At 37.2% G+C, this 288,358-nt stretch overlaps 1 protein-coding gene and 1 pseudogene across 2 annotated transcripts; one reads left to right on the top strand and one right to left on the bottom strand.

Moving 5' to 3' along the window:
* Window positions 1-63,921: 63,921 nt before the first annotated feature.
* Window positions 63,922-194,679, top strand: ABCB7 (ATP binding cassette subfamily B member 7; the record flags this gene model as incomplete). Its single annotated transcript, XM_080910300.1, has 16 exons — window positions 63,922-64,089; window positions 120,668-120,745; window positions 122,581-122,667; window positions 142,202-142,321; window positions 160,927-161,059; window positions 161,918-162,186; window positions 163,562-163,650; window positions 163,740-163,827; window positions 164,826-165,000; window positions 165,893-166,050; window positions 166,602-166,765; window positions 166,915-167,044; window positions 181,630-181,801; window positions 182,481-182,584; window positions 184,801-184,908; window positions 191,201-194,679. The coding sequence occupies 16 exons, from the start codon at window positions 63,922-63,924 to the stop codon at window positions 191,414-191,416; spliced, it is 2,259 nt and encodes a 752-aa protein (XP_080766426.1). The 3' UTR covers window positions 191,417-194,679.
* On the bottom strand, window positions 94,740-95,185 carry LOC308415306 (large ribosomal subunit protein uL15-like; annotated as a pseudogene). Its single transcript has one exon. The product of its transcript is annotated as a large ribosomal subunit protein uL15-like (transcript).
* Window positions 194,680-288,358: the final 93,679 nt, after the last annotated feature.

Genomic DNA, 288,358 nt, shown 5'->3' with positions numbered 1-288,358 from the left:
TCAACATGCAAATGAATGAAAATAGACCCGTTCTTATCTCCTTGTACAAAGCTCAAGTGTAAGTGGATTAAAGATCTCCACATTAAACCAGATACACTGGAACTATTAGATGAGAAATTAGGGAAAACCTTAGAACACATAGGCACATGAGAAAATTTCCTGAACAAAACACCAATGGCTCAAGCTCTAAGGTCAAAGATTAACAAATGGGACTTAATGAGATTGCAAAGTTTCTGTAAGGCTAAGGACATCGTCAAGAAAACAAAACGGCAACCAACAGAATGGGAAAAGATCTTTACCAACACCACATCAGATAGAGGCCTAATATCCAAGGTGTACAAGGAACTCAAAAAGCTAGACACCAGAGAATCAAATAACCCTATTAAAAAATGGGGTACAGAGCTAAACAAATCATTTTCAGTTGAGGAACACCGAATGGCCGAGAAACATCTGAGGAAGTGCTCGACATCCTTAGCCATCAGGGAAATGCAAATCAAAACAACCCTAAGATTCCACCTCACACCAGTCAGATTGGCCAAGATCCAAAACTCAGATGACAGCAGATGCTGGCGAGGCTGCGGAGAAATAGGAACACTTCTCCACTGTTGGTGGGGTTGCAAGCTAATATAACCACTCTGGAAATCTGTCTGGCGATACCTCAGAAAATTGGATATAGTACTACCTGAAGACCCAGCTATTCCACTTCTGGGCATATACCCCAGAGACACTTTAATACACAACAAAGATATATGCACCACAATGTTCATAGTGGCTCTATTTATAATAGCCAGAAGCTGGAAGGAACCCAGATGTCCTTCAGAAGACGAATTGATACAAAAATTGTGGTACATATACACAATGGAATACTACTCAGCCACCAGAAACAATGACTTAACCAAATTCTTAAGAAAATGGCTGCATCTAGAGAAGATCATCCTGAGTGAGATAACCCAGTCACAAAAGTACAGACATAATATGCAGTCACTGATAGTGGGATGCTAACCCCAGAGGCTTGCACTCCCCCAGAAACAACTCACAGACTGTATGAAGTCCAAGAAATAAAGAAAACAAAAACTATACATATATTCACAAAACAAGAAGACTTTGACTATTTCCATGTTGCGTTTTGTTTTCATGTACTTTATGCTTATTGCAACTAGTTCGTTTTCAATGCATACTGTCAAGCCCTTGAAAAAAATCAAGTACCGACTAAAAAACATATTCACATGGTTTTATGTAAAATTTATTTTAATGTCTGAAAAAACAGTACTGACAAAAATGTATAATTTTAAGCAAAAAATGTTTAAAATCTTTACATTTATCTTTGTTTTGCAAAATAAAGTCGTTTTAAAAAAAATTCCAAAAAAGTCCATGAGCTCTGTTATTTAGAGAATAGTAATCATACAAGAGAAGTTCCCCATGTTCAATCACAATGCTGTTGGATTCTAGTGCTTTGAATTGATGGGCAACTGAATCTTTGTCTACAGAGCTCATGGACCCAGAGGGCAGAAAAAAAAAAAAAAAAACTGACAGTTTGGTTTGGGGGTGCAGCTCAATTCCCAAAACTTATTCTTTGGTAAAAGTCACATTTGTGGAGCTTGGGGGAGTGTTCATACATACAAAGTCCAGAGCGTGTGGCACTTAGCTCTTTCCTTCAATCCTGTGGGTACCAAAGATTGAATTCAGGTTGTCAGGCCTAGCAACAAGTGCCTTTACCCACAGAGCCATCTCACCCATCCCAAACTAACTCTTGAAGCATGACTGTTTGGGACAGCCACCCATACTGACTCAATTTTAGTCTTATCTTTTGTTAGTCACCTTTATGTGCATAATACAAACTCCTGTTTATTGTTTCTATTTGGAATGCCATTTATTTATTTATTTATTTTTTTTTTTTTTATTTATTAATTATTGTTTTCCCATCCTGGAATACCATTTCTTAATCAGTGGCTTTGGGGTATTTTCCTGCACTAAGCATTTTACATTATTTAATCTCAAATAATCTTTATAAGTGTTTGTTGTGATTGAGTATCATATAATTATCTATCCTTTCCCTGTCTTTACAGAGGAAGAGGCTGTTGCCGAAAGAGATGAACTGCCACAGGGGATAGAAAGACTTAGCAATGGCTTTGAGATTTGGATCAAATTTAATATCAACCTGGAGTCCATATTCTTAAATACATAGTTATTATATTTAGCACCATCTCCTTTGTTAATACTATAATTAGTAGCCCAGGAGGTCTGCTTTAACGCCCTGCTGGAGGAGTGTGATTGTGAGCAACAGACTGATATTTGCTTTTTCCTTTCTTTTAGATTGTAACAATTTATATGTTCAGGTCTGAGCAATCAAACACTCAAGAAGGCTGCTAATTTTCTTTCATATACTTTGTCTCCAATTAGAAAATACTGTCATCAAGTAAATGGTAGTAATTTCTTTATCATCATATGGTTTCACCATCTATACATAATTTAGTGAGGAAAAGAAAGGATTGTGTTTTTCACCTCAAATATGCTTTTCCAATACAACAGAACTCTAAAGACATCAGTTGTCAGCAACCTATGAAGATGTTCCCTATAAGAAGCTGAAATGACCTCTGTAGTTCAGTTTCATAATCTCTATAATGGGAAGGTGGCTGTATGGACCTGCCAAAAATACTGAGTGCTTTCTAATCTTGTCTCTTGTCACTCACCTTCTTATACTTAATATAAGCTCTTGTTTATATTTTCTATTTGGAATGTTATGTCTTAATCAGTGGCTTTCCAGTATTTTCTTGAGCTCTAATAATCCTCCTTTTATCATAGAGTTATTGTCAGAATTCAGTTTCTAAATACATATGAAGTGAAAAGCATATAATAAGGGTTAATAGTATGGCAATTTTTTGAGATGATATTTGAAGAAATACAAGCACCTATTTAGAAAAATAACCCATAAGCCCATGTTACTTTCTCATTTGTGGGAGCAGACAGAATCTTCCCATGTGGTCCCACGGTAAGGAAAACTCTTTTCCTCAAGCCTTCCACGTTTTGACAGTCAACCACAATACTAGAGCATCTGTAGATTCTGCGTTTGTGTACAGGGCTGTAAATGACCTAGTGGGCAGGATTCTATTAGCAAACACTGAACATTTGCTATGAACCATCTATGTGGCAGCACTGTCTTTTGCAGTTCCATGACCGATGAGTTGATCAACTTGACTCTTTAGTGAGTGATTTTTTTAAAAAAAGAAAGCTCTCCTTTTACATCACTACAAGGTCAACATTGCTTTATGAACCAATAGCAATGCTTCCTAATTTTATGCTGCTATTGTTTTGTTTATCTGTTTCATGGCACTGGAGATTGAATGCAGGACTGTGAATACCATTGAGTTATATACCGCCAGATTGCTGCTGTATTTTTATTCATGATTTTTTACAAAATATATACCAACATAGTTTTTTGAAAATTTGAAGTTTTGAGACTTAACAATTTTAAAAAAATGCTATCAAAATTCAGGATTTTCCAGTCAGAAGACATAGGGAGCTTAAAGGAAGTTCCTCTCCTTTATTGCAGTTAAAAGAATCCCCACCTTGCAAGTAACCTATTCAAATATAATTGAGAGCACACCATTTTTCTTCAGTGGGGTATTAATGTACCTTTTCTAGTCACTGTTGAGCTTTATTACATTGATGACAAATAGAAAAACAAATACTCAAACTTCATGAATGACTTAACATCTTTAAATTTTATAGTAAATGTTTTATGAAAACCAAAACCCAAACAGTCATAAAGTAAGCTAGACATTCATATTTGAAATCTGTAAAGAACCAGCCACATCTTCTGTTTAGTAGCAGCAGCAGGTCGAAGCAACAAATACCGCCTTTAATACAGAGTAAAATAAGACGTTGTGTGCCTCTCAACTGTCTGCCGGAGCCGTAAATGTTGAAGGCACTTGAAGTATAACAAAGCTTCAGAAGCAGCAGTCAGCATCAAATTGTTTTTTTTACGGCATGCTTCCTACTTTAAGGCAGAGCAAAACAATCAGCTGCCATTTGGCATTAAGTACAGAGCTGCAATCATGAACAGTGTTCTATGTAGAATCTGCTGGAATAATCATTGCCCTGTAATTCCGAGTGCATTAAGATGAATACAGATTTGGAAAGACATGGCAGGTAACATTCACATCACAGGCAAAAGAGTTGTAGTGTGGCTTCTGGGTATGAGTCTGAAGACACCTCTGCATTTTTCCTTCATCATTGCTTAGTGATAGAATAAAAAGCATAAGATCTCACTATCAAAATGTATTAACTGGCCACACAAACTAACCAGTTAAATAATTATTGAATACATTTACATTTAATTACATATGTATATATTCAAGCTAGTGCTGGACTTGCTATGAGCAAAATGCAGAGAAAATATTTGCATTATGCTCACTTTGTCAGCACACATACTAAGATAAAAATGTTGCAAGGAAACTAGCATAACCTCTGCACAATAGCAAATGTTTGATGTGATAGATATGCAAATTACCTCAATCAGATCACTACAGATTTTATATATATATATATGTATATATATATATATATATATATATATATATATGTATATATATATTGAAATGCCACACAGAATCACACAAGTAAACCATGTCTGTTGAAAATAAAAAATATAAAATGCTTAAGCACCAAAAACTATTTTGATAAACATACAAGTCATATGCATTAAATAAGGGCAAATAGTAGATATAGAGTTAAACTGTGATGTATGTTATATTAAATGATACTAATTTGGGAAACAAACAATTGACAGGATTTTGAGCTGGACTGGAAACAGTCTGAGTTAGCAAAGACGTTGTAAGCAAAGACAATAAGATAGGTAAGTGGGAGAAGAAAAAGTAAATTAACAGAATAATAAGAAAATGACCTCATATTTGCTACATCATTCAAGGTAGTCAGGAACTCCTGATCCTCCTGCCTCAGACTCTCAAGTTCTAGGATTACAGGTGTGCACCACTATAGCCAGATATAGTAGTGGCTTTCAGAAAGTGATGTCCAGAGCACACATTGATATCATATATATGATATATATATTAGGGTTTGTCTTAGGGTTTTATTGCTATGAGGAGACACCATGACCAAGGTAGATCTTATAAAGGACAACATTAAATTGGAGCTGGTTTACAGTTTCAGAAGTTCAGTCCATTATCATCAAGGTGGGAAGCATAACATTATCCAGGAAAGCATGGTGCAGAAGGAGCTGAGAGTTCTATTCATCTGAAAGCTGCTAGGAAGAGACTGACTCTTCTGCACTAGGTAAAGCTTGAGCAGTAGGAGCCCTCAAATGAAGCTTGCACAGTTACACACTTCCTCCAACAAGGTCATACCTATTCCAATATGGCCACATCTCCTAATAGTGCCACCTCCCGTGGGGAAAGCATATTCAAACTACCACAGGTTCTCTAGAGGAACAGAAATTACAGAAAGAAAGAGAGAAAGGAAATTTATTAAAATGGTTTACAGGCTATGATCTAGCTAGCACAACGTCTGTCTGCTAATGGAAGGTTCAAGAATCCAGTGGTTGCTCAGTTCACAAGGGCGGATGTCTCCGCTGTCTTTATGATATGCTAGAATCCCAAAAAAGTCGACTTTTATGCCAGTGAAGTGCTAGCAAGAGTAAGAGCAAACAGGCAAGCTTCTTCCATGTACTTTATGGCCATTACAAGTCTTCCCCTTGTCAACTTGACACACAATCATATCTCCTTATGTTATACTCAATTGCAAAATGGAAGTAGAAACCACTTCATAATTATGCGCAATATGATATAATTATCCCTCATACAACAATAATCAAATTATGTATTTTAGACTAGGTGGCAATGCCCTTTGAGGGATATTCTTAAGGTATCTCAAACTTATAGAAGATAATAACTGGTATTCTCTTAATTTATGTTATATTACATAATAAAGAAATCAAGGGAAGAACACAAATATTGGTACAAACACATTCTTAACTAAATATGATATTTGTATCAACTACAATTCCCATTTCTGCTGGCATTTATAATTACTTTCTTCCACTCTCTATTCTGTATTTCCTCCACAGCCAGAAAGCACCTCATAAGGTTTTGACCTTTTTTTCTGGAGTAGTGTGACCCATACATTCATTCCTGAAGGATCTGTGCCATTTTTCATCCTGCCTAGATTGGGTTGTTGTAGTTTCCTGTTAACTTTAATCACCAGACATGGTAACACCAAGAGGCACCCTGAAGGGTCTCCTGCACTCTAGATATAATCTTTCTTACCTCCATTGTGAAGAAGCAATCCAATTTCCCCTTGATAATCTGGATAAATCATTCCTCCTAACACTGTTATTCCTTTCTGAACCTGTCAGTTTAAGGTCAAAGTGGGCAGGTGGAAGTCTGAACTTCAAGCTCAATAAAATATCTGTTGTATTCCTTAGTAGGAGCACTCCCACCTCTGGGAACAAAATTTCTAAGCTGGCAGAACTTAAAGTCATGGGATCAGGAAGCAAAAATATTCCTAGTGAGTAACTAAGGGTGATAGTGAATAGAACTAGTCCCCTTTCCACTCCTCAATTCCAGATGCATGCAAGTTAACAACCAAGAATAGCCATCACAATCAGAAACTGAGAGAGCAGACACCAAATTCTGCCTTGCCAAGTTATCCAGATGACTTTGGCCAATTCTTAAGTTTGAAAGCCTCTAATGTGGAAGAATGGTAAAATCAAAATTCTTGAGGCTTGTAATTTATCAATCAGATTTATATCAGTAAATTCTCACCCCCACAAAATGCCCACACAATAAACTCAAAGCCAATTGATAATGATATAAACTTCCCACCTAGATAAGACAAATTGTCCTGTAATAATCCATGTTATAATTCCTCTGGTAATGGATCCCAATGGATCAGCCACCTGAACCAGGGCCTCCTCTACCTACATGTTGTTTTCATCTTTTCCATCCAGAAGCAAGTCTCTTCCTGCCTCCATTCTTCCACTATCCAGCCTTGAAGTTCCACCTACTCCTCGCCAGTGATTGGTCCCCTGAAATCTTTATTCATTAGGGAAAAGTTCTTGTCACAGGCATTAGAGTCTGGTTCCAAGGGAACATAGTAACTAGGTTTTACATAATAGCTCTTATATTTAAACCTGGGAAATTTTCTCTTTTTTTTCCCTGACATAAATACTTTATCACATCTGAAGTATACAGATGGCCCTTCCTAGGCCTCCTCCTGCCCATCTCTGTGCTCTAAGGGAATATAGATGGCCAGGGAATTTAAAATTAATTATTTTTACTTTGGAAAGCTTTTAGTATGTGAGAAACATAGCAGAGCATTTTATAATTCAGTTCACTGTTGTTTGATTCAAAATTTTACTGTACTATATAATTATCTCAATTATGGGTACATAATAGATGGGTTCATCTCAATATAGAAATGATTCTGAGTTCATATATTTTTAAATGCTAACAAACACACTAGGATTTCAGAATTTAAAAGTAGTACAATGTGTAGGGGTTCACAAAACCACCCTGATGATCAGGGATTAGCTAGAAATATTCACAAGACTCAAAACATAGTTGTATTTATGGCTGACATTTATAACAGCAAAATGATTGAGCACAGTAATAGAGGAAAAATCATGGGGTAAAATATGAAGGAAAACAAGTACAAACTTCTCAGAATCTCCAAGTAGAGTTGTGCAGATGTATGTGATTCTTCTAATACTAGATTATTACTGTATATACAAAGTATTTATCAAAGCAGCCCATTCCTCAGTGGCAACGTTTTCTTTTGGGAGCTGGTGATACAGATATTCACTGCCTAACATGTACCAGGACTCCTGTCTTCCAGAAGGGAGGTCAGGGAGCTAAGGGTCATACATTTAGGCACTAAGCCAGCCTAATTGGCTAAGGTATTATGGAAACCTACCAAAAGTATAAACCACCAGATACAGGAGAAGGTACAACTCTTTAAGCACTTCTTACTGAAAAATCAGCCTCAGACTAGGCTGTTCTGTACTGTATTAAATTTTTGCCCACACATATGGCATGTGGAACACCAAAGAATCTAAACTATAAAATTATATCTCACATCCAATCTAATTCTAGTTTCAGGTATCTATATAGCTATAAGCATTTGAAAGATAAAAATATTAGATCAATAACTCTATGAAACCATGCAAATGCATTTATAATTGCCTTCTACCCCGGTTAACAACTTGTTTGAACACATGAGAATGTGTTTGACTATGGTCATTCTCTTTCTCTCTACTACTGTAAAACATGCTAGATTTCTCTGAAATAATAACCAAGACTTGTCTATATATGACATTCTAGTAGATTTATACTATATAATTCTTTTGTAAATTTGATTATGGAATGTGTGATGAAATTTGAGGCAAAGAAAAATACCTTTGGAACCATTTTAAACAAAAATAACACATTTGTCCCAGTGAGTATGTATTATAGTGATGGGTGCTGTCATTTCTGATAAATGATACAGATGAATAAATTCATGTACTATCAGCTTTCTTCCATCTAGCTCATCATATCAATCTCTGAAAGACATCAAATATTAGGAACATTGCTGACATTACCTGCTGTGCCAAAGCCACCTAAAAAAACTCTAACTACATATTAACATCTGTATAATCCAATAATTTAAATCATCACTGTAACTCAGATTTAAAGCATTTCACCTGACAATATGTATCTAGTGTACTCCTACTATAAACCAAGCAAAGTGAGGCACTGATTCCCAAGTACAAAACAAATAGCATAGAAATAAGAGAATTATGTCACTTAAAGTTCAAAGTTGTTAGGGCTAGGAAAGACTTCCAAGGATGGATGTTTGTTTAGAGAAGAGGCAATTGTGTCTCAGGATGGTAAAGCAATGTGGTCCAAGGTCACAGAGGGTTGGGACGTGAAGGTAATCCTTTTTTTAAAAATCAAATACTGCCTGCATGACTGATTTAATCAGTATAAAATTGAAAGATTTAGATTTGTAATAAAAATCCAAATTTGAGGAACTTCAAACTTTAAAGCAGCAGCCAAGTCTTAAAGGAAGGATGTGTGAGTGAAGGAACGCTGGAATGTGGGCCAGAAAACTGACCACTGTTAACCCAGTGTAAATTGCTTGGTTTCTCATGGAAAACATTTTATACACCTAAGTCCATTGGTGTCCAAATGTTGTTCTGTTGGTAATATCATTGGGCATTCAAGTCTAGTCTACTGTTGGGCTACTGTCACTCACAGTAGGCATACATTAAAGTGAGCATGGAGAAAGAGCCTATGTTAAGGGCTAATTAATTCAATAATGACTCAGAAAAAGGATCACTTGTTAATGGCCAGCAATATCCTTTAATTTTTCTTTCTTTTTTTATTTCAAAATTTTTAGCAATTCCCAACGTAGTTTTCAAACTCATTACCCTGTATCATCCCCTGGCTCTCTCCACCACTGAAAACCTTCTTCTTTCCAACCAGCCCATGCCTATTTAGTGACTTTTTCAATTTAATTATGGTTACTTGCATGAGCAGGATCTGTGGTGGGTTTGTTTGTTTGTTTTGACCGTTTATACTTATATTTTAGAAATGTTTTATGTGATGAGTTCTGCAGAAAAGATATTCAAATATATTTATTTGTCCTGAAATCCCAGTATCTAATCCTCTTAATCCCTAAGAGTGATATATTCTTGCAGCCAAAAGAAAATATTGCTCTGAAAATGCCAAAGCTGCAGACTTGAGTTCAAGTCTCCAGATCCCACATCACATGATAGAAGGAGAGAACTGACTCTAACAAGTAAAACTCTGATTTCCACAATGTGAAAACATACACAATAAATAAATAAATAAATAAATAAATAAATAAATAAATAAATAAATAAATAAATGTAATTTTTAGTTTTTTAAATTTTGTCTTCTTTTTTCTTACAACTTGATTTTTAAAAGAGAGATACATGTACAGATTTTTTAAAAAGCATTTTGGCATAACACTATATGAATATATTGTTAGTACTTAAATCTTTTAGATGTTTGATAGCAAGCATTGAAATTTCACTAGTTACCATAAGCATAAAGTAAATGTAGAACAGAACAGAACATGAAAAGAGAGTTTTCTTAGTGTGTATAGGTTAAACATAATGATTTTGAATACCAAAAATTGTCACAAGGCTATATTCCTAGCTCTTGGATTATTAATGATTTAAGGTCTAGGTGTACTACAATATGAGAGGGTGCTATACACTTAATTTTTTCCTAAGAAGAACTGAGGCTTTAACTTTTTTGCCTTTGTTGTTCTTGAGCTTCATATGGCCTGTGAGTTGTTTCTGGGATATTCAGAGCTTTCTGAGGTTAGTATCCAATTACCAGTGACTGCAAATTATATCTGTTCTTTTGTGACTGGGTTACTTCACTCAGGATGATATTCTCTAGATGCATCCATTTTCCTAATAATTTCATGAAGTCATTGTTTCTAATAGCTGAGTACTCCATTGTGTAAATATACCACAATTTTTGTATCCATTCGTCTACTGAAGAACATCTGGGTTCTTTCCAGCTTCTGGCTATTATAAATAAGGCTGCTATGAACATTGTAGTGCATGTGTCCTTCTTGTGTGTTAGAGCATCTCTGGGGTATATGCCCAGAAGTGGAATAACTGGGACTTCAGGTAGAACTATGTTCAATTTTCTGAGAAACCGCCAGACTGATTTCTAGAGTCTTGTAGCAGCTTACAACCCCACCTGCAGTGAAGGAGTGTTCTTTTTCTGCATCCTCTCCAGCATCTGCTGTCATCTGAGTTTTTGATCTTAGCCATTCTTACTGGTGTGAGGTGAAATCTCAGGGTTGGTTTGATTTGCATTTCCCTGATGACTAGGGATGTCTAGCAATTCCTTAGATGCTTCTCAGCCATTCGATATTCCTAAATTGAGAAGTTTTATTTAGCTCTGTACCCCATTTTTAATAGGATCATTTGATTTTCTGGAATATAACTTCTTGAGTTCTTTGTATATATTGAATATTAGACCTCTATCACATGTGGAGTTGGTAAAGATCTTTTCCCAATCTGTTGGCTGCCATTTTGTTTTCATGACAGTGTCCTTAGCCTTACAGAAACTTTGCAATCTCATTAAGTCCCATTTGTCAATATTAATAATTAATAATGACCTTAGAGCAGGAGCCATTGGTGTTCTGTTCAGGAAATTTTCTCCTGTTCCTATGTGTTCTAAGGTTTTCCCTACTTTCTCTTCTAATAGTTTCAGTGTACCTGGTTTAATGTGGAGATCTTTGATTCACTTACACTGGAGCTTTGTACAAGGAGATAAGAAAGGGTCTATTTTCTTTTCTTTCTTTCTTTCTTTTTTTTGCCACGTGTCTCTTCTCCATTAATCTTTATTTTTAAAAACAGGGATTATTTTAAACAAGAATGACAGGCACCAAAGAAAGAGATGCAAAGGACAATGGGGAAATGGGAAGGGCATATGACTGGTTGTATAGTTAGCAGGCTCGCAGAATCTGAAAGAAAGCACAGAACCTCGGAGTTTGAAGGCAATAGTATCTACATTTTTTGTTTGTTTTTTTTTTCTTTTTTTCTTGAACTTCACACAGTCTGTGAGTTGTTTCTGGGGCAGCCCGAGCCTCTGGGGTTAGCATCCCACTATCAGTGACTGCATATTATGTCTGTTCTTTTGTGACTGGGTTATCTCACTCAGGATGATATTCTCTAGATGTAGCCATTTTCTTAAGAATTTGGTTAAGTCATTGTTTCTGATAGCTGAGTAGTACTCCACTGTGTAAATGTACCACAATTTTTGTATCCATTCATCTACTGAAGGACATCTGGGTTCTTTCCAGCTTCTGGCTGTTATAAATAGAGCTGTTATGAACATTATGGTACATGTATCTTTGTTGTATATTAGAGTGTCTCTGGGTTATATGCCCAGAAGTGGAATAGCTGGATCTTCAGGTAGTACCATGTCCAATTTTCTGAGGAATCGCCAGACTGATTTCCAGAGTGGTTGTATCAGTTGACAACCCCACCAACAGTGGGGAAGTGTTCCTCTTTCTCCGCAACCTCGCCAGCATCTGATGTCATCTGAGTTTTGGATCTTGGCCAATCTGACTGGTGTGAGGTGGAATCTCAGGGTTGTTTTGATTTGCATTTCCCTGATGGCTAAGGATGTCGAGCACTTCCTTAGATGTTTCTCAGCCATTCGATATTCCTCAATTGAGAAAGTTTTGTTTAGCTCTGTACCCCATTTTTAATAGGGTTGTTTGATTCTCTAGTGTTTAGCTTTTTGAGTTCTTTATATACCTTGGATATTAGGCCTCTATCTGATGTGGAGTTGGTAAAGATCTTTTCCCATTCTGTTGGCTGCCGTTTTGTTTTCTTGACAATGTCCTTAGCCTTATAGAAACTTTGAAATCTCATTAAGTCCCATTTGTTAACCTTTGACCTTAGAGCTTGAGCCATTGGTGTTTTGTTCAGAAAATTTTCTCCTGTGCCTGTGTGTTCTAAGATTTTCCCTACTTTCTCTTCTAATAGTTTCAGTGTATCTGGTTTAATGTGGAGATCTTTTATCCACTTATACTTGAGCTTTGTACAAGGAGATAAGAACGGGTCTATTTTCATTCTTCTGCATGCTGAGTGCCAGTTGGACCAGCACCATTTGTTCAATAGGCTGTCCTTTTTCCATTGAATGTGTACAGCTACTTTGTCAAAAATCAGGTGACCATATATGTGAGGGCTCATTTCTGGATCTTCTATTCTATTCCATTGATCCACATGCCTATTTCTGTACCAGTACCATGGAGTTTTCAGCACAATTGCCTTGTAATATAGCTTGAGGTCAGGGATAGTGATTCCCGCAGATATTTTCTTGTTGTTGAGGATGGATTTCAATATTCTAGATCTTTTCTTATTCCAGATGAAATTGTACATTGCTCTTTACAACTCTATGAAGAATTGGGTTGGAATTATGATGGGGTTTGCATTAAATCTGTAGATTGCTTTTAGTAAGATGACTTTTTTTACAATGTTGATCCTTCCAATCCATGAGCATGGGGGATCTTTCCATTTTCTGAGATCTTCATCGATTTCCTTCTTCAGAGATTTGAAGTTCTTGTCATACAGGTCCTCACTTGCTTAGTCAGAGTCACACCAAGGTATTTCATATTGTTTGTGACTATTGTGAATGGTATCTTTTCCCTAATATCTTTCTCCGCACGTTTGTCCTTTGAGTAGAGGACTACTGATTTGAGGACTACTGATTTGGTCTTGTTGTCAGTGATTGGCACCTGTCTCTCTTGTGGACCTGAGGGCCTGTGGGCTCAGCACAAAAACAGCTTCTGAGTGTTTGGCTTTTAGTGTGCAAGCAGTGAGTTCTGGTAGCTCAGCTCTATCATTGTGGGCACAGGTATGGGAGCTCTTGTGAGGCTGTTCTGGGAGCTCAGCCCTGTGCCCACAGGTCCTGAGTACTACTGGCAGGGACCTGGCTCTTTCTCTAGGCCAAAGCAGACCCTTTTCCAAATAGCACAATACTTTCTGCTCTCTGAGAACTCCAGTTGTGCTCTCCCTGGGCCTATGTGCCAGGCTTCCCTCTGGTCCAGGTGTAAGAGGGCCTATAAAATTGAACTTCCAGCACTGCCTTTTCCGGTTAGACCCCAGCTCTCACTGACAAGGACCTGGGCCTTACTGTGGGCCTGTGTGTCTAGTCTGTGAGCCCGGCCTTTCTGGAAGGACCCCAAGTCCCTCTGCCAGAGGTCTGGCCCTACTGTGGGCCGCAGGGCTTTGTTTTCCACGTGCTCTGCCTAGCCCTCTCTGTGCTCTAGACACTCAGAGTGCAATCTCACTTGGCCTGTGTCCCTGGATCTCCTCTGTTCCAAGTGGCAAAGGGCCCGAGCATTTGGTCCGCGCACATGGGCTTTCCTGGAGGATCCTGAGTCCCTATACCAGAGGTCCGGCCCTACTGTGGGCATCAGGGGCAAGTCCTCCTCGAGCTCTGCCCAGCCTTCTCTGGGCCTTGGTTCCTCACAGTGCAATATCACCAGGCCTGTGTCCCCAGATCTCTGTTGCTCCAGGTAACAAAGGGCCTGATCATTTGGTGCATGCACAAGGGCTTTCAGGGCGGATCCCAAGTCCCCCGTCAGAGGTCAGGCCCTTCTGTGAGCCACAGGGGCACGTTTTCCGCGTGCTCCGCCTAGCCCTCTCTGTGCTTTGGTTACTCACAATGCAATATCACCAGGCCTGTGTCCCCGGATCTCCGCTGTTCCAGGCGGCTCTTGTTTTCTTTTTTGAGACAGAGTCCCATCAAGCACGATGGCTGTTCTGAAAGTCATTATGTAGACTAGACTAGCCTTGAACACATGGAGATCCATCTGCCTCTTGAGTGTTGGGGATAGAAAGCATGTACCACCACATCTGTAAATAAGTGTAATTAAAAAAAAAAAAAAACCTTGTATTAAAACAGCACTGAACACTCAAAAGACATGGTAAATAGTATTATGTATGAAATTAGATGGAACTATTCTTATCAATTATCTAAACAGTTTGGCATCTACATCAGGTATTAAATAATCACTAAATAAATGTGACTTTTGGATATTTTTCACTAAGGAATATTTGATATAAATGATCTCTATCACATCACAATTTACAAGGATGTTAATGTTGTTTTTTTTTGTTTTGTTTTGTTTTGTTTTGTTTTTGAGACAGGTCCCATGCTGGCCTCAAATTCCTGATCCTCTTGTCTCAGCCTCCCAAGGGGAAGGTTACATATCTTTACAACCATGCCAGGCTGTAGAATATATATGTTCAAACTATTTAAAGCAGAGATAGATTTTTTTTGAACTCATAGACTAGGTTGGCCTCACATTCACAGCATTTCTCTTACCTCAGCCATCTAAGTGCTGGGATTAGAGGTGTGTTATGATGCCTAGATGGAAATATGTTTTCAATAGAAACAGACATAAGGGTAGTTAGTTTTCAGAGTGGTACTTTAATTGTATTTTGTGTATAGTTACTTGTGTTGATGGGTTAAACTTTTAAATAGAGAAGTCTCAACTAAATAATAATTTGTTTTATTATTTACCCTTTGTTTGTCTGACATATCAATATTCTTTGAAAGGATCAGAATCTAACTTACTTGGAAAAAAATCAAAAAATTCTTTTTTTATGAGGATACATTATTTAACATTTTGCAGAGTGTACATAAGCCAAAACAACTGCATTTCCTATGTATCTGGAGAAAAGAGACAATCATAACTGTTAAGCAAGATTCCATGATCAAACATTATGTACTTAGAACAAAGTTATTTTTCAGTGAATAAAAGTATCTATGATTTTTAGAGGATCATTCTTTTGTTTTGGTTAGTTTGTTGTCATTGTTCTATGAGATAGGGTCTGGCCATGTAGCCCAGGCTGACCTCCAACTCTCAGTCTTCCTGCTTCCAACTGAATGTTCTGATTATAGTCATGCACCATTATGCATGGCTAGACTCAAAAACATTTTATAGTTTTACAACACTGTAGCTAAAAGTAATTAGTGGGATTATTTCACTAAACTCTTTTAATAACCTGAAGTATAGAAATAAAATTATTAAAAATTCATGAGATCACTCAATAGGAAAATTGTCTCTTAGTTTTCCTGCTCTGAATTAGCTAGTTTATAGTACTCAGCTGATAATACACATGCTGTTCATGATGCTCTTGCTTTTATTGGAAAGAATCAACAGTAAATTTGTAGGCTGGTGCATTTTTTGTGATTTTATTATTTTATGTGTAAGTTGCTGAATTTTAAATTCATTTGTTTTTAAGAAATTCTGTGTCACTGTGCCAATCTCCTATGAATGTATAGGTGATGAGGTTTTACGGATATAATTTTATTGTCCATATCCAGCTAAGCCATTTTTTATCTGTCCGTAGACTGCTTAAAACATGCGAGCCAATGAGAGCTATGCGAAAGAACTTGGAGATTTAAGAAAGGGATGCAAGAAATCATTATCCTCTAAAAGTGAAGTTTTTATTTCTTTTTACTTTGGGGTTAGAATACTTAAAAAAACTCAAACCTTTACACAGTGAGGGAAAAAGCATTTTTCTTTGCCCCCTTTTTGTGGAGTGATAGAGAATTCAGATAAATAATCTTGCAAATCTGTAATGTTTCAAATCCTCTTGAATTCAACACAAAAAGACCACTAAAATGGTCAAGTGTATTAACAAATTGGAACTTGAGTTTTAAAACTTGTTCTCATTAAATAATAAGTTGGCAGTGTTTTTAAAAATACACATAGAAACAAAGAACCTTATATCTCTTGGGGCTAGGAATATACCACAGTTGTAACGTTACTTAACATGCATGAAGCCTAGAGTTTCATCCTGACCACAAAACCATATACTTCTGAAATACTCTGTCTCTCTACCAAATTTGAGAGAATCATGAATCCACGTGTCATAGTTAGGGTTTTATTGTTGTGAACAGGCACCATGACCAAGGTAACTCTTATAAAGGACATTTAATTGGGTCTGGCTTACAGGCTCAGAGGTTTAGTCCATTGTCATCACAGCAGGAACATGGCAGCATCCAGGCAAGCATGGTGTAAGAGGAGCTGAGAGTTCTACATCTTCATATGAAGGCTGCTAGCAGAATACTGGCTTCCAGGCAGCTAGAATGAGGATCTTATAGCCGACACCCACAGTGACACACCTACTCCAACGGTGTCACACCTTCTAAAAGTGCTACTCCCTAGGCCAAGCATATACAAACCATGCCGAATTTTATTGCCTTTGCTCTCTCTGCACATATATTTTCTGACCAAAATTTGCCCTTATTGTTGCCTTGCTTTTCTTTGTATTTTTCTCATATATTGCATCATTTGCCTTTTACAACTGGATACACTTTATAGAAGTAGTATCATGACACAGGTACTTTGGAAAACCTATTTGTTTTCTCTCTCACTATCATGTTATGAAGATCGGTTCATATCATTTCATGTAGCTACCACTTCATTCATTTTCACTTCTTACAACACTCTATTTTATGACTACAATGCATTTTGCAACTAATCCTCTATGAATCTTTGATTTGTTTAAAGGTTTTATCTATTGCAAATAGTGATGCTTCATTTCTCTTGATGCATACATGCACCAGTTTCTCCAGGAAAATATATTTCAAACATTTTTGGTAGCAGACAAACTTTAAGGTCGACCTGGAAATCTTTATTCATGTATCCCTTGCAGAATACAATGAATTCTATGATACGGATATGATTAGCTACTGCTTTTCATTTGTTTGTTTGTTTGGGTTTTGGAGATAGGGTTTGTCTGTGTAAGAGCCTTAGCTGTCCACAGAGACAAACCTTGATTTGTAAACCAGGCTGGCCTCAAACTCAGGGAGATCTACCTGACTCTGCCTCTTGAATGCTATGATTAGCTTATTTCAGCCCACCAGCATGCTATGATTCCTATATGAAATATTACCCATGGGTTCCTAAATTGAATGTTTGGTCCAGATAGTGGTACTGTTTTGGAAGATGGGGTTACCGAGTCTAGCTAGAGCAAGTAGAGGTATATCTCTGAAAGTTATAGTTTTTTTCTCTATGTTTTCTGCCTTTGGTGAGTAGCTTCTAGCACATGCTCCCACTTCTGGATGCCCTTGCCTCTTCTGGAAATGTGCCAAGTGATCATTAGGCACAGCCTTTGAAATTGTGAGCCAAAACAAATTATTTCCTTTCTTAAGTTGTTTCTGTCAAGTATTGGGACATAGCTACACAAAATTAAATAACACATACAAAAATGCAGCACCCATCTTAATACATAGGAGTCTTTCTTGTTTTCTTTTACTGGCTTTAAGATGAAAATTGACATATTATTCAATCTTATACAGAAAGGAACTGAAGCTGACCAAATAAGAACAGATGGTGGCTTATGAACAATTGTCATTAAAATAAATGAATGTCAAGACTTATAGGTGCAGTTTCCCTAACAGTTCTAAGAGATGCAGTGTAACAGAGGATTTCCTGTACCTCTGGCTCTTACAATCTTTGTGATCCCTCTTCTGGAATCTTCCTTGTAGGAATATGAAGAGCCAGAGAGATAGTTGTCATCAGAAAAGAGCCTCCAAAAGTTTTTCTAATATCAAGTGGTCAGCCTTGAACTCATATACATACAAATAACATTATATGGACTGAGAAAATTGTACTTTTATATTTAGGAACAGACACATGGACACAAACACACACATATACACACACAAACACATAGTGATCACTTTTTAAGTGATCCATGGACTTGAACATTGTATATCTTTAAGTTTCCTTTGGAAATTAAACATTACAGTAGCCCCCAAACAGAGTTAAAACTGCTATGAGTATCTTCATACCAGAAAGGGCACTGATGCCATACTAAATACATGATTCTTCCCAAGTCTAGCTTAATGAATCAGTGAATATACTTGGGTTAATCACAGAAGTATGGTTGAGAAAAGGCACTGTGGCTGGAAAAAATGTATCACAGAAAAGCCCATCCTAGCATGATTCATTAAATTTTTATCCTTGGAACTCCCTGAACAACTTTTAGGCAGCTTAGATAGTTGGAGTATCTATTCTTCCCAGCAATTGGTTACTGTTCATAGAGCCTTGAGGGAGTACTTTTATGAAACTTGTAAGTTTCTAGTGCTTCCTGAGTCTTATATGTTACCTTTGACTTCTGAGACTCATGATTTCCTCTCCTTTCCCTGGAAAAGAATGTTTCAATTCATAGGAAATAGCTACAACTCATCTCTTTGTATTAACGGTCTGGTCTGACGCCCTACTGATAAATAGTAGAATATTTGAGAGGTAGAGCTTTATGTGGGACTCTTGGATCATTGAGAGTATAAGCCTATTGGGAATGTCTCAACCATGACTCATCTATTTCTTTTGATTCCTGCTGATACAAGAAATTTGGTGTGCAATGACATACTATTTTTTATATTGGTCCAAAACTAAGCCAGTCTGAGATTGGAACTTCTGTAACATTGAGCCAAAATATTCCTTTACTCTGTGTAAATTAATTTTACCCGGTATTTTGTTACAGAAATGTGAAGCTGACTAAACATGCAAGATTTGGATTACATAATCGAAGAAGATGGTAATTGATTTCTGTGTAGCTTTAAAATGTAATGGACTATTTTGCACAAATGAATATTCTCAAAGGTAATTTTCAAACTTTATTATATAACATTTCCCTCCATAATATTTAAAAGAGAACTCCTCTAAATTTTCATGTGCACAATGGTTTTGAAAGACCTCCGGACTAGAGAAGCCCCTCACTCAAGTACCAGGATTCGCTAACCCAAGAATTCAGTGAGAGCCTATCTTGTTGCAATCAGGCAAGAGGTTTATTTCCAGAGCTCTGTGGACAACTCGTATCTCACGCAATAGATATACAAGTTGATACTGAACTCAATTGGAAGGGCATATTTATAGGGAAAATTACATAGGCACTTAGCAATGAGCGCATAGCATTCTCATTTTTTTTTCTGCCAATAGGTCTTGTTTATTTATTTATTTTTTAAACGAATTTATTTAACAAAACTAAGATAAATGTACAGATTTTAAACATTTTTTGCTTAAAATTATACATTTTGGTCAGTACTGTTTTTTCAGATATTAAAATAATTTTTACATAAAACTATGTGAATATATTTTTTAGGCAGTACTTGATTTTTTTCAAGGGCTTGACAGTATGCATTGAAAACCTAATAGTTACCATGAGAGTAAAGTACATGCAAAACAAAATGCAACATGAAAATAGTCAAAGTCTTCTTGTTTTGTAAATATATATATATTTTTGTTTTCTTTATTTCTTGGACTTCATTCAGTCTATGAGTTGTTTCTGGGGGAGTGCAAGCCTCTGGGGTTAGCATCCCAATATCAGTGACAGCATATTATGTCTGTTCTTTTGTGACTGGGTTATCTCACTCAGGATGATATTCTCTAGATGCAGCCATTTTCTTAAGAATTTGGTTAAGTCATTGTTTCTGGTGGCTGAGTAGTATTCCATTGTGTAAATGTACCACAATTTTTGTATCCATTCATCTTCTGAAAGACATCTGGGTTCTTTCCAGCTTCTGGCTATTATAAATAGAGCCGCTATGAACATTGTGGTGCATATATCTTTGTTGTGTATTAAAGTGTCTCTGGGGTATATGCCCAGAAGTGGAATAGCTGGGTATTCAGGTAGTACTATATCCAATTTTCTGAGGTATCGCCAGACTGATTTCCAGAGTGGTTGTATTAGTTTGCAACCCCACCAACAGTGGAGAAGTGTTCCTCTTTCTCCGCAGCCTCTCCAGCATCTGCTGTCATCTGATTTTTGTATCTTGGCCAATCTGACTGGTGTGAGGTGGAATCTCAGGGTTGTTTTGATTTGCATTTCCCTGATGGCTAAAGATGTCGAGCACTTCCTCCAATGTTTTACGTCCATTCGGTGTTCCTCAACTGAGAGCGTTTTGTTTAGCTCTGTACCCCATTTTTAATAGGGTTATTTGATTCTCTGGTGTCTAGCTTTTTGAGTTCCTTGTATACCTTGGATATTAGGCCTCTCTCTGATGTGGTGTTGGTAAAGATCTTTTCCCATTCTGTTGGCTGCCGTTTTGTTTTCTTGACGATGTCCTTAGCCTTACAGAATCTTTGCAATCTCATTAGTTCCCATTTGTTAATCTTTGACCTTAGAGCTTGAGCCATTGGTGTTTTGTTCAGGAAATTTTCTCCTGTGCCTATGTGTTCTAAGATTTTCCCTACTTTCTCATCTAATAGTTTCAGTGTATCTGGTTTAATGTGGAGATCTTTGATCCACTTACACTTGAGCTTTGTACAAGGAGATAAGAAAGGGTCTATTTTCATTCTCTTGCATGCTGAGTGCCAGTTGGACCAGCACCATTTGTTGAATAGGCTGTCCTTTTTCCATTGAATGTTTACTGCTCCTTTGTCAAAGATCAGGTGACCATATACATGAGGGCTCATTTCTGGATCTTCTATTCTATTCCATTGATCCACATGCCTATTTCTGTACCAGTACCATGCAGTTTTCAGCACAATTGCCTTGTAATATAGATTGAGGTCAGGGATAGGGATTCCCGCAGATGATTTCTTGTTGTTGAGGATGGATTTCGCTATTCTAGGTCTTTTGTTATTCCATATGAAATTGCACATTGACCTTTCCAGTTCCATGAAGAACTAGGTTGGAATTTTGATGGGGATTGCATTGAATATGTAGATTGCTTTTGGTAGGATGGCCATTTTTAAAATGTTGATCTTTCCAATCCATGAGCATGGGAGATCTTTCCATTTTCTGAGATCCTCCTCAATTTCTTTCTTTAGAGGTTTGAAGTTCTTGTCATACAGGTCCTTCACTTCCTTAGTTAGAGTCACACCAAGGTATTTCATAGTTTTTGTAACTATTGTGAAGGGTACCTTTTCCCTAATTTTTTTCTCCACATGTTTGTCCTTTGAGTATAAGAAGGCTACTGATTTGTTTGAGTTAATTTTGTATCCGGCCACTTTGCTGAACTTGTTTATCAGCTGTAGGAGTTCTCTGGTGGAATTTTTGAGGTCACTCAAGTACACTATCATGTCATCGGCAAAGAGTGAGGTTTTTATCTCTTCCTTTCCGATTTGTATCCCCTTGATCTCCTTTTGCTGTCTAATTGCTCCAGCCAGGACTTCCAGTACTATGTTGAATAGGTAGGGAGAGAGTGGGCAGCCTTGTCTAGTCCCTGATTTTAGTGGGATTGCTTCAAGTTTCTCGCCATTAAGTTTGATGTTGGCTGTTGGTTTGCTGTATATTGCTTTTATTATGTTTAGGTATGGACCTTGGATTCCTGTTTTTTCCAGGACTTTTAACATGAAGGGGTGTTGGATTTTGTCAAATGCTTTTTCAGCATCTAGTGAGATGACCATGTGATTTTGATCTTTGAGTTTGTTTATATGGTGGATTACATTGAGGGATTTCCTTATATTAAACCATCCCTGCATCCCAAAGATGAAGCCTACTTGGTCATGATGAATGATCGTTTTAATGTGTTCTTGGATTCGGTTTGCAAGGATTTTGTTGAGTATTTTTGCATCAATGTTCATAAGTCAGATTGTTCTGAAGTTCTCTTTCCTTGTAGGGTCTTTGGGTGGTTTAGGTATGAGGGTTATTGTAGCCTCAAAAAATTAGTTAGGGAGTATTCTATCTGATTCTATCTTTTGGAATAGTTTGGAGAGTATTGGTCTTATATCCCCAATAAATGTCTGATAAAATTCTGCACTGAACCCGTCTGGACCTGGGCTTTTTTTGGTTCGGAGACTTTTGATGACTTCTTCTATTTCTTTAGGTGTTATAGGGTTATTTAGATGGTTTAAGTGGTCCGGGTTTAACTTCGGGATCTTGTATCTGTCTAGGAATTCGTCCATTTCCTCCAGATTTTCCAATTTTGTGGAGTATAAGTTTTTGTAGTAGGATCTGATGATTTCTTGAATTTCCTCAGTTTCAGTTGTTATGTCCCCACTTTCCTTTCTGATTTTCTTAATTTGTATACTTTCTCTTTGCCCTCTAGTTAGTCTTGCTAGGGGTTTATCAATCTTGTTGATTTTCTCAAAGAACCAACTCTTGCTTTTGTTGATTTTTTCAATGGTTCTTTTGGATTCTATTTGGTCTATTTCTACCCTAATTTTGATTGCCGTCTACTCTTTTTGGGTATATCTGCTTCCTTCTGTTCTAGGGCTTTTAGCTGTGCTGTCAGGTTGCTGATGTAAGCTCTCTCCAGTTTCTTTTTGGAAGCACTTAGGGCTATGAGTTTTCCTCTCAGAACTGCTTTCATTGCATCCCATAGGTTTGGGTATGTTTGGTTTTTGTTTTCGTTGAATTCTAGAAAACCCTTAATTTCTTTTTTTATTTCTTCTTTGACCCTGCTATCGTTTAACAGAGCGTTTAGTTTCCATGTGTATGTGGACTTTTTGTTGTCTTTGTTGTTGTTAAAGACCAGCCATAGACCATGATGATCTGAGAGGATGCATGGGAGTATTTCAATCTTCTTATATCAATTGAGGCTCGTTCTATGTCCAATTATGTGGTCAATATTCGAGAAGGTGCCATGGGGTGCTGAGAAGAAGGTGTATTCTTTTAATTTAAGATAATATGTTCTGTGTATATCTATTAATTCTAGTTGGTTCAAAGACTCTGCTAGTTTTGCAGTGTCCTTGTTCAGTTTCTGTTTCCATGATCTGTCCATTTGTGAGAGTGGGGTATTAAAGTCTCCCACTATTATTGTGTAAGGTGAAATATATTTTTTGAGCTTTTTTTTAACGACTTTATTTTGCAAAACAAAGATAAATGTACAGATTTTAAACATTTTTTGCTTAAAATTATACATTTTTGTCAGTACTGTTTTTTCAGACATTAAAATAAATTTTACATAAAACCATGTGAATATATTTTTTAGTCAGTACTTGATTTTTTTCAAGGGCTTGACAGTATGCATTGAAAACCTACTAGTTACAATAAGCGTAAAGTACATGTAAAACAAAACCCAACATGGAAATAGTCAAAGTCTTCTTGTTTTGTGAATATATGTATATTTTTTGTATTCTTTATTTCTTGGACTTCATACAGTCTGTGAGTTGTTTCTGGGGGAGTGCAAGCCTCTGGGGTTAGCATCCCACTATCAGTGACTGCATATTATGTCTGTTCTTTTGTGACTGGGTTATCTCACTCAGGATGATCTTCTCTAGATGCAGCCATTTTCTTAAGAATTTGGTTAAGTCATTGTTTCTGGTGGCTGAGTAGTATTCCATTGTGTATATGTACCACAATTTTTGTATCCATTCGTCTTCTGAAGGACATCTGGGATCCTTCCAGCTTCTGGATATTATAAATAGAGCCGCTATGAACATTGTGGTGCATATATCTTTGTTGTGTATTAAAGTGTCTCTGGGGTATATGCCCAGAAGTGGAATAGCTGGGTCTTCAGGTAGTACTATATCCAATTTTCTGAGGTATCGCCAGACAGATTTCCAGAGTGGTTGTATTAGCTTGCAACCCCACCAACAGTGGAGAAGTGTTCCTCTTTCCCGCAGCCTTGCCAGCATCTGCGGTCATCTGAGTTTTGGATCTTGGCCAATCTGACTGGTGTGAGGTGGAATCTTAGGGTTGTTTTGCTTTGCATTTCACTGATGGCTAAGGATGTCGAGCACTTCCTCAGATGTTTCTCGGCCATTCGGTGTTCCTCAACTGAAAATGATTTGTTTAGCTCTGTACCCCATTTTTTAATAGGGTTATTTGATTCTCTGGTGTTTAGCTTTTTGAGTTCCTTGTACACCTTGGATATTAGGCCTCTATCTGATGTGGTGTTCATAAAGATCTTTTCCCATTCTGTTGGCTGCCATTTTGTTTTCTTGACGATGTCCTTAGCCTTACAGAATCTTTGCAATCTCATTAAGTCCCATTTGTTAATCTTTGACCTTAGAGCTTGAGCCATTGGTGTTTTGTTCAGGAAATTTTCTCCTGTGCCTATGTGTTCTAAGATTTTCCCTACTTTCTCATCTAATAGTTTCAGTGTATCTGGTTTAATGTGGAGATCTTTGATCCACTTACACTTGAGCTTTGTACAAGGAGATAAGAAAGGGTCTATTTTCATTCTCTTGCATGCTGAGTGCCAGTTGGACCAGCACCATTTGTTGAATAGGCTGTCCTTTTTCCATTGAATGTTTACTGCTCCTTTGTCAAAGATCAGGTGACCATATACATGAGGGCTCATTTCTGGATCTTCTATTCTATTCCATTGATCCACATGCCTATTTCTGTACCAGTACCATGCAGTTTTCAGCACAATTGCCTTGTAATATAGATTGAGGTCAGGGATAGGGATTCCCGCAGATGATTTCTTGTTGTTGAGGATGGATTTCGCTATTCTAGGTCTTTTGTTATTCCATATGAAATTGCACATTGACCTTTCCAGTTCCATGAAGAACTAGGTTGGAATTTTGATGGGGATTGCATTGAATATGTAGATTGCTTTTGGTAGGATGGCCATTTTTAAAATGTTGATCTTTCCAATCCATGAGCATGGGAGATCTTTCCATTTTCTGAGATCCTCCTCAATTTCTTTCTTTAGAGGTTTGAAGTTCTTGTCATACAGGTCCTTCACTTCCTTAGTTAGAGTCACACCAAGGTATTTCATAGTTTTTGTAACTATTGTGAAGGGTACCTTTTCCCTAATTTTTTTCTCCACATGTTTGTCCTTTGAGTATAAGAAGGCTACTGATTTGTTTGAGTTAATTTTGTATCCGGCCACTTTGCTGAACTTGTTTATCAGCTGTAGGAGTTCTCTGGTGGAATTTTTGAGGTCACTCAAGTACACTATCATGTCATCGGCAAAGAGTGAGGTTTTTATCTCTTCCTTTCCGATTTGTATCCCCTTGATCTCCTTTTGCTGTCTAATTGCTCCAGCCAGGACTTCCAGTACTATGTTGAATAGGTAGGGAGAGAGTGGGCAGCCTTGTCTAGTCCCTGATTTTAGTGGGATTGCTTCAAGTTTCTCGCCATTAAGTTTGATGTTGGCTGTTGGTTTGCTGTATATTGCTTTTATTATGTTTAGGTATGGACCTTGGATTCCTGTTTTTTCCAGGACTTTTAACATGAAGGGGTGTTGGATTTTGTCAAATGCTTTTTCAGCATCTAGTGAGATGACCATGTGATTTTGATCTTTGAGTTTGTTTATATGGTGGATTACATTGAGGGATTTCCTTATATTAAACCATCCCTGCATCCCAAAGATGAAGCCTACTTGGTCATGATGAATGATCGTTTTAATGTGTTCTTGGATTCGGTTTGCAAGGATTTTGTTGAGTATTTTTGCATCAATGTTCATAAGTCAGATTGTTCTGAAGTTCTCTTTCCTTGTAGGGTCTTTGGGTGGTTTAGGTATGAGGGTTATTGTAGCCTCAAAAAATTAGTTAGGGAGTATTCTATCTGATTCTATCTTTTGGAATAGTTTGGAGAGTATTGGTCTTATATCCCCAATAAATGTCTGATAAAATTCTGCACTGAACCCGTCTGGACCTGGGCTTTTTTTGGTTCGGAGACTTTTGATGACTTCTTCTATTTCTTTAGGTGTTATAGGGTTATTTAGATGGTTTAAGTGGTCCGGGTTTAACTTCGGGATCTTGTATCTGTCTAGGAATTCGTCCATTTCCTCCAGATTTTCCAATTTTGTGGAGTATAAGTTTTTGTAGTAGGATCTGATGATTTCTTGAATTTCCTCAGTTTCAGTTGTTATGTCCCCACTTTCCTTTCTGATTTTCTTAATTTGTATACTTTCTCTTTGCCCTCTAGTTAGTCTTGCTAGGGGTTTATCAATCTTGTTGATTTTCTCAAAGAACCAACTCTTGCTTTTGTTGATTTTTTCAATGGTTCTTTTGGATTCTATTTGGTCTATTTCTACCCTAATTTTGATTGCCGTCTACTCTTTTTGGGTATATCTGCTTCCTTCTGTTCTAGGGCTTTTAGCTGTGCTGTCAGGTTGCTGATGTAAGCTCTCTCCAGTTTCTTTTTGGAAGCACTTAGGGCTATGAGTTTTCCTCTCAGAACTGCTTTCATTGCATCCCATAGGTTTGGGTATGTTTGGTTTTCGTTTTCGTTGAATTCTAGAAAACCCTTAATTTCTTTTTTTATTTCTTCTTTGACCCTGCTATCGTTTAACAGAGCGTTTAGTTTCCATGTGTATGTGGACTTTTTGTTGTCTTTGTTGTTGTTAAAGACCAGCCATAGACCATGATGATCTGAGAGGATGCATGGGAGTATTTCAATCTTCTTATATCAATTGAGGCTCGTTCTATGTCCAATTATGTGGTCAATATTCGAGAAGGTGCCATGGGGTGCTGAGAAGAAGGTGTATTCTTTTAATTTAAGATAATATGTTCTGTGTATATCTATTAATTCTAGTTGGTTCAAAGACTCTGCTAGTTTTGCAGTGTCCTTGTTCAGTTTCTGTTTCCATGATCTGTCCATTTGTGAGAGTGGGGTATTAAAGTCTCCCACTATTATTGTGTAAGGTGAAATATATTTTTTGAGCTTTTTTTTAACGACTTCATTTTGCAAAACAAAGATAAATGTACAGATTTTAAACATTTTTTGCTTAAAATTATACATTTTTGTCAGTACTGTTTTTTCAGACATTAAAATAAATTTTACATAAAACCATGTGAATATATTTTTTAGTCAGTACTTGATTTTTTTCAAGGGCTTGACAGTATGCATTGAAAACCTACTAGTTACAATAAGCGTAAAGTACATGTAAAACAAAACCCAACATGGAAATAGTCAAAGTCTTCTTGTTTTGTGAATATATGTATATTTTTTGTATTCTTTATTTCTTGGACTTCATACAGTCTGTGAGTTGTTTCTGGGGGAGTGCAAGCCTCTGGGGTTAGCATCCCACTATCAGTGACTGCATATTATGTCTGTTCTTTTGTGACTGGGTTATCTCACTCAGGATGATCTTCTCTAGATGCAGCCATTTTCTTAAGAATTTGGTTAAGTCATTGTTTCTGGTGGCTGAGTAGTATTCCATTGTGTATATGTACCACAATTTTTGTATCCATTCGTCTTCTGAAGGACATCTGGGATCCTTCCAGCTTCTGGATATTATAAATAGAGCCGCTATGAACATTGTGGTGCATATATCTTTGTTGTGTATTAAAGTGTCTCTGGGGTATATGCCCAGAAGTGGAATAGCTGGGTCTTCAGGTAGTACTATATCCAATTTTCTGAGGTATCGCCAGACAGATTTCCAGAGTGGTTGTATTAGCTTGCAACCCCACCAACAGTGGAGAAGTGTTCCTCTTTCTCCGCAGCCTTGCCAGCATCTGCGGTCATCTGAGTTTTGGATCTTGGCCAATCTGACTGGTGTGAGGTGGAATCTTAGGGTTGTTTTGCTTTGCATTTCACTGATGGCTAAGGATGTCGAGCACTTCCTCAGATGTTTCTCGGCCATTCGGTGTTCCTCAACTGAAAATGATTTGTTTAGCTCTGTACCCCATTTTTTAATAGGGTTATTTGATTCTCTGGTGTTTAGCTTTTTGAGTTCCTTGTACACCTTGGATATTAGGCATCTATCTGATGTGGTGTTCATAAAGATCTTTTCCCATTCTGTTGGCTGCCATTTTGTTTTCTTGACGATGTCCTTAGCCTTACAGAATCTTTGCAATCTCATTAAGTCCCATTTGTTAATCTTTGACCTTAGAGCTTGAGCCATTGGTGTTTTGTTCAGGAAATTTTCTCCTGTGCCTATGTGTTCTAAGGTTTTCCCTACTTTCTCATCTAATAGTTTCAGTGTATCTGGTTTAATGTGGAGATCTTTAATCCACTTACACTTGAGCTTTGTACAAGGAGATAAGAACGGGTCTATTTTCATTCTTTTGCATGTTGAGTGCCAGTTGGACCAGCACCATTTGTTGAATAGGCTGTCCTTTTTCCATTGAATGTTTACTGCTCCTTTGTCAAAAATGAGGTGACCATATACATGAGGGCTCATTTCTGGATCTTCTATTCTATTCCATTGATCCACCTGCCTATTTCTGTACCAGTACCATGCAGTTTTCAGCACAATTGCCTTGTAATATAGCTTGAGGTCAGGGATAGTGATTCCCGCAGATGATTTTTTGTTGTTGAGGATGGATTTCGCTATTCTAGGTCTTTTGTTATTTTATATGAAATTGCACATTGATCTTTCCAATTCCATGAAGAACTGGGTATGAATTTTGATGGGGATTGCATTGAATCTGTAGATTGCTTTTGGTAGGATGGCCATTTTTAAGATGTTGATCTTTCCAATCCATGAGCATGGGAGATCTTTCTATTTTCTGAGATCCTCCTCAATTTCTTTCTTTAGAGGTTTGAAGTTCTTGTCTTAAAGGTCCTTCACTTGCTTAGTTAGAGTCACACCAAGGTATTTCATAGTTTTTGTAATGATTGTGAAGGGTACCTTTTCCCTAATTTCTTTCTCCACATGTTTGTCCCTTGAGTATAGGAAGGCTACTGATTTGTTTGAGTTAATTTTGTATCCGGCCACTTTGCTGAACTTGTTTATCAGCTGTAGGAGTTCTCTGGTGGAATTTTTGGGGTCACTCAAGTACACTATCATGTCATCGGCAAAGAGTGATGTTTTTATCTCTTTCTTTCCGATTTGTATTGCCTTGATCTCCTTTTGCTGTCTAATTGCTCCAGCCAGGACTTCCAGTACTATGTTGAATAGGTAGGGGGAGAGTGGGCAGCCTTGTCGAGTCCCTGATTTAAGTGGGATTGCTTCAAGTTTCTCGCCATTAAGTTTGATGTTGGCTGTTGGTTTGCTGTATATTGCTTTTATTATGTTTAAAATGGGCCTTGGATTCCTGTTCTTTCCAGGACTTTTAACATGAAGGGGTGTTGGATTTTGTTGAATGCTTTCTCAGTGTCTAGTGAGATGACCATGTGATTTTGGTCTTTGAGTTTGTTTATATGGTGGATTACATTGATGGATTTCCTTGTGTTAAACCATCCCTGCATCCCAGGGATGAAGCCTACTTGGTCATGATGAATGATGGTTTTGATGTGTTCTTGGATTCGGTTTACCAGGATTTTGTTGAGTATTTTTGCATCAATGTTCATAAGTCAGATTGGTCTGAAGTTCTCGTTCCTTGTAGGGTCTTTGTGTGGCTTAGGTACGAGGGTTATTGTAGCCTCAAAAAATGAGTTGGGTAATATTTTATCTGATTCTATCTTTTGAAATAGTTTGGCGAATATTGGTGTTATATCCCCAATAAATGTCTGATAAAATTCTGCACTGAACCCGTCTGGACCTGGGCTTTTTTTGGTTGGGAGGCTTTTGATGACTTCTTCTATTTCTTTAGGTGTGATAGGGTTATTAAGATGGTTTACTTGGTCCTGGTTAAACTTTGGGACCTTGTACCTGTCTAGGAATTCGTCCATTTCCTCCAGATTTTCCAATTTTGTTGAGTATAAGTTTTTGTAGTAGGATCTTATGATATCTTGAATTTCCTTAGTTTCAGTTGTTATGTCACCACTTTCCTTTCTGATTTTGTTAATTTGGATACTCTCTCTTTGCCCTTTAGTTAGTCTGGCTAGGGGTTTATCAATCTTGTTGATTTTCTCAAAGAACCAACTCTTTGTTTTGTTGATTTTTTCAATGGTTCTTTTTGTTTCTATTTGGTCTATTTCTGCCCTAATTTTGATTATTTCTTGCCGTCTACTCTTTTTGGGTATATCTGCTTCCTTTTGTACTAGGGCTTTTAGCTGTGCTGTCAGGTTGCTGATGTGAGCTCTCTCCAGTTTCTTTTTGGAAGCACTTAGGGCTATGAGTTTTCCTCTCAATACTGCTTTCATTGCATCCCATAGGTTTGGGTATGTTGTGTTATCGTTTTCGTTGAATTCTAGAAAGTCCTTAATTTCTTTCTTTATTTCTTCTTTGACCCTGCTATCCTTTAACAGAGCCTTGTTTAGTTTCCATGTGTATGTGGGCATTTTGTTGTCTTTGTTGTTGTTAAAGACCAGCCGTAGACCATGGTGATCTGAGAGGATGCATGGGAGTATTTCAATCTTCTTATATCGATGAAGGCTCGTTCTGTGTCCAATTATGTGGTCAATTTTCGAGAAGGTGCCATGGGGTGGTGAGAAGAAGGTGTATTATTTTACTTTAGGATAGTATGTTCTGTATATATCTATTAATTCTAGTTGTTTCAAAGTCTCTGCTAGTTTTGCAGTGTCCTTGTTCAGTTTCTGTTTCCCTGATTTGTCCATTGGTGAGAGTGGGGTATTAAAGTCTCCCACTATTATTGTGTGGGGCTAAACGTATTTTTTGAGCTTTAGTAGAGTTTCTTTTATGAATGTGGGTGATTTTTTATTTGGAGCATATATGTTAAGGATTGAGAGTTCTTCCTGACAGATTTCCCCGGTAATGGGTAAAAAGTGTCCTCCTTTATGTTTTTTGATAACTTTTGGTTGGAAGTTTACTTTATTTGATATTAGAATAGCCACTCCAGCTTTCTTCTTGGAGCTGTTTGCTTGGAAGTTTTTTTCCCACCCTTTTACTCTGAGATAGTGTCTGTCTCTGTCTCTGAGATGAGTTTCCTGTATGCAGCAAAAGGCTGGATTTTGTTTATGTATCCAGTCTGATAGTCTATGTCTCTTTATTGGGGAGTTGAGACCATTTATGTTAATAGATATCAAGGAATAATTGTTTCTGTTTCCTGCCATTTTTGCTTTTTTGGGTTGAGCTGTGTCTGTGTTTTTTTCTTCTTTTAGTTTTCTTGTTTAGGAGTTTTCTTGTTTTTACTAGGCTGTATTTTCCCTCCTTGTATTGGGTTTTCCACCTATAATTCGTTGTAGTGCTGGGTTTGTGGTCAGATATTGTGTGAATTTTGATTTGTCTTGAAATATCTTTGTCTCTCCATCGATGGTGATTGATAGTTTTGCTGGGTATAGCAGCTTGGGCTGGCACTTGTGCTCTCTTAAGGAGTGCATGATGTCTGTCCAGGCTCTTCTAGCTTTCATAGTCTCTGTTGAGAAATCGGGTGTGAGTCTGATTGGTCTGCCTTTATATGTTACCTGACCTTTTTCCCTTACTGCTTTTAGTATTCTTTCTTTACTTTGGGCACTTGATGTTTTTACTATTATGTGTCGGGAGGTATTTCTTTTCTGGTCCAACCTATTTGGAGTTCTGAAGGCTTCTTTTATGCTCGTGGTCATCTCATTCTTGAGGGTAGGGAAGTTTTCTTCTACGATTTTGTTGAAGATATTTACTGTGCCTCTTAGTTGATACTCTTCTCCCTCTTCTATTCCTATTATCCTTAGGTTCGGTCTTCTCATTGTGTCTTGTATTTCCTGGACATTTTGGGTTAGGAGCTTTTTGTTTTTTGCATCTTCTCTGGCTGTTTTGTCTATGTTTGCAATGTTGTCTTCTGCCCCCGAGATTCTCTCCTCGATCTCTTGTAATCTGTTGGAAATGCTTGCTTCTGTGACTCCTGATTTCTTTTTTTGGTGTTCTGACTCTAGGGTTATCTCTTTTAGCGCTTTCTTTTGTGTCAATTTCTGTTTTAATTTCCCTCTTCCATTCCTTTATTTCTTTGGTTCTGTTTTTGTCTCGTTCTTTGAGTTCTTTGAGTGTTTTTCTTGTTTCTTCTTTAAAAGCTTCTGAATCTTTTTGCTTTTCCTCCCTTTCTTGTTTAAGTAACTCTATCAGCGTCTTGAGGCATGATTTCAGGTCTGTGTCTTCTTTTTCTGGAGTGTTTGGAATTCCGATGTTTGCTACTATCAGAGAGCTGGGTTCTGGTGTTGCTAGATTGTCTTGGTTTCCTTGGGATATACCCTTTCTCTTTCCTCTTGCCATTTTGTTGTCAGTGATATGTTCTTTCCTTTCCCTTGTATCTGGTCTGTGTTCCTGGTACACTTTCCGTGTGCACTCCGCAGAGATCACTCTACTCCCCGGCAGCCCAGGTTCTGGGTGGCAGCTGGGCCAGGCTCCGCTCTGCGTCCTGAAGTCGCCTCCGGGTGGAAACAGACGTTCCTAAGATCTGTCCTGGTCACAGATGCTCAGCCTCTACGTGCCGCCTTTCCAGCTGGCAGGTGGGCCAGGCTCCACTCTGCGTCCTGAAATCGTCTCCGGGTGGGAACAGAAGTTCCTAAGATCTGTTCCCGGTTACAGTTGCTCAGCCTGTATGAGCCGCCTTTCAGGCTGGTAGTTGGGCCAGGCTCCGCTCTGTGTCCTGAAGTCGTCTCCGGGTGGGAACAGAAGTTCCTAAGATCTGTTCCTGGTCACTGGATCGGGGAGGACAGGGCAGGTCATGGCAGGGGGTGCCCTTTCCGTGTGCACTCCACAGAGATCCCTCTGCTCCCCAGCAGCCTAGGTCTCCCACTTACCAGTTGCTCAGCTTGTAAGAGCCGCCTTTCTGGCTGGCAGTTGGGCCAGGCTCTACTCATAGAGTCTTTAATCACCACTGAATGATCTACGTAAATGCAACATTCTTCTCTTAAGGCAGCACATAGCCCTCTATCTTTAAGGAACAGTAAATCTAGTCTCCTGTTTTGCAAGACCACCTCCGAGAGGAGTGTCAGTGACTCTTTAAGCTTAGATATGGTTTATTCTAGGGTTTGTAAGTCTTCATCTGTTGTGGATCTCAATGTATGGAAATATTGAGAAGTCTGTATTAGTGTTGCTGTGTTTGTTTCTACTCCCACAGCCACTCCAAGCCCCAATATAACTGCTAGGAGTTGTCAAAAGCACTAGATACGGCCCCTTCCAGTGACGTTTTTGTTTCCCACTTGATGGCATTGGACCAGGACAATGTCTCTGACCTGGAACTGGTGAGGTACGTTTCCAGTCTCACAGGCCTCTTTTAGGCTTAACGTCTTATCACCTCAAGGGTCTTTTGGCAGGCAAACAAAGGTGTAGAAAGGACAGCATCAGGATTATACACTCTATCTGACTCAGTGAGCAGTGGTTATCACCCACACAGGATCCCATAAGGTGTTAGGCCAAAGGGGGACGGGGTGTTCTGTACATGAAACAGGGCAAAGGGAGGAGGACAGTCCAGTCTCCCCCACCGGCCTCTTAGGCCAATTTTTGGTCTTTTTTAGAGTTTTATTTAATTCCTTTACCTGTCTTGAACTCTAGGATCTATATACACAATGTAATTTCTATTTGGTTCCCAAAAAATGAGCTAATATCTGACTTACCTGGGCAACAAATGAGGGTCTATATCTTCCTGGCTTAGTCTCTGTAAAATCTACTTCCCAGTAAACCTCAGTTTTTTCTTTTTCTGTTTCTCGGCACTCTACATACATTTGCTTTCTGGCATGGCATGCAGTTATCTACTCAAATTTGGCACAAAAGAATTTGACTTTAAGACAGTCTTTACAAGTTTATCTACCTCTAGATGAGTCCATTGATGTGTTTTCTTCAAGTTCAGTACTGTATGCCAGGTTCTGGATGGAGACAATGAGCTCAACAGGTTTATAGGGGTAGGTACCATGAGGTGAAAATCAGCCAACTGTTTGTTTACCTCTCGGAGATCTTGAACTGTCCAGCAGTCGTTGATTCCAGGTTTCTGCACCAGTCAGGCTGATCTACACTTACGCAGAACCCTGATTTGGAGTAGCCAGATGACTTGTTTTGATCCTGTCTCGCTCTTTCTTTGACATGGGTACTGATGCGCAGCTATCAGGCTATCAGGCTAGTCTGGGCTTTCAGCTCCTGTGGATGTGCCTGCAGCCACCAGTCCATCTGATCTGAGGCAGGCTGTTTTTCCTTTTGGCCCTTTAACTGTGGTCCATCAGAGTAGAAGTGAATCTGTGCCCCCTCTTAGTTAGGAGGTCTCTCCCCACCAAGGGGTAGGGACAGTCGGTAGCCCCTTGAACCCAAGTCTGTTGGTTTGTCCCTGTCAGAGGATTGATCCCTTGCATCTATAAGGAACTGGATGGTCAAAACTTTAGGGCCATGGGTCCAGGGGTCCTGTTGCTGTGGTCCCCTTTTCTTCTTGTTGGGACAGTCTCTTGCCCAGCGGTCTTTTTCTTTACAGAAAGCACATTGATCCTTGTCCAGAGGCTTCATCTTAGTGCCAGACTTGATTTCTAACTCCCTGTCTCTTTCTTTTCTGTCTAAGATCCCTCCTATTTTCTTTCCTCTGCTTCCTGCTCTTTTCTCTCTCTTTTCTCTGTATGTGTCACCTTTCTCTCTCTCCTTTGCCTCTGTCACCTCTCTCAGTCCCTCTCTCTACTTGACTGCTGCTGTCTAATCACTTTCTCTGCCCCTCCTATTTGTCTACTTTTTTTTTACACTCAGTGTCTTTTTTTTTATCTCCCTGACCAGACACATCTGTTTTTCTTTTTTACTCTCTTTTTTCCCTTTCTCAGTTTTTTTTAACCTAAGCCAAATTTGTGGAGCGCCTCATGGCTACTTTAAGACCTGCCATCAGAGATCATAGCAGGAGACTGTCAGTCACTCCCTTCTCTTTCCTCTTGCCATTTTGTTGTCAGTGATATGTTCTTGCCTTTCCCTTGTATCTGGTCTGTGTCCCTGGATCTCCACTGGTCCAGGTGGCAGATGGGTCGAGCCCTGTTCTATGCCTCAGAGTCGCCGGGTAGGAACAGAAGTTCCAAAGTTCTATTCCTGGTCGCTGGATCAGACAGGGCGGGGCAGGGCAAGGCAGGGGGTGCACTTTCCGCGTGCACTCCGCAGAGATCTCTCTGCTCCCTGGCAGCCCAGGTCTCCCACCACCAGTTGCTCAGCCTCTATGAGCCGCCGTTCCGGGTGGCAGATGGGCCAGGCTCCGCTCTTCGTCCTATTTATTTATTTTTAAAGAAATTTTGGCTTTCGTATAAATCTTTACAAAGTAGCTTTTTCCTTGTTTGTTCTCAGGCTTCACCCGGCTGAGCTTTCCCCTCCTTAATTGGAAGTGTTTGCAGGAGCTGGGCTCATCTGCTCTGTTGCTTCTTGTTTGTGTACATTCAGCTTTCCCCTGGCCCACGGGCTTATCTGGAGGGGCCAGTTGGCCTTTTTTACCATATAGATTCTATACCATGATGCTCTCATAAAACAGGTCTCTCGTGATCCTACACCCTGGCTGGGAGCTATGCCAGATTTGTATTGGGTGCCTCCAGCCAGAAGAAGCTGCAGGAGCAGGTCAGCACCTTTCTTTCTCCTGGAGAGCCTTCCTTGGTGTAGTGAGGTCAAAACTGAAGCACACAGCAAACTGAACGCAATGGAAAGTGAGAGAATGTGCAAATGATGAACCGTCTGACATCTCTATCTGCTCCTGCTGTTGCTTGTGTGGGGTCTAGATCAAAGCAGTAACAGGGGAGCTCTTCATCACCGCCATCTTAGAACCCTTCTAATCCTGTGAGCACAACACCCTCTCTGTGCCTGGAGATGCATCTGCTAGTACTTGCCTTTTTTTTTTTTTATTTGCACTCTCTGTCCATTTTGGACACGATTCAACTCTAGGCCACTCGCTTTTGGGTCACACTGACCTTTATACTTTGTTTCTCTCAGGACTACAATGCCAGCCCAGACCGAATAGAGTCTAGTCGGTCTGGGTTTGGGCCATTTCTTTAAACAAGTTATTTTGTTCTTAGTCTTGAAGCATACTTGTCCTCAAGGAAGGGTCAGTGGGGCCAACTTGAAATTTTAACTCTTTCTGTTTCAAGGCTGCTCAATTGAAAAGATTAAAAGAAACAATACCTATGCCACAGCTGAAATAAAATTATATTTATTGCAAGATTCACATAAATATAATCAATTCATAAAAAGCTCATGTTGATGTTAATTGTAGTAATTATTTTAAAACAAATGAGGCTCTTTTGTTTTTTTGTTTTCAGAGAGGCTCTCCTTAATGTATATCATGAAAACTAATCTGGAACTCACAATCTAGCCAAGGCTAACCTTGAACTTATAACAATCCTTTTGCCTCAGCCTCTCTGGTGCTGTGATTACAGGTATTTACTACTTTCCCAAGAAAGCCAGGGAAGCTCTAACATAAGCAATAATTCTTATCTGAGTAAAACTAGAAATGTGCTAAGATTGTAGCATACCAAATAGGACTGCAGGATCCTGAAGTCAGGAAGGCCATTGGAAAAATATGATTACCGTGTTATCCTTACAATCCCTCTGGCCAGAGTGAGTTTCTTATCTTTATCTTTGTACCCATAATGTACACGTGTTGAAATTCATTTGTTCAGACATTTTTTATTCGATGCCCTTGTCTATATTAGCGTTTCCTCGGCCACTGTTTCCTTAGTTGTGAATATGGCCACAGAACCTGCCTTGCAGGTCTTAATTTATTTCCTGTTGCTCTTCTGTACCAGACTTTTTGTGACTTGTTTATCTAGCAATTATGTTCACACTTGATTGAAAGTTAGTGAAATGATGCCAGAATGTGGATTTATAAACTTTATGATAATTGTAAGAGACCTCCTACAACTTAAAAGAATGTATGGAGATATAAATGATTGATTCCCTTTCCCCCTTAATGAACATTATATGTTCTTTCTTTCATTCATTCATTCATTCAGAACACTTGTATAACAAGGCACAGTAACATTTAAAAAGCACTGTAATTGGTGTAAAAAATTAAATGTCACAGTAGTGGATCATTGTCCTTTAAAGAATTCAAACTTTAGCAAAGGGCATGGAAAAGTAAACAAGTAATGAAAAGCAGAATAAGAGATATGTCAAATAGAGGAATAAAAAGATGGAGTTGGTGAGAGAGAAGAAAATCATTTTGACATAAAAAATGTAGTTTATCTGAGTCTGGAAGGATAGAATTCCAATATGAGAAAAAAATGAAACTTTATGTTGGGGGTGGGGAGCATTCCAGGTTAATGAACCAGAAAGGTTCCAGTACAAGAATGTTTTGCAATGCAGTAAAAGGAATGCAGTGGAAGATGAGGCTGTACGGGTAGGGCACATTAAGACTGTGGGAATCTCATAATTAAAATGAACACTTACTAGCTTGTGTGCTATAATTAGCATGCAGCATAATCTGGTGAGTCTTATGGAATACATATTTTTACAGAGGATGAAGCAAAGTTCCAAGAGGTTAGCCATATAACTAACAAGGAGGAAGTAGTCTTGCAAAGATTCAGATACAGATCTGCTTTATTCACAGGTCTGTGCTCTGAATCACTAGACCCTGCTACTTCAGGATGCTGGAGTTTATTTTATAAGTAATAAGAAGTCATCTGAGGAGGATGACTATGATTTGCCTTGTGTTAGGAAGCTAACTGGCAAGAGTGAGAAGGAAGTCCGAGGAGAAGAGATACTAAGGAAAAACAAAGAAACTTGTTAGTAAGCCAGAGAACAGTTTAAATAAAAGATAAGAGGGGCTGGGAAAAGGTAGTAGTGGAGGAAATGAGATGATAGATTGGAGAGGATTTGGTGATTGCTTAAATGGAAATGTGAAGGAACTAGGACACTGCTAATCATGATGACTGAGAAGATGGCAGTATATTTAGACAAAAGAGAAGCTATAGAAGAATAAGTCTTGGGGTAGGTGGATGAGAAGTTTGGGAAAAGGGGGTGAGTATCATCCAGAGAACATTTTGCAGTTGAGGGTGTGGCAGACCACATAGACAAATATTGGCACTTGAATTCAACAAACTATTTTTTTAAAGTTTATTTATGTAAAAATATACATGGTTACAGAATTTCAATCATCAAAATGTATTCATTTAAGTCAAAGTAACAGCTCATTCATTTTCCTTGGCATTTTAAACCACAAAGAGTGTCATGACTGCCACTATCTAAAGGGCCCAACATGCATCAGCTGTAAGTTGCATACTAATGATTCCAGCGTCACACAATCCTTGTTACAATTCCTAGTGTCTGCGATCACTGCTCAAGCACTGCTGAAGGATATTGATGATGATGAGTTTGAATTTTAATATATCCAAGGGTTTTAGGAGGAGGATTTTCTTTAAACATATTCAGTAACTGTGGCTGCAAAATATTACCTGAAGTCCTCCCCACACTGATCTTTACTGAAATACCTTGCTTAAAGATGCTGTATGTAGTGCTTGGAAATGTCTGTATTTAATACAATTAAACACAAAGGCAGACCACTTAAATAAGATAATATACAATAAATTTGAGGAAAGTAAATAACTCTGAGATAAATGTAGAAAATTTTGACAATCATGAAAGAATATAGACTTTCAATAGAATAGAAACAAATTTCCTAAGTAAAGGAATAAAGGCATTTCATCAAATATTACAAATGAATTTTTGGGGCCTGGCATAGTGGCTCATGCCTTTAATCTCAGCAGTACACAGAGAGACTCAGTCTCAAAAAAGTAAAACAACAATAAAAAAGAATATAAAAGTGAGTAAAAGCTGTAAATAAGCATTTCTAAGAGGATATATAAATTATGAAAATATATTTTTTTCAGTGCTGAATTTCATAAAATTCCAACTAAATAGAAAAATTAGAAGTGTGGAGATATTATCATACAACAGAACACAGAGATAAAAGTGTATTTACCAAAGGATTATTCACAAAAATCCCAAACGTTCATTTATATGAAGACAGAGAAACATATGAGGCATATTTATAAAAAGAAATACTACATGATGATAAAATCTATAATATAATTTTGTGCAACCATCAGGATTTACTTCACAAATAAAATGTTGGCAAAATATGATATGTAACAAAAATTATAATAAAATAAAACTACATGTAAGCCACGTATGGTTATGGTAGTACACATATAATTCTAGCACCTAAAAAGATGAGGCAGGAAAACTATGTATTTAAAGGCAAAATGGATTATGTAGTGAGGCCTTGTCTCAGAAAAAAACAAATACTGGATTGGGCCAGTAACATGTCTCAGGGGTTAAAGTTACACGCTGCCAAGCCTTCTTTCCATATGGCAAAAAGAAAAAACCAACTCTCATCAGATGTCCTCTGGCCTCACACATACATAGGCTACCTTCCTCCAACACAAACAAGCAAATGTAAAAAAGATACTGGATGCCCCAAATCTCTGTGTGAGTTCATGTGCTGCCAGTTTTAAAGTCAAATTAACACAAAAAGGGAAACCTGAATTGAGAAAATGCTTCCATAAAATTCAGTTTTAGGGCATTTTTTAAAATAAGTGATTGATATGGGAAGGTGCCATACTAGATTCTATAAAAAAGCAGGCTGAGCAAAGTATGGGGAATAAACCAGTAAGCAAAGCTCCCCCATGGCCTCTGCATCTGCTTCTGCCTCCAGGATCCTGTCCTGCTTGATGAGTTCCTGTCAGCGATGGGCTACAATGTGGGAGAATAAGCCAAACAGGCCCTTTTCTCCCCAGCTTGCTTTTGGTCATGGTGATTCATCATGGCACAATAGTAACCCTAACTAGGATATTTCATTAAATAAAATAGAAAATAAGGGCATGAATAACTAAAGAAAGAATTTAAAAGTTTATTTTCAGTGTGATTCTAAACATTTGTAAATGCTCAGATTTTTTTCCTATGATTGGCAACTGGTTGGAATATGGTCAGTTTTTGAAATGAATTCACAGAACTGCTCATTGCTATTTCATACTTTTAATTATGTTTTCTTTGCAGTTCTGGGGAACCCAGCCCTTTAACACTGAGTCATACTCTCATATTGACTTCAATATCATTCTATACCATAAGAGTGATAAGAAAATGCAGAAAGAAGGTAAAATCAGTTAAGGTATAGACATACCAGACATACATCCCTTTAATAGCAAGGTGCTTAAATGTTTTCTAGGAAAAGCCTTCAAAATCTTCTCAGGACAGTTTGAAATTGACTTTTCAAGAAGGAACACGCAGAAAAGAAGACTGCTTATTCAGACAATGACCTTGTGACACTCAAGTTCAAATATCTCTGATGATTGTGGAGTAGAAATGTGTAACCATGAAGAAGTATGAGATCCAAACCGTCTGTTCTTACCATCCCATCAACAAGAACCATCTCCCATTCCATTTTTTTGTAAGTACCCCTATAGTAACATATTGGACAAAAATGTGAGTCTGAGATTTTTGTTCGTTTTCCTTGAAATAGGTTTCTTTCTTTTTGTGAGGACTGGTGCCACAATATTGACCTCACTCAGTGTCAAAAGCTATTCATTGCTCAGAGAATCTAAGAGGTCTTGAAGAATGTGGCATCAAACCATCTAATCATATAGCTACCTTTGCCACAAAGAGGGATGTCATACTTTTCAGGATTCCTCTTCTCTAGCAAATGTTACAGAGAAACTGCCAAATTTGAGTTCTCTAAACTTTTCCCTGTTGAGCAAGAAGTCTGATATCCTGGCAGTTGTCATGCTGTCATTCTTCTCAAATGCAATCTATCATCAGAAAAAAAAAAACCTGACAAATAGGGAGGGTGCAGAGGGCAAATGTTTGACATATAACAAGGATGGACAGATTTAAAATATCATACGAGTAGAGAAGAACAAGTACTCTTCTTCCAGAGACCCCGAGTTCAATTCCTAGCACCCACATCAATCATCTTACAATCACCTACAAACTCCAGTTCCCTCTGCAGGCACCTGCACTCACATATACCTCTCAACACACACACACACACACACACACACACACACATACACACACACACACACACACACACACACAAACATACCAACACACCCACACACATACACACACCCACACACACCTGCAAATAAAAATAAGTTTTAAAAACCATACAAAGGACTTGGGTACATAGTTCAGTTATTAGAGTGACCAATGTCCTGGATAGGATTTGCAGTCCTGCATAATCTACTTGTTGTGGCACATGGGTAGAAACGCAGGATTCTGTAGGTAGAGAATCAGAAGTTCAAGATCATTCTTGGCTCCATTCCGAGGTCAGCCTGAGATATAAGAAACATTGTCTCAACAATAATAATCATGCTCAAAAGGCAAAGATTGGGAGTTTGTGGTGAAATGGTGTTCTGAGATAATGATTTGCCAGATTATGCCCAAAGTGGAATGAACTGAACTGCTACCAAGAAAGCTCCCAGTCTTTGCCTTGGTTCCTTTCTCCTATATAATGCTGAGGCTACTGTAAGCATTCTGAAGACAGAAGTAGTTTAGTAGTTCTGTGTATTTAACAGTGTTGCTGTTGCCATACTATTTGTTTTACTGATTTTATTGGATATATTTTATTTGCATTTTAAATGTTATCCCCTTTCCCAGGTTCAACTCCACATACCCTATCCCATCCCTCTTCTTCCTGCTTCTATGAGGGTGTTCACCCACCACTCACCCACCCCTCCCACCTCCGTGCCCTGACATTCCCCTACACTGGGGCATCCAGGCAGGAGCAAGGACTTCCCATTGAATCCCAACAAGGCTACATGTGCAGCTGGAGCCATGGGTCCATCCCTGTGTACTCTTTGGATAGTAGTTTAGTCCCTGAGAGCTCTGGTTGGTTGGTATAGTTGTTCTTATGGAGTTGCAAAATTCTTCACCTCCTTCAGTTCTTTCTCTAACTCCTCCATTAAAGACCCCGTTCTCATTTCTATGGTTGGCTGAGAGCATCTAACCTGTATTTGTCAGGCTCTGGCAGAGCCTCTCAGGAAACAGCTATGTCAGGCTCCTGTCATCATGCACTTCTTGGCATCAGCAATAGTTACTGGTGTAAGTTGATGTCAAGGCAATACATGATCGTACAATGGAGAGTGGGGCAAGAACAGAGTTCTGGGAAGATTTAAGAGAAGGAGAGAGGCAGGATTCCTGGAGGAAGGAAGATGGAAAGAGGTGTGAATGTTTCTCTCTCGCATCTCTAGACTGATAAGGTTGTTAGTATTTCTAAGGGGTTTTATGGGCCTATTTATCACATCTGGATGAGCAGTTTATATCTTTGTCCATTGGTTGTAGAGGGTTTGTGGATTGAGAATTTAACATTTAAACCTGTCTGATAAGTTAATTATTGTGGAGATATGTTTATACCGGGTGGTGGAGGAAGTGAGTGAAAACTACACACAAGTGCAGAGAGAGTGAACTGTGCCTGAGTTCTTGGAGGCAGCATGGAGCCTCTAAGTTAGAGATACCCAGAATTGCCATGTGCTCCCCCCAGGTGCCAGCATTAGCCTTGGATAAAAGGTTCCACTTTTTAATAATTAACACAACAGTCTGGATTTGGTAGCTGTATATGAACTGGATCTCCAGGTGGGGCAGTCTCTGGATGGCCTTTCCTTAAGTCTCTGCTTCAAACCTTATTTCCATATTTCCTCTTGAGAATATTTTAGTTCCACCTTCTAAGAAGGACTGAAGCACCCATATTTTGGTTTTTCTTCTTCTTGAGCTTCTTGTGGTCTGTGAATTGAATCTTGAGTATTCCAAGCTTTGGAGCTAATATCCACTTATCAGTGAGTACATACCATGTGTGTTCTTTTGTGACTGGGTTATCACACTTGGGATATTTTCTAAATCCATACATGCCCAAGAATTTCATGAAGTCATTGTTTTTAATAGCTGAGTAGGACTCCATTGTGTATATGTACCACAATTTCTATATCCATTCCTCTGCTAAAGGACATCTGGGTTCTTTCCAGATTCTGGATATTATAAATAAGGCTGCTATAAACATAGTGAAACATGTGTCCTTGTTGTGTGTTAGAGCATATTTTGGGTATATGCCCAAGAGTGGTATAGCTAGGTCCTCAAGATGGTACTATGTCCAATTTTCTGATGAACAACCAGACTAATTTTCTAAGTGCAATCCCACCAGCAGTGGAGGAGAGTTCCTTTCTCTGAATCTTTGACAGCATCTGCAGTCATCTGAGTTTTTGATCATATCTGACTGGTGTGAGGTGGAATGTCAGGGTTGTTTTGATTTGGATTTCCCGGATGACTCAGAATTTTGAACATTTCTTTAGGTGCTTCTCAGCCATTCAATATTTTCTCCTGTGGCTATGTGTTCTAAGGTTTTCCCTAATTTCTCATCTAATAGTTTCAGTGTACCTGGTTTAATGTGGAGATCTTTGATCCACTTACACTGGAGCTTTGTACAAGGAGATAAGAAAGGGTTTATTTTCACTCTTCTGCATGCTGAGTGCCAGTTGGACCAACACCATTTGTTGAATAGGCTGTCCTTTTTCCATTGAATGTTTACAGCACGTTTGTGAAAAATCAGGTGACCATATATGTGAGGGCTCATTTCTGGATCTTCTATTCTATTCCATTGATCCACGTGCCTATCTCTGTACCAGTACCATGCAGTTTTCAGCACAATTGCCTTGTAATATAGCTTGAGGTTAGGGATAGTGATTCCCGCAGATGCTTTTTTGTTGTTGAGGATGGATTTTGCTATTCTAGATCTTTTGTTATTCCAGAGGAAATTGCACATTGCTCTTTCCAACTCTATAAAGAATTGGGTTGGAATTTTGATGAGGTTTGTACTAAATCTGTAGATTGCTTTTGGTAAGATGGCCATTTTTACAATGTTGATTCTTCCAATCCATGAGCATGGGAGATCTTTCCAGTTTCTTAGATCTTGCTCAATTTCCTTCTCCAGAGATTTGAACTCCCAGTCATACAGGTCCTTCACTTGCTTAGTTAGAGTCACTCTAAGGTATGTCATATTGTTTGTCACTATTGTGAAGGGTATATTTTCCCTAATTTCTTTCTCCACATGTTTGTCCTTTGAGTAGAGAAAGGCTACTGATTTGTTTGACTTAATTTTATATCCAGCCACTTTGCTGAACTTGTTTATCAGCTGTAGACGTTCTCTGGTGGAATTTTTGGGGTCACTTACATACACTATCATGTCATCTGCTTACTCAGCATCTAGTGAGACGACCATGTGGTTTTTTTCTTTGAGTTTGTTTATATGCTGGATTATGTTTATGGATTTCCATATATTAAACTGTCCCTGCATCCCAGGGATGGAGTCTACTTGATTATGGTGAATGATCATTTTGATATGTTCTCAGATTCGGTTTGCAAGGATTTTGTTGAGTATTTTTGCATCAATGTTCATAAGTGAGATTGGTCTGATGTTCTCGTTCCTTGTAGGGCCTTTGTGTGGTTTAGAAATGAGGGTTATTGTGGCCTTGAAAAATGAGTTAGGTAGTGTTCCATCTGACTCTATTTTGTGGAATAGTTTGGAGAGTATTGGTATTAGGTCGTCAATAAATGTCTGATAAAATTCTGCACTAAACCCATCTGGACCTGGGCCTTTTTTTTTTTTTTTTTTTTTTTTTTTTGGGTTGGGAGAATTTGATGACTGCTTCTATTTCTTTATGTGTTATGGAATTATTTAGATGGTTTACCTGGTCCTGGTTTGACTTTATTATCTGGTATCTGTCTAGGAATTCATCCATTTCCTCCAGATTTTCCAGCTTTGTTGAGTATAGGCTTTTGTAGTAGGATCTGATGATTTCATGAATTTTCAGTTTCAGTTGTTATATCTCCACTTTCATTTCTGATTTTGTTAATTTGGATACTCTCTCTTTGCCCTCTAGTTAGTCTGGCTAAGGTTTTATCAATCTTGTTAATTTTCTCAAAGAACCAGCTCCTGGTTTTGTTGATTCTTTGAATGGTTCTTTTTGTTTCTATTTGGTCAATTTCTGCTCTGGGTTTCATTATTTCTTGAAGTCTACTCCTCTTGGGTGTATCTGCTTCCTTTTATTCTAGAGCTTTCAACTGTGCTATCAAGTTGCTAGTGTATGCTCTCTCCAGTTTCTTTTTGGAAGCACTCAGAGCTATGAGTTTTCCTCTAAGTACGGCTTTCATTGCATCCCATAGGTTTGGGTATGTTGTGTTTTCGTTTTCATTGAATTCTAGAAAATTCTTAATTTCTTTCTTTATTTCTTCTTTGACCCTGCTATCGTTTAACAGAGTATTGTTTAGTTTCCATGTGTATGTATATGGGCTTTTTGTTGTCTTTTTTGTTATTAAAGACCAGCATTAGACTATGGTGATCTGATAGGATGCATGGGAGTATTTCAATCTTCTTATATCTATTGAGGCTTGTTTTATGACTGATTATATGGTCGATTTTGGAAAAGGTAAAATGAGGTGCTGAGTAGAAGGTGTATTCTTTTGTTTTAAGATGAAATAAATGTTCTGTAGATATCTACTAATTCCAATTGATTTATAACCTCTGCTAGTTTCACTTTGTCCTTGTTCAGTTTCTGTTTCCATAATCTGTCCATTGGAGAGAGTGGGGTATTAAAGTCTCCCACTATTATTGTGTAAGGTACAATGTATTTTTTGAGCTTTAATAGGGTTTCTTTTATGAATATGGGTGCTTTTGTATTTGGAGCATATATGTTAAGGATTGAGAGTTCCTTCTGACAAATTTCTCCTGTAATGAGTAAAAAGTGTTCTTGCTTATCTTTTTTGATGACTTTTGGTTGAAAATCTACTTTGTTCTATATTAGAATGGCCACTCCAGCTTGCTTCTTGGGGCCACTTGCTTGGAAGGTTTTTTCTAACCATTTACTCTGAGATAGTGTCTGTCATTGTCTCTAAGATGAGTTTCCTATATGCAGCAAAATGCTGGGTTTTGTTTATGTATCCAGTCTTATAGCCTATGTCTTTTTATTGGGGAATTGAGTCCATTTATGTTAACAGATATCAATTAATAGTGGTTGCTGTTTCCTGCTATTTTTGCTTTCGGAGGTAGAAATGTACCTGTGTGTCTTTCTTCTTTTGGTTTTCTTTATTAGGAGTTTTCTTGTTTTTACTAGGATATAGTTCCCCTCGTTGTATTGGGTTTTCCACCTATAATTCATTGTAGTGCTCGGTTTGTGATCAAATATTGTGTGAATTTATTTTTGTCCTGGAATATCTTAATCCCTCCATCTATGTTGATTGTGAGTTTTGCTGGGTATAGCAGCTTGGGCTGACACTTTTGCGTTCCCTTAGGGTCTGCCTGATGTCTTTCCAGGATCTTCTAGCTTTCATAGTCTCTGTTGAGAAGTCGGGTGTGCTTCTGATTGGTCTGCCTTTATAAGTTACATGACCTTTTTCCCTCACTGCTTTTAGTATTCTTTCTTTGCTTTGGGCACTTAGCTTTTTGACTATTAAGTGTCAGGAGGAATTTCTTTTCTGGTCCATTCTATTTGGAGTTCTGTAGGCTTGTTTTATGTTCATAGTCATCTATTCTTAAGGGTAGGGAAGTTTTCTTCTAGGATTTTGTTGAAGATATTTACTGTGCCTCTTAGTTGATATTCTTCGCCCACTTCCATTCCTATTATCCTTAGGTTTGGTCTTCTCATTGTTTCCTGGATCTCCTGGACGTTTTGGGTTTGGAGATTTTTGGCTTTTGCATCTTCTCTGACTGTTTTGTCTATGTTTTCCATGTTGTCTTTGGCCCCTGAGATTCTCTCTTCCATCTCTTGTAGTCTGTTGGAAATTCTTACATCTGTGTCTCCTGATTTCTTTTTTAGGTTTTCTACCTCCAGGTTTGTCTCTTATAGTGTTTTCTTTATTGTTTCCATTTCCATTTTAAAAATCCTTCTTCAATTCCTTCATCTCTTTGTTTCTCTTTTCTTCCAGTTCTTTGATTTCTTTGAGTATTTTTCTTGTTTCCTCTTTAAAAGCTTCTGTTTCTTTATGCTTTTCCTCCCGTTCTTGTTTAAGGATCTCTATCATCATCTTGAGGTATGAGATTGGGTCTGAGTCTTCTTTTTCTGTAGTGTTTGGCATTCTGCTGTTTTCTGTGATGGGAGAGATGGGTTCTGTTGTTGTCGTCCGGTTTTTTTGGTTTCCTTTGGGTAAGTTCTTTTGCTTTCCTCTTGCCATCTTGTTGTCTGTGATTATACATGGTTTAGTTGTCAGTGATTGGTTTCTGTCTCTCCCGTGAACTGGGTCTGTGTCACTGGATCTCCGCTGTACGCGGTTTCAGTTGGCCTGAGCATTTTGTTTGGTACACAAGGGCCCTCCAGGTGGAAACCTAGTCCCTACAGCAGTTTCTGCTCCCTTGAACCAATCGAGGGGATGAAGGCGTTCCTGGAGTGCTCGGCCCAGACCTCTCTGTGCCCTGGCTACTCGCAGTGCAGTCTCACCAGGCCTGTGTCCCTGGATCTCCACTGTTCTTGGTGGCAGATGGCCTGAGCGTTTGTTCTGCATGCAAGGGCCCTCCAGGTGGAAACCGAGTTTCTATGGCAGAATTCCTGCTCCCCTGAACCTATGGGTGTCGGTGCTTTCTGCTCACTTTTCCCAAACCTCTCTGTGCCCCCTCTACTCACAGTGTAGTTTCACCAGGCCTGTGTCCCTGGATCTCCCTTTGTTCTTTCTTTGTTCGGTCTTTGTATAGTTTAGGTGTAAGTGTAATTGTGGCTTCATAGAAGAAATTGGGTAGTGTTCCTTCTCTTTTTATTTTGTGCAATAGTTTAGAAAGTATTAGCATTAGGTCTTCTTTGAAGGTCTGATAGAATTCTGCACTAAACTGTTCTGGTCCTGGTTTCTTTTTGTTTGGGAGGTTTTTGATAACTGTTTCCATTTCTTTAGGGTTTATGGGACTCTGTAGTTGATTTACCTGACCCAGATTTAAATTTGGTACCTGGTATATGTCTATAAATTTGTCAATTTCAGCCAGATTTTCCAGTTTTGTTGAGTATAGACTTTTGTAGTAGGATATGATAATTTTTTTTAATTTCCTCAGTTTCTGTTGTTATGTTTCCCTTTTCATTTCTGATTTTGTTAATTAGAATACTATCTCTGTGCCCTCCGGTTAGTCTGGCTTTAGTAATGTTTCTTTTATGAATGTAGGTGTCCTTGCATTTGGAGCATAAATGTTCTGAATTTAGAGCTCATCTTGGTAGATTTTTCCCTTGATGAGTATGAAGTTTCCTTCCTTATCTTTTTTGATAACTTTTGGTAGAAAGTCAATTTTATTCTATATTAGAATGGCTATTCCAGCTTGTTCCTTGGGACCATTTTCTTGGAAAATTGTTTTCCAGCCTTTTACTCTGAGGTAGTGTCTGTCATTTCACTGAGTTATGTTTCCTGTATGCACCAAAAGGTTGGGTCCTTCTTACATATCCTGTTTGTTAATCTATGTCTTTTTATTGGGGAATTGAGCCCACTGATGTTAAGACATATTAGGGACAAATTATTGTTGTTTCCTGTTATTCCTATTGTTAGAGGTGGAATTATGTTTTTGTGGCTGTCTTCTGTTAGTTGAATGAAGGTTAATTTCTTGCTTTTTCTAGGCTGTGGTTTCCCTCCTTGTGTTGGAGTTTTCCATCTATTATCCTTTGTAGGGCTGGATTTGTGGAATGATATTTTGTAAATTTGGTTTTGCCATAGAATATCTTGGTTTCTCCATCTATGCTAATTGAAAGTTTTGCTGGATATAGTAGCATGGGCTGGAATTTTCATTCTCTTAATATCTGTACAACATCTGCCCAGGATCTTCTAGCTTTCATAGACTCTATTGAGAAGTCTGGTGTGATTCTGATAGGCCTGCCTTGGTATGTTACTTGACCCTTTTTCCCTAACCACTTTTAATATTATTTCTCTATTTTGTGCATTTGTTGTTTAAACTATTATGTGACAGGAGGAATTTCTTTTCTGGTTCAATCTATTCAGAGTTCTGTAGGTTTCTTGGATGTTTGTGGACATAACTTTCTTTAGGTTAGGGAAGGTTTCTTCTATATTGTGTTGAAGATATTTACTGGCCTTTTATGTTGGGAATTTTTGCTCTCTTCTATACCCATTATCCTTAGGTTTTATCTTCTCATTGTGTCCTGGATTTCTTGGATGTTTTGGGTTAGAAGCTTTTTGATTTTTGCATTTTCTTTGACTGTAGTGTTGATGTTTTCTATAGTATCTTCTGCCCCTGAGCTCTTTTCTTCCATGTCTTGTAGTCTGTTGGTGATGCTTGCATCTATGACTCCTGATCTCTTTCTTAGGTTTTCTGTTTCCAGGGTTGTCTCCTTTTCTGATTTATTTATTGTTTCTGTTTCCATTTTTAGATCTTGGATGATTTTGTTCAATTCCTTCACCTGTTTGCTTGTGTTTTCCTGTAATTTTCTAAAGGAAATTTGTGGTTTTTGTGTTTCCTCTTTAAGGGATTCTACCTGTTTACCTGTGTTGTCCTGTATTTCTTTAAGGGAGTTATTTCTAACCTTCTTAAAATCCTCTAACATCATCACGAGTTGTGAATTAAAATCAGAATCTTGTTTTCCTGGTGTTTGGGGGTATCTGAACTTGCTGTGGTTGGGGAACTGGGTTCTGATGATGTCACCTGGCCTTGGTTTCTCTTTCTTATGTTGTTAGGCCTTCCTCTCCCCCTCTGTTTATCTCTGGTATTAGCTGGTCTTGCTGATTCTGACAGTAGCTTGACCTCCTGTAAGCCTGTATGTCCATAGTACTTCAGGACCAGTTCTCTCCCAGCAGGATCTAGGTAAAGATAACTGTAGCACAGTGTCAACACAGGGTGCAGACAGAAACTGGAAGGATCATGTCCCAGACTGATCCTGTGTCCTGCAGGCTCTGGGCAGGTTCCTCTTGGGCCAGGAATTTGAGCAGGTTGTGATGGTCTCCCCTGTACTCTCAGATGTGTCAGTGCTCCTATGAGACAGGCTCTCTCCCAGTTTGGTCTGCATACAGTATGCTCTGGCACCAGGTCGGGTCCAAGTGCAGGTCCATTTTCATAAGAAGTAATAAGACTTCTTCTTATCCTGCTTTCTTTATTTTAAATGGATTCCCAATATGACCCCCTAGACGTAGTCCTTTTGGGCTCCCTGATATCATAGCTTTTGCCTGCACACACCTCTGGCATGTGAAGAACTACCAAAACACATTATATTTAAAATCCTAAATTTATAACATATTATATTGATCATATTGTTTGGTAATGATTTTTCTACCCTAATCCTACTAATAATCGGTCTCCAAAAAACACACTTTAAAATAAATTGTGTTTCAGACACTTCCCACAGCATGTCAAGTCTCTTATCACTTAAATTTATACTTAATGGTAGTAATAATAGTGATTGTATTTTTGAAACAGAATTTTACATAGTTCACGCTGGCACAGAAATCCTATATCACCAAAAATGATGGTAAACTTCAGATTTTCCTGCTTCCATCTCCCAAATGCTAGAAAATAAGTGTGTGTGCCAATATATCTGGTCTATACTTTTATTTAATAAACAAAAAGAATATTATGAAAACACTAAAGTTTTTAAAATGACAAGTGCTTGTATGTATATATGTTTAGAAATGTCCAGTTGAGATTATATAATCTATCAGAAGGCTCATCCCTGGAGAAGACTGATACTTCCTCTCCTTGCAGCCATTAATTGACTGTAATTCTTTCATCTGCTGCTTAAAATTTTAGAGAATGGTAATCACTATAGAATCTTATTAGTTTTAATAAAATGAAATGTTTCTTTTAGCACCCTCTTTCTTCCTTGACCTTTGCTTTAAACATTATACTGTATAGAGAGATTCCTGAGTAAGTCTTACTTTTAAGCCTGCAGTCTTTATTTCTCTCATATTATAAAAAGATTATATGAAGGGCAATGATTTTTCAATTTATGAGTAAAGGTTAAGGAAATTGGACTTGTTTAACTTTGGAACTGGATTAGTTTATTGATGTGGGGAAGAATGGAGGGGTTTTAAATACAAGATTTGGAGTAGATGAAAGGGTAGATAGGATTGAGCAACTGTTCTCCATTTTCATTTAAAAATGAAACAGAACAGACATGTTCTTGTAAAAAGGATCTTTGCATTGGAAATACAGAAATTATATCAAGCATTCAGAACTGATGTATTTGGTGCTGTTATCAAGACAACCTTTGAAAAGAATTACAGAGATCCGTTCTTGACTGCAAAGCTACAGAATAGAATACATATTAATTTAAAAATTGTATAGTATTTTGTATAATAATTATTATTCTCTTTTCTCCTTAGAATTTCTTATTCAAATTTCATAGAAACTGGAAAGTAGACATTATATCCAATTAAAGACAGTATTGTGTTCACTTATAACCATATAAGGATGAGGAAGCTGAGTTTGAATTTCCAAACATCAAAGAAGTTAGCAGGTAGTAAAATCTGATTATTCAAACAGCTTAATAGACATAATTTTATATGACATAATTCACCCCTTAAAGCACACAATTCAATGGATTTTAGTATAGTCATAGGGTTTTACAACCATACCACCATCAAATTTAGAAATTTTTATCATTTAAGGGAAAAGAAACCTAATCCTTGCTGCAGGCAATCACTAATGTACAGTCTTTCTCTATATTTGCTCACTCTGACTATTTCATATCAAGTGAATCATGCACTATATGGTTTTCTGGATCTTCTGCAAAATGTTGTTAAGGTCCATTCATCTTATACCAACACTTGATTCCTTTGTATGGCTGAATACTATTTCATTGCATGACTTTTTGACACTATTTAGTCACTGGTGATAGACATTTGAGATATGCTCTATTTTGTCTATTATGAAGACTCATCTTTATAATATTAAATTTTTTGAATTTTTGGCTTCTATGAACATTCATGTACATATATTTGAATGGGTATATTTCAATGACAACTTAATCCTGAATATCAGGGTATTTTTGTTGTTGTTCTGAGCAAAATTTTAAGATAGCTCCATAGGTATATATGCCATATAACCTCCTTCCTTGGATGTGGGTGAAACTTTTAAATATAATGAGATTACACTTCTTTGGTTTGATGATACTATATGACAAAAATAAAGGGAATTCATTGATATAAGAAATGTTCACAATCAGTTTACATTGATTTAATCAAAAGGGAGATTTTAGGTGGGCTTTCCTTAATCAGACAAGCCCTTTAAGTGAAGATCTAGGTCTCTCCTGAAAGAACAATTCAAAACAAAAGATATTGTCTTGTTGGTTTTGGAGAAGAAATCAAGTCACTAATTGTCTACATGGCAAGGAATAGAGGATTCTGCTAGATGTTGAGAGGAGTTTCTACAAGAGCAACAATTTCAGAACCATAATCATAAGGGACTGATTTTTACTAGTAACCAGTGTACTTAGAAGAGGATTCCCAGGCCAAATGTGGTAGAGCATGCCTTTAACCTCAACACTCAGGTGGCAGAGATAGGCATGTTTCTATGAATTTAAGGCCAGCCTGGTATACATATGAGTTCTAGATTAGCCAAACAAACAAATATACAAAGATTGCCTCCCAGTCTCACATGAAACTGAAACCCTGAATGACACCTTGGTCTTACTGAGAACCGAGTAGAGTATGAATCTGTATCTAGAATCCTGACCCATAGAAATTGTGAAATAATGGATAGCTTTCAGCCATTATGCTTTTTATTATCAATAAGAAAGTGTGAAAACAATGTTTTTTTGATGCTTTTCCACTACATGCACAAACACATTCACATACATGAGTTTTCCTCCTTTTCCACTATTTTCATACTATTTCTTAATTATTGTAGTTGTCTAGGTAATAACAGAGCTTTAAAAATCTGCTCCTATACAGCCTCAATAAATATAATGGAAGTAGTAATTCTGATTCACAAGAAATCACAGTCTTAGGCATCTTAGAAATGGTATGTCTGTAGTTGATTATGACTCTTCATCAGGCTTAGTATTCTAAAGATTGAAATCATATTCAATCCTTAAGTCCTCTTTGCCATCAGCCTCATGAAAATATATGTATGTAAATACTCACATACAAAATAAAGATAAAGATGTATTAAAAAGACAACTATCTATGATTTTTCTCAGTCTCATTTTCTCATCCTATTTTTCTGCCTGTTACATAATCTTCTTGAAACCACCACTTGATTCTTTTAGAGAAGTGGAAGATGGAGGAGACTTTCCAGTGAACTTTGAATTGGGCACAGGCAAGGACATGAAGATGTATTCCTGTAATCCCAGCTCTTGGGAGGCTAAAGCAGAAGTATCATCAAGTCAAGGTGGATCTGGGATACACAGAGATTCTTACCTCAAAAACAAACAAATGAAGGAAGCAAGGAAGGAAAGAAGAAAAAAAGAACAAAAGAAAGGAAGGAAGGAAGGATGGAAGGAAGGAAGGAAGGAAGGAAGACAAACAAAACACTGAAGTAAGCTCTAAGTTTAAAAACCTCATGCTGATCTACAGCTTCTTAATAGGTCTGTATACCACATAGATAATAAGACATTTCTTCAGTTCACTGGCTCCTTCACACAAGAGTGAAAACATGAATCTAATTAGATCTTCAAGAAACTTGAAATCATAATATATCTAGAAGTATGCCTAAGCTATTTACTTCATCAATTCTTGAGCAATGGCATGCATAGTGTTCAAATGGGCATATATTTAAAGAAGGGGGTTTGCTATGTTACCCAGGTTGGTACCCATTTTGGAGTTCAAATAATATCCTTTTTGTTCATTTTATTTATCACCACCACCATCATCATTCTGATATGTATGTGTGCAGGGTGTGTATGTGTGGGCACAAATACAACAGTGTGCATGTAGAGACTAGAGGATAATTTTGTAGATTCAGTTCTTCCCTCCTACCTTTGTGTGAGTTCTGGATAATCAAACTAAGGTTGCTAGATTTCTATGACAAGCATCTCTTCCTGCTTCCTCAATGGCATTCAAATAATATTCTTGTCTCAGCCTTTGAGTGGCTAGGACTCAAGGTATGTGGCATCATGAGCACTAAAAAAGATTTTTTTTTTATCATACCATCTTTATTTGGTTCCATGATGAGTATTCCCATAGTACATAGCTTTGTAAGAACAGGGCTGGGGAATGAACTGGGGCTTTGCACATGCTAGGCAAGCATTTTCACATTGAGCTACATCCTCAGCTTAAGATAATTCCTTCTAAAGAAAACTTTAGTTCATAGAGTTGGTATGGTAGTGCATACCTGTAATCTCAGAGGATGGTGAGTTTCAGGCAAGCTTGAACTATGTAGCTGATTGTCTCAGGAAAACTTTATAAAGTAGAGATAACAGGAACAACTCTGGATGAGCTTTAAGAGGATTAAATTGGATGATACCGCTTGAACCTAGTACAGTCTTAAAACAGAATAAATGAGCAATAATTTTTTTAAGAGGGACGACGAGGTGAAGAATGGAACTTAAAACACTGGGTATTTATTTTGGACTATACTCTCTGGAAATCCCAACATAATAAATATCTATGTATTTTTTTGTGATTCATTCAACATTATTTTGTAATACTCTTTCACATGTCAGAACAGATTTATACATACATGCATTTCATGTAATTTTTTATTTTAGAATATTTGGGATCAATTTTCAAAAATACCATTTTGAATAAAATTGATATAAACATCATTATACCTTTTTTTGTCTTTAGAATTGATTTTTGGACTTTATTTCCTTAACATATGAATATCAAATTCAAAAGTTATACAATACAGTCAAGAAAGCAAATTGGCAAATGTGAGAAACACTTTCATAATGAAGTCAAACACTTAGACAAGTGGATTTTTAAAATCCCGCTGTTTAAAATATGCATCATTTTGGCTAGAGAGATGGCTCATCAGTTAAGAATACTTGTTACTCTTGTAGAGGACCCTAGTTCAGATTTCAGCATCCAAGTGGTTGTTCACAGCCATCTGTAACTTCAGTTCCAGGGGTTCTTTCACACTCTTCTGGCCTCAACCTGTCCCGGTTCCTTACATGGTACACAGACATACATGTAAGCAAAACATTTATACACATAAAATAAAAAATTAATTTCAAAAATTATTTAAAATGTGCATAACCGAACTTGAAAGAAAATGAAAGATTTCTTTGGAGGTTAGAAAGGGTGTTTTACCTGACCCAAAACAAATCAGATTGGATGGCATACAAAATCTAGCTGTCCCAGTTTTTTATTTTCTTTTAGAAGTTAAGGTATATAAAGTAACATTATACTATTAATGCATTGTTCTTAAAGTTTTATAATCTAGACGTGGAATAGTTTTATACTTGCCATTCCCAGTATTCTTCCATGGTCTTCTGTAGACAAACCCTTCCTCCATTCCCATGTAGCTTGAGGTTACTAGCTCATTGAAATGAGTGGGAGTCCACAAACCCTGGCTGTAGTATCATCAATAAAGACACTGAAGTAGGTTATTTTGGCAGGAGGAATATACTGTATGAGATCAGAAAAGAGTCTTCCTATAACAAGTTAATTATAATTTTAAAAATCATGTGTACTGAATTATATTGAATATCACTTTTGAATTATATATTTAATATGATACTCTTTTATTTATTTATTTTTTTTTTGGGCAGGGTCTCTCTAGGTAGATCTGGCTATGTCACAGAATTCACTATATAGACAAGCCTGGCCTTGAACTCACAGAGATCCTGCCTCTGTTTCCCAAGTATTAGGATTAAAGGTGTTCATTATCACTCCTTGAATGATGTCTATTCTTTAAAATGTGTCTGCTCAGGCATAGTGGCACACACCTTTAATCCCAGCACTCTACCTCTGGGAAGCAGAGGCAGGAGGGTCTCTGTGAGCTGGAGGCTACTCTGATCTACACGGAGAACTCTAGGACAGCTAGGGCAATGTGCAAAGACTAGCTCTAAAAAAAATCAAAAATATGTGTCTAGAGTAGGAACAATTAGTGACCTTGATATAAGGGATAAGCAGGAAAACTACTTCCAACAACTACAGAATGTTACTAATAAGTAAATATATGTCTTTGTGTACATTGAGCTAACTCTGTAATATTGTAAACAAACCTATTTTGTAATGATATAATTTTTACACAATACAGAATGAATTTAATATTTTACTTTTTCCTTTATATTCATGAATAAAATTGACTGTATAATCCTTGTCCATATTTGGGATTCAATTTATATTATCCTTGAATATGTAGGACAGTTAACAACAGTAAAGCAAATAACCATGGTAAAATAATATGACATGTCAATCTTCACATTTTCTTTTGCAATTTTCAGCCATGATTAAATATTAGTTTCACAAAGTTATAGGTGGTCTACAAGAACTTTTAAACTTTAATGGGTATATGAATAACCTTGAAAATTCTTCCCCTCTCCCTCTTCCTTTCCCTCTCTCTCTGAAAGGGCTTCTCTGTGTAGTTCTGGCTGTCCTGAAACTCTCTGTAGACCAGGCATGTCTAAAACTCAGAGATCTGCCCATCTTGCCTTCTGGGTGCTAGAATAAAGGTGTGCGCCACCATGACCTGGCTACCTGAAAAGATTTTAACTCAAAATCTTGAACCTTTAAATCTAATTTGAGACCTGAGATACTGCATTTACAAGATTCTCTCAATGATAATGTCAATGCTGTGATTCGTGAGTAAAAAGATTGTTTTTCTTTGAAAGGGTATCACTCTGTAGCCTAGGCTGCCCTAGACCTACTATAGAGCCAAGTCTGGCTAGGAAGTCACTATGGAGGTCAGGCTTGTTTTGAACTTATGGCTAGGCATTTGCTTCTCCCTCTCAAGTGCTGAACCACTACATGCAGCAAACAATAAATGATTCATTATTTTTTTAACTGTTGTATACTGCATCTAGGACCTTGAGCCTCGCCCATGATAGACAAGTGCAATACTCCTGAACTACATTCCCAGAAACCCTTCTTTTTTACATTTTGCTTTAAGACAGGGTCTTCTAACCTCTCCTGGCAAGGAGAGAAGGGGAAGAAGGTGGTGCAAAGTCCCATTCTGGCTAGGAGCTGTTGGCATTTGCCAGTTGTTGAAGAGAGGAAGAGTCAGTTTTCTTTAAGGGAGGGTGTGTCTCCTTTTAGGCTAACCAAGCTCTATGTCACGGCTGACACCCAAGAACAAACTGGACCCAGAGAAGTTAGAAATAAGAGCATAATCAATAATAGCTGTGGTTAAATACACACCTGTGGTAAAACAGCAGGCCCTGAATATTTCAACATAGCTGAAACACACACACACACACACACACACACACACACACACATACACGGGGCAGGGAGGGACTTTAAAATCAACGGAATGACGATTATAGGGGTCTGTAGAGAGGAAATGAATAAATTCACTAAAGAAATATGGGAAAACAGAAACAATCAGGGAAAATGAATAAATCTCTTAAAGTAACCAAGAGAAAAAAAAAAAACAGTAGAAGGGAACAACAAATGAAACTGTTCAATAGATGAGATTGGAAATACAAACAATAATGAAAACACAAACAGAGAATTCTGGAAATAAAAATTTTGGTAAGTGAACAGGAACTAGAGAGGCAAATGTCAACAGCAAAATATAAAAGATGAAAAAGGAATCTCAACTACTGAAGATGTAATAGAAAAAAATAGATATATTGGTCAAATAAAATATTAAAAATAAAAAATTCCTGACACTAAATATCCAGGAAATCCATGAAAAAATCCAGGAAGCACTATGAAAAGACAAAATCTACAAATAATAGGGATAGAGGAAGGAGAAGAATTCCAGCTCAAAGGCATAGAAAGTATTTTCAACTAAATCATAGAAGAAAACTGGGAAATACCTATAAAGGTACAAGAAGCAGATGGAACACCAAAGAGATTAGATCAAAAAAGAAAGTCCTGTCACCATGTAATCAAAACACAGAACAATGAAAGAATATTAAAAGCTGCAAGGAAAAAGGTCAAGTAACATATAAAGATAGACCTATCAGAATTGCACCCAACTGTCAATGGAGATTCTAAAAGCCAGAAGGGGTTGGGCAGATGTGCTGCAGACTGTAAGAGACCATAGATGCCAGACAGTCCAGATTACTATATTCAATAAAACTTTCAATCACCATAGATCAAAAAATAATATTCTACAATAAAGTCAAATTTAAACAATATCTATGTACAAATTCAGCCCTACAGAAGTTGGTAGATGGAAAGTTCCAACCCAAGGAGGTTAACTACATATGAACACAGGAAATAAACTGAGATTAGTGAAACCCAAGTAAGACACACACACACACACACACACACACACACACACACACACATTTATACAATGGAGTATTACTCAGCTATTAAAAAAATAACAGCATGAAATCTGTAGGCAAATGGAAGGAACTAGAAAAGACTATCCTGAGTGAGGTAATCCAGACCTAGATAGACACCCATGTTACGTATTTACTTATAAGTGGATGTTAGCTTTTAAATAAATCATAATCAAGCTACAATCCACATATTTAGAGAGGTTAGGTAAAGAGGAGAGCTATGGGGGGCACATTTATCTCTCTGGGGAAGAGAAATAGAGTTTGCAGGTAAACTGAGGGTGGGTGGGAATGGGAGCGGGAAGGATCAGGATAGAGGGAGAGAGTGCAGAGAGAGATGACTGGAATTTGAGGGACATTTTGGAGGTGGTCTGAAACCTAGTACAGGCTAAACTTCTTAAAATCTATGAGGGTGACTCTAGTGAAGACTCCTAGTTATGGAGAATACAGAGTCTAGACTGGCTACCTTTTGTAGCCTGGCAATGCTTCCGGTTGTTGGCTGAGGTCGCATTTGGTTGAGTTCTTGGCAGAGGGGGTCCTATGATGATCCCCAAACCCAGGCTGAAGCTAGGACAAGGATTACTCTGCGAAAACTGACAGTGGGGCCCCACAGTTAAGGACAGCATCCACACAGCTCACTGAATGTAGAGACGTTGAACTGGTGCCTACATGGAGCCTTCACCCCCACTGTCTAGGCTCTTTCCAGAAGGAGGTGCTCTGCAGCCTATGGAAAGAGAAACCTGGCACTAACTCTGCCACAAAATCTCCGAACTACAATCTTTCCTGCCTCCCAAATATGGAGAGGCAAGTGTGGGAGAATTCATGGGAATGGCTAATCAGTGCATGGTTTAACTTAAGGCCCACCCCATGAGAGGGAACTCATGACCTACACTACCTGGATAGCCAGGAACTGGAGACAGGATAGACCAGAGATGTAGGGCAGAACCAAACTTTACTGGGGAAAAACAATCAATGAAATGATTCCTGATGGTAGTCTCCTACATTGGTGGCTTATCCAGCCATCATCAGAGAGGCTTCCTCCAGCAGCAGCAGATGGGAGCGGGTGCAGAGACAGCCAGACATTATGCAGAGAGAGAAAGTCTAAATTGGAGGTCTTCAACCAGTCTCACTTTTGGAGTTTGGGGAACCCCTTGAAAAAAGGGAGGAAACAGAGGAGTCTGAGGGGATGGAGGACAACACACACCCACCAAATCAACTAAGCAGGGCTCATATTCAGAGCTTGGGGCACCCAGTGATAGAGAGGACTGAAAGCCTGGAGCTAAAGAGTCAAGGACACCATAGGAAAATCCACAGGGGCTCATAGGGGCTCACAAGAGACTGAAGTGGCAAACATGGGGCCCGCATGGGTCTGTGCCAGGCTCTCTTTATACACTGTGGCTGTTAGTTTGGTGTTTTTGTGGGACTAACAGTAAAAGTATGTGTCTCTGACTCTTTTGCCAGCTTTTCCTCCTATTAGTTGCCTTGTCCAACCTCAATATGGGAGCTTTTTGCCTTGTCTTATTGTAGTTTGCTTTGTCAGATTTGTTTGCTGTCTCTTGGAGGCCTGCTCTTTTCTGAAGAAAAACAGAGGGGGAAGTGAATCTGGGGGAGAGGGTACGTGGAGAGGAGCTAGGAGGAGTAGAGGGAGAGGTAACTGTTGTTGGGATGTATTGTATGAGAGAAGAACCTATTTTCAATAAATAAAAAAAAAAGAGCATGAAGTTGCATGGGAGTGAATCTGAGAGGAGAAGGGAGTGAATACAAACACAATGCCTTGTATGAAATTCTCAAAGAATTAAGACAAATAGAATAACTAATACCCCAGCAGGCCTTAAACTTTCAATCGTTCTTCCTTAGTCTAGTGAGTAGTCTGGATTGCAGGCCTGTGCCACCAATCCCAGCTTGAATAAGAAGATTTTAATGGAAACAGGGCAATGTGGAGAGGCAGTGGTGGCAGGGGGTAGATAAGGTACTCTTAGGAGGCTTTTTTAAGTAGATGACATTTGAGCTGAGACCTGAAGGGCAAGAAAAAGTCATTAACAAATCTGCAGGAGAGATGTTCCAGGCAGAGAGGAAAGCAAGTACAAAAGCCCTGAAGTGAGAAGAACTTCTGGCATTTTCAAGTAACTGAAAGACCCTGTTGGTCTTCACAAAATACACAGTGTTTTCTTTAAATTCAGTAGTAATAAGCGGAAAGAGCACCGTCTTTGGAGTCATTAAAGCTAGGTTTAGTCTCCATTCCCATTAGCTCTGCAACCTCTGTCAAGTCGAAACCTGTTTTCTCATAAATATGCAATAAAACTGTTAATAAATAATACCCATCTTCCAGGGTTGATGTGAAAATTAAATAAGATATAAAAAAAAGTACTTAATAAGTTGCAAAATGCTATCTACAATTAGGTGAAATCATTGCATAAAGTATTATTGTGTGATCTGTGGCTGCAGCAGCTATTTATAGTAGCTTTTCTTGTATCTACTTCAGTCTCTTTACCATAGATGTGTCGATAGAAGTGTCAAGATGCCGAAGGCTAAGCTGGCCTGTCTATTGCACTGTTCTTTCTCTATCAATGTACTACTTCTATTTCATCTTATATTCCCAGGTGCTATGGAAATTATTTTTGGTTTATTTGGTAAATGAATGTTCACTCCTTTTTAGCTTATTAGAAAGTAGCTACTTGAATATTCCAAGGTTACCCACATTTTTTAAATTGCTGAACTTTCCCTAAAATGAACACCACTGTAAAATACATTCACTTCCTATAAAGACCTCAAAATTGGGGCTGTAGAGATGGCTGAGTAGTTAAGAGTATTTACTGCTTTCTCAGAGGATTGAGGTTTAATTCCCAGCATTCATGTCAGGCAGCTAACAACTACCAGTAAACTCAAGCTCCAGGATATCCAATACTCTCTTTTGGCTCCCTTGGGCACCAGAACTCATGTACACATACCCAAACACAGACACAGACACATACTAAACCAACTCCTAATGAATTAACATTATACAAAATATCAGTGTATTTTTCAACCCTCAGCAGAGAATCTCGTCATTTATCTATTTTTGCAGTATAGATTAAATCAGAGACACATCTGGTTAACATTCAGAGTATGAGAGATCACGAAGTGAATAGCCCTATATGGGATAATCTATACCACATGCTTTCCTCCATGGGCTCAGAGATTGCTGTGGAAGAAGAAATAATGGAAGAGTCAAAGATGGTGGACACAACAGGGCAACTGTACATATGACATCACAGTGGTAGGGATAGCATGCACATGTCCTGCACAAGATCAAGTCAGACAGAATCCCAGCATGGACAAAGGAAATGGTTTGGAAGTCCAATTCCTAGTAGGAGAACAATTGGAAGCTATTAATTGTTGGGGTAGGGAGGGCCAGTTTTCTTCAGGTATGTGATCTCTACAAAAGCTGCCCATGCTCCAGAATATGGTCCCAAGCCCTTACACAGATAGATAGCACTAAGTGGACTCAATGGATTTAAAAAACAAGCACATGAAGTTTTCAGAAACATTTCAGAGACAGTGGTGGAAATAGGGGAGCATTTGCAGAAGAATGGGGGAGTGGGGGACTAGCGCAAACTACATTATACATATGTATTTATGAAATTCTCAATAAAGATGAGGGGAAAAAACAATGTTGAGGAACTTTCATGTGTTTCTCAAGTCAGTTCCTGTATTTTTCCTCATTTCATTTCAGAAGAAATTAATTTAATTACTTATCACCTTAAATAAATAAAATTTTAAAGACCTTAAGAATGTTGCTTTATGTGAATAGTACCTGTTGGTATTTCTAGTAAAACCCCAGACTTTGAGAAATTATCTATAGTATCAGATGCATTTCATACATTTAAAATCTTTTTCTGATTTAAATATAGGATTCTAAATAGTTTCTTGAACTTTTCATTCAGTTTTATGTTTAAGAAGCAGTCAGTGGGGACTGAAGAGTTGGTTTAGCAGTTAGGAGCACTTGTTGCTCTTGCAAAGGATCTGGGTTCAATTCTTATCCATACAGATGATAGCAACTCACAACTAATTATAGGTCCACTGAACCTTTTTCTAATCTAACACTATCACTTAAGCCAGAGTGGTTTGATGGATATACACGTATGATCATTTTACTCTCCTGACTAAGGCATTCAATAGCTGCAGTATACAGCATTGATTTCTTAAACCGAAATGGACGGCCTTTTGCCATCAAGACTCTGTTCACCCTGCTTCATCTCCTCCTATTTTGCTATATACTTCCTGCACTCCTGAGCCTGAAAGTTTTCTTATGCCACCTTTTTTTTTTTAAGGGAAAAAAATCCATCTTCTTTACATGGAGAAGGATGGTCAATCTCTTTAATCTGAAATTATAATTATCTTTTTCTACAGAAACCTGGTGTACGATATGGATCTCAGAAGAAACTGAAGCTAGCTGCATGGGCCATATATATGGCCCTTGGTTAAAAGGTTTGAAAATGAGCATGGTGTGGTTATGCATGCCTTTAATTCCAGCACTCCAGAGGCAAGGACAGGAGAACACTGGAATTCAAGGCCAGGCTGGTTTACATAGCAAGTTCCACAGTAGCCAGGGCTTCATAAAGAGACCCTGGTAAGGGCAGGAGAGGGAGGAAGGAGAGGGGAAGAGGAGAGTTTAAGGAGAGATTTTTGAGAATACATTAATGAAATTGTTCCTTCTTGATTCCAGGTTTTTAAGTAGCACTTATATTTGGAAATTGTTTCCCAGATACCTGTAAACATATTTCCATGGTATTTGGTTTGATTATAGTGCTGACAAAATAATACAAATGTGTCTTTAAATATGCACTTAACTATATAACATGTTCACTTCCCATCGACCTAGCAGTTTTTCAATAAGGGACTGTGAAGAAACCAAAGGGAAGAGCTACAAGGAGGCAAATTAATGGAATAAAGAATGTGTGCACCCTGAGAGCCTCATTGTCCCAACAGCAAAAGACCAAAGGCAAATCAGGAAAATAAAAGGTTTTACAAGAAAGGCTGCGACTCTCACTGATGAAGCCTCCTCCAGGGGAAAACTTGTCAGTACTTTAATCCTAGACGTTAGTGCACAGGGCAAACGAGTTATGGAGTGATTGGAGCATGGCATTGAGTTGGAGACAAGAAAGGAACAGAATGACAAACAAGATAGGGCTAAAGCAATACTTGGGACATAATTATATCAATACATGATTTGCTATTTATCTGAAATAACATTTAAGTGGGCAACCCTGTATTTTATCTGGCAACGCTAAGAAAAGAGAGAAGGACGATTGTAGTCCAATGTTCTGGGCAGTGCAAGAAAAAGCTCGGTTCTCAGGGGAAAAAGAAAAAAGCTATACCTAAGCACAGGCATCTTCAGACACAGGCTATTTCCGGTGTCCGACGCGAGCGGGGGGAGGGGAGAAACAAAGATAGCCGCTGCGCTCAGTCCGCCGGCTACCCACAATTCTCCGCTCTCGGTTCCTTTTTCCTCGCTCAAGATGGCGCTGCTCGCGATACATTCTTGGCGCTGGGCAGCCGCGGCGGTTGCTTTCGAAAAGCACAAACATTCAGCAGTTCTGACCCGGTCTCTAGTCTCCATCTGCGGCTCAGGCCTGCGGTGGAGTTCGTACCAGCGCGGCGTGTCAGGAAGCGCTCGGTTGTCCCAGGTGTGTTGCCGCGCGCTTGGGAGAGTAGGGTGAAGGACAGGGGAACCTGATAGGGAAAGGGTTGCCCTCCTGACCTTAGGTCAGAGGGAGCACTCTGAAGAAAGATTGTCAGGGCGAACTCGGAGTGGCGGCGAGTGTAGGAAGTTAGGGTTAGGAATTCGAGGCGGAGGGGAAGAAAACGTTTGGGGACAGCAGAGAGTCAGGAGGTTTCAGGCACAGGGCACCTGCAAACCCCGGGTCCTGTAGGGGTTTGCCGGTTGGGCAGACAGAGCTGCTTTCGAAGTTAGTTATGGCTTTTGGTGCTAAACAGCTCCTGCTTCGGATTGTACCAAATCGGAAGTAAAAATTGCGAGTGCACTTCAACAGGACAGACAGTATGCCACCTATAAACAAGTAGCACATTTAATTGGTACGTTAACTCCTTCACTGACAGGCGAGCTCCCACATAGGCAGAAACCATAATTATCCCTTTCTCTAAAATGTACACTGCTCTAAGACAGAAGCTTTAGGAGTGTGGGAGTGATTATTGTACCTCTCATATTGGCTTCCATTAGCTCATTCAATAATTGTTTTTTAAAATCATCTGTAATACTTGGACTTAAGTTTATGTTTTTCTCATATGCTGACAGTATTTTAATTGCCACCACGTGTTCATCAGTATAACCTTAACATACTGTCATTTTAGTTTGGAAGGCAAACAGTTTCTTAAATTATGATTCCCTGTCAACAAATATTTAACGTCTACTACTATAATATAACACTGTTAGATAATAGAGGCCAAGAGAACTATACAGTTAGGCCTTCAAGCAGTGTATTGATTGGTTTTGTTTTGATAGACCAGGTCTTGCTCCAGAGTCCAGTTAACCCATAAACTTGTGATCCTCCTGCTTCAGCCTGCTGAGTCTTTAATGCTATGAAATGTTAACGGTTAGATCAGCACCTTTTTTAGGTGAAATAAAGTAATATAGAAAATAAACTCTAGTGCTTTTTGAATATTAAGGGAGGAATTGTTTGTTTTGTGAATTTCTGTTCACATATTCCCACAGTATGCAATTACTGGGATGGGCTATGAAATATATTTGCATTCTGCTCTAGAACAATGGCCACTAGCTTGATTTAGCCATAAAATTTTTAAAAATTAATTTCTTGGTTCTATTAGCTACATTCCAGGTATTTAATAGCCATGTCTGGCTGGTACCTGTTGACAACATAGCTGTTGAGCAATACTGTTTTAAAGAATTTGGTATCTAGCCCTTCTAATTTTACAGATGAGGAAACTAAGCTGCAAAGGTTGATAAAACAAGGCTGTTTTTCTTTGTGTCGGGTACTCATGAAATAAGAATCTGCTAGGCACTGAGGACACAGTAAATGTTGACTTGTACTAATAATGAATAGAATACTGTTTTTTGAGGGTCATTTGTGCTTTAATTCCAGTACTAGGGAGGTACGGGCAGGCAGATGACTGAGTCAACAGAGTGAGTTCCAGGACAACCAGAGCTACACAGACAAGCCCTGTCTAGAAAAACCAGCCAACCAACCAACAAACATTTTTTTTTTTAAACTTAGAAGTTGAGGATACAGCTCAGGGAGAACATGAGCTTTAAAATTCCAGGTTTCAGTCTCTTACACCAAAAAATAAAGATGACAATGAAATTTCACCCGGTGCACCCAAAGCACAGAAGCATATCATATTTTCATGAAGACAAAGGTGTTATAATTTGAGATCAGTAACTTACATTTAAAAAATAATCTTTTTATAGATTTAAAAAATTATATATGTGTTTGTCTGTGTGATTGAATCCCATTTGTAGGAAACCTTCAGATCTCTTGAAGCTGAAGTTACAGATGTTTTTGAGCTGCCTTAGGTAGGATCCAAACTCTGATCCTCTAGAAGGAGCAGCAAGTGCTCTTAACCTGACCAAGGCATCTCTCCAGCTCCCATGTATTCTTGATAATATGAATGGGCATGAACAAAGCTGAAATGGAAAATGGGAGATGATTGGGGAGGGTATTATGATGAAAGACTTCAAATTAATGTTTTCAAAATACATAGATTTTTTTTAAATAGTAAAATTTAAGGTTTTTAATGGGAAAAACCCTTGAAAGTCAAAGAAAATTTAAGAAGAAAATAATTTTCTGTGGTTCCTACTGGAATTTAACCCCTATTCATTTTAAAATCCACACCTTTGATATTCTTTTACATACTTTTTTCATACATAATAACAACCTCCTTGTTTCTTTTTCTCAGTAGCTTTTTTGCCACTAGCTATAAAATATAACTGGATTCTACTATTATGATGTCTTAGTGCTTTGTTGCTGAAAGAGACATCATAACCACAGCAACCCTTTTTTTAAAAAATGGATATTTTCTTTACTTACATTTCAAATATTATTCCCTTTCTCAGTTTCTGGAATCCTCCTATTCCACCTCCTTTTCCCCTGCCTCTATGAGGGTGCTCCCCTACCTACCTACTCTCTCCCTCCCACCTCCTTGCCCTAGCATTCCCCTACACTGGGGCATCAAGCCTTGATAGGACCAAGGGCCTCTCCTCCTATTGATGCCTGATAAGGCCATCCTCTGCTATGTATGCAGCTGAAGTCAATGGGTCCTTTCACGTGTACTCATTGGTTGGTGGTTTAGTCCCTGGGAGCTCTGGGGGATTTGGTTGGTTGATATTGTTGTTCTTCCTATGGGGTTGCAAACCCCTTCAGCTCCTGTAGTCCTTGCCCTAACTCTTCCATTGGGGATCCTGTTCTCAGTCCAGTGGTTGGTTGAGAGCATCTGTTGCTGTATATGATAGGCTCTGGCCGAGCCTCTCAGGAGACAGCTATATCAGGCTCTTGTTAGCATGCACTTCATGGCATCAGCAATAGTGTCTGGTTTTGGTGGCTGTATATGGGATGGATGCCCAGGTGGGCCTTCTTTGGATGGCTTTTCCTTCAGTCTCCACTCCACTCTTTGTTTCCATATTTCCTCCTGTGAGTATTTTGTTTCCCTTTCAAAGAAGGACTGAAGCATCCTCTCTTTGGTCTTCCTTCTTCTTGAGCTTCACGTGGTGAGTAGAATACTATTAATGGTGGGAAACACCTTAAGTGTAAACATTATTCTTAAAATTGGAGGATTTTATATACTATTTGAACTGTATAGTTCATTATATAGCTACCACCGTACTGTATTATTCCTATTAAAGTATTTATAAATCACATTGCAGTGTTGGGGATGAAACCCAAGGCCTTACACAAGCTTGGCAAGCATTCTACCACTGAGCTATATCCCTAGTCCATGCATTTTGTATAATGTAAGTTGTAGTTTATTTTATTAACATTTAAAATAGTAGAAATTGAGGTAGTGTGTACTTTCTTCGCATGTTTTAGCATAAAAAGTTCATTTGTATTAATCTTGACACTCAACAACCCGTTGTGTTCATTTGTAATTCATCCATTTAAAAGGACATATTAATGGAGTCTATATATTCAGTGATATACTACAGTTGCCACATTTAGTTGCCTCAAAATGAAACCTAATTTTTGTCTGTCTTTTTATACCTTTTGTCTTCTAACTAGGTCTAAGCAACCACTAACTTTATACATTTTTTATATATTTATCTATTCTGGACACTTAATATGAGTGGAAATTTATATTTTGTCTCTTTGTTTTAAAACATTGTCTCCTGTAATCCAGACTGGCTGGTCTTGAAAACTTTCTATGTAGCCTAGCCCATGTTTGAACTAATTATAAGGCATGCACTACCACACCTCTCAGTATATGACCTTCTTTGACTGTTCCTTTGATTTTTGCATTATTTTTAAAGGTTTGTTTTAATTATGGCACATGTACATACTACATTATTTATTGTGGCCAAATAATGGTTTGGATTACAAGGGTTTTGGGGTTTTGTTTTTTTTTTTTTTGTTGTTGTTGTTTTTTTGTTTTTCTTTACTCATGGGCTTACTAAGTAGGCTTGGCTGCCCTGGAATTTGATATGTTGAAATTTAAAAATATTTATTTATTTATTTCCTCTTTTATTGAAAATGGATTCTCTTCTCATCTTATAGATCCTGATCACAATTTCCCCTACCTATACTCCTTGCACTTCCTCCCTTCTACCTTTTCTCCCATATGGATCCACCCATTTTCTTTCTCTTACTAGAAAGGAGATAGTAAAATATAACAAAATAAAATATAGTAAGAGAAGGCACAAGTATTAGAGATCCACTTGTTCACACACACTCATGAGTCCCATTAAAATACTGAAAGCTATAACTATATACAGAGGTCCTGGTGTACACCCATGTAGCCCTTTCTGCCTCCTGCAGGGTTCCTTGAGCACTGAGGGAAGGGATTTTTGGAGATATTTCATTTAGACCTGAGTGTTCCAAGGTCTGTCTGGAGCTCTCTCTCTCTTGCGCTCTCTTCCTCTCTCTTGCTCTCCCTGTCTCTTCCTCCTCCCCCTCTAAGTAATGTATGGATGTAGGTCTCTGTATTTGTTTTTATTTGCTGCAAGAGGAAGCTTCTCTGATGCTAAGTAAAGTACTGATCTGTGAGTAAAGTAGAATATCATAGGGGAAGAAACTAGGGGGAAACATGGGTCTCCCAGGGAGGAGGAAATAGAATAGATTTTATGGGTAGACTGAGGGCAGGAGTAGAGGATGGGAGTGGGAGGATCAGGTGGGCATGGGGAACAGAAGTGGTGATAAGGGAAATTCTAGGAGAGGCAACTAGAATTGAAGGGCATTTGAAGGGTAATATGGAAACCTAGTGCAGTGGAAACTTCCTATAATTTTTTAAGACAGTCCAGTAGAGTCTCAGTAGACCATGTCTTGTCACTAAATGAAACTTCTAGTATGAGAACTGGGATAATTGAATTGTTTGTCAAAGGGGGTCCCATGGAAATTTTCCCAAACATCCCAGCTTGATGCCAAGACAATAGATTGTTCCCCACAAACTGACAACAAGGCCCCATTGCTGCAGACAACATCTGAACAACTCATTGAACATGGAGAAATCTAGCTAGTTAGTAACTACATAGAATGCTCACCCCTATGTTTTAGTATCTTTGATATGGGGAGGCACTCCAAAACACCAATCCAACCGAAAAACCTTTGATCTACAGTGCTGTAATGACAGCAGAATATGCTAGGGCAATGCTGGCACAAAGCTTGTGGGAATAACCACCCGAAGTTTGATTTGACTTAAAGCCTACACCAAGATCCAAGAACCAGTAGATAGCTCAGAGACCTGTGGTAAAAACAAGTACTACTGATCTTAAAAATAACAATAATAACAAAATGTAAGCCTGGTGTGATGGCACACACCTTTAGTCCCAGCCTTCGGGAAGCAAAATCTCTAGAATTTGAGGCCAGCTTGCTCTACAAAGCAAGTTCTAGTGCACCCAAGGTTGTTACACATCTTGGAAAACCAAAAATGTAAAAAAGAGTTGAGAAATTTAATTTTCTTCTATGATGTTTAAAAAAATATTTTCCCTGTCTTTGATTTTCTCTTTCCTCTAATCTTATTATTCTTAGATTTCCTCATTTCATAGGGTTTCAGATTTCCTGGATGTTTTGTGCCAGGAATTTTTTAGATTTAACATTTTCTTTGATGTATCTGTTCTTCTATCATATCTTCAGTGCTTGAGATTCTTTCTTCCATTTCTTGTATTCTGTTGGTGAGGCTTGCCATTGAGTTTTTTGTTCAAATTCTTAAATTTTTTATTTCTAGATTTTGCTCAGTTTGGGTTTTCTTTATTGATTCTCTTTACACTTTTAGGTCTTGAAAACTGTTTTATTCATTTCCTCCCACTGTGTGTTTGTGTTTTCATAGATTTCTTTAAGAGATTATTCATTTTATCTTTGGGGACTTCCATCATATTTGTTAAGGCTATTTTAAGGTCTTTGTCTTGAGCTCCTGATATGTTGTAATACTAAGGGTCTACTTTAGTAGAGTTTTTGGCCTCTAGTGAAGACATTTATTGTCTTGGCTGTTAATCATTTTTGTTTGTTTTTGTACTGGCATTTAGGCATTTGGGTTTGGGAAGATTTTAGTTCTAGGTACTGATATCTGGGTTTTGTAGGATTGGTATTCCTTGGTTTCTGTTGCTCTCTCTGATTCTTAGGAGAGTATACTGCCTGGTAGAAGATTCTCCTGAGATCCTGATAGCTGTGGGCACTGAGTGTTCCAGGGAAAATGTGTTCCTGGTTATTGCCACCTGAGACTTAGGGCTGGGCATGGGCTGGGGGCAGTGGAGGGGCTTCACATAGAGGGAGGAAAGCAGGGTGTTCCACCAGGATCTTCTCAGTCCCCTGGGAATGGGGCAGAGAGTGAGAAGAAGCTGGAGCAAGTGGTCTGCTACAGAGTTAGGGATGAGACTGGGGAATTGGATTTGAAGGAGAGGAGAGAGGTGAAGATTTGCAGTTAGCCTACCTGCTCTCCTGGTCTATGTGGTTGATGTATTTTCAGGGAATGCTTATTTATAATTTTTGTCTCTCTTCACTTGTTCTTGTGTATTTGAGTTATTTTCTGAAGTATTTCCCTACCTGAGTGAAGCTGTACTCTTCTTTGTGATGTCATTTGCAAATGCTTTGCTTATATGCAAAACTTTTAACACACTACAATACATAAATACACAAGTGATTTGATAGTTGCCTTTTATATCAGATTAAATATGTAAGCTGAAAAATTATGCATCTATCTTTGATTTATAATTATATAATTACCTTTTCTGATGCTCTGGATTTTTATGTGTGTATAATCTGTATTATTATTGAATTCACCCCTTTTTTCAGTCCTGAGAATTCCCCTTAGTTATTCTTTTATAAATGTTTTTTATTGGTTATTTTATTTATATTTCAAATGCTAACTACCAACCAAAGTGTAAAAGGTTCTTTACTAACCACTTCTCCCAGTTTTTGCTCCTATGGGAGTATCTTCATTTTACTCTAGGATTTTTTTTTGTTTGTTTGTTTGTTATGTTTTGATTTGGTTATTGAAACAGGGTTTCTCTTTGTAGTCCAGGTTGTCCTGGAACTCACTTTGTTGGAGAGGCTGGCCTCAAATTCATAGAGATCTGCTTGCTTCTGCTTCCCAAGTCCTGGGAACAAAGGTGTGCCTCACCATGCTCTGCTTCACTGCAGGTTTTGAGTGGTCTCTTTGCTTAATAGCTTTCCCCCTCTTTAACAATATTTGTATGTGTTAATTGATTGTGCTCTGGCTTCCTTTTTCCCATGCCAATAAATCTGCTCTTAATTTGGGGGTTCATTTGTGAGGAAGAAATTGTTTCCTTGGAGAGTTTCATCTTGTTTTTGGCTATTAGTACAGGTGTCTGAGGGTGGTTTTATGTTTTTCTGCTTGTTACACATCTTAGATGTGTATATTGGTTGTTAATGAACTTGGGAAGCTTTCAGCCATTTTCTTTTCATCAAATATTTTTTCTTCTTCCTTTCTCCTCTGTGTGTGATATATGGCATGCATAGAATTCTCATATTTTTCTGGGGTCCCGTATGTTTCTCGTCACTCTTGCTTTCTGTTACCCAGTTTGTATAATTTACTGATCTGTCTTTAGTCACTACATTTTTTTTGTCATTTCAAATACACTGTTTAGCTCATCTAATAGGTTCTTTAGTTATACAATTTTGTACTCCAGTATTTCTGTTACTTTTAAAAATAGTATATTAGCTGGGCTTAGTGGTACACACCTTTAATCCTAGCACTTGGGAGGTAGAGGGAGACGAATATCTGAGCTTAAGGCCAGCCTAGTCTACAGTGCATATTTCAGGATGGCCAGGGCTACACAAAGAAACCTTGTCTTAAAAAACCAACAAAGAAGAAAGAAAAGAAAAAACAAACCAACAAATGAAACAATACAAATGAAAACTAGTTTATTGATATTCTCTGACAAGATATTGTCACATCTTTCTTTACTTTTTTTCAATATTATTCACTTTCTTTTGTCTCTGAGCATATATATAACAACTATTTTAAAGGCACTTTTTCTTCAGTCATATAATGTCTCTTATATAATGTCATCCATAGACATTTCCTATTGACTATTTTTTCCAGGTCATATTTTTTTTCTGGTTCTTGTGCCATGCTTATTTTTATTTTTGAAGACAGACATTTTAGATACTATTTACAGCAATTCTGTATACTGGTCTGCTCCCTCCTGGAGCCCATTATTCACTTATTTGTTTAGAAACTAGTGGGTTATTTTAGTGCTTTCTGCCTTATCACTGCTGGTTCCTCTATTAACCCTCTTACTTTGCTTCTCGGGAGGCACTGTCTATTTATTGTATGCCTGCAGTCAGCCTGGGATGATAATGGTTTGGGCAGGGATCTCTTTGTGTCTTGCTCAGTTACCTACAGTAGTTGCTGGCAGATTGTTTTCAACATGCCCTGGGGCATAATTGTTGCACTTACTCAAAACTGGGTTCTTTTGAAGAGATGGTTGCTAAGGTCGATGTTTAAGACATTTTTTCCTGACTCCTAGAAGGCCTTTTCTGGTTGTCTCACTCCTCAGTTTTTTGATTTTTCTCAGGCACAGCAGCTTACCTGGTTTAGCTTCTGAGCTATAATTTACCAGTCCTTTCCCAGTTAATTGTCTTCGCTTTTAAGAACAACTTTTAGTCTCAAGTGTTTTTTTATATCTAGTGGCAAATGTTGTCAATTATTTTTAAAATTTTGTTTTTGTTATATTAATTATGCATGTGTGTGTAGGTATGTGCACATGTGTTCAGATGCCTGAAGAGGCCAGAGAAAGGAATCATTCCTCTTGAACTGGAGTCCCAGGAACTTGTGTGCCCCATGAAGCGGGTGCTGGGAATTTGAACTTGGGTCCTCTGGAAGAGCAGTATGGCAGTATGTGACCTTAACCTCTGAGCCATCTCTCTGTGGTCAATTCTTACTCCTATGAAAATCTCCCAGAAACAGCCTGGAGCTGGAGAGGCAGTGGTTTACGTGGGGAACTCACCAGTTTGGGATTGAGTGCTGGGGTGAAGAAGTGGAAGCAGTGTGGTATCCCAGGACCAAGGTAATTAATTGATCTTCCCTCTCAATCCTCTACCCAAGGTAGAGAGTTTTATTTAGCTCTTGAGCACAGTAGATCAGAGCTTAGCTTCAGAATGCAGTCACTGGGGTCAATGGGGAGCAGCGCCAGTGTTCTACCATTCTCAGAAAAGTAGCAATTGGACTAGAACCTTCAGGAGTGACTCTGTGCTAATCTCAAGTAGACTTTCTAGACTGTCACCTGGGAGGGAAACAGGGAGTGGGTTTGGGTTATCTCCTAAGTGATTTTACTTTCTGAGTGCTTGGAGACTTTCTAATGTAAATTTTATTTTGTGTGCTAAGTAGCTCTTTTATGAATTGTTTTTACCAGTTTTGCTGGGGGTGCGACTTCAATAAGTATGTGATTATCAATTGTAGAATTTTTCTTTTTGCTCTTATTTGAAACAGCCTCTTGTAATATATATGGCTAGCCTAGAAGTTCCTATATAACCAATCTAGTTTCAGACTTATAGTGATTGTTCTTCTCTTGGCCTCTGTACTGCTGGAATTACAGCCATGTCTTATTGATAATCTCATATCTTTACTATATATAATGAAAGTCTTGTTTTTTCTCTTTGGTTTGTAGGACATAGTCTCAGGAGATTAGGAGAATGTCTTAGATTAATAACCCTTGTCATTTGGGCTATTGTAACAATAGACCATAAATTGGGTGGCTTATGAACAGTAGGAATTTATTTTCTACAGATTAGGGTACCAGCAGATGCTGTGTCTGATCCAGGCCAATTTTCTGGCTCTTAGATGGTACCTTTCAGCTATATATTCACCTGGTAAAGGAAGCTATCTATGTGTGGTCTCATTTATAAGGGCACAAATCACATTCATGAGGGCTCTGTTCTTATCCCCTATTTATTTTCCGGTGGCCTCAGCGTACACACATGGGATATGGGTATACATGTTTGTTGGATTTTGTTCTTTAGGTGCTATCTTAATTGGGGTTTCTATTGCTTTGAAGAGATACCATGACCAGAACAACTCTTAAAACGAAAACGTTTAATTGGAGTTAACTTAATAGGTTCAGAAGTTCAGTCCATTATCATCATGGCAGGAAGCATGGTGGTATGCAGACAGACATGGTACTGGAAAAGATGCTGAGAATTCTACATCTGGATCTGCAGGCAGCAGGAAGAGGGAGTGACTCTGGGCCTGGCTTCAGTTTCTATCGGTACCATTTTTATTCAAACAACTACATTTCACTCCCTGGCCCCCATAGACTTATAGCCTTATCATAATGCAAAATGCATAACGCAACTTCAAAACTCCACATAGTCTGTAAGAGTCTCACCATTGTTTAAACTTCCAAAGTTCAAATTCACTTTTGTGACTCATGGCGATCTCTTAACTGTAACTCCCTGTAAAATCAAAATAGAAAATCAGATCACATACTTGTAACATTTAATGGCACAGAATATACATTACCGTTCCAAAAGGGAGAAAAGGTATCATAATGAGGAAATACTCAACCAAAGCAAAACTGAAAGCCAGCTGAGCAAACTCCAGACTGCATCTCCATGTCTGATGTTCAAGTGCTCTTCAGATCTGCAACTCCTTTCAGGTTTGTTGACACACCTTTCTCTCTTGTGCTGGTTCTACCCCATTACCAGTTTTCCTTGGCAGATAACCCATAACTCTGCTATCTTGTGGTCTTCAAGGCAGTCCAGCTGCACTCTCACAGCTTTATGAAATGTCCTCTCTGGCCCTCTATGCAGACATCCCTGCTACCTGCCTGGCCTCAGTGGCTTTCTTTAGTCTTGAAGGGAGCCTCCATAACCCTTTTCTTATATCCTTGACTCCAAAGCCAGAATCAGATGGCTGAAGCTGCCAAGGTCTGCTTTTTGCTGGGGCTGGAGCATGTACATTTTCACCAACTTTCTCTTTTTGATTTTTTCTTTCACTGCCATCATAGAAGTTACTCTGTAGACCAAGCTAGCTTTGAACTCTGAAATACATTCTGTAAAATGTCAGTTTCTAAAGGCAGAATAAATAGATATTAATCATAATTTAAGTATTCTTTTTATTATTTTAAATTATGTGTGTCAGTGTGTCTGACTGTCTATGAGTCTGTGTGTAGGGTTTGTGTATGTGAGTACAGGAGGCCTTAGAAGCTGGAGATGTCCTCTGGAAGGGCACTGAGTTCTTAACCCCAAGCCATCTCTTCAGCCCAAATAGGTAGGTATTCTAAAGATAGAATTCACATTGTATTATTCAAGAATGAGGCTCACTTTGTGGGCTAATTTAGTAGAAATATCATAGGTAAAACATTGGTCACAAAAGTTAGATTGTGTTAGGAGATACTAGAAAATAATCATTAGCAATATACAGTAATTAGAAAAAGATTGTTAGGAAGCTTTTTTTTTCTTCCTCTGGGTTGGAGGGCCAGGGTTGGGTGGGGCAAGATCTCACTGTGTAGCCCAGGCTGGCTTAAGTTCATCTCTCTTCCTCAGCTTCCAGAGTGCTGCTGGGATTGTAGCCATTGCTTTCACTTTTAGACGGCTTCATTTTATGGAGTAGGAAATGCTGCATGCAGCTTCTCCTTTGAGAAAGTCAGGAAGCTACCTCAGTGGTAAGGAAGAGTAGTAACAGTGCTATAAAACTTATCAATAAGAATGAAATTTCTAGAGACAAGAAATGATAAGGAATGGTAACACACTTTTAGTGTGAAAATGGTACTAGAGATTGAGAAGATGAATTCTGAAGATGCATTCAGAATAGTTGAATAAATAATACTTTTTAGCCTTTGACACATTGTTTTGAATTAGTTATTAAGATTATAGAGGGAAATAAGTTTCTAACAATGTTTCTAAACTTTGATAACACTAGGCCTCTTGAGAATCTAAAAAACCCATGTCCTTATTCTTTGAAAAATGAATATATATACATGCATGCTTAATTTCTAATGAAGTTTCAAGGGGACTATGAACCCTGTCACCCTGATTAAGAACCCCTGATTGGACTGGTGATATGGTACAGTGGGTAGAAATGCTTGCTGCACAAGCCTGATAACCTGACCTGAGGTCAGTCCCTAGACCTCATGGTGGAAGCAGAGAACCAAATGAAACTTGCTTTCTGATCTTTATACCTCTCTACCATACATGTTAAAAAGAATCCCGAAACTCTGATATAACATGCAAGTTAGTTAAGTCTAGTCAAGTTCTCTACTAGTGGTAGGATGAAGGGAGTCTGTCTCTAAGTAGTGATGCTTGAAATGGAATGGAAACCTAGACAATTTTTTATTAAGCCCATGTTATGTTGTTATGCAATATGAGGTTTGATAAGATGGCTCACTAGGTAAAGGCACTTTCTACCAAGCAAGATGACTTAAGTTTGATCCTTGGATTCCACATGTTGAAATGAGAGGATAAGTTCTTGTAAATTGTCTCTGTGCTCCACATATGCACTGAGATAGGTATGCGTACACACATATATATACACACACATACACACAAACACACACACACACACACACACACGCGCGCGCATGAATGCATGCACATGTGGTGTACAACCTTCCCAAATAACAAGTAGAAATAAAATAAAGTTTTAAAAAGAAGTATATACTTTTTCATATTCTAGCATAAGGTATATTACAGGTAAAATGATACCTTCTGTATTTTATCCTTATAATTTGCATTTTTATTTGTATAACATAATATTTAAGAAAACCCAATATAAATATCAACCCTACCTCTTATATTTTCTGTTTTCCTTCTGATCTCTATTCTGGCAGATAGGTCTTTTAATTAAGATTTTAGAGTTTTTTGTTTTATTTTTGTTTTTTTTTTTGTTTTGTTTTTTGGTTTTCAAGTCAAGAGTTTCTCTGTATAACCTGGCTATCCTGGAACTCACTCTCTAGACCAGGCAATCTGCCTGCCTCAGCTTCCCAAGTGCTGGAATTAAAGACATGTGCCAGTACACTTAGCTAAGAGACTTTTCATAGGTAAACATTTTATTTAAAAAGGTAATGTTTTTCTTTTTAAAAATAATTTTTATTAATTATACAAAATATGCAAAATAGTATGTATTGTTATGTCAGACATAGAGCATATCTATCATATTCCTTAATCATTAAAAGGGGTTAGCTCCTTCTGGCCTAATTTTGGACTCTTGTTATTACACACAGAACTTCTCTCCCCAGCTCCATACATAAGAAGGACTTGCTTTTCTAATGCATCCCATACAGCCCTTCTTCCCAAAGCACATCTTTGCCATGTCACTTCCTTGCTTATAAATTTCAGTGGTCTTTACACTGTAGTTTGGCATTTAAAGTTCTAAAGCTATGTCATGAAGCTATGAATTATGTTATAACAATTATGTTATATAGCTATATTACTCTAACACATACTTGGGTCTGCTATCTACCCAGATTTGCTTCTTGTTTTGGGGATCTTTATGCCTTTTCATTTTCTTCATGTTTGCTGCCTTTGCCTATCTGGTATCCATTTTCTGACTCTTCCCTGCTTTTTTTTCAGATCTTAGTTTAAGGGTCAGTTTATTCTAGAGTGTCATTTGTATAGTCTCTTAAGACATTGATTTGTTTTTTCCTCATCTGAGTACCTGTATCACCAATTCTTATAAGTAGCTATCATATATGTTTTGTGGAGGAGATAAACTTTATGGGCAAAGGTGACAGCTATGTTTCTCTCATTTTTTGTTGTCCATAAAGTTCAGCATATTTGCTTTCATGTAGGCATTCATTTGTGAACTGAGTGATGAAATCCTTAACTTTGCTAAATTGAAGTTTTAACAAAGAATAAATAGTTTCCTTCAGTGTTATTTAGAGTCAAAGACTTTCTTGACAAGAGCTCCATAAATAAAGCCGTTGCATTTTTGTCACTGATATACAGCATTGTCGGTCAGGTAGCATCACTTTGAATTGGACTTTTTGCTTTGTTTCCTGAGGCAGGGTTTTTCTCTGTATCCCTGGCTGTCTGGGAATTCACTCTGTATAGCAAGCTGCCTCTGCCTCCTGAGCACTGGGATTAAAGACGTGTGCACTGCTGCTGCCACCAGCACGCAGTTTGAATGTGTTTTTACTTCTATAACTAAAGATCATACACTTTTTATCCTATTTTTTGTAATGTTAAGGCTTGAACCCAGGGCCTTTCTTGTATGTGCTAGCTGAGCACTGTGCCACTGAACTGCATCATCACCTATCTAGAATTTTTGGATATACTTTTTGTAGGTATCTTATTCTAAGAAAAAATGGCTTGTAGGATCTCTCTTTGAGGAATAGTACATAAAATCTATTCGCTGTGGAAATTTTACCTGCAGGCTATACCTTGTTATGTTCATTAGTGTTCTGATCAGATTTTCTTTCCTATTTCCAGAGGGGAAAAGATGTTAGAGTGGAGAAAGTATATCCTAGAGGTGAACGTTTAGTTTCTCCTGTACTGATGTTTTATCTGAGTTGGCTTTCAAACCTGTTTTTGTAACTTATCAATTATTTTCACTGATGCTGAATAACTTGTCCTATAACTGGTCATTGTTATATATTTTTATATTTTAAGTGCCTCTGTATTTGCCAGGTCTGAACTATTCTAACTATATTGACTTTACAACTATATACCTGCATATGTGTATTTGTGTGCTAGTTTGCTGTAGTTGCCATAGCAAAGTATCACATACTCTTTTGTTTTCTGTGGTCTGCTTTTGTCTTTTGTGGTCTTCTGTATGTGTCTTTGTCCTGATCGCTATCATTTTTCATTAATTGTGTCCCTAAAATATATATCTGAATGAAGTGACATTCTGAATATTGGGGTTTCAGCACTTCAATATGTAAATTTAGGAGGCAGGAATATTTCAGTTATAATCGTGTGTGTGTATGTGTGTGTGTATCTTACTTCTTATATAAAACCCCTCAAATTCTATAAACCTCACTTCTGGAGTAAAATAAACAAAGCCCAAGAAGCTCTGCCCGCACTCAGCACTCAGTACTCAGCATACTGGCACTTAGGTATAACCTGTACTTATAGTAATAGCAGCTCTTTGTAAAATGCTTTCAGTTTTTACTTTTTCCTGTTTCTACTTATTTATTCATCAGGATTGAGAAAAAAGAGCTCCCCATTTCTTAGACCTTTACTGTCCAGTACTGTAGATATTGGTTTGCACATAGCTGTGTAAATATCAATTTAATTATAATGAAAATTTGTGACTTAGTCTCAATAGGCATAGAGTGCTAAGTTAGATACATGAGTGTCCATCATATTTGACCACACAACAGAGTCTTTTCTCATCACAGGAGGGCCTGTGGTTTATGGGCTATTAATAAATATAATTGGCTCCTTATATCTATGGGTTTTGCATCTATGGGCTCAACTAGCAACAGATTAAAAATATTCAGCAATAGATAGACAGGTGAATAGCTCATAAGTAAAGGCTGCCAAGCCTGATGTCCTGTGTTTGATCACTAGGACCTCATGGTACAAGGAGGAAACCTACTCCTGCAAGTTATCTTCTCTTCTCCACACTTGTTACACACACACACACACACACACACACACAATGCATTTAAGCATGCACACATGCTTAAATAGCTTAAAGCACACAAGCTTAAGTAGCTTAAAAAAACCAAGAAAAACATTTTCATCTGGACTGCAGATATACAATATTTAGATCCCACTCTTTTGACTAATTAGAATCCTGCAGTTACAGTTACTGGGTTTTATAAGCTGCTGATTATGAGAGAGGGACCCATCCTCAATGACTTTCTATTCTGTTTATATCTAAATAGCTACTTTTTATCATCATTTCCTAATCAACGAAGTATTACAACTGTTTATATAACATTCACATTTGTATGAATTATTGTAAGTAATTTAAAGATGAGTTTAAATATATTGGGAAGAAAATGTAGGTTATATACAAATACTATATACCCTTTTATATAAGAGACTTGAGTGTTCTCAGACTTGGATTATATGAAGAGAGGCATCTTGTAGCTATTCCTCTACGAATACAGAGGGATGGCATTGTTAAATTTGTTTTAGGAGTATGGTTCTGGTTACAATTTGAAGGATATATTAAAAACAGAAAGAAGATGGAGATAGGGATATCAATTAGGAGGATATTGAAGTAATATAGGACAGAAGTGATAAAGGCCTGTACTGCCTGTTATGAGCACTGTCAGGATTTGTCATCAAACATTTGTGTATCATGGATAGAGAACAGAATTGTAGCAAGGGAGTATCACTGTGCCTGTATCTTAGTGCTTTAGACCATAAAATGGCCAAATGAATAGTCCTTAGGAGGATCAAGTGAGATGAAATATGGGGAAAGTACTTTCTTTTTGTTGTTGTTTACATTTATTTTTTCATTTTTATTGGGTATTCTCTGTATTTACCTTTCAAATGTTATCCCCCACACTCTCATCCCCCTCCCCTTGCTCCCATGAAGGTGCTCCCTCTCCCAACCACCCATTCTGAGTTGGAATTCCTTCAAGTTTGCTATATTGGGGTTATCACAGATCTGTAATAAAATACAACTTTAGAATAGATTTTGTGGAGATTGTAGTGTGACATGTGGTTGGGCTACCATGGTTATTTATATTTGGAAAATTTCTCAAGCATTCCAGTTATATTCCATATAATGAGTGATACAACTATAACCCAGAACTTTTAAAATTAAATTTTATTTTGTATGAATGTGTATGAATGTGTTAGAGGGCATTCACCTATGCATGTGCGTGGAGGCCAGAGAATGGTGACTCTTCACCTTTGCCACTTTCTTTGTTAATTCTTTGAGATAGGGTTTCTCATTGAACTTAGAGATAGGTTGTAAGACAGCAAGCCCCAGTGATCATCCTGTTTCTGCTAACATACTGCTGGGATTACAGGGTCATACCATGACCACACTCAGCTTTTTTTCTGCATGCGTTCTAGGGATGTGAAGCCCTAGAACTAGAGCAGGTGCCTTACTTGCTGAGCCGTCTTAGCCCCAAACCAGGTCCTTTGACATTTTTATTTCTCTCCATACTGATAGCTCAATGATTGATAGCTCTCACTGATGAAGTATACTGTCCATTTATTTTGTTTGAATCTTTGTATACCCATTGTCTATTTCGTGGATGAATGATTAGTTTATAGCGATTTGAATAAACCTGTTGTAAAACTGTCTGTGCTCTATACTAGTAGCTTAGTATATTATAATGCATGCAACGGTAGCAAAATCATTCTAAACTAGGGTTTATCAGGATCTAACCTAATTGCACATTTAAAAAAGGAACACATCACTACCATCTTAAGCCATTTTATGAGTACTTGAGAACAAATTAAAGCATTTTAAACAAATATGTTAGGTACTTGCCATTTGGTAGACATAACTAGGTTCTGAGGCTACAACAATGAATGAATCATAACCTGCCCTTCAACAGGTCAGGATTTTTAGGGAAAACAGTTTAGTAAACTAACAGTTCAAGTAAAATATGACAAGTATTTTAAAAGTGCTGTGTGTGAGATTTTAGGGGAACCCTGAAATGGAGAAGCATATTTAGTTTAGAGAAGACAGAGAAGAGCTTGTAGATGATAAATTTGTAGATGAGTATTAAAGACGTATTGGTAGATGTTGGCCTGGTAGATGAATAGGAAAAAGATTTGGAGTAAGAAAAAATAAAAATAAAAAATAGCATTTTTATGAAAAAGTTTGGAAGGTAGACAAGATTGGAGGTCTGGAGAGTTTTTGTTTGATAGAAACACAGTAAAATGTTATTGCAATATTGGAAAAAGATCAAAAGGAGGTAAAAATTGACAAAAGTTAGCAGGTAGTTTATAGCAAAGAAAAAACAAAAGAGTAGAGAATAAGCCCTGAGTATCTGGGTTACACATCTTGAGTGGGTAGTGATGCTTTTAGTTAAGATAGGGAAGAGATATTTTGCACAATTTAAAGAAGATGGAGAATATAAACTCAAGTCCAGTTTGATTTATCTAGACTCTAATGTCAAATATATTGGGTAGATAAAAAGAGGTCTTGGCTTAAGATAAAAGAGAGTCATTTCAGGGGAGTGCATTTTCATAGTGGATACTTTCTGGAAATTACAGGATTAGAAGAAAAAAGAAGTCAAAGAGCCAATCTCTGAAACTACAACTATATGAAAAGGGAGGACCAGAATCATCCATGGCAAATGGATGAATCAAGTAGGGAAATTTGAAATTGCTAGAGGCCAAGGGAGATGGTAAATTATTAATAGTGTTATGCTACACAGAGTGTATTATGAACATGTAAAGTGTTTTTGAGTTTAAGAATTACTAGCTCAATTAGTATTCTGGTAAAAACAGTCCAGTAGTCATATGTGGGTTGAAGCCACTTTATAATTTCTTAACTATTAAGGCATTATGCAATGTCTTTCTCAGTGTGTCATATCACAGGACCTTGAGAGTGCTATACCAACCACTGGTAATGTTCCTCACTTGGTTAAAATTGTATGCCCTGGACAGTATTATTTTCTTCTTTGTAATTAAAAATACCTTGGAGAAGATTCTTTGAATATGCAAATACCATGTTTCTCCCTAAAGTTTCACTAGCTAATTTTAGCAAGCATCAGTGGATCTTGTCTACAGCAGTTATTACTATGGTGTTTGCATAATTACATTTTTCTATTTCTCTCGTTCCTTTTACATTTCTTAATTGGAATTCTTCTGTAACGAAGAGCCATCCAGTTTCCTTATTTAATTGTTATTTATTTATATTAGGATAGACCTATATATGTCAATAAGCCATGTTGTGTGGCAATAGTCTAATATGCTTATTATTTATCTTACTCTGTTGTTTCAGTTGTGGGATATTGAGCACTTTAAGGTTTGGTTCTACCCTTGTCCCCTGCTTCCTGCTCTTTTCTTTGCTCCCATTTTTCTTTTAAAACAAAGTCCAGGAGCCTTAAGTCTCAAACTGAACGTGAGGATGTCTTTTATCTGATGTTTCTGCTTCTAGCCATTCACCATCATGCCTGGCTACATTTTACATTTTTAAGTTTTGAGTCAGAATCTTATGTAGTCAAGGCTGGCCTTTTGATCTTGCTGCTTTTCCCACCAAGTGCTGTAATTACAGGGGTGTGATGCCATGCCTGCCTCTGACTATACATTTTAAAAACATAATTGGTTCATAAGGTCCAGAGACTGCTACTATCCACAGGTAAATGCATTTCTGGCCTTACCAATAAAGTTTTATAAAATTTTTACTTACTAGTTTTAATTATTTAATTTTACATAAAACCCATGAAATCCTTTACTCTAAAGAGAGGTGATAGAGAGCATTGACTTTAAAAATGTTTGTTTTTTTAAAAAATAAGATTATCTAATTGATAAACACTGTATATTCATAAATGTTGGAGTCTTCACACTTCTAATTCAGGATCTTAATAAATATAATTCTTTTATAGGTTACTGAGGTAAGAGTTCCATAATATGAAATTTACCAATTTTCAAGTGAGCAATGTGGTGTGTCTATTTTGAAGTATTTCCATTACTCCACAGTAAAATTTATTGTGTATTTAGCATTTTCTTTCTATCCACCAATCCCTAATCCCTGACAAGTAGTCTCTATAGATAGATTACTTTTTTTCTATAGTAGTTCTAGGGAGCAAAACTAGGTTCTTGGACATGCTGGGTAAGAATTTACTGCTACTGAGATTCATCCTCCGTCTGGTTCACATTTTTAAAGTATTTATTTGTTTTTATGTGTGTGACTGTTTTGTGTGCATGTATGTTTATGTACCATGTGTGCACCTGTTACTCTTGAAGGTGAGAAGGCATCAGATTCTTTGGAATTGGAGTTACAGCTGATTGTGAAGACACTGTGAGTGCTATAAAACAGGCCTAGGTTCTCTGTGAGAGCAGCCTGTGCTCTTAACTGCTAAACCATCTCTCTAACCCACACACACTATTTGTTTTGAAGTAGAGTTGAGGTTTTTATTAATGACATTTGTAATGTAGATATTAGGCAAGAGAGTTAAAGGAAGGAAAGGTATTCGGAAAGAAAGACACTGGAAAACATAAGGGTGGGCTTATCATTATAGTATTGTGTAGTATTCTACAAATTTTAAATCCATTTTCCGGTGAGGACATTTGGGTTTTTTGGAGCTTTCTCACCACACCATTATTGGTTTCCATTTTTCTGGATGTATGCCTCAGAGTAGAACTGTAGAGTCGTAGGGAAATTCTATATTTAACTTATCAAGTAACTGCCAATCAGTTTTCCACAGCAGCTGAGCCACTTTATATGAAGATTCCTGTTAGCCCACATCCTTGACAATACTTCTTAATTTCTGAGTGTTTGTTTTTATTTTATTTTCCAATGTTTTCATTCTTGTAGATGACAAATGGTCATTGAATTTTCCTAATGAATAATGATGTTGAGACCCTGTTTATTTTGTTACTCAGTCTAAAGTTATGAAGATCATCTCCATCTTTCTTTCTTCATGGTTTTACACTGTTGATACATTTTTTTCAATTAATTTTTATATATGATAAGAGGTAGTCCAACTTCATTCTTCTTTTCCCAGTACTATTTTTTAAAGTAATTATTTATTTATATTCTGAACATTGCCCCACTCCTGGTCCCCCATCCCAGAGTTCCCCACCCCATCCCCCCTTCATCTTTGAGAGGATGCCCTCCTTGGGCATCCCTCTTCTTTGGGGTATCAAGTCTCTACAGGAATAGGCACCTCCTCTCCCATTGGGGCCAGGCAAAGCAGTCAGTCCTTTACTACATATGTGCTAGGGGTCTTCAGACCAGCCAGTGTATGCTCTTCCATTGGTGGCTTAGTGTCTGGGAGCTCTCTGGGGTCCAGGTTGGTTGACACTCTTGGTCTTCCTATAGGGTTCCGTCCCCTTCAATCCTTCCCTTAAGTCTTCCATAGGGGTCCCTGACCACAGTCCAACGGTTCGCTATAAGTATCTGCATCTGTCTAAGTCAGCTGCTGGTAGAGCTTCTCAGAGGACAGCCATCCAAGTTCCTGTCTGCAAGTACAACATAACATCAGCAATAGTGTCAGGGTTTACTGCCTGCCTGTGGGGTGAATACCAAGTTGGACTAGTTACTGGATGGCCTTTTCTTCATTCTCTTCTCCATTTTTGGCCCTGCACTTATATATTTTAGACAGGAACAATTCTGGGACAAAAATTTTAAAAGTAGATTAGTGGCCTTATCCCTTCACTGGGGTCCCTATATATTTACTGGAGGTGGTCTCTTCAGTTTTCATATCCCCACTGTTTGGTATTTTAGCTAAGGTCACCCCTATTAAATCCTGGAAGCCTTTCACATCCCAGATATCTGGGACTTTCTGGAGGTTCCCTCCCTGGCAGCTGCATATTTTCATAAATTTTCCTGCCCCCACAGCTTCTCTCCTGTCTTCCCCTGGTTCAATTCTGCCATCCCTTTACCCTCCCACTCCCTTCTCCTACCCAGGTCCTTCCCTCCCTCTGCCTCTTGTGATTATTTTCCCCCTTCTAAGTAGAATTGAAGCATCTTCCCTTGGGCCTTCCTTCTTGTTAAACTTCTTATGGTTTGTGGGTTGTATCCTGGGTATTTTGTACTTTTTGGCCAATATCCACTTATCAGTGAGTACATACTATGCGTGTCCTCTTGGATCTGGGTTACCTCACTCAGGATGATATTTTCCAGTTCCATCCATTTGCCTGCAAAATGCATGATGTCTTGCCTACATTTTCTGTATCTATTCTTTTGTTGTGGGACATCTGGGTTGTTTCCAGGTTCTGGCTATCACAAATAAGTGCCCCTGTGGTATGGTAGGACATCTTTTGGGTATGTGCCCAAGAATGTTATATTTGGGTCTTCAGGTAGAACTACTTCCTATTTTCTGAGAAACCACCAGATTGATTTCCAAAGTGGTTTTACCAGCTTGCAATTCCACCAACAGTGGAGGACTGTTTCTCTTTCTCCACATCCTTGCTATCATCTGCTGTTGCCCTAGTTTTTTAATCTTAGCCATTCTGATTGGGGTAAGGTGGATCTCAGAGTCTGTTTGATTCGCATTTCCCTGATGATTAAGGATCCTGGAAATTTCTTTAAGTGCTTCTTAGTCATTAAAGATTTTTCTGTTAAGAATTCTCTATTTAGCTCTGTACCCCATTTTAAAATTGGGTTATTTGGTGGTTTTGGCATCTTAACTTCTTGAGTTTATGTATTTTGTGTATTAGTCATCTATTGTATGTAGAAATAGTGAAGATCTTTTTCCAATCTGTAGGTTGCTCTTTTGTCCTATTGACTGTTTATTCCCTGTGTAGTCAACTTAGACAATTTTACTATTTCAGCACACCTTTAATCCCAGCACTTTGGAGGCAGAGGCAGATGAATCTCTGAATTTGAGGACAGCTCATCTACATAGAGAGTTTAGGAAAGGTTGGAGCTATGTGGATAGTCCTTGTGTCATTTTTTTCTTTATCCTTTTATTTACAGGAAATACTGTAAGGTTTTCCTTCGGCATATCCAAATTGTCAGCATCCTGACTCTTGTGCTTTAGAGCAAGCAAAATAAGGGTTACTTACAAATAATCACTGCACTACCCTCAAAATCAATATGATAGCTAAGATATTTGTAATTTATTTATCTGTTAGGGAATTGATATTTTGAAGATTTACACCAACTTCAAAGTCTGCTGCATAGCTGCAGTAATAGAAACAATATGATGTTGGCATAAGGTCAGACATGAACGTACCTGGCAAATTATTAAAAGTCTAGACTCATAAACATGTGGGCAAATGATATTTTCCCTATTTAATGAGTTGTCATTTTCATTCTGTTGATTGTTTTATGTGCAAACAGTTTTATTTGATTAGTTCTATTTTTACTTTTGCTGCTTATGATTTTTATGTTAACTCTAAGGATTCATTGTTAGATCCACTGTCATGAAGTTTTCCATCATGTGTAATTCTCGATTTTTTTTTTTTTTGTGGAGGGTCTTCCATTTTACTTTTAATACATTTAAAATGAATATTTGTGGATAGTGTAAGGTAAGAGTCTAGCTTTATTCTTTTACATGTACATATTCATTTTTCCAACATTTTGTTGCTCATATGTGGTCTTGGCACTTTCCTCAAATACCATCACATCATTTTTTTTCTATTCTTTAGTCTTCTCTAGTCTGTTCCACTGGTGTTTATGCCTTTATGGTAGTACTGCATTCTTTTGTATATAGTTCTGTAATATATTTTGAAAAACTGTCAGGCTTTAGCACTTTTCATTTAGAGATTTTTTTGTGCCTATAAATCCCTAGAGAATCCACATGAAATAAAGTACTTTTTTTCATTTCTGTGAAAAATACTGTTAGGGTTTTAATAGAGACTGCACGGAATTTACAGATCACTAAGGGTTGATTGGATAGAAAGTTTTTTTCAGTCCACAAACCTGGATTTCTTTACTTTTTTTCTGTCCTCTTTAGTCTTAGAGGCACTTTATAGTTTTGTAGTTTCAGGGGACATGTCTTTCCTGTTGGTTAAATTTGTTACTAAATATTTTCACGCCATTATGAATACAATAGTCTTAGTTTTTTTTCCACAATGACCATTGTTAGTACCTAAAATGCAGTTAATTTTTATTTACTGATTTTATATCTTGTAATATTTCAGAATGTATTTTAGCTCTAGTAATTGTTTTTGAGAAATTTTTAAAGTTTTTGGCATTTAAAATTATGTCATCTATTGTCAGATAATTTTTATTCCAGACTAATTTGCAAGTCCTATGGCTAGAACATCCAGTATTATATTTAATACAAGTAGTGAGAGTAGACATTTTACCTCATTCTTGATATAATGGGATAATTTTAAAAATTTCATTGTCGTGCATATTGTCTGTGGGCTTATCATATATCAATGTTATTATATTAAGTAAGTTTTCTATCTGTTTTAAGCAGTTTTATGATGAATGGCTATTGAATTTAATCAAATGTCTTTTCTTAGAACATTCTGTACTTTTTAGATGTTTTACATGGTTTGCAGTTTCTTCTGCTAGAGCAGGGGACTGAACCCAGGGATTTGGTTGGGCTCCCTAGGCAAGTGCACTGCCACTGACCTAACCTCTAGTCCCCAAATGCCTTTTCTATATCAACATAATCCTGTGGTGGTTTTTAAATCCTTCACTCATTGATTGATTTTTATCTGTTGAATCATTCTTGCTGTCTAGGAAAAAAATCTAAGACTTTGAGGTTTATAACCAAACTTAACCTACTTAGTTTTTGAAAGCTAGACTCCTGTATCTTAGCTACCAACACAACGATATTACTAAGCCCTTCATTTTGTAAGAAACATTAAATATTAGTCTTTTATATTATATAAAACTTATAAGGACTTCAAATCTTTATCTCTTCCATTTTGTAAAACTTTTATGTAAATGTTTTAATCCTGTCACTTGGTAAAACTTTGGTTTTCACAAAGGTCCTTTTGTATTCTTAGAACTTGGCTGTGTGTGTGTGTGTGTGTGTGTTTAGAGACAAGATTTCTCTGTGTAGCCCTAGCTGTGCTGGAACATACTATACAGACTAGGCTGTTCTAGAACTCACAGAGATCCTCCTGCTTCTGACTCCCAAGTGCTAGGATTAAAGGTGTGTGCTACTGAAAGACCTCCGAAGGGAGACCCTCACTCAAATCTCAGGAGAGGCGCGCACCCAGTGAGGCACCGAGACCAGACTTGCTGCAATCGCACGAGGAAGTTTATTGAAAGTGAAACAGAGTGAGATCTCAGGCCAGCATGCTGGGGGTCGAGACTCATACACCACGCAGGGGTAGAGGAGTTCGACCCCGGCCTGAACTTGTAACGGGCTTATAAAGGCAAACATCACAAAGGAGGGGGAGGACCGGGGGAATGAGGAAATTCAAAGGGGAAGAATCATACATTTTTTTATCAGTACACCCCCAGGCACACCTAGGGCGTTGGAACATTCCATAGAGGTCATCTGGACCTTCTGTGGTATTTTGGGAACTCAAATCTCAAGAAAGTGGGATTTCCTGGGTGGGATTTCCTGGGAGCGATTTCCTGCAGAGGAAATCCCTAGGGCAAGGAATCAGTGTCCTTTGACAACCTTTTACTCTTCACTACCAACCCCATCTGATTCAATTCTTTTAAAGCCACCCAATTGTGAAGGATGATGAGGTCAGACCCTAGCCTATGGAAAAGGACACAGTTTCTACTAGATTAGGATAAATACCCAGTGAGCTGAGAGCTACTTTTACTTTGTTCATGTGTTCCTCTGTATGACACCAAGATTATTCTTTATTTCTAACAACTTTAACTTTTGTACTTCAACAGTTTAAGTTGTTACTTATTGTAGAAAAACTGTGTGAACAGCAAGTAATGAGGTTTTAGAGCTAATATGACTTTCAGCTTATTATCATAGCCTATAATATAACATTTACATTCATTAAAACAGCTGAAAACATAATGTAGTTTTATTTCTTAAGTTTGCTTTGATTTTTGATTTACTAATTTTAAAATTGCAGAAGGCCTTCTCGTAAAAATTCTACTTAAAAATAGAGCTTTAGTGAATAAAAACACAGATTTCAGTGGTGGTTGTATTGGAAAGCCAACTGTTTTATTCTTTCCAAGTTTCATTTAACTAAACTTTGTTAATATTATTTGGATGACATTTTCAATGGCTTGTTAACTTGTGTTTTAGTTGCCAGCAAAGGCAGTTGCTTTTTTTAAGTTGAAGAAGTGATTTTACGTGGAATCATAAATTTTTTATCTCATCATTTAAGGAAACCATGGGGATTATGCATTCTGCTTTACTTATTGCACGGTTGAGAAACCAAAGAATTGTGTAGTTGTTAGAATCATGACATAATGAATGAACCAGTGCTGAGTAGAATGCTCCTCCCCCCATATCATTTTGGGATTTTTTGAGTTCAGTTCCTGTAAGCAGACATTTATGTATATTAACCCTGGAGTTCTTGAAATTTTGACCCAAGGCTACTGCACTAAAAAAATAAGTTTGGAAGTCGGTGTGTTGGCACCTTTAATCCCAACACTCAGGAGGCATAGGTAGGTGAATCTCGGAGTTCAAGGCCAGCTGGTCTACAGAGCAAGTTCCGGGACTGCCAGGCTACACGAGGGAAAAAAACCGCAAGAACTCAGGCATAGGTAAAGCTGTCGGTCTTCCTCTAGAGTTCAGTCTTCACAGTCCAGTGTTATGAAGCTTTCCTCCTGTGCTTGGAACCATCTCAAAAGTCAAGAAGTTGAACCATTTTTTAAAAAGATTTGTTAGTAATAGAAGTATCAACTTATATCAGATATGCTGTCTGTTCTTTGCTTACTTGACAGGCTTTCATAAAAAGACTATATTGTGTGTCAAGAAACATAGTCCTCTGGAAATCATAGGAGACAGAATTGTTTTTTTTTCCCTTCATGGATCCAATGAACCAAATTAATGAGGCAGTGGACACATAGACATGAAATGATGCCAAGAAACAAAGATCCAGGACTGAGGTTGTGGCTAGGTGGTATACCTAACATGTATGTATGGCACCTTGGGTTTAATCTCTGGCATTTCAAAAACAAGATTTTAAATGCAAAATTGGAAAAGTGACAGGTGTTACACACAGAAATACATGCTGCCATAAGACTTAATGCAGAGCTTTTATTAAGAAGGAAGAAAGTTAGGAAAGCCTTCCTGGCCATAGGGATCCTTAGTTGAAGGATGACTATGAGTTAATAGGACAGAGAAGAAAAAAGAGAATTCCTGGCAGAGAAAAATACATGTACTAAAGCTTTGTGTTCTTTTGTAGGTATGATGGCACAGGGTACAGTGGTACAAGAGAACACTGGAATGATGGGGATGTGGCTACCTTGGTAGAACACTGCCTAACATGTCAGAGCCCTAGGTTCAGTCCTGTGCACTGCCTAAACTGGGCATACTAGTGCAAACGGATATTCTCAGCAATATAGAGGTGTGGGCAGGAACATCAGGAATTCAAGGTCATTATCCTTTATTATATAGTCCAGCCTAGAACATCTTAGACTCTGATACACATGCACACGCATGCACGCACGCACAAACAAACAAAGAAACAAACACTCTCAGCTTGGTGGTTAAGAGCAGTTGCTGTTCTTCCAGGTAACCTGGGTTCAGTTCCCAGAACCTATGTACTACCTCACAACTGACACAACTTACTGTAATTCTAGTTCCAAGGGATCTTTCACCCTCTTCTGCTCCTTGGGTACCACCAGTCACACATAAGGCACATAGGCATACATGCAAGCAAAGCATTCATACACATAAATAAAATCTTAAAGTTGTTGTGGACCTGTTATGAGTAACATTAGTAAGCTGACTAATCTTAGTAATTATAGCAACCTATTCTTAGGTAATTATGAGTTATTCAAGATATCAAAAACATTTTACCTTAGGGTTGAAATGAGGGTGAAGTTAATTTTTTAAGAGCTTCAATTGATTCTTGAACATGATCTGTGGGTCTTACAATTTGTTTGTTTGTTTTAAGACTGAGGGTATCCCAGGCTGGTTTTGAACTCAGGATCTTAATTCAGTCTCAAAAGTTGCTGAGAATTACAGATGTTAGCTAACATACCCGATTTATATGTAGACTTTCAATCGATAAATATATAATTAGTATAGGATTGGACAAAAATTTTAAAGTAATTTCATGTCTTATGAAGATGACATTTATTTCATAGAAAATATAATGAGGAGGATTTTTGCATTATAAATAGCAAATATACACATCAGTAATAAATTAATGTAGGATGTTTGAGACCATTTAATCAAAGCAAAAAACTTTACTGAATACATGTAGAAAATTTAAATTTTTCAACATTGTTGATTTTTTTAAAGAATATTAGTAGATTTATTAAACAGTTTAATAAAAGTCCTCAAAAATTATAAGGTGATCTTGATGTGATTCTTTTGATAACTTCTCTGGAAAAGTAAGCTAGAAATATAAGCCAAGAAAATTTTGTATGAGTTATATAATGCACTTACATTTGTAAGGAGAAAATGATTCCATCAGCTATTAGACTATATTATAAAGTAAATAGGGTGATAATAGCTTATGAATAGATAGGCACATTAACATGAGCAAATATAAAATGACCAAGGTATAAATAAAATAGATGTTGGTACATTCTTCAATATTCATATTACTAGAGTTCAATCTTAGTACCAGCTCCAAACTATTCATAGATTCATTAGTAAAGATCAGATCAATCCTTGAAATAATGAAAAGAAATGATAAACTTATTTATTCCCAGAGAAAGAATGGATTTTTAAGAATAACAACAAAGGGATAAACAAATAAAATGAACAAATTTGATGAGGTAAAATTTTGAGACAGGGATTCTCTGTGTAATCCTGGCTATCCTGAAATTCCCTCTGTAGACAAAGCTGGCCTTGAACTCACAGAGATCCACCTGCTTCTGCCTCCTGAGTGCTGGGATTAAAGGTATGTGGTACCATGCCCATCCTGTATAAAATGTCTTTGTCAAAGATACTAGAAAACTTAAATGTTTTAAAACAGCTAGGCCCAGTTACATAATCTATGGGTGTACATAATATATGAAGGACTTACGAAACTTTTTGAGAACATCAGAAATTTAAGTAGAAACAAAGAGTTAAGTAGGCTATTCATAGAGCAAGAACCATGAAATGCATAGTCACTAAATACATGAAAAGAAGATCAATTTCATTGGTAAAATCAGAAATGAGGTAAAAACAGCAATAAAGTGGGCTATTTGGTATTGCTCAATGGAGAAACATTAGCCTAGCACACAGACCCTAGGTTTATCCCTCAGTACTGCAGAATGAAATAACCAACCAAACAACCGAAAGTGGTGAAATCTTTTTCAGTCAGTTCTATTAACCATCATAAAAATAGATCCATAGGATATGTTCTACTAGCTGGGCTGCCTTGTCTGACTCAGTGGGAGAGGAAGTGCCTAGTCTTTCAGAGACTTGTAGTGTCCGGGTGGGGGGATATTCATGGGGGCCCTCACCTGCCCAGAGAAGAAGGGGAAGGGGGAGAGGGCAGTGAGTGGGATATAGAGTGAATAAGTAAAAAGATCTAATGTTGCATGTTAGATACAACATATAGTTATATATAAGCTCCAATATATTCTTTATATATTATACTTAAAGTTTACAGTGAGCAATTATTGAATAAATAGGTGAATATTGATAAAAAGATAGATTTACACATGCCAGTGTTGGTGTAATGAAATATCTCTCAGGTGCTGTTATTGGAGATGTATTGGCATGACATTTCTGAGGGAGTAGTGTGTCATTTCTTCCTTTACATTTTTAATTCTTTATCTAGATTAGAGACCAAACAAGATATAGTATAGCTTCCTATGCAGTGCCACGAATAGGTAGTGGGATCACATAATGGTTAATTCAGCCCTCAAAGCTTTCATGGTATCCGAGTTCGTACATGATCCTTTTATGTACTTGATTTTTTTCATAATCTTTGCTTGAGTAAGTCAGTTTATCTACTTTATCTTCACATCCTGATATTATTTCTTCTATTTGATACATTCTACTGGTAAGGCTTTTCTGAGTTTTCTAGGTGGCTCATTGAGTTTTCAGTTCAATCTTCATTTCAGTCTGAGTTCTCTTTAGTATTTGTCACTTTGCTGAATTTAGTTTTCAAATACTGTATTTTCTTCATTTTTTAATCACTTCATTCATATATTATATTTCCTCATTATTCTACTTAATTTCATTAAGCTCCACTTATGTCTGCTTTAATCCCAAATTCTTTGATAAAATTTGTGAATTAAAAAATATCTGGGGTTCATTAGGGCTAGTGGGTTTGAGGGGAACAATTCATCCTGGCTTTTCATATTATTTGTATTTTTGTGACATGAGCTGGGCATGCAGATTTTTTTGGTTGTATATCTGAAGTGAGGTTCTAGCCTTCTGCAAATTGGGACAGTGCAGGAGGTAGGCCAGGGGCAGCCAGTGATTGGGAGTGTAAAAATGGCTTCAGGGCTGATGAGGGACATGGGAGCTTAGTAGGCTGTGTTGATATATGAACTATCTTCATCTTAATTTTTAAAATGTCTCTCATTGAATCTGGAGCATACTCACTTCAATAGACTTGGCTGTCCAACAAGCTCCAAGGATCAGCTTTTCTCCCACCCTATGCTGGAGCTGCAGATATGGACCCTTACATGTTTTTACTTGGACACTGGATACTTACTCATAGTTGTGTGGCAAACATTTTACTTACTGACTCTAATATGCAGCCAACAAGTATGTTCTTTTCTCTGTGTCAAATGCAAATGAATATAAAGAGACAAGCAAACCAGGATATAAAATTCAATAGACCAAATAATTTTAATATTTAAAATTAAAATCTGAAGCTAGTCTTGAACTTAAAATCTTCTAAATTCCCAGTATTAGAATTATACTGTGTTTGGATCAAATTATTTTTTTTTACTTTATATGCATTGGTGTTTTAACTGCATGTGTGTCTGTGTGAAGGGGTAGTTACAGACAGTGATGAGCTGCCATGTGGGTACAGGGAATTGAACCTAGGTCTTCTGGAAGAGCAGCCAGTGCTCTTAATCACTGAGCCATCTCTCCAGCTCCCAAATTTAATTAAAAAATATTAGCATTTAATTAACCTCTGAAGTAGCTTTAAGCCACCAGAACACAAGCACCTCCAACACCCTTTATCTTCTCTTCAGCTCTTCTGCTGAAGAATTTGACCTTCATGATGACAGTTTGCTTAGGGAGCTTTCCCTTCCCAAGAACTTTGTAGTAACCTGATCGAACAACATCAATGACGGGAGCAGCTCCAGTCTTGCTTTTGCTGCATTGGCCCATGTCTGCTCGCTGACCAACGTCCATAATTTATCCAGGTTGACAGTTGGGCAGAAGCTCTGGTTCCTCTTCAGGTGGTAATGCCTCATACCCACTTTCCCGAAGTAACCTGGGTGATATTTGTCAAAGTTGATCCTGTGGTGATGCATGCCTCCAGCATTGCTGTGGCTTCCTGGGTGCTTGCAGTGCTTACCAATTCGACGGTGGCCATGGCTCATGTGGCCTGGGAGTTTCCAGGTCTTCCTCAGTCTGGATGGCATGGCGGTGGAAGGGAAGAAAGAGCCCAGATTTAATTTTTAATTGACACATATTTATACGTATTCATGAGGTGACCTGATAATTTAGTACATATGCAATGTGTTACGGTTAGAATAGGGTAATTAGCATTCTCCAGTCCTTTAACTATGAAAAATTGTACGAGTGAGAAATAAGATTAAACTGGTTATGTTGGTACATGCCTTTCATCGCAGCACTTGGAAGGCAAAGGCAGATGGTTTGTTGTAAATTTGAGAATGGCCTGATCTATGTAGTGAGTTCCAGGACAGTGATGGAGAGAGACCATGTCTCAAAAGGAAAGAAAAAAGGATGATAGGAAGGAAGGCAGAAGATAGGAAGGAAAGGAAGGAAGGAAGGAAGGAAAGATGGGTAAAAGAAATCCTACCCAAATATAAAAGAATTGTCTGTCTTTAGGAGGTAGGATGATGGGGGCATGATTATCATTTTCTGTTCTGTTTTCCAAATGTTCTGTAACGAACCTGATGTGTTTTTGTGATACTGAAGTATGTCAAAGTAAACATGCAGTTTAAGATCCCAGTTGTCATTTTCCTTTTGCTGTATCCTTCCAGTTTCTCAGGGAAGGAGCTGCTAGAATCTGAGCTGCTTTCTACCCCTGAGACTTGACAGAATTATAAGATACATACATGCAGAAGGTGACTTTAGCTTGTTTGTCCAGTGCTCCACAGTGTATACTGAGCATATGGAGGTTAAGTGTTGTTAACTTTTATGAGATTAGCTCATGGTAGAGCTTCTACTTCCTTTCCTAACTCTTAAAAAGTTCTAGAGTAAGGTTTTAATGAGTACAAGGATTTAGTATAGAGGAAGGGAAAATAATAAGAGAAAGGAATTGGCCTTGGTTTCTTTACTCCTGTTCTTTGAAAGTCTCATTCTGCAGCCCAAGTTGGCATGGAATTCGCCATCTTTCTCAGCCTCCTGAATGCACTGGGGTGGGTTCCAGATGTATGGCAGCAATGCCTGGCTTTTGTCCTTGATTTCTGCTGTTTAGTGATACTATTGATTCTAGACTCCCTTTTCTGTCCTTTCCATATCCTGCCTGGAGGGATGGATGGATTCACCTAAATAGCAAGGGAGAAAACATTTAGGCAAGAGACCTGATAACTATAAAAGTTCAAAGCACACTTGAAGGATAAGTGAGTATAATCATTTCTTAGCATCTGTAGAGGATTGTGACCATCATTTAGGGGAGCCCTGGTAGGCGAGCGCTAAGATTTTCTGATATTTAAATTCCTTATGTAAACTACCATCGTAGGTGCATCAGCAATTATCTTTCTGTATACTTTACACAATTGTACTTGATACATATAAATGTGTTGTAAGTCATTGTTATACTATACTTTTTAGGGAATAACTAGAAAAGGCCTTTTATGTTAGTATAAATGCAGTTTGATCCTGGGTTCGATGAATTGTGAGCAAGGAACCTATTGATCAGGAGTGTCTATTATGTGTCATTTTGAATTAAGTGTTGACTTTATGAAATGGAGCTAGGAGACATATGGTTTAAAAGGTTAGAGGCTAGAGGGATGGCACAACTGTTAAAGACGATACCTGCTCTTGCAGAGTACCCAGTTTCAAGCCCTAGCACCCACATGACAGTTCACCATCACCTGTAATTCCACTTCCAGGGGATCCAACACCCTTTTCTAGTCTCCACAAGTACCTACATACATCCAGGCAAACAACTGTACACACAAAATAAAAATAATTTAAAAACCAAGTAAATGGGGTGAGTGATAATGCATGAATAAAGACCTAGTTCCTAACCTCAGTACTATAAAAAAAATCAAAATCTTGGAAAATAAAAGATTAATTGGTGTTTAGGTTGGCACAGAACCTGACTAGTAACCCCAGGTGTTGCAGTTAATAGTGAGTCACTTGAGGAATTAACGTAGAAGGATGACTTTTTTCCCTTGTATAAAGAGTATTTTTTGGACAGGGTTTCAGTATATATCTATCCCAAAGTGGCCTGGAATGTCTCTGCAAGCCAGGCTGGCCTTGGATTTAACATTCTACCTCAGCTTCCTAAATACTGGATTGTAGGCATGAACACATGCCTGGCTAGGACAAAAGTTTTAAAGGGTTTTAAGAAGATGAATTTTCGGTTGTGTATAGTTGTGGTTCACAAATGTGGGCTTGAGTTTAGATGTTGTAATAGCTAAATCAGAATTACCTTGAAGTCTTGAAAAAGATTCATAGAAGCTAGATGTAGTGACTTGGGAGGTTGAGGCAGTGTTGTGAAGTGAGTTCAACAACAGCCTGGGCTATATAAGGAGACCCTTTCTTAGGTTGAAAAGAAGGGAAAACACAAAGGAAAAGAAAAGGAAAAGGAAGCTGAAGAAGGGCCGCAGAGAGATGTGTTTTATATATCAAATTTTTGATAATAGCTAGAAAATGTTAAACAAATTATCTTTAATTACTATCATTATAAATACTTTGTTTGGAAAACTACATATGAAAACCTTTGTCAAGACTTACAAAGAAAAATTCTAAAGTAGACAAAAGTAAAAGAAAAGGAACTAAACATATATTTGACTAACTCAATCACTCACTTAGACTTTGTGTATGTGTATATGTATCTGTATGTACGAATACAAATACGTGTAGCTGCAGAATACACTTTTTCCTCAGACATCGAACCTATGTACCTCATCTACATTTCTTTTTTTTTCAGAAGTTTAATGTCATTGTTTTAAACAACTTTATTTTACAAAACAAAGATAAATGTACAGATTTTAAGCATTTTTGCATAAAATTATACAATACATTTTTGTCAGTACTGTTTTTTCAGATTTTAAAGTAAGTTTTACATAAAACTATATGAATATATTTTTTAGTCAGTACTTGATTTTTTTAAAGGTTTGATAGTATGTATTGAAAACTTAATAGTTACAATGAGCATAAAGTACATGTAAAACAAAATGTAACATGGAAATAGTCAAAGTTTTCTTGTTGTGTAAAGATTTTTTTGTTTTGTTTTGTTTTCTTTATTTCTTGGACTTCATATAGTCTGTGAGTTGTTTCTGGGGCAGTGCAAGCCTCTGGGGTTAGCATCCCACTATCAGTGACTGCATATTATGTCTGTTCTTTTGTGACTGGGTTATCTCACTCAGAATGATATTCTCTAGATGCAGCCATTTTCTTGAGAATTTGGTCAAGTCATTGTTTCTGGTGGCTGAGTAGTATTCTATTGTGTAAATGTACCACAATTTTTTGTATCCATTCATCTTCTGAAGGACATCTGGGTTCTTTCCAGCTTCTGGCTATTATGAATAGAGCTGCTATGAACATTGTGGTGCATATATCTTTGTTGTGTACTAAGGTGTCTCTGGGGTATATGCCCAGAAGTGGAATAGCTGGGTCTTCAGGTAGTATTATGTCCAATTTTCTGAGGTATCACCAGAGTGATTTCCAGAGTGGTTGTATTAGTTTGCAACCCCACCAACAGTGGAGAAGTGTTTCTCTTTCTCAGCAGCCTCGCCAGCATCTGCTGTTATCTGAGTTTTGGATCTTGGCCAATCTGACTGGTGTGAGGTGGAATCTCAGGGTTGTTTTGATTTGCATTTCCCTGATGGCTAAGGGTGTCGAGCACTTCCTCAGATATTTCTCAGCCTCATCTACATTTCTATTTCTGTAGTTTCAGTGATCTTTGCTCAGTTTCATTCTGAAAATACTCAATGGAAAGCTCTAGAAAGAAATGGTTCCTAAGTTTTATGTGTCATTCTTAGTAGTGTATGGAAGTCTAGTGCTATCGTGCTACTGCCTGAATCATCCTTTTGTTGTTCTAGTTACTTTCCTTTTGATTGTGACAAAATATGCAACAACACAAGCAATTTGTAGGAAGAGAGGATTACTTTGTTTATGATTGAGCATATTCAGTCTTCCACGTCAACGAAAGCCTGGTGGTAGAACTAGCTCTTGTCTGGGGCAGTGCAGCTTGCAGTGGTTGGTTTTTACGTGGCATAGACCAGAAAGCTTGGGCAGTAAACAGTGGCCCACTATAGTCTACAATGCTTCCTCCATAGTGGCCTATTTGTGCCCCAAAGGTTTCACTACCTCTCAAAACAGTGCCTATCACCTGGGGACTAAGTGTTTAAGCATATAAACCTATGGGCGTCTTGCATTCAAACCATTAACACTGGTTTTCTATACTGTATGTACTACCAGCCCATTAGTAATTTAGCTTTCTGAGTGTAACACTGCTTATCTGAAAGTAATTCTTATTTAGTACTATCTTCTGAAACACTAGAGTAGTGATTCTGGTAATTTGAATATGCTAATTATATGTTAAGCCCCAGAGCACTACCTGTAAAAGGTGAAAATTTACATCATAATAAGGAATAAAAATATATATAAGTTGAAGTTGTAAAGCTCTCCAATAAGAATAAAATTGTTTGTAGAAAATTTGGTACTTTTCAGAGGCAGTAGAGATAAAGAGTCCTACCTGTAAAAGGGTTTTCCGATCCAGTCTCTCCAGTCCATGTTAGTGTTTGTCTGTTTGTATTTCAGCTATATTGGTAGACATGGAGTGCTGTTTTATTGTGCTTTCAACTTATAGTCTCCTAATAGCTAATGGTTTTTGAGCATCTTAGGCTCTTCTAGACCTTTTTTTGAGAAACATCTATTAAATGTTTTTTTTAATGTTTTGTTGTCCTTTTTCATGTTACAATATAATTTGCATGCTTAGTCTCCTGTGAATTGTCTTATAATTTGAAGCACAAGGTTTTACTTTTGACCATGTTTAGTTTATCGAAATGTTTCTTTTTATTGCTAATGTTTTTGATATCTTGTGCAATAAACTTTTATGTAACCCAAGGTCATGATCAGATCCTCAATGTGCTATCTTCTAGAAATTTTATATTTCATATTGTTTCAGTTAGATATGCTGGTTATTTTGAGAGTTTTGTATGTGGATACGGTTATACTGGGAATTCTTCATGAAAAAACCTTTTCTGCATCCATACAAAAATCAACTAACTAACATGTTTACGTATTTATTTCTGAAATCTCAGTTCTAGTCTATCACTGTAGTTTTGTGGTACCTTTTGGAATTGGGAAGTGTACTTTCATTTTCTTCATGGATATTGTTCTAGGTTCTCTTTGCCTATGCTCAATTGTATCATTTTATCTGGAATCCTTTTTTTTGTCATTTTTTCTGCTTTTTAACATTTTCTTTTTGCACTTGCCCTTTTGATTTTTGATTTCTTTTGTAGTATTGACGGACTCTATGCTAGACAAATGTGACAAGTCACTGAACTTTGTCAACTGCCCTTCCTTGCAGTATTATTCATTGTGTATTCATTTCTTCTTCTTTTCTCCAGATTTGAGCTTCTAAAATATTATGTTCTAATTTTTCCAGTTCTCTAATCTTATTCTGAGTTTATACAATTTTGTTTATGTTATATCTTGTATTATTTTCTTAATTTCTTGTCATCTTATTTTGAAAGAATTTACTTTTACTTTTTTAAAGTTTATTATTTTTTATTTACTTGAATTTTATTTTATGTGTAAGGTGCTTTGTGAGGCCAGCAGAGGACATTAAATCCTTTAGATACATTTGCTTGGGAACCACCATATGGGTGCTGGGAATTAAACTCTGGGCTCTCTGGAAGAGCAGTGAATGTTCTTAACTACTGAGCCATCTCTCCAGGCCTTACACTTTAACTTTTCATCTGTTTTATAAGCAGGTCTTTCTGTTACATCCCTGCCATTCTTTTTGTTTATTTGGCATGTGTTTGTTTGATATATCATTTGAGATAGTGTTTCTTATAGTCAAGACTGATTTTCAACTTGTTATATAGTTGAGTCTAATACTTATCCTGCTATCTCAAGATCCTGTATTATGATTTTTAACACTGTTAACGTATGAATTAGAAAATGCCTTGTGGCAAATTTTAGTATTCAAAGACCATTATGTTTAATCTATACTCACCAAGAAATCTGTTTCCATGTTATGTTCTGTCCTACATGTACTTTATGCTTATGGTAACCAGTGGGATTTCAATGCACGCTATCAAACCTCTAAAAGAATTAAATACTGACAAAAAATATTCATATAGTGTTATGCCAAAATGCCTTTAAAATCTGTATATGTATCCCTTTTTAAAAAAATAAAGTTGTAAGAGAGAAAAAAAGAAAATGCAGATATACTCAGTGTACAACTTGACTTATATTTTTTAAAAAAACTTGAATATATCTATGTAAATTTTTATTAAAAATCTAGTTTAATTGTGTGGTGGCACATGTTCTCAATACATGGGTGCTGAAGCAAGAGGGTTTCAAAAGAACAATTTTTTTTTTGTTTTGCTTTATGATTTTCTTCAGTACTTTGGAAACCTCCTTGCATTATCTTTTTTTTTTTTTTTTTTTTTTTCATCCAGTATAGCAAAGGAAAGTCTTGGCATTCTTCTGATTTTTTTTTAACTTAATGTGTTACTTGCTTTTTGTAGAGCCTTTTAGAATATATTATTTTTACTTGGCTTTAAAAATACTTTAATTTATATGGATGCTTAGCCTGCATATAGGTCCTCTGGAAAAGGAATGAGCACTCTAAACCACTGAGACAGCTCTCCAGCTTGCCCCCCACCTTTGATATTTTTAAATTTTATTGTGGCTGTGTTTAGGAGATAAATTTCTCTCTAAGCATTTTATGGCCTCTTCTAAGTATGAGTTCTCTCATCTTTAATTTTGGCATTTTTTTGTAAATATTTCTTTGCATTTCAGCGTTTTCTTTTTCTGACCTCTTATTAAAAGATACTAATATGGAGTATTGAGTCCATGTATTTATTGTTACCTCAGTATCTCATATCTGTTCAAAGCCCTTATCTTCTCCTAGCCTCTTTCTTTCTGGGATTTTTAGTGTCTCCTTCTTGCCTCAGGCACATGGTTTTATATAATTTCAACAAATGATCATAGAAGGCCAATCCAGGTTCAGTTTAGTTCGGTAAGCCTGTGAATCTGTGCTTCAGGACCTGCCAGACCAAAATAATGTTCCCTCATTGTTTTTAGTTTTTCATTAGACTTCGGAGTTCAGTTAAAGTTGATTCATGTCTGACAATTTTTATAAGCTTAATTTTCATGAGAGGTGCATTGTTAACAGGAAAAATCAACCTAGATGTTGCAAGATGATAACTACTAAGTTTTAAATTCACTTGTTCAAGTGAATTGCTGATATTGCTAGTAGTGATAGGGTTAAGGATGGATATATTCAGCCTGCTGCTTATTGACAGTATAGCCTTAAGCAAGCAGTCTTCGAGGCTGGTTTTTCTTGCCTGGAAATGGGAATATTATCAACAGCAGCAGCAATAGGACCGTGCATTATAGGGGGTATAATAAGAAGGAAATGATATAATGTAATATTGTGCTTTGTGCTTGCCAAGTAGCATGTACTTAAGGAATAGTGGCCATAGTTATTTCTATAAAAGTGGTTATAGAATAGCTATTCCTAATAAACAGTCTATATAGTGCAAGCATACTTTAGCAAGCTGAGATTAAAATGAGACTATGAAATGTAATAAAATACTACACTGTTCAACAGATTTGCTATATTGTTCTGAAATGAACTAATAGGATTTTTAGGGTGGATGATGGTAGTAAGGTAGTCAAGGTACTATCTCATCATAATACTTGTGTTACTGGGGCATTTATTTTTTGCATCTTTTTCTTTTAGGCAAAAAACATTCAGAACATGTGTTTTGAAAGCATTGTTCTGTCCAATGTCCTAAGGCAAAAAACCCTTTGGTTTTCTTATACTGTGAAACCAAGCTGCATTAACAAAATTGTTTGGACAATTTACAATACTGTTATTTTTACTCTTTATTTGTGTGTGTGTGTGTGTGAGAGAGAGAGAGAGAGAGAGAGAGAGAGAGAGAGAGACAGAGAGAGACAGAGAGAGACAGAGAGAGACAGAGAGAGACAGAGAGAGAGAGAGAATGAGAATATGCATGTAGCATATTCAGAGTATAGCTTTTGGGAATTTGTTGTCACCTTCCATCTCAATGAGAATAAGACTGGGTCTTATTTCTTTCACTGCACAGCATGCTTTAAGCTAGCCTGCGAGCCTCTGGGCAAATTTCCCATCTCATCGTAGGAGTGCTGAAATTACAGATGTGAGCTGTGGCACCTGACTTTTTGCATGGGTTTAGGAGCTCAAACTCAGGTCATTAGGCTTGTGTGGCAAGTGCTTTTACCTGCTGAGCCATCTCTCTGGTCCAAGGTTTGTTTACAGTTAAAGCATTCTAAAGTGACTTAGAGGCTCTAGGTACTTCTTTTCAAGGCAGTTTTAAAATTTCAGCTCTTAAAATGCTTCTAGGAGAGCTGTCAGATTTCTTCCTGGCATTACATGAAAACAAGTGTTCTAACTGTTGTATGAATTATGGTCACCTTTGAGAATTTTTGAAGTGCAGTTGAAAAGAAGAGCCGATATTTTTAGAAGAAAAAGTGACAGATTTTCAGGGCTTAAATAGATATACAGAAAAAAAATGAGAGGGAGCAAAATTAAGACATTTTTTCTGTATGTTTGTTTTGAGGGTGATTTTGTGATACATTTTGGAAAAGTTCCTCGTTTTCTTTTATTGGAGGAGCTGATTCAGTTGGTTTGGGTGATAGTACTTTTATAAGGAAAAAAAAACAGTCCATTTTGTTCCATGTCCTTGTACAATTATCTATGAGGAGATAATGGAATAAGGGTTAGCACCTTTCTCAAGCTTGAGTGCCATTAGCAACACTAAACTATCAATTAAAAACAAGACAGGAAAAATCAATAAACATGAAAAAAGAAGAAACAAAAATGGATTAGAAGGAGACAGAAGGTACCATTTTGAGGGAAATAGCAGATTGGTATTAGGAATTACATCAAAGGCTTGTTTTTACCTATTTCTTCAGTAGAAAGGAGCTTTCAATGTGCTGTAAACACTCTGTACATATAAGCTAAAAACAATTTAAAATTGAGGAAACCAAATACCTTCTATAATGTCCCTTCTTATTTTAGTGTTGATTAGGAACTCATTATTAGGTACCATTTGTAATCCCTAAATTTAGATTTGTGTTTATATTGATAATCTAGACTGCCCCTGTTATAAACAAATAATATCTTGCATTTCATACCAAAGGGATGCCAAGTATCAGCATTTGCTGGAAAGCTTATAAGGAGGATTGAGGTCTTTGGGATATGACCTGTATGAAGCCTGGTAGAATGACCCACATAAAAGAAAAATGCTATCTTCTATGAATTTAGGGTAAATTTCCAGGTAATTTAGTCATCAGTAGCAGTCTGACACATGCATAGAAAGCAAGACACATATGTGAGCATTTATAGGAAAATATAACTAAACAAAGTGGTAGATCTTCCATAACAGCTATGGAAATGAGAGTTAGAAATGCTGTTTGAGGATTCTCTTCAAAGTAAGTACAAAGAGTAAGGCTATCCCATTGTCCAAATATGAAACTGTTAAGTACCCAAAATAGGCACAATTCCACATTCTTTGATTTTTTTCATATTATCTCAGGATTCTGCTGCATATGAAAATGTATAATAATGTATAAAAATGTGTAATAGTGACTCCATTCTATTTATAAATAATATGGCTGGAAACCTTATGAGTAGTGTGAGATTGATGTGAACTTTCTAAAATTCTTGGGGTCTCAGCCTGGTAAAATAATTGATTGTTAACTAGGCTCTCAGTAAATTTACATGGTACTGTAATTTGTGTTTGCTCCTTAGTTTACTACTTTAAAATAAGTTGGTTCTGACTTTTGTACTATTTAGTTAGTTTTTTTTCTTGTCGTTTTATATTCTTGTGATTCTGTTAGACAAACCAAGAGCCTTGCATATGCTAGGCAAGCCAGCACATACACCACTTAGCTACAACCTCAGCCAGGTCACTGTTTTTTATTTTTTTATTATTTCCTCATACATATGAGGAAGATAATATTAGGATTTTCTAGAAAACAGAAACAGTGGAATAAATAAAATAAAAGGGGAATTATTCGTTTGACTTACACAATAGGGGCCGGCAGGACACTGAGTTGCCTTTGTTTTTTAACTTTATTTTAAAAAACAAAGATAAATGTACAGATTTTTAAGCATTTTTGCATAAAAGTATACAAATACATTTTTATAAGGTTGTAATTAAGTATTTTATAAGGTTGTAATTAATTAAGGAAAAGAGGTTATTAATATGAGGAGATAGGAGAGAAACTGGGAGGGGCTGTAGGAAGGAAAGGGGGATGTGATACAGTTCTATTTTAATTAAAATATATTCTTTTTTTTCTTTTTTTATTGATCTTCACACAGTCTGTGGGTTGTTTCTGGGGTGTTCAGAGCTTTCTCCCATATTTGTGCATCCCTTTTAATTTTGCTGTATCTTTCCTGTAGGAAAATCTGGGGTCCTGATAGCTGTGGGCACTGAGTGTTCCAGGGAAAATGTGTTCCTGGTTATTGCCACCTGAGACTTAGGGCTGGGCATGGGCTGGGGGCAGTGGAGGGGCTTCATATAGAGGGAGGAAAGCAGGGTGTTCCACCAGGATCTTCTCAGTCCCCTGGGAATGGGGTAGAGAGTGAGGAGAGGCCACTGTAGAAGGTCTGCCAAAGAACTGGGGATGAGACTGTGGGATTGTACTTAGAGGGGTGGAGGAGGAGAGGAAGATCTCAAGTTAGCCAACTTGCTTCCCTTTGTTCTCAGGGAGTGCCTGCTGGAGTTGGGGGCTGGGACAAAGCAATGAATGGGAAAAGGAGTTTGAAGGGAAAGATCTTTGTGATCCACTGAAGATGCGTACAAGACAGGAAGAGAGGTTTGTTGTTCTGCTGCAGAGTTGGGAATAAGATTAGTAGATTTGTTTTGTAGGACAGAAGAAGAGGTGAAGATCTGCAATTAGCCAACCTGCTTCCTTGCCCACTGTAGCCTGCTTCATAGGGAGAGCCTGCTAAAGTTGTAGGGTGGGACTAAGCAACAAATTGTGGGAGGAAGGTTAAGAGGGGAAGATCTATGAGATCCTCTAGAGATGAAGTTGAGGCTGGGAAGGTACCACTGCTGTTGTGTTACAAAGCTGGGGATGAGACTGGGGCATTTTGTTTGGAGTGGCCTATGGGTTTCCTGGGAGTGCTGCTAATGTTTTGGGACTGTGTAAAGCAACAAATGTTGGGAGGGGCATTAGGGTATTGGAGATGGGAGTTGGGGAGGCTGCAGCAGGTTTTCTGCTACAGAACTGAGCATAAAACTGGGGACTGGATTTTGAAGAGGGGAGGCAGAGGTGAAGATCTGGACTTAGTCTACCTGTTTCTATGACCAGAGTGGCCTGTGGGTTTAACTGAACTATTAAAGCAAGAGAAAATATCCTTGACTTAGCCTTGGCAACGACTTTTTGCATGTGACCTCATAAACGTAGACAACCAAAATTAAAATAAATAGGATACCATTAGACAAAAAGCATTTATTCAGTCAAAACAACCAACAGTTTGATTAAGAAACCTATGAATTGGGAGAAATTATTTACAAATTATGTATCTAATAAATAGTAAATATTATAATTTTATAAGGAGATCTCAATCAACAGAGTAGCAAAACTATTTTAAACTTAAAATGAGCATAGGATCTAAATAGACATTGTTTAAAAAGAAATAATATAATGGCCAACAGCTATATGAAAAAGTGCTCAAAATCACTAATCACCAGGGAAATTCAAATAAAAGCGACAATGAAATCATACTCATTAGGGTGACTATTTTCAAGAAAATACCAGATAATAAATAATTGAGGTTGTGAAGATCACAGAACCATTGTATACTGTTTATAGGATTATAAATTGTTACAGCTGTTATGTATGTTTTGATTTTATCAAAATTGAAACTGTCATGGTCCAGCAGTCTTGTTTATGGTTGTATACAATAAGGAGATGAATTTGGCATGTCACAGAGATTCTGGCACTCCTGTGTTCATTGAAGCATTGCTCATAGTACTCAATATATGGAGTATTAGTGGATGAATACATAGAAACAGAAATTGGTGTGTATATATGTGTGATGGTTTGCATGTGCTTGGCCCAGGGAGTGGCACTATTAAAAGGTGTGGCCTTGTTGGAGGAAGTGTGCCACTCTGGGGATGGGCTTGGAGACATTCCTCCTAGCTTTCTGAGGATGCTTAGTCTGTTCCTGGCTTCCTTTGGATGAAGATGTAGAACTCTCAGCTCCTCCTGCACCATGCCTGCCTGGATGTTCACCTTGGTGATAATGATGTTCTCACCTTGATGATAATGGACTGAAACCCTGAACCTGTAAGCTAGGCCCAATTAAATGTCCTTATAAGACTTGCCTTGGTCATGTTGTCTGTTCACAGCAGTAAAACCCTAACTAAGACAATATGTGTACTCATTTGTGCACACATGTAATAAAGTATTATTTAGCTTTAAACAAATAGGAAACTTGGCCATTTGCAACAATGTACTTAATCTAGAGGATATTGTGTAAAATCAAAACAGACCCAGAAAATTATCACACAATTTTACTCCTGTATTGAATGCAAAAAATGTCAGTATGTAGATACACATTGTAAAGAAGCAGTTATTGGAGGGACATAGGGAATCAAGGGAAATGGACAAATACTGGCCAAAAAGTACAAAAATACTGTAATATGAAACAAGTAAGGCTAATATAGCATCATTACTGCTGATAATAATTCCATAATGAGTTTTGGGTTTGCTTTTTTTTCACTAAAACTCTTTTAAATTTATATATATATATAATTTGTGTATCATATTTTTGCAAAGGCCAAAAAGAGGCATTGGGTCTCCTGGAGTTTGAGTTACAGATACACGTGAGCTGCCATGTGGAGTTTGAGAACTGAACCTCAGGTCCTCTAGAAGAATAAGCAGTGCTTTTAATCGCTGAGGCACATTCCTAGCCACAGTAATTCTATATTGTATATAAAATTTTTTCTAAGGGTAGATTTGAGGTACTATGACTACGTACAAGAAGGTAACTGTGAAGAGATTGCTATATGACTAATTAGCTTACCTGTAATTATCTCCTTATTCATCATATTGTACATGTTTATATGAGCACTGAACAATGTTGAGCATAGAAATTAGAGGGGATGCTTTGCTTTATATTTAGCTTGTATATGATATTCTTCCATAAATTTAGCTGTACCTTTGTTATTTTATTTGAATTTTTTTCATGTTATGATCCTGCTTTCCCTCTACCTCAGATTCTCCTTGCCCATTCATCTTCATGCCCTTTCTTTTCTCTTAACAAAACACACACTCTCTCTGTACCTCATCTCTCTGCCTCTCTGTCCTTGTCTATGTCTCCCTCTCCACCCCCTCTCTCTCACACAACCCCACAAAAAAATGGAATCTGAAATATACAAGCAAAAGACCAACAAGACAAAAAAAATGCCCAAACAAAACAATATAACACAAAAAGTCTACAGAAATACCATTGAGTTTATTTTGGCTGGCCAACAACTTCTGAGCATGTGCCCTACCCTGAATTGTGGTTAATATAACCAGTGAGACTTCATACCACCCCCTTTCAGCACTGGGACCCCATTTGGCTTGAACCTGTGTAGGCCCTGTGGATGTTGACATAGTCTGTGAGTTCTTATGTGTCTCAGGCCTTACCCCGTGTAATAATTGTTCTTCTAAAGTTTTTACAGCTACCAACACTTATTCTAGAATTATGGTTTTGTGACTAAGTGATAATTTTCCAAAATTCTTAATGCTGTGCTACCATTTTCTATGTATTAATCAGTCATTTTGAGTATTCAACACTGTAAGTCTTTTTTGTTCAGCTTTCATTTGAGAATTATAATTACAAAAGAAGTTTGCCTGCTATTTGTTGTCCTTTCCCCTGCCTCCCTCCCTGTTGCTTTTACTTCCCCCTACTCTTCACCTCTAGTTTCTCAGTAGTTGGAAAGAAAACCAGATTTTATGGAAGTCACATTTTTAATATGTTAAAGTTGATTAAATGTATAATAGGTTTATATCACAGCTGTTATTCTTTAGGAATGCACTGAGAGGTTAATTTAAATGTTTTATATTTTGATCACAGATGACTAATGATCAGATAATAACAGTATTTACACACGACTTATAGTGTTAAAAATTACAAGCATCAAGGATACATAATTGTAAGCTTACTTTTGTTCCTAAATTTTCACGAATGGAGAATATGTAAATGACTCATCCCTTGTGGTTTTTTTCTCCTTTATTTCTTCAGTGCTCAGAATCTAATTTAGGGCCTGTGAATGCCAGGTAGTTTACCATTGGCCTACATACCCAAACTTTATAATATTTTACTATTAGTTAAAACTTTATTGATCATAAATAATGAACATGAGTTTAATTAGAAAAGTTAACTATTATAAAATATAAACAATAATAACTAAATAAATATTACTAGCATTACTTTGGCAAAGGCTGCATTTTGCCTTAAAGAAAACATAAATGTAACAAAAAGAAATTTTGATTTTGTTAGTCTTTTCTTTTCAGTTTTGGTCACATTTACATAGAGTTAGTTTTGCTTACTAGGTCTTTGTTTTAGTATTGGTATTCATTTTATAAATCCTTACTGAACATCTACATAAGGCATGGCATGCTTAATGGTTAATAGATGAATGTTAATACATCTATTGTGTGAGTGGGAGTATGTGATATGCTTAAATCATAGATTCCTTCCCGCTTTTAGAAGTTGAAATAAACACAGGTCTTCAGGTTATATACTTTTAACTTACCTGTCTCCTAAAATGGACAGACAAGGTGCCATTTTCTGCATACTGAATTCCCTTGATATTTGTGCATGTTTGTCATATCTGTTATCTTTAGTATGTGCTTTATTGGGTTTGTTGTTGTTGCTGTTGTTGTTGTCGTCTGATTTCCTGAATTAGAAGCTTACAAGAAACAGAAAAACAGAGTAAAGCTTGTGTAAGGTCTGAATGTGGAGAATGGTGAGGAAAGCAGTAAAGTGCCCAATGTGAATTATGGTGGTCCATTTTAATTATTGACATGACACAACCTAGAATCATTTGGGACAATGTCTCAGCATCCACAGGGCCTACACAGGTTCAAGCTAAATGGGGTCCCAGTGCTGAAAGGGGGTGGTATGAAGTCTCACTGGTTATATTAACCACAGTTCAGGGTAGGGCAAATGCTCAGAAGTTGTTGGCCAGTAAAAATAAACTCTCTTGCCCTGTAGGCATGCCTATGTAGAATTGTCTCAATTAAGTTAATTGATGTGGTAAGACCCAGCTCACTATGAGTGACTTCATTCCATAGGCATGAGATACTAAAGTGTGCAAGAATGCATAATTCAAGCAAGTAAGCATGTATGAATAATTTTCTTCTACTCTTGACTGTGCATGTGATTTGACTAGCTGTTTGACGTCACTGCTTTAATTTCCCCATAATGATAGCCCATGTCCTGAAATTGTGAGCTGAAATAAATCCCTTTCTACCCAGGGTTGGTTTTGTCAGGTATTTTATAACAGCAAGAGACATGAAACTGGAGCCAACATTGAGGATGGATGGTTTGGTTAGAGATTATCTGTTAGAGATTATTGAAATAAGAGGTTTTTCATGATACTTTGAATATAGGTAGCTAGAGTGTCCCTGATTTTATATATACAAATGAGCTTCCTTTCTCAGTCTACGCTTTTGCATATGTCACGTTTTCATTGATTTAGATCTTTACAGTTTAATTAGAGACTATTGCTTTCCTTTTGTAAAAGACTGGACCCAAGAAACATTCCTTTTCACTGACTTGATGTGTATTTCAGATAGGTATTTGTCAATTTTACTGATATCCATCTGGCGTTACCATGGAGAAACAATTTTTTTTCATTTGTTTCTATTGAGAAAAAAAATTTAGTTTCCTAAGTTAGTATACAAAGTAATTGGTTTTATTATGGCATTTTTGCACATATTTTGTTGTACAAAATCCTTAAACTTGATGCACTATGCTGGTCTGGTTGTGGTTCATTGGAGTTATAGCTGGGTAGGAATATTAGTCACCTCTCTACCGAAGTAACTTGTATGGCCCCTTTTGATACCATGGAAGCCAGTCCTCAGGAAAGAAGCTTTCAGGCCAGATTAAGCTCAGATCATCTTGGTTCTGTATCCAAAGTACATTACATCTTCAATAATAGGGACTTACTTTCATTCATAGAAGTCAACCAAGGGCAACTGCAGTAGTCTATAATATTCTGGGTGTATCTTGGACTTCTGGCCAAGAACTCAAAAGGCTGGCCTACTCTTATTGGTCCATTTTACCCCAGTTCTTTTTTTTTATAAACTTTATTTTAAAAAAACAAAGATAAAAGAAAAAAATTTTAAACATTTTTGCATAAATGTATACAAATACATTTTTGTCAGTGTTTGGCTTTTTTTTCTTTTTTTTAAGGTCTGATACTCTGCATTAAGGCCTTACTAGTTACAATGAGCAAAAGGTACATGTAAAACAGGGTATAACCTGGAATTAGGTAATGTTTTCTTGGTGTATAAGGATTGAGCATGGCTTTTTTTTTTGTTGTTTGTTTGTTTTCTTTTCTTTTCTTTTTTTCTTGAACTTCACACAGTCTGTGAGTTGTTTCTGGGGCAGTCCGAGCCTCTGGGGATAGGATCCCACTATCAGTGACTGCATATTATGTCTGTTCTTTTTCGACTGGGTTATCTCACTCAGGATGACATTCTCTAGATGCAACCATTTTCTTAGAGTCACACAAAGGTATATCATAGTTTTTGTGACTATTGTGAAGGAGGGTACCTTTTCCCTAATTTCTTTCTCCACATGTTTGTCCTTTGAATATAGGAAGGCTACTGATTTTTTTGAGTTAATTTTATATCCAGCCACTATGCTGAACTTCTTGTTTATCAGCTGTAGGAGTTCTCTGGTGGAATTTTTGGGGTCACTTAAGTACACTATCATGTCATCTGCAAAGAGTGATGTTTTTACTTCTTCCTTTCTGATTTGTATCCCTTTGATCTCCTTTTGCTGTCTAATTGCTCCAGCCAGGACTTCCAGTACTATGTTGAATAGGTAGGGGGAGAGTGGGCAGCCTTGTCGAGTACCTGATTTTAGTGGGATTGCTTCAAGTTTCCCACCGTTAAGTTAGATGTTGGCTGTTGGTTTGCTGTATATTGCTTTTATTATGTTTAGGTATGGACCTTGGATTCCTGTTCTTTCCAGGACTTTTAACATAAAGGGATGTTGAATTTTATCAAATGCTTTCTCAGCATCTAGTGAGATGACCATGTGATTTTGTTTTTTGAGTTTATTTATATGGTGGATTACATTGATGGATTTCCTTATGTTAAACCATCCCTGCATCCCAGGGATGAAACCTACTTGGTCACAGTGAATGATGGTTTTGATGTGTTCTTGGATTCAGTTTGCAAGGATTTTGTTGAGTATTTTTGCATCAATGTTCATAAGTGAGATTGGTCTGAAGTTCTCTTTCCTTGTAGGGTCTTTGTGTTGTTAAGGAACAAGGGTTATTGTAGCCTCAAAAAATGAGTTAGGTAGTATTCCATCTGATTCTATGTTTTGGAATAGTTTGGAGAGTATTGGTGTTATGTCTGCAATAAATGTCTGATAAAATTCTGCACTGAACCTGTCTGGACCTAGGCTTTATATGGTGGGGAAGCTTTTGATGACTTCTTCTATTTCTTTAGGTGTTATGGGATTATTTAGATGGTTTACCTGGTCCTTTAGGTAACTTTAGGATCTTGTATCTGTCTAGGAAGTCATCCATTTCCTCCGAATTTTCCAAATTTGTGGAGTATAGGCTTTTGTAGTAGGACCTGATGATTTCTTGAATTTCCTCAGTTTCAGTGTTTCAGTTGTTATGTTTCCACTTTCCTTTCTGATTTTGTTAATTTGGATACTCTCTCTTTGCCCTCTAGTTAGTCTGGCTAAGGGTTTATCAATCTTGTTGATTTTCTCAAAGAACCAGCTCTTGGTTTTGTTGATTCTTTCAATGGTTCTTTTTTTTTCTATTTGGTCTATTTCTGCCCTAAGTTTGATTATTTCTTGCCATCTACATTTCTTGGGTGTATCTGCTTCCTTTAGTTCTAGAGCTTTCAGCTGTGCTGTCAAGTTGCTGATGTATGCTCTCTCCAGTTTCTTTTTGGAAGTGGTCAGAGCTATGAGTTTTCCTCTCAGTACTGCTTTCATTGCATCCCATAGGTTTGGGTATGTTGTGTTTTCCTTTTCATTGAATTCTAGAAAATCCTTAATTTCTTTATTTCTTCTTTGACCCTGCTATCATTTAACAGAGCGTTGTTTAGTTTCCATGTGTAAGTGGGCTTTTTGTTGTCTTTGTTGTTGTTAAAGACTAGCCTTAAACCATGGTGATCTGAGAGGATGCATGGGAGTATTTCAATCTTCTTATATTAATTGAGGCTCGTTCTGTGTCCAATTATGTGGTCAATTTTCGAGAAGGTGTTTTGACGTGCTGAGAAGAAGGTGTATTCTTTTACTTTAGGATGATATGTTCTGTAGATATCTATTAATTCCAGTTGGTTTATAGTCTCTGCTAGTTTTAAAGTGTCCTTGTTCAGTTTCTGTTTCCATGATCTGTCCATTGTTGAGAGTGGGGTATTAAAGTCTCCCACTATTATTGTGTGGGGTGAAATGTTTTTTGAGCTTTAGTTTCGTTTTTTATATGAATGTGGGTTCTTTTGTATTTGGAGCATATATGTTAAGGATTGAGAGTTCCTCCTGACTGATTTCCCCTGTAATGAGTAAAAAGTGTCCTTCCTTATCTTTTTTGATAACTTTTGGTTGGAAATTTACTTTATTTGATATTAGAATAGCCACTCCTGCTTGCTTCTTGGGGGTGTTTGCTTGGAAGTTTTTTTCCCAACCTTTTACTCTGAGATAGTGTCTTTCTTTGTCTCTGAGATGAGTTTCCTATATGCAGCAAAATGCTGGATTTTGTTTATGTATCCTATATACCTATGTCTCTTTATTGGGGAGTTGAGTCCATTTATGTTAATAGATATCAAGTAATAGTGGTTGCTGTTTCCTGCTATTATTGCTTTTGTAGGTTGAGTTGTGTCTGTGTCTCTTTCTTCTTTTGGTTTTCTTGCTTAGAAGTTTTCTTCTTTTTACTAGGATGTTGTTCCGCTTATTGTATTGGGTTTTCTACCTATAATTCATTGTAGTGCTGGGTTTGTGGTCAGATATTGTGTAAATTTAGATTTGTCTTGAAATATCTTCATCTCTCCATCTATGGTGATTGATAGTTTTGCTGGGTATAGCAGCTTGGGCTGGCACTTGTGCTTTCTTAGGGTCTGCATAATGTCTGTCCAGGCTTTTCTAGCTTTCATAGTCTGTTGAGATATCCGGTGTGATTCTGATTGGTCTGCCTTTACATGTTCCCTGACCTTTTTCCTTACTGCTTTTAGTATTCTTTCTTTGCTTTGGGCACTTGTGTTTTGACTATTATGTGTCGGGAGGAATTTCTTTTCTGGTCCAACCTATTTGGAGTTCTGAAGGCTTCTTTTATGCTGGTGGTCATCTCATTCTTAAGGGTTAGGTAAGTTTTCTTCTACAATTTTGTTGAAGATATTTACTGTGTCTCTTAGTTGTTATTCTTCACCCTCTTCTATTCCTATTATTCTTAGGTTCGGTCTTCTCATTGTGTCCTGGATCTCCTGGACATTTTGTGTTAGGTGCTTTTTGGTTTTTGCATCTTCTCTTACTGTTTTGTCTATGTTTCCAATGTTGCCTTCTGCCCCCGAGATTCTCTCTTCCACCTCTTGTAGTCTATTGGAAATGCTTGCATCTGTGACTCCTGATTCCTTTTTTAGGTGTTCTACCTCTAAGGTTATCTCTTTTAGTGTTTTCTTTATTGTGTCAATTTCTGTTTTAAATTCCTTCTTCCATTCCTTCATCTCTTTGGTTCTGTTTTCCTCTAGTTCTTTGACTTCTTTGATTGTTTTTCTTGTTTCCTCTTTAAAAGCTTCTGATTCTTTTTGCTTTTCCTCCTGTTCTTGTTTAAGGATCTCTATCATTGTCTTGAGGTATGATTTTAGGTCTGAGTCTTCTTTTTCTGGAGTGTTTGGCATTCCAATATTTGCTGTTATGGGAGAGCTGGGTACTGCTGTTGCCAGGTTTTCTTGGTTTCCTTGGGATATTCTCTTTTGCTTTCCTCTTGCCATCTTGTTGTCAGTGATATATTCTTGCCTTTCCCTTGTTCCTGGTCTGTGTTCCTGGATCTTCGCTGATCCAGGTGGCAGATGGTCCGAGCCCTGTTCTGTGCCCCAAAGCCGCCAGGTGGGAACAGAGGTTCCAATGCTGGGTTCCTGGTTTCTGGATCAGGCAGGGCAGGGGCGCACTTTCCGTGCGTACTTGGCAGAGATCTCTCTGCCCCCTGGCTACTCAGAACTCCTTCTCACCAGGCCTCCCCAGTTCTGATTATATGTTTTATGTATTCCATCAGGTTTCCCCTTTATACTCCTTACTTGTGATTTCTTCTCTCATGGTCTCTTATTTACTTTCATTACATATTCCCCCCCCCCACAAACACACTAGTTTCATAGAGATGTAATGGGAATAAAATCTCGGAACCATGTGTGAGAGAAAATATGTCATTTAATTTTCTGAGTTTGGTTTATTTCACTTAAAACTATGGTTTCACTTTTTTATTTTTGAATGTGTATGTATCACATTTTCTCTATCTGTTAATCTATTAGTATACATCTAGCATGGTTCCATTTCCTGGCTATTGTGAGCAGTGAAGCATGGGTATCAAAGTATATTATGATAGGATAATATAGTCCTGTCCTGGTTTGCTTCTCTGTTGCTGTGATAAAACAGTGACCAAATGCAACTTGGAAAGAAAGGGTTTTTGTCATATGGCTTAGGCATCATGATCAGGATTGATTAATAGATCATTGAGCAGGAACCTGGAGGCAAAGACTGATGCAGAGACCGTTGAGGAATGCTGATTAATGGCTTGTTCTCCATGGCTTGGTTAATGTGGTTTCTTTAACAACCCAGGACTACCTGCCCAGGGGTGATACCTACCCACAGTGGGCTGGACCCTTTCATGTCAGCCATCAATCAAGATAATTCCTCATAGACATGCCCACAGATCAATCTGATGGAAGCACCCATCCCCCACCCCACCAGACCTCCCAACTCCCTGGGGCCTCCAGTTCCTTGAGGGTTAGGTGAATGTTCTCTTAACTGAACACAGACCTGGCAGTCCTCTTCTGTATCCACACATTAATTGTTAAAAGTGTTTCTCTTTAGCTGTGTGGCTTTATTTCTGTATCCTCTATTCTGTTAGTCTGTATATATATTTTTGTGACACTCTCCATTTTCTTTGTCACTACCTCTACATTGTAATTTGAATCAGGTATTGTGATACCCCAAGCATTATTCCTTCCATTTTTGGTAGCTTTGGCTGTTTGTGATCACTGATATTTTTATATAAATTTTAAGATATTTTTTAGTTCTGTGAAGAATGTCATTGGAATTTTGATAGGGATTGTGTTAAATTATAAATTTCTTTTGCTAATATAGCTATTTTTTACAATATTAATTCTACTAATATGTGCATAGAACGTCTTTCCACCTTCTAATGTCTTCAACCTGTTTCCAAACTACTGTGAAGTTTTCAGTATAGGGTTTTTTTTTTTTTTTTTTTTTTTTTTTTAGTTCTTATAAATTAAATATTGTTCTAATTTGTTTTTAGTAAGCTTCTTATTTGTATAAAACAGTGCTGATTTTTTAAATGTTGATTTTGTCAGATTTGAGAGGTAGAATATTTGGGATGTTTCTAAGATTGGATCATGTCTGAATATGGGTTGGTGTTACTTATTTCCTTTTTATTGTTTTAGTGTTCTAGTTCAGCACTAAGAGTGGAGAACATGCACATTTGTCTCATTTCAGTTTTTAGAGGATATGTCTGAGTTTTCGACATTTCATCTAATCTTGGCTGAAATTTTGTTCATATGCTAAAACATGTTGCTTTTCTGTTTAGTTGAACGTTTTTGTCAGCTGTCTTCTAGGTCTACTGAGATGACCATGTAATTAGTCTTAAGTCAATTTATATATTGTATTACATTTGCTTTTGTTGAGCATTCCTAGAATAAAGTCAACATGGTTGTTGAATTAGTTAAGAGTTCTAGAGTAACACAACTGATAGAATGTATGTGTATGTATGTGTGTATGTGTGCATATATATAATATATAATATATAATATATTAAAGAGAGCTTATTAGAATGCCTCACAAGTTTGGCTACTCCAACAGTGGTTGTCTCCTGGTGGAAAGACCAAGAATCTGACAGTGGTTCAGTCCAGGAGGCTAGATGTCTCAGCTGGTTTTCATCTTCATTAGAATCCTGAAGAAGTGGGTTCTAATGACAGTGAAGGAATGTCTCAGCAACAGAATAGGAACTTGACAGTGAGAGAAAAGGCAAGCAGGCAAAAAGCAAAAGCTTTCCTTCACATCCTTTTATTTAGGCTCTCACCATAAGGTGCTGCTCAGGTTAGGGTGGACTTTCTGATCCCATTGATCCAATCAGAAAATTCTTCACAGATATGCTCAGCTGCTTGGGTTTAAGTCAGTTACTTATAGAGCTAATCACCAAGATTAGCCATCATCGTTATGATATATACAATCTTCCAGATATATCCTTGAATTTTGCTTGCAAAGATGTTTTTGTGTCTATGCTCATAAAGGAAATTTGGCCATAACTTAAGTGTTTTGTTCATTCCAGTTTTGATATCAGGGTATGATACTTGCTTCATAGAATATATTTGGAAGCGTTCCTTCTCCTATTATTTTATTAGACAGTTTAGAAGTATTTGTGTTGCTCTTCATTTAAAATGGGTAGCACTCAGCAATAAATCCTACTGGTTAGACTGTCATTACAATTTACTGCATCAGAATATTGAATATCTTCTTGATTTACTTTGGTAGGTTATGTGTTTGTATATTATTTGTTTAGATTCCCAAGTTCTTTTTAGAATATGGTTTACAAGTTTTCTCTAATTATCTTCCTAATGCACTGGAGTCTGTTGTAACATGTTTCTTTTAAATATACACATTTATTATTGTAAGACCTTTTTGTTTCTTTCAGCTAGTTTGACTAGGTGTTTGTCAGCTGTGTTTACCTTGTACAGAACCAATTCATTATTGAAGGAATCTATGTATTTTTAGTGTCTATTTCATTAACTTCTGTCCTAATCTTTATTATTTCTTGCCATTTGCTGCATCTGAGTTTGGCTTGTTCTTTTTCTGGGGCCTTGATATATATATCATTAGGTTATTTGTTTGAATTTTTTAATATAACACCTCTAGCTCTAGACTTTCTGCTTAGAATGCCCTTAGCTGTACCATGAAGTTCCTGATAAGTTACACTACATTTTCATTTGACTCTGAAATTTTTTATTGTTTTCTGTACTGTCAGTTCTCAAATACATTGTTGAGTAAGTATTCAACCAAGTATTACTTAGTTTCTGTGATTTCTCATCATATTAATTTCTAGTTTTAGTCTACTATGTCTGATAAAGTTGTGAGTGTCATAAATACCTACAGTTGTTTTATATTTTTGTTAAGTGGCTTTTTTTTATCATGATGGCTTTCTTTACATTTTCTAAGTTGCTTTTGTTTGAAATCTACTTTTTAGATAGCAGAATAATTTTTCTTTTTGGATTGTTTGCTTAGTAGGTTAATTTCCTTCCTTTGATTGTTAGTTTGATGATATTCTTATGAGTGAGTGGTCTATGTGTTTTAGAGACAGCAAATGGCCAATTTTTTTCCAAGTTTAGGGAAATTTCTGCCATTGTTTTGTCGAATAAATTGTGTATGCTCTTAGTTCAGCTTCTTTTACCTGGTAAATTCTTAGATTTGTTCTCTTAAACTTATCCCACAATTCTTGGAAATTTTGGTCATACTCATTAAAATGCATGTCTAAATTATTGTCTTCCACCCCTGAATTTGTTCTTATGTATGGTCATGCCTGTAGGTGATAGTTTCTGCTTTCTCTTTTTTATATTTAATTGATCTTTATTTACAAGACTAATTTTTTTCCCAGAATTTCAGTTGTTGTATTTTTTCCTCCATGTTTTAAAAGTTGTCCTGTAAATTACTGAGCACTTTATCCACTTTCTCATTTAGGTCTTGAATAGGTTTCTGTATTTCACTTGTTTGAACCTTCTGTATTGCCATTGAGCCTTTTGAATGTATGACTCTGAAATACCTTTCTGATTCTTGCTTTCTGGTACTGAGGACTTAGGAGCTCTGGTCATGACACAAGAAAACACAACAGAGAAACCCTACACTACACTACACACACACACACACACACACACATATGGCACAGGGGGGAGAGAGGACAGAGGTCATCAGTTCTATAAGCTTGTTCAGGTATTATACAGACTAAACTAAAACAATGATTATAGTATAAAAGTCTAGAGTAAAATAAGAAAAATAAGAAATAAAATAAATGATATTATAACCACAGTCATTATTATTTCTAGTAAGCATGATGTGGTTTTTCTCTCCTCTTTGATTGTCTTTTGTAGCAGTGTTTAAAGATGGGGAAAGTGGGAAAGGATGCTTATCTCAGTAATTCAAACAAGTTAGATTTTCTTGTGTATAGTATACTTTCCCATAATTGCCCAGATTGAGACTCTTCACCTACTAGTTACAACTTTGTCTCTGGTATTTTATAAATTGTTCTTTCTACTAATTGAAGTTTCTGTGACTAAGGCTTAGAAGAAGTGTGGAAGGCCTGCCCACTTATCACTGAGTAGCATCCAATCCAGTGGCTCTGCCATGTTGAGCATCTTCTCCTATTCCCCTAGCTTGCTCAAGCAGTGGGAGGGGTGATGTCTTCTTAAGCTATTAACTCTGGGGTGCATTAGGAAAACAGGTCCAGACTCCTATATCTCACTTCTACAACTGCTATCCCAATCTGTGTTCAAGTGGCCATAGCTCTGGTTATGTTATAGTATATCCAAAACATGGTTGTGTGTCTTTAGCCAAGTCTGTCTCTCTGTAACTTTTTCTTCTTGTGAAACTCATGACCAGGAGGAGAGAGTACCTGCCTGGCAGGTTACTCAAACTCTGGTTTGGTAGCATGCTGTGACTAGGCACTGGTTGGTATATAAAATCCACTTAAAAGGGAAGTGATGTTTGAGGACTTTGGGGATTTTGAAAGCAAAGATATAAAATAATAAGAACAAATAAAAAAAACAAGTAAAGGAGATAGGATATATAAATAAATCCACTAAGGTATTTTAATGAGTAATATAATTTAAGCCTTATCCACACTGTTTTTGTTTTTTGTTTTTTAGGAATGTATTAAAGACCTAACTATCCCTGTTAACATTGACAATGGTTTTAATTTTAGGTATGATTTTGAGCAAAAGAATAATCTTAGAATATTAAGTTTCCACTCTGAAATTCTATCCTAACTTTTTAATCTCTTCAATAGACTACAGAATTATTAAGAAACACTACACAACAGAAATGGGGGAAAGACAACTCAAGACAGTTGCTAGATGCTACAAAGGTAAGATTTAGCCAACATTTTTACAGCTAGTAAGAAAAGTTTGCAAGCTTATGGAGCATTTACCAATTTATGCTGCATATTTACTACATGTTTTACATTTCAGAAATACTTTCCTTTTTCTTGTTTTTATTATAAATACTAGCAGGAAGGTATATTTCTACTAAAAATGCAGAAAGAAATCTTGGTATTATCTAGCACTGCAGAAATCTGTCTGAATCCCTTGAGATCAGTACCAACTAGAGTCACATTTCAGAAAGCTTTTGCAAATGAAATGGCAGCTTTTTGACACCCAAATTTATCCTAATTTGTGACTGATACATAGAATATTGCCATTTTTCAAATTCAGACTATTCCTTTACCTTAGAAGCTGTTCAGATAGTAGAATGCCATGGGACTTTAAGTTTGTTAGAGTTCCAAGGATAAGCGTTGCTGAGATTAAATATTGATGAGGCTTATTTTCATTGTTAATTTACATGAACAATATCTTTCATAATTACCACTGCTTCAAAATGAGACATGTAAATCTCTATGATAGAAAAAGAACAAAAAGTTATAAGGCTATTTGCATCCTGGGAACTTTATTTTTCCCTTTGTTTAGTAATTGTTTGCCATTAAGGCACAAAGCATTGTTCTAATTTATGCAGAAACTGTACAAATGAATTTGTTTTCCACTACTAAATTAAATCTTTAAGTAGAAAATATGTTCAGTCTTCTCATTATCCAAGATACCACTGAATTTGTTTATATTTCAGTCTTCTACTTCACTGAAGGCCTCATCATCTTATGTGATACTTACCAGAACCCTTACTAAAACTTGTTGCTTAGCCTTTTAAAAGAAATAGGTAAAAAAAGATGCTGTCAGAATAAAAATCACCCTTTTATGTTCTCCTCTTACCAAGTGCTTTACTAGTGTTCATCTAAAAACCAATAACACATTTATGACAATTATTTCCTATGTTTCATTAGTAAGAATAAGAAGATACTTTTGCTTTTTTAAATTCTATTTTCATACCTTGGCTCTTAGCTGCTATTGTTATACTGTATATAGTATTGATATATATATATATATATATATATATATATATATATATGTGTTCATAAAGAACTATGATCTTTGCATTAATTATTTATTGTTATGAATACTGCAAAACATCATTAAGTTTAACTTCATTTAGTTTAGTATTTTTAATCATGAAAAGTTTCAGTATTAAAAAATTAAATATTAAGCCTAATTGTCATTATCTTAAATCTTACTTTTTTCCAAATGATTTTGTTTTTATACATCTCTGACTTTAACAATAATATTAATGCTTTTGAAAAATTTATAGTAGGTAAGATATTATATAAGGCTACTTAGCAGAGCATATGTAGCTCTTATTGTTAAATGAGTCCAAAAGCATTGAATCTACTTTGCCTATATATAAGATACCATGATATGTACCATAGAAGATAAAAATTACTCAAAAAGTTTTGATCTTAGTTTTAAGAAATTTACTGAATAGAAAAAACAAAAACATGTACAAAACAAAAATACTTTGTGTATATATGTGTGTGTGTGTGTGTGTGTGTGTGTGTGTGTGGTATTATTAACTATAAAATATCTATGAAAGGAAAGCATGTGAAATATGAATTAATTATATTAGCCTTGCTTGCTTACTTACGGTATTAGTGAGTGATAGAAGGGAAGTCAGGATAAATTAAGTAAAACTAATGTTAGCTAAATCACTGACGTTAATTTTAAAAGCTATTTAGAGAAAGTAACTTGTTATATTTAAATATTCCTTGTACAAATTTGTATATTTCTTAATTATATGCATTGGTATAATTTTAATTAGGTTCTTCAGGCATGGCCATTGATAGAAAAGAGAACATGTTGGCATGGGCATGCAGGAGGGGGACTCCACACAGACCCAAAAGAAGGGGTAAGAAGACTTTCTGTGCTAACTTGACAAACTAAGTCTAAAATGAGTGAATGACAGCTAACTGGAAGTTTGTGTTGATGACTATATTTGAGTGGATTAGACATTGTCATAGTCTAATACTGTTTGGTTGACTCATCTAATGATGCTTTCTCATGCAGAAAAACCCTATAGAAATTTATGAATGTTTTATATAATATGTGATTTTTGATTTCTAACAAAAATTTATGGCTAAGTAAAATTTTTTAAAGTATTTGTGGATCCAGGTGGTACTGGTGAATGCCTTTAATCCCAGCACTCAGAAGGCAGAGGCAGGTAGATCTCTGAGTTTGAGGCTAGCCTGGACTACAGAGTGATTTCTAGGACAGCCAAGGCTACACAGAGAAATTCTTCCCACCCCCCAAAAGACCTTTATTATTCACTAAGAAGGGGAAAATTTATTTTTCAACTTCAATGTTCTACTGTGGTTGTTGTTATTGTAGCTTTTTTTAATTGAAGAACTTTATTTTTAAAAAACAAAGATAAATGTACAAATTTTAAGCATTTTTGCATAAAAGTATACGAATACATTTTTGTCATTGCTTGGCTTTTTTTAAGGTTTGATAGTGTACATTAAGATCTTACTAGTTACAATGAGCATAAAGTACATGTAAAACAGGATGTAACCTGGAATTAGTCAAAGTTTTCTTGGTGTGTAAGGAGTAAACATAATGGTGTTTTCTTTTTTTTTTTTCTTGAACTTCACAGTCTGTGAGTTGTTTCTGGGGTGTTCAGAGGTTTCTGGGGTTAGTATCCAATTATCAATGACTGCATATTATGTCTGTTCTTTTGTGACTGGGTTATCTCACTCAGGATGATATTCTCTAGATGCATCCATTTTCTTAAGAATCTCATAAGGCCATTGTTTTTGATAGCTGAGTAGTACTCTATTGTGTAAATGTACCACAATTTTTGTATCCATTCATCCATCTACTGAAGGACATCTGGGTTCTTTCCAGCTTTGGTTTTTTAAAAACAGAGTCTTACTATATGCATCTCATTCTCACTTTTAACTCAGAATCTTGATGTTTATATCTCTCAGGCACTGGTTTATGCTACTGTACCTGTTATAAATATTTTAGATCTCTGAGGTAACATTAACTGACTTTGTTATGTAACCTAGCCTTACAAATAAGTAGGCAAATTAGGTCTAGTAATTATAAAGAATTTGTGTTTGTTAAGTATTTTTTCTTTATATGGTTAGAATTTAGAATATCAGTTAGCATTATAGTAAACCCTCTATCTACACAATCTAGCTATTACTGATACTCTTTAACGTTATCATTATTACTACATATTATATGAGCATGTTAAGCAGTAGAGCCTCTGAAATAAAAAGATTTTATTTGGACTGTACTTTTACTGGGTGAATAAAAATGTCACCAGAGTACTGTTACATATTTTTCCATCTGCTCTTTTTTCAGGCTTACTTCAATCTAATTGCTTTCCCTCTTTTTTTCCTCCTTTCTTGATATCTCTCCTTTTTGTCTCTCCTCTGTCCCCCTTCCCTCTTTTATGTTCTCATGTAGACATATGGTATTTTAAAGTAACAATGAATTAAGGAAACAAAATTTTAGGAAGAATGTCTGTAAAATATAGGTGCTAAGTGAATATGAGTTGCTTTATTGATAGTGGATAATTGGGAAGAGAACTTTCTGTTTTCTTAATGTCTAGTGTTGCTCTTTACTTTCCAGTAAATGAAACATATTATGTCCATTTCCATTTCTGTATGTGTCATGAGCCCTCATGGCTATCTTTGGAACTAACACAGTATTATATAATAGAATTAAAAAAAGTTAGCCAAGTAGTGATATTTGTTTATCCACGTGTTACTCTTTGGAATGATATTTGTCATTTTTCAGAATCATCTGAAAGCCTTAAGGATAGTTTCTAGTAATGCTCTGTGACCAAAAATTTGTTTACTGATAAAGGAGAAGCAGGCACTTGTCTTAAGCTGTACTGAACAAAAATTTTAAATATTTAGTATTGTTTAAATATTGACAGTATTTTCTCATCCAGCAATAAAATTTTTATATTGGTACATTTAAAAATGACACAGAACGCAATCTAAGATAATTTCTTTTCAGAAAAATTAGAACAAAACAATTGTGATTGTAATATTTCATATTATTCTTTACAGCTCTTTTTCTCTTGTTATTTTTATATAACTTTAACTTTCTTGGTTAAATGGAATCATAAAATAATAGGGCTTGCTAGCCGAATGGAAAAGAAAAAGAGACATAGTATGTAATTGTTGAAAGCCTGAGTTCTGTATTGACACAGGATTTGAATCTGGGCTCCATCACTTCTTAATGGAATGGCCTTGAACAAATTCTGAAATTCTGGATGCTTCAGGATCTTCTGTAAAATACAGTTTAAAATCATACTAGAAGGAATTTAAATGAAGTAATTCTTACCATGTTTAAACTCTTAAATACTGTTCAGCATATAGGAGGTGCTCAGTAAATGTTAGGTACTGTTATAGTGTGAGATTATAAGGCCTTCCTCAATCACAGTGTATTCATTTGTAAAGTACATAGTGCATATCTGAGCCAAAAAGATGGCTTAGCATGAGGAATTGCTTACTGTCAAGCCTGACATCCCTTGTGTTGTCCTCTTGCTTCTGTGCATGTATGCATGTATACAAACATACATATACACATGCAGTATAATAAGAAACCTAATATTTAAAAGTTTAGGTTATGTACTTGCTTTGTGCCATACTTTACGATAGGTATGGGAGATATAGTTCTTAACAAGACAGAGTTCCTCCTATTTAAAATTTAACTGTTGAGATGTCTGAATATAAAAGCCACTAGATAGAATATTTACTAACATAACAACTGATAGATACTGAAACATTTATAGCTTGATATTTTAAATCAATTTCCACTTGTACATTCTTTACAAATATTGCTATTAAAAATTACAATTGATTTCAGAGTATATTTAAGTGATCTGTTTATATCACGTGGCTGTCATAAAGGTTTTATGAAAAAGGAATGGTAGTTCAATACTTGAAAATATTGCTTTTAAAAATAGATAAATTGCTTTATAATAGAACATTGAGATTTTTAAAAATGATTTATTTCTGTGTGAATATGTATTAATACATGCAAGCATGCACATGGCACAGTACACATGTAGAAGTTAGAGGACAAACCTTGTAGCATGTACTTTCATCTTGATCTTGGTGTGGGAGATTTAACACAGATTGCCTGGCCTATATGGCAAGCACATTTACTCACTCAGCCATTTTGCCATCCAGGGTTGGGGATTTTTACTCCTACATTTAAATATTTAGAGATAGGTTTCTGTAGGTGCATCTGTCTGTTCTGTATGGTCTGCAGAATGATCTATAATAGCCATTTTTTAATTTGAATGAGTGAGTTCATTAAGTGTATAGCAAGCCACAATAAATAATAAATGGTAATTGGGAAGTAAGTAGGTAGGTATATAGGTAGATAAATGGTCAATAGATAGATACATATACATACACATAGTAATACATCATCAGATCAAGTGCTTAAAACATTAAGCAGAAATTAAAAGGGAACATTCTGTTAAGACAGGCAGCTGGAGTTCCCAATAAAGACCGTGAGTAGACTAGAGCTCCTTAGGTGAGGCATCGAAGTAAATGAACAAATAATAACAGAAATAACAGCATCAAATCAAGCACACTATCCAACAAAAACAAATTAAGGTGGTTGAGGATGTTGGCTAGATTTCCTGATTAAGCTTTCTCTCCATGACTGAGCCTACTATGGGTAATCTTCTGGCTTCTCTTTCTTGCTATAGGCATTTTTATATCATGGGATAAACAATAGTTACCTCTGTTGAAAATAGCTTACCTTCTAGATGTTTTCAAAGACATGGTGTTTTTCATTCTTGGTCAGATTTGCTGTTGTTATCCCTCCCTGTTACAGAGTTAGCAGGGTCATTCCCCTTGGATGCCATGGAGGACACTTGGCATAAACATGCCTGGGTCTGAAGGGTACAGGTAAGGGGCAGAGTTCTTTTCTAAAGCTGGCTTCTCAGTGAGATAAAATACCATGTCACAATTTACCAATATGTTAGTGAATGTAGTTTGATCTCAATTAGGACTACTTACTGAAGAAGTACTCTGCTTCATAGTCTTTTTTATGTTAAAAATAATTCCTCATTAATTGGATACAGTCTGAAACTTGTGATAGTAAAAGGCACTTGCTAGAACAATCTGAGAAATTTAGCATAAGTCTTGATATAACCAGAAGATGTGAAAAGGCATCCTGGAATATTGAAAATTGGAAGATTGGGAAATAATATTGAAGCTTGCAAAAATGAGTGAGACTACAAACTAGTGCAGAAGACCACCTGGAGGACATGGGGAGCCAGTTTTTCTGGCTCTGATTTCATAGATCATCAGGCAGCCTAAGGATCTTCATTTGCTTTATCAACTTGACTTACTTTTGGGATAAAGAACTCACTGACTAGCCAATGTGACTATCAGTCTGTTTGTTAGTTACTTTTTATTGTAAGTTGTTAAATGGACTGTCAGGTACAAATCCATCTCGTGTGTAGCATAATCCATCACCTGAGGTCCTAATCATCTCTGCATAAACTCTTTATTGAGATTTCAGACTAACCAAGCTTAGAAAACAAACCCCGAGGTAAAGAGAAAATAACAATAATTGCCAAGCTTTTTCTGACAGTTTATATTTTCCTCTCCTGCTCCTAACACATTACAGTTATAATAATGTAGGAGGACTTCTCTGCTTGCTCTCTGGGGCTTTCTTTTAGACATCAACTGAACTTGCTTTTCTTTTGACCTAGCTTTTATCAAGTCACTGTTATCTCTAACAATACCGTAGTACCTTTTTAATTATTCCTTTAATTGAAGTTGCCTTTAGCTTGGGTTAAAGAGACAGTTTTCTTTCCTGAATGGTTTGCCTGTCCCTAAAATTATACTAAATTAGTTCTTTAGGGAGATGACATTCAGCCTATATGCCACATTTTACAAAACAGAGACTATTCCAAAAGTTTGATTCCTTCCTAACCAAAAGTTTTATTTGTAAGTAGTTTATTTTAAATATGGTTTGATTTTTGTAAATTAGTCCATTTCCCACTCTTAACATTTAGGAATCTCTGGGGTTGGAAAGATGGCTCAATGGCTAAAGAGGGTTCAATTCCCAGCATGTGATTCCCAGTCTACAACTGTCTGTGACTTCAGTTTCAGGGAATCCCACACCTTCATATAGACATACATATAGTTAAAGCACCAACACACATAAAATGAAAATAAAAAGTAGGATATCTGTAAAACCAGGATTCTTAAGGTCTTCATCAGTTAAGGAATGGACAGTTCTGCTAACCTTGTGAAAATACTATTTCCTTATTTCTTATTCTCATTTTGTCAAAACTCACTGGAATGCATTCTCTTGAAATGAGTGAACTCCTTATAGAAACATTTGCTATTTATGCTTGACAACGTTTCTTGACAACCAATACAAAGCTGCCTGAACAGCAAAATATATATTGACTTTATTAATATAGTTATACTTAATATCTAAAAATGCTCCCAGGTGAACCAGCTTAGATATTGTGATTTTCAAGTTCTTGTGCTCTTTTATTCAACTTTATTCTTTCTTTCTTTCTTCCTTACAACTTTATTTTTTAAAAAACCAGAGATGCATGTACAGATTATTAAAAGCTTTTTAGCATAAAAATATATGAATATATTCTTGTTCGTACTTGATTTTTTTAAAGGTTTGATAGTATGCATTGAAATCTTACTATTTAGAATGATCATAAAGTGTATGTAAAACAAAACATAACATGGAAATAGTCAAAGTTTCTTGGTGTTTAAAGATTAAATACAAAGATTTTTAACTACAAAAAAATTGCCACAAGGCTATCTTCGTAGCTCTTGAGTTATTAATGATTTGAGGTCTAGGTGTACCCACTCTGAGAGAGTGCTATACACTTACTGGTTTTTTTATTTTATTTTTTATTTCCTAAGAAGGACTGAGGCTTCCACTTTTTGACCTTTTTTTTAGCTTCATATGGTCTATGAGTAGTTTCTGGGGTATTCAGAGCTTTCTGGGGGCTAGCATCCAATTATCAGTGACTGCATGTTATGTCTGTTCTTTTGTGACTGGATTGCCTCACTCAGGATGATATTCTCTAAGATCCATGCATTTGCCTAGAAATTTCATAAAGTCATTGTTTCTACTAGCTGATTAGTACTCCATGGTGTAAATATACCACAATTTCTGTATCCATTCATCTACTGAAGGACATCTGGGTTCTTTCCAGCTTCTACCTATTATAAGTAGGGCTGCTATGAACATAATGGAACATGTGTCCTTATTATATGTTAAAGCATGTTTGGGGTCTATCTCCAGAAGTGGAATAACTGGGTCTTCAGGTAGTGTTATGTCCAATTTTCTAGGAACTACCAGACTGATTTTCAGAGTGGTTGTACCAGCTTACAACCCCACCAACAGTGGTGGAATGTTCCTCGTTTTCCACTTCCTCGCCAGCATGTGCTGTCATCTGAGTTTTTGATCTTAGCCATTATGACTGGTTTGAGGTGGAATCTCAGGGTTGTTTTGATTTGAATTTCCCTGATGACTAGGAATGTCAAATATTTCTTTAGGTGTTTCTCAACCATTCAGTATTCCTCAATTGAGAGGTCTTTGTTTAGCTCTGTACCCCGTTTTTTAATAGAATTGTTCGATTCCCAGAAGTTTAACTTCTTGAATTCTTTGTATATATTGTATATTAGAACTCTATCAGATGTGGGGTTGGTAAAGATCTTTTCCCAATCTGTTGGCTGCCATTTTGTTTTCTTGACAGTGTTCTTAGCCTTACAGAAACTTTGCAATCTCATTATGTCCCATTTATTGATTCTTGTTCCTAGAGCACAAGCCATTCGTGTTCTGTTCAGGAAATTTTCTCCTGTGCCTATGTGTTCTAAGGTTTCCCCCACTTTCTCTTCTAATATTTTAGTGTACTTGCTCTGGTCAGGACTTCTAGTACTATATTGAATAGGTAGGGGGAGAGTTGGCAACCTTGTCGAGTCCCTAATTTTAGTTGGATTGCTGAAAGTTTCTCACCATTTAGTTTGATGTTGGCTGTTGGTTTTATATATCTTTCATTATGTTTAGCTATGGGCCTTGAATTCCTGCTCTTTGCAAGACTTGTAACATGAAGGAGTGATGAATTTTGTCAAATGCTTTCTCAGCATCCAGTGAGATGATCGTGTGCTTTTTTTTTTAACAACTTTATTTTAAAGGACAAAGATAAATGTACAGATTTTAAGCATTTTTTGCATAAAAGTATACAATACATTTTTGTCAGTACTTTTTTTTTTTTTTTAAGGTTTGATAGTGTGATCAAGATCCCACCAGTTACAATGAGCAAAATGTACATGTAAAACAAGATGCAACCTGGAAATAGTCAAAGTTTTCTTGGTGTGTTAAGATTTTTTTTTTTAACAATGAGCAGACAGTACATGTAATATAGGGTACAACCCGGAATTTGTCAATGTGTTCTTGGTGGGTAAGGATTGAGCATGACTATTTTTTTTTTGTTTTGTTTTCTTTTTTTCTTGGATTTCATACAGTCTGTGAGTTGTTTCTGGGGCAGTGCGAGCCTCTGGGGTTAGCTTCCCACTATCAGTGACTGCATATTATGTCTGTTCTTTTGTGACTGGGTTATCTCACTCAGGATGATATTTTCTAGATGCAGGCATTTTCTTAAGAATTTGGTTAAGTCATTGTTTCTGGTGGCTGAGTAGTATTTCATTGTGTAAATGTACCACAATTTTTGTATCCATTCATCTTCTGAAGGACATATGGGTTCTTTCCAGCTTCTGGCTATTATAAATAGAGCTGCTATGAACATTGTGGTGCATATATCTTTGTTGTGTATTAAAGTGTCTCTGGGGTATATGCCCAGAAGTGGAATAGCTGGGTCTTCAGGTAGTACTATGTCCAATTTTCTGAGGTATTGCCAGACTGATTTCTAGAGTGGTTGTATTAGTTTGCAACCCCACCAACAGTGGAGAAGTGTTCCTCTTTCTCCACAACCTCGCCAGCATCTGTTGTCATCTGAGTTTTGGATCTTGGCCAATCTGACTGGTGTGAGGTGGATGTCCAGCACTTCCTCAGATGTTTCTCAGCCATTCGATATTCCTCAGCTGAGAATGTTTTGTTTAGCTCTGTACCCCATTTTTAATAGGGTTGTTTGATTCTCTGGTGTCTAGCTTTTTGAGTTCTTTGCATACCTTGGATATTAGGCCTCTATCTGATGTGGAGTTGGTAAAGATCTTTTCCCATTCTGTTGGCTGCCGTTTTGTTTTCTTGACAATGTACTTAGCCTTACAGAAACTTTGCAATCTCATTAAGTCCCATTTGTTAATCTTTGACCTTAGAGCTTGAGCCATTGGTGTTTTGTTCAGAAAATTTTCTCCTGTGCCTATGTGTTCTAAGGTTTTCCCTAGTTTCTCATCTAATAGTTTCAGTGTATCTAGTTTAATGTGGAGATCTTTGATCCACTTACACTTGAGCTTTGTACAAGGAGATAAGAAAGGGTCTATTTTCATTCTTTTGCATGCTGAGTGCCAGTTGGACCAGCACCATTTGTTGAATAGGCTGTCCTTTTTCCATTGAATGTTTACGGCTCCTTTGTCAAAAATCAGGTGACCATATATGTGAGGGCTCATTTCTGGATCTTCTATTCTATTCCATTGATCTACATGCCTATTTCTGTATCAGTACCATGCAGTTTTCAGCACAATTGCCTTGTAATATACCTTGAGGTCAGGGATAGTGATTCCCGCAGATGTTTTCTTGTTGTTGAGGATGGATTTCGCTATTCTAGGTCTTTTGTTATTCCATATGAAATTGCACATTGATCTTTCCAATTCAATGAAGTACTGGGTTGGAATTTTGATGGGGATTGCATTGAATCTGTAGATTGCTTTTGGTAGGATGGCTATTTTTAAAATGTTGATCTTTCCAATCCATGAGCATGGGAGATCTTTCCGTTTTCTGAGATCATCCTCAATTTCCTTCTTTAGAGGTTTGAAGTTCTTGTCATACAGGTCCTTCACTTGCTTAGTTAGAGTCACACCAAGGTATTTCATAGTTTTTGTGACTATTGTGAAGAAGGGTACCTTTTCCCTAATTTCTTTCTCCACATGTTTGTCCTTTGAGTATAGGAAGGCTACTGATTTGTTTGAGTTAATTTTGTATCCAGCTACTTTGCTGAACTTGTTTATCAACTGTAGGAGTTCTCTGGTGGAATTTTTGGGGTCACTTAAGTACACTATCATGTCATCGGCAAAGAGTGATGTTTTTATCGATGGTGTGCTTTTTTTTCTTTGAGTTTGTTTATATGGTGGATTATGTTGATGGATTTCTGTATATTGAACCATACCTGCATCCCAGGGATGAAGCCTACTTGATCATGGTGAATGATTGTTTTGATGTGTTCTTGGATTCGGTTTGCAAGAATTTGATTGAGTATTTTTGTATCAATGTTCATAAGGGAGACTGGTCTGAAGTTCTCATTCCTTGTAGGGTCTTTGTGTGGTTTATGAGTGAGAGTTATTGTGGCTTCGAAGAATGAGTTGGATAGTGTTCTATCTGACTCTATTTTGTGGAATGTATTGGAGAGTATTAATATTAGACCTTCTAAGGTCTAATAGAATTTTGCACTGAACCCATCAGGTTCTGGGCTTTTTTTTTGGGGGGGGGGTGGGAGGTTTTTGATGACTGCTTCTGTTTCTTGGCTTATCTGACCCTGGTTTAACTTTGGTATCTGATATAAGTCTAGAAATTTATCCATTTCCTCTAGATTTTCCAGTTTTGTTGAGTATAGGCTTTTGTATTAGGATCTGATGATTTTTTGAATTTCCTCAGATTCTGTTGTTATGTCTCCTCTTTTATTTCTGATTTTGTTAATTTGGATACTCTCTCTTTGCCCTTTGATTAGTCTGGCTAAGGGTGTATCTATCTTGATGATTTTTTCAAAGAAACAGCTCTTGGTTTTGTTGATTCTTTGAATGGTTCTTTTTGTTTCTGTTTGGTTAATTTCTGCTCTGAGTTTGATTATTTCTTACCATCTACTCCTTTTGGGTGTATCTGCTTCTTTTTGTTTTAGAGCTTTCATCTGTGCTGTCAAGTTGCTAGTGTATGTTCTCTCCAGTTTCTTTTTGGAGGCACTCAGAGCTATGAGTTTTCCTCTTAGTACTGCTTTCATTGCATTCCATAGTTTTGGGTATGTTGTGCTTTCATTTTTATTAAATTGTAGAAAATCCTTAATTTCTTTATTTCTTCTTTGACCAGGTTATCGTTGAGTAGAGCATTGTTCAGCTTCCATGTGTATATGGGCTTTTTGTTGTCTTTGTTGTTATTAAAGACCAGCCTTTGTCCATGGTGATCTGATAAGATGCATGGGAGTATTTCAATCTTCTTATATCTATTGAGGTTTGTTTTGTGACTGGCTATATGGTCAGTTTTGGAAAAGGTGCTGTGAGGTGCTGAGAAGAAGGTGTATTCTTTTGTTTTAGGATGAAATTTTCTGTAGATGTTTCTTAATTCCAGTTGGTTCATAACCTCTGCTAATTTCACTGCATTTCTATCCAGTTTCTGCTTCAATGATCTGTCCATTGATGGGAGTGGTGTGTTGAAGTCTCCCACTATTAATGTGTGTTGCAATGTATGTTTTGAGCTTTAGTAGAGTTTCCTTTATGAATATGGGTGCTCTTGTATTTGGGGCATATATGTTAAGGATTGAGAGTTCCTTCTGACAGATAAATTTTCCCTTTAATGTGTAAAAAGTGTCCTTCCTTATCTTTTTTGATAACTTTTGGTTGAAAATCTATTTTATTTGATATTAGAATGACTATTCCAGCTTGTTTTTTGGGGCCATTTTCTTTGAAGTTTTTTCCCCAACCTTTTACTCTGATGTAGTGTCTGTCTTGGTCTCTGAGATGAGTTTTTTTTTTTTTTTTTTTTTTTTTTTTTTTGTATGCAGCAAAATGCTGGATTCTGTTTATGTATCCAGTCTGATAGCCTATGTCTTTTTATTGGGGAATTGAGTCCGTTTATGTTAACAGATATCAAGGAATAGTGGTTGCTGTTCCCTGCTATTTTTGCTTTTGGAGGTTGAATTGTGCCTGTATGTCTTTCTTCTTTTGGTTTTTTTGCTTATTTTTTTTTCTAGGATGTACTTTCCTACCTTGTGTTGGATTTTTCCATCTATTATCCTTTGTAGGGCTGAATTTGTGGACAGATATTTTGTAAATTTAGTTTTGTCCTGGAATATTTTGGTCTTTCCATCTATTATAATTGAGAGTTTTGCTGGATATAGTTACCTGGGCTGGCATTTGTGTTCTCTTAGGGTCTGTATGATGTCTGTCCAGGTTCTTCTAGCTTTTGTAGTCTTTGTTGAGATGTTGGGTGTAATTCTGATTGGTTTGCCTTTATATGTTACATTTTTTTTCCCCTTACTGCTTTTAGTATTCTTTCTTTGTTTTGAACACTTGGTGTTTTGACTGTTGTGTGTTGGGAAGAATTTCTTTTCTAGTCCAATCTCTTTGGAGTTCTATAGGTTTCTTCTATGCTCATGGTCATCTCATTCTTAAGGGTTGGGAAGTTTTCTTCTATGATTTTGTTGAAGATATTTACTGTGTCTCGTAGTTGATATTCTTCGCCCTCTTCTATTCCTATCATCCTTAGGTTTGGTCTTCTCATTGTGTCCTGGATCTCCTGGATATTTTGGGTTAGGAGCTTTTTTGTTTTTTCATCTTCTCTTACTGTTTTGTAAATGTTTTCAATGTTGTCCTCAGCACCTGAGATTCTCTCTTCCATCTCTTGTAGTCTGTTGGTGATACTTGCATTGTGACTCCTGATTTTTTTCTTTTTTTAGGTTTTCTATCTCCAGGGTTGTCTTTTTCTGTGTTTTCTCTATTGTTTGGTTGTGTTTTCCTGTAGTTTTTTCAGTGATTTCTCTTTGTTCTTCTATAATTGTTTAAGGGAGTTATTCACATGCTCTTGAAGATCTCCATCATCATCATGAAGTATGATTTCATGTCTGAGTCTTATTTTTCTGGTGTTTGGTTTGGCAGTCCACTACTTGCTGTGATGGGAGATCTGGGTTCTGATGTTGCCTGGTTTTCTTGGTTTCCATTACTTAAGTTCTTTCCTTTTCCTGTTGCCATCTTGTATCTGTGATTATAGGTGGTCTTCTTGTCAGTGACTGTCACCTGTCTCTCCTGTGCATCCGAGGGCCCGTGGACTCAGGAAGAAAATTGATTGTGAGTGTTGGGCTTTTTGTGGGCAAGCAGTGAGTTCTGATGGCAGTGACTCAGTTCTGTCTTTGTGGGCTCAGGTCTGGGAGCTGTTGTGAGGCTCTTCTGAGGAACCTCTGTCCACAGGTCTTGAGTCCTACTAGCAGAAACCTGGCTCTTTCTCTATGCCAAAAAGGACCCTTTTTCCAGAGAGCACAGCACTTTCTGCCCTCTGAGAACTCCCAGTGTGATCTCCCTGGGCCTATATGACATGGTCACCTCTGGTCCATGTGTAAAAGGCCCTGTGGTGCCTTTCCAGGGCAGATCCCAAGACTGGATGATAGAGCCCTGGCCCTCACTGTTGGCCTGCAAGGGCCCTTTTTTCAAGAGCACAGCACTCTCTTTGTTACGAGAACTCCGGCACAACCTCACCGTGCCTACGACCCAGGCTCTCTTCTGGTCTATGTGTCTGGTCCGCAAGCATAGCCTTTCTGGGCAGATTCCGATTCCCCCTGACAGAGGCTCGAGCCTCACTGTGGGCCAGAAAGCTCTTGTGCCCTGTTATACTTATTAACTATAGGTCTTCTCTCGTACTGCATTTAGTCATGAGATTTCTCTCCTGCTGTTGAATACTGTGCCATGTTGAATAGCCATTATTATGATGAATACTATTCCATGTAATAAGTATGATTTTATGGCATAATATTTATATCCTATTAATTCATATATGTCCACATTTATTTATGCCTGGCCACATGCCCCATAATGGGATTTTCATCAGCATAGGATAGTGGCAGTCTCTTAAGATTTTAATGGAACTGAAAAAAAATTCCTTCTTCTTAGTAAACTTACCTGTCTGAAGATGGGGCAAGAGAAAAGAAAAACACAGGAATAAAAAGAGGGAAACCCTTCTTCACTGGGATTTGATAATTAAAGAAGAAGAGATCTTGAATTTGGAGGGAAAGGGCACAAAAGGAGTTGGAAAGGGAAAGGAGATATTGTAGTACAGTACTCATGTATGAAATTCTAAAAACAAATGAAATGTAATTTGGAAACCTGGGAGCTATGGATATAGTACTTGCTGGTCAAGCATGAGGACATGAGTTCAGATTCTTTGCACCCATATTAAAAATAAGTTTTTTATATAAATTTTTATACAAATAAAAGCTTGTAGTAATTACGTGTACCTATTGCCCCAGTGTTGTAGAGTAGAGACATAAAGATCTGGCCTCACTGGCCAGCCATTCTAGCCATATAATAAGCTCCGGGTTCAGTGAGAGAAACCACCTCATAAAAGAAGGTAAAGAAACAATTGAGGAAGGCTTCCCTATGTTCACACATACACCACATTCTTCCACATACAAGTTGAAAAACATGCACTGTAAGGTTGTCTCTAATAGAAATGAATGTTCATGTCATATTATCCCATTACAAGTGAATTTTTGATGGAAGAATAAATAGCAAACTACAATGAGCACATGTCTGAAAATAGTAACACTATCCAAGATGAACTATAGGCTAGTTAGTCCCTTTGGAGATATCTCAGAGGGAAAAAAAGTCATTGTTGAAGATGACAGCTCCATTTGTCTGAGAATTTTTCACTGAGAGGAAATAAGGAAAATAGAAGATAGTGATATTGATGATCTTGACAATATATAGGCTTATTTCAATGTTTGTGCAATTATACATATTTTTATTATAGTTAAAACCTTAAAGTAAAAAATAGAGAGAAAGACTTACATAAAACGATGTGATGTCATATGTACAGTTATAAAATGTGGTTTAAGTACATGTGTTAGTTACGTTTTACTGCTCTGACAAAACACCCAAGAGAAACAATTGAAGAAGAAGAAATTGCATTTTGGCACATAGTTTCACAGATTTTAGTTCTTCATCCGCCAGCTCAGTTGTGTTTAGGCTGTTAAAGGCACAAACTTGGCAGAAGAGCACAATGGAGGAAAAGCTGCTTACCTCGTAACAACTAAAAACCTAGCAAATTAAGAAGGGAAGACTGGGAACAGAGTAACCCCTTTTAAAGGCATGCCTCATGTCACCTAAGTCCCTTAGGCTTTACCTCTTCAGATGCATTAATCTCTGAACCTATCAATGGATTATTCCATTGATATACTTAGTACCCTTATAATCTAGTAACCTCAGTATCATCACCAGCTAAGCACAAAAATCTAAGGCTCTTGAACCTTTTGGAGACACAATTTATCTCCTAATCATATGACTGTTATTACAAAGAGCCCAAAAGTTCCAAAAATTAAAAGTAAGAAGTTTTAACAAACCAGAGTTAATTTACTGATTTTTTTTTTACAAATGCATTATATCATGTGCAGAGTATTGATAAATGTGTACTAGCACTTGGTGATTTCCTAGTTCTTTATGTCTACTCCCCCTTTACTCACGAATTTAACCAGAACAACTTCTGATTTACAAACGTTTCTTGGTTTTAAGTGCCTAAGACAGGAATACCATAGAAGACAAGAGGGGGAGAGGGGAGTGGGGTGGGTGAAGGAGATAACATTTCAAATGTAAATATAGAGCGCATCTAATTTAAAAAATTGTACAATATCCTTATTCCTTCTATGTTTTGACACATATAGCTACCACTATACTATAATTTCTAACAGTATTCAGTCCAGTAATATGTTGTACAGAACTTTGGTCTAGGAGCAGTGGTGTTTACTAGAGAGCTTAAGTGTAGAGCATGCTAACCAATCTTAGTTTTTATAAACACATTCTATGGTATTCACACAACAAAATTACCTAACTCTACATTTCTCAGAATATATTTCTATTAGAGGGAAATGCATAACTATGTTTTGGGTGTTCTGTGTGACTATTGGGCTGTTTTATTTCCCTGTGTACAGTAGATGTTTCTTATTGCTTTTTACTTGCCTATCTTCATTAAGCTTATGAAGCTCTGTATTGATGACAAATTAAATAAACATCTAAAACTGTCAAAACTTGGGGCTGGAGAGATGGTTCAGCGGTTAAGAGCACTGACTGTTCTTCCAGAGGTCCTGAGTTCAATTCCCAGCAACCACATGGTGGCTCACAACCATCTGTAATGAGATTTGATGCCCACTTCTGGTGTGTCTGAAGACAGCTACAGTGTACTCATTAAAAAAATAAAAGATTATGATTATTAAAAAACTGTTAAGACTTGTAGTGATTTAGTAAGTCAAGTATTACATGGACTTCAATAATACAAACATTTGTGCTTATGCATTTTAAAAGGGGACAGTGAATGCTTATTGAGTATTGTTTCCTATAATGGCTAAGTTTGTATTTCTGATAACTGCATCTTTTTATTTTTCCCCCTTGGATCAACTTGTTTTTGATAATTTTCATCCCTCTGTTAGCTCACTGAGATTTCCAATTATTTTCTTATAAACTCATTTTCAAGAAAACCCACCCAATTTTGAAGGAAGTTGAGCTGAGATACATTTACATTCTATATGACTATGTCGAGTCCAAGAAAAAGTCTGAGGAGTCAGCCAAAGTAAAGGAGACATAACGTGAATGTTGAGTTACTAAACTTTCATCCTGTTTTCACTTACCTTGGGTCCCAAAAGAAGAATCAAACCTTTGGTGTGTTTTGTTTTGTTTTTAAAACAAAAGCAGCTTCTAAGTATCTGTTAAGACTCTTACTCAATACTGATTTTGCAATGTAATGAGGCTTTAATATCATTTCCATGTTTTAAATATGAGACTATTTAGCTACAGCAAGAGAGCTACATTGTGTGCGTTGTCGGTGTGGTGGAGGAAAGAAGATGCACTCCAACTTTAACATGCATTTCTACAGCACTCTACCTTAGAGAGCTTTTGCTGTCATGTTAGAGTTATCAGTATATTTTATTTTGATTTTTTATTTTTTTATTTCCAATCTTACTAGGGAGTTTAGGCTGGTTTCCAATTCATGATTCTTCTGCCTCTACCTCCAATATTGTTTCAAAATATTGCTTTTAAATTCTGTTGTGAAAATTATTTTAGAAAATGAATGTCGTAGTTCTTGCTTATATATAAGGGATACTAAAAGAAAAGCTGTTAGAATATCATCAGTTACTTCAGCAACTTCTACCCTTTCATTTCCTTTCATTATTGCTTGATAGTTTTTCTATATTTTATATGCAGTTACGCCTTTGTCCCATGAGATATGTGAAGGTCAGAGGACCACTTGTTGCTGATGCCAGTTCTCTCCTTTCTCTATGTGGGTTTCTGGGATTGAGCCCAGATATAAGACTTGGTTGCAAGCACTATCTCCCATTTTGAAAAGACCAATTATTGTCTTCATCTTGATAATTACATTTCCCACCCTTCCTTTAAGAATGTGATATTAAAGGAGCATGTATGTTCCTTTAGGCGTTATTCATTTATATTTGACTGAGTTGAAGTGACAATGTCTAGTTGATATAAAGCTCCTGGTTGGTCTCTTTCTAGCTGTAGATAGAACACATTGGTTTCTCAGGATTACTACTGGCTGTCTAAGATGAAATAACTGGTGCTTTTGGAAGGTGGTATATTATCTTTCAGGATCTATATCTTTCAGGTACCCAATTCTATTTTCTCTGGTGCATTAGAAATAAGTTGGTTTAAAATTCTTTAAAACTGTCTCAGTCCCTAAAATGCTTTTTTTTTAACTTGGCCTCTACTTTTTTTTTAAGCCGTTTTTCAAACTTTATAGTTTATCTAAACTCTAACTGAAGTCATGTCCTTTACAGCTTAATGGACTCATAATGCATGATTACACAACTTCAGAACCCATTTTGTTAAATGAAGTGGTGACATTTTATGCACTATTAAGCCAACTAGAATAATTTTCTTGCTCTTAGCCGTAACTTCTCTGTGTCCTTATTGAAAAATTTCTGGGGTGTGTTGTAGAAGGTTTTGACAGGAAGGAATGTTCCTAAAGATAGTTGGAAATGGACCTTTTTTCCATTACTCCATCAAAAAAATTAGGCAGACAAAACTTGTGAAATGGGAAAATGGTTGAAATGCCCCCCGTTTGTGTTATAATGCATTAAATTATATTTATTTTGTGATTGTTCGACTGAAAAAAAGTAGATTTTAAAATTATTGCCTCATTCCTTTTTAAAATGCCTTGTTAACTCATGAGTCTGTGTGTATATGTAAAATAAAACACAGGAACTATACTTTTGGTATTTCCTACTTTTGCCATCTTAAGGATTTGAAACTGCTCAGGATGACAGTCTTTCTGTTTTTGTATAATATGAGCATTTTATTTCTCTTCCTCTTTGCACAGTAAACTACCTAAAATCCAAGCAACGTAGTTTGCTGAACTTAATGAGGGTGGTGATAATATAAAAGTGCCCTGTGTTTTATGATTTTCTGTCCTTGGTTTGTTGTATGTTAATATATGTTAGCCCACTCAGGCTATACAAATTCACTTTAAATTGTGTAACTTTTTTCCTTTTTGAAATGAGTTTCAATTGAGTGTAATACAGACTACAAGAAATACAAACATGTAAAGGAATGTAAATATTCGTCACTTATCATCTCCGCTTGAGTTACTATTGTTAATGTGTTTGGAGTATTTTTTAATTTTGTTTCTATTAAAACAGTCTAGGCAAAAACAATGTTATAGCCAATTTTTTGTTTCCTTATTTAGTATTTTTAAAATTTTCATTAATTCTGGTGTGAAGTCTTCTTTATTAAAATTTTATTTTTGTTCAGCATACAGAATAATGAGCTTCATTATGAGATTTTCATGCACATATTGCTCTATGCACGGCTTATACTTGCTCTATATCAACTCCTCTTACCTATCTCACTGGTCCCTTTTCTTTCACTAAGCAGCTCCCCTGCTTTCATATGTACAGACCTATACTCACATCACACATTTAAATTTAAATTATTCATATGCGAAGAAAGGTGATACTTTTCTTGTCCTCAGTTAGAATCCGCCCTTATATCATTGTCTTCCCTTCTTGTAGACCCTTTCAAAGTGTATGCTTGAATATGTATTCTTCATTCAATATTGACTAAATACATTCTATCTGTCAGCCATTCCATTTGGTATTGAGCTATAACTATGAATGCAAAATAGAGTTAATGTTAAAAATGGAATTTGTGTTCTTGTAGAAGCAGATGTCAAATAATTGTACTTGTGCATGCACGCACATACATATACATACACACAGAGAGTTTCTTCCTCCTTCTCTTTTTCTTTCTCTCTTCCCTTTCTTCCATCCTTTACCTTCCTCCCTCTTTTCTAGGATCCATGTATCCCAGACTGACTGTAGATTCTATGTAACCGAAGAAGACTTTAAAAAAAAAATTACTTGCTTGCTTATTTCTTTATTTGGATGGGGGTGCATGCCATGGTGCCTCTGGGAAGATCAGAGGGTAACTTGTAGAGGTTGATAGTGCTCTTTTAACCATGTGTATTCCAGGGATCAAACCTACTTCATTAACCTTGTTGGCAGGTCTCTTTAAATGATGCTAGCTAGCCCCATATATGTAGTTTCTGACTGAAATAGATCCTTTCAAATAAGGAAATTATAATCTATGATAGAAAATAGAAAAGGGGCATTTGATTATAGGATAAACTTACTAGATATATAGGGAGATAAGGTAGGCTACTTTCATGGTTTGAGTTTGTTTGGCAAGAATTAATGATAACTTGGATTATATTAGTGATTGGAAATGGAAAGAATTTCATAGATTCAAGATATTTTTAGGCAAAATAGATTAAATTTAGAACACAATATTCAGACTATTTTTAGCAAAAGTTCTCAGAAATGGATATTTGCAGTGGTTTCATGCATTTCTTAGATTTTTATATAATTCTACATTACTAAATTTTGGGTGATAGATAGTGAGATTGCCCAGTGAATGAAGGTGTTTGCTGCCAAACCTGGGAACCTGAGTTCATTTCCAGGAACCTGCTTGGTAGAAATAAACCAATTCTTGAAAATTTCATCTAACTTCCACATGCTTTGCCTTACATGCACCAACACACACACACACACACACACAGAGAGAGAGAGAGAGAGAGAGAGAGAGAGAGAGAGAGAGAGAAGAGAGAGAGAGAGAGAGAGAGAGAGAGAGAGAGAGAGAGAGAGAGAGAGAGATTTATGAATGAATTATGAGTACAGTATAATAATTTCATTATAACATAGGGAAAATTGTTTACATTTGAAATGGCATTACTTACTGTTTTGTTTTTTGTTTTCTCTCTTTCAACAGTTAAAGGATGTTGATACTAGAAAAATCATTAAAGCCATGCTTTCTTATGTGTGGCCCAAAGACAGGCCAGATTTACGAGCCAGAGTTGCCATTTCCCTGGGATTTTTGGGTGGTGCAAAGGTAAGGATGTGTTTTATTAAAATATAACTTTTTCTAGTGATAAACTCTGTGTTAGTCTAAGCAAGTTACTGTCTGTGGAACATGGTCAATGTTGAGGATTTCATTGCTTATCATAATTATTTCATTCATTGAGCAGGAATTGTTTGATACAAGGTGATTTCTGAATCAAAAATCTTGATAGTCATACCTTAATAGAATTCGTTCTTAAAACAAGTGTATAAGATGTAGAAACATTGTCTATAAGAAAGCATATTGAATTCTATAAAAGAAGTTCCTCAACCTTGGTGGAGCTTATTCGGATATATTGAAAAAGAGAAGACAAGCATATCTGTCTCCATAAGTGCCAAATAAGAGCTTAGGTTCAAGCTGAATAAAGAACAGTATTAGACCCCAATAAAAGAGCTGGAGAAAGGACTGAAAGAGCTGAAATAGTTTGCAACCCCATGGGAAGAACAACATTATCAACCAACCAAACCCTCCAGAACTCCCAGGGACTAAAACACCAACCAATGAGCACATATGGAGAGACCCATGGCTCCAGGGGCATATGTAGTATAGGATAGCATTGTCTGGCATCAATGGGAGAAGAACCCTTTGGTCCAGCGAAAGTGAATTTTCCCAGTGTAGGGGAATGCCAAGACGCTGAGGTGGAGAAGGTGGTTGGGAGAGGGAGCACCTTCATGGAAGCAAGTTGGGTGGAGGGGGGTGGGAGGGGGAATAACATTTGAAATGTAAAGAGAATACCCAATAAAATAATTTTAAAAAGAAATTAAGTTGGTAGCTAATGTTGAAATTTTTAACACTCATGTACATTTTAGCACAGTGTTGGCTGCTAGATTATCTTTTACATATAAATTATTGAAGAGAAAGATGATTCTAAGCTACTATTCAAGGTAAAGGTAGTGAATTGGTCTTTATTTCTTTATTAGCTAAGTATATTTACCTTGTTAACAAGAAAAAGCAGATCGTTTTCTGGACTTTCTTGTGAATTGAAGAGGGCAGGTTAGAACATGACTAATTAGTCTAGCTGGAGGGAGGAGTCTTCAGTAATGACATTTACATTAGGATTTATTTTTAGAGTGAATCCCAGTCCTTCAAAAATACAGCTTTCTGTTGCTTGGTGACAGGTCAATATCAAGGTGTGAAATCTAGCTAAGCTAACATCGTTGATGATTAAAATATTTTTAGAATGCTAATATTTGATTCTTTAGCCAACAAATAGAACTCAGAATGAAAATTGCTGTTCCAAATTCTTGCAGGCTAATTATAAAGAAACCAAAATGTATAGAGAAACTTTTAAAAGTATGTTTGTTTTCTCTTAGATCTGGGAAAGGAAGAGGTAGATGGAAATTATGAGTACCTATAGAAAGTGGCATATAGAAATTACTTTTTTAAAAAACTGAAAATAGGTTCTCTTTTTATATAATACATGTCAACCAGTTTCCCCTCTTGCCATTCCTCTTAGCTCCTCCCCACTTACCCTCCCAGACTTACTCCACTTCCATTTCCATTCAGAAAAGAATAGACCTCCAAGAAACAACAATCTATACAAGATACAATAGAACAAGGCAAAACCCCTCCTATTCAGACTGGACAAGGCAACACAGTATGAGGAAAGTCCCAAGAGGAGCCAAAAGAATCAGATACATGCTTCCACTGTAAGGAGTCCTACAAGAACACCAAGCTATACAACCATAGCTTAATATATGCAGAGGACCTAACTCAGACCCATACAGGCTCCTGATTGTCTGAAGTCTCTGTGAGCCCTTAAATGATTTTGTGGGCTGTGCTCTTGTAGTGTACTTCATCCTCTCTGACTCCTACAGTGTTTCCTCCACCTTTTTGAGGGGGGTTCCCCAAGCTCCAGGGTAGTGACCCAATGGAGACCTCCAATTTAGACTGACTCTCACTTTCACACACCCTCTCTCCCCACTTCTCCTTCTCCCTCCCCCTCTGCCTTCCCCTTCCTCACTGCATAATGTCTGGCTGTATCTGCACCCACTCCCATATCTGCTGGAGGAAGCCTCTCTTATGATGATTGGAAAAGGCACCCATATATGAGTATTTTCAATTACCTCTCTATGTTTAGTGAGCTGAGTGGAACTTGTCCTCACAAGTTGGGCCCCCACTGTCAACTTTTAGAGAGCATCCTTTAACCTAGCATCATTCTGGGGTATTTAGAGAGCTTCATAGGACCCCCTTGGCCAATAACCAAATGCTACCTAGTCCCACCACTGGAAGCCCTGGTTAGCTACAAAAAGTGCCAGTTCAGACTCTGTATCCTCTATTACTTCTCACTAGGGTCACATTCATACATACCAAGAAGTTTTACTGTACTGTTTCCATAATACCTTCAAATACCCCCAATTCCAGTTGTCTCTACACTTTCTCCCCATCCCCTTCACCTGGTCCCTCCCTGTTCTGTCTCTACCCACTCCTAGTCTGACCTTAAAATCTATTTCTATTTCCTTTTCCCAGGGAGATCTATGCCTCTCCAGAGCCCTGCTTTTTACCTGACCTCTCTCGGTCTATGGATTATAGCATGATTATCATTTATTTAACAGTTTAATATTCACTTATTAGTGAACACATAGCATTATCTTTTTGAGTCTGGTTTACCTCACTCAAGATGGTATGTTCTAGTTCCATTGATTTACCTGCAAATTTCATAATGTCATTGTTTTTAATAGCTGAGTAATATTCCATTGTATAAATGCCACATTTTCTGTATCCATTCTTCCAATGAGGGACATCTAGGTTGTTTCCAGTTTCTGGCTATTATGAATATAGTTGCTATGAACATAGTTGAATAAGTGTCTTTGTGGGATGGTGGAACATCTTTTGGGTATATGCCCAGACATAATATTGCTGGTTCCTAAGGTAGACTGATTCCCAATTTTCTGAGAAACCATCATATTGATTTCTATACTGGATGCATATGTTTGCACTCCCACCAGCAACAGAGGAGTGTTTCCCTTGCTCCACATCCTTGTCAGCATGAGTTGTAGTTTGAAAAAAAAAACCATTTTGTCCTATTGACAATGTCCTTTGCCTTCCAGAAGCTTTGCAAGTTTTTGAGGTCTCATTTGTAGATTCTTGATCTTAGAGCATAAGCCATTGGTTGATGAAAATTTTCCCTGTGCCTATGTGTTCTAAGCTCTTCTGAACTTTCAGTTCTATTAGTTTCAGTGTACCTGGTTTTATGTGGAGGTCCTTAATCCACTTGGACTTGAGCTTTGTACAACATGTTAAGAATGCAAAACAAAAACAAAACAAAAAAAGAGACCCTAAAAAATTGTCAAACAGCTAAACAATTTTCAAAAATAAACCACATTTGGTTAATGTAAAAAAAAAAGATTTTAAAAAGCCCTTCTTTTTATGAGAGGTAATTTAGAACATATTAGTATAAATGATTATTCTAAACAATATTTTATAATTTTTTAAAGTTATTAATGTCCAGATCTTTAAAAAAGGATAATTGCTTTCCTTCTTACTTTTGCTACAGTTATTTTGTAGTTGATTTGCAAAGACGGATTGTTGTACTTTTATTCCATCATTATTTTTTTAAAACTGAATTCATATCTTATTTTATGAACACTTTGTATTAATATAGGCTCCGTTATATGCTAGTTTTTCCTAACCTCCATATAGTCTGGGATTTTTAGTGTTGGGTTTATATTCTCAGTTTGAATTGAATACTATCCAGATTAGATCTTTTATATTATATGCTTTGAATTATATAAATTCTCCTCTATTATTTCTCTATGTTCTACAAATAATGATAAATTATAAATTCTATTTTATAGGTTTATTGTTGGAATTTTTGAGACAAGATATTCATGTAGCTAAGGTTGGCCTCCAATACACAATGTAGCCAAGGCTGGCCTTGAACTTCTAATCTTCCTGATTCCACTTTCCAAGTGTTAGGATTACAGCTGTGTGCCTTAGCACTCTGTTTGTTCAGCACTGGAGATAGAACTGAAGCCTTTTTAAACATGTTTTTATTGGGTATTTTCTGTATTTACATTTTAAATGTTATCCCCTTTGCCAGTTTCACCTCTGGAATACCCCTATCCCATACCCCTCCCCCTGCCTCTATGAGAGTGCTCCCCTACCCACCCACTCCCACCTCCCTGCCCTAGCATTCCCCTACACTAGGGCATCAGACCTTCACAGGACCAAGAATTTTCTTCCCATTGATGCTAAACAAGGCTATCCTCTGCTACTTATGCAGCTGGAGCCATGGATCCCTCTATGTGTGCTCTTTGGTTGGTGGTTTAGTCCCTGGGAGCTCTGGGGTGGGGGGTCTGTTGATATCATTGTTCTTTCTATGGGGTTACAAATCCCTTCAGCTCCTTCAGTCCTTTCTCTAACTCCTCCATTGGGGTCCTCATGCTCAGTCCAGTGGTTGGCTGTGAGCATCCTCATCTGTATCAGACTCTGGCAGAGCCTCTGAGGAGACATCCATATCAGGCTCCTATCAGTAAGCACTTCTTTTTTTTTCCCCTCTTACAACTTTATTTAAAGAAGAGAGATACATGTATAGATTTTTAAAGGCATTTTGGCATAACACTATATGAATATATTTTTGTCAGTACTTAATTCTTTTAGAGGTTTGATAGCATGCATTGAAATCTACTAGTTACCATAAGCATAAAGTACATTAGAACAGAACAGAACATGGAAACAGTCAGAGTTTTCTTGGTGTGTATAGATTAAACATAATGATTTTTGAATACCAAAAGTTGCCACAAGGCTATATTCTTAGCTCTTGGATTACTAATCATTTAAGGTCCAGGTGTACCACACTCTGAGAGGGTGCTATACACTTATTTTTTTTCCTAAGAAGGACTAAGGCTTTCACTTTTTGGCCTTTGTTTTTCTTGAGCTTCATATGATTTGTGAGATGTTTCTGGGGAATTCAGAGCTTTTTGGGGTTAGTATCCAATTATCAGTAACTGCATATTATATCTGTTCTTTTGTGACTGGGTTATCTCACTCAGAATGATATTCTCTAGATGCACCCATTTTCCTAGGAATTTCATAAAGTCATTGTTTCTGATAGCTGAGTAGTACTCCATTGTGTAAATGTACCACAATTTTTGTATCCATTCATCTACTGAAGGACATCTGGGTTCTTTCCAGCTTCTGGCTATTATAAATCGGGCTGCTATGAACATGGTAGAGCATATGTCCTTATTGTATGTTGGAGCACAGTAAGCACTTCTTGGCATCAGCAATAGTGACTGGGTTTGGTGTCTGCATATTGAATGGAGGGACAGTTTCTTGATGGCCTTTCCTTCAGTCTCTGTTCCACACCTTGCCTCTGTATTTCCTCCTGTATTTTGTTCCCCCTTCTAAGGACTTAAGCACCCACACTTTGGTCTTTGTTCTTGAGCTTCATGTGGTCTGTGAATTGTATCTTGGGTATTTCAAGCTTTTGGGCTAATATCCACGTATCAGTGAATTCATGCCATGTGTGTTCTTTTGTGAGTGGGTTACCTCACTCAAGATGATAGTTTCTAGTTCTATCCATTTGCCTAGGAACTTCATGAAGTTACTGTTTTTAATAGCTGAGTGGTACTCCTTTGTGTAAATGTACCACACTTTCTGTATCCATTCCTCTGTTGAAGGACATCTGGGGTCTTTGTAGCATCTGTATATTGTAAATAAGGCTGCTGTGAACATGGTGGAGCATGTGTCCTTGTTAGATGTTGGAGCATCTTTGGGGTATATTCCCAGGAGTAGTATAGCTGGGTCTTTATACTAGACAAGCACTCTACCCACTAAGCATTATCTCCATCCTGTAATTTTATATAGTTCAAAATACGTTAAAAGTTTTCTTGAAACTTTTAATACCCATGTGCTAGTAGAAGTGTGCTGGTTAATCTGAAATATTGCCAGCTATTATTTGGATACTGATATCTAAATTTAATTCTGTTGTTATCTAAAAACATACTTTATATGACATGTATTTCTTTTAATTTGTTAGGATTTATTTTTTGCCTACAATGTGCTTTATTTTTGTGAGTGATTGTTGTTAGCTTGAAAACAGTGTGTGTTCTGCTATTGTTGGATGAAGTATTAATATTTTATATATCATTGGTTGATAATATTTACTCCAACCATATCCTTACTTATTTTCTGCCTGTTACTTTTAGTAATTACTAATGAAGTGCTTCTGGAAGTCTCCAACTATAATAGAGGATTCGTCTATTTATTTATTTATTTATTTATTTATAGTTTACCTCAAACATTTTTGCTTTGTGTTAAGTGTCTACACATTACTATTTTTATATTCTTTAAAATTTGCCATTTCATTTATGATAGTGGCCCTCTTTATTTCTTTTATATGTCTTTGATATAAAAATTGATTTTTAAGATCAATAAAATTATTTCAACTTTTAAAAATAAATTTGATTAATATTACTATGGAATGTATTCCTATATTTTCTTTGAATACATTCTGTGCTTTATTTAAAGTTGTGTCATGATGCTTGTTATTCTATCATGACCATCTCTTATTATAATTGTTTTATTAATATTGACCATATATGTAATTTTGTAAATTTACATTGTGATGGTTTAAATGAGAATAGCCCCAATAAGCTTATATGTTTGAATACTTAGTTTCCATTAGTGGAACTGTTTGGAAAGGGTTAGGAGATATGGCCTTGGATGAGGTGTGTCACTAAGCCCACCACATTCCCAGTTACTGCTGGATCTGTGTCCTGCTTGTGGACATAAGCGCTCAGTTACAGCTTTAGCACCATGCTTGCCTCTGGGTCCACCCTCTGACATTTCCACCTCCCATGCCTCCTTTCCTCAATGTCTCCAAGAGGATGTCTTCATCCCCCACCCCACTACACCACACTTCCCCATTTCCTGAGGCCTCAAGTCTCTTGAGTTTTAAGTGCATCTTTGACTAAGTACAAATCTGGCAGTCCTCTGCCGTATATGTGTTGGAGGCCTCATATCAGCTGCCTAGTTGGTGGCTCAGTGTCTGAGAGATTGCAGGAGTCCAGGTTAGTTGAGACTGCTGGTCTTCCTATAGAGTTACTCTGATCCTGGCTTCTTCCAGCTTTTCCCTAATTTAACCACAGAAGTCACCAGTTTCTGTCCATTGGTTGGGTGTAAGTGTGGGCATCTGACTTTATCAGCTGCTTGGTGGGTGTTTTGGAGGGCAGTCATGATGGGCCCCTTTTAGTGAGCACTCCATAGCATCAGTAATAGTATCAGGCCTTGGGGCCTCCCCGTGAGCTGGATCCCAATTTGGGCCTGTGGCTGGACCTCCTTTTCCTCCGTCTCTTTTTCATCTTAGTCTCTGCAATTCTTTCAGACAGGAACAATTATGGGTCAGAGTTTTTGACTGTGGGATGACAACCCCAACCCTTACTTGATGCTGTCTTTATGTTGGAGGTAAACTCTACAAGTTCCCCCTCCCCACTGAAAGGGAATTTCATAGTAAAAATACCCATCCTACCAAAAGCAATCTACAAATTCAAAGCATTCCCTGTCAAAATCCCAATACAATTCTTCAAAGACATTGAAAGAATAATTCTCAAATTCATCTGGAAAAGCAAAAAAAGAAAATGAAAAAAAAAAAAAAGAAAAACCCAGAATATCGAAAACAACTCTTAACGGTGAAAGAAATTCTGAGGAAATCACTATTCCTGACCTCAAACTAAACTACAGAGCAATAGTGATAAAAACTGCATGGTATTGGTACAGAGACAGGCACATTGATCAATGAAATAGAATTAAAGACCCAGAAATAAAACCACACACTTATGCATGCCTGATCTTTGACAAAGAAGCCAAAAATATATAAATGAAAAAAGAAAGCCTCTTTAATAAATGCTACTGGTCTAATTGGCTGTCTGTATATAGAAAAATGAAAATATATCCATATTTGTCACCTTGCACAAAGCTCAAGTCCAAGTGATCAAGAACCTCAACATAAAATTAGATACACTCAATCTAATGAAGGAAAAATTGGGAAAGAACCTGGGACTCATTGGCACAGGGGGAAATTTCCTAAAGAGGACGCTAATGGCTCAGACTCTAAGATAAAGAATTGATAAATGGAACCTCATGAAACTGGAAAGCAAGGCAAAGGACATAGTCAATAGGATAAATAGACAACCTATAGATTGGGATAAGTTGCCTTCTTGGTCATCGTGTTTTGTCATTGCAATAGGAAAGTAAGACAATTGTCCTATTCTTTCAGTTTTGCTTTTGTTTTTTAATCAATTTTTATGTCTTTGAACAATTTATGATTGTTTTCTGTGTCTCTTAACATTTGACTTACTGTTTTGTGTTGGCTGTGGAGCTTATACATTTGTAACTAATCTAAGTCTACTTTCATATAACACTGCACTGTTGCATGGGTAGTGTAAAGAATAGTATTTCCAGTGTAGTCCTGCTGTCATTTAGGATTGTTGTCATTTTGTTTATTCAAGAGCTCTGATTATTCAGTATATTTTTTATTATTTTGAAGAATCAGTTATATTTTAGGTCAAATAATAAATGTCTGTTTTGTGTACATTTATTTTTCTCTCAAACAAATATCTATTTTTACATGCATTAAAATTTTGATCATTTTTTTCCTTTTTTGGATAAACTTTGTAAAATAGTTTCTAGAGGTCACAGGTCATGACAATGAATGAATTCCTTTAAAATTTGCATTTTAGAAAGCATTTCTTCTCTTTTAATGGAAAAATTTCAATGGGTACAGAATTCTAGGTTGTAGGACTTATTTTTAATTCTGTAATTTATGTCGTTTACTTCACTGTCCTTTTTTTTAAATGTTTTCAAAAATAAGTCTAATGTTATTTTTATTGGTGTTCTACGGGTAGAGTGATTTTTCCTTCAGCTTCTTTCAACTTTATCGCTGTCTTTGATTTCCTGTGGCTTGAAAGTGATAGGCCATGGTATACATTTTATTTTTCCTGCTTGTTCTACAAGTTTCCTACATCTCTGGTTTGATGTTAATAATTTTAGATAAAAATAACCATTATGATATCATATTTGTTTCTGACTTGTATTATAATATCATAATATATGTAGGTATGCATACGTGTTTGTGTGTGTGTGTGTGTGTGTGTGTGTGTGTGTGTGTGTGTGTGTGTGTGTGTGTGTGTAGAACAGCTTTTGAAATGGTCCCATGGTTTTGAATATTCTCTTCTACTTTTATTCATTTTCTCCAGTTCACATTGTTCAAATATGTCTTCCAGTTCACTTAATTTTTGATTGTCTTATGTCTATCAGTTAGCTCATTAAACACATTCTTTTTTTTCTGTTACACTATGTTTGATTTCCAGTCTAACCTTTTGATTCTTCCTTATGAAGTGTCCTTGTTGTCTATATAAATTATACTCATTTTTTTCCTACTGAAGCATGCTTTTAATATATTCAAGGTAATTTTAAATGTATTATTTGAAGCCTGGCCTGGTTCCACAGGTCTGTAATTTCAGTTGTTTGGGAGGCTGCAAGAAGAGGGCCAGCAATTTAAGGCCAGTCCAGGGAACTTAATGGCGTAGTATTTCAAATTTGTTAAAGATCATGTTTTAAAAACTGAGGATATAGTCCAGTGAAAGAGGACTTGTGTAATATGTGCAAGACCTAGGTTCAGTAGCCAATGCCATAAAATAAAATAAAATAAATTCCTGGTCTGATTACAGGGCATCCAAATCTTACTCTAATGCTTATTTTGTCTATTTATATCTTTATTGCCTTTTAGTTTTCATTGTAAACTTGTTTTAGAAATCTGAACATGATATGTTGAATAAATGTTACTAAGGTAAATAGGCCTTTAGTGTGAAATTTTATGTTTGTATGGGTAAAATTATTGTGAGCTATTATAGCTGTACATACCAGCTAAAATTTCATGTTTTGTCTCCAGTTGTTGTAAGATTTTTATTAAAAAAACTTTTTATATCAATATGTATATGACTGTGTAAGTGAATACTACATGTGTGTAAGTGTCCATGAATGACAGAAGAGGGTGTTTGCTTCTGAACACACATCCTCTGTAAGAGCAAAAAATGATTCATGTCTCCAGTCCCTTTTCCTTAAAATTATTTTTAGTTTATTTTTGGTTGTTACCAGCATTTTCTTTTTTTTAAGATTTGTTTATATTTTATTAGTATGAGATATTTTTATTTGAATGTATATGTGGACCATGTGTAGCTCTGGTGCATACAGAGGCTAGAAGTGAGAGTTTAATTCCCTGGAACTAGCATTGCAGATTTGTGTGAATTCCTCACATGGTGACTGGGAACAGAATCCGGGTCTTCTACAAGAGCAACAAGTGCTCTTAACCACTGTTCCATCTCTCCTTTTCAAATGGGTTCTCAAAGTTGAAGTCTCTTCAGCTGTAATCCCTTGCTATTCTAAAGGAGCTCTATTGATGTGGTTATAAGTGGTTTAAAGAAAATACTTCTATAATTCCTTGATCAGGTCTCAGATTTGAAATGAATCTCTGACCCTTTGATGTGACCTTTACAATTGCTTCTCAGCTTTCACCTCTGCAATTAGCTTAGACAGAGAGGCTCAAGAAGCAGAAGTGGGTATCCCCCTTCTTCGGGGTTTATTATATAGTTATAAAACTCAAGTCAGTTAGTCTTTGGTAAAATAATTTCCCTCCAGGAAAAGACTTTATTAATGAGAACCCAATACTCTGAACATATTTCAAAACTTTTACTCCCCACCCCCTACTTTAAACAATGAGGGTATTTTTTTCCCTCTTGTAAAGCTTTGGTATTGCAGGCTTGTTCCCTAGCCCATGGCATCACTAGAAGATGGTTTTAAAAGGTAGAGTTTATTTGGAAATCTTATGGTCATAGGGCTTGAGATCTTGGTTTTACTTCCTCTTTCCCCCTCCACTCTCTCTTTCTTTCCTTTCTTGGCCTTTGTGAATTGAGCAGGTTATTCCTCTGTGTACATCTACCATATACTCTGACTGTGAGCCAAAATAAACATTTTTCTCTAATTGAGTCAATCACCCACAGTTTATCTCCATAAAAATATGGCTTACAAGTTATGAACATATAGGCCCCCCAGGATCTCATCTCTTAATCTAACCCTCCCTATCTCCATCAATTATACATCAATATATCAAGTTTACCTGTGGTTTTTTTTTTTTTGGCTATAGATATAGTTTCTCCCTCAAAATTATGATTTTGTATATATATCTGTCTGTCTTCTAAATTTTGGGGTAACAGATTGGCCTTTGTTCCCAGTTCTCTGTTAGAGTCAAGAAAAGTTATGGTTATTCAGTCTAACTTTTATAGTTGTGAGTGATTTCTATGTTCTTTATATATCAAACAGAAAACTAGGAGTCCTACCTATAACAGGATGACTTACATTAGCAGTTAATCCAAATGCTAATGTTGCTTCAAACAAATTAATGAATAAAGTAAAAACTCATGTAACTTTTATAAGATGCTTATATCATGTTTTTTTTGTTGTTGTTTAGTAACAGTCTGATATGCTCCTACAGTTTTGTCTCCTAGATGACTTTATATAAGAAAATGTATTTACTAGATTTGATTATTAGAGGTAAGGATATTATAAGCTAATTACTTTCCCATGTCCTTTAATTTGTTTTTGGTTCTGTGTTCTAGCTATGAAATCAAATAAATGATTTTCTTGTGGCAATTTTGACGTATAGATTTTTTTGCTTGTCTGTAGCATGTTTTAGGTATCCGTTACTTGACAACAAAATGCAGATCCTTTGTATTTTTTTTCACCATTTATGTTTAATTCTTCCAAGATCAAACTATTATGTTGAGTAAAAAACTGAGTTAATTTCTTACAAGTACAATGTTTCACTTTCATATGTAGATTTGTTGTATGTGTTATTCATACAAATCATTTGTACATCTTGGCTCACCTTCTTAAAGTCCATATTCAAATATGCTGCTACAGTCTGATTCAATAGGTTGTTTTCTGTTCTGGTTACTCTTTATATGCAAAATAAGCTTCTAAAAACATTTTTATTTACTTACTTATTTGAGTTGAATAAATGTTACTAAGGTAAATAGGCCTTTAGTGTGAAATTTTATGTTTGTATGGGTAAAATTGTTGTGAGCTATTATAGCTGTCCATACCAGCTAAAATTTCATGTTTTGTCTCCACTTGCTTTAAGATTTTTATAAAAAAATCTTTATATCAATATATATGTGACTTTTTATATCAATGTGTACTGTAAGGTCACAGTACAACCTGCTGGAGTATAACTCTGCTTCTATTGTGTGAGTCCCAAGAATTAAAGTAATGTTGCCAAACTAGGTGCCAAATGTCTATACCCACTAAGTCATCTTGTCAGTCCCCCAAAGTAAGATTTAAATGCAAGTGTGCTGGCTAGCTTTATATTCTGTTTGACACAGGGAGAGTCATCTGAGAAGAGAATACTTCAATTGAGAAAATGCCTCTTTAAGAATGGGCCATAGACAAGCCTGTAGGGCATTTTTAAATTTAGTAATTGATAGTGAAGGAAGACCCAGCCCATAGTGGCTAGTGCTGCTGCCCCTGGGCTGCTGGTCCTGAGCTCTATAAGAAAGCAGGGTGAGCAAGCCATAAAGAACAAGCCAGTGCATCACTCCTCAGTGATGTATCTCTGCATCAGCTCCTGCCTCCAGGTCCTTGTCTTATCTGCTTTCAGTGTTGAACTGTGATATGGAAGTTTGAATGAAAACTTTTCTTCCCCAAGTTGTTTTTGGTCATATTGTATTTTATCATAACAATAGTAACCCTTACTAAGACTGTAAACTAGAAGAATTGTATTTATAGGACAGAAATCCTTATTTTTCACATTTACTTTATTGCTTTTTTGAGAATTTTATATATGAGTACTGTATTTATATCATTTTGACCCAACATTTTCCCCTTTACAACTCTTCCTGAGTGCTCCCTAGTGCCTTTCCACTTCATGCCTTCTTTAATTATTGTTATTACATATACATGCATACTCACACAGGTATGTATATATAAGTAAAACTTGCTGTTTCTATTTAATGTTGTTGATATGGACATGTGTTTGGGGCCAGTTACTTGAAATTACATAACCTATCAGGACTCATCCCCAAAGAAGACTGATTTTTTTCCCTCTTAAGCAGCCATTAATTGCCTGTAGCTCTTCATCTAAGAGATAGGATTCTTTTAAGACATTTGCTTTATTTCTCATATCTAATTTTAATGAGTTAATTACTTTATAAAACATAAAAGATTTTACATCTGAGCTTTGCAAATCACTTTGTTTTTGTTTTATATTTGCCTCGGGTTTTCCCTTTAATATGAATAAAGACTTCAGTTGTATAAAGGTCCTGCAACTACCTAATAGCCCTTACAAATTTGTGTAACAACCTTTCTCTCTCTCTTTTTTTTTTTTCATTGTTTTGTCCTGCTCATCAAATATCCCTGTAATTTTGCTGGTCTTCATTTTTCCACCCTCTTTTGTGACTAGAGAGGTGGTTAACAAAGGAACCAAATTCTCTTTCACTTTTTCAGATATCCATTCTTTCTTGGCAGCAGTATTGTCAGTGCCCTTAGTTAACAAAGGCCACAGCGAACAAAATTAATTATCGAAGACTTTAGATATTGAAGAGTCTGAAAGAATCAGGTTCCTTATATGACATGGTTATGACTAGAAAAGGGAAATTTATAATTAACTAGCTTTTGAGGGACTAAGCAAACTGACTTTATTAGCTAGTAATTTTGGTAGCATATACATATAACATTTGTTTGATATGTTTGGCTGTTCTTTATGGTCCCTTAGTCCAGCTTCTGCTGATACAGTGGAGTATCTGAAATGAGGGGTTTTGATGCCTGATGTTTTGGCACTTGTCTTTAATCCCAGCACTAGAGAGGCAGAGACAGCTGGATCTCTGTGAGTTCAAGGTCAGCCTGCACTATATTGTGAATTCCAGGACAGCTACGACTATATAGAAAGGGCAGGAAAAAGAATAACATTTTGTTTAAGATCATGGTTCTGAAGGCTTGGAGGTCCAAAAGCATAGAGCTAGCATCCAGTCAGCTTTTGGCAGTGGCGTCATATTTCATCAACTCTAGTAGATACACGGGAAGACAATGGATGTGTATAGAATAGTCACTAGCAGTTGCCTTGCTTTATAGCAGCTGTCTTAGTAAACCTATTATAGCTCCACAATAACTGCATCCACAATTAAAAGAGTTCCATAAGACCTGTACAAATCCGTCTCAGGATTCTACTCTGTAAAAAGGTCCAGGTTCCAAACAATGCCACAATAAAAAGCAAATTCCCACATAGATTTTGTTAGAGAAGTGGACTGTCTTAGTCACTAGTCTACTTCTGTAAAGAGATACCATAACAAAAATATATTAAAAAATTATAATTAGGGGCTTGTTTACAGTTTCAGAGGTTTGACCCATTACCATAATGGTAAGGAGCATGTTTGTGTGCAGGAGCAAACTACATAATGATCTGTAGGCACAGAGAAAGATTCTGGATTCTGGCATGGGGTTTTGAAACCTTAAAGTCCATCCCCACCTGACATACTTCATCCAACAAGGCCACACCTCCTAATCCTGGTGATTAAACATTAAGTAATGAGCCTGTGGGTGCAATTCTTACTCAAACTACTACATTCCCCATAGGCTTGTAGTCATATTATGATGCAAAATACATTTAGTCCAACTTCAAAAATTCTTCCTAGCTTTCAACAGTCTTAACACTGTTTAAAAGTCAAAAGTTAAGTCTCTTCTGAAACCCATGCAGTCTCTTAACAGTATCCCCCATAAAAGCAAAAGCAAAAATAAAATGACATATTTACAAAATAAAATAGCACAGAATATGCATTACCATCCTAAAAGGGAGGGAATGAAGCATAGTGAAGAAATTCTGGACGAAAGCAGGACAAACTCCCAATTTCTGCATCTCCATGTCTGATATCAAACACTCCAGTTCTCCAACACCTTTCAGTGTTGTTAACCACAATACACTTCTTTCTCTTGGGCTGGTTCCAAATATAATCTGCAGTTTTGCTTGGTAGATATCCTACAACTCTGGCATTTCCAACATCTTGGGATCTCCAAGGCAATCTAGGTATCATTACTTCATGAAGTGGCCTCTCTGCACTTCCATGCAGAAACAACTGACACAACTCTGGCTTCGTTGGCTTTCCTTAGCCTCTGAGGGAAATTTTACAACCCCTTTCTTGTATTCTTGACTCTAAAGCTAAAACTATATGACCAATGCTGCCAAGTTCTACTGTTTGTTGTAGCTGGAATTTGACCCCCTAATTCAATTTTATTTGCATCAGCTTTCTGTTTTTGTTGGTTTCCTTAACTGATTGAGCTTTCTTTTAATTCATTTTTATAAGCTGGAAGCTTAGCTATGTGAGGTCTTACCCTGAGGCCACTACTCCCTTTATTTCATTTAAACTTTTTATATCCTTGAGCACTGGACTTGGCTCCAACACTACATTTCCTGGTGTTTCTTCTCTCTTCAATCTACTCATTTTGCCTTTGTTTTTACTCAGCTTGCTTTTTTAAAATAGATCTTCATAAGGGTGACTACCAATAACAAACAAATTCTATCAGTACTGGGCTGTCTTGACATTTCCTCTACCCACACCACTAATCTAAAAGTCTTCAATTTAGCTTCAGGCAAATTTTTAGGACAGGGGCAAAAAACAACCAAGTTCTTCACCAAAATATCACAAGAATGGTCTCTAGTCCACTTAAAAGTATTCTTCCCCTCTGAAACCCCATAGTCTGGATTCCCACAATTCAAATCTCCCTTAGTACTGTACTCCATGTTCCTACTAAGATGGTCTGTTAAGCCCCATTTAAAGTGTCCAACTGCTTCTTTCATTCAAAGTCCCAAAGTCTTCCATATCCTTCCAACAAATAGCATGGCCAGACCTATCACAGCAACACCTTGCTCCCTGGTACCAACTTCTGTCTTAGTCACTATTCTACTACTGTGAAGAGATACCATGACCAGGACAGCCTTTATTTTTAAAAGGCATTGCTTGCCATTTTAGAGAGTTAGTTCATTATCATGGCATCTTAGCAGGAACAAAAGAGATGTAGGGAGGAGAGATGCCATGATAATCTGAGCACCAGGAAAATTCAGGGGATAGACTCACTCTTTCAAAACAAAACCAAGTTGTATTTATTATTCATTGAGAATTTCTTAGAATATTTTTTGTTTTTATGTTCTTTTATCATTATTACTTTGAAGTTATAATGTAATAAAAAACATTTTTCCTTTTGCTTCCCTCCCTCCAAATGTCCTCATATATCCCTCCTCACTACTTCAAAACTCATGGCTTCTTTTTCACTAATTATTATTACATGCATTGATTTCCATTCCATTCCATTCCTGGGTAGAATCTGATCAATCTGTATGTTATTTGTATGTATAATTTCAAAGCTGACCATTTCTCTTCGCCTCAATATCTCATTTTCCCCTCTAATGATCCTTTTTTTTCTAGTTTTATGACCTATCCCTATACTCAAATCCACATATATATACATGCATAAATACTAAAAGCTACAATCCAGCTATGAATGACAACATATGCTATTTGCCTTTCTGAGCCTGGGTTAAGTCATTTAACTAAATTAATTTCTGGATCTTTCTACTTAACTACAAATTTCATAATGTAATTTCTCTTCGCTGCTGAGTGAAATTCTATTGTATAAAATTTCATTATCCATTCATCTGTGATAAACATCTAGGCTAATTCTATTTTCTTGCTATTGTGAATAGAGTAGCAGTAAATATGTGTGTATAAGTTTATTTGTGGTAGGATTCTTTTGTGTATATACCTGGGAGTACTATAGCTGGTTCATATGGTAGTCCTGTGTGTGTGAGCGCATGCACGCGCGTGTGTGGGTCCGTGTAGCTTCATGCTGATTTCCAGAATGGCTCTACCAGTTGACACAACCAGCTGTGAATAAAGGTTCTTGTCCGCACATCTTCACATAGCATATGTTGTCATTTATTTTCTTAGAGGACGGTCCTAGTTATCAATTTTCTTCTTCCTCCTTGCTTGAGGCAGTCACCCTAGTTTGCTGCTGAGCTGTGTGATTCTATCCACCAAGCCATCATTTATTTTCTTGTTGATACACATTCTGAATGGAATGAGATGGAATCTCAACACAGTTTTAATTAGAATTTCCCAGATAACTAAGGATGTTAACGTCTTCTTAACATGTTTATTGTATACCTTATTTTGAAAACTCTCTGGTCATTTCATTAACACATTTATCGATTGCACTTGGATATATGTGTTATTTAATTTTGTAGTTTATATATTCTATATATTAAAATTATTTCAGAAGTATCTTTTGAGAATTGTTCATTTCATTAATCTGTTTATGGATTGGTTATTTGGATTTTTGTGTGTATGTGTTTAGTTTTGTAGTTATTGATATATGATGTTCTATATATTTGGTAATGTTTCAACTGCGGTATGCCATAGGGAATTTCTGTTCTCATCTTTTCTGTTTTGTGTTCTCTGTGCTTCTTATATCTGTATGCATATGATTTTCCTTAGTTTGGGGGAAGTTTTCTTCCAAAATCTGGCTGCAGATCAGGTCTTTGACATTGACCTGGTTCTGCTCTCTCTTCTATGCTTATAATTCAAAGATTTGATATTTGTATGGTCTCAAATTTCATGACTATTCTTTTCATCTGTTAACTTTTTAAATAGTCTTTGTATTTGTGATCTAGTTTTTTTTTTTTTTTTAACTTTACCTTCAGGTCCTGAAGCCTTGTATTTAATTCTTTCTACTTGTAAGACTTACCCCCTGAGTTTTTTACCTGAGTTACTGAATATTTTTAAATTTGTCTCATTTTTTAAAAATTTGTGTTCTCTTCTATATTTCTCTTTAGTGAATCATAGCAATAAAGCAGGTGGTATCTTTTCAGTGTGTTTAATAGGCCATATTCATTGTTTGCAATTTTTAAGTCTGTAATTTAATCATTTCAAAAGGACTTTGGTAGTCTGATAAATTTGCAAACCTGTATTAGTATATTCTAAAAGAAATGCAAGGCAAATGAAACCATTTGATATTTGATAGATTTGTTTTGTATGATAGTAGAACAAAGACTCTTGTAGGCTAAACAGATCTGGCAGTGGTATTTTCCCCCAATAATGAATCAATCACAGATACTTATCACGTTTTAGCTTTTATGATCGTCTTTGGTATATAATTTCAACTTCAGCCTGCCTGGTAAAAAAAAATCACGTTAAAATATGTATCCCCTTCTATAGGCAAAATGTAACATTCTATAGGAGTAGTACAAAAAAGAGTAATATGATTATAAACCCTCAAGGATATAATTGGAAAGAAAAATATATACATAGATAACTATAATGTAAGACATAGTTTGTAAATTAATATTAACATGGCAGTTTGGCATAGGAATCCTAAAATAGCAGAGCTTCTAGTGCCAAAGATTTTTATCGTTATAAATTGGAAAAATAATTTCATTTCCAAAAAATGTATTCCAGTAAATATTACCAGAAATAATAATTTAAGGAAAATATTTGTACTTTTGTGTAAATGTTTTATGTATGATGGGTAATTGGTTTTTTTCTTATTTTTAGGCCATGAATATTGTTGTTCCTTTCATGTTTAAATATGCTGTAGACAGCCTCAACCAGATGTCGGGAAACATGCTGAACTTGAGTGATGCACCAAATACAGTTGCAACCATGGCAACAGCAGTTCTGATTGGCTGTATGTGTGATTCTTTAATCTGTCTACAGGTGTTGACTTTCTTCAAGAAGGTTTCATCATATTTGAGCAGATGACCTTTTAACTACAAATACAACTTAGCATTTTGGATTTTTATTATTATCTGTGAGATTTTTTTCTGTTTTCAAAAATTTATTGTATAATATGCTTTGTAAAAATTCCGTGATAGGGAAGTATTTTCCATGTTTGAGAAAATGATAATATAAAACAAGACATTAGATCCATTGCCACCACCTTCACTAGACTTTTTATAGGTTACCTCTCGAGGAAAGCCAATTCTTTTCTCACTGTTAATATTAAACAAAAGTAGCTAATTAATGATATATGAACATTGGTGCTTTATTAAAATATACTCAGTGACGATGACAAGCAAATACAATTTGAAAGTATTCTTTCAAATGCACTGGGGCCTCATATATTTGAAAGGACGTTTTATAAGACTTCAGAGCAGAAGCAGGGGCTTGCTAAAAGCACTTGACTCTTCAGCATCTAAGCCTTTCACAATTGTTATTTGAGAGAATTGAATTAGATATTGTGCACTTACCCACAATGAGGCCATCTGGGCTATTCTACATTAAAAGTATTTTAATTGGAAAAAAAAATCTTTCAGCATCTGAAATCTAGGGTCAAATAACATGGAAAGGGATTCCTGATGATGAAAAGGTTAGTATTTGTTAGAGTAGATGAGTTCTAGGCTTCTTTTAGTATAAATATTCTGTGTTATATTTATTTATTGGATGAACTATTCATTGTACAAAGATTTCCTGCAGCCTTGCCACTTACACTGCTATGATTCTAACGTTTCTATGCCCCTTCTACTTTCTTCTTTTGTTGTGTTAGATGGTGTATCAAGAGCCGGAGCTGCCTTTTTCAATGAAGTTCGAAATGCAGTATTTGGCAAAGTAGCACAAAATTCAATCCGAAGAATAGCAAAAAATGTATTTCTCCATCTTCACAACTTGGATCTGGGTTTCCATCTGAGCAGACAGACAGGAGCTTTATCTAAGGCTATTGACAGAGGGACAAGGGGCATTAGTTTTGTCCTCAGTGCTTTAGTATTTAATCTTCTCCCTATTGTGTTTGAGATGACACTCGTCAGCAGTGTTTTGGTAAGTAATCCGTTTTTCATAGTAAGCTTTATCTTAAAATCTTATTAATAGCAAGTGAATATTTGAAGCTATTGTTCTTCTGTATACCATGATGCCAGAAAGATTGTGTAGTTTGTTTTATTATTTTGCCACAATCTGCAAAGGACTGTCTAAATTCTCTGTTCTTTTAGTCACCTAGATCTTGGATTAGTGCTTCTAATGTTTTTAGTTTAGTTTTGTTTTTTTGTTTTTTGAGTTTTTTTGTTTTTTTTCACAAGAATTTAGTATGTCACATGAATATTTACATTTCAATTTATGGATCCTGACATGTTAAAACAATGCAATCTTTTAATTAATTCCTCTTTAGGCTTAAACTGTTCTAGTGTTAGAATTTGATGGTATTCTTTGGAAAAGTAAGGAAAGTTAGAAACTGAATTAGAGACAAATTATTACAAGAAATTGAACTCCTTGCAATGTTTTTTCTGTTAGAATGAATACCTTGTTCTTGGCATCACTGGGGAGATCTTGGATATTCTTCATTGAGATGTTGGACTGATAGTCTTTGAAAAATCTAAGAGATTGAGGAGTTGCGCTATTCCTAAACACTGACAATTTTTATTGTGAATGGATATGACATTTTATTATGCATTTTATTCATAGTAATGTTTTTCTTAAGCTTATTATTATATACTTTCATTTTAATATTAATGTTACTTTATTTTTAAAACATTTTACATGAAACTCATTGGTGATAATTTCAATACAATAAATTTATTATGAAATTATTTTAAAAAAGAAATTGATGTTATAGTTTGTGGCGGGTACCATTTAACTTTCTTTTCTTGTTAACTTGAGTGACTGTTTAAGGTATTTGATTTTTAATCCACTATTGGTTAAGGTAACTTACCAGCACCATAGTCTTTATAAATATCCTTTGAGTGAAATTTGCTGCTGTGATGCATTAAAGTGAGAACATTAACTGCTTTAAAAATTTTGTTTCATTTTATTGTTTTTAAAACAATAATTTTAAGAAAAGAAATGCTTTTATTTATGTGAGTTACATAGTATTTTAAATAACACTTTCAATGAAAGTAATAATATTCTCTACAGGCTTTCCAGTTTGCCAAGTTTTATACTTAAATAAAACTGCTATACCCAGTTATAATTTTGGTTCAAAATATAATTAAGCAAGATTCATAATCATATTTTACTAAAATAAGTATTTTCACACTTTTACAATGCTATTTTATTCCATCTTATTTTACATGATACAGAATGTTGCCACAGGTTTTTTTACATATATGATAAATCTCTCACTTTTCTTATTTATTGGTGAATGATGAGACCCAAAGGCTATTTAACCACTTCTCGTTTCTTCTCTTGACTTCTTTCTCAGTATTACAAATGTGGTGCCCAGTTCGCATTGGTAACCCTAGGAACACTTGGTGCATATACAGCATTCACAGTTGCAGTTACACGCTGGAGGTATGATATTCCCCAGAGGCTAGTCAAGAATGCAGAAGTTATTTATGGTATAGCAAATGTTTCATGATATGTAAATCTTTGTCTTACAGAACTAGATTTAGAATAGAAATGAACAAAGCAGATAATGATGCAGGTAACGCTGCTATTGACTCACTGCTGAATTATGAAACTGTGAAGGTAATCTGTTTAAGTATCTTGTTGTCTGTCTTTCAGACTAAGATTTGTTCTGTTATTTAATTTAATGGTCACTGCAAGAATATCAGATTAGAATGGGTTCTCTAGGTATGATGAAATAACACCACTTCATTTTTCTTTTGTTTAGAAATTCTTCTTTCTTGTGTTTCCTCTTCAGTTTTTATTTGGAAATACCATAATTTTGCCTTCAGAATTAGTTTATAAGTGATCATAAATATGATTAGAATACTGATTACAAATAAATAATAGCTAATTTAGTTGATATGCAAGTTCTTATTTTTCAGAGGGCCTGGTATAGTGCTTTTCCTTAATTATTTCATTCATATTTGCATTCACTCACTGAATATTGCTGAATTCACCTCATGCAAAAAAACCACTGTGCTAAGTGCTATAATGGGCGGAGGTGGTAAAATTAGATTACAGTGTCATCCTTGACGTCCTGTGATTTTATAATGTGCTAGAAAAGTAAAATAAGTATTCATATGACTCATAAAAAGCCATGATATTGTGAGGGCAGTGGGAACTGGGAATTCAAGGTATCAGGGTAAGACTTTGTGAAAGAAGTGTCACAAATAGAAAGCATGTTTATTTAAATAGTACGCTTTAGGTGCCAGTTGATTAGCTAGTTACTAAATATTTATTGGATGAGTTTTAATACAATGCATTATTTGAAAACTTTAGAAATACTGTAATCTAATATTGAAAGTAAATATATATATTCATGTATATGTGTATATATTTCTGTTTTTATTTTTGATAATCTCATATATGTATATAATATATTGTGATTTTATTCACCTTCCTCCATTATCCCTTATCTTCTCTCCACTCCTGCTGACCCTTTTTTCTTCAAAATTCAACTATATATAGGTTCTGTAATAAAGTATATCCATAAATCAAGTGTAATAAAATGTATGCCAATTGTATAAAAGAGAATATATTCTGATTCATCCATAGTTACTATTTTTATATATTTGTAGTATTTTAATAATGAAAAATATGAAGCACAAAGATATGATGGATTCCTGAAGACATATGAGACTGCTTCATTGAAAAGCACCTCTACTCTGGCTATGCTGAATTTTGGTCAGAGTGCTATTTTCAGTGTTGGATTAACAGCCATAATGGTGCTTGCCAGTCAGGGAATTGTAGCAGGTAATGGGTCTGTGGGTATCATATTTAGAGATTATTATAAATGGGTTAATAGAATGAATAAAATGTTTTGTGTTAATTGTAAAGTGTGATCAACAAAATACTTAGACATTTTGGAGTGTTTTTATTTTCCTATCAGAATGTATTTTATTGGTAATTCTTTTTTTCCTTTTGTTAACACTTACTCATTAAAGTAAGAATTTTACTATTTATGCATTTTATGGGTCTGTAACCTGATTCTTTAGGAGAAACATTTTTTTAATTAACCATGTAAAAATTTTACTTTTGTGATACTTTTTAATATTTAATAATGCTTTTATTAATTTGAGACATCAATCCTTTAGTATCTAACATTTTTAATTTTTCTTATAGTCCTGGAAAGTACTGGCATTAATTTACTTTTTAGTTCAAAAGACTTGTTTTATAATTACTAGTATCTTTCTTGTAGTTTTTTCCCTTTACAAGTAATATCTGTGCTTGCTCCTCATTCATTTCATGTGACAGTAATATAAGATATATCATTATTCTTGGTCAAGATAGCCATTCACTCTAAATTTTAATATATGTTGTTTACAATTTTTATACTATACAAGAAATATTTACTTATGCCTTAGAGGAAAAATGAGACTATTTTTAAACTTCCACTTCTATCATTACTTAAGTCACTCTTTTTGTATATTAAACATAATGTATAAATATGCTTTTCCCTTTCCATACAATGTACACCAAATTACTACCTTACCTACTTCACGCATTCATAGGCTGTGCAGTTTGTGTCAGTTTAAATGTTGCTGATTATGTACACTTAGAACTGTGTGTCATAGAAATTGGCTATAAAATTCTGTCTTAAACTGGGAAAGTTTATACCATTTCTTTCTTCTGATTGCATATTGAGGTGCCCTTACTGTTGGAGATCTAGTAATGGTGAATGGACTGCTTTTTCAACTTTCATTACCCCTTAATTTCCTGGGAACTGTATATAGAGAGACAAGGCAAGCACTCATAGATATGAACACCTTGTTTACTCTGCTCAAGGTAGACACACGGATTAAAGTAAGTAATGCATATTAGTAGTCTTTTCTAAGGAACATGAAAACTGTCTCATGAACATTGGGTTGTTCTAGAACAGCTGTTCTTAACCTGTGGCCATAACCCTTTTAGGGGTTTACATACAAGATATCCTGCATGTCACATTCCCAACAGTAGCATAATTAAAATTATTAAGTACTAGCAAAATAATGTTATGGTTGGGGGTCACCACAACATGAGAAATTGTATTAAAGGGTTGTAGCATTGGAAAAATTGAGAATCACTGTTCTAAGAGAATATTCTTAATATGATTATGTTAGATAAACAAGTTCTTTACCATTAGTTCTTCCCCAACTCCTCACCAAGAAAATATTCTAGCAATCAAAATATATAGGAATTTCTTACCCACCTATATGTATGTAATGAGGAGTAAGGAAAGAGTATGGAAGTAGCCTTACTCCATTTACATAAACCTCCTTTCCAACAGTTTTTCTTTTCTGTTAATTAAAAACATTGTATATAGAGGTTACTCTAAATAGTATATTAAGTTGATTTTGTTTTTTCTTCCCTGCTAGGACAAAGTGATGGCATCTCCCCTTCAAATAACACCACAAACAGCCACCGTGGCCTTTGATAATGTGCATTTTGAATACATTGAAGGACAGAAAGTCCTTAGTGGAGTATCTTTTGAAGTCCCTGCAGGAAAGAAAGTGGCCATTGTAGGAGGTAGTGGGTCAGGGTGGGTAATTTAGTTATTTATAAATTCTACATTATTGCCTTATAATTCTGGATATGAATTTTTGTCATAGGAAAATAATTACTGGAGTTAAATAGAGCTTCCCTAATGACAACAGATTCTGATTAACCCTTCTTCATCTCTAATTTCAGAAAAAGCACAATAGTGAGGCTGCTGTTTCGATTCTATGAGCCTCAAAAAGGTAGCATTTACCTTGCTGGTCAAAATATACAAGATGTGAGCCTGGAAAGTCTTCGGCGGGCAGTGGGAGTAGTGCCTCAGGTATTTAAAAACAAAATGTAATTCTTTTTTTATCATTTTATTGGACATTCTATGTATTTACATTTCACATGGTCTCCCCTTTCTGTCCCTCTTTCATTCCTCCTCCTGAAGGTGCTCCCACTCCCAACCACCTCAGCGCCTTGGCTTTCTCCTACACTGGGGAAACTAGCCTTCACTGTGCCAAAGGCCTTTCCTTCCACTGATGCCAGACAAGGTCATCCTCTACTACATATGCACCTGGAGCCATGGGTCTCTCCATGTGTGCTCTTTGGTTGGTGGTTTAGTCCCTGGAAGCTCTGGGGGAGTCTGGTTGGTTGATAACATTGTTCTTCCTATGGGGTTGCAAACTCCTTCAGTCCTTCCCCTAACTAATACCACACGGTTTTTATCACTATTGCTCTGTCATACAGCTTGAGGTCAGAGATGGAGATTCCCTTCCCCAGAAGTTCTTTTATTGTTAAGAATAGTTTTCATTATCCTGGGTGTTTTGTTATTCCAAATGAATTTGAAAATTGCTCTTTCTAACTCTATGAATAATTGAGTTAGAATTTTGATGGGGATTGCATTGAATCTGTAGATTGCTTTTGGCAAGGTGGTCATTTTTACTATTAATCCTGCCAATCTATGAGCATAGAAAATCATTACATTTTCTGAGATCTTCTTCAATTTCCTTCTTCAGATACTTGAAGTTCTTTTCATATGGATCTTTAACTTGCTTGGTTAGGGTCATACCAAGGTATTTTATATTTTTCTGACTATTGTGAAGGGTGTCATTTAGCTAATTTCTTTCTCAGCCTGTTTATCCTTTGAGTAGAGGAAGGCTACTGATTTTTTTTAGTTAATTTTGTATCCAGCCACTTTGCTGAAGTTGTTTATCAGCTGTAGAAGTTCTCTGGTGGAATTTTTGAGGTCACTTAAGTATACTATCATGTCATCTGTATATAGTGATTATTTTGAAAAAAAAATAGTGATTATTTTGACTTCTTCCTTTCCAATTTTTATACCTTTGACTTCTTTTTGTTGTCTAATTGCTCTGGCTAGTACTTCTAGTACTATGTTGAATAGGTAGGGGGAGAGTGGGCATCCTTGTCTAATCCCTGATTTTAGTGGGATTGCCTCAAGTTACTCTGCATTTAGTTTGATGTTGGCTACTAGTTCGCTGTATGTTGCTTTTACTATATTTAGGTATGGGCCTTGAATTCCTGATCTTTCCAAGACTTTTAACATGAAGGGGTGTTGAATTTTGTCAAATGCTTTCTCAGCATCTAGTGAGATGATCGTGTGTTTTTTTTTCTTTGAGTTTGTTTATATGGTGGATTATGTTGATGGATTTCCGTATATTGAACCATCCCTGCATCCCAGGGATGAAGCCTACTTGATCATGGTGAGTGATTGTTTTGATGTGTTCTTGGATTCAGTTTACAAGAATTTTTGTTGGGTTTTTTTTTTTTTTTTTTGCATTAATGTTCATGAGGGAAATTATTCTGAAGTTCTCTTTATTTGTAGAGTCATTGTGTGGTTTAGGTACAAGTTTAATTGTGGCTTCAAAGAACAAACTAGGTAGTGTTCCTTCTATTTCTGTTTTGTGGAATCGTTTGGAGAGTATTAATATTAGATATTTTTCGAAAGTTTCATAGAATTTCCCACTAAATTCATCTAGTCCTGGGCTTTTTATTGCTTGGGAGACTTTTAATCACCACTTATGTTTCTTTTGGGGTTATGGCACTGTTTACATGGTTTATCTGATCCATGGTGTCTGGTATCTATGTAGAAAAGGATCCATTTCCTCCTTATTTTCAAGTTTTGTTGAATATAAGCTTTGTAGTAGGATCTAGTAATCTTTTTAATTTCCCCAGTTTCTGTTGTTATGTCTCCCTTTTCATTCCTCATTTTCTTAATTTGGATACTCTCTCTGTGCCCTCTGGTTAGTTTGGCACAGGGTTTATCTTTCTTACTGATTTTCTCAAAGAACCAGCTCCTGGCTTTGTTGATTCTTTATATAGGTTTTTTTTTCTACTTGGTTGATTTCTGAGTTTGATTATTTCCTGCCATCTACTCCTTCTGCATGCATTTGCTTCTTTTTGTTCTAGAGCTTTTAGCTGTACTGTCAAGCTACTAGTGTATATGCTCTCTCCAGTTTCATTTTGGAGGTACTCAGAGCTATGAGTTTTCCTCTTAGTACTGCTTTCACTGCATCCTATAGGTTTGGGTATGTTGTGCCTTGATTTTTATTAAATTCTAGAAAGTCTTTGATTTCTTTATTTCTCCCTTGACCAAGCTATCATTGAGTAGAGCATTGTTCAACTTTGGCGTGTATATGGGCTTTCTGTGGTTTTTGTTGTTATTAAAGAACAGCCTTATTAATCCATGGTGATCTGATAGGGTGCATGGTATTATTTTAGTCTTCTTGTATCTGTTGAGGCCTGTTTTATGACTGATTATATGGTCAGTTTTGGAGAAGGTACTTTAAGGTGCTGAGAAAAAGCTATATTGTTTTGTTTTAGGATGAAATATTCTATAGATATCTGTTAAATCCATTTGGTTCATAACCTCTGTTTGTTTCACTGTGTCTCTATTCAGTTTCTGTTTCTATGATCTGTCCATTGATGAGAGTGGGGTGTTGAAGCCTCCCACTACTATTGTGTGTGCTATAAATATATGCTTTGAGCTTTAGTAAGGTTTCTTTTATGAATATTGGTGCCCTTGCATTTAGGGCTTAAATGTTTACTATTGAAAGTTTATCTTAACAGATTTTTTTCTTTGATGAGTAAAAAGTGTCCTTCCTTATCTTTTTTGATAACTTTTGGTTGAAAGTCAATTTTATTTTATATTAAAATGATTACTTGTGCTTCTTTCTTGGGACCAATTGTTTGGAAATTTTTTCACAACCTTTTACTCTGAGGTAGTGTCTGTCTTTGTCACTGAGATGAGTTTCCTGTATGGAGCAATATGCTGGATTCTGTTTATATATCCAGTCTGATAGTCTATATCTTTTTATTGGGGAATTGAGTCCATTTATGTTAACAGATATTAAGGAATAGTGGTTGCTGTTTTCTGTTATTTTTGTTGTTAGAAGTAGAATTATGTTTGTGTGGTTTTCTTCACTTGGGTTTGTTGCAAGATTACTTTCTTGCTTTTTCTAGAGTGTAGTTTCCCTCCTTGTGTTAGAGTTCTCCATCTATTATCCTTTGTAAAGTTGGATTTGTGGAAAATATTGCATAAATTTGTTTTTGTCATGCAATATCTTGGTTTCTCCATCTATGGTGATTGAGAATTTTACTGGGTATTGTAACCTGGGCTGGCATTTGTGTTCTCTTAGGGTCTGTATGACATTTGTTCAGGATCTTCTAGTTTTCATAGTCTCTGTTGAAAAGTTTAGTGTAATTCTGATTGGTCTGCCTTTGTATGTTACCTGTCCTTTTTCCCTTACTACTTTTAATATTCTTTCTTTGTTTTGTGCATTTGGTGTTTTGATTATTATGTGAGGGAAGGAGTTTCTTTTCTAGTCCAATCTAATTGGAATTCTATAGACTTCTTGTATGTTCATGGGCATTTCTTTCTTTAGGTTAGGGAAAGTATAATTTTGTTGAAGATATTTAATGGTTCTTTAAGTTTGGAATCTTCACTCTCTTCTATACCTATCATCATTAGGTTTAATCTTCTCATTGTGTCCTGGATTTTATGGATGTTTGAAGTTGGGAGGTTTTTGCTTTTTACATTTTCTTTTAACTATTGTTTTTATGGTATTCTGCACCTGAGATTCTACCTCTTGTATTCTGTTGATGATGCTTGTGTCTATGATTCCTCGTCTCTTTTCTAGGTTTTCTATCTCCAGGGTTGTCTCCCTTTGTGACTTCTTTATTGTTTCTATTTCCATTTTTAGATCCTGGATGGTTTTGTTCAATTCCTTCACCTGTTTAGTTGATTTTTGTGTTTCCTCTTTAAGGGCTTCTACTTATTTACCTGTGTTGTCCTATCTTTAAGGGAGTTATTCATGTCCTTCTTAAAGTCCTCTATCATCATCATGAGGTATGATTTTTAAATCCAAATTTTGATTTTTCCAGTGTGTTGGGATATCCAATACTTGTTGTGGTGGGAGAACTGGGTTCTGATGATACCAGGTTTTCTTGTTTTCTGTTACTTAGGTTCTTGAGCTTGCCTCTTGCCATCTTGTTATCTGCGATGTTAGTTGGTCTTGCTGTCTCTTACTAGAGCTTGTCTCTCCAGTGGGCCTGTGAGCCTATAAGATTGGGGGTGAGAGTGCTCCTGGGAGATCAGCTGTCTGGTCTCAGGTTTTGGGTACCGATGGCAGCGGGTGGGCACCAGCTCTGGGCACAGATGGAGACTGGAAGGGTCCAGTCCTAGACATCCCTGTGATTCCTGTGCCCTGTGTACTCCTGGTTGGTCTCTCTTTGGACAATGAGTAGAGAGAAAGTGGGGTCTTACCTGTGGGCTTAGGAGTGAGGGTACTCCTGGAAGATCAGCTCTATGTGTTTTGTTTCCCAATGTCAGTGGGGACAGCTCCAGCTCTGGACACAGGTGGAAACCACAAGGGTCTAGTCCCAGCCAAAATGTAATTCTTATCGGGCTGGTGGATATATTTCTATAATAATTTGACTCTAAGGAATCAACATATCCTAGGGAAGTAGATAATGTTAAATTAATTCTGCTACTAGATTATCTTTTGAGGTGGGTTTACTGTGTAGTCTTAGCTGGCATGTAGCTCAGTGTGTAAATCACACTGTCCTCACAGTGGTCCACTTGCCTCAATCAAATAGACATGGAGGTTAACTCTAGGTCTAAGACTGATCAGTTCTGTGGTGCTCATCTCTGTTTCCTCATTATAAATAGTTACTATTTATTATTATACTCTAGAGAATACACACCAAGCACAATACTCACAGAATAAATGTTCAGAAATTTTAAAGTAATTTTGAATAGCTTTCAACATATTATGTTTATAATTGCATAGTAGTTTATCTACCAAACTTAAGTTTTATGCCTTATTTGCCATTGTGTGTCCTCTTCACTATACATGCATGACTCATAGTAATAATTTTAAAATGCTTACACAGTGCTGTTGGGACAGGAAAGAAAATTTAAAGTAAAGCCCGAGAATACAAGAATTAGACAATCTTATAAGGTATATAATTTTATCTTGAAAATCTGTAAAGGAATCAGAGGGTCTGCCTAAATGGTAGAGTATCTGTCTGATTCATGAAACCAGTATCAGATCTCTAGGAGAACAGATCAAATTGGGAAAGGAGAGGAGAAAACCTTTAAGAAAGTCATCAGAAAGGACATGGTGATCACACCTGAAATTCCAGCACTTGGAAGGCTATGATAGGATAATTGACTTCAGTTTTAGGCAGCCTGGGCTAGTGCATTCCAAGCAGGTCTGGACTGCCGAGTGAGGTTGTCTTTAAAACACACACACACATCAAAGGTCCCCAAGTACTCCAGCATATGGCACTCTTTTCTATCCTGTGTTTTCCTGACAATTCCAAATTTTAGTGGACATAACCCTAGGGAAATTGTTGAAATTCTACTCTTTTTTTCATATGCTCTGCTTTTGATGGCTGAGTGCATTGTAAGCCCAGAAACCTCTGTTTCTTTTAATATTCATCTTATATGATTCTGATATATAAATAAATAGGTCAGTAGATGGGCAGACAGACACAGACTGACTGACTATGTTTTTGGAAACATTGACCTATACTCTTTGCCAAATGAACTGCATTCTGGGCTGTAACCTCATTGGGTTCTGTATTCTAATTCATGTAAGTCTAAAATAACACTTTTATTTTAATCACCTTGATAAAGACTTTGAAATGAAGAATATCAAGTTCAGACACAACTCTGTGAAATGGGAGTCTTGCTCTTCTGAGGAATGTATATAGCTTTCATAAGAAAATCAACAATACATATCAAGTTTTGAGAAAGTGTGATAATAGTTCTGCCTCTAGGAAATTTTAATAAAAAATTAAAAGGTACAACATGTGTCTTAGAATGTTCACTACACCATTATTTCTTTTTTTTTTTTTAAACGATTTTATTTTTCAAAACAAAGATAGATGTAAAGATTTTAAACATTTTTTGCTTAAAATTATACATTTTTGTCAGTACTGTTTTTTCAGACATTAAAATAAATTTTACATAAAACCATGTGAATATGTTTTTTAGTCGGTACTTGATTTTTTTCAAGGGCTTGACAGTATGCATTGAAAACGTACTAGTTGCAATAAGCGTAAAGTACATGCAAAACAAAACGCAACATGGAAATAGTCAAAGTCTTCTTGTTTTGTGAATATATGTATAGTTTTTGTTTTCTTTATTTCTTGGACTTCATACAGTCTGTGAGTTGTTTCTGGGGGAGTGCAAGCCTCTGGGGTTAGCATCCCACTATCAGTGACTGCATATTATGTCTGTTCTTTTGTGACTGGGTTATCTCACTCAGGATGATCTTCTCTAGATGCAGCCATTTTCTTAAGAATTTGGTTAAGTCATTGTTTCTGGTGGCTGAGTAGTATTCCATTGTGTATATGTACCACAATTTTTGTATCCATTCGTCTTCTGAAGGACATCTGGGTTCCTTCCAGCTTCTGGCTATTATAAATAGAGCCGCTATGAACATTGTGGTGCATATATCTTTGTTGTGTATTAAAGTGTCTCTGGGGTATATGCCCAGAAGTGGAATAGCTGGGTCTTCAGGTAGTACTATATCCAATTTTCTGAGGTATCGCCAGACCGATTTCCAGAGTGGTTGTATTAGCTTGCAACCCCACCAACAGTGGAGAAGTGTTCCTATTTCTCCGCAGCCTCGCCAGCATCTGCTGTCATCTGAGTTTTGGATCTTGGCCAATCTGACTGGAGTGAGGTGGAATCTTAGGGTTGTTTTGATTTGCATTTCCCTGATGGCTAAGGATGTCGAGCACTTCCTCAGATGTTTTTCGGCCATTCGGAGTTCCTCAACTGAAAAAGATTTGTTTAGCTCTGTACCCCATTTTTTAATAGGGTTATTTGATTCTCTGGTGTCGAGCTTTTTGAGTTCCTTGTACACCTTAGATATTAGGCCTCTATCTGATGTGGTGTTGGTAAAGATCTTTTCCCATTCTGTTGGTTGCCGTTTTGTTTTCTTGACGATGTCCTTAGCCTTACAGAAACTTTGCAATCTCATTAAGTCCCATTTGTTAATCTTTGACCTTAGAGCTTGAGCCATTGGTGTTTTGTTTAGGAAATTTTCTCCTGTGCCTATGTGTTCTAAGGTTTTCCCTACTTTCTCATCTAATAATTCCAGTGTATCAGGTTTAAGGTGGAGATCTTTAATCCACTTACACTTGAGCTTTGTACAAGGAGATAAGAACGGGTCTATTTTCATTCTTTTGCATGTTGAGTGCCAGTTGGACCAGCACCATTTGTTGAATAGGCTGTCCTTTTTCCATTGAATGTTTACTGCTCCTTTGTCAAAAATCAGGTGACCATATACATGAGGGCTCATTTCTGAATCTTCTATTCTATTCCATTGATCCACTTGCCTATTTCTGTACCAGTACCATGCAGTTTTCAGCACAATTGCCTTGTAATATAGCTTGAGGTCAGGGATAGTGATTCCCGCTGATGTTTTTTTGTTGTTGAGGATGGTTTTCGCTATTCTAGGTCTTTTGTTATTCCAGATGAAATTGCACATTGATCTTTCCAATTCCATGAAGAACTGGGTTGGAATTTTGATGGGGATTGCATTGAATCTGTAGATTGCTTTTGGTAGGATGGCCATTTTTAAGATGTTGATCTTTCCAATCCATGAGCATGGGAGATCTTTCCATTTTCTGAGATCCTCCTCAATTTCTTTCTTCAGAGGTTTGAAGTTCTTGTCATACAGGTCCTTCACTTCCTTAGTTAGAGTCACACCAAGGTATTTCATAGCTTTTGTAACTATTGTGAAGGGTACCTTTTCCCCAATTTCTTTCTCCACATGTTTGTTTATTGAGTATAGGAATGCTACTGATTTGTTTGAGTTAATTTTGTATCCGGCCACTTTGCTGAACTTGTTTATCAGCTGTAGGAGTTCTCTGGTGGAATTTTTGGGGTCACTCAAGTACACTATCATGTCATCGGCAAAGAGTGATATTTTTATCTCTTCCTTTCCGATTTGTATCCCCTTGATCTCCTTTTGCTGTCTAATTGCTCCAGCCAGGACTTCCAGTACTATGTTGAATAGGTAGGGAGAGAGTGGGCAGCCTTGTCGAGTCCCTGATTTTAGTGGGATTGCTTCAAGTTTCTCGCCATTAAGTTTGATGTTGGCTGTTGGTTTGCTGTATATTGCTTTTATTATGTTTAAATATGGGCCTTGGATTCCTGTTCTTTCCAGGACTTTTAACATGAAGGGGTGTTGGATTTTGTCGAATGCTTTCTCAGCGTCTAGTGAGATGACCATGTGATTTTGGTCTTTAAGTTTGTTTATATGGTGGATTACATTGATGGATTTCCTTATGTTAAACCATCCCTGCATCCCAGGGATGAAGCCTACTTGGTCATGATGAATGATGGTTTTGATGTGTTCTTGGATTCAGTTTGCAAGGATTTTGTTGAGTATTTTTGCATCAATGTTCATAAGTGAGATTGGTCTGAAGTTCTCTTTCCTTGTAGGGTCTTTGTGTGGCTTAGGTACGAGGGTTATTGTAGCCTCAAAAAATGAGTTGGGTAATATTCCATCTGATTCTATCTTTTGGAATAGCTTGGTGAATATTGGTGTTATATCCCCAATAAATGTCTGATAAAATTCTGCACTGAACCCGTCTGGACCTGGGCTTTTTTTGGTTGGGAGGCTTTTGATGACTTCTATTTCTTTAGGTGTTATAGGGTTATTTAGATGGTTTACTTGGTCCTGGTTCAACTTTGGTACCTTGTATCTGTCTAGGAATTCGTCCATTTCCTCCAGATTTTCCAATTTTGTGGAGTATAAGTTTTTGTAGTAGGATCTGATGATTTCTTGAATTTCCTTAGTTTCAGTTGTTATGTCACCACTTTCCTTTCTGATTTTGTTAATTTGGATACTCTCTCTTTGCCCTTTAGTTAGTCTGGCTAGGGGTTTATCAATCTTGTTGATTTTCTCAAAGAACCAACTCTTTGTTTTGTTGATTTTTTCAATGGTTTTTTTTGTTTCTATTTGGTCTATTTCTGCCCTAATTTTGATTATTTCTTGCCGTCTACTCTTTTTGGGTAAATCTGCTTCCTTTTGTTCTAGGGCTTTTAGCTGTGCTGTCAGGTTGCTGATGTGAGCTCTCTCCAGTTTCTTCTTGGAAGCACTTAGAGCAATGAGTTTTCCTCTCAATACTGCTTTCATTGCATCCCATAGGTTTGGGTATGTTGTGTTTTCGTTTTCGTTGAATTCTAGAAAATCCTTAATTTCTTTCTTTATTTCTTCTTTGACCCTGCTATCCTTTAGCAGAGTGTTGTTTAGTTTCCATGTGTATGTGGGCATTTTGTTGTCTTTGTTGTTGTTAAAGACCAGCCGTAACCATGGTGATCTGAGAGGATGCATGGGAGTATTTCAATCTTCTTATATCGATGAAGGCTCGTTCTGTGTCCAATTATGTGGTCAATTTTCGAGAAGGTGCCATGGGGTGGTGAGAAGAAGGTGTATTCTTTTACTTTAGGATAGTATGTTCTGTATATATCTATTAATTCTAGTTGGTTCAAAGTCTCTGCTAGTTTTGCAGTGTCCTTGTTCAGTTTTTGTTTCCCTGATCTGTCCATTGGTGAGAGTGGGGTGTTAAAGTCTCCCACTATTATTGTGTGGGGTGAAATGTATTTTTTGAGCTTTAGTAGAGTTTCTTTTATGAATGTGGGTGATTTTTTATTTGGAGCATATATGTTAAGGATTGAGAGTTCCTCCTGACAGATTTTCCCGGTAATGAGTAAAAAGTGTCCTTCTTTATCTTTTTTGATAACTTTTGGTTGGAAATTTACTTTATTCGATATTAGAATAGCCACTCCAGCTTTCTTCTTGGAGCTGTTTGCTTGGAAGTTTTTTTCCCACCCTTTTACTGTGAGATAGTGTCTGTCTCTGTCTCTGAGATGAGTTTCCTGTATGCAGCAAAAGGCTGGATTTTGTTTATGTATCCAGTCTGATAGTCTGTGTCTCTTTATTGGGGAGTTGAGCCCATTTATGTTAATAGATATCAAGGAATAATTGTTTCTGTATCCTGCCGTTTTTGCTTTTTTGGGTTGAGTTGTGTCCGTGTTTTTTTTCTTTTTTTAGTTTTCTTGTTTAGGAGTTTTCTTGTTTTTACTAGGCTGTATTTTCCCTCCTTGTATTGGGTTTTCCACCTGTAATTCGTTGTAGTGCTGGGTTTGTGGTCATATATTGTGTGAATTTTGATTTGTCTTGAAATATCTTTGTCTCTCCATCGATGGTGATTGATAGTTTTGCTGGGTATAGCAGCTTGGGCTGGCACTTGTGCTCTCTTAAGGAGTGCATGATGTCTGTCCAGGCTCTTCTAGCTTTCATAGTCTCTGCTGAGAAATCGGGTGTGAGTCTGATTGGTCTGCCTTTATAAGTTACCTGACCTTTTTCCCTTACTGCTTTTAGTATTCTTTCTTTACTTTGGGCACTTGATGTTTTTACTATTATGTGTCGGGAGGTATTTCTTTTCTGGTCCAACCTATTTGGAGTTCTGAAGGCTTCTTTTATGCTCGTGGTCATCTCATTCTTGAGGGTAGGGAAGTTTTCTTCTATGATTTTGTTGAAGATATTTACTGTGCCTCTTAGTTGATACTCTTCTCCCTCTTCTATTCCTATTATCCTTAGGTTCAGTCTTCTCATTGTGTCTTGTATTTCCTGGACATTTTGGGTTAGTAGCTTTTTGTTTTTTGCATCTTCTCTGGCTGTTTTGTCTATGTTTGCAATGTTGTCTTCTGCCCCCGAGATTCTCTCCTCGATCTCTTGTAATCTGTTGGAAATGCTTGCTTCTGTGACTCCTGATTTCTTTTTTTGGTGTTCTGACTCTAGGGTTATCTCTTTTAGCGCTTTTTTTATTGTGTCAATTTCTGTTTTAATTTCCCTCTTCCATTCCTTTATTTCCTTGGTTCTGTTTTCGTCTCGTTCTTTGAGTTCTTTGAGTGTTTTTCTTGTTTCTTCTTTAAAAGCTTCTGAATCTTTTTGCTTTTCCTCCCTTTCTTGTTTAAGTAACTCTATCAGCGTCTTGAGGCATGTTTTCAGGTCTGTGTCTTCTTTCTCTGGAGTGTTTGGAATTCCTATGTTTGCTACTATCAGAGAGCTGGGTTCTGGTGTTGCTAGATTGTCTTGGTTTCCTTGGGATATACTCTTTCTCTTTCCTCTTGCCATTTTGTTGTCAGTGATATGTTCTTGCCTTTCCCTTGTATCTGGTCTGTGTCCCTGGTACACTTTCCGTGTGCACTCCTCAGAGATCTCTCTACTCCCCAGCAGCCCAGGTTCCGGGTGGCAGCTGGGCCAGGCTCTGCTCTGCGTACTGAAGTCACCTCCGGGTGGGAACAGATGTTCCTAAGATTTGTTCCTGGTCACAGTAGCTCAGCCTGTACGAGCCGCCTTTCCGGCTGGTGGTTGGGCCAGGCTCTGCTCTGCGACCTGAAGTAGTCTCCGGGTGGGAACAGAAGTTCCTAAGATCTGTTCACGGTTACTGGATCGGGGAGGACAGGGCAGGTCAGGGCAGGGGGTGCCCTTTCCGTGTGCACTCCACAGAGATCCCTCTGCTCCCCCGCAGCCTAGGTCTCCCACTCACCAGTTGCTCAGCCTGTACGAGCCGCCTTTCTGGCTGGAGCCGCCTTTCCGGCTGGTGGTTGGGCCAGGCTCTGCTCTGCGACCTGAAGTCCTCTCCGGGTGGGAACAGAAGTTCCTAAGATCTGTTCCAGGTCTCAGTAGCTCAGCCTGTACGAGCCGCCTTTCTGGCTGGAGCCCCCTTTCCGGCTGGTGGTTGGGCCAGGCTCTGCTCTGCGACCTGAAGTCCTCTCAGGGTGGGAACAGAAGTTCCTAAGATCTGTTCCAGGTCTCAGTAGCTCAGCCTGTACGAGCCGCCTTTCTGGCTGGAGCCGCCTTTCCGGCTGGTGGTTGGGCCAGGCTCTGCTCTCTACACTATTATTTCTAATAGTGAAAAGTGGACATAATATAAATACCCAGAGGTAATTGAACGCTTGAAGTCTTACAGGATCAAGTGACATTTTTAATCATTAAGTTTTCCCAAATTACATTGTTTTTGTTTACTTAACATACATGGGTATTTGCCTGCATGTAAGTCTTTGTACCTCATGCATGCTGGTATTGAGTTCAGAAGAGAATTTTTAGATCCTTTGAATCTGGTATTGCATACTGGGAATTGAACCCAGGAAATCCTCTGGAAGAGCAACCAGTATATATTTTAATGCAAAAATGCTTAAAATCTGTACATTTCTCTTTGTTTTTTTTTAATTAAAGTTGTTCAATTTATTTTTTTTTAAAAAAAAAAGAGCTACCTTACCTGACCAAATAAGATTATTTTAAATCTCTTGCTTGTGTACCCTTTGGTAATATCTGATGGTGACTTCTATTTGAATGCCATTGTTGTCATGGGTAGAAATTTTCCCTGGTGTTGAGTTAACTTTGTGTCAATTTTATGGTGGTGATTTTCATTATGTTTTGAGTTTTTTATACTTTTTTATTTTAAATTAAAATGTTTATAAATTTAAAAAAAAAGAGCAACAAGTACACTTCACTCCAGTGCTCTTAACCAGTAAGTTGTTTCTCAAGCCCAGCATTAAAGTTTTAAGGAATATTGGGTATTATGAACAGTGTGTCATTACAAAGTTTGCTGAATGATACCAGAAAAGTATCCCAGCTATGCAATATGGATTAATACTTGGGAATAGAGTAAAAGGGAATAAATATCAAGCATTAATGCTTTTTCTAGATGATAAAGTAATACATTATTTCTTAAATTTGTAAAATTTATTTTTATTTATAAGTTGCATACCATGTTATAAATACCTATAGATAGTAATGTGGTTACTTAATAAAATGCTAACTTAAATAATTAAATTAACAATTGCACTATATGCCCCAGTTACCCATATTTACTATGTGCTAAGAGTATTTAGCAAAGCATTGTGAAAAAGCTCCATTTGTGTTGTAGTTTTGTGGATAGAGTCTCACTCTTTGGTGCAGGCTAGCATCTAGCTCATGGCGCTTCTCCATCCAATTCTGATTGCTGAGATTACAAGAGTGGGCTACCATACCTGTTTAGCTCATTTTTATTTGATCAAATTTTGTTGTATTTTTCTTTTTTAAGTTAGCATTTATTTTTTTCAGAATATAAAATACTGTAAAATAGTTCTGTGTATAGAATTTGAGTTTATTTGATACCAACTCAGTATGACAAATTTACATTAATAGTAGATATATAAATGACTAGAATTTTTTTAAAAATAATATCTGAAGTTCTTAGCCTGAAAATCATGTAAAAGACCTTATTGGGTTCCCTGGTGAATATTAACAATTAAAACCTTTCAAAGACTGATAAAAAAAGCATTAACCTTACCTATAAAATGAGAATTAAACACTGTCAATGAATAGGTGCATATAAGCAAATATATATATATATATATATATATATATATATATGAATTTATATAATATCAAAATATCTAAAAGGGTTTTGAAATAAAATTATGTGTTCCATTTGTAAAAAAAAATAGGAGATGAATGCTCACTTGAAATAAATTATCTTTAATATGTTATGTCAGAACAAGTTGAATTATCAAATGAAAGCTTGCATTGGACTTCCTCTAATAACATATATACATGGTGAACAACTTATTTGTTTGCTGAGTTTCAAGTCCAAAGTACAAGTATCTTAAATGCATAGGAATATACTTAACCTCAGTAATTAAAGAAATGCAAATGTAAACAAAAAGCACATTTCATTCTAAAAGTCACAACAAGTGAAAATGTGTAAGATTTAAGATGCTAAAACTGTGGAGATCTAGCAGCCATACAGAACACTAAGTAGAGCATGTCCATGCATTACTAGCTACATTTGCAGGATAGCTGAACAATAACATTATAGGGTAAACAGAAACTTAATCTTTGACCTATCAGTTGACATGTAGAACTACTTGCATAAATACATAGGTATATAAAGCCATTTAGAAAATACTATTTTATTCCAACATGTTAATTACATTAATATACATTAATAGGGGAAAAAGTAAATTATATCTATAGTATGAAATATATAACTAATAAAACAATTGTGTTTGTTTCTAATATTCAGAATGAACAAGCTCCACCATATGTTAAATAGAAAAAGCAATTTATAAAATAAATTGTGTAGACTGAGTTTCCTTGTATTAAAAAAGCATGTGGTTAAACATATAAATGTCTCAAAATAAGTCTCAAGTGAGCACAACAAATCATACACATGTGGTAATTAGGTCCACAAAGGGACCTGAGACTTCAGGACCCTTCTCAAATTAAAGGCATTGTCATGGTTTGCTATTTAGTATTACTGTATGTCTTTAAATATATATATATTATACACACACACATGTGTGTCTATATAAATCTGCTTCAGGATGCTGTCCTCTTCCATAATACGATCTACTATAACCTCTTATATGGAAACATCAACGCTTCACCAGAGGAAGTATATGCAGTAGCAAAATTAGCTGGTCTTCATGATGCAATTCTTCGGATGCCACATGGATATGACACGCAAGTAGGAGAACGAGGACTCAAACTGTCAGGTGATCAAAGATTTTAAATCTTTTATTTGTATATTCTGTTTAAACTTACTTATTGGGAGCACTTATATTATTGACAGAAGTTCAGGTGTATTAGTGTTAATGTATAATCCACAACCCATATATTTAAGGGAAGCAAAGATTGTTACTCACCTGTAAAAGAGGAAAAGTAGTTTAATGCTAAATAGTGTATCTGCCAACTCATTTCCTAGGTTAGGCTCAGTTGTTTAAAACTGCCACTTATAAGTCATACATTTAGATACTCATGGTTTCATGTTCTTAAGTTTCCCAGTTTCAGATATTGGCTTGGCTTTTGCTTTGTTGATTCTTTGCTATTGGAATTTTTTATCTAAGGTTTTTGCATATTGAAATATTTATAATATAAAATAACATGATAAGCATGTTTCTGGTGAGAATCATTTGAGAATCAAAATTGTTACTTCTCATTATTATTTATTTCACTGACATGAATCAGATTAAGATTACATTTGAATTCCAAGGAATATAATTTGTCAAAGTCTGTCATACAGCCTGAATTAGACTGAACAATTCCATAAAATGATGAGTGATAAAGAGTTGACAGAAATGTTTCGAGTATAACTTGGTCATTTTAATCAACAGAAATGCTAGAAACAGAATGTTCCTGTATTATCTTTCTTTAAATAAATTATTTCTTTTGCAGGAGGAGAAAAGCAGAGGGTAGCAATTGCAAGAGCCATTTTGAAGGATCCCCCAGTTATTCTCTATGATGAAGCTACTTCATCATTAGATTCAATTACTGAAGAGGTAAACGACAATGAGAATAATAAAACAATCCTTTTTCCTTGGAAGTTTCAGTATTGTCTGCATTATTTATACAGTGCTTCTCAACGTTCCTAATGCTGTAGCCTTTAATACATTGTTGCTCATGTTATGCTGACCCCAACCATAACATTATTTTCCTTGCTAATTCATAACTGTCATTTTGCTACTATTATGAATTATAATATAAAGATATGATATGCAAGATATCTGATATGCAACCCCTGTCTAAATATCATTCAACCCACAAGTTAAGAACCACTGACTTTGTGTTTTGAATGAATTTTAGTAGAAAAATACCTAACCTCTTCTTCCCGTATGGCAAGTGTTAATGAATGCCATAAAAACCAGGTTGCATTGAACCAGTGAATCTGTTCACAAATGTGCTTCCTTTTGGAAGTCTGTGACACTCCATGCTATTATATAGTCTTGCATCTTACAAAGCTGTACACATTATCCAACATGCTAGTGAGGAAAGAGTGTTTAGTTACTGTCATGTTGTCATTTAGCACCCCTTAATAGAAGTCATGTAAGTGACAGTGACACAGTACATACCAGAATGCTTTTCATTTACTATTGACGTCAAGCCAAGCACACACAACCCTTAAAACTGGTATCAATTTGTAGTCATTCCTCAAAAGAGTTGCATAACAGCAAGATGGTTGTGACAATGATGTCACGATACTACCCAGCAAGAACATTGTATCTTATAACAACATCTTTACAAAATACACAAAAGTTACAACCGCAATGATAATTTCATATAGGTTAATGTACAACCAAAGATAAGCAAGTGTCTCCAGTTGCTACTTTTCACTTAATATGTGATAGAAGTGTGTTAAGGTAAAGGTCTCCTTTCATCTTTACCAGCAATGTAATATAATATTTACATATGGAATTAAGTTTTAGGAAACATTATTATTTTATCAGCAGCATACTTAAAACTGTTCAAAATCAATTCATTTGAGAATGTGTTATATTTTGAGTGAACATTTAACAGGATTAGATCCTATTAAAAAGAGAATACCAGCCTATTTGTGAGAACTTTATACCTAAATATATATTGTACTATGTATGTTACAGTCTAACAAGATAGAATTGATAACAGGAGGTTTTAAGTCACATAACATTATTATGTCAGAGAATATAACCCAGTAAGCATTTACAAAGAATGCTTCAGAGGAAGAAGTTTTGATGTACTTCAGTGAGCCCTTTTAATAGGTTCAGGGGATTCAGAATTTAAGTTTTTATATAGGAGAGAGAGACTATCTATAAACATCAGGGTTTTGTTTTGTTTAATATTGGCCCTATACTTGATCATTAGTTCGTCCTAGTAGCTCTTAAAGTCGTCCTTTCAGAAAACTGTCTGTTCCCAGTAATTATCTGCTTTAACTAAAATTTAAACTTTTATCTAAAAATTAAATGTTTAGAAATACATGTGGGAAGGAAGCCAGTGAATATATCTTTGTCACCTACACTATCTTCTCTACCCAACTGGCTTTGGTTAGACCCAAATCTCCAAAGATAATTGAGTATCTATGTTACTGCCTCATACTCCATAGCCAGTAAATAAAATCTATTTTCTAGAAGGTATTAAAAACTCAAAATGTGACCAGGTACAGTGACATGCACCTTTAATTTTAGCCGTTTAAAGGCAGCCAGATCTACACAGTAAATCTTATACTAGCCAGAGCTGCCTACTGAAGCTAATATCTCAAAAAACAAACAAGAACTCAAAATGCTTCCCATAAAAAGGGCTTCCTCAAGTTAAAAGAGTACATGGATGTGTTGTACCTTTGAACTAAGGAAGAACAGATGTTCCTGTAAGTTTTTAGACTGCTGTCTTTCTTTGAACTTTTGTTCTTAAATACTTCCTCACCTTAGTTTTGTTCTTATTGGTAAGATTATATATGACTATGTTCCTCATATCACCAGAGTTTTTTAAAACAGAAAACATCACCTTCTCCCACAAATTTTAGTGACCTGTTGCCTATCTAAATGATCATGTTATGATGGTGTACTTATGTTTACTTCCCAATTTTCTTTTATTTTTGTCTTTATTTTCTTTAAGTATTTGAGGTACAAGTATTTAGTGGTGCTATAAATCTTAACTTCCTTAAGGAAAGATATGATTGTTTTCATTTACACTAACCTAATGAAAGTTCTTGTTTGGTTTTCTCCTACTCTTCTCAAACTTGTAGACTATTCTTGGTGCCATGAGGGATGTAGTCAAGCACAGAACATCTATTTTCATTGCACATAGATTGTCAACAGTGGTTGATGCAGATGAAATCATTGTCTTGAGCCAGGTAAGAGATGAACTTTAAAAGTTAGTATTCATTGCTATTCAACCTTAGAGATGTTTCTCTTTGTAATGATAGGTAGTGAATGCAGGGACTCATGGCTGCTCGGCCCCAAACAGCACATTTATACCCCTTGCTCTAATGCTCAAGGAGCATGGACAAATGAGGCAGGGGGTTGGGAAGATAAAGAACCAAAAGACAGAAAGGCTGTGAAGTGCTGTTAGTCATTTTGTAATCATGATCTTATGGCAACTCTAGCTACTTTCACTGGGTCTGCACAAGACTGGGTCCAGTCAGTAGTCAAATCATGAATGCAGGCAGGAGTTACAGGGCCATACCCTTCCCTAAAAAACTATTAACTGTTTATAGATCTCTGATAAGGAGGGCAGTCATTGTCTTCACTTATGTACTCAAAGGTGACCCTACCAGGCCCCAGTGGATATTTCTATACCAGTTGTCACATAGACTGTCCTGGTAAAACTCAGTGAGTCACAAAAGGATGTGAATGAAGGAAATGCACATGTAGGGAGGTAGGGGGAGGGTGAAAGGAGGATACAAGTGATCAGTATATTTTAAATATGTGTGAACTTAAAAGAACAAATTTCATAGAAGCTATAAAAATGATAATATTTGAAGAAAATTGGAACTAGTTATAAGTGCCTGAAATTTAATTATTGTGTCTAAAATAATATTACAGAATTTGTGTTTTTTGGATGACGTGGGATCTAATAGTATACTGGTGTTAGTCCATTTTGTAGGGAGTAGTACTTGAAAGTTTGAATAAGAAAAACTATAGTAACTCACTGTTCTTTAAAGTACTAAAAGCAAATATTTGATCAGGAAAGTATTTTTCATGGTGGAAGTATATTTTCAAGGGTTGTTTATATAAAATAATTTTTATATATTCCTTTTTGTCCTGAGTAAATCTTTGTGTGGTGTTTTTATGTATTTTCATTGTTCTAATGCTGTGTATAACCTTAATATTCTAAACATTAGAGTAAAATAAAAATGATTATTTAAACATGACCACCCACATTTTTGTTTTCCTTATATACAAGGTAAGAAAATATTCTATTTTATGTCTTAGGAATTTGCTATACAAGCTTACTATTGTCTACATGTTCTCAGCAAGTCAAAATATTATTGCTATGATTGGCAGAGTTAAAATGTTTAATTATTATCTCATTCCTTCTGTAAGGGTCTTTTTCCCTACCTGTTGGTATTTGATTATCTCTAACACTGTTCATTTTTTTCATATCACATTTAAGACCTTTTCTATCTTTCTCTTCCAAGCATTCTTTTAATTCTTTATTGTTTTAGAAGCCTGTGTACTGAGAATTAAGAGATAAAAAGCAATTATTATGTGCTTTCTATACTTTTGAGTAACCAAGAAGGGTGTTTCAGTGATGCTGCAGATTGAACTCAGAGCCTTATACATACCAGCCAGTGTTCTACCATTGAACTATATTCCCAGGCTGAGAGGGTATTTTTTTCATCCTACTAAAATTTAGTATTCGGTTTTGTGATGGCTAGACTGTGCTCTATAAAGAGTTTGTATATTTGTGACTTTAAACATATTAGTTTGTTCATAAATGTTTACATTCTTTAGACAAGATACTTTTTCCTAATATGAGTATGCCAGAATATTTTGAATGGTAATTTAAGCCTTACTGTATCTGTGATACTTACAAACCTGAAGTAAAATCTGATATTTTGGGTCTTTTTAACTAAGCTTACCATTTGTATGCAGTTGTGCTCTAAGAGCTTTTACTTAATAATAGAAAATGTTTGAATTTCTTCATAAATAATTATCTCCATGTATCTGCAGTTATTTCACAACATTGCCCCTTGAGTTTTAAATTATAATTAGAATTCATGCATTAATACATCAATAGTATCTATATCTACACAATCAGTAATTTGTTGTGTCTCTAATTGCTTAATTACATGACCTTATTTTCAACTGGTGTTCTGTCTGTCACCTTAGGTACTCTATCAAAATCTGTTCATGACATTTCTATAAAGATGGCATATCTATGAGACATCTGATTGAACATGGAAGTTAGACACATTTATCTCCTTTCCTCCAGCCAAAATAAAACAAAAATGCAGTAATAAAATGAGTATAATTATAAATCAGCAAATGTACTAGAAGAGGATTTAACAGTGGACAAGGAATATCAGCAAAAAATGGGGAAAATGTTAAGTAGGTAGATTAAAAAGACTGAGAAATTTTAATAGTATGATTTGCCAAAGTAGAAAGCAATTTTAAAAACTGACTTGGTTCACACTGTAGAAATATGAAATGGCTCAAAAATTGGAGGCATCCGGGTATTATGAAAAGTGAAGATAAGTAAGAGGCTAAAATAGCAGAATGTGTGTTTATATAAGAAATAGAAGCCAGGCTTGTTCACACGAGCCTGTAATCCTAGCTGCTGTGGAGGGGGAACCTGGGCAACTTTCAAAATAAAAATATAGAAGAGGGCCTGGTGTATAGCTTAATGGTAGGATGTGTGAAGCTCATTGTGTACTAACTAAAACCATGAAGATAAGTTAAGAATACAAAAACATAAGAATTGAACACTAACACTGTCACATTGATAATAGAACCAACCCATGTAATTTTTTAATACAGAGACCATGGAGGAATGCTACTTACTGCCTCATTCCCTCTAGATTGCTCAACCCAGAACTACCTGCACAGTGTGCAGTCAAGTGAATGCCCTCCAGTCTTGCCCACAAGCCAGTCTTATGAAAGCCTTCTCTCAGTTGAGGTTCCTTCTTCCAAGATGCCTGAGCTTGTGTCAAGTTGACAAAAACAAAACAACCGTAACAACAACCAAGGATACTTTCATATCTAGCAGAAATATAGTATAAGACTAAATAAGGCTAAATAGTCCAAAAGAAATAATTGGTGGTTTTATAGAAGTACACATTTTGAAATTATTTTCTGTACAAGACTGAGCAGCATATGCTGAGTAAATACACTGCTCTTAGATCAGAGATTTTACTTTGGAGAAGAAAGATACAAGTTAAAAAAAAAAACCATCAAAGAAAAGCAAGACTCTCACAAGGTTAGGTTTAAAAGAATTATCCATATAAATTTCTGATATGGAAAGTATTCTAATTCTGTCCACCGAGAGAGCCTGGGAGCAATGAAAAGTCTACAAGTAATGAGCAGTCCTGGCACACAGATCTTGGGTACTAAATTACTGTTTCTCACTAAAAGGAACCAAACCTCCTTCGATAAAAGCTGATCTGGGGCTGGGAAACTAATGAACACATGTCACAAGGACATAGGAACCACTTTGAATGACCTCCCACTGGCCAAATGTGGGATAATTAGAGCGGTAAAGAGAATAATGGCACTAATGAGTTGTAACACAATGAATAAAAACCTAATTTCTGTATTCATGATGATACTTTTAAAATAAGAACTACCAAGAGGAAAAGGAAAACCCTTTAAGAATACCACTAGCCAGCCTGTAGAAGGAATGATAAATTTAAGGAATCAGATTTTTTTGATCACCATTGTAGTAATTGTTTTAGAAAATAATCATCATAGGCTAATTAAAACATTAAGAAAAAAATTATTTAGTTTGAAAGTAAATCCCTTAGATTACATATTATAAAGATAGATTTTTATTTTTTATTAAGATAAAATTTGATGGTTAATTGAGAAATTGTATAGATATCTTTAAGCATATGATCAAATTTTATATCAGTAATGGAGCAAACTGGTTCTTCTACCTCCTGATGTGATGATGCATTGATAACATTTTTACCTTTTTTAAAAATTGACCGTTTCTAAGTGTGTGTGTGTGTGTGTGTGTGTGTGTGTGTGTGTGTGTGTGTGTGACTGTGGGGCATGGGGATTGTGCATGTGGGAGTGACAGAAGACATTTGAAGTAGGACTTGGGTCCCCGAAGCAAGAATTCAGGCCATTATGAGCTGCTCAAGGTGGGTAGTGGAAAGGAACCTGGCTCAGATCCTCTGAAAGATAAGGAACAGCAGAGCCATCTCTGCCCCCACATGACATAATTCTAATTTTTTAAAACATTTTTCACCTGTATCTAATAATCAGGACAACTAGGTGAATCCAAAGTGAAGAGTAGTCTTATGAAAAATTACAAACTATTTAGACCTGGACATTTGAGAAATGTCAGGGTCACAAAGAGAGAAGAGTAGCATGCAGTTAGAAACTCTTTGTGTGAATTTTGTGTTGCACTCATTTCTTTTGTTTTTTGTTTGTTTTAATTATTTTATTTATTTATATTTCCGATGTTGTCCCATTTCCACATTTCACCTCTGAAACCTCCCCCATCCCATAACCCATCCCTTTGCCTCTTTGAGGGTATTGCCCCACCCATCCATCCACTCCCACCTCACTGCTCTAGCATCCTCTTACACCCGGGGCATCAAACATCCACAAGACCAAGGACCTCCCCCTCCCATTGAAACCAGTTAAGGCCATCCTCTGCTACATATGCAGCTGGAGCCATAGGTCCCTCCATGTGTACTCTTTGAATAGTGGTTTAGTCCCTGGGAGTTATGGGGATCTGGTTGGTTGATGTTGTTCTTATGAGGTTGCAACCCCCTTCATCTCCTTCAGTCCTTTTTCTAACTCCTCCATTGGGGTCTCCAATCGTTGGCTGTGAGTATCTGCATCTGTATTAGTCAGGCTCTAGCAGAGCCTCTCAGGGGACAGCTATATCAGGCTCCTGTCTGCAAGCAGTTCTTGGCATCAGCCATAGTGTCAGGATTTGGTGTCTCCAGATGGAATGGATCCCTGTATGGCATTTCCTTCAGTCACTGGTCCATTTTTTGTCCCTGCATTTCCTTTAGACAGGAACAATTCTGGGTTAAAATTTTTTAGATGGGTGGGTGGCCCCATCTCTCAACTGAGGAGGTAGTCTCTATAGGTTATCTCCCATTTGTTGCTTATTTTGGCTAGTATCATCCTGTTGGGACCTGGGAACCTCTTGCTTCCTTCTTCTTCCTCCAAGGTCTCTCCCTCCCTCTACCTCCCACGGTTTACACTCAGTTCTTTCAAAATTAAAAGCATTTAAGTTTAATATGTTGGTTTTCTTCAGACCCTAGATAGAAAGAAAGGAATAAGGGGATTAGCTGTAATAATTGAAAATAAAGTATATGTTAGATAAGAGTAATGTGTCATGGCTAAATTTCATGGGTGTGATATAATTATACAAGGGATGTAAAATTATTATTTTTAAGAGATACACATTAATGAATTATTTAGGATTATAATTAGTATGTACAACTCATGCTCAGATTGTTGATAGAGAATGAATGAATATAAAGTGAGACAAAGCAAATATGGAAATAAAACTAAGGAAATGAGGTAGAAAAAAACCTGTGAGAAAATGTATATAAAATCCCAGCACCTACACAATTCAACAGAAAATCTGTAGTCCACAAAGTAAATAACACAAAACACTTGAGTAGTCAATAACAAAGTAAACAGAACCAGAATTTGTAAAGAATGCAGCAGAGAAGATATAAGATCATTAGTGTGTTAGCTCTCCAATTTCCTTAGCAAGTTGATAAATAATGCCAAAAATCAATAAATCAAGAAACAAATATAAACATATATGAATACAGCCATATGCAAATCTAGTATTTGGTCATTGGTACAAACTTCATTAATATTACAGAAATATTTATAAAAATCCTGTCAATGGGGGTGCCTATGAAAGTCCTTTTGTCTCCAATTGTGTTTAACAAATGAGTTGTGGGTCACTGTTTGGAACCCATATCAAATTCATGAAATGCTGTCTTTGATAGATATTGTTAGTAAAGAGAACTACTAGATGGAGTAAGGTTCATTTTCATCAAGTTTTCTTTATTTCATGAAATTTTATTTCAGAATTCATATGGATTTCACAATATTGTTTTTAAATCCTTTAAATCTTGTATAAATAGCAGTGCTTTTGATTTGAACATTTGCTGATTACAGAAAAGATCACCTTTTTAGAATTTTAATCTTCCCTTTATGCCTTCCAGAATGAAAATAAAACAGTAAAGCTTCATTTTCTTTACATAATGTGGTGTTTATGCTATTGGGAATCTCATAATTTCTGTTTACAGGGGCTATGTAGTCTATCGGTGAAGAAGCATTCCTACCTCAGTTTTTTGCACTGGGACTATGTATGAGGAATTAGAAGTATTTTAATGAATACAGGCCCTAAAAGTATTTCCTCGCAAATTACTATATAGTTTTATATATTATGCTAATTAACTGACCTTGGTCCATTTTTACATTGTGTTTCCTTTGTAGGGGAAAGTAGCTGAACGTGGTACCCACTATGGTCTGCTTGCTAACTCTAGCAGTCTCTATTCAGAGATGTGGCATACACAGAGCAGCCGTGTACAGAACCAGGATAACCTCAGATGGGATGCAAAGAAAGAGGGTCTCTCCAAAGAGGAGGAAAGAAAGAAGCTCCAAGAAGAAATTGTCAACAGTGTGAAAGGCTGTGGAAATTGTTCCTGCTAAGGAACATAGACATTTTTCATCTTTCTTTTTGTTGTCTTGTTTGGTTTTAAAATATGCATTTGCACTGAAGTAAAACCAGTTCACAAAATCATAAGTCATACATTCCCATTCCTTTAATCCTATTAAATGATTTATTTAAAGGAGGGTTTGATTTTTATGTCTTTCACCATCTTTTGAATGTGACATCGATAATTATCCCTAACTTATTTTCTTGTTATACCCCAAGTGTGCTCAGTACATAATTTTGGTTACAATTTGATTTTACCAGACAACTATGTTTGAAGTCTGACATCCTTTTGATATCAATAACCATATGAATTAGAGTGGGTTCTGAATTTATGTAGTCTTTACAAACCTCCTTTATGCTGCCAAGTTGTAGGGATATACCATATTTTTTCCTCTTAAAATTAAACAGGAATAACAGGAGGAGCATCATTTTTCTCTCCTCCCTCCTGTTATATTTCCTTTTCAATATGAAAATTAGTTTGAAAACACATAAGTTACAATTTACCCAAAAAAAAAACTATATATTTTGGGCATTTTACTTTTAGATACCTATAATTACAGTTCTTATTGTCCTTTTTGGAGGAAAAACTCATATTGGTGGATAGAATATTATCTTTAATCACCACTGCTGCTGTTATCTAGTGATTAAAATTTTATTTTTACCCCCAAAATTTTGTTTTGGATTACAATTAATTTTTCTTTAAAGTCTCATAAACCTTGATGTCATTTGAGAGTTGTCATACTGCAAATGATCCCAAAAGCTTAGGGAGTTAACAGCCTTTCCTATTTCCAGCTTATGGTCACTGCTCTTGCTATCTGTAAAAAGGATATTGTACATCCACACATGTGTCTGTCTGTGTACATACTCATGCATGTATATAAGTCAGTGTCCTCTTAAAACTATCTAAAATGTTTGGTAAATAGAAAAGTATTCCATATATACATATACTGTTTAGATGACCAGGTATCTTATTCCATATTGCCTCTTCAGAACTGCTATGTTTATTATAAGACTTTTTCTTGTTCATAATTTAATGAATTCTGTTAAGTCTAATGTAAACAAAAGAGACTACATGATATATCAAGTTTTACTGAGAAAAAATAGAAAATCATTTTACTATTAGAAATAATTACTAAAACAAGATAACATTTCACTTAAAAAGTTGTTCTCATAAGCTAGACATGGTAGTATGAACCTGGAGCCCCAGCATTAGGAGGTTGAAGTCAAAAATTTGAGGCTAGCTTGGGCAATATTGAAAGACCCTGTCTCTTAAAGCTGAAAAGGAAAATAATTCTTCTCTTGATTGAGTATGAATTTAATTTGTTTGATAGTACCCATTCAGTTCAAAACACATGTGTATCTCATGAATTGCCACATAATCATTTGTAATATGGTTTTATTTCTCAGGAAAGATCCTAATCTGCTTATTACATTATGGTTTTAATGTGTTTATAATGATAATTTAGTGTGAGAGAGATTAATATTTTTGATTTATAAATTAGTTAATAAATATCTTCAATTGTATCACAATAGTTTGATAATCTGAAGCCAGTTTTTCAGTTAGTCTTTGATAGCAAAGTAAGTTATGTGGGATCTTGCCTTTAAAGTTGAAGGTGTGGGTTCTGAATTTATGTAGTCTTTTAAAACCTTCGGTGTGTCATGAATTGCAAACTAGCTTTGGTTTGGTTTGTTGGTATTCCTTACTTTCAAGACATAGGTATCAGTGCTGTTCTCAAGGGGAGAGGGGGGAGCACATCCTTTGAATGAATCGATTACATTACTGGAGATGTGGTTAAACTCATATAAAAATCTTGCTTCTGTGTTAATTCCTACACTTACACTGATGCTGACGGAGGTGATAGAACTCAGTTACACAGACAAGCAGTGTGTAATAATCATTAATAAGAATTGATTGTTCTTGACTTGTACGCGGCAGTGTTCAAAGCAAGTTATGTTGTGATATGGGGAACATTTTACTCTAAGGAAGTAGGAATATTTTCAGGGTAGGGATAATTTTCCCAATAAGATTTGAAACTATTTTTTCATATGATTACAGATGGTCCCTAGGTCACTGTAGTCATTAATTTATTATCAGCTAACAAAGCTTAAATTATCTGTAAAAGACAATTAGTGCAAAGGCCATAACTAAGTCTTAAAGACATCTTCTTAAAAACTACATCATCCTTAGGTAGTTCTACAAAGGGAAATAATAGACAGATTAAGATGAAAGAAAAGCTTCCTGGGATGATTCAGTTATAGGAAATGCCAAGGAAAGGGCATTTAATTATAATATACTAATTTTACATCACAACATTACATAATTACACAAAAGGATAATGTGTATAACTTTTAAAAAAATAGTGTTGCAGCAATGTGTTTTAAATGTATTGGGAGGAATAAGCTATAGTTTTCAAATTTAAGCTCTGAAAATAGAAGAAGATGATGGGGGTTGATGTTTTACATCTCATCACTTCGCGGCCTTTTGGCTAAGACCAAGTATATTTCTTACATCTCTTTATTTTAAAGATTAAAAACTTTACTTTCTCCTTAAAGGAATTCCAGTTTACAAAAATTAACTTGAAATCAAGGTAATTTAGGATCATAAAAACAGGGCCAGATGCCTTCCTGATCGTCCTTAACAGAACTATCAGGGTGTGCAGATGGGCTTCTTTGTGATCAGGGAGACCTTTGTATCTGGACATGAACAAGTTCAAGATATGCATTGACTTTTTCTCTACAGGGATTTGTGTCTTCTATATACCTTTTCCCCTCTGTGTCTAGATCTCAGTTTGCATGGATGGTTGCTTTTTAGAACGTGTTTTGCTCTACAGGCCAGGTATTTAAAAGAGTGTTTGATTCCGTGTTTCTAGACCACCTTTTCCCTACTGCCATCTTATTCCTATCCTTTCTACTTGCTGAATACATCACCAAGTAGCAGCCTTTGCCAGTATATATTTTTAATTTCCTTATCTTGTACCTTATTACAGGGTATTCCTGTTGTAAATTAGCAGTTTAAAATGTTTAAATATGTTTGTAATTATAGTTTCTTTTTAATTATAGAAAAACTTCTTTTCCCCTCTCTAAGTGTATTGATTTGGAATGTAAACTGTATGGTAAATCGTAACATTGATTGAAACACTCTGGATAAAGCTGATTAAGACAAAACATCTCAACCAAGCATTTACCTTACCACAATTCTCTTGTTTATAGCAACCTATGCAGAAAATCATTACTGAATAAACATGATGTCTTTGTGCCTAAAAATGAGTGTCTTGTGGAAATCACTTTTTTGCAATGTTCAGGGAAACTAATGTTTTGTCCTTGATACACTTGGAATAAATTCAGTTAATTACTAAGCACTTTGGGGATATGGCCTTGCAGCTTTATACAAAAGGTGAAAACTTGACATTTTTTCAGAAGCAAAGTAAACATTTGCAGAGATCATTATGTAGCTAAAATGGTGGCAAATTGTAAGGGTTTTATTTAGCCTTAAGCTGTCATTTTTTGGATAGCGAACCAATGAAAGGTCCCTAGTTTCTTACTTGTCCCTGGTTTCTCAGTTGTAATGATTAGGAAGGAAAGCTTAGGGTAGAGAAATGTCTTGCCTGCATTTTGATTACCTAGGTAAAATTGGAAACAAACTGTGTTCTAATTAAAAACAGATTGGAACTTTTAAAAAATACAGATTGTTGCCATATTTCATGTTCTCATATAACTACAGTAAAATGTTCACTGGTGCCTTTCTGTTTCATAAAACCATAGGGTTGACTGAGATTCCACCTCACACCAGTCAGATTGGCCAAGATCCAAAAATCAGATGACAGCAGATGCTGGAGAGGCTGCGGAGAAAGAGGAACACTTCTCCACTGTTGGTGGGGTTGCAAACTAATACAACCACTCTGGAAATCTGTCTGGCGATACCTCAGAAAATTGGATATAGTACTACCTGAAGACCCAGCTATTCCACTTCTGGGCATATACCCCAGAGACACTTTAATACACAACAAAGATATATGCACCACAATGTTCATAGCGGCTCTATTTATAATAGCCAGAAGCTGGAAAGAACCCAGATGTCCTTCAGAAGATGAATGGATACAAAAATTGTGGTACATTTACACAATGGAATACTACTCAGCCACCAGAAACAATGACTTAACCAAATTCTTAAGAAAATGGCTGCATCTAGAGAATATCATCCTGAGTGAAATAACCCAGTCACAAAAGAACAGAAATAATATGCAGTCACTGATATTGGGATGCTAACCCCAGAGGCTTGCACTCCCCCAAAAACAACTCACAGACTGTATGAAGTCCAAGAAATAAAGAAAACAAAAAAAAATATATTTACAAAACAAGAAGACTTTATTTCCATGTTGTGTTTTGTTTTGCATGTACTTTACGCTCATGGTAACTATTAGGTTTTCAATGCATACTGTCAAGCCCTTGAAAAAAATCAAGTACGGACTAAAAAATATATTCACATAGTTTTATGTAAAAATTACTTTAATATCTAAAAAAACAGTACTGACAAAAATGTAAAATTTTAAGCAAAAAATGTTTAAAATCTGTACATTTATCTTTGTTTTGTAAAATAAAGTCGTTTAAAAAAAACAAAAAAAAAATAAAAGCAATATGTAATTAAAAAAAAAACCATAGGGTTGAAAGGTCATTTAATACATTTTTTTCTCATTCTATAAATGAGGAAGCTGAACTTAAAGAGGAACTGCTGCACTGGATGAAAACCCCAGTTCCTGAGAGTCAATTCTTGTGCTGTACCACACTGAGAAATGCGTCTGAAAATAAGTAGAGGGGTCAGCATTAAGAATAGAGAAGGAAGGAACTGCATAGGCCTGTCCCCTCTCCAACAAAGCAACAATATAACTGCTTTTATTTTTTAAATTTTTATCTGTTATTTTATTTATTTACAATTTAAATGTAAAATTTCCCAATTTCCCTCCACAAACCTTTTATCTCCTACACCACTCACTCTGCTTCTGTGAGGGTGCTCTCCCACGTACCTACTCCCACCCCATTTCCCTAGCATTCCCCTAGCCTGGGTCATAGAGCCTCCACAGGACCAAGGGTTTTCCCTCTCATTGATGCCAGATAATGCCATCCTCTGCAACATAAGGCTGGAGCCATGGGTCCGCCCCCCCCCCATGTGTACACTGGTTGGTGGATTACTCTCTGGGAGCTTGGGGGGGGGTCTGGTTGATTGATATTGTTGTTCTTCCTATAGGGCTGCAATCCCCTTCAGCTCCTTCAGTCCTTCCCCTAAATCTTCCATTGAAGTCCCAGGGCTCACTCTGATGGTTCGCTGTGTGCTTCTGCATCTGTATTGGTCAGGTTCTGGCAGAGCCTCTCAGGAAACAGCTATACTAAGTTCCTGTCAGCAAGCACTTTTTGGCATCAGCAATATTGTCTGGATTTGGTGTCTGCAGATGAGACAGATTGCTAGGTGGGGCAATCTCTAGATGGCCTTTCCTCCAGTCTCTATTCCACTTTTTGTCCCTGTGTTTTCTTTTGACAGGATCAATTCTCAATATTTTTGAGATGGGTAAATGGGATGGGGTACCGGGAGTAGCCACTAGAAAGACCCAAATGCCAGAAACCCAAGAGGTTCCCAAGACTCAACAGGGATGACTTTAGTCAAAATACCCAACAAAGGGGGAAAAGAACGTGTAGAGACCACATCCAGTGACCCGCCTACTTAGTTTTCCCCAATGACCAGGACTGTAGGGGCACACACCTTAAAAGTTTTGAAATTTTAGTCCAGGGTTGGTTGAATTAGCAGGTGCAAAACCCACAGATACAAAAGATCAGATGAGTCATAAAAATATGAATAGAAAAATAGAAATAAACATGCAATATGAGAATATGTGACTTAAGATGGTCTGTGGTCTGTATAGATAGTACTACGAGGAAAAAGACAATTTCATCTCAATAAATCAGAAGGATCCAAAGGCAACCAAGATTTGATCTGGAGAATATATATTCAAAACTGTGACAGTGGTGAGGCCATGCAGAACTCTCACAGCTCAGGTAGCTGTGCTGCCTGTGAGCGCACACTTCCAGGTCAAGGCCAGACCCAGCCCAGTTTCATCAGGACTGGCTGCCTGCCCGCAGGTTGCTGGATGCTTGGAAGAGTAGCAGGAGGGATCTCACTCCACATTCCCTCCCCTCTATCCTGGTAGAGGCTGCCCAGAACTCTTAGAGCACAGGTAGCAGTGCTTCCTGAGAACAGACTCTTCTGGCCCAAGGTTAAAGCCAGCCTAGTTGCACCAAGACTGGGCACTGACAGCAGAACTCACAGCCTACCCAGAGAGCCGAACAACCAGGAACAATATTCCACTGGAGTCCATGGGCCCACAGAACCACGGGAGAAACAAACTCCAGTCAAAGACAACAAGATCACCTAGCATCACCAATGAAAAGATGGCAAGAGTCAAGCACAAGTATCTAAGAAACAGAAACCAAGAGAACCGGACATCAGAACCCAGTTCTCCCACGAATGGCAAATGGTGGATATCCCAACTCACCAAAAAAAAAAAAAAAAAAAAAAAAAAACAAGATTTAGATTTAAAGTCATACTTCATGATGATGATGGAGAGCCTCGAGAAGCACTTAAATAACACAAAGAAGTACAGGAAAGCCAGTAGAATACACAAACAAGTTGAATCCCTTAAAGAGGAAACACACACAAAATCACTTAAAGAACCTAAAAAAAACCCACAAAAAATCACTTAAAGACCTAAAGAAAAGCACAAACAAAACAGGTAAAGAAACTGAAAACAGAAGTAGAAACAATGAAGGAATCACAAATGAGACACCCTGAATTGGAAAACCTAGGAAAAACATCAGGAGACAAAGATGCTAGCATCAACAACAGAATACAAGAGACAGAGGAGAGAATATCAGGAGCAGAAGATACCATAGAAATCATTGACACAAGACTCAGAGAAAATTCAAAAATTAAAAAGATTCTAACACAAAACATCCAGGAAATCCAGAGCACAATAAGAAGACCAAAGCTAAAGATAATAGGTATAGAAGAGAGCAAAGACTTCCAACTAAAAGGCCCAGTAAATATCTTAAACAAAATTATAGAAGAAAACTTCCCTAACCTAAAGAAAGAGATGACCACAAACATAAAAGAAGCCTACAGAACTCCAAATAGATTGGAGCAGAAAAGTAATTCTTCCCGACACATAATAGTCAAAATAACAAATGTTCAAAACAAAGAAAGAATATTAAAAGCAGTAAGGTAAAAAAGGTAATATAACTTATAGAGGCAGACCAATCAGAATTACACCAGACTTCTCAACAGAGACTATGAAAGCTAGAAGATCCTGGACAGACATACAGACTATAAGAGAACACAAATGTCAGCCCAGGTTACTATATCCAGCAGAACTCTGAATTACCATAGAGGGAGAAACCAAGATATTCCAGGACAAAAACAAATTTACACAATATCTGTCCACAAATCCAGCCCTACAAAGAATAATAGATGGAAAACTCTACCACAAAGAGGGAAACTTTTCCTTAGGAAATTAAGTAACTAATTCTGTTGCAACTAGTACCAAATAAGAAAAGCACATAAACGTAACTCTACCTCTAACAACAAAAATAGCAGGAAGCAACAATCACTATTCCTTGATATCTCTTAACATCAATAGACTCAATTCCCCAATAAAAAGACATAGAATATCAGACTGGATACATAAACAAGATCCAGAACATTGCTGCATACAGAAAACTCATCTCAGCAAAAAAGACAAGCACTACCTTAGAGTAAAAGGTAGGGAGAAAAAATTCCAAGCAAATGGTCCCAAGAAAGAAACAGGAGTAGCCATCCTAATATCTACTAAAATAGATTTTCAACCAAAAGTCATCAAAAATATTAAAAACAAGGAAGGACACTTTTTACACATCAAAGAAAACCTATTAAGATGAACTCTAAATCCTGAACATCCAAATACAAGGGCACCCACATTCATAAAGGAAACTCTACTAAAGCTCAAAACATACATTGTACCATAAACAATAATAGTGGGAGACTTCAACACTCCATTCTCATCAATGGAGAGACCATGGAAGCAGAAACTGAACAAGGACATAGTGAAACTAGCAGAAGTTATGAACCAATTGGAATTAACAGACATCTACAGAACATTTCACCCTAAAACAAAAGAACACACTATCTTCTCAGCACCTCACGACACCTTCTCCAAAATTGACCATATAGTCAGTCACAAAACACCCTTCAACATATATAAAAACTTCAAAATAATCCCATGCATCTTACCAGATCACCATGGACTAAGGCTGTTCTTCAATAACAACAAAAACAACAAAAAACCCACATAGACATGGAAGCCGAGCAATGCTCTACTTGATGATAGCTTGGTCAAGAAAGAAATAAAACAATTAAAGATTTTTGAGAATTTAATGAAAATGAAAGCACAACATACCCAAACTTATGGGCTACAATGAAAGCAGTGGTAAGAGGAAAACTCATAGCTCTGAGTGCCTCCAAAAAGAAACTGGAGAGAGCGTACACTAACAGCTTGACAGCACAGCTGAAAGCTCTAGAACAAAAAGAAGCAGATACACCCAAGAGGAGTAGACAGCAGGAAATAATCAAACACATAGCGGAAATCAACCAAATAGAAACAAAAAGAACTATACAAAGAATCAACAAAACCACAAGCTGGTTCTTTGGGAAAATCAACAAGATTGATAAACCCCTAGCCAGACTTACTAGAGGGCACACAGAGAGTATCCAAATTAACAAAATCAGAAATGAAAGGGAGATGTAACAAAAGAAACTGAGAACATTCAAGAAATCATCAGATCCTACTACAAAAGCCAACTGGAAAATCTAGTAGAAATGGAAAATTTTCTAGACAGATACCAAGTACCAAAGTTAAATCAGGATCAGATAAACCATCTAAACAGCCCCATAACCCCTAAAGAAATAGAAGCTGTCATCAAAAGCCTCCCAACCAAAAAAAGCCTTGGAACTGATGGGTTTAGTGCACAATTCTATCAGACCTTCATAGAAGACCTAATACCAATACTCTCCAAACTATTCCACAAAATAAAAACGGAGGGAATACCATCCAACTCTTCTTTGAAGCCACAATTACTCTCATTCCTAAACCACCCAAAGACCCTACAAAGGAAGAGAACTTCAGACCAATTTCCCTTATTGACATTAATGCAAAAATACTCAATAAAATTCTTGCAAACTGAATCCAAAGACACATCAAAACGATCATTCACTATGATCAAATAGTCTTCATCCCTGGAATGCAAGGGTGTTTCAATATACAAAAATCCATAGATGGCATCCACTATATAAACAAACTCAAAGGAAAAAAATAACAGATGGTCTATATGCTGAGAAAGCATTTGACAAAATTCAACACCCCTTCATGTTAAAAGTCTTGGAAAGGTCAGGAATACAACACTCATACTTAAACATAGTAAAAACAACATACAGCCAACCAGTAGCCAACGTCAAACTAAATGGTGAGAAACTTGAAGCAATCCCACTAAAATCGGGGACTGGGCAAGGATGCTCACTCTCCCCCTACCTATTCAATATAGTACTGGAAGTACTAGCCAGAGCAATCAAACAGCCAAAAGAAGTCAAAGGATACAAATTAGAAAGGGAGAAGTCAAAATATCACTACTTGCAGATGATATGATGGTATACTTAAGTGACCCCAAAAATTCTACCAGAGAATTCCTACAGCTGATAAACAGCTTCAGCAAAGTGGCTGGATATAAAATTAACTCAAGCAAATCAGTAGCTTTCCTCTACTCAAAGGACAAACAGGCTGAGAAAGAAATTAGAGAAAGACACCCTTCACAATAGTCACAAAGAATATAAAATACCTTGGTGTGACCCTAACCAAGCAAGTGAAATATCTGTGTGACAAGAAGTTAAGTCTCTGAAGAAGAAAATTAATGGAGACCTCAGAAGATGGAAAGATCTCCCATGCTCATGGATTGGAAGGATCGACATAATAAAAATGGCCATCTTGCTTAAGGCAATCTTCAAATTGAACAAAATCCCCATCAAAATTCCAACTCAATTCTTCAAAGAGTTAGGAAGAGCAGTTTGAAAATTCATTTGGAATAATAAAAAACCCAGGATACCAAAAAAAATTCTCAACAATACAAAACATTTTTGAGAAATCACCATCCCTGATCGCAAGTTGTATTACAGATCAATTGTGATAAAAAAAAAATGCATGGTATTGGTACAGACACAGGCAGGTAGATCAATGGAATAGAATTGAAGAGTCAGAAACGAATCCACACACTTATGGTCACTTGATCTTTGACAAAGGACCTAAAAATATTCAATGGAAAAGGGACAGCGTCTTCAACAAATGGTGCTGGTTCAACTGGCAGTCAGAATGCAGAAGAATGCAAATTGATGCTTTCTCATCTCCTTGTCCAAGTGGATGAAAGATCTCTACATAAAACCAGGTACACTGAAACTAATAGAACAGAAAGTGGGGAAGAGCTTAGAAAACATAGGCACAGGGGAACGTTTTCTGAACAGAACACAAATGGCTTATGCTCTAAGATCAAGAATTGACAAATGGGACCTCATAAAATTGCAAAGCTTCTGTAAGTCAAAGGACACTGTCAAGAGGACAAAACAGCAACCAACAGATTGGGAAAAAATCTTTACCAATCCTACATCTGATATAGAGCTAGTATCCAATATATACGAAAAATTCAAGAAGTTAGACTCTGGAGAATTAAATAATCCTATTAAAATGGGGTACAGAGACAAAAATGTATACTTTTAAGCAAAAAATGTTTAAAATCTTTACATTTATCTTTGTTTTGCAAAATAAAGTCGTTTAAAAAAATGGGGTACAGAGCTAAACAAAGAATTCTCAACTGAGGAATATCGAATGGCTTGGAAGCGCCTAAAGAAATATTCAACATCCCTAGTCATCAGGGAAATGCAAATCAAAACAACCTCACTCAGGTGACAGCAGATGCTGGCAAGAATGTGGAGAAAAAGGAACACTCCTCAACTGTTTGGTGGGTTGTAAACTGGTACAACCACTTTGGAAATCAGCCTCCCGGTTCCTCAGAAAATGAGGACCCATCTATACCACTCCTGGGCATATAGCCAAAAGAATCTCCAACATCTAACAAGGATACGTGCTCAACCATGTTCATATCAGCATTATTTATAATAGCCAGCAGCAAGCTGAAAAGAACCCAAATGTCCTTCAACAGAGGAATGGATACAGAAATTATAGTGCATATACACAATGGAATACTACTCAGCTATTAAAAACAGTGAGTTCTGGTCTTTCTTAGAAGGGATAACAAAACACTCATGGGAGGAAATAAAGGGACAAATAGAAGAGTAGGAATTAGAGAAAGTATCATCCAGAGACTGCCTCACCTGGGGATCCACCCCATATGCAGCAAATAAACCCAATCACTATTGCTGATGCCAAGTAGTGCTTACTGGCAGGAACCTGATATGGATACCTCCTAAGAGGCTCTGACAGAGTCATACAGATACAGAGGAGGATGCTTGCAGCTAACTCTTGAACTGAACACGGGGTACCCCAATGAAGGATCTAGAGAAAGGACTGAAGGAGCTGAAAGGGTCTGCAACCCCATGGGAAGAACAAAATTAACTAACCAAACCCACCACAGCTCCCAGGGACTAAAACACCAACCAATGAGTTCGCATGGAAAAACCCATGGCCCCAGGTACATATGCAGCAGAGGATAGCATTTTCTGACATCAGTGAGAGGAGAGGTCTTTAATCCAGCCAAGGCTTGTTTTCCCAGTGTAGGGGAATGCCAAGTTGCTGAGGTAGGAAAGGGTTGTTGGGAGAGGGAGCACCTCTTTGGAGGCAATGGGGGGTGGGATTGTGGAAAAGGTATAACATCTAAAATGTAAATGCAGAGAATTTCCAATAAAAATTGGGGGGGGGGGATAAATAAAAATAAAAACTTATCTTCATAATAATACACACATCTAACAGCAATTTTTTTCCTGAGAAGTAGAAAGGAATATGACCCAATATGCATCACAAATTAGCAGGTACTGAAATGCACAGATGAAAATTTTCTGAAGATAAGCTGTGTCTTATGTGTGAATTCATAGTACAAAGAGTAAATTAGTAATTTGTTGGACTACCTAGGCAGTGACAGTAATTCTCTGCTTTGTAGGAATAACTTTAACATTGCACAAATTCCATTTTCTGCTAATTCATAAATAATGTACTTTGTGATTTTAACAGATATTAAAGTTCATTAAGTTTGTCCACTTTTAAAAAAATGAGTTCATGAAATTCCTAAGAAAATGGATGTATCTTGAAGCTCTCATTCTGAATGAGGTAACCCAGTCACAAGACAGCACTCGTGCTATGTACTCACTGATAAGCAGATAGTAACCCAAAAATCTCGGAATACCAAAGAAACGATCCACAGAATTTATGAAGCTCAAAGAGAAGGAAAGCAGAAAAGTAAATGCCTGAGTCTTTTTAAGAGGAACTAAACGCTCATGGGAGGAAATAAAGGGATACATAGAGGAGCAGAGATTGGAGGAAAGATCGTCCAGAGACTGCCTCACCTGGGGATCCACCCCATATGCACCCAATAAAACCAAACGCTATTGCTGATGCATAGAAGTACTTACTGGCAGGAATCAGATATTGATGCCTCCTCAGAGGCTCTGCCAGAGTCATACAGATGCAGCTGAGCATGCTTGCAGCCAACCATCGGACTGAAAAGGGGGACCCCAATGAAAGAGCTAGAGAAAGGACAGAAGGAACTGAAAGGGTCTGCAACCTCATGGGAAGAACAACATTATCAACCAACCAAACCCTCCAGAGCTCCCAGGGACTAACACACCAACCATTGAGCACACATGGAGAGACCCATGGTTCCAGTTGCATATGTAGTAGGGGATATCATTGTCTGCCATCAATGTGAAAAGAGGCCTTTAGTCCAGTGAGGGCGTGTTTTCCCCATGTAGGGGAATGCCAAGGCACTGAGGTGGAGAGGGTGATTGGAAGAGGGTACACCTTCGTGAAGACAAGTAGAGGGGGAGGGGAAAGGGAAAGGGGGGAAAGGGATAACATTTGAAATGTAAATACAGAGAGTATCCAATAAAATAATTTAAAAAGCTGTGACAGGGCTGGAGAGATGGCTCAGCCATTAAAGGCTAGGCTCCCAACCAAAACTATAAAAAGCTGTGACAGTAGATTTAATGTGGTGTTGCTCACATGTATACTCTTAACATATCTATAGGAAAGATGGTGAAAACATTTGCATGCACATGGATTCTAAATGTTTATGGAGCACTTACTGTTCTAGACACTGTAAACTAGAAATTCAGTAACAAAGCAAGAAAATGTTTGCCTGCTTGCAGCACACACAGTACGAAGGTTAGAAAACAGGCTACACAAACAAGCCACTTATATCACCTCACATGCCCCCGTTCGTGGGATGGGGCCACTCACCCATCTCAAACTCTAACTGCTTTTAAAACTTGCTTTAGAGGCCAGAAAGATTGCTCAATGGTTAACAACATATGCCTGCCTTTGCAGAGGACTCAAGTTCAGTCCCTAGCACCTACATTGGGCAGTTCACCTGCTTGTAACTCTACCAGCACCCTCATCTGGTAGCTCCTTATACTCACGTGCATATACTCACACAAACACACTTTGCATACACATACTTTAAAAGCATAAATAAGTCTATTTTTCAATTGCTTGAAAGAAAAAATAGTCAGTTGAAAGCTTCTGAAAATGCCCTAAGGACATATAGGAAATGGAGAAACATTTAAGACAGCCTAATCTTAAGAACCAGAGACTGTGGCCTTTAGGAAATGCTACGTTCCACATGCTCTGTGCCGGAAGCTCTAACCTGGGCGTTCTGCTCTGAGCAGGTGTGAGAAAGACATGAAGATAGCGGGGGGGGGGGGTAACCTGGGACCTCCCATTCCTTACTTGAGGCTGCACTTTTCTTCTGTCCTCAGAGCTACCTGTAATTTTTTTAAAATATGCATCCTGTGTTTTCCTCCTTCATGTGTGTCTTAGCCCATGTTTCTGCTGCCACTGCAAAACGTGAGCAAATGAGCTATAACAATTTGAATTTTATTTGGCTGTGATGCTAATCATGATGCTAATATCTGATTAGCATCTGATGAAATCCCTTTTGCTGTGTCATAGCATCTTAGAATATATACAAGGGGAGACAGAGTAAACAAGCTCTGTCTCTTAAAAAAAAAACAGTACCATCATGGGCATCACACTGTCATGATCTCATTTTACCCCCCTGGGATCCCACCACCATTAACATGAACTTTTTTTAATACATGGAAACTTGGAAGTATACATTTAAACCACAGTTGAGTAGAAGAAGCTATATTCCATGTGTGAGGACATTATGATGCTAATTTTCTTCTCTACCTTACTCATAGGGTAGAAATTTAACTCAAAATTGGCCCTACTCCAGTGTAGTTCAGTATAGCAGAATTTCTGATCAAGGGGAAATGTATGGGATTAGGGCAAAAAAAACCATACATCCATCTGTGGACACTTGACTTTACCTGAAAGCATGGAGAACTCCTTTAGTTATGACACTGTCAAAAGCAGTGGAGGTCTTAGAAAAGTTCAGTTAGGACAGTGGCTTTCAACCTTCTTAATGCTGTAACCCTTATACAGTCTCTCATGGTGTGCTTACCTCCAACTATAAAACTATTTCATAGCTGCTTCATAACTGTCAATTTGCTACTATTATGAATCATAATGTAAATATATGTTTTTCCATGATCTTAGGAGAACCCTGTAAAGGATATGAACACACAAGTTGAGATCTGCTGAATTAGGAGGAACTGGCAAAAAACAAAAACAAAAACAACAAAACAACAACAAAACAGGAGAGTAGCCAGGATGTTGAGCAGAAATAAAAGAGGGAAAGCCTTCCTGAGAGCAGTCAATTTAGAGGTTGAAAAAATTACAAATCTTCAAGGAGAAATTTTGTTTCTATAATTGCCATAGGAGTCCATCTAAAATATCCAGGTTACAAGAAGAATGATGTAAAGCACAAAAGAAAACAAGTGTTACCTGAGGACCCAGCTATTCTACTCCTAGGCATATATACCCAAAAGTCACCCCAACAAATAACAAGGACACATGCTCCACCATGTATAATAGCCAGAAGCTGGAAAGAATTCAGATGACCTTCAACAGAGGAATGGATACAGAAATTGTGGTACATTTATTAACACAGTGGAGTACTACTCAGCTATCAAAAGCAATGACTTTATCAAATTCCTAGGCAAATGGATAGAACTTGAAGCTATCATCCTGAGTGAGGTAACACAGTCACAAAAGAACACACATGGTATTTATTCACTTATAAGCGGATACTAGCCCCTCCCCCCAAAAAAAGAGCTTGGAATACCCAAGAAACCATCCACAGGACTTAGGAAGTTCAAAAAGAAGGAAGACCAGAATGTGGAAATCTCAGTCCTTCTTAGAAGGAAGGACAAAACAAGGGAGGAAATACAAGGTCAAATAGAGGAGCAGGGATTGAAGAAAAGATCTACAGAAACTGCCTCACCTGGAGAACCACCACATATGCAGCCACCAAACCCAAGCACTATTGCTGATGCCAAGAAGTGTTTACTGGCAGGAACCAGACATGGATGTCTCCTCAGAGACTTTGCCAGAGTCATACAGATACAGATGAAGATGCTTGCAGCTAAACATCAGACTGAACACGGGGACCCCAATGAAAGAGCTAAAGAAAGTACTGAAGGAGCTGAAAGATTTGCACCCTCATGGGAAGAACAACATCATCATCAGCCAAGGCACTGAGGTTGAGAGGGTGATTGGGAGAGAGAGCACCTTCATGGAAACAAGTTGAGGGGGAGGACAGAGGGGAGTGGGGGAGGGTAAAACATTTGAAATGTAAATACAGAGAATATCCAATAAAACTGAAAATAAAAAGAAAGAAAGCAAGAGAAGTACTGCCATGGAATTAGAAATTTCAGATTTCTAATAATAGTTGATCAGCTGCAAAAAAGCCCAGAAGACAGAGTAGTGACATTCAGATTGCTAAAATAATGTGTCATTCAAAAATATTATATCCCAGCCAGATGTGCTCATTGGTACAATAATTGCATGATTTCTATTACCTTCTAATTAGATTTAAGGCCCATTCCACAAGAAGTAATTCATGTCAGGTACTGTAAACTTGGACAAAATCCCTACTTGAGGTCATAGGCCCTAGAGAAACCTACTATTATTGCTTTGCTAAATGAATATTTTGTCAAACTACCTTCTAGACATTTGTGTTTTTAGCTTGGTCAGAAGAAGTTTTTACAGTGATCAGTGATTGATAAAAAGACTCATAACTAGTCAAAATGCTGAGAATAAGTGACTGAGTGAAAAACCATTGTGGAAAGGGGGCTTGGAAAGAAAGTAAGATGGAAGATGATGGGTATCATGCAATTCTTGATATGACGTGGCCATTGCTCTTAAACTCATAGCAACTGTGGTTACCTTCACAAGATCAAGCCAGTCCAAATTCCCACATGGATACTGAAGGGGATCCCAAGCCCTACTACAATCAGGGAACTATCAGCAATTAATGTAATGGCTACTGAGGGAGGAAGAGTCATTTTTACTGGGGAGTGAGGCTTCTGTGAATGACTCTATATCCATGTGTATATGGGGAGTGTTAATTGGACTCAGTGGGTTATTAAGAAAAAAGACATAAAGTTGGGAGGGGGATGTGTTGGTTAGAAGGTTCTGGTGGGAATTGGAGGAGAAAAGTAAAGACATTGCATACATGTATGGAATTTTTAAAGAATAAAAAGACAAAATGTTTCTTGTAATTTTACTTCAAGCGATCCTTTTAAATTGAAGATAGAATCAAGGGGTTCCAGATACCTTGCATTAAAATATGTTGTCAGTAAACCTGCAAGAAATACAAATAAACACTTGCAGCTCCAACCCAAGAAGTAATTCAAATCTACAGGAGAAAAACAGAAGTAGTAAAGGCAGTCTAGTGGGTTCTTAAGACATTATAACAAGCATAACATTTATACTTTCTAGAACATTTATATGTTTAATGTAAAAAGATAACACTTCTTTTCCTTTCATTAACTCCCAAGGAACTACATAAATCGATCTATATCATTCTTTTGTCAGAGTGAAAATAAAGCGGACTTAGAGTAATGGTTTCTTAACGGTCTCTCAGATCCATAGGAACAGGTGAGGAGAACCTTACATCTTATGTAACAAGTTAATATCACAAGCCTATCTACACCTTCCTCTTTGGTTTTTTAAAAGTAGTGATTGTATTGTATTGATTTTTGACAATAACAATAATATAAAATGGGAATGTGTAAAGGAGCAATAGAGGAATGTGCTTATTTCATCTGAACTACATCATGTAAATTTGAAGTACAGTCTCTTAAGTTATACTGCATATTGGAAGTCCAAAAATAAAACCAAGAAAATAACTCTAAGCATATACTCAAAACACTGTTAAAAGGATAAAGTGATATACTAGACAATGGTTATGAATTACTAAAGAAATCTATATAAGAGGAATATAAGTCCTTTGTTAAAAGAAGAAAGCATATAGAAAAAAAATCAAGAGTATAAATGTTTACTCAACAACTGTTGATATTAGATAACTGTCAGTAACTATTCAACAACATAAAAGGTAGAGATTGCCAATTGGTTTGAAATATCAAGGTCCTACTGTATGCCATCTGTAAGGGATGCTACCTAAATGGGTTAAAAGTAAAAGAAAGGATAAGGAAAGGGTTCCATGTAAATACCAACCATAAAAATTGGAGAGTTATCCTAAAATCAGATAGTATGCTTTCTATCAATGACCAGAAGTAGTGATTTTGTGATCTGAACTCTGTATCAGCTAACTGATCCTACAGAACACTCCAGCCCAGACCAATTTTTTCCATCTTCTCATATACATGGAACATTCATCTGAATAGCACATGTGGTGGACATAAAACAAACCTCAGTAAATTTAAAATAATTGAAAACATACAATAAGAATAAAATTAGGAACCAAAATTAGAAACTTGGAGATTTCTGAAATATACTGAGATTAAACAATGTACTTTATAAGCTGAAGAAGGAATTACAGAGAGAGGGAGGAAGGGAGGGAGGGAGAGAGAGAGAGAAGCTAGGGAGACAGAGAATTTAGAAAATACTCCAAGAGTAGTGACAATGATCACAGTGAGAGGTCTTGGTCCAGGGAAGTTTTTCATTTTATTTAATCTTTTTAAAGTCCAGATTTTATCCCCTTCCTGGTCTGCCTTCTGATTTTTCCATATCCCATACCTACCCCCTCCCCATCTCCATGAGAATAGCTCCACCCCACCCCACCCTCCACTCCACCAGATCTCTAAACTCCCTGAGGCCCTCAGTCTCTTGAGGATTAAGTGCATCTCTGACTGAACCTAGACCCAGCATTCCTCTGTTGTATATGTGTTGGGGGCCTTATATCAGCTGGTGTATGCTGCCTGGTTGTTGGCTCAGTGTCTGAGAGATCTCAGGGGTCCAGATTAGTTGAGACTGCTGGTCTTCCTATAGGGTTACTCTGATCTTAGCTTTTTCCAGCTTTTCCCTAACTCAACCACAGGGATCATCAGCTTCTGTCCATTGGTTGGGTGCAAATACTTGCATCTGACTCTTTCAGTTGCTTGTTGGGTCTTTCAGAGGGCAGTCATGATAGGTCCCTTTTTGTGAGCACTCCATAGCCTCGGTAATAGTGTCAGGCCTTGGAGCCTCCCCTTGAGCTGGATTCCACTTTGGGCTTGTCGATAGACCTTCTTTTTCTCAGGCTCCTCTCCGTTTCCATTCCTGCAGTTCTTTCAGACAGGAACAATTCTGGGTCAGAGTTTTTGACTGTGGGATAGTAAATCCATCCCTCACTTGATGCCCTGTCTATCTACTGGAAGTGGGCTCTACAAGTTCCCTCTCCCCACTGTAGGGCATTTTGTCTAGGGTTCCTTGTTTTGAGTCCTGAGGGTCTCTCACCTCCCAGATCTTTGGTGAATTCTGGAGGGTCCTCCCAACCTCCTACTTACCAAGGTTGACTGTTTTCGTTCCTGTTACTGGCACTCAGGTATGTATTTTTCGATTTTGAAAGCATAATTTAAACTTCCATCTTAATGAACAACAACAAAATAAGCAATCATAAATGAGTTAACATATGTTACTGCAAAAGTTAAGGAAACAACAGAAACTCAATAGAGAAACTTAAAAATTTTTTTTTAGTTTTTCTAAGCTTCATTGTATGCATTTAGGTTCCAACATTTGCTGTAACATGAGAAAACTTAGAGAACAATAGTAAGTTACTTAAATATACTAGAGACAAAAATATTGTATATTCTCACGTGTGGAATTTAAATGAATAGCAATGGATAAAACTACTTACCAGAGTCAGCATGAGGAGAAAAAAATGAGAAGATGTAGATTAGAAGTTATAAAATAGGAATAATAAATGAAGAAAGAAACAGCCCATCAAAACTGATATAAGAAGGAATACTTACTATAGATCTATAACAAATATGTTAAGTAATGGAAACTCCCCAGTAAAACAAACAAGGCCTAGGCAGCTGCATTACTGAATTCTACCAAACATTTAAAGAAGCAATTAATGCCAATACTTCAAAAACTTGCCCCAAACTGCAAAAAAAAAAAAAAAAAAAAAAAAAAAAAAAAAAAAAATGGAACTCCTCATAGTTCATCATTATTCTGATATACAGCTACAGACAACACACAGAGAATAGTATCTCTAACATTAATAAGTGCAGATTTTTTTTAAGTACTAGCAAATGAACCTGTATTACAGTTGCATTGCTGTGAGAAAAATTAACAACAGAAACGAGAGATGAAAGGTTTACATTTGCTCGCACTTGCAGTAGATTTCAGTCCATCAGGCTACCGGAAGCTGTTCAGAGCAGGGTCTGGACCACAGGCCAGGCTACAACCTTCAAAGACTGGCTTCTAGTGAGTTGTTTGCTAGCCAGTCCCTACTTCCTAAAGGTTCCACAGTCTCCCAAAATAGTGCCACCAGCTAGGTAACAAGCATTTTAAAAACAGGAGCCTTTGGGGAACAGTACAAATTCAAACCATAGCAGAATCTTATAACATTGCAAAAAGACTGTACAATATGCCTAGTGGGATTTATCTCAGATCTTCAAGGTAATTCAGCATCTAAAGATTATTGTAAAAATTAGGCTAATAAAATAAATGACCAATTAATATGGTCACTTCAATATTCAGAAAAATGTAATAAATATAGCACCTTTTCACAAAAACAATGCTTAATAAACTAGGCATATAAAACAATATTTTAAACCTGATAAAAGTCGTTAAAAATATAAAGACTTTAAGATTTACTTTTATCACCTAGGAGTATATGTGCCACATGTGTGGGTGCTCAGAGAGACCAGAGGGTTTTGGGTCCCCTGGAGTTAGAGTGGCAGTCAGCTGTGAGCCGTTGGATGTGAGTGCTAAAAGATGAACTCTGGTCCTCTGGAAGGACAAGTACTTTTAACTGTGGTGATATCTCTCCAGTCCCTGGGTATTTAGTTATGTATTAATATTGAGTGTGTTTTCATGGTGAGGACAGAGGCTATGCATGGGGAGGTCAGAGGACAACTTTGTGTGGTCAGTTCTTGCCTTCCACTTTTACAAAAGCTCTGAGGATTGAGCTCAGGCTGTCAGGCTTGAGTGACAAATGCCTTTACCTGCTGAGCCAACTCAGGTAAATCTGACTTTATGGTGAAAAGCTACATTCTGAGCTCCTAAGTCAAGAGTGGGACAAGAATTTTTATTTCTATTTAACTGTCTCCATTAAATATTTTCCTGAATGTTCTAGTTACAGCATTTGGGAACTGAAAACAAAGTTGGAGAACTCTCACTGCCTAGTTGCAAAACTTGTCAAAATATGGCATCAGCATTTAGCTAGAAATATACATTTTTTTTGTAAAAGTCTCTTGTCCTGGAACTTAGTAAGGAGACTCATCTGGCTAACAAGTGAACCCCATGAACTTTTGTGTCTCCACCTCCAAGATTTGGGATTGCAAGAGGGTACCACCAACTGTGACTTTTTAAAAACATGGCTTCTGAAGTTTGAACTCAGGTCACCATGCTTATAAAGCAAGGGTCTTATTGTTTAGGTTACACCTCCAGCCCTACAAATTAGCTTTTGTGCTTTAAATGACACATATTAAAACTCTTAAATACTTATTTATTTTTATTTATATAGGTACAGTAACTATCTTCAGACACACCAGAAGATGGCATCAGATCTCATTACAGATGGTTGTGAGCCACCATGTGGTTGCTGGGAATTGAACTCAGAACCTGTGAAAGAGCAGTGTTCTTAACCGCTGAGGCATCTCTGCAGCCCTAAATGAAACTGTTAAGAATATAAAAAAATGATTATTTCCTGCTGTCTACTCCTCTTGGGCGTATCTGCTTCTTTTTGTTCTAAAGCTTTCAGCTGTGCTGTCAAGCTGCTAGTGTAGACTCTCTCCAGTTTCCTTTTGGAGAATTCTCAACTGAGGCTGAGAAGCACCTAAAGAAGTGATCAACATCCTTAGCCATCAGGGAAATGCAAATCAAAACAACCCTAAGATTCCACCTCACACCAGTCAGAATGACTAAGATCAAAAACGCACATGACAGCAGATGCTGGCGAGGATGTGGAGAAAGAGGAACACTCCTCCATTGTTGGGATTGCAAGCTAGTACAGCCACTCTGGAAATCAGTCTGGTAGTTCCTCAGAAAATTAGACATAGTACTACTACCTGAAGACCCAGCATATACCCAAAAGACTCTCCAACATAAAACAAGGACACGTGTTCCACTGAAAGACCAGGATAAAGCCTGACCTCCTAACAGGTACAGTAGAAGCCCCCTAGCAGGTAGAGTAGAGCCAAAAATGTAGGCTAGCCACTTCTTTAATACTATTCTTCTATTCCAGGAACTGGCTGACCATAAAGAATTTATTGCCTTAAGGTCAGGGTGACTCTGTTTCAGAAACTGACTCACCATAAAAACATAAAAGTTAAATAACACCTCATAAACAATCTTGAGAAACTGGGTGTTCCCCTCATGATTCTTCACTGGTAATTTTCCCCTTATAAGCAATCTTGAGAAACCAGGTGTTTCCCTTACAATTCTTCAATGGTATTTTTGGCATTTTCTAATGACGTACTCCCTCCTGCCTTGGTTGTGGTTTTTTCCTTTAAAAACCCTTTCTCCCAGCCACTCGGGGTCAGACTCCTCTAACCCTGCGTGGGATATGAGTCTCAACCCCAGTGCACTGGTTCATTAAAAAAAAATCGTGTAATTGCAGCAAGGATGGTCTCTCATGAGTTCTTGGGGGATCATGTTATCCGGAGACATGAGTGAGGGTCTCCCCTCTGTGGGGATCTTCCACCACCATGTTTATAGCAGCCTTATTTATAATAGCCAGAAGCTGGAAAGAACCCAGATGTCCTTCAGTGGATGAATGGATACAGAAAGTGTGGTACATTTAAACAATGGAGTACTACTCAGCTATTAGAAAGAATGACTTTATGAAATTTCTAGGCAAATGGATAAATCTTGAAGCTATCATCCTGAGTAAGGTAACCCAGTCACAAAAGAACACACATGAGTATGCACTCACTGATAAACAGAGACTAGCCCTCCAAAGCTCTGAATACCCAAGAAATAATTCACAGACCTTATGAAGCTCAAAAAGAAAAAGGCCAGAATGTGGATGTCTCAGTCCTTCTTAGAAGGGAGAACAAAACACTCGTGGGAGGACATATAAGGTCAAATAGAGGAGCAGGGATTGACGAAAAGATCATTCAGAGACTGCCTCACCTGGGAATCCACCCCATATGCATCCACCAAACCCAGGCACTATTACTGATGCCAAGAAGTGCTTACTGGAAGATCCAGATATGGATGCCTCTTCAGAGGCTCTGCCAAAGTCATACAGATACAGCTGAGGATGCTTGCAGCTACCCATCAAACTGAACATGGGGACTCCAATGAAGGAGCTAGAGAAAGGTCTGAAGGAACTGATAGGGTTTGCAACCTCATGGGAAGAACACTATCAACCAACCAAACCTTCCAGAACTCCCAGGGACTAAAACACCAACCAATGAGCACACATGGAGAGACCCATTATTGGCATTAGGATAGCCCCTTCCCCCAGCAATGGCGCCACCCACAGGTGAGAGAAACCTAGCACATCAATTGTCGTGGAAACAGCCAAAGCATTCCCAGAAGACATCAGTTCAGAATCCCATCTCCACCTGGGAGTGAGTGATGTCGCTACTCGTACAAAAGACCGAAACTCCTCCTCCTCTCTCTCTTTTTCCTCTTCTCTTCTCTTGACCTCGACCTCTGCCCCATCCCGTTCTATTAAACCTCTTCACGTGGAACCGGGTTTGCTTGGTGTGGTCTGTCCGGGCATGGGCTGAGAAATCTAATTAACAGCAACCATGGTTTCAGTTGCTTATGTAGCAGAGAATAGCGTTGTCTGGCATCAATGGGAGGAGAGGCCTTTGGTCCAGTGAAGGAGCGTTTTCCCAGTGTAGTGGAATGCCAAGGCACTGAGGTGGAGAGGATGGTTAGGAGAGGGAGCACCTTCATGGAAGCAAGTGGAGGGGGGAAGGGAATGGGAGGGGGGAAAGGGTATAACATTTGAACTGTAAATACAGAGAATAGCCTGTGAAAATTAATTTAAGAAAATGAATGTAAAAGGACAGCCCTAGAAACATATAAATGATGTGTAAATAACATTAGAATTCTAAAACCTTCCATGTCTCGAATAGTTAGTTTGTTTTGTTTTGACAGCTTTATACAAGAAAGAGTTATCTGGATAGAGGAACCTCAATTGAGAAAATGTTTTTATCAGATTTCCAGGAGGAATTCTGGATGGATTTGTCTTGGTTAATGATTGGTGTGGGAGGGCCCAGCCAACTAGATTGGCCAGGATTCTTCCTTGAGTTCCTGCTGTGATGGGCTGACATCGAAGGGGAAGTGAAATAAACCTTTTCCTCTTCAAGTTGCTTTTGGTTATGGTGTTTATTACAACAATAGAAAGCAAACCAGGATTCCACCCAATAAAATAGGAGGAAGAACTAAATAGAAAATTTCCAAAGAAGATATGTAAACAGCCAATAAGCCCATGAAAAGATGTTCAGCATTATTAACCATTACGGAAATGCAAATCAAAAAATGGTGAGTTGCCACTTCAAGCTCACTAGGATGGCTGTAAATAAAAAGATAATGAAAATACTGGCAAGAATGTAAACAAATTGGAACCTTCTATACACTGCTGGTAGACACACAGAAGTGCAATTGCTTTGTTAAGACAATCCCAAAAAATTAAATACAGTTATGATACAACCCTACATATAATTATTTGATAATAGAAAAAGAGTGGATTGCAACTACATAGCATAGCATTGATTAACCTTGTAAACACACTAACTCAAAAAATTAATCACTGTTGAAATACAGCTTTCCAAACAAGTCAAATTCCCAGCATTCTTGGAGTCCGCTCCCAAGGTCACCCGTGTCACATGTTTTGCCCAGCCTTGCTGGCAGAGCTGCTTGTTTCCATCCTTTTTGATTCTTTTACTTATCGCCACAGTTGAAATCAAAGACATTTCCTTCTTTTGTTGTGCTTCAGCTCTCCATCTCTGCCAAACTCAAACCATGGCCACTGTCATCTGGCAGGGCCACTTGTGCCTCAAGGTCTCTGGAGCGGAAGGAAGGTTAGGCTGCTGGGTTTCTGTATGGATTTTGCTAATGGAAAGCAACATAAGTGCACTTTAAAGATATCGATTGCTTTGAAAAAATTTAGAAATGGGTAATTTTGTTCCACAATACTCTGGTCTAGAAACTGTAGTGCATAGATGGCAGTTCTGTGATCTTTTCTAATGTAAGTGCAAGTTTTTATAAATAATTTTTTTGAAATTGACTCATATAAAAACTCATCTTGTATAGTTCATGAAGAATGTAAGGTCTGGTAAATGCCCTGCTCATCACCACAACTATTCCCATCCTCTTGGAGTGGAGAAACTTCCTTATTCCCCGGCAGCAGCTGCTCAAATCACCCATACTCTCAGCAACAGTCCACTGTGTACTCTTGCTGAAATGCAGGTCTTGGAAAAGGAAAAGAAAGTAGGAAAGAAGGAAGAAAAAGCCAGTCACAAAAGCCCACATGTTCTATTCTTCTGAACTTCTGTGATACACAGATCTATGAAGTTGGAACATGGTTTAGTGCTTGCCTCTGGCTGGGGTTTGGGTTAGAGTATGTTGTGAAAGAATGGAGAGGTTATGTATAATGCACATGATGGTTTACTGGCAATGAACCATGTTGTATGTTTTTCATGGTACAAAAATGTTTTGTACATAGACTGATACTGTAAGAATTTATTTTTAAAAGTCACACCATTGAAATAAGAAATAAAAGTCCCCCAAATAGGTTTTTCTTCTTATTTTAATCATAGTAGTCTCTAGATGCTCCATTAATAAGGTTTATTTACAATGCTTAAAGTCACCCTATGACTGAGTATGGTGGTGGTATTGACTGGGCAAAAACATTGTAGAGCTCCCTCCATTTTGTAGTCTTGCTGAGGCCTTTTCTAGGTTTTACTAGACTTTGATCTCCTTGGTGGAGAATCTTATGGAAAATTATTCAACTCTATTGTAGGAACCAAAGGTCAGCATGTCCTAGCTATCTTAACTTAGCCTTTGCTAAAACTGCTTGTTTGTGCGGAACCCCCTACAGCTAACTATTCATCTTAGCTGCTTGTTTGTGCGGAAACCCCTTCCCACTAGCTAACCACTTATCTCAGTCTCTGTTAAACTGTTTGTTTCAAACTGCTTACTTTGCAAAGATTACCCCTAAAGCAGCCAAACAAGATGTTTGGATGGTCTCTGTCCTTAAAAATTCGTGCTCCTGACTTTTAGGGCTGCACGTAGGACATAATCCTAGCTGGCTGAAATAGACTTTCAGATGGCTATACTCTGTGCCTGAGTGACATCTGTGGTGAAATCTTCATGACCCTTTATGCCTGTGATCCCAGTGTTCAGGAAGGTGAGACAGAATGACTAGTGTGAAGATACTCTGGGCTATATAGGATCAAATTATAATATCACACACTTGTCCTCACAGAATTTTAGAAGGTAACACAAGAGAATTGTGAATTCAAGGCCAATCTGAATATATAGTTTGTGACTTGCCTGAATCACATTTGAGACCCTGTCTCAAAGCAGCAAGCAAAAAAGAAAATCAGTCTAAGATAATGTGGGCTATATGGGAGTGTTTGAATGGAGAAATGGAAGAGGAGAATAATATAATTATTGTTATAATCTCTATAAAAGAAGCAATAGAAAATCTTCAGAGATGGTAGTCTCTTTGACGGTATTCATGAAAAATGAACAACAAAACTGTGTTGTTCATAAAGGAAAGCTATTGCATAAATTAGAAACTGAAATTTTATGCACAGAATGCAATTGTGAAGTATGTAATATTTTCATCGTTGTATAGAATATCACGGTAGGAAGAAATCTAAGAGCTTAGTCAAAAAACTTTTCCTAGACAGGAACAGATCTTATTGAAACTTACAGACCAGCTCTTCAGTTTCCCAACTAATTGACTTTGCCTTTGTAGTGCAAATGCAGAAATGAATGAAAGTTACTGAACTCCAGTAAGACTTTACATAACACACCTTCAAGTACCTTCAATTCCCCCACTTCCTCTTTTAGGAAACAAAGGCAAATAGAAGAGATAAGTACTTTAGCCAGGTTCACCTTGGAAATTGAGAGTGTATGTTCTCTCAGAATCCATTGGTAGTCCTTAGGAGAGTGGAGCAAGCCTAGCCCTTGCTTCCTAAAATGTGCTTACTACAACAAAGGTTGCCAGCACTACCACCCACCATGATGTGTCACACATAAGCCTCGCCCTCAGTATTGAGACAATGCAATCACAAGGCTCTCAAACCTCCCAAAGTGTGAGCTACTTAAACATCATATTTCCATAGAGGTAGATACCTCAAATATTTCATTCTACTAACGGAAAACTGACTAACTCAGAACATGTAATGAGAAAACATACTGCGTTTTCAACAATAAAAGTAATGACCTGCTGCCCTATTATGTGTTTCACCTCGTAAAAGCTTTTGGATGTCATACTAAACATAAGTAAGTACTCGCTGTTGCTCAGTTTTTGACACTTTAAAAGATAGGGCTCTGTAAGTTATTTCTAGGTACTGCTTAATTGGCATCAAGGTAATAAAGTCTCTGTGCTCAGTATTACTAGTGCGCAATACTGAAAATCATTGTGTTGTGAATATGTAAGAAGTCCAATTGCCTCCCTCTTTTTCTCTAATCAAACTTAATATCAAAAGGTACTTTTCTTGTCTCTATCTAATGCTTTTCTTCTCAGAACATAATCTGACCTCCTGTCTGTAGAAAACCCATCCAAATACACAATGCCATATTTATTTTTCTTAATATAGCTTATATATGTTTTAGCCATACGTGTTATTTCCTCTTAATGGAGTATCTCAAACAATTATACAATAATGGTGATTACAGAAGCAGTTATCATATGAATCCATAGGAGTTAAGAATTCTGAGAAATGGGGGCTGGAGAGATGGCTCAGTGGTTAAGAGCATTGACTGCTCTTCCAGAGGTCCTGAGTTCAAATCCCAGAACCACATGGTGGCTCATAGCCATCTGTAGTGGGGTCAGATGTCCTCATCTGGTGTGTCTGAAGACAGCTACAGTGTACTCATATAAAATAAAATAATTCTTTAAAAAAAGAATTCTGAGAAATATGTGAAATATATAAGCATTAAGCCCCATTCACCCCATTCACCAATCAGAGTAATTAACATAAGAAAACTACTCAGAATATAGCAACACGATGACTAAAGGTCTACAAATACAGAGGGAGAAAGTTGAGGCAGTAGCAGCCCAGGAAGGAATCTGTAGTTGTGTGATAAATAGAATTGCCCGAATGAACAAGTTGGTTCCCCAGCAGACATCTCAGCTGATAAATCTCTGCAGGTCAGGCTTTCTGGTGAAGCTACAAACACTTTGTTCCAAACATAAAATTGTTAGGTTGAGTACTCAAAGGAAAATGTATATAGCTTTCTGGATTTACTGATGAATGTCATTTTCAAAACTTGTATTTCAGTACAGAATCTTGGTTTTCCTAAAGTCCTGCTATTTCTTGTGGTCTGAATTTAGGAAAAATGGAAAATATAATATGTTCCCTTCATCTTAATTTCAAACGGTCATTCATATACAAAGTCTCAGAGGTTTGATACTACTCTTTATACTTTACAATGACATGAAATACATTAACTTAACCTATAGCTCAGAACGCAACTTATCTCTGTGGATCTCTCCTTATAGCCATCCTAACTCAATTGTAATTAGTAGTCTAAGAAGTGGTGGTTAACATTTGACTCTTAAAAGTATTTGTGTAAATTAAGTGTTATACTGATTTCATTGACTATATAGAACAGGAATATGATAGAGACTTCCAATAAAATTCATCCTGATTATGAACTGTTTTCAGATTCTAGTAATTGTGGCTGTATAAAAGACTTTCCAGTAATATCACTCACCGAGTAAATATCATAGAGGAAAAACTGTAAAGATAAGCACAAGGAATGCTTGTGGCTGCCAAGAAGCAGAAGACACAATGTCTTGGCCCTATATATACCTTGGCTTTGAATTTTTGGCCTCCAGGAATTTTACAGACTAGAGGTCCATAGTGACTAAGTAAGAAACAAGCCCAGAGCCAGTCAACTAACACTAAGGAGATGCAGGATCTGTTTTGAATCTCAAATGCTCAAGGGACCTTGAGTTTTGTAGGAGTCAGAGAATGTGCTTTACTTCCTTAATTCAGACTACATAACTAAAGGATTCAGGAAGAGTGAGAAACTTTGGCCTAATGGGTCATAATATCTAAAGATGTGATGAGGATGAGAAATAGCCATGTGAGAGTTCATTCTGGTCAGATGGCATCAAACCACAGAAGTAATTAGATTACATGATTACTAGGATAGGAGACCATCAGTTCCAATGAGTGATTTAATACATTCTCTTGGGCTTTACTTCATTGACTACTTTGGCTCAATCACTAGTTTATACAATTTAGCTGTATTGTGACAATAAAGCAAAAACCCCAACCATAATAACACCCACAACTTTCCACATGCTACATTACTTCTCTTACTAGGGCTGGTGGGAGCTGCTCCTCCGTATCTGGGAACATGAAGTCTTTCTTTTATAATATTTTTATTTGTTATTGTTTTGAAACAATGTCTCAGTATGTGACTCAGGGTGACTTGGGACCTGTTAGATAGGCTACCCTCAAGCTCATAGTCCTCCTGCCTCATCCACCAAAGTGCTGGGATTACAGTTGTGCTTCCATGTCTGACATCATAAGGGTTGTGAGGGAATTAATAGATTGAGTTAACTGAGGAAGGCAGATCTACCATAAATGTGGGTTGTACCATTCTACGGGTTAAGGCTCCCATCCAAATAGAAAGGAAAAAACCAAGCTGAGCATCAGTATTTTCCTCTATCTGGCTCTCTTTTTGTGCGTCTCTGGATGTCTTTGTATGTCAGCGTGTCTCTACCTCCCTGTCTCTGTGTGTGTCTCTCTCTTTCTGTCTCTGTCATGCTGCCTCTCTTTGTCTCTCGGCTTCTCTCTGTTTCTCTATGTCTCTGTCTCTATGTCTCTCTGTGTTTTCCTGTCTCTCTTTGTCTCTCTGTCTCTCACTGCCTTTCTCTCTCCTCACTGACTACAGATGCATGAGACCAGCAGTCCCATGAGCCAGCTAATAGACTATATGGCTGCAACTGTCCTGACAGGAATGAAGATATTTTAAAACAGAACTGTGTGCCCCTACTTTTGAATATCCGATTATTGAAACAATGGACCCCCAGGAATTTAAATTCTTCTAAGAATTGCATGCTGGGAGTGAAATAAGTTTGAGAAGTCTGAGGCCCTGGATCAGCTAGAGGCAGAACTTGTCTCCTGGAAAAAGATTTATAGTTTGTCATATGACCTTTTAGGAGAGACTAGAGTGGAGACATTGGTGACAGGTAGAATCACACCTTACCCTAACTGTTGAGTTACGAATACCTCTGGATATCTATTTAAATCTGAACCTCATGTTCACACCCTGAAGATGGACTTGTGTTTCAATTACTGGACCTCTTTGTTCTTTATGTGGCTACATTGAATAAAATTTTCATGTTTTTCACTATCGTGTCTTTAATTGGCTTAACGAAGACAGTCATCTAGTCATTCCTTGCTATATATCCATTCCTGTCTCATTGAACAGAAATCTTTACTCTGTGACTTGTTTTGATGATTATAAGGGTTCAAAGTTTATATATTTAACTTTTAGAAGAGATTGATTACTTTTGAGCAGTGTTGGAACTGTTAAAGACTAGGGGAACTTTTAAAGTTAGACAATGTATTTTACTTTATAATATGGCCATGAGTCTATAAGGACAAATGATGGAAGCCTATGGCTTAAAATTATATGTTTGGATATCAAATTAATAAAGACTAGAATTGTGAGGCTTAATGTTGATTGTCAACTTCACATGATTTAGAATCACCTAGGAAACAAGTCTCTGTGCATATCTGTGAGGAAGTTTCCAAAATGGGCTAATTGAGATGAGAAGACCTACCCTAACTCTAGACAATCATTCCATGTCCTGAATTGGACAAAGACGAGAAACTGACCTAAATGCTAGCAATTCATCTTTCTCTGGCTCGTGAATATGACTGCCATATGACCAGCTGTCTTATGCTCCTGCTGCCATGCCACAGTGGACTATACCTTCAAACTGGGAGTCAAGATCAACCCTTCCCTCCTTAGGCTATCTCATGGTGTTTTGTCACATCAAGATAAGCAAGAAGACCAGCCTGCTTCCCTTATTTTTTGGAGTCAGGAAGCACATTTCCTACAGATGTAAATAATTCAGGAGCCAAATGAATGAAATTAGAAAAAAAATATAGAATCAGCAAAAGTACAAGCCAGGCAATGTTGTCATGAGACAATTGTAAATCTTAACATGAAGGTAGAAAGAATACCACAAAATCAAGGTCAACATAAGATCCGAAGTTCCATCCTGGATGGGATTAAGAATAAGATCATATAGAAAAGAAAAGAAAACAGAAATAGAAAAGCATAGATATAGATATAGATGGTATAGATATAGACATAGATATAGATAGATATAGATATAGATATAGATATAGATAGATATAGATATAGATATAGATGATATAGACATAGATGATATAGACATAGATGATATAGACATAGATGATATAGACATAGATGATATAGACATAGATGATATAGATATAGTGTATGTGTGTGTATTGTGTGTGTGTGTGTGATTTAGAGTTGACACTCAATAGCCATGTATTCTTCACCGTTTGACCAGTTATGAGTCTCTACATCAAGTGTCATCCACTGGAAACAGAAGTTTCTTAAAACTTACTATATGCAATACTTCTTTGCCCATAAAAATTAGTCATAATAATACAGGCCCATGTGTAGTGGTATAATCATGTGCAAACATGAATGAATGCTAAATACGAATGTACTAAGAGTGTCAACTTTTTTCTTTTATTAAAAATATATATTTTCAACACACAGTGTATTCTAATTTTGGTTTTCCCTCCTGCTCTTCTTCCCAGTTCCTCTCCTATCCAGATACACTCCATTTCTGTCTCTCATAAGAGAGCAAACAAGAATCTAAGAGGCAAAATAAAATAAATGAACAAATTAGAATGGGACAAAACAAACAATTAAAAGGAAAAGATCCCAAAATAAGGCACAGAGAACAGAGACACACTTCTAGCACATTCTGGAATACCTTGAAATCACAAAACTGGAAGCCCTGATATATCTAAGGTAAATCTATAGGGTAAAAATAAATCAAATAAAGGCAGAAAGAAACAAAGAAAAAGAGCAAAACAAAGACAGGCAGACAGAAAGGATGGAAAGAATGAAGGAAGGAAGGAGAGCAGAAGGGTGGTGGCTCTGACATGACATTATGAGACAAGGAACCTGCAAAGATGCCATTCATTGAGTTTTTTTTTTTTTTTTTTCCATTTACTTCTAGGCATGCAGCCGACCCTTTTTTTCCTATTAACTTACTTGTCACTTTACATCCCAATATCACCCCTCCTAGTACCCCCCTCACCCAGCTCTTTCCCCGTTTCCCCCCTCTCCTCTGAGAAGGGGGAGGACCACCCCCCTTGAATATCACCCTACCCTGGCATAGCAAGTCTCTGCAAGGCCAGTAGCCTACTACTCTTAAGAGTACTTTGCTTCCCCAGTGAGACTCCCTTGAAGAAAATTAAATTTTCACTTGCAAGTGGCTGTCAATTGGAGATAGGAATGTGGGTATGTCATCTCTCAGTTCTAAGGCCCTATCTGGTGCGTACTGGTGTAGTTCCTGTGCACATTACCTCACTCTCTGTGAGTTAATATGTACGCATCAGTCGGCTCTGTTTAGAAGGTCATTTTCTTGGTATCCTCTATCCCCTCTGGATCTTACAATCATTTCACCACCTCTTGTGCTGGGCTCACTGATCCCTGAGGTGATGAATTTAACAGAGACATCCAATTTAGGGCTAAATGATTCAAGGTCTCTTATAGTCAGCATATTCTGACTGTGGGTCTCCGTATTTGCTCCCATCTACTGTAGGAGGAAGTTTCTCGGAGGATGGCTGAGCAAGTTACTGATTTATGGATGCAGAAGGGTGGTATTAGGAGTCATCTTGTTGTGACATTCCTTTTATAGAACAGACGCATTTGGTATTCTCCTAGGTCAATGGGCTATCCAGGCTCAGGTTCTTGGTCACCCAAGCTGCAATGCCTATGGGTTCCATCTCATGGCATGGATCTTAAATAAAACCAGATATTTGTTGATTATCTCACAAGCTTTGTGCTACCATTGCAATAGTGTATCTTCCAGACAGAACACCAGTGTAAACCCAAGAGTTTGGAACTGGCTTGGTGTTTACTTTTCTCTTTTGTTATCAGTGCAGAGTACTTTATGGAAACAAGAACACTAAGTAGTATGGGTAAAAGCTGCAAGCAGCCACCAGCTCAATTTCTCCATGTTTAATAAGTTGTGTAGGCACCATTTTCAGCATTAGGGCCTCAGTAACAGTTTGTGGAATACAACTTATAGCCCAGTTCGTTTGGGGATTCACATGGGATCCCTTTGGCTAACAACTCAATTTGATGTAATCCATTTCTAGTACTAAAACTTCATATGGTAATGAAAGACATCCAGGTGGGGCTCTGTCTCCCCTGTTATTTGGTGATTTAATTTAGATTACTTTCATATACATATACACATATACATACATATGCATTACATAAGCATATACAAACAAATATGAATATACATATATGAGGAAGTTTCTACTGTAAGATGTTTCCATACAACCCTTCAAATACCCCTAAATTTTATACGACCTGTTCCATATTTCCTCCCTCATCCTCCTCTCCCCTCCCCCTTCCCACTTGTTGGAATAATATTTTATTGTGTTTTCTTTACCCATTCATATGTTGACAAACAAATAGGTTTTCAATTTCTGAAACCTGGTTAAGCAAGTGTCTCTGTAGTATGATGAAGCATCCTTTAGATATATGACCAAGAGTAGTACAGCTGAATCTTGAGGAATATCTATTCCTATTTTCCTGGAGAACTGCCACACTGATTTCCAAAGTGGATGTGCAAGTTGGCACTCCCATTAGCAATGGAGGAATTTTCTCCTTATTCCACATCCTCACCAGCATGAGCTGTCATTTATCTGATTGATCTTAGCCATTCTGACAGCTGCAAGGTGAAATCTCAAAGTACTTTTGATTTAAATTTCCCTGATGACTAAGAATGTTTAACATTTAAGTGTTTTTCAGCCATTTGAGTTTCTTCTATTGAGAATTCTCTGTTTAGATCTGCATTTTAAAGATTGGGTTGTTTTCTTGATATCCAGTTTTCTGAGTTCTTTATATACTTGGGATATTAGTCCTCTGTTGGATATGAAGTTGATATTTTCCCCCACTCTATAGGCTGCCACTTTGTCTGGATGATGGTATTCCTTGCTGTGCAGAAGCTTTTGGGTTTCATGAGGTCCCATTTATTAATCTTGATCTTAGAGCCTCTGTTATTGGTATTCTAGTCCAAAAATATTTTTCTGTGCCAATGTGTTAAAGGTTATCCCCCCACTTTCTTTACTTTCATGTTCAGAGGACCTGGCCTTATGTTGAGATCCAATTAGAGTTGAGTTTTTAGTGAGTATGGTTGTATTTAGATTCTTGTATATGAAGATACCCAATTTGATCAGCACCATTTATTTGTTGAAGATGCTGTTTTTCCAGTGTGTATGTCTAGCTTGTTTACAAAAAGAAAAACCTCATTCTATTCCATTGGTCAACATGACTGTTTTATTGCTAGGATCAGGCTGTTTTTATTATTGAAGTGCAGCTTGAAATCAAGTCTGGTGATACCTCCAGCAGTCCTTATATTATTCAGGATTGTTCTAGCTATTCTGTTTTACTCTTTTCTTTGTGTGTGTATTTATTTCCATATGAAACTGAGAATTGCTCTTTAGAGGTCTGAGAAGGATTGTGCTGAAATTTTGATAGAAATTTTATTGAATCTGTAGATTGATTTTGGTAGGATGGCCATTTTTTACTATGTTAATTCTACTGATCCATGAGCATGAGAGATCTTTCCGTCTTCTCATATCTTCTTCAATTTCTTTCTTCAGAAACTTGAAGTTCTATATTACAAGTCTTTTATCTTGCTTGGTTAGAGTTACCCCAAGACATTTTACATTATTTGAGGCTATTGTGAAAGGTGTAGTTTCCATAATTTTTCCTCATTTTTTTTTTTTCACACAGGAGAACTATTTTGTATCCAGACACTTGTCTGAAAGTGTTTATCAGCGGTAGGTGTTCCCTGGTGGAATTTTTAGGGTCACTTATATATAATATCATATCATCTGTGAATAAAAAAGTCACTGTGTGTTGCCTGGTAGGTAATGCTTCTCAAATCTTGCTAGATGAAGCTAGTGGGGTTCCCAGGAACAAGGTGTTATTATTGGGGGCTGACACTTGGGGATGGGGGTGGTCTAGGAGATGGGGATGAGGAAGGTCCACAGGAGGGAGGAAAGCAGGATTGTCCACAATGATTTGCTTAGTCCTATGGGAAGTGGCAAAAGAACCATGGCTAGTTAGCAAGCATTGTCTCAAAATTTAACAAAGTAGCCATGTTACTGAAAAGAAAACAATGAGCAGTATTTGTCACTAAGGGTGACATTTAAGCTTCCAGGAAAAACCCAATCTATCTCTGTGAGCCTGACAGCTTCCCAATCAGTGACTTTTCGGAAAAGATCAGTGATGGTCACATGTATGGTGTTCTGGATATTTTGTAATGGAATGCAATATTTGGAAGACCTGCCTAAAGCTACAAAATATTTTCTGTATAATTAATGTATGTTGTTCTGAAGTCACACATGGTGAAAGTTCCACTCAAGGCACAAGATACACCAATTTATTACATTGTAACAGAATCTGAACAAAGCATTGGTAGGATATTCAGAATTCATATTATCATTTTTCATTCAAAAAGCACTTCCAAGTTTATTACAGAACCAAAGGGGAATTTCCAAAATTATCAGACAAACTTATTAAAAGACTTCTCCTCTTTCTAACCATAAAACTATTAAATCTGAATTTTCTTCAAACAGACAGAAGGTTGAATTTACAAGTAGACATGAAGTCATGCTACACTTTTTTTTTTACATTTCAATTTCTTTCTTTAAAAGGAGTGAGTTGTGTACAGGGTGGTTAAATGCTTTATAGACAAGAAAAAAACTGCGCTAGAAACAACTTATCCATCATCATCATCTTCGTCTTCCTCTACTTTCTCACCCTCTTCATCCTCTTCAACATCTTCCTCTTCCTTCTTTTTCTTGCTCTTTTCAGCCTTGAGGACCCCTTTTTTGCTTCATCGGGTTTTTCTTTAGCTCTGTAGGCAGCAATGTCCTTCTCGTACTTCCCCTTCAGCTTGGCGGCCTTCTTCTCACAGGGCTGCTGGTCATCCGCGGCAGTGCTGTTCCACATCTCTCCTGGTTTCTTTATGACATCACCAATGGATAAGCCAGGATGCTCGCCTTTGATTTTTGGGCGGTACTCAGAACTGAACAAGAAGAAGGCCGAAGGAAGCCTCTAAGGTGCTTTGGGGTCCTTGAACTTTTTGGTCTCCCCTTTCAGGGGGATGTAGGTTTTCATTTCTCTTTCATAACGAGCCTTGTCAGCCTTTGCCATATCTTCAAATTTCCCCTTTTCTTTAGCAGACATGTCTCCCACCTCTCTGAGCACTTCTTGGAGAGAAGTTGACAGAGGCATCCGGGTGCCTCTTGTGCTCCTCCCGGCAGGTTTTCACAAAGAATGCATATGAGGACATCTTGCCTCTCGGCTTCTTAGGATCTCCTTTGCCCATGTTTAGTTGATTTTCCTCCGCGAGGCACAGAGTCGCCCAGTGCCCGTCCGGCTCTCGCTTGCCCCGGCGCTGTCTCTATGGAGCTCAATGGACTGCCCATGCTACACATTGAAAGAGATTTGAAAAACTATAAAACAATAACACTCTTCTACGTGGCATGTTGTAAATTATTGTTTTCTTAATTAAATGTCACATTGTAATGTTTAAAAGTATTATAACTTTGTAAGGGTGTATATTTCCTATTTTAAGTAAAGTAATAAACAGATACGTTAAATTTTGTAAACTTTAATATCCAATATAGAAAATATCGATCTACCTAAATAATCAGTTGTGGTTTGGAATCTCCAAGAAGTCTGAAGAAAATAAAAAGGGCCCTGAAAACAAAACATTTGGGGAATCTAAGATGCAGATTTGTGATTCGAAGCTTCAAGCCTTGTCAGAAATGTAGACTTTTGTTAAATGTGGAAACTGGCTTATGGATAAAGACAGTCATGGTCTTAACTGTGACTTTGAATGACATATATGAATGCTTTGCAAATGAGGCAAGTTCATTCTTGAAAATAAATGTATTTTTTTATTTTTACGTGGCTTCATCATATTATGGCAAAACAAGAGTAAATATACCTATACCAGGAAAGACAGATTATTAATAATAAAAAATATTTGGGTAATTTAAGACCTACTTTAGTCTTTTCTCTATATCAAATTATAGTGTGTCCTTCTTCAAAAAAAGAAAAAAGCCACAAAAATATACTTTATTTTTCTCCATTTTACTTGGAATTACCACGTTGTTCAGTTCAGTTTTATTTTTGTCTGTATCAGTGTAGTCATCAGAAATAATATTTAAAATGTGTCTGTATATGCATATTTGAGTATACATATCCACATGTACATGTATACACATGTATGTAGTATGTATACATCCATAAGCACCATGAATATATCATATTCAAGAACTGGCAGCCCAAGAAAGGGTCAAATGGTTAGTAACTCCAAGGTAGGTTTTCTATTCCTCTTTGATTACATGTATCCTTGCCAGCTATAATTTATATCACACCCAGCAGGTAATAGAAACTCAATTTGTTGTCTGAATGAGTTGTCTCATAGGAACATGACTAACAAAAGCATCTGGACAATAATTCCCTGCATCAAAATGGGATCCAAGTTTTAAGGGAAAACAGCTGTTAAGGTCAGGTTTTGCCCTGCCCGTCAGTAAATTCACAGGGAATATCACACACTTTGAAAACTCCCCATTAATAGTGGAACTTGTTGAATATTTACTCTCTAAACTTTCTCAGGGTAGTGGAGGCTCAGGAATCTGCCTCCAGTAAATACTGATTGTCGTATCTTTTAAAACATTTCCGGTAATTAATGTTGGAAACAAATAAACTGTCCTAAAAAAAAAATTATAGTCAACAGTTTCCAAAATGGCAGCGGCTTGACTCAACCTTTTTAAAGTATAGTCTCCAGAAAGAGCGGAAGTGGAATTTAGAGTGGGAGTGAAGAAAGATGCAGCCCAGGCCTGGCTCTGCTGTGGATTATTTCTGAGGATCCCTAGAGAGATGACTTCATTGTATACTCTAAAACATGTCTGTTTCCTGGAGCTTTAAAGAAATGGCAGAAGAGAGGGAGAGTGTATGCAAAAGCATGCATATTGAACTTAAGATAAAACGTTTAGTGATACCACTCGACTAAAGAATAAAGTTCTTTTATTTTCTGATGTGTAATTTATTTTCTTTACATAACTTGAGAGCTATTGAAATAAAATGTAAAGTTTAAGGCAGGCAACAAACTATGGATCTAAACCAAGAGAATCAAGCAATTCATTATGAAAAACAAATGTAGCTCTTTTTCTTCCCTCTATTAAAGCATCAGCCACCCTCCCAGTTTTCCTGACTTGCATGCTATATTTTCTTTACATACTGTTTTGTCCACTGCTGTGACTCCCATACCATACTGTAAGGCCCTTGCTATGGCAATCAGTAAATGTATGTTTCATAAAATTGATTTCCAGTGTAATACTGTTTGTAGACTTTCTTGCCTTTTAATTTTTGTAACAGACTATCTCCCTTACCTCCAGTGAACAACTAAGGTTCTATTTTAATTCTTGTTTTTTTTTTTCCAGCTTGTTCTCCTTACTATTATATTAAGCACAAGAGATAGTCAGACTTCTACTATCATACATTGTATGGAGAACTACTTTAAAATATCTGAACATTGCAGAAAAATATCCTGTGGATTAACTGCAAAAAATGAAAGATTCAAGAAAAAGCAAGAAGTGTCCAACTAACACTTACATGAAACTTTTCTTATTTTAAACTCTAGTGCCTGTTGCTATGCCATTGATTGTCCAAAGACACATTCAGAACAGGATATATTTGAAACCCCCAAAACAATGGGTTTTTTTTTTTTGTTTTGTTTTATTAGATTTGTGAATTAGTCACAAGCAAATCCTTCCTTTATTCATCAATCTGGTTAAAGTCAGACCCATTGTCCTAATGTTTTTATGATAGCTTCAAAATCACTTTAAATACAGTATTTTGTCAAAGTAGCCTGTTACGTTAACCTTGCTTATTCATTCAGACATTCACTCCTGTGACATCTCCAGTTTTGTTCTTTCCTTTATATTCTCATTGTGCTTCTGTAATTTACGCTCTTGTTAACTGAAACTCTGAACTATATTCACAACTTTTCAAATAAAAAAAAAATCCTGGTGAAGTTTCTACCTCTTTTTTCTTTCTCCCTTTAGAATACTGTAAGCTAAATATAGAAGAGATTTCTTTCCTTTTAGGATAAAAATGAAGAGAATCATGAGAGTTATATTCAAACAAAACTTATTTTATAAATGAAAGATAAAAATAATCAAGAGCTGGTCAACAAGAAACACTAAATTCAAATCAAAAGAGACATCAATGAATAAGAAGGAAACACAAGAAAACAACCAACAATATTTCAACAATTAGTAAACATTTTGGTTACTTTTATAGTGCTGGGACCAAACATGTCTAAAACAACTTACAAAAGAAAGCACTTAATTTTGGGCTCACAACTCCAGAGGGTCAGCCCATGACCATCATGTCAAGGAATATAACAGCAGTCAGGCATGGCACTGGAGCAGTAGCTAAAAGCTTGCATCTTGATGCACAAGCAAGAAACACAGAGAATGTTAACAGGCAATGTGGTGGGCCTTTGGAATCTCATAGCATATTCCTAGTGACATGCCTACTCCAGTAAGACCATCCTTCCCAAACAGCTGGGAACAAAACATTCAAAAACATGAGCTTACAGGGGCCATTCTTGATCAAATTATAGTAAACAATAGTTTATTATAGAATAACTAATAGAATAAATAATAAATAACAATAGAATAATAAATAATAAGCAATATCTATTATTCGTAACCTTAAAAGTAAATGACTTCAAGTAGTTATTAAAGAAATTTAGACTGGCTGGTCTCCAGCTTTTGGTGGGGCAAGGCTTCATTGTCAGCCCAGATGGGAACATTTTATTTAAATTACATATGTATATTTATACACCGACTCACGTGTATTATAGGTATTTTAGGTAGATAGTTAATAATACAAATTCTTATGAAATCTTCAGGCATCCTTACTCATGCTATACCCCATCTCTCCTTTTTCCAATTGTCTACCTCCCCAATTAGTCTCCATAAGGCAGATTACAGTTTGTTTCTGGCTTAGGAGTTTATGTCCTTGCAAGCTCTAATCCATGTTCCCAAGAACTGAAATAATTATTGTGAAATCAATATTGTTACACACTGATGGAGAATTGGCTACTCAAAGGATTTCTTAAAAGCTGGCTTTATAGTAATAAATTCCTCTAATCTATTTTTATCATAGGAAGTTTTTTTTTTTTCTCTTTCCATTTGCCTTAATTTGGGTATTAATAGCCAGGATTGACAGTTGTGGTCTTTCAGGACTTGGAGTACATCTTTCCAGGCCCTTTTGGCTTTAAAGGTTTCTGCAGAATAATCGGATGTTATTCTAATAAATCTGCCTTTTTAAGTGACTTGACCTTTTTCCTCACAGCTTTCAATAACATTCCCTTATTCTGTGGTTTTAATGTTTTGACTACAATATGTCATGGGGAGTTTCTTTCCTGGTCCTGTCAGGAAAGACCTTCTGTAGGCCTATTTCACACAGATGGACATGTCTTTCTTTAGAATCACTGAGGCCAGGAACCTGTGGCTACACAGATCATAGTTTCTAGAGAAGAATCTACTACTATAATCTGCTAAATGGACATGGTATTGAACATATTTCTAACGACTTAGCATTATACCCATAGATTAATGCATGAATCAACCTTAAACAGAAACTTTTCTTTTTGCCGTCGATAGTGATTTACATAGAGATCCACAAGTGGTCAAGGTACTGAAAATAAGAGACTTTGGAAAGCTCAGCTCCAAATCATACATTACTATCACACTCCTCCTTCCAAGACTCAGAGATCATTGTGGAAGAGGATGTGGGAAGATTTTAAGAGTGAGAGAAGGTGGATGGCAAGAAAACAATTTGGGTATTTTTTGGAAACAGAAGGGAATTGCATATACAAATTCATGACAGACAAGACAGCACACACTTATAGAAGTTCAAGCCAAGTAAAATTCCAGTATGGAAAGGGGGTGGTAGGCCAAAAGTCTCACCGTAGCTAAGAAACTATTAGCAACTGATAGCTGCTGGAAAAAAGAGAGTCAGATTTCTTTAGTGAAGACCACACACCCAAGAGTATACAGACAATATAAATTAGACTTGATGGGTCTATAAAAGAGGACATAGTTGGGTGTGGATTGGGAGAATGGATCTGGGAGAAGTGAGGTGTAGCAATAGTATAAAAATAATCGTACAAAAACTCAAAGACCTAATAAAAGTGAGGGAGGGAGGGAGGAAAGAATCAAAAAAAGAAAGAAAAAGTTCCAGTATCATGGTGCTTACCTTGTAATACAAGCACTCCAAAGGCAGAGGCAGTCCGATCTCTGTAATTTCCAGGTCAGCCCAGTCTACATAGCAAGTTCTGGGCCAGCCAGTGCTGCACAGAGAGACCTTGAACTTTAAAAAAGCAAGTTCTATATAAACCAGGATTTGAATGTTTTCTTTAAAGTTGCTGTTTACCTTGAGTATATTTCATATATAAGATTTCCAGAACTTGGAAGTGACATATATTCCTTTTGTGACTGTGTCATGTGGCACATCTAATGTCAGGATAGAGAGACTGTTGTGGGGGGTGGGAGGAGTAAAAAGATGTGTTTCATCTAGCATGGAATAAAACAACCATCTATACTGAGATTTTCTTATGAAGATAGACAGCCTGAAGGAGTTGAGAATACTCCCAGCTAACAGCTAGCAGGAAACGTATGGACTTCTGTCATAGCTTCAAGGAAATGAATTCTCCAATAACCTGAATGAGCTAAGAAGCAAATTATTCCCCAGAGTCTTCAGAAACGCATGCAGCCTGGCCAACATTCTTATTTCAGTCTCATAAGACTCTGAGCAGAGAACTGTAACTCCAGATTCCTGGACTGCTGTATAACCGGAAAGTGATAAACAAGGATTTTCAGCAGTTAAGTTTGTGGAGGGTTGTTGTTGTTGTTCCATTGCAAGTAAAAATGAATATAGTCTTTTCTCCTGTTCAGTTTATATGTATAGAGCAGAGCCTCTTAGTATAACTTTGAGCCATTATTACTTTATGGAAGCCTATACTAAGATAGTTTAACATGACTTTATGTCACTACCATATTAATTACTACCAGAGGCGTCATCTACAATACAAAAACTATAGGTTATATTAGCCACCAATTACTTAGATTAAAAGATCAAATGGGAAAATATACCTAATAGACCTAATAGAAGGGAATGGAAGGAATAGCCATTTCACAAATAACAGGATATAGATTGGCACATGCCATGTGGAAATTTGGGAAGCAAATGAGCTGCCCAGGAGTCTACGGAGTTCTAACGGCAAAACACAAAGACTGAAGGAGAAACATCTAAGAAAACACAATAAACTGTCAAACATGGCTTGAGATACTTGTAAGCAAGTTAACCAATGTCAAGTGATAAATAAGTTATTCAGATGATTGATGTGCATGTGTACACATATGGAATATTTTACTTTCTTCATATTCTTTCTACATATATTTTTCCAACTCTTAAAAACATTGCTCCAGCATAGGGGGATGCTAGAGGAGTGAGGTGGGAGTGAGTGGGTGGGTAGGGGAGCACCCTCCTAGAGGCAAAGGGAAAGGAGATGGAGGGGTTGTGAAGTGGCTATTGGGAGGGCAGACACCATTTGATATGCAAATTAATAAAACAACCAATTAATAAAACAATGTTAATGCTTCACTTTACGGCTTTTTGAAGGGAAACCAAGCAATGTAAAAATGTTTCTACTTGTGCTGGTGACATAATAGAAAAATCATGTTCTTCTAGAGGTCGGGTATGGCTGACTGTTTGACCTGGGAACAATTTCAAGGGAGTATTTCCTGACAGATCCCACCACAATCAGAGAAATTAAAACTTAGTTCAAATTGAGAACTCCCATTGGACCAAATTATAAAAGGAAGGGGGGTTTCATTCTGGTGATAAAATAGCTTTTGAATTTAGATGATGGTAATAGTAACATGATATAAATTTTCATTTAAAAACTATACTTCCAAGGGCTAACTAGTAGAAGAAGACATGCCTACTATGTGTGAAACTCTGTGTTATATTCCCAAAACTGTAAAGTATACCCATCCCCCCAAAGAATCTTAAATGAAATCTGAGTTCAGTTAGTAGTAATGTGGCACTCTGAGCTTCCTGGTTTTGATTATGCTCCATAGTTAGTTATATTGTTATTTTTGAAGCACTGTGTGAGCCTTAATTTATTTTACAATTTAAAATAGTTGATAAAAAAATCTGAACACTCTTAGATTTCTGGCTCCATACCTAAAATAGTTAGCTTGATGCTCTTCTGATCTTGACAGAGAACTGTGGCACATCTGCTAAATCCCAACCCTGTGACAGAACCACAGAGCACTTAGCTGCACCTTTGACTATTTTGTCAAGATCAGGGTTGAGATCATACTTTCAGTTTTCCAAGTCACCCTCCCCTTCCATTGCTAACCTAGTCAACTCTGCTATGGGGATTTATACCCAGAAGTTTACAACAGAGTGTAAAGAAAAGGCCAACAAATTCATTGTTGAGCTTATTGTAAGTCAAAACCTTCAGGGTTCTGATTTCCTATCATGCTGGTACATGTAACATACAACATGGCTTTCCTTGTTGACATCTCTCTTCTAATCACCTCTGTGACAGGAAATCACTATGGTATACATCACTATGATACACAGGCTAGCGAGTGAGGTAGAAACAATAGAGAACTACTCAGTATAAGGTTCTGTCTTCACTAAGCATCTATTTATCGGCTCTAGCTCCCTCCCCTGAGAGAATGCAGACACCTGGCACACCTGCAAGTGTATCAGGATCTGCAGATGTATGCATTTTTTCTTTCCTTATTTCCTTTTGTGTCTTCATTTTCAAAATAAGACAAACTCAAAAGTTTACCATCCTTGCTCTTCTTCAAAACCTAGGTTCTAAGAATCTCAACAAGTCCATAATTCCCCTCAAGATCTTTATAAGCAAAGGGAAATGAAAAAAAAATGCATTTTAAGGGAGGACAGGGTGAGAGCAGTAAGAACCTTTTGCCTAGACTAGTATCAGTGTAAGGTATGTTTTTTTTTTCCCTTTAAAAAAACACAGCTTGAGTTCTAAACTTAACCAGATGGAAATGTGCCTGCTGGAGAGTTGGAACTAATTCAGAAAAGATTGTTAGCCAATAGATGAGCCAATTTAGACCAGCATATGCCAAAAATGGTCAATCAAGTTGTCCCAAGTGTGACTCCCCCATAGCAGATGTCACTGTCTCTCTAAAGGGTTGTGAGTGCCATCCTTTAACAAGGAGGTAGTTTTTATACATGCACACATAGACATAAATAAAACCTGGGCTTGTAGCCACCCTTCATTTTATAGCATTATGGCCTTATCACTCTAACAGCAAAGAGCATAAGCCCTCTCTTCAGAGTTTTTAAATGAACACAGATTTTGAAATTAAACACAAGATATGAGTTTACATACTTAATTCTAAGAAACTATTCTCACTTTTCTAGTCATTCCATGCTTATCATACAAACAATGTAAATTCAAGATCATGATTATTTATACATCTATTAAAGGTCTATATTTTGTTTGCCTACCTTATCTTCTACTTCTTGCCTCTTTGCTGGTTCAGTTTTGACATTTCCAGGTTTTATTTTTTTTAATTTACTATTTTCTTTACTTACATTTCAAATGTTGTCCCCTTTCCCGGTTTCCCCTCTGGAATCCATCTATCCAATCCCCCTGCCTCTAAGACAGTGTTCCCCCACCCACCCATCCACTTCTTCCCACCTCCCCACCCTGACATTCCCCTACACTGGGGAATTGAGCCTTCATAGGGCCAAGGGTTTCTCCTCTCACTGATGCCCGATAAGGCCATCCTCTGCTATATAAGAGGTTGGAGCCATGGGTCCCTTCATGTGTACTCTTTGGTTTGTGGCTTAGTCTTTGGGAGCTCTGTGGGGTCTGGTTGGTTGATATTGTTCTTCTTCCTATGGGGTTGAAAACCCCTTCAGCTCTTTCTGTCCTTCCTCTAATTCCTCCACTGGGGACCTCATTTTCAGTTCAATGGTTGGTTGTGAGCATTTGCCTCTGTATTTGTCATAATCTGGCACAGCCTCTCAGGAGACAGTTATATCAGGGACCTGTCAGCATACACTTCTTGGCATCCACAATATTATCTGGGTTTAGTGACAGTGTATGGGATGGATCCCTGAGTGGGCCAGTCTCTGGATGTCCTTTCCTTCAGTCCCTGCTCTACACCTTGTCTCTGTATTTCCTTCTGTGAATATTTAGTTCCCACTTCTAAGAAGAACTGAAACATCCACTCTTCTGTCTTCCAACTTCTTTAGTCTCACGTAGTCTGTGGATTGTATCTTGGGTATTCTGAGCTTTTGGACTAATATCCACTTACCAGTGACTACATACCATGTATGTTCTTTTGTGACTGTGTTACCTCACTCAGGATGATTTTTTTTTAGTTCCATCCATTTGCCTAGGAATTTCATAAAGTCATTGTTTCTAATAGCTGAGTAGTACTCCATTGTGTAAATATACCACATTTTCTGTATCCATTCCTCTGTTAAAGGACATCCGGATTTTTTTCCAGGTTCTGGCTACCAAAAATAAGGCTGTTATGAATATAGTGGAGCATTTTCCTTTAATGTAGATGAAAAATGGAAATTTACTCATCTGAAAATAATCCCACATTGAAAGGGGTCTGCTTTGCCAAACAATGATAACAGAGTTTCAGGGGCCCATTTCTATACATTTTCTCATATTTTCTGATAAACCAGTTGGCTGATGGGACATTAGAAACCTGATTCTATAAGCATAGGCTCTATTGTTTTCCCCTGCCCCTGGAAAAAACATCACAAAAGCCCTTCTTGTGCCAAAGGACCTTGTGGAGAACCTTAGACAAATAGAATAGTCACTTGCAAGTGAACTGGATGACGTTTGAATTGGAACTCAGAAGACCAAAGAGGTAACTTTGGACCTGTTTAAGTGGCAGTAAAGAGAACAGAAGACATCACTATCAAGACAGCAGTAAGTTAGGAAATTATGTAACACAGTCAATAAACTGTTAGCTGGAGCATAATCTTTGTGAAGATAAGGCCCAAGAAGCACTCTGTGGACATAGGCTGGAACCAGAGCATGGGGACTCTCGAGTGACACATATATCATTTTGAAGAGGTAGAACATATCAGAGAAATTTCTTTCAACATTTGTTCTGTTACCCACTAACGGTATGACTTAAGGAGGTCAACATCCTGGTGCTTCAGTTTCTTCATCCCTAAAATGTATACACTAGAGTTTACTACTCTAAAGTCAGTGGGACCAGGGAGAATGAAACTGATAAATGAGACAGATTAAAATCTCATGCAATAACCAATTTTGTCAGGGTATCAGATGATTTATACTGTGAAGGTTTAGAAGTTGCGTGAGTAAATTATATAGACACAACTATAAGCTGCACGTGGTAGAAACATGCTTTTCCATAGAGGCATGAAAACAAATAACAAGTCCAAAAAGTAGTAATGCACACCTGTAAATGCAGCACTTGGGAAGAAGCAGGAAGTTCTGTGTGAATTTGTGGCCAGCCTTGACTACAGAGTGAATTCCAGGTTGGTCAGGGCTACAGAGAGAAACCTTCTCTTAAAACAAACAAAACCAAAAAGAGAAAAAAGTTCTGACCCCAACCCTGAAACCCAGGGCAAAAAGGCACCACTATCATAAACAAGTATGTGATGGAAATGTAGAACAGACAAAAATGGAGTGAGAAGGAACTCGAGACATGACGGCAGCTACAGGCTGAGAGTGACATGCTGCCCAGTAGGGTCAGCTGGGTGGTGTAGAATGGCCTGGAACTTATGCAGATGCAGCAGAATCTCCTGGTTCAGAGCTAAGATGAAAGCCTGAGATGAAGTTCAGTTCCTGGATCGGACCTCCTCAAAGGACCTTGGTGGTCCTTGAAGCCACCAGAGGTCATAGTGATGACTGTACCCATGTTGCTGTCCCAGGGCTTGATGAAGCCTGAGATCAGTGTAGATGTATGCTGTTGGTGATGTCCTTGGGCTTTGCTGTCTTTGGGGGAGGAAGGAAGGCATTTTGATATGAGTGACATGTGTAGCCACCTAAGGCCATGTTAAGAAGACCCATGGCCAGTGCAGTCTTAGGATAAATATTGAAGTAAGTAAAAAGGACAGCTTTGCTATGTCAAAAGCTATTTCCAGACATTAGGAAAAGCTGACTCTACTTTGTATTTACTTCACTTTGTTATTTGGTACATAGGACTCACTGTTAAGTCGTCTTTATTGAACTGGAGGCTCTTTGAGAATTTGTGTCTTTTAAAAATCTTAACAATTTGTGTCTTCTAGGATGGTAATATGCCTTGAATTTAGAAAACAGTAGGTACCAGGACCACAAGTTACAAATTAAGGAACTACTCACTCTGTGAATCCGATAGCTCTTTTTTATTTAAATTAGACCACTGATTTTCTTCCTGTTTCCTAGTATGGGGTATGTAAAATGAGGGTATCTGGCACATCCTACAGTGAAAAGCAGTCACTTGGTGAAATTTGATTTGTAAATTTAGGTGAACAGCTAATATCTCCAGTGGCTCTAACTGAATAGCTCTTGAGGGTTTTTTTTTTAATTTTTTTTTTTATTTTCTTTACTTACATTTCAAATGTTTTTCACTTTCCAGGTTTCCTTTCTAGAATCTCCCTATTCAATCTCCCTCCCCTGCCTCTATTTGAGAGTTCCCCCACCCACCGACCCACTCCCTCCCACCTCCCCCCATCCTGCCATTCCCCTACAGTGGGGTATTGAGCCTTCACAGGGTCAAGGGCCTCTCCTCTCACTGATGCTCTAGGAGGCCATGCTCTGCTACATAAGCAGTTGGAGCCATGGGTCCATCCATGTGTATGTACTCTTTGGATAGTGGTTTAGTCTCTGGGAGCTCTGGGGGGGCTCTGGTTGGTTGATATTGTTGTTCTCCCTGTGGGGTTGAAAATCCTTTCAGCTCCTTCAGGGCTTTTTCTAACTCCTCCTTTGGGGGTCCCATTCTCTGTTCAATGGTTGGTTGAGAGCATCCACCTCTGAGTTCTGGCAGGACCTCTCAAGAGAAAGCTTTGTCAAGAACCTGTCAGCAAGCACTTCTTGACATCCACAATATTGTCTGGGTTTGGTGACAGTATATGGGATGGATCCCTGAGTGGGCCAGTCTCTGGATGACCTTTCTTTCAGTCTCTGCTCCACACTTTGTATTACATCCTGTGAATATTTAATTCCTCATTTTAAGAAGGACTGAAGCATCCACTCTTTGGTCTTCCAACTTTTTGAGCTTCGTGTGGTCTGTGGATTGTATCTTGGGTATTCTGAGCTTTTGGGCTAATATCTATTTATCAGTGACTGCATACCATGTATGTTCTTTTGTGACTGTGTTACCTCACTCAGGATGGTATTTTCTAGTTCCATCCATTTGTCTAAGAATTTCATGAAGTCATTCTTTTTAATAGCTGAGTAGTAGTCCATTGTGTAAATGCTCCTCATTTTCTGTATTCATTCCTCTGTTGAAAGGCATCTGAGTTCTTTCCAACTTCTGGCTAATATAAATCAGGCTGCTATGAACATAGTGGAGCATGTAATTTTTTATATTTTGGAATGTCTTTTGGGTATATACCCAGTAGTGCTATAGCTGGTCCTCAGGTAGTACTATGTCCAATTTTCTGAGGAACTGCCAGACTGATTTCCAGAGTGATTGTACCAGCTTGCAACCCTACTACCAATGGAGGAGTGTTCCTCTTTCTCCACATTCTTGCCAGGATTTGCTGTCAGCTGATCTTAGCCTTTCTGATTGGTGTGAGGTGGAATCTCAGGGTTGTTTTGGTTTGCATTTCCCTGATGACTAAGGATGTTGAGCATTTCTTTAGGTGCTTCTCAGCCATTCAATAATCTTCAGTTGAGAATTCTTTGTTTAGCTCTGTCCCCCATTTTTTAATATGGTTATTTGATCCTCTGGAGTCTAACTTCTTGATTTCTTTGTATATATTGGATACTAGCCATCTATCAGATGTAGGATTGGTAATGATCGTTTCCCAATCTTTTGGATGCCATTTTGTCCCATTGACACTGCCCCTTTGCCTTACAGAAGTTTTGCAATTTCATGAGGTCCCATTAGTTGATTCTTGATCCTAGAGCATAAACTATTGGTGTCTGTTCAGGAAATTTCCCCCAGTGTTTATGTGTTCAAGGCTCTTCCCCACTTTCTCTTCTATTAGTTTCAGTGTACCGGCTTTTATGTGGAGGTCCTTTATCCACTTGGACTTGAGCTTTGTACAAGGAGATAAGAAAGGATTGATTTGAATTCTTCTGTATGCTGACTGCCAGTTGAACCAGCACCATTTGTTGAAAATGCTGTTTTTTTCCCCCCACTGGATGGCTTTAGCTCTTTTGTCAAAGATCAAATGACCATAGGTATATGGGTTAATTTCTGTGTCTTCAATTCTATTCTATTGATCTACCAGCCTGTCTCTGTACCAACAACATACAGTTTTTATCACAATTGTTCTGTAATACAGCTTGAGGTTGGGGATTGTGATTCCCCCAGCAGTTCTTTTATTGTTGAGAATAATTTTTGCTATCCTGGGTTTTCTGTGATTCCAAATACATTTGCAAATTGTTTTTTCGAACTCTAGGAAGAATTGGGTTGTGTGTGTGTGTGAGTGTGTGTGTGTGTGTTGATGTTGATGTTGTTGTTTTTCCTCCAGAAAGGTCTGTCACACAAAAAAATGCCTTTAAAATCCTTGCTCTATTTTGTTTTCTCTTTATGCTAAATCAGTGAGCAACGTTTCCACATGAAAAAGTCAAAAGTGAAATGTTTATAAATGAAAAGAGCATTGGTGAAAACCTCAAAAAGTTAATGATCATTTGTGGATTTCAGCAAAATAAATAGTAATCACATTATTTGAAAAACATAATTTCACTTAATCCCCACTACAATCCAGTTTATAGCTAATGAAACTGAACTTCAGTTAAATTAATGAGCCCGCCTAGGACACAGGGGACTTTAAACCCACAAAATTGATTAGTATCAAAGCCAGTGAATTGGCCAAAGATATGTGCTTCTTAACGATTTGCTCAAGACATTTTTATATCTAAGACAAAGACGTGGGGAAATTAGTCCTAAAAAAAGGCCATGAGATAAGGAATGGGCCTTTCAAAAAGTGCCCTGAGTGTATTTTAAAATCCTAGAAAAGTATCTTCAAATTATAAACATTTCAAAGATCAGGGGTTTTGGTGGTGGGCTGTTGACTGTGTAACAGGGGAAGCCTTGAAAGCATGATGACATGATGCCAATTCTCAGAACCCACATAAAATGCTAGACTTGGCACATCCACAGCCCCAGAACTCTTTTTGGATGTTGAGACTGAAGCATAAATAAGAGACGCCCTGTCTGAGGCCAGAGTCATGCTCAGGTATTGCTTGTTGCCTTAGTGTGCTGGAGCCATCCAAGAATAACTGCTGACCATATTCACGGGCTGTGGACTTTCTGGCACAGTCAGTCACCAGGTTAGTGACATATGTAAAAAGTTAATAAAAAAAAGAGAGAGAGACACCCTGAGTCAGTATGATGGGAGGATAGAGCTGACAGTTGAAAGTTGTCTTCGGCTCTCCACACGTGTGGAGGTTGCTGTTGAATGTCTCTTTTAGTTTCTCACTACCTTGTATTTTGACTCAGGGTCTCCCACTAAACTTAGATGTCACCTATTCAACCAGACTGTCTGGAAAGTGAGCTCCAGGACTCCTCTTATCTTCTCTCATGTCCCAGACTAGCTTTTATGTGGTTGTTGGGGATCCAAACGTAGGTCCCAATGTTTGCATGTCAAATATTTTACCAACTATCCATCCTCCCAGTGCTATTTTTTTTCTGAGACAAGGTCTGACTGTATAACCCAGAATGGCTTGGCTTTTCCTATGTAGACCACGTAGGCATCAGACTTGAGGTGATCCTCATTACTCTGACTCCCAGATATGAACCATCACACTTTGCATTTGTGTTTTTAAAGACAAGGTATCTCTTTACAGCTCTGGCATGACCAGTATTCATTATATGTAGCCCAGACTGGCCACAAACTAATAACGATCCTCCTGCTTCAGCCTTCCAGGGGCTGTGATTCTAGGTGTGGACCATCACATTTATTTCAGTGTTCTACATTATGTACTGAATTTTTTCCTTGTGATGCTGGATATAAAACTCTTAGCTCTGTGCATGCTTGCAACTGTTATACCACAGTTTTCCGCCCTACCACTAAGACCCAGTGTGTGCTTTAAACTGGTCGTTTGGTTCCAATTTCTTGTATTATGAAAGGCATCTTTTGGTTTTGGTTTTGTAATGAAAGACATTGACGATGTGATTTGATTCACAAATGTGGTTTGTGGGGAGGTAGATTTGATTTAAAGTAAATATATTCAAATCACAGGTTAGGAAGATTTGATTTTATAGACCATAAAATATTGGCATTGAAATGGAAATTAGAGGTCATTGAGAGCAACCTTCTATCTGACCCATGAATCAGATTATTAACTACAACAGTCCTGACATTTTCCCTGGAAAAGTGCCTTTTTGTTGTTTGTTAGAGCCTTAATGCATGCTCTTCAACTTAGCAGTAGAAACAGGCTTCATTTTAGAAGGTACACTCTAATAAAACTCAACGCAATGACTCATTTTTTAAAAATTCTTTTCAGACTATTTTCACATCTACATAAGGAAAGTAAATAATGAATTTTTTCAAAGATAATTGAAGCAGATACTTAGGAGGTCATCCAGAGGAAAATCATCTACTATTCAGCAGGTTAATAATGAATAATGGTGAAGAGTACTTTTGCCAGACTATATTTAAAAAGAAAATTAAGATATTTCATATGAACAAAACAAGCCACTTATTATGATATGTTTTTCTTTGCTAAAACATATATAATTGCTTTAACAAGATATGAATATGAACTCTCCAATTGTTTATGTAGTGAGATGTGTGTTCATGTGTGTGTATATTAACCATAATTTTGAATAAATCAAGTTTTTTGTCAATTTTTTAAAATTAAAAGTATTTTATACAAAAATTCTAGTATTCATCCACAGCTTTCTTTTTTGTATACTTGAAGGCATGGCTGGTAGTTTTCTTTTCTTTCTTTTTTAAATCTCATATAAAAATAAATTTCTCTGAGCATGATGTGGTAGCCTGTGCCCTGTAATCTCATCACTGTGAGGTAGAGGGACAAAGGATCAAGAGCTCAATACCAGCTACTGGAGACCATATCTTTTAAAAGAATTATGGGTGGTATGCTAGTTTGAGTGAGAAATGTACTCTATCGTCTTGAGCGTTTGAATACTTGGTCTTTAGTTATTTGGAGATGTTTGAATAGTTTATGAGGTATAGCCTTACTTGGAAAATATACATTACTGCAGGTTGCCTTTGAGAGCTTAAGGTTTTGACTTGCTCCTAGTGTGTTCTCTCTGCTTCATGCTTGTTGTCCAAAATATGAGTCCTCAGCTTCCTGGTCACATTGCCTTCACTTTGTCATCATGAATTTTTATCTCTCTGACTGTAAGCTCAAACAAACTTGTTCTTTCCTGCCCTACCTTAGCCATGGTGTTTTATCATAATAATAGAACATAATAAAGGGAAAATTTACCTTTTTTGTATTTTATGTGTCCTATTATTAAAGCCTTTATCCATCACTGTGGGCATCTGAATACAAGCATTATTGAAGGGTTCCTCCATTTGCTTGTAAGGTAAGAACTTTGTTGTAAACCTTAACAAGACCATATTAATAATCATTAACAATTTTTTTCAGGATTCCAAATGTTTAATTTGGAATCGTCTGTCCTAGGGCCTGGTAATATAAAGATGATTTCAATCTAAACCTACCTTAAAACCTTGAGTTTAGTGAACGTGTCAGAGATTTTTAAAAACTATAGTAACACAATACATTATCATTAAGATGTATGTAACCCAAAAGACAAATTGCCTACTTCTTCTGTCTTAGAAAGTCATGAAGAAATTGACTTGTATATTAAGAGGGTGAATAAGTAGGTGTATTTACTAGACAGAAAGAATGGAGAGGGCAATCTGAGCAAAGAGAACAAAATGTGAAAAAGTGTGAGGACCTTCTGAGATAGAATAAACATACATGAGGGAGATGAAAGAGACAAGGATGATTCTGGGGTTCAGGGGACACAGGATAGAGTTATCACAAAGAAGACAAATGTAGTCTGGTATGGTTGTAGGAAACAGGTAAAGAGGTAATTTTGGTATGTTTATTTGGTATGTTTATTTATTTCAATATTTGAGAAAGTATTATGGCAAGATGCTCACATATATTGGTGCCAGACATTTGTTTTTCATCTTTGCTAGAATCAGCTATTAAAAGAGAACAAAAGTTATGGTAACTAGTAAGATTTCAATGCATACTATCAAACTTCTAAGAATTAAGTACAGACAAAAATATATTCATGTAGTGTTATGCCAAAATGCCTTTAAAAATCTGTACATGTATCTCTCTTTTTTTAAAATAAAGTTGTAAGAGAAAAAACAGGGAACAAAAGATAGAGCTAGTCACATGTTCTAATACTTTACAAACCTATGAGAACTGTTGATCTGCAAAGAATTTTTTCTAATTTGTTCTGCTTTAGTTAATTAGAAGCTATCATTTTATTTTACTGAGCCTTTATACGCAGTCAACGCATGTACATTGGTTATCAATGGTCATTAGGTTAAGGGCTTACTCTTTAGGCTAGGACTTGAAAGGGTACAATAAAGATAGGGTTAAGTTCTAGTCTTCCAGATGATCAGAACCTACTTAGACATATGCAGAGACACAATGGAATACCAGCCAGCTGCTAAGAAAAATGAAATTCTGAAACTTTCAAGTAAATGGATGGTTCTGGAAAAAAAATCATCCTGAATGAGGTAATTCAAACTCCTCTTCCCCAATACAAATATTGCATGTTTCCCCTTATATGTGAATGTTCACTTTTAAGCTTTATATGTGTTTCAATCTAAATAACCACTGAAATTAGGTAGCTAGCAAGAGATAGGGAGGGGGAGGATGGGGACCTTCCAAAGGAAGAGGAAATAGAGTGTAGTTTTATAAAAAGATAAAGGAGAAACTAAAATAGGGGTAGTAAATGGGGAGAGAGATGGGATTCTAGGGTAATGAAAGGAATAATGAAAGAACAATTGAACACTATGGCTTTTTGCAAAGCCATATAGAAACCTACTCACATAGGAGCTTCCCAAAGTATGTACATTTCTGAAGGAAATTTAAATGTATTAATCATATAATGAAGAAGATAGTGCCTAAAATTAAACATTTTATGCCACAAAGTAAAATCTCCATTGCTAGAAATCTTGAGTTGTTGGCCAAAGGACTGTTTCATAGATGCCTCCTCAAATATCACAGGATATTGCAATGGCTATTAGTTACTCTTCTGAACCTGATGACAAGGCCATATCACTGACAACTAAACTTACTTATGTAATAGAACACTGAGAAATCTAGCTCTTGCCCAAATGGAAGATTTACTCCTACAGATTGGCATTCATAGTACTATAAGGTACTTAGAACTCTATTGGGGGAGAAAAGTATTCATCAGCTTTACTGAATTACATACAAACCCTGCGACCTACACTGAGACCTGACTGCAGTATACACTGGTGAAAGAGTGGCACAAATTTTATGGGAGTGACCCTTAACTTTTTATTGGATTTAAAACCCACACCAGAACTCAGATTACATGTAACCACATTACACTGCTGAACTGCCCAAGAACTTGAGACTAAATAATTCATGTGTCTAGGGGAAAACTTACTATTGTTCTGCAGAAAGATCATAGCAGTAAACTGACTCTTAGTGATATATAGGTACCCATACAGCAGAGCATCAATCAGTGCCCATCAGAGAAGCTTCTTACAGCAGATTGGAATTAAGAAAGTGTTTACAACTAGACAATGTGCAGAGAGTGACAGACTTTGGGTCACTCGGCCCTAAATTAAATGTCTTTATCAAACCACTTCTCCCCAATGCCCTGGGATTTATGCAGAAAAGACGGTGGAAAGATTCTAAGAGTCAGAGGGGGTAGGAGACTCAAAGAAAAAAAATGTCTTTCATATACAACTGGGATAATGTATATGTGAACTTATAGAGACAGTGAAGGCATGAACTAAAACCTACAAAAGTTCAAAAATCACTGGAATGCATGTTAAAAGAAAGATGTAAGTTAAAAATAAAGTATTGTGTATTCACATAAAAAAAAATCCAGAATACGCAAATCTGCAGATTCAGAATACAGTTGGTTCTATCTTTTCACTGTAAAATCCAGAGTTTTGAATCCAGGTTTTTAGGCTTGTGTGCCAGGTGATCTTACCGTCTGAGTCATCTTACTTCCTTTAAGTCTTTCAGAGCACTGTTAGGAAATGAAATGTTAAGCACGGTTGGTTGTCTATCATATTCTTTTTACCTATGGCAGGTCTCTTGTATTCAAGCCCAGCTGTCATTGCAACCACCACTGCAAATATATATAAAAGATGGCATTGCCATGAAGAAGGGATGTAGGTGGCCATGTTGTCTGTGCATGGTTTGTCTTTTGATCCAGGCCAGGCCTCCATTTTCAGACAGCATTTAAAAAGAAAGGTCTCCAAACAAGTCTACCTGGTGGGTTTTTTTTTCTCTCTCTCTTTTGTTATTAGAAACTCTGTATTTACATTTGAGATTTATCTCTTTACCCCACCCCGCTCCCATCACCCCTCCCCCTCCAATTGCCTTCACAAAGGTGCACTCCCTCCTAATCACCCTCTCCACCTCATTGCCTTGTCATTCCCCTGCATTGAGAAAACGTGCCTTCTCTGGAGCAAAAGCCTCTTCTCGAATTGATGCCAGACACTGCAATCTTCAGCTACATACGCAACTGGATCAATAGGTCTCTCAATGTGTGCTCAAAGGTTGGTGTTTTACTCCATGGGAGTTTTGGAGGGTTTGGTTGGTTGATAATGTTGTTATCTTCCCATGAGGTTGCAACCCCTTTCAGCTCCTTAGGTACTTTGTTTAGCAACCTCATTGGGATCCACGAGTTCAAACCGATGGTTAGCTGCAAGCATGCTCAGCTGTATGTATATGACTCTAGCATAGTCCCTAAGGGGGGCATCTCTGTCTGGTTCCTACCAGTAAGTACTTTTTGGGATCAGCAATAGTGCTCAGATTTGGTGACTGCATTTGTGGTAGATCCCCAGGTGGGGCAGCTTCTGAGTGATCAATCCATGTTCTTCTATTTGACCTTGCATTTTCTTCCATGATTGTTTTGTTCTCTTTTCTAAGAAGGACTGAGGCATCCCCATTTTGGCTTTCTTTCTTTTTGAGCTTCATAATGTTTGTGAATTAATTCTTGGGTATTCAGAACTTTCTGGGGCTAGTATCCACTTATCAGTGAGTGCATACCATGTGTGTTCTTTTGTGACTGGGTTACTTCACTCAGGATGATAGTCTCTAGTTCCATCCATTTGCCTAGGAATTTCATAAAGTCATTGTTTTTAATAGCTGAGTAGTACTCCACTGTGTAAATGTACCACACTTTCTGTATCCATTCCTCTGTTGAAGGACATCTGGGTACTTTCCAACTTCTGGCTATTATAAATAAGGCTGCTATGAACATGGTGGAGCACCTTGTTATATTTTGGAGCATCTTTGGTGTATATGCCCAGGAGTGGACTAGCTGGAATTTCAGGTAGTACTATGTTCAGTTTTCTAAGGAACCGCAAATTGATTTCCAGAGTGGTTGTACCAGGTTACAACCCTACCAACAGTGGAGGACTGTTCCTCTTTCTCCACATCCACACCAGCATCTGTTGTCATCTGAGTTTTGACCTTAGCCATTCTAACTGGTGTGAGGTGCAATCTCAGGGTTGTTTTGATTTGTATTTCCCTGATGATTAGGGATGTTCAGCATTTCTTTAGGTGCTTCTCAGTCATTCGATGCTCCTCAGCTGAGAACTCTTTGTTTAACTCTGTACCTCATTTTTAATAGGATTATTTAATTCTCTATAGTCTAGCTTTCTGAGTTCTTTGTATATATTGGATACTAGCACTCTATCAGGTGTAGAATTGGTAAAGTTCCTTTCCCAATCAGTAGGATGCTGTTTTGTCTTCTTGAAAGTATCCTTAACCTTACAGAAGCTTTGCAATTTCATGAGGTCCTATTTGTCAGTTCTTGATCTTAGAGCACACACCATTGGTGCTCTGTTCAGGAATTTTTCCCCTGTGCCTATGAGTTCTAATCTCTTCCCCACTTTCTCTTCTATTAGTTTCAGTGTATCTAGTTTTATGTGGAGGTCTTTGATCCACTTGGACTTGAGCTTTGTACAAGGAGATAAGAATGCATTCTTCTGCATGCTGTCAGTTGAACCAACACCATTTGTTGAGGAGGGTGTCCCTTTTCCATTTAATGTTTTTAGCTCCTTTGTCAAAGATCAAGTAACCACAGGTGTGTGGTTCATTTCTGGGTCCTCATTTCTGTTCCACTGATCTACCTGCCTATCTCTGTACCAATACCATGCAGTTTTTTTTTTTGTTTGTTTTTTTTTTAAATCACAATTGCTTTGTTATATAGCTTGAGATCAGGGATGGTGATTCCCCCAGAAGTGTTTTTATTCTTGAGAATAGATTTCACTATTTTAGGTTTTTTGTTATTCCAGATGAATTTGCAAATTGCTCTTTCCAACTCTATGAAGAATTGAGTTAGAATTTTGATGGGGATTGCATTGAATCTGTAGATTACTTTTGGCAAGATGGCCATTTTTACAATGTTGATCCTGTCAATCCATGAGCATGGGGGATCTTTCCATCTTTTGAGATCTTCTTCAATTTCCTATTCAGAGTCTTGAAGTTCTTGTCATACAGATTCTTCACTTGCTTGGTTAGGGTCACCCCAAAGCATTTTATAGTCTTTGTGATTATTATGAAGGGTGTCAATTCCCAAATTTCTTTCTCAGCCTGTTTATCCTTTGAGTAGAGGAAGGTGGTTGATTTGTTTGAGTTGATATCTATATCCAGCCACTTTGCTAAAGTTATTAGTTGTAAAAGTTCTCTGGTGGAATTTTTGGGGTCACTTAAGTATACTATCATATCATCTGCAAATAGTGATATTTTGACTTCTTCCTTTTCAATGTGAATCACTTTGATTTCATTTTGTTGTCTAATTGCTCTGGCCAGGACTTCCAGAGCTTAATTGTGGCTTCAAAGAACGAGTTTGTTAGTCTTCCTTTTGTTTCTATTTTGTGGAATAGTTTGGAGAGTATAGGTATTAGGTCTTCTATAAAAGTCTGATAGAATTCTCCGTTAACCCATCTAGTCCTGGGCATTTTTCGTTGGGAGGCTTTTGATGACTGCTTCTATTTCTTTAGGTGTTATGGGATTGTTTAGATGGGTTACCTGATCCTCATTTAACTTTGGTATCTGGTATCTGTCTAGAAATGTATCTATTTCCTCCAGATTTTCCAGTTTTGTTGAGTATAGGCCTTTGTAGTAGAATCTGATGATTTCTTGAATTTCCTCAGTTTCTGTTATGTCTCCCCTTTCATTTCTGATTTTGTTAATTTGGATACTCTCTCTTTGCTCTCTAGTTAGTCTGGATAAGAGTTTATAGATCTTGTTGATTTTTCCCAAATAGCCAGCTCCTGTTTTTGTTGATTCTTTGTATGGTTCTTTTTGTCTCTGTTTGGGTGTTTGTCTTTTTGTAGGCAGGCAGTGAGTTCTGATCGCAGTGACTCTGTTCTGTCTCTGTGGGCTCAGGTGGGAGAGCTCTTGGGAGGCTATTCTGGGAGCTCAGCCGTATGCATGTGGGTCCTGAGTCTTCATGCTGGTCACCCTGCCCTCTCACTGGACCGGAGAGGACCCGATCCAAGAGTGCAACAAGATAGCTGGCCTCCAGGTCCTCCAGGCTATCCCTCTCAGGACAGCCTGAAGGGTGTGGAGCAAGCTCTCTGTGGGCTGAGTTGGAAGAGTACTTGCAAGGCTGTTCCTGGTTCTCAGCCATCTGCGGGCGAGTCTTGATGGCAGTCACCTGGCTCTCTTGTGTGGGCTCAGGTGAGAGAGCACTTGCAAGGCTTCTCTGTGGGTTCAGCCGTGTGCAGACTGGTACTGAGTCTTCCTTCCTTTCACTTAGGAGGGAAAGCGTTCCTTCAGCTCTTTTGAGCTTCTTGGAACCTGTGTGCAGGCGGACCGCCTATCCTGATGCACCTGGGCTGGGTCTGGCCTTGTGTTGGAAGTGTTCACACACCCCCAGCCCCATACAGTTCAGCTGCTTGAACTGCAAGGGTTCTGTGCAGTCTTTTCCGGGGTAGATCGTAGGCAGAAGAAGTTGACTCACCCTTCCGCTTAGGATGGAAAGCATTCTTACCACTTCCAGGGACCTGTGTGCAGGCGGGCCCCAACCTGCTGTTTTTGTATTTGGCCTATTTTCATTGTTATTATTCATGTCATATTCTTTTTCCAATTCAGTCTTGAGTGTCCCAAGATTTGTATGAAAGAATAAGCAGAATGGTAAGGCCCTACAACTAATGCTTTAGTGAGTTTGACCCTCACTGTTTACCTGTTTTTCCTGATTTTGTTGTTGTTGTTTTTGGTGTTCTTCATCAGAAGGCTTCTCAGTCACTCTTCTACAATCATCCATTAAAAGACCATTCAGTTCTATACTTGTATCCAAATTCAATAATGAGCCATAAGTATTTGAGCTTCAATGTCCTGTTCCAGTGAGCAACTGACTAAATTACACAAGACAAGCTCTGTTGTAGGCATTAGCAAATAATTTAATCCCTGACTTTATGAAACTTCTGTCTCGAATGGCATAGAAAACAAACAAGAAAAGATGTTTATTCTTTAGTTATGTTTCATAGGAAGGTATAGACTTCTGTGGCAGAGAATCGTACCAGGTTAAGGTGTAAGACTCAGGAAACTCCTGGAAGATGTGAGGAATCAGCTGTGAAGAAGTTAGCCACGTGAAGAAGGTTGAGAGAAAGGAAAGTACTTCTTTAGAAGAGCGAACAATTTTCTTTGATGTATTCACTCCTTCGATGACTGTTTATTGAGTATCTACTATGCATTGTTCCAAATGATAACTATACAGCTGTTGGGGGGGGCCCTAAATTGTGTTCTTGTGTCTCTTACATTCTTCTGGAAGAGGAAGAGAAAATAAATAAATATGTAAAATAACTGGTATGTTAAGTAATAAGTGCTGTGGAGATTGTAATAAAATAAATAGAGGATGGCAGTAGGTGCCGTTAGAAAAAAGAGGGGGTTAGAATGCAGTCTATGAAAGCCTAAAGTAGAAGCTCCTAATCTGTCTCATAGGCTGGGAGGAGGCAAACAGCTATGCCTTGTCCTGTTGCTAACTCCTCAGACTGTTTTCTATTTATGTGTCACTTTGTTTTATGTACATCATTTCTCACTGCGCCCAATCTTGCCCAATCCTTGCTAGCACAGCAGAGTTGACCCTTCTTCACCAAAAGATTTTGATTCAGTGCATTTTGGGGACAGTTTCCATGGGAACACGCCTTCCACATTATAGCAGGAGTCAATAGTGAATCAGAAAATTAGGATTGTCTGTACAGAAATGTGCTTTTAGCAAACTTTGGTGTTTTGCAAATGTGTTTGTGGACATTAGTATTTTAGAACTTAAATTCTAGTTTATTAGATCAGACAAAGTTTCAAGCATGTTAATGTAATGACTAAATGTGCAGAAAAAGAGAATTTTCATATCTGTGGATAGGCACTATTCTATGACTTCTGCTAGACAAGAAACAGTATACCTGGCTTTTATAGGAAGTGATATGTAGCTCAGTGTTCAGAAGCCACATCTCTTTTAACAAACAGGCAAGTTAGATGGTATTAGCATGCTTATTGAAAATGAACCTATACTGCATATCCAGAATGAGTCCCTCACATGTTATATGGTATTCCAAGAAAAGCACTGAGAAATACAGTAGGCACCAGGGCTTAGAGTGGAGGAGAGGGCACCAGATATGGTAATGCTTGCCTGTAATCCCAGCACTCAGCCTTCTAACAGCATCATAATAGTAGCTATCATCAATCAACTGCATATTTACTAAGTATTTCATGTGCAGCACCACTAATCTTCATAATGTAGATAACCTTACATAGTAAATATTATCTTCATGTGACAGATGAAGAAAATAAACATTAAAGAATATTACTTGACAATATCTTACAGCTCTGGGTTTAAATCCTAGCGCCAAGGCAGAAAGAAGAGAGAGGCTTATTAACTCATTTACTTAATGGTCCACAGTAACTGGCAGAGCTGAGATTGAAAATCTAGAATTTGGACTCCTAACTTTCATAGAACTCTGCACCGGGAGCAACTGGAATGGAGGAAGGAGTTAATTTTTCTGAGAGGATATGAAATCCAACTAATAAACAGACAAAACAGAGTTCAAATAAAATTTGATTCCAAAGACTGATTTCTTCCCTTGAGTAGCTTTCTGACTGCAGCATCATAATAGTAGCTAGCATCAGTTGACTGAATATTTACTAAGTACTTCATGTACAGCACCACTAATCTTCATAATCTACATAACCTTGCATGGTTAATATCATTATCCTCATGTGATAGATGAAGCAAATGTGCCTCAGACAGCAAGCATCACACAGCTCAGGATGTAAATTCACATATGCTTCACACTAAATAGTCCATGTTTACTGTACCTTGCTACCAACCATGTGAAGTGTAAGGAACACAGGATGTCACCACCAGCAGTGTGTAGGTGGGAGTGTGTGACTAAATGCATCAATTGTTTGCTTTAGGAAGTTCAGTTCATACTATTTTACATGAATGTGGTATAAATTAGCTGACACCTTCAAAGTCCCGTGGTGTCCACCTTGTGAATTAAGGAAGCACATTGCCAGCTTTCTGGTATCTCTTCCCTTCTAGCTCTAGTCTCTCTCACTTATATCCATTGTTGTCTCCGTTTTCTTTCCTTTCCTAACTCTACTTCCCCTTCCTGGATCCACCCCTAAACTCTCTCCATTTCTAGGACCACCTGAATTCAGGAAAAGAGACATGAGGACATCTTCTGTGGGATGAGTTGCCTTCAGGGTCACATCAACCCTGAAACTTAATGAACCTTTTACAGAGATAGTGGTCCTGGTCAAAGTGACCTCATCCTGAATGAGGAACCTGGCAATTGGCCCAGATTCGTCAATTCTTTTTATTAATTTGTTGACTGAGTCATGTACAAGAAAGAACTTGGTGTGCTTTAGTGACATTTCTTAAGAGCAGTCATCTGTAGGGCTACTGCTAGAGTGGACTGTGCAGGAAATCTTCAGTTCACTCACTTACTTAGACACCTAATTCTTGAAATGTTTCTGGGAACATCTAATAATGGAGAAGTAATAAGAAAAAAGCATGCTCCCTACCCCCAGGAAGCTAGGAATTCTCAGTCTAGAAAATATAACCAAATGCATATGGCAAATATTTTAATAAATATTTATACTATACAAGATGGCATAAGAGCCCCGAGGAAATGGCTGCTCATTGTCCTATTTTAAACAACTTAACATATAATTTTTTCCACTTATTCTTCTTGACTCTGTAAGAGGCCAGAGAAAACCTCACTGAAGCTGTGACATTCAAGCTAAGCAGATCAGCAGAGAAGGGGAGAAGGACTTTCCGGGCAGAGCGAAGTGCTCATACAAAAGCACAACAGTATGAAAGAGCACACAGCGTCTGGCAGCAGTAGTTATGTTCCTCTGGTAAAGGTTCAACTCTGTCACTTATCAACTCTGTGACTGGGAACAAATCACTTGTCCCTCTTGCTTTCTTTTCTGTTAACTGGTAAGTGTAATGATTCCGATAATAATAATAATTTTTCTACATTATATCATAAATATCATATGAGTAAGAAATGTAATACTTAACATGGAATTTTAGTGCTGTGTGATGGTGTGGATTTCTCTATTCTTTCCATTTTTTTAAACTACATGAAAGTAGGTGTGAAATAGCTAGAATTGGAAAGCACTATACACACACACACTGGTGATCCTACAGATGTTCTGGGCCACAACGAAAGCCCCAAAGGAAAGTATAAAAATTCTGTTTTCAACATTTTTTCTCCAATTCTTTCTTGCCTAGCTTAATGTTGGAGCTCATCACTCCATAATCTCACCCCCATGGGTCCTTTTCTTCAGTATATCTTGAAGAGTGTGTGACAAGAATATTTCCCTTCTCCTGTCCACATATTCTGTTCTTATTTCTTTCTTATGTTTTTTAAATAAATACTTTAACTTCTTGTTATTCCTCCATCCTCCATTCTGGGAATTTTAGGAAGCCTTTACCCACCACGTTTATTCTTAATTCCAGTATCTGGAATCCCTATGGTCAGTTCCAGAGATTTATTCACAATGTTCCCCCAGCGTTTTGTGGCCTTGCAGATATAACCAATATATCTTCGTGTGATCTTCTGTAAGCTCACATGTTTTCAGTATAAAATGAATGACTGAATTATTCTGGTGTTTAAAGGGTTGGTGATTAGATAGAATCATGTAAGCAAATTTGTTTTCAGATTCATGCAATGGGTGTGATATATATCATAAGTAATTAATATTGTTTCATGTATATGGATGGTGTGTTGAGAAAAAATGTTCAATATTCCTGACCAAGTCTATAGTTCTAAGTGCTACTGGAGCAATGGACTTTCCCATTATCACTGACAATATTTCATTAGTTGTACCTCTTGATAGATGAACTTGTCTTTTTGAATAAAATCATATGCATTTATCCTTTCATGAATGATTGTTTTTGTACCATATATGCATCTCCTTTTCATAGTTATACTTGTAAATCATCACTGAAAGATACGCTAACATTCAGAGATAGAATAGTTTGAGTTGGGGATTCTCTAGAAACCCTTCCTATTTTGGTTATAATATCATAGAAAGTTAGAGTAGCCTTCTATAGAAAATCTGCTTATTTCTCATAGACAGATACTTTGTAAGATAACCTGGCCCATTATTGTTACTTCCTGCCTGACTTTTTATGCTATTTCCCTCTCTCCTGAAATCAGAAGAAAAGCCAGCCATCTTAAGATTTAAACAATAATTAACACCCACATATGTCTAGCACTGGGATTAGCAATGCATTTCATGGAGATGAATAAGGTAGTTTCTGCACGGAAGACTGTGTGTATAAGACATGAGGGATGGTGGTGTTGTATCCACAGACTTGTTATGAAGAGGGGATAGCCAAGTCAAATCTTATGACCAAAAAAAATGTGCTGCATTAGATCAAAAGAAAAGAATATGAATTTGTTCTAAAAAGGGTAGTAAGTTGAATGTGGATATCTAAAAGTGTGTCCGAGTACTAGTCCCTGGCACTTAGTGTATAAGCTTACTTAGGAAAGAGAGATTTTACAGATATAATTAAGTGGCATCTTAATTAAGTGGCATCTTTTGAGATAAGAGCATCCTAGCTTAACTCAGTGGTGCCTAAACCCAATAAAAATGCCAATATAAGATAAGAAATACAAAACACAAGAAAGAAGGTCAGGAAGATGAATGAGATTGTAGTTATGTTGCCTTATGTTATATTCTTATGTTGTAGAATAGCAGAAACTACCAAAAGCTGGATGCTGTTGTGTAAGGATCCTTCCCCTAGATACATGGGAGAAAGTGTGGCTTTTTTTTTTTTTTTTTTTTTTTTTTTTTTTTTTTTTGCAACTTCTGACCTTTAGGACAATGAAATAACTTTTTTTTGTTGTTGTTGTTGTTTAAAGTCACTAAGAGTGCAGTAATTTGTGGTTGCATCCCTGGAAAAATCAAGAAAAGGCCATAGAAAGGCTGTGATATTTCAGCTAAATCTTAAAGGAAGGAAAGTATTTTGGTGTGGGAAGGGACAGAAAGGGCATTTTAGACAGAGACAATAACCAGAACAAAGACATGGAGATATAAAATGGAGAATGTTCCTGGATTTGGAACACCAGCTGTGTGGAGCTGGAAAAACAGGTTGGGGCTGTTTCATGATTATTAGCTTAGGGATTTTGACATTTGTTTTTGAGACTTTAAAGAGCCATTGAAGATTTGGAGGGGAATGAAATAAGAAAAGGGAATTTTCTGTAACTTAACCAAGTTATAGACAAGTTTTGTTTTTTTCTGAACAGATAGTCACATAGGGTATGTGTTGAGTTCTCATGTCATAGGTGCTTGTAGGTTGGCTTGTGTATGGCCAAAAAAGTTGCACTTTTAAAGAGATGAATAAAAACATCCTTTTCCTTACCTTGTTCTGCACTTACTCTTTTGAATCATACCCTTTATCCCTGGTAGGGGTTTCTTAAGACACATTTTTGCTTGGGACTTTGTGTAGTATTCTTGGGACTTTGACTTAAATGCTTATGTGAATGAATCTGCAAGGCTAGCTCAGGAAAAGTCAGATCTTAAAACTGGACAGTGATTCTGTTTCCTTTCTAAGTTAATATTTTACTGTCTTTTATCTGGTATCATTTGGTCCATGGTATCAGACTGTCATTATTCTTCTATCATCAATGTTATCCCTATTATTAACATCAGCAGCTACTAATAGAGTAAAAAAAAAAACAGACTAAGAATTTTAAGTACAGACAGAAACAAATTCACACCTTCTGTACAAAAAATATTGGGGAGATCCCCCTTTCGGGGAGGAAGATTTTAAGAGCTTCAGGAATTTTCTATAAATAGACATTTATTCTATGCAAGTCTTTTACCCTGTATGTTTGTACATAGGTGTGTATGTATGTGTGTGCATGTGTGTGTATGTGTGTGTGGGGGGGGGGAGTGAGAGAAAGAGGGGGAGGGAGGGAGGGAAGAGAGAAAGAGAGAAAGAAAGGAGGGATTTAGAATTCAACATAGGTCTTCCTCAATCACTCTCCATTTTATTAAGATTTATTTTTATTTTTACTCATGTGCACTTGTATGTTGGGGGTGCACACAGAAAATCCAGAAGAGGGGTTAACTCCTGGAGCTGGAATTATATAGGTAGTTGTGAGCCACCTGACATAGGTGCTGGTAACCAAACTTGGGTCTTCTGTTAGAGAACTATGAACTCTCAATCATTGAGTCATCTCTTCAACCCCGTTACTGATTTGTTTTTTGAGACAGGGCAACTCAATAAACCATCAATTTGTCTAAATTGCTTGTAAGAAAGTATCGAGAATCCTCCTATTTCTGCCTTCTCAATGGTGGTACTCTTCTACCCTGATTTTTGTGTGGTTGCTTGGATTCCAAACTTAGGTCCTCATCCTCATGTGCTAAGCTCTTTCTTGACTAAGCATCACCACAGCTCTTAGTGAGATGCTTTATATACCTTAACCCATGAGCTTCTTTAACAAGTTCTCTGTAATATAGAGATTATTTCTGTCATCATATTTTTACTAATGGAGGAAATGCATAGCTTTGAGAAAACTCATAAATGCCAAAGATTATATTAATGAGGGGCAGAATGCCAGGTTACTTTATTCCAAACCACAAAACCAACAGCTTGTTCTTCTTTACTTCGTGTGGGTGCTGTTGTAAAAAAAGGGTGAGGTATTTTGACGTGTTGGGTTTTACATGAATAAATGTATTTTGAGGTACTTCCATTAACAGAATAGCAGCCCTGGGCCAGAAATAAAGCTGGGCTTAGTCTATTTGTTTCTTCAGTTTAGAATAACTCTTCAAATAATGATACAACATTGTAATTCCCATGAATGCACATCCAACACTTTGAATGAATATCTCCTATACTAAATAAAGTCCTTATCATGCCTGAGAAAGAAATAAAGAGCTCACGTTGTTCATGGTGTTATGGAGTTGCACAACCCAGTGTAGCTCCAAACTGACATCACACATTCTACACATAACCCTCAGACCTGCAGTGCCAAGGAGACACAGAGCTTCATGGTGGATAGAGAGTTGCACTTCACCGTGAGATCTTGCTAATAAGGCCTGCTGATCTCTGTCCATGGTCCTGCCGTGGATCTTGCTAGTCCCTCACTGCACCCCTACTCCTAAATTTTCCAGTGCTGCCAGTCCACAAACATTTTTGGACAGTGTCTGAAACTGTGAAATTGGGCATACTGAACTGCTTGTGCCGGCTTCATCTCTGGATTCTCCCAGAGGCCATTTGCTACTGAAGATGGAAATAGTTTCCCCCAGATCTCAGTTTTCTAACTTTAAATCACTCAGCCTTTTCCTGTATATTTCAAGGTCCTATTCTGTAAGGCAGTTCTCAACTTGAGTCGACACCCCTTTGAGGGTTGAACAACCCTTTCACTGGTGTTGCCCAAGACCATTGGAAAACACAGATAATTGCATTATAATTCATTAAAGTACCAAAATGACAGTTATGAAGAAGCAACAAAAATAGTTTCATGGTTGGGGGTCACCACAACATTAGAAACTGTATTAAAGGGTTGCAGTATTAGGAAGGTTAAAAACCACTGCTGTAAAGGAAAGGCTTCAAGTGGCAGGAGCTGATTCTCAGACTGATTTCACAGTATTCAAATCATTTAAGGAAATGGGGATAAGGGATAGGACATTCTAGATATTTGATAAGTACCATTGCTTTCCTTATGTGGCTTGACTTGTGGGCCCCACCATTGTCTCCTCCTTCAGCAAATAAGACTTAGCAGACTTAGCAGCTTAGGATAGTGAGCTCAACTTGATAATTATGGATGGTCATTTAAAGGAAGTAGGAAGGTGAAGACTAGAGTATCTCCAGCAGGGCCTTTGACTAGATGGTAACGAATAGATGACATTGTTTGTTAAAACACATAAGTCACAAAGTTTATCATTGCTAACTTGACCACCAATCTAGTGTGTATCCACAATCTGTTTTTTACACATGTATAAAGTAGAAAATGAGAATTTAAGGGTAAAGTGTTCTAGGATTCCAAAGCCTACCAAGTGGGTCTGACTTATTCCCTCCAAGATTTGCTTGCTCCCTGGAGCAAGTCCTTGGTTTCAGTCATGCTGGAAATGTCACCAATTCCCAAACACATTGCTCGCCATCCTGCCTCAGCACTTCCCAAGCCCATGCTTTTTCACACGCTCCATCTGCTCTTCTCACTCTGTAGCACACTTCCACTTCCCTGGGGCTAACCTACTTGCTGAATGCTCAAGGATCCTCTTTGTCCCATGAAGTTCTGAGATACTCACTTAGCCCTCATTCTGTATAGCCCAAGAGTTTAGCTTTCCAGTGTTTACATTTCATCCACTAGACTATAGGTCTCTTTGAAGCAAAAAAATGTACTTTTAGTTATTTCTTTCAACTTTGGAGATCTAATAGGGGCCTCAAACAATAGTAGCTGAATAACCCATAGGGTAAGGATACCTTGGCCCCTCCAAGGTCTGTTGAAAGGGAAAAATGGAAAGTTTTGTCCATTGTGGGAAGGACAAGGTCTATACATTTTCAATGCAGTTTAAGATAAAGGAGGGGGTTATGGGGGCAGCCTGTTGGTTCCACTGCATTTAAATGACTTTCTCAACATGCCAGGTGTTTCAGTTCAAGCAACTAGTTTCAATTTGTTAACCTTCTGAATCTGGATGTCTTTGAGTTATTTTTGTCTCATTTGAAAGTAATCAGGGAAAGGTCCAGTAAACCTTTAGCCAGAGGACATTACTATGACTTCGATATAGTGTATGGGTACCAATGCAGTACATTATATGAAAAAATATGATGGTTCCCTTCATTGTAAATGTATAGGATAGCAAAATACTGTTACTTATGCCATTCAACTTCTACCCTTCTGGCTTTACATTAAATTGGGCTGAATAGCACCTTGTTTCTATCCTCAGCATGATACAAAGATGCTTCTGGACTTAACTCCAGGGTGGCAGCACTTCTTGAGTTCTCAAACATTTCCAGACACTGTACTTCCTTTTACTAAGAACAGGTGGTATTGTGGGACTGTTGGGGAGGTGATAAAGCCAGCAGAAAATCATTGTATATTTGGCTTTTGGTTAGCATTCTGAAAGGCTTTGGTTATTTTGTAATATTAGGTACAGAGTTTACAGACTTAAAAATCACCTAGATATAAATATGAAAGTAATGAAGGAGTTAAGTATTTTTTCTAAAAAGAAGTAAACTCTACGTTTTGTTACCAAGTTCTGATTTTTAGTGAATACACAGGTTGTGCTCTCTCCATGCCTCATAGAAAAACACAGATTCAAAGAGGTCTGGCTAATTGAATATGACACAGCTTGGTTTTGACAGAATTAAGGTCAAAATACAAGCTTTTATAGTCTACTCTCAATTTTTTTAATCCTACCTAACCCTAATAGACATGCTACTGATGGCTCTTAAATAACAAGACCCATTGGCTCACAAATGAAAATATCTTTCTTTGTAGCCTGATTTTGTCATTTGGATGTGCTTTAAATCACTCTATAAGAGATTCTCTGTCACCTCTTTAGTCTTAAAAAAAAAAAAAAAACATGAAGAGTGATAGAGTGATGAATAGTACAAAGACTGGCCTGATGTAAGATCTACCCTAGACAAAGCAAAGAACATAGTGAAAATCCACCCAGTGTTTTTATATTATTACTGTTGTGCTGGTCATTGTGTATCAGCATTAAAACTGAAAGTGCTTGTTCTCCTCTCCAGAAAGAAATAGTTAGAAGGGGAAGAAGAAACATAAGCAATGTTAATATCCCATGGAATTGTGCAGATTAAGGTAAACACAGATGTTATATAAGGCCACAAGAGGATACCCAGGCTAGTCTATAGAAAGGGACGGGGGTCTCTCAGAAGTTTGCTTGGAGTAACAACATTTATTTATTTATTTACCTATTATTTTATTTTTTAGCATTTTATTGAATATTCTATGTATTTACATTTCAAATGTTATCCCTTTCTCCCCTTCTCCTATCACCCCTCCCCGAGTAACATTTTTTATTGGAAATGTTTTGCATTTACATTTCAGATGTTATCCCTTTCCAAGTAACATTTAAATCAACACCAAAATCATTGAAACTACTCAGCAAAAATCACAGCACATTAGTTGCTTTTCTCACCACTGTGACCAGGTACCTTATTAAAAAAAACAACTTAGGGGAAGAAGATTGGCTCGAGGTTTTAAGGACACACTCTCAATCACAGTGGGGAATGTATAGGGAAAAGATTATGAGGCTTTTGGTCATGTTGTATCTATAGTTAGGAAGGAGAGAGAGATGAATGCAGTTAGCTGCTCCCTTTCTTCTTTTTTCTCTTTTTATTCACCCTGAGACTCCAGGCTGTGGTATGGGGATGTCCACATTCAGAGTGGGTCTCTTTCTCAGTTAAACTGGTTTGAAATACATTTGTAGACATATCCATACATGTATGTCCCAGGTAACACTAAGTCCCATCAAGTTGACAATCAAAATTAACCATCATCATTAGCTATTGTTAATATAACAATGTATAGTTAGTTACACTGCTCTCAAAGAGCTCATAGTCTATCACAGGAGAAAGTACCAACACAGAAGTGTAATCATGAAATTCATGTTATGATCGACTGTTGGAGAAAACACACACAGAAAAAAAGAGCTCAAATTTAATGAAGGCTGCCTATGTGCCAAGCAATTTTCTAAAGATTATGTAGTCCTTAGAAGACATACATACATATATGTATATATATATATATATATATATATATATATATATATATATATGTGTGTGTGTGTGTGTGTGTGTGTGTGTGTGTGTGTGTGTGTGTAATTTTATAACACAAATGTATAGTAGATTATATATAACTAGTTATATCATATGATTGTACATATACATTTAGCTCCCATAACAACTTATATTTACCCTCATTTTCCTCAATCACGGATGAAGAGTTGAGATACACAGAGGAAAAAAAATTGCTTAAAACTACAAAGCTAATGGATGGTGTTAAGATGTCACAAGTGAGAGAGGACCAAAAGCAGCCCCTAACATCTTTTTATTGATTTGCCTTGGTACTAGGGATTGATTGCGCTTAGGGCTCCATGTATATGAGGTACATACTACCTCTGATCTATATCCCCAACCTTTTTTTAGGCTGTTTGTTTTAAATTTTGAGACAGGGCCTCAACAATTTTCCCACACTGTAGCTGAAGCAGATCAAATTTGATCTTCCCATCAGAGCTTTCCAGATATCTGAGATCATAGGCCTATGCCACCATATCCAGCTTGCCTCTGGTCCCCATAGCCAAACCAAGATTTTCTGCTGGAAAAAACAACCTTTAAACTAATATCAACATCAGATGAAGTTCCTCTGAGAACATGCTAAAGAAAGACAAAACAAGATTACTTCAAAGTGTTGTCTAACCATAGACAAACAGTCATTGTGCCACCCGTAGAACCTTGTTCCTCGGAGGGACCCATGGCCCCAGGTGCATATGCAGCAGAGGATAGCATTGTGTGGCATCAGTGGGAGAAGAGGCCTTTGTTCCATGAAAGTGAGTTTTCCCAGTGTAGGGGGTGCCAAGGGGCTGAGGTGGAGAGGGAGCACCTTCATGGAAGCAAGTAGAGGGGTCGGGGATAGGAGTCAGGGAAAGGGGATAACATTTGAAATGTAAATAAAGAGAATATCCAATAAAAAGAAAAAAGAAGCCTTGTTCTCACTTTAGTCTGACCTCTATATAGATGACTTATTAAGATGGCAGTTAATACATATCCCTTCCTTTATGACAGTCAGTATTCAACATGGAACATGTTTCCTTAGACCTCTGTCAAATTTACTTGACCAAATCCCAAATTGTACAATAGACTCTTTATTCCATCTCTTTCCTTTTCCCCTCTGGTTACTTATTATATTAGCTTTTTAGAGTGTCATAATAAAATACTATAGACAGAGCGGCTTAAACAAAGAATTGTTTTCTCACTATTCTGAAGATTAAAAATTTGAAAGCAAGCTGTTGGCAGGTTTGATTTTTTTTTCTAAGGCCTCTTTGGCTAGCAGATGACTGCCTTTTAATGGTGTCTCATGTGTTATTTTTCCCACTGTGTGAGCTCCTGGTATCTCTGTGTGTGTCTACATATTCTCTTCTTAAGTGCACTAGCAAGACTGGATTGTAGCCCACATCTGTGGCCTTATTTTAACTCAATCAGTTCTTTAACTATTTCAAAAATGGCCACATCATGAGATACTGAGGGTTAGAGCTTCAGCACAGTATTGGGGTAGGACACAATCCAGTCATTAGTAAACTTATGATGTATGTTCTCCTTCACTGTAACTGGTGACAAACTGGAACTATTTCACTATAAATGTGTGTTCCTTGCTGTCTTTGAGTGGAGACACTGACAAAAATAATAACTGATAATAAACAACCTTGGTACATTTATTTTGTGTGTGCATGTGTGTGGGCACACATTACACACACTATGGCATGTGTGTAGAAGTGCAAGAAAACTTTTGGGGTTGATTTTCTTCTTCCACTACGTGGGAGCCTCAGGTGGAACTCAGACCATCAGAACTGAAGCATATGCTTTTTATACAGTGAGCCCTCTCATTGGCTAGCAACTAACTTTAAAAACGAATAATAGCAGATGTGCTTAGCCAAACTGAAATCAAATGGGCAAAGAGCAATTCGTTCTGGCAATTGAAATCCAGCCATACATGGTGTCATTTTACATGCTTAGTATTTGTTTCAGCATTTGAGGGTGAATGCCAAATTTTATATTTATTTTTTATTTATCTCTGTGCCTAAAAGAGGCAAATGTACTTGCACAGTAAGCAAGGTACATAAGGCAATATCCCTATTCTCAAGATGTGTATATTTTGTCATGGTTCAATATTCTAACCTGTATAACAGAAGTAATAAAATTGTGTTTGTTATGAGGACTGAACAAAAGAATTGGTGTAGGGTGCTCGCCATAGTGGTTGTCACACAGGTAAACACTCACCAAGTTTGGATTCTTTGAGAAATAAGCCATTCATTATTTATGTATGATTTTCTGTAATATACAAGGGGCCTGACAAGAAGTATTTCAAGAAGGTAGAAGGTAGACTTTAGCTAAACCTCCCTGAAAACACACCCAGAAGAGTGTCCCCTAGGTGAGTCTAAGTTTTAAAAGCCTGCCCCAGCCGCACACAGACCCTCTATGGCTCAAAAATGAAAGAGCCATGGCTGTGTCCCTTTAACTAACCTCTATATCTTTTACTTTGTCTAGAAAATCTCTCCCTTGCCCTCCCAACCCATACACATTGTGTCTGCGTTGTTTCTGGGGAGGGGTTAGGTGACAGGCTAGAGGCTCTGAAGGATTATAGAAGTTACACACTCAGATCCCTGAGTCTGACCTTAGGAAATGAGGCTGTGGGCTGGAAGCAGAGAAATCTGAAACTGAGCTCTCCTTGACTGAGGAAGGGCTGTGGCAAGGACTTGCTGGAGCAAGTGCACACAAAGTAGCTAGCTTTATGCTCTCCATTCTGGTGTCAATACTCATTCACTCTGGTTTTTAGTGGTAATGGCTGTGGCTCTCAAGCCCCAACCTTACACCCAGGGTTTCATTGAATACTCTGTGTTCCCTGGTGGGTTGCTTTCCATTCCTGTACTGTTGGATTCTCAGGAAAGGGAAATGACCACCTAAGGAATTTTCCAGTGACAGCAATTAGATCCCATTTCCTTCCCAGCCATATTCAGAATCCCCTTTTCTCTCCTTCACTTCCTAAAAAACTCATCCCTTTCCAATTCTCTCCCTTGTTACAACCCTTGCAGCACAATTCACCTTCCCGGGGCTTGGGCCCTGAAGTTAAGGGTAGGTTGGATGGTTAGATGCTTAATACATGGAGCCATTCGGATATTCTTCCTGAAACTTCAGAGCGCCCCTCTCTGAACACATAACTGCCCTCAAAGGCGTGGGAGAGTGGTGTCCGGCTGCGTGTCTGCTAGGGAAGAACAAGCCAGTGGTGCTGTGGACTGGGCGGGCTTCGAGAATGTGAGTGGGGGGCGGGGTGGGGGTGGGGAAGGGGGTGCGCGCCCTTTATGACAGGTGGCCGCGCAGTGCGCGCTCCCGGACATCTGAGGGGACCGCAGGGAGGGACAGACAGACAGACAGGGTGGGAGGGGGCACACTCGAGGAAGGGACCGCAGAGAGGGTAAGGAGAGTGGGCAAGAAAGGGAGGGCTGTGGTGGGGAAGGAGGGTAGGGAGGGGAACGCGTCCAACAAGAACTGTCGTGTTGGAGGAAACAATGGCAGGGGCAATAGCGATGGTGGCAGCCGAGGCAGCCCCACTCTGGGCACCTTTCTGAATGGGCAGAGGCAGCTCTGGAAGCAGAGGAAAGCAGGCAGAGCCCGCAGAGGCTCTGAGCCAAGCAGCCCAGGGAGGAGAAGGGGGAGGAGGAGGAGGAGGAAGAGGAGGAGGAGAAAGGGGGGAGGAGGGGGCCGAGGCGGGGGGTGGGGGGGAGAACCCGGGAAGGAAAACCAGTAGCATCAGCAGCAGCAGCAGCAGCAGCCACCGCCGCCGCCACCACCACAGCAGTGGCAGTAGCGGCAGTGGCAGCATTTAGCGGTAGCGTCCCCAGCGCGAGCGGCAGTCGCAACCGCCCTCCTCGTCTCCGTCTCGCGGACAGCCGCGGCCACCGCGTGCAGAGCGGGCTCCGGGCGCCGCCGCGCACAGCCGGCGAGCCGGGCAGTGCCGGCGCGGGCGAGCGGAGCGGTGAGAGGCGCGCTGTCCTGGGAGCCGGCGGGCGGCCGCGGAGCCTCCGAGTTTCGGCGCCCGAGCCCGACAGCTCTGCCTCCACCTAGAGCGGCGGCTGCGGCGGAGCCCGAGTGCGTGCGGAGCGAGGCGCGTCCACCTGGCGGGCCCCGCGCATGGAGCAGAGGCGGCGGCGGCAGCAGTGAGCAGGAGCAGCGGCAGCTCCGGCGACGGCAGCGGCGGAAGCCCAGCCTTGACTGCGTCCGTCCCGGCTCCGGACGCCGGCAGCGGGGAACCCGCCGGCGACGTGCGCCTCGGGAGGCGGCCTGCGAGGTGAGTCTGAGCGCTGCCATGCATCCTCCCCTCCCCCCGGGCCTTTTCGCTGGCTCCCCGGGCCGGCTCGAGCCGGCGGGCGGCAGCTGGGGGTGGGGGGTGGCGGCTGCGAGGAACCCAGGGCGAGCCGAGCGAGGAGCGGAGCAAGGGGAGCCCGGCGGGGAGAGCGAGTGTGTGTGTGTGTGTGTGTGTGTGTGTGTGTGTGCGCGCGTGTGTGTGCGGGTGTGTGTGCGGGCGGGGAGAGCGTGTGTGTGTGTGTGTGTGTGTGTGTGTGTGTGTGTGCGCGCGCGCGCGCGTGTGAATGTGTGAGTGTGAGAGTGTGCGAATGGCGTGCGGGTGCTGTCTGTGTGCGGGAGGCTGCGAGGCCGCCGGGGCGAGGGAGCCCGACTCGCCCGCCGCTGCCGAGCGTGCGCTGCAATCTAGGAAAGGCCTGTGTGCCGCCGCCGGGGGAGGGGGAGGGGAAGGGAGCGGGCCTGAGCCGCCGCTCACACTCGCCTGCCTGCCGCAGGGCAGCGGCTACTAGCCGCCTGCCACCTCCCATCGGCAGGAGGACTCCGACGGAGCCCCGGGCCTCCGGGAACGTGGCACGGCCCAAGGCACGCTTCCGAGGGAGCGGGAAAACGCAGGCACGCGGCGGGCCGGGGCTGGCATCCCGGCCGAAGCTTGCAGAGGTGCGAAGGCGCCACCGTACAGACGGCTCCCGCGCGCCCCGGGCGCCTCCGGCCACCCGGTGGTAGCACGGGCAGCTCGCCGCACCCGCTCCAAGCCGCCACCGGCGACTGACGAGAAGTTAGGAGCCGGAGCGAGCCTCGCCCAGGCTTGTCACCTTTGCAGGAAATTGGCCGGCTGCCCCTTCCCGCTCTCCCCTGCCGTCAGATTGACGCTTTCCTAAGGGACTCCTGGAGCTTGTCGCTGCCGCGCCTGCAGGCACGCCGCTGCCTCTCGATCTTGTCCAGCCCTGCGGGCGCAGAGGCCGTGGGGCAGCCGGGCTCCCCGAAAGTGTGCAGACTGTGCGGTTCAGCTCAGGAATCCAGTGGTTTCAGCATGACTGCTCCTGTCTCATTAGTGAGAGACTGAACCACCCGAGCAAGGCGTTTAGTCGTTTTCTGAAGTTAAAAAAAAAAATCAGTTGACATTCCCATTTTGACACCAGCACTTCAGATTTTTGTCTAGCTTTTGGTAGCATTTTGGAATGACCGAATCTCATATTTTTGCTTCTGGGCTTTAGCTTCCAACATGTTGTTAAATTCTAGGCGCAACAGCACACTTAGCTGTGTGGCCTTTTCTAACGTTCCATTTTCTAGACTTGTCTGAGAATACACAATAGTGTGAGGGGTTGGCAGGACTTTTTTAAAAAGCATTTTTATAAAATACTTTAGCGCCGGGATTTTTAAAAAAGCCGTTTTAGTTGGAGAAGCAGAGTGTGCTTACAGATCCTGGAATATTTTGCTTGCTGACTAAAAGGTGCTCCAATGGTTTCCTCTGAACTGCAAGAGACCATTTGGGGTTTGCAGGGTAAATTGCACATCTTTACACATGGATAGAATGACCAAATATTTCATCTACAGCAGTGACGTTCTCATGGCTAAGGAGAATTCTCACTTATTGAAAATATATTTTTAGAAAGGAACAAAAAAAGCCCTAAGAAACTGTCATTTTACATATTAACTAGAAAACCGGCTAATCAAATAAAACTGGCTGAGTGTCTGAAACTCTATCCCAGTGAAATATGTGGCTGTGAATATAATTAACCATCTGTCTAGTGAGCAATTTAAATTTGGGCTGGTACATTTTTATTACAGTCTCTAATTTCTGGAAGACTTGTACATTTTACCCAGTACTAACAACAGAAACGTATTTGCTTACTAGGTCAGAAATTTACTTGTGTGGTGGTGGGATTTCCCTTCTATCCCCAACCTTACATCTATGTAGTCTCCATACTTCTTGGCCAGGGAGATCAATATAAACCTCATGCTTTTTTGCAAGCAACATATTTACAATAGGGGAATTCAAAGCCCCTCTGGCAGCTAGTGATTAGACATTTTTTTTGTTACTTGAAAATACTTTGCAAAATTTTGCCTCCCACAAAACCTAGATAGATTGCATATTTTTGAGTTGAAAAGACATAATTTTTTGTGTGTGCACGTTTTCAAATACAGTGGGGGTCATTCAAGAAAATCCATAAGACTTGAAATTTGCTTTCATTTACTTTGTCTTTTTCTACTTAATTCTTTGTAGAGCACACCCCCCAGCTTTGCTTCATGTCTCCATACCCCTATGCCCTACAGAAATAGGGTAAGAAAAATCACACTCTCCCTTTAGCCAGTTTTTTTTTACTTTAATAGTACCAGATCTCTGATTATTAACAATATGTCAAGAAACTGACTTTTGAAGACCAAACGTTCAAAATATCAAAACAGAATATTATGTATATTTAAACTCTTCCTGTGGTATGATTTTTAACTTGAAAATAATTATTTGAAAAAAAACTGAGAAGAGTTTGGGGGAAAGATTAAATTTACAGACTCTAACCGAATAACTGTTGTTAACATAATTAAAAAGAACCAATGATTGATTGTACAGCAGGCCAGAGAAGGCCATTTAAAAGAAAATGCTTTTAAAACAAATATTTGCCTAAATTACAGCTCTGATAAATGGGTAACAATTATATAAGCACATGGCAGAATTTGACATATGTCAAGTCTGTTAAATAAATCAGCCTGTTCAATGAATAAATCTTGGATGCGTCAATGTTTTTTAACACACACATGCACATATGCAGGCACACACGTGCAAACCTGTAATATTCCTGTTGCCAAAGTCAAACAGCTGCAGACCACTGCTGCTTTCTGTTTTATTCACTGTCTTTCTCCCGTCTTTTTTTTTTTTTTCACAATCTGATTACCTGTAAGCTACCCAGAGAGCAAAGCGAACTAAAGATGTGAGGTCGCTTTGCTTTGCTTGTGTTTACGGAGGTAAAAGAGAGAAAGAAAAAGCTCTAACGGCAGGATTTAAAAACACTCAAAGATGTGCTCACGGAACTCTAATACAATCATTGTGGAGGTTCTAGTCTCATTGAAGTATTTGCTTATGGGAGGGACTATCTTAACCAAAGAAGCATTGATTTCAGTTTCTGGGTTCCTAAATGCTGTACTAGAGCTTTTTTCTTTTTCTTCTACAAGCCCCTTCCTTTGTAGTAAGAGGAGATTCTAGTTGGCCTTTGACCATTATATATAAACTTGTTATCTGTTGACGTACCTGTGGTTAAAATGCTCCTGCTAGCAGTAAGCAGAAGAGAGAAGGATCACAAGAATGATATGGAAGGGGAATGATTCACTAAGAAGCAGGTCATTTTTGGCTCCATTGTTTTCTCCATGTTGGAGGATTTTAGATTTAAATTTTATATTTTATTTTATTTCCTCTGAAGAGTCGAGCTCTCCAGTTAATAGTTTCTCACCAAAACACCTTTTCAGATCCCAGGTTAGACATAAAGAACTTAGCTAGTTGTCCAGGATGCTTTGAAAACAAAACAAAGAGCCATGGCAAGAGCACAACTTTGGGCGGTTCGTAGCTTCACTACTATCCAGAAAATGTGTTTTCAGGCAGAGGTGAAAATTCCATATCAAACAACATCGGTCTCATGCAGAAGTAAGCGTATCACAACTCAGGGAGGGGAGCAGTTAGGGGAAGCTGCCTTTTTGAGGCCTGCTCCAGGTAGAAGCAGGAATTTTTTGTCTCTTTCCTCTTTTATGAACAGTGATTCACAGACTTTGGTTATGGAATGTGCTCTTTTTTTTTTCTTTCTTGTAAGTGCTATGATCTAATGTCTTTCCTTGTTCTCTAGCAGACAAGGATTTCTAGTGTTTATGTGGTTTCTGTTGTGTTCTATTTCATGCTTTCCCCCCTTCTTTCCTGAGCTGAAGATGGAGCACAGGACAAACATAAACCTAGGTATGGTATAATCTGTCACACAAAAGCCTGAAAGGCAAGAAGATCCTGAGTTTGAGGCCAGCCTTGGAAACAGTGAGTTTAAGGAAATCTTGAGATATGTAGTGACTCTGTCTTGTCATTTAAAAGGGTGGGCGGCACAAGACTCCATGCTTAATCCTTAGTGCCACCTAAATGGTAGATATGGTCCCAGCATTCAAGAAAAAAAGGTAGGAAGACAAGAAGTTTAAAGTCATCCTCAACTAGGTAGCAAATTTGAGACCAGCCTGGGATACACAAGAGCCTTCTCACAGGAAGATGACAAGTAAGAGATCCAGTTCATTTGAACAAAGTTAAAGTATTTCTTTTATTTGGGATTATCAGTAGGTTAACATATGTTGTGGCATACTTATTTCATTCTTTAAAAAATTCTATGATTACTTGAAATACAAGGCACCTTTAAAAGACACTGTATTTCCTAATTTGAGATAATAGTTAACTTGCAAACTTGAACTTAACCTAGTTCATCTTACATTTGTCATCCAAGAGGTCTTTCTGGAGAAGAACCTCAGACTATTAATGTTTTGTGTCTGACAGAATTGGAATATTGTGTTCAAAGATATCACCACAAAATAGAAGTCTATGTTTGCACATGCGCATGCACTCACAGAGGTGCCCTATGTGCACTGGAGAGCTTCTTATTTTCATGAAAGGCTGGCAAGAGGCAATATGTTGGGGCTGGGGAGAAGGCTCAAAGGTCAAGGGCACTGACTGTTTTTTTTTTCTAGAAGACCGGAGTTTAATTCCCAGAAGCCATATGGCAGTTCACGACCATCTATAACTCTAGTTCTAAGAGCTCTGTCTGATACACACTGCTGGCCTCCTACAGCACTAGGCATGTACACAGTACACAGACACACAGACACACATGTAAACAGAATATCACACACACACACACACACACACACACACAAGGTAAAATAATTAAAAAAAATTTGAAACAATAAGTTTTATCAGGAAAACCTTAGGATTAGAAAGTACATCCTGACCACCGTAGTCATGAAGAAAACCTATAGCACTAAGGGAACTATGATAGGAGAGAAGCTGGTCTTTTAAGTTGTCTGCTTCCCAGTCTTATCTCTGTGATGGACTTCAGTAATGGGGGGAGCAGGAGTGAATGAAACGGTGGCTCCCCAATCATGGAATAATAATTTAATCAAGAAGAAAAAAAATGAAGTCGGTTACAAGTGGTATTTGTAAATATTTTCAAGCTTCTATTAGTTGAGCTTTACCAGATCCATTGTTAACACCTAAACTAATATCTAGAGCATGAGAGATCATCAAAAACCAGGAAGTGTGAAAGGGTATTACCTCAAAAACAAAATTTGTAAGTCAATGTTTGTTTCTGCCAAGGTATCACTATCACTTTTCTCTCCTCTGCAGTAACCTAAATTTTGTGGCACTACTAAGTTCTTTCCAACTTCTTTCCCAGTGTTTGCCAAGTTGTTCTGGGCACATGTGATTTATTAACCCAGAAGCTGGTCTTGATGACTTGTATAAGCAGAAACTCACTTTCTCTTTACTTGTTAAATGATTGAAGCATACCTGGAAGATACACTGCCTTACTAAGTAGAGGAGCAGGAAAAGGACCAATATCATTTAGCTCGGTAGTTTCTAGCCAGTGATCTCTAACTGCGGCATGAACTGGTATGAAAATTTGATGGCCACCCAGTGTACGATCTTCGGAGAACTACATATTTACATACACTTAAACCATATGCATACATTTCAGGAAGTCTAGTAGTCATTGTGAGTTAAAAAGCCCCTTCATAACCAGGAGGTGGCGTTACACCCCTTTAATCCCAGTACCAGAGAGACTGAGAGGCAGGTGGACCTCTAAGTTTAAGGCCAGCATGGTCTACAGAGCCAGTTCTGGAGCAGCTAGGGATACATAGAAAAACCCTGTTTCGAAAAACAAATGGAGAACAGAACAGAACAAAACAAAAAGCCTTTCCCCAATTGTTACAGAGATCCTGGTGCATGTCTGTCATGGTCACAGTAACTTGAAATGAAAGCAATGGGAAGGATTCTCAAACAGTGCATCTTGTATACTCATTGTCTGTAGCTCTCAGCTACGGTACCAAATATTTTTCTGGTCAATTTTCATGGACATTTTAATTATGAGAAAGCCACTTAATACCCACTGGAACATTTCTGTCCTTACTTCAAATAAATTGCCTCCTTTTAACAAATTCTAGACTTGTCAACTCTAGGCTTCTTGAAAATGCTTTTTCATATACATGCATATAGTAACAATTAAAGAAAAAGAAGCTATGAGTGTCAAAGGGCAAGCAGGAGTATATGAGAGGGTTTGGGGGGAGGAAAGACTGGGAACAAATGACATATAATTATGTCAAAGGAAGAAAAAAGATGGAAACAAAATATACATGTTCAGCTCTCACCCCAGCAAATTATTAATGTATTAATTAATATAATGTATTAATTAACACATTATATTCCATAAAAAGCTCTACCTTGTTCACTTTTCTCCTAACCATTTCTCTTTTGTGCCTTGCTGAATATATATTTCACTTAGCCAAGGGGTTGAGAAAAATAGAAAACTGTTCTTGGAACCAATTGTTAGGTATGGTCTTAGGGTCAGAGACGGAAATGATAGATACGTTCATGAGCACCTTGGGATTCATAGGCCTTTTGGACCATTAGTCATCCTGGAGTGAGTTATAAGATTTCATCCTGGAACTCTAATATTATACATTAAATGCCAATCTCTGTAAGTGCTGCAAAAATAAACATATGCCACATCTGTGGTTTGCAGTTGAAATGGTAATATGTGGAATCCCTATTTATGAATAAATGCTTGTGGTGTTTTTGTCTTAGCAGTTTAGACTATTGTAGTGTGACAGTTGGCAGACTCTAACACTGAACTGGTCTGTTAGTTATCATTTACAGTACAACTCATCAAATGTTTTTGAGCATCTACTCTGTGCTAAGCATTGGAATATTGGGGATAACAAGAGAAAAAAATAAAATGAATTGTCCTGTCATAGGAAATTAGGTGATTGGGTTATCTGCCTAGTCTTTTTTCCTAATTTAGGGCACTTTTTCTGCTGTCTGCATTCTATGTCTTTGGAAAATAAATACAGTTTTCTTAACATAGCAGAAAATTCCTCAGCAAATAGATCCCAGACTGGACTGAGGCAAGTTTTCAGCTTCTGTGGCAAAACTCTTCTGTTCTTAAACACTCTTTGGTTTAATAGGTTCCATTTAATCAAGAGCAACATGTTTATTTTCCTTGCAGTCCTGAAGAAGATGTGCTATCTTTGATTTCATTGGTGGAATTGTAAAAATAGCATTCATCAGTATATATTGATGATTGTCCTGAGTGTAAATCTATGCACGTTGGTGTATGCAGATATGGATGCATGTGATTATGCAGGTATGAGAAGGCCAGAGATGGACATTGAGTGTCTTAGTCAATCCTTCTCCACCTTTTGTTTAAGTTTCAAAATTAAATTTATTCTTTACAACTTCATAAATGTATACTTCATCTGGTTACGCTCATCCTCCACTCTATGATTTCCTTTGCATCCTTGCCACGCTCCCTCTACAAGTCTCTTTCTCACATTTATGCCCTTTTGTGCCCCTTATTTTTTGAAACAGTGTGTTTCACTGAACTTGGAGTTCCTCAATTCACTAAGTGGTCTTGCAGCAGCTCTCTGGGATCTTTATGTCACCTCTTCTTTGGTGCTGGCATCACTGTGCCTGACTTTTTATGAGGATGCTGAAGACATGGACTCATATCCTCATCATGATTGTGCATCAAGCACTTTACTGAGTGATCCAGTGTGTTAGTGCCTCCGTTATCTGTCTTTGACTGAATTAGTTTTAACTACCTGGCTGGTGAATGTGTTGGTTTTCTACTATGGGTGCTATTAAAAAAAAAAAAAAAAAAAACTTTCCCCAAACTTAGTGGTTTAAAATAACATAAATTATTATTCAGTTGTTGTGGATGTCAGTAGTCTAAACTGTGTTTCACTAAGACTAAAGTCAAGGTGTGAAAATATCTGTGTTCCTTTCAGAAACCATAAGAGGAAACTTTTTCCAATCATTGTTTAGCTTCTGGATGCTACTTATATTTCCCATTTTGTGAAGACTTTCCATATTCAGACCTCCCAGTGGAGGTTTGATTCCCCACATCTCATCACTTCAGTCTTGTTTCTATCTTCATCTCTGATTTTACTCTTCTCCCCCTCCTCAGAAATACTCCTAGAATTGTATTTATTGCACTTGCCTGAAAGGATCATCTCGGCAACTCAGTTAGTTGATTTGCCACCTTAACTATCTACAACCTTAATTCTTCTTATGCCATATAACTTAAAGTATTTGCAGGTTCTAGGAATAACATGTGGACATTTTTGCAATAATTAATAGATTAATAGGTTGACAGGATGTTAAAAGACAAAGGGCCTCGTGTACTACTCACTCCATTCTTCCAGTTGTTCCATCTTGCATATCATACATAATATCAAAATCATGATTTTGTCTTTGTCATAGTGGCTGTGTACAATTACGTCCCATCATATTACATATGCATATTTTACAACTACCAACACAATCAAGGAAAATATTATTCATCACAAGAAATTTTCTTAAGTTTTACCTGTTGTAGTATTTGTACTTTAACTCAATCCATACCAAACTTTCATAGTCACTATTCTATCTTCCATATCTATAGTTTCTTCTTTCCAAAAAAAAAAAAAGAAGAATATTACATGAATGGAGTCATAAATAACCTGAACTTTTCATTGGCTTTTTCATACAGCATAATGCCCTAACTCCGTCTCCATTTTTGTTCTTGTTGTTATTTTCAGTTTGTTTAAGAAAGGATCTAACTATGTAACTCTGGCCAGAACTCACTAAGTGGAGGATAATGGCCCCAAACTCAGAGATCTGCTTTTCTCTGCCTCTTGAGTGCTGGGATTAAATCAAACCCAGTCATCCAGTTTGTTTTATATATAGTTCATTCCTTCTTGCAATTCAAAAGTTTTGTTTAGTATGACAATATCACAGTTTAGCTTTTCTCCTGCTCAGAGATGTTGCTTATCCTCACATTAGTCTATCAATACACAATGCTGCTATGAACATTAATGTACAGTTTTTTAGAGAACACAACTTTTCATTTTCTGTGATGAATTTTCAGGTATGATTTGTATGGAAAATACATATTTAGATTCTTAAAATAAAAATTAGTTTTGAACAAACTATCCCAGATTGGGCACGGTGGCACATGGCTATAATCTCAACACCTAGAAGTCCAAGGTGGGAGGATCTTGAGTTGGAGAACAACCCAAGTTCCATAGTAAATTTAAGTCTAGGTTGGGCCACATAGGGAGATACTGGTTCAGAGAGGGTCAAGGAAAGAAGAGGAAAGAGAGAAACCGTTGTCTAGAGTGCCGGTGTATAGCTTAGGAACATTGACATTTTGGCTGCTTTAGTAAATTTTAGAAATCGTGCCTTTTTTACTTTACTCTTCCCTATTTATTTATAACCTAATGGTTTGAAATAATTCTTCTTTATGTATTAATAGATATGTCAGATATTATAAGTTTTTGCTTCAGGTGTAAAACATAATTGAGAAAGGTTAACCTTGTTTTTTTCTGTTGTTCTTTTTTCCCTGAGGTTCCAAGATTGTGTTTTTGCATTTTTCTTTCTGTTTAAAGAACATCAATTAACAATTATTTCAAGACAGATTTACAAGCAAGAAATTCTGACTTTCTTCCTTTTGGAAATTTCTCTATTGCTCTTTCACAATAGTATATTTTTCCCGAAGTATATTTTCATGGGACCTGAGGTTCAAGGTTGACAGTTCTCTTATGAATGTTCTTGAGAAATATGTCATTCCACTCTAGTAGCTTCCATGGATTCAGAGGAGAAATCTGCTGTCATTGTAACTATTTTTCCTTGTAGGTAAAGTTAACATTTCTCCCTTTCCTGCTTTCAAGGTATTATTATTATTATTATTATTATTATTATTATTATTATTATTATTATTATTATTATTATTAATTTTTAAAAAAAGTTTGACCATGATCCGTGATGTGCCTTGGCATGAAGTTCTTTGAATTAACCTACTTTGAAATATAGTTAGGTTTTTGAGTATGAAGGTTTATATGTTTGTTTACAAAAGAAGAAAAGAAACATCACTTAAACTTCTATCCCACCTGCCATCATTCTTGACTTCTTCTGATGGCAGGAAACTTTGCTTTAGTTCTATAATTCCCAAAGGCTTTGGACATTTTTCTGAGTCTAGTCATTCTTTCTTACTTGGATTGAATGATTCTCATTATTTTATCATGTTAACTGATTCATTTCTCAGTTCTTTCCATTTTGCTATAAAGAAGATTTTTATCTATTGTACTTATTTCCCAAAGTCCTGCTGATTTTCTATGTATGCTCTGTTTTTGTATTTTGTATTTTTTTTCTTTGTTTCAAAAGTACTTTTAATTGCTACTTGAACCATTTTTGTGACAGTAGCTTTAAAGTCTTTGGTAATTCTAATTATTTTATTTTTATTTTCTTATTTTTGTTTGTTTTTTATTTTATTGTTTTCAATACATCCCAACTATAGTTTCTCATCCCACCCCTACTCCCAGATAATTCTAATATCTTATTTATTTTGGTTTGAAGATCAGTTTTCATTCACTGTGATCTTCTTGTTTCTTAGTGTGAAGGAGGGATGCCTTTCCTAATTTAATTGTTTTGTTTTGTTCTTGAGGCAGACTTCCATACTGTAGTCTAGGTTAGTGTGAAACTCAGACTGGCCTTGTACTTACCACAGTCCAGCACTGACCTCATGAATGCTGCGATTACTGAGCTTGATGAATGATTTATTTTTATTGTTATTTCTTTTTATTTTACATGTACAGGTGTTTTGCTGTCTGTATGTGCGTCATGTGTATTTTGATGACCATGTAAGGGAAGAAGCTTCCTCTTTACTCTGATTTTTTGAGTTGTAAAGGTGAAGTTTGCATAATGGTAACATTTTCTATTTTGAAGAACTGAGTCACAGAAACGTTCAAGTGAGTTCCTCATAGAAGCACTACACATCACTCTGAGCCACAGTGTTGATTATATGCCAGACCTTGATCTTTTCTCTTGGGTTTTTCTATCAGTGTTCTCCTTAAACAGGAGATAATGGAAAATCTTACTTCCAAATGCATGAAGCCTGTTTTTATACATTGCATTTAATACTCAGCTTTTCCTGACTTTCTTCCCAAGCTGCTCCTCTGTTATCAATAGGGCCTTAAGCTTTCCCTTTGAGGTTGTCCAGGATCTGTGTTATTTGACTGCAGCTGTTTTCTTTGTTTATTGTGTGGCTGGAGCAAGGTCATTGCTGCCCTCTGGGAGGCAACCAAGAGCTATAGCCATAGCCTGTATTGTTTTGGTAGGCTCTTGGACTTCCATGACCAACAAGTTAAAAGGTTTTGAGGTTTTTGTTAGGTCTGTGGCTCTTAGGGCAGGGGGAATCATTGTCAGGGCAACTGATATAATTTTAATCAAACTATATTTGTATAAGTATACATGTAACTTGTATGTATTGTATGTAATTTGGGGTAAATAAAATATATGAGTCCTTGTGGCTTTTTCAATCATCCTTAGTGTTAGTTTCTTCTTTCCTCCCTCTTTTTCTGTATTGCCTTCCTATCCCACCCCAATTAAAGCCCCAGCCTTTTCTCATATACCCATTCACATCACTTGTATCCTGCTGTTCCCCTCTAGCACAACCCATAGTACCTTTCAACTCCCATGGATTGTACACTTATACCAGGTTACATCCTTATATCTGAAGTTGGAGCTAGGAACTGCATAAGAGAGGGAAAAAATGTGATGTTTGTGTTTCAGGGTCTAAGTTACCTACTCAATATAATATCCCCCAGTTCTATCTCTTTACCTGGAATCTCCATGCTTTTCTTTTAATTCTTTTACAATTGAATAGTAGTCCATTGTGTATAGGTACCACATTTTCATTATCCATTCATCGACTGAAGGATATTTAGGTTGTTTATATTTCCTAGCTATTATGACTAGAGTGACAGTGAATGTGGCTGAACATATCTGTGGAGTAAGATGCTGAGTCTTTGGGCACATGCCAAACAGTGATAGAGCTGGCTCATATGCTCAATTTATTTTTAGCTTTTTGAGAGGTTTACATACTGATTTCCAGAGTGGCTACTCCATGATAAGATATTCCTAAGGGTGAAATGGTGCCACTCATATCTTGTCAGTAACTAACTGCTGTCTAGTTGGACTTACGGCCTGCTCAACAGGAGAGAAATCATGGCTGATACTGTAAACCTAGCCAACTCTCTGGGGCTAGTGAAGTTGTAGATTTTAGCAGAGAACCTACTATAACCAATTTACTAAACCAAAAGAACTCCTAACTCCATTCTAAACACATATCTCTATATTCACAGATAAGTCCAGCTTTCACCCTTCATCAAATAATCTTCTCTCTTGCAATGGACAGAGACCATTATAGAAAACCACATTCAGTCAAAATGCAGTTAACAACTGATCTCTAGGGTGCTTACTTTCAGCAAATACATCAACAACACAATTCCTGTACCTAAGGCTCAGGGAAGATTGGTAATGACAGGACCAGAAAGATAGTAAGATCTGGAGGACCAGGGAATCTGTGATTGTGTCTCCTGTAAAGAACAGGGAGGGTTCATTCATGATACATCAGCAATACTGCTGCCTAAACAAGATCTGAACAAAGATAATACCAATAGACATGATGTCATGGAAGGGGCCAATCTCATGGGTCCCCATCCATATACAAGAACTATAGATAACTAAGAACTGCTAAGAGAAGGCGACCCCACCGATAAGCTGTCTAGTTGGTTACTAAATACCAAGTAGTCATCCCTGAAGTCATATACATACAAACAACACTAAATGGACTCAGAAGGTTGTATTAAAAAGGCCATGAATTTGAAGGGAAGCAAGGAGGTGGAAATAGGGAGTGGAGGGAGAAAATGGAAGGTGAAATGATCTAATTCTAGTTTAATTTTCAAAAGAAGAGTAACAAGCATGCTTAATCCACTGAGCCATTACTCTAACCCTTAGATCTGCTTCCTTAAAAACTAACATCAAACCTTAGATTCCTGAAAAATTCATTCAGGACAATTAGATAGCCCCCTGGAGTGCTTGAGGTCTGACCAATGACATGGAAATAGATCCTTTTACCTCTAAAATAAGCATGTCTTGGAGCACAAAGGGAGTTACTTCTAGAGCTGCTTATTCCATGGAAGCTTACCTTGGGGAATAAAATAGTAGTGATTTATTCTGGTCCATTAAGTGGGCTTGGATGCTTAATTTCTCCACAGCTGGAGGATAAACAAGATGAAAATCATTAAAATGTCTTTATCACTAAGAGAGGAGAGGCTAGACAACTTGTATGCATGCATATATGCACAATTAGAATTGTTTACAATTTTATTTTTATCATTTAATTTTAATACATGCAAAGCGCATTCAACTGTCAGGAATTACTGGAAAAGGGAAGAGAAGTAGTTTATTTTGTTAGGTTTTGGTGTGTGTGTGTGTGTGCGCGTGCGTTATGTGCATTCATATGTGCATGCATGGTCACCTGTGTGGTAGCACAAGTGCACATCTGTGCATACGGAAACCCAACGATTGCATCAGGTGTCTTCCTCAATCATGGTTAACCTTTTATATTGAGGTCTTGCTGAATCTAGAGTTCACTATTTAGGCTATTCTAGGTCATCTGTTAACTCCAGGGATTATCTGTTTGTTATTTGTTCCACCTTCTGTGATCTGGCATTACAGAAAAGCCACCTAGTTCTCACCTGCTGGGATTATACACAGGCAGGTATAATTATGCCCACTTGACTTTTACATGAGTTCTGGGAAATCCAGTTCTTACTGAGCCATCTACCCACACCTGGTGATAGATATTTGTTTTAGGCATTTCAATATATTGAAACAATAAAGCACGGAGAGACTGAGTAAGTTGAGTATCACACAGCAAAAATGTAGGATGCTAATAGTAAAAATAAAATAAGTGGGACTACAGAGAATAGCTCAGCAGTTAAGAGTGTAGAGAACTGGAGTTTGGTTCCCAGTACTCACTTCAGGTGACTCATATCTGCCTGTAAATCCAATTTCAGGGGATCTGATGCCCTCTTGCCTCCATGTGCACAAACCCACACTCAGACATACAGATATACACAAAATTAAAATGAAAGTGCCATTATTCTTTGTCTTTTAATTCTTCTTATATTTCTATTTGTCCATCTGTCTACCTATCTATATTATGTCATATCTATGTGAGGGCACATATGTGCCACAATCAGTGTGTTGAGACTGGAGGGCAACTTTTGGGAGTTAGTTCTCTCTTTCCACCATAAGAGGGTATGGAACTCAGGCTTGTCAACAAGCACCTTTACCCAATAAGCCATCTTGCCAGTTCTCATCCCAGGTCTTGGGTCTTATAAAGCTGGTCTTAGGTCTTAGGCTGCTAAAACTCATCCATGGTTCTACTTTAATTGATTTAATTTGGTGCCGCTTTGCCCTTACTGCCCTTGCTGGCTTTATTTTGGCCAAATGTCAACTCATCTTAGTTGTTATGAAGCCTTGCCAATTTTAATTTTTCAGTGCTCATCTCCAGCTTTTGGGCAGGGCTGGAAAGTTGCTGGAATCATGCTAGTTGATAGCTACATTTTTGACCCCAAATTTGTCCAGTAATGGTTTGTGCTCAGAAGGGGATGGTGTTCATTTTCTACTGTGAATCAGTGAGAATCCTAAGATTGGGAACATTCTGCTTTTATTTTTTATATAATTTATTATTTATTTTTAGTTTTTTCCTCACACATTTTCATCCACAATCTGGTTTAAAATAAAGATAAACAGACTCCTTTATACAGAATCATATCCCCTTTTAAAAATGTGTTTTTGTTTAAATATACCTATTTCTAAAACCACATAGCTATAGCCACTGACTTTTTGACAGAAGTGTTAAAATATATATATATATGTGTGTGTGTGTATATATATATATATATATATATATATATATATATATCAGAAAAAGGACAGCCTCTTCAACAAACAAACAATGCTGAGGAAACATTTTGCTTGTGAAAGGATGGGGCTAAATACATATTTCTTTTCCTGCACAATAACCAATTTAAACTGGATAAAAGACCTTAATAAAAGAATGAAACGCTGAAACTTCTAGAGGAAAACATAGGTAAAACACTTAAAGATACAGGCACAGGTAAAAACTGCACTAAAAGCAAAGGAAATAAACAGCTAAATGAAGAGATAGCCCACAGAAGGAGAAAATCTTTCCTAACTATATGTCTGTTTCTTCTTTTTTGTAATGCCACCAACTGGGTGCCAAGTGTTCAGATATGTGAGCCTCATTCAAATCATCACAAAATACTATCTAAGAATATGTGTAGCTGCCATGCAGTGCAGCTATACCACTATTGGCTGTATGGCCTAAGAATTTTGAGTCAGTGTTCCATGGAGTTACGGACTCATCCATTTTCATGGCTGTAATATTCATAGTAGCCAAGGAATGAAGCTAGCTTAGATGTCCATCAACAGATGAATGGGTAAATAAAACGTAAGGATATACACACAATGGAATTTTATCTACCTTTTAATGAAGAATGAACAATGTCATTTTCAGGAAAATGGATGGAACAATGGATCATTTTATTAAGTAAAATATGTCAGACAAAAAGACAAATATTGCATATTTTCCTTAAATATAGGCATTATACATAAACACACACATGCATGAGCTTATTTTGTACAGTTAATAAACCAATAATTTTATAATTACACAATGCCTTACTTTATTCATATTTATACCAGGATCCCATTTAGTATATCACATCACATTTAGTCATCACATTTCCTTATACTTTTTTTGTATGTGATAATTTCTCAGACTGTCTTTGTTTTTAATGGCCTTTACAAATTTCAATATTGATGTTCAGGTATTCTGTAGAATATACTTGGGATTTTTCCTGGTGCTTTGTTATGATTAGACTGGGATTACATATTTTAAGGAAGAACAGGGGTAGCATTTAGTGAAATATGCTATCAACGTAATACTTGATATTAACTGTGATCACCTGGCTGTGTACTGTCTGAAAAGAATACATTTGGTACTCTATACTTCAAAGATGGAGAGATTTATGCTACCTCAAGGATAGAATATCCACGTGAATTGGTTAATTCTTTTTCCTTTGAGCTTGATTTTTGGCCTACTACCTCCTTCCATTATTAAAAAAAAAAAAAAAAAAGACACATCTCTTGCATTTGATAACCCATCAGATTTCTGAAAACAACCCATTTTGTATTTACTTGACTTACATCCCCCATTTACCCTTCTCATCCTACACATAATCATAAAATTTAAGAAAAAATTTAAATGTCTTTTTCTAGAAGCTGTTGTGTGATGGTACCTAGCATCCAGGCAATGTATGCCAGTGAATAAGTAATGGCTCTTTGCTAATCACCCTAGGAATTTGAGGAAAAACATGTTCTTATTTTGTGAAGAAGTTAATATTTTTCAAAGCTACTTAAAGAAATCTCTTTACTTTTCTCACATCTTCATGGTATGGAAAACTAAAGGCCAGGGACAGAGCTTTATCCAAAGTTGTCATATGAGTTATATATACAGAACTGGGTTCTTTCTAACCTACTCTATGAACCTTTACATTTTGTTTAAACTTCAACTGTGTAGGCCTTTAGTTTTAATAGGAAATGTTTATGGGTTGAAAATCACACGAGACATAATATATGTGAGAAAGTAAGACTGAAATGCAAGCATTAAAATAAAACCTCAATTTTATGTATGATGGTAGATAATGATTGATTGGTGATGCCAGACCCTAGAATGTGTGTGGTTAGCTCTGGGAATAGAAGTGTGAACATAAGAAAAATTAATGTTTTCTAATTGTCCTTGACTGCTGCAGATATTAAGCTCTGTGTCTTTTTAAAAAACCACTTATCAAATACTAATGGAACGGTGCTGAGGTGTCTCTAATCCCAAACAGTGTATAATCCTCAAATATTATTGTACTATCCTGTCATACATCCCAACCCCAGTGCCCCATCCCTGCTGTTTTATTTTAGAAGATTTGGAGACTGCACTGAGAGATTTGGCAAATGGGGTCAACTTTTATTGCTGTGCTGCCTGTGTTCATTCATACACAGGGTAAGAAATTTGTAACTGTCTTGTCACATTTCCTTTATATGTGCTCTAGTGGTCTGGGAAGAACAAAAAGTATAGAGAGAACTTTTCTCCTTTACTACCTGACCACTCCATCAATCTTAATATCAATTTGGACAAAGTATAAATTATGGTGTGTACAAAATATTTCAAATCATAGCTCCTTGGGATAAAGGGTTGCCATACCCAAAGAACTGGTGGCATTTAAGGTGTCTTGTGCTGAAAAGAAATAGCCATCTATCGTGGTGCCACCTACTGGCCTGGCCAGAATGGGATAGAGAAAGTAGCAAAAATGGGAAGGACTGAATTTCCAGTCCTTGCTAGGAGTAGGGGGAAAGAGCTAGGCTTTTCAACTTCAGTGACAAATGGTGGGAAGAAACAGGTGAATACGGAAACTATCGCTGCTTGGAGAGTGGAGCTTGTTGACAATTGTAAACAGCCAATTTATATTAAGTCTTAGCCTTAATATGCTATGGTTCTCTAAGACAGGGAACTTGGGAATTGTGATGATGTAATTGAGTCTCCTAGAGAATGAGACGGGTTTTTAGTTATCAAAGCCTGTCAGCACCCTTTGTTTGCCAATATGGATTTTTTAATAGAGAGAAAACTAAGTCATCTAGAACATAAACGTTATACCCCCAAATTATTAGGTTTTGGAAATATGGTTAATGTGGTTCCCCCTAAATTAGAGAGTTAATGAAATACCCAGATCAACTGTGAGTATAAATTCAAATGGGTCTGGATGATCTTGTGTTTAGGCAGCTTTACATACACAGAGGAGACTAGAATCTTTACAAACTGTTTGATGAGGCCAAGAAGAGGGGAAACTTCCACATGACTTGTAGATGCTATCAGACTTTGTGTACACATATGCTGAGGGGTAAAAATTCTTCCAACTTGTCTGAATCCAGTTTTCATATCTTCCTCTTGGATGAAATATCTTTCTATTCTTTCTCTGACCTCATTATTCTGCCTCATATGTGTTGAGTGGATAAAATTAAGTATAGTAGCTTTAATTTTAATAATTTTATTGACTTGGCTTACCTAGATGTGACTTTACAGCTAGTCCCGTGGCTAGCCAAGTCTTACCTCTCTAATCAGATGTATCTTTTATGTCTGTAGACACATGAGGGTAAAAAACAATGCCTGGATTTTAGTCTTCTATTTGCTTTGCACCAAGAAGCCTAAGAACTTTGTCTATTTTATCTTCTCTAATGGTGAATTAAAACACTTTCACTTTCTCTATTACCAGAAATTTACTCTTTTTGGATTATTCAGAGACTTGTATCTTCACTCCTCGTCTAACAAAGCATATGGTTTCCCCTAATTCCATCAGGAGAGTAGTCATTGCTCTTAGGTGTGGAGGGGAAGCAAAAATTACAAGGCTTAAAAACCAATCAGTCATTTCTGGTGTTTAAATTCTAAGTCAGCATGTTTACTAAAAACAACAACAACAACAACAACAACAACAACAAAAACAGCAGTCTGGCTCTTGCTTTTGTACACAATCATTCTCTTCTCCTTGTTTCTCCTTTCCTCCTTTGCTAATATTATGGACCAACTGACAGCTCAAAAATACTTTAATTCTAAGGAACTAAATTCATTCTTTGATATTCCATTGCCCCTGTGGTTTTAATTAGGTGTAAATTCTCCTATGCTTGCTTTGAAACATGCCTCAGGATCTTAGGGAGATGGCAGGCAGATGGGGTATTAATGCAGGGAGATGTTTCTCTCTTCATGGTGCCCATGCAACATTTATTGTCATTAAAATAGTATCATTCAAATGAGGTGGCTGATATTGTAAAATGAATGCAAAGTTGTTCATTGTTCTGTGAATGTGAGCTTTGGTGAAGAGGTTGAATTGAAGGCAACACTTGAACCCTGCTTATGCAGTATGTATCTGTAACTCAATAGAAAACCCCTGACATGAGGACAAAACTTCTAAGACTATATTAGGGTTGGGGGATGAAGATACCTGTCTCTTCTGCTTTACAAGCTGAGCGGAAAATGTGAAAAAAAATGTGCAAAGTAGCCAGTGTACTCAGAAGAAAAACAGTGGAAGATCTTCCGGTAATTCCTTTGAGCCCTGCCAAGTCCTGGAAACCTTATAGTATTTTTTCTTTCCTAATCAGGTTTTCTTCTGGTGCCCAGGTTAAAGAGAAATTGATTCTTTTATGGCTGGTGTTTAGCTTTTGTCCTTCTGCATTCAGGCTTTGAATTGAGAAACCCTCTTTTAGTCTGCACGACTGCCCGCTGATGTTTAAGCTTAAACATTAAACAATCTTACAGACCTAATTAGTATTTATGGCTTGTGGCCAAGTCAACTAATTTTGCTTTGTAGAATTTCTAAGAGGGAAAAAAAATTCATACTTGGTGAAATTTCCTGCAAGATATCTCCTTGAAAATTGAAGTGTTGCTAACACAGCGGAAATATTTTGTTGTAGACTAGATTGGGAACAACTCTCACAAATATACTTTTCTATACTGTGTCCTCTATTACATCACACTGGGCTAAGCTGTGAAAAGATGGGGACGATAGTGGTCACATTTTAAAAAGTAGACTAGATTGAATGAAATGTCTAGAGAGCCCTGCTTGATTAATTTAAAATTGAAGGGCTAGCATCCCCAGTCTCATCCTCCACAGCAGCAATTTCTTCTTGGCTAGAGGCCTAAGCATCTGTGTTCAAATCCCATATTCTTTCTGGGATGGATTCAACAAGGCAAACCTTGAGTTGCTTAGAGTTATTTTTTTTTTCACCATTCACTAATTTAAGTTAAACTTAAAAATGAAAGCCATTAAATAGCAAAACAAACACATACAAGGATAATAAGAGAACATTTTGTCCTGGCCCTCAGAGGTCAATTTAATGTGATTAGCAGCATAAAACTTCACAAAAGCTTTTGCTGGAGGATTACCAGAAGCAGCATCATTCAGTGTGTTACTGTGCACTGCTATTCTTTCACGGTGGCATTATTTATTGATTGTAGCAGGAGCACAGTATTTGTACCTATTAAGCCTTTTAGTTTCCTTTGAGCTTTTCCTGAGTAAAAGTGGAATGGCAACCATTATAGTTGAACTGTTCTCAAGGCTAAAAACCTCCTGAATATTGTTTACATGCATGGTTACAATGCCAAGTGCTGAGGCAGAACTGCTCTGCCTGATTTGATTCATATCAAGGGTAATTCTGTGTGTGCGCGTGTGTGCGTTGTGCGTGTTCACACAGAAGTGAGTGAGTAGAGCAAGAGTTTTAAGGAAGGGGAACTGGAAAGAAAAAAACTTTCAATGAATTGAAACTGCATACTGAGAAGAGTTGAAATTTAATTAGGAAAAGGTGACTGTTTTTTCTCTCACCTCCTCCTCTCTTTTCTTTCCTCCATCCATCCCTTCCTTTGTAACAGCACCGAAGTGAAATGAGACTGTGAAATTGAAGCTACACACCCACTGTAGGTCTGTTCTGAGAAAGGGATGTTTTTTTCCTCCTCACATTTATTTGGTAGCAGCAGCAGCAGAGCTACTGGTGAATATAGTCGCTATGTGGCATGATGCCAAGTGTTCTGCTCATTCCCACCTCTTCTGTGCTACTCTCTGGTTGGGGAAGCAGAGCACAAGCTCTAAGTGACCGGTGCATCCATTTTTAATGTATCTCGTGGTTTCCACTGTGCTCATTCAGTGTTTAACCACTAACCACTCTGCTATATGGTCCGAGAGAGATGAAGATTTCTGAGTTTAGAAATGCTGTGTGTGACTGGGTACAATGGGTTTACCCTGTAGACACAGGGTCTATTGGGGACTTTTGGAAAAGGAATAGAACATTTTTTTAATGTAAGGAATAAGAATGTATTTGAAAATAAATACATGATTCAAATAATGCATTTTAAAGTACAATTGCATGACTTAAATTCGAGTTTCCTCTTTAAATTTAAAATTTTTGTCTTTAGAGTGACTGTACCAAAATTCCTTAATAATTTTCAAGTAAATGGTCAACTTATCTAAACCAGAACTTTGGCATTTTCTCGGTCTTTTCTAGTCCTTGTTTTGTTTTTTTTCCTAGTATGTTCTTGGTTATAAAAATTACGTTATACCTACTTAATAATGGTAGGTGATCATTTGGCATTAATACATTCCACAAAAACCTTCCTCCTGTATACATTGCGGTATTACTTCCCCACATGTGATATTTGCCTCTCCAGCTGGTGAAGAGAGATATAACCAGAAGATGATTGAGGTCAGTGCAAATGCACCCAAGTTGGGAGAAGAGTAAGAATATATATGACGATCATAAGCTCCCAAGAGGAACTAGGTGCCTGCTTAGGATGGGGGGAAGTGGGTATTGGGTAGGAAGGACCTAGAACAGTAGTTCTCAACCTTCCTAATGATGTGATCC

Source organism: Micromys minutus (assembly GCF_963924665.1).
Source record: "Micromys minutus genome assembly, chromosome: X".
In the NCBI taxonomy this organism is placed as follows: Eukaryota; Metazoa; Chordata; class Mammalia; order Rodentia; family Muridae; genus Micromys; species Micromys minutus.
The sequence above is the reverse complement of the archived record's forward strand: the minus strand, read 5'-3'. Positions and strand labels throughout refer to the sequence as shown.